Source organism: Mustela nivalis, assembly GCF_964662115.1.
Source record: "Mustela nivalis genome assembly, chromosome: 1".
Classification (NCBI taxonomy): Eukaryota; Metazoa; Chordata; class Mammalia; order Carnivora; family Mustelidae; genus Mustela; species Mustela nivalis.
This window is the reverse complement of record NC_139020.1, coordinates 212,804,734-213,081,344: the sequence shown is the minus strand read 5'-3', so window position 1 is coordinate 213,081,344 and position 276,611 is coordinate 212,804,734. Positions and strand designations below refer to the sequence as shown.

The following is a 276,611-nucleotide window of genomic DNA, read 5'->3' as shown; positions in this document are numbered from 1 at the left end:
ACGCTTCGTCTTTCCCATTATTCTCAATAATCTTGGGGCAGGCAGCAGCAAAGTGGAGGCGGACGAGTGTTGGGTGAAAGGTCTGCCTTGGGGGTGGGGTTCACAATTCCTGGATGTTGACCTGTGTGGGCTGTCACCCTGCTCCCCAGCCTCAGGAGGGCCCCACGCTGGGTCTGATGCTCTGTCGTCACCATTGGGAAATTCTTAACCAATTTGGGACAGTGGAAATTCTCAAAGCCCCCAACCCCAGAGGTTTTACTCACAGGGATATTGGAGAACTCCTAGGTCAGATGACCAAGGGCTTGGGCAATCTAGAGCAAGTTCAGATTTTGCATTTAGGGTGTCGAGGGTTGAAGGAAAGAAAATGAAACGTTCGATTAAATCCATGAGTGAGGGGCGCCTGGGTGGTTCAGTGGGTTAAGCTGCTGCCTTAGGCTCGGGTCATGATCTCAGGGTCCTGGGATCGAGTCCCGCATTGGGGTCTCTGCTCAGCGGGGAGCCTGCTTCCTCCCCTCTCTCTGCCTACTCGTGATCTCTCTCTGTCAAATAAATAAATAAAATCTTAATTAAAAAAATCCATGAGTGAGTAAATGTATGCGTGCATATGAATGACGGAGAAGTGAACGAGCGCGAGCGCGGGAGATAGACCGGTGGAGCCACCTGTGCACCCTGCACCCCCAAAGCCCCGGCGCCGCCGGCTTTCCCGCCTCTCGCGAGCGCCCCCTGCCGACCACAGGCTCGGCCACGCCAAACCCGGATCAGACCCGGCCTTTTGGCCGGCTTAGCCCTCCCTCTCGCTCCTGATTGGCTCCCAGTTGCTCGCGATGCGTTATGGGGAATGTAGTCTCTCCGCCCGCGTCTGCGCTTCCGGCGGCCCGGAGGCCTGAGGGAGTTACAGGAAGTACGTAGCCCAACTTGCCCGGGTTCCAGAAGGCATCGTAATGGCATTGCGCGACGGGAATTGTAGTCCACCCGTGGGCAGTCTCCGCCTCAGTCCTCCAGGTCGGAACGACAATTCCCACCATGCACCGTGGTCCCAGTTCGCCGGGGCAGGTGCGCGTCCTTCTAGGAGTGGTAGTCTTGGTCCTCTCCGTTCTCCCTCTGTTCTGCGTTGGAGGCCGGCCCCCAGGACTACATTTCCCTGCACACCCGCCCCCCCCCCCGCCGCGCCGGGCCGCGGCAGCCATTTTGTTCCGCCAGACAGGCCCCTAAGATGGCGGCGGGGGAGACGGTGAAGGTTGCCGCCTGCCCCTCCGGGCGCTAGCCCGCGCTCTCCGCGTCCCCCGGCGGCCGGCCCATGGCCTGGCGGAAGCCCGGACCATGGACCTGCGCACCGCCGTGTACAACGCCGCCCGCGACGGCAAGCTGCAGCTGCTCCAGAAGCTGCTCAGCGGCCGGAGCCGGGAGGAGCTGGACGAGCTGACGGGCGAGGTGGCCGGCGGGGGGACGCCGCTGCTCATCGCCGCCCGCTACGGCCACCTGGACGTGGTCGAGTACCTGGTGGACCGGTGCGGCGCGAGCGTGGAGGCGGGCGGCTCGGTGCACTTCGACGGCGAGACGATCGAGGGCGCGCCGCCGCTGTGGGCCGCCTCGGCCGCCGGCCACCTGGACGTGGTTCGCAGCCTGCTGCGCCGCGGGGCCTCGGTGAACCGCACCACGCGCACCAACTCGACGCCCCTGCGCGCCGCCTGCTTCGACGGGCACCTGGAGGTGGTGCGCTACCTGGTGGGCGAGCACCAGGCCGACCTGGAGGTGGCCAACCGGCACGGCCACACGTGCCTCATGATCTCCTGCTACAAGGGCCACCGCGAGATCGCCCGCTACCTGCTGGAGCAGGGCGCGCAGGTGAACCGGCGCAGCGCCAAGGGCAACACGGCCCTGCACGACTGCGCCGAGTCCGGCAGCCTGGAGATCCTGCAGCTGCTGCTGGGCTGCAACGCGCGCATGGAGCGCGACGGCTACGGCATGACCCCGCTGCTGGCGGCCAGCGTCACGGGCCACACCAACATCGTGGAGTACCTCATCCAGGAGCAGCCCGCCGGCGACGAGGGGCGGCCGGGGCTGTGCGCGGAGGCCTCGGCCGCCGCCGGCCCCGCGGGAAGCGCGCCGCCGCTGGGGGCCCGCTGCTGCCGCTCCGCCCCCGAGGAGCCGCTTAGCGATTCTTACGAGAGCTGCTGCCCCACCAGCCGCGAGGCTGCCGTGGAAGCCCTGGAGTTGCTGGGAGCCACGTACGTGGACAAGAAGCGGGACCTGCTCGGGGCCCTGAAGCACTGGAGACGGGCCATGGAGCTGCGGCACCAGGGCGGCGCGTACCTGCCCAAGCCCGAGCCCCCGCAGCTGGTGCTGGCCTACGACTGCTCCCGGGAGGTGACCACCGCCGAGGAGCTGGAGGCGCTGATCACGGACCCCGACGAGATGCGCATGCAGGCCCTGCTGATCCGCGAGCGCATCCTGGGCCCCTCTCACCCGGACACCTCCTACTACATCCGCTACCGGGGCGCGGTGTACGCGGACTCGGGCAATTTCGAGCGCTGCATCCGCCTGTGGAAGTACGCCCTGGACATGCAGCAGAGCAACCTGGAGCCCCTGAGCCCCATGACCGCCAGCAGCTTCCTGTCCTTCGCCGAGCTCTTCTCCTACGTGCTCCAGGACCGGGCGGCCAAGGGCAGCCTGGGCACCCAGATCGGCTTTGCAGACCTCATGGGGGTGCTGGTTAAGGGCGTGCGCGAGGTGGAGCGGGCGCTGCAGCTGCCCAAGGAGCCGGGGGACTCGGCGCAGTTCACCAAGGCCCTGGCCATCATCCTGCACCTGCTCTACCTGCTGGAGAAGGTGGAGTGCACGGCCGAGCAGGAGCGCCTCAAGCACCAGACGGTGTACCGGCTGCTCAAGTGCGCCCCCCGCGGCAAGAACGGCTTCACGCCCCTGCACATGGCCGTGGACAAGGACACCACCAACGTGGGCCGCTACCCCGTGGGCCGGTTCCCCTCCCTGCAGGTGGTCAAGGTGCTGCTCGACTGCGGGGCGGACCCGGACAGCCGGGACTTTGACAACAACACGCCGCTGCACATAGCGGCCCAGAACAACTGCCCCGGGGTCATGAACGCCCTCATCGAGGCCGGCGCCCACATGGATGCGGCCAATGCCTTCAAGAAGACCGCGTACGAGCTGCTGGACGAGAAGCTCCTGGCCAGGAGCGCCGTCCAGCCCTTCAACTACGTCTCCCTGCAGTGCCTTGCCGCCCGCGCGCTGGACAAGAACAAGATCCCCTACAAGGGCTTCATCCCCGAGGAGCTGGAGGCCTTCATCGAGCTGCACTGACGGCGCCCGGAGAGAGGAGCTTCCGGGACGGCCGGGGCCGCGCGCGCGCTCCCGTCTCTTCGTGGGCCCTTGGGTGGCGTGACACGGAAGGGCGGTCTGGCCTGCGCGCCCCGTCACCCCGCGGAGAGGGCAGAGGAACTAGCAGCTTGTTGGCGCTCACAGCCTTCAGGATCGCGCGCTCCAGGAGATGCGCGCTGTTGCCCGCGCCCCGTCTGCCGGGGTCCCGCAGGGTTTTGCCTCTTTGCCTGGAGGCAGAGGAATGGAAGCTTTTGCCTCTTTCCCTCCAGCAACTGGAAGAAGCTGCAGATCGGCTCTACGTCCCCGGAGAAGCCCGGCCCCTGAACGCCGCGTCGGGACTGGGGGCCTTTCAGGTCGGAAGCTGGAGATTGGAGAAGCGAGACGACTGTCCCTTCTTCCAGCAGCACCCCTGCCCCCCGCACCCCGCTCCCTGCCCCCGGGCGCGGCTTCCGACGCTTTGCTCTTCTGGTTCGCGAGTGAGCAAGTCGCACGTGGGGCACCGGAGACCCCGGGTTTCGCTGCCGTGGTTTTTTGTTTTTTTTTTTTTTTTTTTTTTCTTTTTTAAAGAATGTGTGGTCAGATTGAAGAAGTTCGTCCCACACGGGGATTTCCGTGGCGCCGGAGGTGGCGAGGCGGTCGGGAGTGAGCCTCGCCCTGCGCAGGGGTGAGGCAGGTGGACGTCCGCGGTGGCGGCCCCAGCGTGAGCAAGTCGGCGTCGTTGTTGAAGCTTCACTCGGTTGCCTTGTGCTTGGGCTTCCCGACGTGGCGTCCATAGCCAGAGAGGCGTTTCCGGCCGGCGTGTGTGCTCTGCTCGGGGAGAAGGAGCGGGGCGGGCTCGGTGCGGTTCCCCGGGTTCTGCGTCCAGACTCGGCGGCCACCGCAGCCCCGCACACCCCGACCGCGGCGGCTCTGGCCATTTTTTCTCTCTCTCTCTTTTTTCTTTTTCTTTTTCTTTTTCTAGCTGCTTGAAAGCCTGAGTCCAGGCATTCCCGAGCAGATTCCAAGGACGCTGTGGAGCCAGCAGACGGCGGACGGCCAGGAGCTGGGAGCTACAGAGTCTTGGTTTCCCATCACTCAGGGTCTCTCGCGCCCCGGCAGGCCGCTGCAGAGTAGGGGACAGTGGAAGGGGACAGAAGCAGCTGCCCCGGCCCCGGAGCAGGGTCACACCCGGGAGAGGGGAATCCTATCCGGCAGCCTGGGGGGGGGGGGGGGACAGCGACATGCCCCCCGCCCCGGTCACTGCAGGCTCCCTGGGGAGCCCGTCCCTCTGAGGACGCTCGGCCTCGTTTGGATTTGCAGTGTGAGTTAGGACGTTATTTATTTTCAGGGCCGGATCTGACCTGTCGAGGGGGGAGACGGTCACTGGCCCTTGAAAGCACGGAATAAAGCAGTGAGGCAGTTGACCTTGTGTCTGCGCCCGAGCTCCGGTCCTGCGCCCGGGGGAGGCCGCTGCGGAGTGCAGAGCCCCATGGGGGGGGGGGTTCGTGGAGACCCCAGACCCCCCAAACCACCGTCTCTCACCGGGGGCGTTTGGAGGGGTGTCCTGGGGCCGCCGGTCCGATTTCCCCAGGGAAGTGGCCTGTCCCACGCGTGGGAAAAGCAGGAGAGCCGCTGACATAACACCGAACCCCTACTTTGTGGCTGGGCAGGCGCAGAAGAGGTGGCGTGGCCCTCCCGAGACGGGACGGCTTGGGGAGTGGGGGTGCTCGGGGGTTTCCTGAAGCCGGTTCTGGCCTGGGGAGGGGAATCAGGGTCTGCACGTCAGCCCAGTGCAAGCCCTGCTGTGTGGCCGGGGACGGCAGGACCCCTGCATGCCTGGGGAAGGCCCGCCCTCCGCCTCCTGACCTCATGGGGGCCTCGCCCGCTCGGGACAGGGAGCACCTACGGCGCTGCGGCGTGAAGGCATCGTTGCCTTGAAGGAGCGGCCGTTGAATCAGCGGGTGCTCAAGTGGCCTCAGGAGACACTGCACCAGCCAGAGCATATACTGTGCCCTTGCTGGATGCCGGGCTCCATCCGTGAGCCACTCAGGGCAGCTCTGGGAAGTCAGTGTTCTTCTCCCTATTTTGCAAGCTGGGGACGCGGGCTATGGCGTGTTTCAAGACCTGCCACAGAGGAAACTGTCCCCTACCCCCGGCCACATGTTTTTTTTTTTTCCGGAGCCTAGACATGAGAACTGTGACTTCAGCCCCAGGCTCACACAGGCCACTCAAGAGTTCAGGGGGGTGTCACCAGGCAGCGACCCACAAGATGCAGGGCAGCTCTCTTGCTCCCCTCAGCCCCAACCAGTCACAGTGGGCCGGGAGCCGAGCGTGTGCACTGCTCCACCCCATGTCCCCAAACCTCTGCAGACTGAGTGAAGGCGGGGCTGCGTGAAATGCAGGGACAGAACGGCTGCCAGGCCACACGGGAGGCAGGGGGAGGGGTCGGAGGGGTCCCCTGCCCATGTAGCTGCTTCCGGCCCCACTCCCCGAGCTTGGGTTCTACCCACTCAGCCAGCTGCTCGGTGGGTCCCTGTCTCCGACTTCCGGAGCCCCTCGCCGTGTCGGTCACGGCTGGGTCCTGGGAGCCCACGTGCTGAGGGGGGAGGTGGGCGGGTGGATTCACAGGGGCACGTCCCCCCCCCCCCCCCGGGGAGTCCAGGGCCTCTAGCTTGGGCCCTGCATGCCCCGGGGTCACCATGCTCACCGGATTCCAGGACTGTCATCTGAGCCGTGTTTACAGGGAGGGGAGCAGAGCAGAGCGTCCCGGCCGCGGGTTAAAGATAGCCTGGCTCAGAGTCACGTCACAGGCTGGAAAGGGGAGGTGTCCAGTTCCTGGGAACACGGGCACTCGGGGCCGGCGCACGGCACAGCAGGGTGCTGACGCCGTTGTCCTGGAGCGAGTCCTGTCCTCGATTCCTGCGGGGCGCTCGGCAGGGACTGGACAAGGAGCCCGTTCCACCGACCGTTCCACCGACCGGTGAGCACGAGCATTCGGCAACACCCAGCCCGGATCCGGGCGCCGCCAGCAGCACTCCTGCAGAGGGAGGCGGTTTCCCTCCGGGACCCCCGCACCTGTGCTACCCGTAGGCTGCAGGAGAGACGTTGAACGTGCCTTGGGTGGGACATTTGAGACCCCCCCAGTGCAACCTCTCCCCCCTGCCTAAGGCCTTCGTGTCCTCCTACCAAAAGCTCATCGAGCTATAATTTTGATCTGATGTCCCCTCCTCCAAGAAGCCCTCCCGGTTCGTCGAAAGCGTCTCAACCATTCCCATCCCCCTTGGTTATTTCCTTCTCAGCCCCCACGTGTAACTCGAACCCGTCGAATGACCCTGATGGTTTTCTTCATTTGCTTCCTTCCTTGTTCCTGGTGTCCCCTTCCCTAGAACGCCACGTGCACCAGCTTGTTCCCTGTTGTGGCCCAGGGCCCAACACAGAGGCCACATGGAGTGAGGGCGGAACGCGCTGGGGGGCCTGGGGAGCAGGGGCGCGCGCTGCACAGCCTTGAGCGCTCTGCGCTCCACCCCCCGGGGCGCGGAGGTCACCAGCGGTGGCTGCAGGAACAGGACGGGACTGCGCAGGTCCCCCGGCTAGTGGTGGCCACACAGCCAGCCATCCGGCCTGCAAGGTCCTTCTCCAGAGGAGCGCGCCAGCCCCAGTCTAAAGTGTCCCCTCAGGAAGCTGGACATTCAAGAGCGAATTAAACCCGAGTGCGTGGAAGCCAGGACTTTTTTTAAAATTAAAAAAAAATGCACAAACAGTAGAGAAAAACCAATGAACCCAAAAGCTGGCTCTTTTAAAAGTTAAGTAAAATTGACAAAACGAGCCCTGAGTAAAGCCTAGAAATAAGTGTCCAAGTCGCCGGACCGTACACCGGGAATGAGTATCACTTATTAACGACACGGCAATTAAAAACATTAATAACAAGGTATTTTTTAATAATTTATGTATTTATTTTTTAAGATTTTACTTAATTTACTTGACAGAGATCACAAGTAGGCAGAGAGAGAGGGGGAAGCAGGCTCCCCGCAGAGCAGAGGACCCTGAGACCATGACCTGAGCAGAAGGCAGAGACTTAACCCACTGAGCCACCCACGCGCCCCAACAAAATACTTTATTAAGAACAAAAGTCATGTAAAATTAGGTGAAACACGCGTGCGGCGCGGCTTTGGCCCTGGGGCCACCAACCCGCCTTCAAAGCTCTGACAGGGTCCAGCTTCCTCACTAAGGGAAGGCGCATGCTCACTAGGCCACGCGGGCAGAGGTCAGGACAGTGGCCACGTGACCTTGGGAATGCCCCGCCCCTCCCTGTGCCTCAGTGTCTTCTAATTCCGGGGTGAACAGGACCAGCTGCCGGCTGCATGGGGCAGGAAGGACTGAGACGGTCGGTGAAAATGTCCTGGGGCACGGGAGCTGCACGGTGCTTGCTGTCTGCCCTCTCACTTCCACGTCCGCTACGGCTGGGCTCCGAGAGCCTCACGGTATTCATGTTTATTCGAATGTGTCTTAGGGAACCATGCTTAGCCAGCCTCCCCCCACCACTGAGTTTAGAAGTGTTAATACTGCAAATGGCCCACGGTCCAAAATAAAGACGAGTTCCAAGTTTCTACTGGGAGAAAATCCACCGTTCGGAAGTGTGCAGTTCCGTGGCTTTTACAGTCCCAAGGTTGTGTAGCCAACACCACAGTCCAATTCCAGGAGATCAAAGCCGGCGGGGCTGGGGCAGTCAGTGTTAAATAGAAAAGCAAAGAAGAGGGCAGGAGGCAGGTGAGCAAGGCTGGGGGGTGCCCGGGAGGGTGCCCGAGCTCGTGATGACCCCATGTGATGGCCCCGCGTCACGGCAGGGCTCCGGAGCCCCGCCTGCCCGCTGCCAGCACCCAGGTGCCCGCGGAGAAGGCGGACAGGGTTCACAGGATGGGGCGTGCACAGAGCCCACTAGGGGGTCTGAGGGACTCCAGGGGGCAGCAGGGAGGACAGAAGAGGAGGCCAGGCCCCTCTGAGAGGTCAGAAAACTCCTCTTCTTGGGAAGAGAACAAGTTTTTAAACTTCCCTTGGAAATCGGAAACCCTCGCACCTCCCAGGGCTATAAAAAGGCCATATCTCCTGGCCAGGCTAAAAATAAAAGATCCCCACCCAGAAGCACTGGGGATGAGAGGGGGCACGGTGTGGGCCTGGCTGGGATGGAACTTGCTGTGTGACTTAAAGCAGGTGTCTGCCCTCTGGGCTGTGATCCCCAACAGCATTAGACTGGACAATTTCCAAAGACCCAGTTAATGGGGATATGTATACAGCGGCTGTTGTTACGGAGGCTCTAAGCGGGAAAAGAGGGCTGCCAGCATGACCTGACCTGAAACGTGGCACTCTCAGGGAGTTTGCAGGGGGGGGGTGTCTCCAGCCCCGGGGGGGGGGGGGGGGGGGGGTGTACTGGAATCTCTATCCCATGGCAACCCCTGGTGGCGCAGAGTATGCACTGCAGCACCTTCTGGGTCTCTGCAAATAAACGCGGCATCCTGTTCTGGGGGGAAGGGGGGCCACATATGTGACACAGGTTCTCAGGTCGATGGGCTCCTCCCCATCCTTCAGGAGCGCTAAACTACCTCCCAGCACGGGGTCTTTGCATAGGCTATACCTTCAGTCTGCAGTAGCCTTACCTTCTTGGAATGCCTCCTCCAGGAAGTTTCCCACGACTGCCCCCAGCCCCAGGGCCCCCACAGTGGCATCTGCATCCCCCATCACACCCAGGACCACCCCGACTGCAACCACCTAGTGGTGTGTCTGTCTCCCTCACAGAGCTGTGAGTCCCGTGAGGGCAAAATCAGGGTCTGCTTTAGTCAACACTTTGTCCACCAAATCTGAAACCATCCCCGGCATACATTAGGTGCTCAATACATACTGTTCAATGAACGTATGATAAAGCAAATGAACAGTTCATTCACCAGCAGGGAGGAGGGAAACAGAACAAAGAGGTTATTTTAAAGATAAAAAAGATTTGCACATTGATTTAAGTTCATTTATTAAGCACCTGCTGTGTGCCAGGTACCGGGGTCCAGCAGTGAAATCAAAAGATAAAATTCCCATCTTCTTGGGAAGGCAGATGATAACTGCTCAGTGAATAAATGACTCACTGTTTTTTGCCTCAAAGTGAGACCAATAGAATGAGAGGGGCGGATGGGAGGATCTGGTAGACAAGGTTGTAAATGATTTTAACTGGGGCGCTCAGAGAAGCCTCCAGTAAGAGGATGACATCTGAGCCAAAATCTGGAGGAGGTGAGGAGGGGACTATGTAGGCTTCTGGAGGAAGGACATTCCAAGTAGAGGGAACCGCCCATGTAAAGGTCCTGGGGCAGGACCACATCTGGTGTGTTGAGGCCCATGTGGCTCGTACAGACTAGGTAAGTGAGGGTGGGGGTGCAGAGGGAGCGGTGGGGGGGGGGTAGGGAGCGGTGGGGAGTGCAGCTCGAGCCGGGCCTTGGAGGCGGCGAGGAGGACTCCTGCTTGTACCCCAGAGAGGTGGGAGCCCTGGAGGACTGTGGGCGGAGGAGGTGCTCACGGGCGCCCTCTGGTGGGCCATCCAGACCGCGCGGGAGATGCAAAAGACTTGCAAAATTCCAACTCAAAATCCCTCAAGTTCTGCCCGGGGCCGGTGGCAGCTACACACGCACCAGGTGACACTGGGCAATGCACTGCCGTCTCTGGGCCCAGAGAGCGGGAGGACAATTGTACAAGACCTAATCATCCCAGAAAGACATCATTCCAAGCAAGGACAAAGCTATGAACCTCCGAAAACAAATCATCTGTTACTGATTCGTGTTTCCCAGTTTCTGAAGAAGGGGAAATTTTCAAAAAATTCCCCCTCTGTATTTCGTTGAGGCTGTTTGTCTTAGCGGAGACAGGGTATTTCCCAGGAAACACTCCAGGCCTGGTGGCCACCAGGGGGCGCTAGGGCAACAGGACTCGAGGCTGAGCCTCCAGCTCCGGGCAACTCCACGGCAGGGCCTGGAGTTGTCCTAGGCGGCCTTCTGGCCTCTGGGCCTTTGCCCGTGCTGTGCACACCTCCAAGAACCCTCTTCCCAGCCCACCGCTCATTCCAACATATGACTCAGGGCTCCGCTTACTTCCTCCTTCCAGAAACTTCTCTTAATCCCCCCCAGGCTGGTCAGCGGTCACCTTTGGGCCTCCGTAGGCCCCTACACTTCTCCATCACAGGACTAATCCCCTGTCACTGTTTCTGTCTCTGGCAGCTGACCTGGAGTCCTGGGAGAATAGGACAGAGTTGTCTCGGGTCACCTTGGGGGGATGGTGACCACATGGTCACCACTGTGCCCACAGGGGCTGCACCAGTAGGAGCTCAATAAATGTGGTTTGGGGACAGAGAGGGAAGAGTCCACATCCTCTCCACCCAGTGCCCTGTGAACCCCAGTGTCCCGCATAGGCCTGCCCACCTCAGATGCTCCGAATACTGTTCCTTAAAAGGATTCACTTACAGAGCAACTACCGCATGCTGGGCACCGGGGACACTACCGTGACCCAGACAGATGCAGGAGTCAGGAGAGGGACACGACTATTTCACAGAATAAAAAGAAAACAATGGAGGTCATGAATGAGCCGTCTGCATAATCTCCATATGGGCTAGAAGCCGGTAGAGACACTGTCTCCTTCCTCTGCCCCCAGAGGCTACTTATGTGCTGTGTGACCTTGGATAAGTGACTTCCCCTCTCTGGGCCTTAGTTTCCTCATCTGTAAACTGGAGACAAGGTTAGTCTCCGGCTCCTGGGCTGTTGGGAGGATAAAATAAGCTCAGCCAGGATGTAAAAGCCTCAGCCCAGGGCTTTCAAAATTCCTGTCCTTTAAGTATGCTGCGGTGACACGGGGACAACCAAAGTACTGGAGTTCCAGACCTGAAGTCACTAGGTCGGTGTATGGATGGGAAAGAGGAGACCCAGGAAAGGGCTGTGACTTGTCCCAAGTCTCACCATGTCCCAGGGATGAAATAAAGACTCGGGCTCTGAATGTCTCCGTTTGTCCTTCCTCTGACTCCACCTAGGTCCAGCCCCCATCAAGGCTGGCCTGGACCTGCTCTGCTGCCACTGCTCTGGTCCCAGGCTCAGGACTGGGCCCAACTTCCGGCTCTGGCCTTCCCAGAGCAGTCACCAGAGGACGCTGATGAACACTTGAGTCAGCTCCTGCCGGCTTATGCCCACAGCCTTTCAGGGACACCAACTCCCTGAGGGAAAAGCCCAAGTCCTCCCAGAGGCCCGCAAGGCCCAGCAGGAACCTGCTACGGTCCCCTCCCTGCCCTGTCCTCCTCCCTCTCTCATTCTCCTCCATCCACACAGGCATCCTGGCCGTTCCTCTAACATGACCGGCAGGCCCCTGCCCCAGGACCTTTGCACAGCTGTTGCCTCTGCCCAGAAAATCACCCTGGTCCTCAAGCTGGTCTCATCATGGCCAGCTCCTCTTCCTATGGGTCTTGGCTCTAACACCATCTCCTCAGAGAGGCCCTCCCTGGCCACTCGGGCCAAAGTTTCCCCACCAAGGACACTCCTATCTCACCGTTCATTTCTTCTGATATGCCTTCACTTTCTGAAATTATCTCATTTCATGTGATGACTCATCCACTGTCCCCTCCCCTCCACCGCCAACTAAAAGAAGAGCAAGGGATAGATTGCCTCTGCCTTTGGCCCTACTGCACTCCAGTGCCTGGGTCAATCTGGGTACACAGAAGGTGCTCAATAAATGTTCACATGAACATCATCCAGTTACTTGCAGCTAGCTCTGGCCTCCACTATCAGACAACCATCTGTCCAAGAACCCAGCCCACCTCTGCCCACCCTGGAAGCCGGTCCCAGGCTCCTCCCTCGGTTTCACTTCAGTGCCACGGAGACTGCAGAAAGCTGACACCCAACAAAATCTGAGTCAGTGGCTAAAATAACCAGTGGTATCTGAGGGCGTGGGTGACTCAGCCAGGCCTGCCACGCCCGCCCTCTGGGGCCTCAGGAAACGAAGGAAAGCGCTTGCAAGTTAATGTTTGAGCACTGTGATTGCGCCTGTCGTGCGGGAGGGGCCGGCAGCTTTCCTGGCTCTGGCAGCCGGAGTTCACCCTTCCTGCACTCCTTCCCTTGGAAATTATAATTCCTCCACTTCTGATCTGTGTGGTCAGTGGGGACTCAAATTCACCCCTTTGAGCCCACTTGCCCTATCCCTAAAATGAGCCCAACAATATAAGCTTCTACCCTGGGAGAGGTCAATTTGGGGGATTAAAATAGGTTCAGAAGTGAGAGGCTGGCTCAGTGGGTGGAGCATGTGACTTTTGATCTCAGGGTCCTGAGTTGGAGCCCCTCTGGATGCAGAGATTCCTTTTAAAAATGAAAACAAAATAAAATACGTTTAGATCTTTAAAGCCTAACAAGTGTTAATTCTGTTCTTTCTCAAAGGTCTGTGACGCTGAGAAAAGATTAACCCCGTCCCCTCCAGGCCTGCTGTTAATGAGCACTTACACTTCCAGCTTCAACGTCTCGCGCAGGATCTGCTGACCTTGAAACACCACACCCACTTCTCAGATGAGAACTGGAGGCTCGGAGAGCCCAAGGCCTTTGCCCAAGATCACGTGGTCAGATCTGAGGGGGGGGGGCACGACATACCAAAGCAGGACCCCCGCGGCCAAAAGAAGCCCAAAAAGAGGAGCTACAGCAGTGGGTGCTAAATGCTGTGTCTCTTCTTCCCCTGTTCTCTTGTATTAGAACCAAAACTTGAAGCAAAGCACCTGGCCCAGCAGAAGACTACATTTCCCAAGGTTCCTTGCACCCGAGGTACCACGTGACTAAGCTCTGACCAATGATATGCGAGAAACCGCACTCTGTGACCGGTCCCTGCCTCACACGCGGAGAAGCCCGCTCCTCTCCTCGGGTACGCTTTTTGGGGAACAGAAGTCGTCTCCCAGAGGAGATCAGCACCGCAGAAACATTCAATAAATATTTATCACAGTTAAAGCCCGGTAGCCACATCCCCCGCCCGCTCTCCGCACCACCACCTGGGGCAGAATTCGAAAATGCCGCGTCCAGTTCTAGACACCGTGCGCGCCTGAAAGTCATCGGGGCCCCCTTTGCACGGTTTCCGCGGAGCGGCGGCCGACGTCACGCTCCTCTGCCCCCTCTGGAAACGGTGGGAGCGTCCCCAAGGTCCGGGTCCTCCTGCCTGCCACCTGGTCCCTCTGCCCCTTGCGTCTTGTCCTCGGGCGCCTGCGTCCCTCTCTGGTTCCACATGTGGTTGTGGAGGCCCAGCTGCACCATCTGCGCGTGATGGATGATCAGGGGCTGCAGCCCGGGGCTCTGGGGGGGCGCGGGGCCGGGAGGCGGGAAGCCGGGGGGCGGCGGGAAGGTCCACGCAGGCTCTGGGGGTGCCTGGTGGCCCGGCCAGGAGGGAAAGGGTGGGGGGGCGCCCAGAGGCCCCAGGCCTCCGGGGGGCATCTGTGTCCCAAATGGCATGTGGCTCCCGAAAGCCGCCCGCAGGGCCTCCATCTGCTCCTGCCAGCCCCAGCAGCTCTGGAAGTAGGCCGAGTAGGCGGCGCTCAGCTTGGCCACCTGCTGCCGCTCGCCCTCCAGGTGGCTGCGCTGCTCCTGCAGGGCCCGGACCTCCTGCTCCTTCTTCCACTCGGCCTTGCGGGCTCGTAGCCTCTGCGGCTTGAAGGTGTTGGCCACCTTCCTGGCGAAGATCTGGGAGTGCTCGTCCAGCCACACCAGGCCGGCGAGCAGGCTGGACGTGTGCGGGCTCAGCTGGGCCCGGGAGCTCTCCCGCGGCAGGAAGGGGATCACGCAGTCTTGCCACCCGCGCCGCGTGAAGCTGCTCATCAGCGATTGGCTGGCCTGGTGGCGGCCCAGGTGGCAGTCGAAGCTGGGGGTGAGCAGCAGGACGGTGAAGGCCGAGTGGTCGATGGCGTCTTGCAAGCAGTGCAGCTCGCCCCGCCCCGGCACCTGGAAATCTTCGCAGAAGGTGGCCCCGTCGGGAACCCCCAGGGCCTCCAGCCTCTCCCGGACCCGCAGGGCGATGTGTTCATCCGCGGCGACGTGCAGGACCACGAAGTTATAGAATCTCTGCTCTGACTCCAGCTCGGGAGAAGGGGGGCAGGGGCTGGACGCCAGGCCCGGGGAAGGAAGGGTGGACGGAGGAGGGCCCGGAGAGGACGTGGGCGGGGCTGGCGGCGCGGGTGGGCGTGGGCTGGCCACCTGGGAAGCCGTATCTTCCACAGGAAGTGGGAGTGGGGTCTGGTCCTTGTCAGGGCAAGGGTTTCTGGAGGCCAAGGAGAGAGATTTCGGGCCTCCCAACTCTTCGGTGCACTCCACGGGGTAGTGGGTGCTGATTTCCAGAGCTCTGGGGGGGTCTGGCTGGCCAGCATGGCTTGCATCTGGGACCAGTTCAGTAAGCCTAGGGACTGGGCTGCTTGGTAGCACCTGGGAGCTGTCACTCTCCCTGGATGGGGGGCGGTCAGTCTCCCCCAGTGGGGGGCTGGCACTCTCCCCAGATGAGGGGCTGACGGCCTCCCTCTGTGGGGGGCTGACCGTCTCTTCCAACGGTGGCCAGCTGACCTCCTCCGGCTCCTGGCAGCCCGTGGGGGCAGGCTCGGGCACCGGGCCGGCCCGGGGCTCATCACACAGCTTGCTGGGCCCACGGCAGCTGCGGGGATGGCTGAGAAAGAGTAGGGTGGGCGACTGGCTGATTTCCAGATTGCTGGCCAGGGAGGCGGGGCTGCCGGTGGATCTCAGGGAACGGCCTCTGCTCCAGCCCGAGAGGTGCTCTATGGGCTGTGGGAGGCTGCGGGTGCCCGAGGGGGACACTGAGGACGCTGGCAAGCAGCCCAGGTCAGAGTGAAGGGGTTGGAAGCTCCCGGGGTCCCCGATGATGCCCCACCCACACCGGTCCTGGGCCTCTCCCTGGAGCTCGGCGAGCCGGTGGTCGTCCCTGGAGCGGAAAGTGTGGAGGGCGGCCCGGTAGGCCGTGTCCCGCATAGTGGCCGGGCACAGCTTCTCCTCGGCGAGCAGGTGGTACACCCGGGCAACTGCCCAGGACAAGTCTGGGGGCTCCTCTGGGGCCTCGGTGCTGTCCATGCCGGCCCACTGGCGGGCCACCAGCCGCGCCACCGCGTCCGCCTTCAGCGCCTCCAGGGAGATCCTGGCCTCCGTCTCCTGGCCCAGCTTCAGGAGCACCATGGCGTGCAGGAGGTCCGCCCCCTGGCAGCCCAACCGCAGGGTCTTCAGCTTGTGCTTGAGATGCAGGAGCTTGCCTTGGCCTGCGGCACCTAGGATGTCAAAGGCGCTGGAGAGCGACAGGCCCGCGCAGGCCATGGGCATGGGTGGGTGCGGCCCTGGGAAGCAGAAGCACTGGGTGGCGGAGGCATGTTCCACACCACTGGCCTTCCCGCATGCTCGGAGTCCCCTACGGGCTCACCATACCGAGTCTCACGGGGGACACGGCCGTAGACCTGTGAAGCAAGAGCGACACGGTCACCTCCAGAAAGGGGGCAGCCCCAGGAGGTGGCCGAGACTCCGCCACCTGCCTGCCCTCCGGTGCCACCCCCACACATCAGGGTGACCTTGGGAAAGCTCGCTGCCACGCTCCCCACCCCCCGCCCCACCTCCATTTCCCTCCTGCAAGAGGACAGCGGTCGACACTTGCCTGGTGTCACCCAAGACGTAGACAGTATTATTTTCCCCATTTGCGTGTGAAAAAAAGCGTGCCAGAGAAGGGAGGTCACTTGCCCCACGTCACACAGCCAGTGGGGGACAGAGCTGGGATTTGAACCCACGAACTCTGGCTCCGGAGGCTGAGGGCCCAACCACAAGAGTATACTGTCTGTTAGGAATAATAATAAGCTTACTTGTGGGATAGGTTCAGGGAATTGTGCTGCCTTCACGTATGGAAAGTTCTGAGCCCGATGACCGGAAGGAAGTCAGCAGACACTTAGTACCTGTTCACTAGGGAGCTGATCGGGCTCCCAGGTGCACCCCGCCCCCCGCCCGGACTTCCATCCTGGTATTCAGGCCCAGGGCGGCCCTTCCAGCGGAGAGCCAGAGCCAACCTCGGTCACTGATGGACTCCGGCAGTCACTAGGGACATCAGGTTATAAGACACTGGCTTGGGGCGCCTGGGTGGCTCAGTGGGTTAAGCCTCTGCCTTCAGCTCAGGTCATGATCCCAGGGTCCTGGGATGGAGCCCCGCATCGGGCTCTCTGCTCGGCCGGGAACCTGCTTCCCCCTCTCTCTCTACCTGCCTCTCTGCCTACTTGTGATCCCTGTCTGTCAAATAAATAAATAAAATCTTAAAAAAAAAAAAAAAAAAGACACTGGCTTTCTTCTAGGTTCCCTCCGCTTGGAGGGCTCCTTCCCCAGATCTCTGCCCGAGGGACGGCTGTCTCATTACTCAGCTCTGAGGCACGTGCCGCCTGCCCTTCCCAGTCCGCCTCTCCCGCGTCACCTTGCTCCCCACCACAGCGTGTTACTGGGTGAACTTTTCTTGAATTAGAATCTTCCCGTTTGCCATCTGCCTCCTGACCAACGAGTGTCCGAGGACAGGGCCTCGCCTCGTCCACCACTGCTGGTTTGTTGAGCCACAGAACGGGCACCTAACCTCGTGAAATGAATGAATGAGGCCAGAACTGATATCCTGCCAATGTTATGGATGAAGAAACAGGCACAGGGGCGCCTGGGGGGCTCAGTCGTGAAGCGTCTGCCTTCGGCTCAGGTCGTGATCCCAGAGTCCTGGGATCGAGCCCCGCGTTGGGCTTCCTTCCCAGCAGAAAGCCTGCTTCTCCCTCTCCCACTCCCCCTGCTTGTGTATCCCTCTCTCGCTGTGTCTCTCTCTGTCCAATAAATAAATAAAACCTTAAAAAAAAAAAAAAAAAGAAAAGAAAAAAAGGCCTTTCTCAAGGGCAAGCAACAGGTTGCTGGGGAGAATATTCCAAATCCCGTAACTGAGGTCGGCAGGTGCTCAAAGCATATCGTAATCCGTCTTAGGAAAAAAAACACACACGTTCGGATCCATTCCAGGAGACTGAGAAGCCTTTACGTGCCCTTCAGCTGGGCTGGCACTTCTGTCTGGTCCACCCCAGTGCCCACAACGACACCCGCGAAGCCCAGAGCCGTGTTTCTCAACCAAGAACACCTCTGACTGCCAACCCACAACGCTTGGCCACATCTGGGGACATCAGTGGTTGTCACGACCACAGGGAAAGGGACGCCTGGCATCGCATAGATGAGGCCAGGGACCCTGCTTGCTCCCCCTCCCTCGAGCAGTGCCCAGGATGGCACCCCGAGAGAAAAGGACCCCGTCCCTGAAGACCTGGTCTAGAGCCAAAGCTGACTCATGGATCACAGACCATGAATCACAGACTCGGTGCAAAAATGATTCAGGGGTTTTTTGTTTTGTTTTTGATTCAGGGTTTTTTGTTTTGTTTGTTTGTTTGTTTTTTAATTCATTTTGAGTTGATGCAGCCCACTAGGGCCCCAGGGCCAAGGGCCAAGATTCCAGGAAGGTCAGATGCAGCCCAGGGAGAGCATGAGGAGAACCAGCACCGGGGATGGGGGCAGAAGCGCAAGGGGGACAGGACTGAGCTGCCCCTGAGCAGGGCAGAAGAGAAGTGGCCGAGAAGGGGCAGAGGGAGCGGTGCTGGGGGGAAGGATGTAGAGAGGCAAGTGGTTGTCTGGCTGTTTCAGAAATAGAAGTGGCCCAAGATGCTGACTCGCAGATGTATGGGCTGGGGGAGGGGCTGGGGAGAGAAACAGCACAGATCGCCCCAAATGCAGCTGACTTCCTCATGTGGAGGACAGACAACCAACAAATGAGTGACATTCACGGCACATCAGCTGGGAATAAACACCAAGGAGAAACATGACACAGGAAGGAGGGTCACAAACCCCGAGATTCAGGGATGGGGCCGTTCACAGTTTTAAATAACGTGGTTCAAGGAGGCCTCGATGACAAGAGAAACTTCAACAGAACATACGAATGGGACCCAGAGGGACACCTGATGGAAGAGCGTTCCAGGCAGAGGGGGAACAGCATGTGCAAAGGCCCTGGGGCGGGACCAGTCAGGATTGATGGAGGAGCAGCGAGGATGCCTGCTCGGCTGAGTGAGCAAGCGGGAGAGAGGGAGGAGGGGAGGGCAGGGAGAGGAACCGGCGGGTCCTGCAGGGCTGTGTGGGCCACGGGGGGAGGACTTAGGCTTTCACCCAGAGGGAGGGGGGACCTGAAATTTTAAACCACCTTAGACCTGTCTCAGTGTGGTGGCTGTGGCTTATGTGCGTTGCCACAAGGAAAAACAACTCCAAGGGACCACATCTGTGAATACTTCAAGAGAAGCCACACATGCAGAGTTTTAGGACACTGCTAAGTTTTGCCAAGTTGGCAATCCAAATTTTTTTTTTTTTTTAAGATTTATTGAGGGGCACCTGGGTGGCTCAGTCATTAAGCGTCTGCCTTCAGCTCAGGTCATGATCCCAGGGTCCTGGGATCAAGTCCCACACTGGGGTCCCTGCTCAGCGGGAAGCCTGCTTCTCCCTCTCCCACTCCTCCTGCTTGTGTTCCCTCTCTCGCTGTGTCTCTCTCTGTCTAAATAAAATCTTTAAAAAAAATTATTGATTTATTTGGGAGAAAGAGCACTTGAGCAGGGGGAGGGGCAGAGAGAAAGGAAGAGAGACTCTCAAGCAGACTCCATGCTGAGCAGAGAGTCCCCCATGGGGCTGGATCTCACTACCCTGAGATCACAACCTGAGCTGAAACCAAGAGCCAGATGCCCAATGGACTGCACCACCCCAGGTGCCCCTTAAATATTTTTTTTTAAGATTTTATTTATTGGGGCGCCTGGGTGGCTCAGTGGGTTAAGCCGCTGCCTTCGGCTCAGGTCATGATCTCAGGGTCCTGGGATCGAGTCCTGCATCGGGCTCTCTGCTCAGCGAGGAGCCTGCTTCCCTCTCTCTCTCCCTCTCTGCCTGCCTCTCCATCTACTTGTGATTTCTCTCTGTAAAATAAATAACAGAGATCACAAGTAGGCAGAGAGGCAGGCAGAGAGGGAGGAGGAAGCAGGCCCCCTGCTGAGCAGAGGGCCCGATGCGGGACTCGATCCCAGGACCCTGGGATCATGATCTGAGCCGAAGACAGAGGCTTTAACCCACTGAGCCACCCAGGCGCCCCTCAAATATTTTTAAGACACCTTGTGAGCTTAAAAAAAAAAAAAAAAGGTAGGCCAATATGCAAAGTAAAAACTCCAAACGTTATTTGTTGCATGATAAATGGCGAAGTGTGTAAGAAGCAAGGAAAACATTCATTCAATGAGGAATTTTCCAGCATCTGCCAAGTATCAGGCTCTGCTGAACCCACCAGGTCAGAGAGAAGAAAACAGAAACAGAGTCTTTCCTCTTGGAGATGACAGTCCAGTGGGCATGATATTTACACGATATGTATATGATATATACATAATAGGGTAATAAAGTGGGTATATGTATAGATAAAATATAAGCAATGAGTCGGCTTAACTGAGGACCTCTTCCAGGCCGCCGGTCGCCAGGCACGGTCCTGCCTCAGGACCTTTATACTGGCTATTCCCTCTGCATGCAAAGCTTTTGGAGGTACCCCCACCACTCATTCCCTGTCCTCCTCCAGATTTTTTTTTCCATTTTTTTTTCTTTGCAGATTTTTTAAAAAATCAAGATTAGCTTGACGATGGGGTGCCCGGCTGGCTCAGTAGGTAGAGCGTGTGACTCTTGATCTTAGGGTAGTGAGTTTAACCCTCCCTGTTGCGTGTAGAGATTAAACATACACACACACAACTGCACATAATGGCCTAGAACAGAGACCAATGACCTCAGGACACTGTGCATCGCTGCCTTGGACAGAGGTCACTGGCTGCTCTTGTGGTTTTTGACACACAACAGTGTGTGGCCACTGTCCACCTACTCAAGGGTCACAGCAGTGCCCGTGTGGCCTGCAGCGCCGAAAATACTCACTCTCTGGCCCTTTACGGGAAACAGATATATGATTTTTTTCTGCACTCCGAGGGGTGAGCTTGACTATGGTAGCACAGCTGAGATGGCGTGAAAGCCATTGGTGCACACACGTGTGTCTGTACCCATACCACCCAACTCTCTCTCCAGCCCATACAATTACTGCAAAGCACAACAGGCTGTTACCCCAAACGGTGTCGCTCTGAAGAATTCCCAGGTTGGAACCCTAACTCCCGGGAGCTCAGAATGGGACATGAGTCTCGGACTGGGGTCTTTACAGGGGTGCTGAAGTTAAAATGACATCATGAGTGTGGACACCGTGTGACTGGTCTCCTTGGAAGAAGAGGAGGGGAGGACACAGACGTGCACGGTGTCCAGACCGGTGAGGACGCAGCGTCTGCGCGCCCAGGAGAGACGCCCCGGAAGGAGCCAAACCTGCCACCAGCTTCCTCTCAAACTGCCAGCCACCTGAGCCCCGAGAAGATACATTTCTGGTGTGTAAGCCACCTCCTCCTCTGTATTTTAAGGCATGGCCCCTTGGCTACTGAGCATTAGAAATGTAGCCACTGCTGCAGAGGAGAAACCAAAATTTGCAACTGGATTCATTTTTAATTAATCCAAATGGAAAATGATAAGCCGACGAAGCCTCAAATATTCTGTCCCCGTTAAACGCAGTCTTGTTCTGGAAGGACCAGATTCCACTTGGAAACTGTTGGAAATACAGCACGGGAATCCAGGTCCGGTAAAAGACACACCAGATATTGAAGAATCAGCGTGTACACACAGACACACAGACACACACACACACACACACACGTAAGATGCCTCATTAGTAATGTTTTGTATTGGTTACAGGTAGGTTCTATTATGATACATAAAATGCAGGGAGAGAATGGATTTGACCTGTTTCACTTTTCCTTTTGTTAATATCGCTGTTGGGGAGTGGAAAATGGCATAGGCACCCCACGTTGTTTCTGCGGGACATTGAAGGTTTACACGTTGGCACCATGACCCAGTAAGGCTGGGATCATCGAGCTGTTGACACAGGAAATGCTGCTTTTGTGTGCTGCTTATGGGCAGCTACCTATCTACCTACCTACCTACCGGACACTGGGTAGAGGGTTACAGGTGCAAGGTGAGACGCAGAGACCTACAGCTCCTCCTAGCGGTGAAGGGAACTCCCCGCCAGCTGTGTCACAGGATAAAACGCTCAAGTTCTACTCCGGCGCCACCCACGGTCAAGTCTTTCTGAAATTAGCAAGATCGCTACTCGGAGTATGGTCTGATATCCTCCCTCAGCAGCAACAAGTCCCAGATCTACCATTCCTTCCACTTCCCCAGGACTCCTGGGAGCAGCTGTGTACACAGCTTAAAAGGAGAAAAGCCCAGGGGCACCTAGGTGGCTCAGTGGATTAAAGCCGCTGCCTTCATCTCAGGTCATGATCCCAGGGTGCTGGGATTGAGCCCCACATCGGGCTCTCTGCTCTGCAGGGAGCCTGCTTCCTCCTGCTCCTCTCTCTCTCTCTGCCTGCCTCTCTGCCTACTTGTGATCTCTGTCTGCCAAATAAATAAAATCTTAAAAAAAAAAAAAGGGAGAAAAGCCTAGATGTGTCAACATGTTGCCCTTCAATCTTTTTTTTCAAGATGTTCTTTATTTGTTTGAGAGAGAGAGCCCACACAAGAGCAGAAGCAGGGGAGCAGCAGAGGGAGAGGGAGAAGCAGGCTCCTCCCACGAAGCAGGGAGCCCGATATGGGGCTCCATCCCAGGACTCTGGGATCATGACCCCAGCCGAAGGCAGCAGCTCAACCAACTGAGCCACCCAGGCACCCCATGTGCCCTCCAATTTTTAAGAGACAAAAGTCACGGCAGATAATATGTGCAGAAGCAAAGCACCTGGGAGCGGGCACAGGGAGGACCGGGCTTGGATGTCACGCTCTATTTTGCACTGCGTTTGCTCTGAAAATTCATCAAGTTCTAGACTTCGGATTTGTGTCCTATTCTGAATTCAGGCTGTCCATAAATAAATTAAGAGAAAAAGTTCAGGGCGCCTGGGTGACTCAGTCGATTGGAAGCCCGCCTTCGGCCCAGGTCATGATCCCGGGGTCCTAGGACTGATCCCTGCTTTGGGGTCCCAGCTGAGCAGGAGTCTGCTTCTCCCTCTCCCTCTGGGCCCTCCAACCCCCCCCACCCCGGTTCATGTTCTCTTTCACTCTCTCCAATAAATAAATAAAGGCTTTTAAAACAATAAAAAAATTTCAAAAAGAGTTCTCCTACTCCGCTGCTGGCAACAAAGTAGTCAGGGAGAACAGGGCAGCGGCTGTCCTTGTCTGAGAACCCACGTCTGTCTCATCCATGTGACGCCCACCTGAAATGAGTCACCTCCAGGGCAAGGGAGAGCAGACGGCAGGCAAAAAAATGCCCTTGGGGTTCCAATCTCAGCTCCACCACTCCCAAGGTAGGCCCTTGGGCATGCCGAAGTGCACAAGGGTACCTCAGTGTTCTCATCTCTGAAATGGGAGCCTTGAGAACCCCTATCTTCTAGCACCATCATGCCTTACAGGCGCCTGGATCTGAGGAATGCTCAAGCCAGGCCAACGGAGAAGCTGCGGGATATCCACTCTCTGCTTGATCCTGCCTCAGGATCCTGCCTCAGGGCCTTTGCATCTGCTGTTCCCTCAGACTTGGACACCTTTCCCCAGACAGCCACATGGCTGGCTCCTTTGCCTCCTTTAGGTCTCAGCTCAGATGTCACTTCCTCAACAAGGTCAACCTCGGCCACCCTGCTTGAAACTGAAGCCCACTCCCTCACACTCCCTGCTTTCTTTTTCTCCTTCCAGCTCCTCCTTCCCCGATACTACAGATCTACCAACTTACTTCATTGAGAATGCGTCGCTTGCCACCGGAGTCAGACCACTAAAACAGGGGTGTTCGCTAGTCTCGTTCACAGCTGCATCTAACAACAGGCACACAGGAGGCATTTAATAAATGCTGACCGATGGGATCAATCAACAAGCAGACCGGAGAACCCCTGGCACACAGTGAGTGCTCCATAAATGTTTCCTGCTGAATCCTCCCCCCCAGCCAGACAAAAAGTCTAATCGGCTCCCACCACGACGGGCGCAGAGTGGAGGCACCATTCTCTGCTTTTGGCTTATTAAGAAATGTTACAACACGACATGGAAGGCAAAACATAGCCAGACTCTCCCTGAAAACTATGGAGACCGGAAGGGCATTTGTTCAGGACGTGTTTGCTGAGCACTTACTAGGCAGAGGGGACAGGAGGAAGTACGAGGGAACATTAGAAGATAGCGCTGTTTGGACTGCCCCTGTGCACTCCGGAAAGGTAGGCACAGACAGGTAGAGACACTTGCCCTGGGTCACACAGGTGGAAAGTCAGGAGGCAAAGACTGAAACCAGGCAGCCTCGCTCCAGGGAACCCGCCCTTACTCAGTGAGTACCGACTCCGCGGGGCCCCCTCCCCGGCCAGCGGAGAAGCAGCGGGACACCCACTCTCTGCTTCGGGCACACATCACCACGACCCATCACGGTTCTTGCTTATCGAGGGCACCACTCTGCCCCTGGTTCTTCAAAAACGTTTGCAGAAGGATAAGTACACAACCCTATCCAGAGGAGGGAACGGAGGCCCAGGCGGGAGCCCCCTGCACCCACCGACCCACCCCCGCAGGCTGGAACCCACACCCGGGACCTCCAGCTTGCCTGGGAGTCACAACCGCGCCCCCTCCCCGACCTCCCCTACCTCCTCCTCCTCCTTCAGCCACAGGGAAAGGGAAGAAACGGCGGGCGGGATGGGGGGGCCCCGTAAGGATCTCCTGGGGTCCCCCAACTCTGAGTGGTGACGGCAGCCAGCACTGGGCCCACCGGCAACGGCTCCTAGGCGGGGAGCAGCCGACCCCAAACCTCAGCGGAAGGCGGGGGGGAGGCGTGGGGCCTGGAGATTCTCGGATCTTCTCTGATGGGGACTGGAGCCGGGGAAAGCACGCTCCTGCCGCGGGAGGGGGTCCCGGGAGCCCCGCGAAAAGTGGCTTCGGGGCCCGGAAGGAGCTGGGGGGAGGGGCGGCGCAGGCGGGGCAGGAAGAAGGTGGGGCGCGAGGGCGAAGTCTCCGAGCTCGGGAGAAATTCCGGGAGAAGTTGGGAGCCAGCGCGAGCGCGCGCGCGCGTGTGCCATACGGAGGTGGGGGGAGGGGTACTGGGGAGGAATCCGGGGTGTTGGGGCGAAGCACCGGACGTTGGGGACAAATCCCGGCTGCCGGGGAGGGATCTGGGGAGCTGGAGCGACACCAGCGGCGTTTGGGAGGAACTGGGGTTTGGGGAGGGACCCCGGAGGGTGGGAAGGAATCCGACGGGGTTGGGCGGCCTTCGAGGCGTCGGAAAGGAATTCAGGGTGCTGGGGAGAGATCTGGGGTGCTGGGGAGCCATACGGCGAGGAGGAATCGGGGTCTGGGAGGAAGGACCAGGGCCGCCCGGGAGGGGAGCCGAGCGCTGAGGGGCGCCAGGGCTCCTGGAGCCGGGCAGGGCGTGCGGCTGGGCGAGAACCCCAGGCAGGAGCCGCAGCCTCCCCGGCCCCGCTCGGCCGCCGCTCCCCGCCTTGCCACCTACCCGGGGTCCCGCTCCATCGATCTTCCGCGCGGGGGCTGGCGGCCTGGCGACGGTGCCCGCGGGTGGCGGGGCCGCCCAAGACGCGAGGGCGGCTCCACCCCCGGCCTCCGCCGGCCCCTTCCGCGTCCGGCGCGGGGCGAGGCAGGAAGGTGAGATCACGCTTTCCCTGCCGGGCGGGGAAAGTCCCGGAGGCGCCCCGCTGCGACAGTCGCGGCGCCCCCGCGAGCTGCCATCTTCGGGGACTTTGGACCCCTCCCGCCCGGGCCCTGGGGACCACCAGAGGGGCAGAGCCCTGCTCTCCGCGCGCCCGCCGTCTAGGGAGAGAGTAAATACAGTTTAAAAAGCAGACTGTCTCGGGGTGCCTGGGTGGCTCAGTGGGTTAAGCCTCTGCTTTCTGCTCAGGTCATGATCCCAGAGTCTTTGGATGGAGCCCCACGTCGGGTTCTCTGCTCAGCAGGGAGCCTGCTTCCTCCTCTCTCTCTCTCTCTCTCTCTGCCTGCCTCTCTGCCTGCTTGTGATCTCTATCAAATAAATAAAATCTTTTAAAAAAAATCATAAGGGGTCCTAAAGTTTTGGGGTCCCAGATCCAGCCCCCACATGTCCATTGGGCATAGTTAAAATGTGGGACCATCCCACTTCTGGGACCCATGAAAACGTTTTCATTTCTTTTCAAATCAGAAAGAAAACAATGGATTATATCTGCCTTTATACCGGGATTATATCCCGGATTATATCTGCCTTTATACCAACATGGTTGTAAATATAATTTGTATTCGTTTATTTATTTTCACGGACAAGGACCTAGGAAAGTCATAATGCCTTTCACCAGGTTTCTTGGTCAGTTTGGAGAAGCTCAGAGTATGTTTCCAAGATACCATTTGTAGATGTGTAAAACGATATACAAGAAGTTTCGAGAAAGTCCATTATGTTGAAATACATCTATTAAGATATTTTTGGGGGGTGCCTGGGTGGCTCAATGGGTTGGGCCTCTGCCTTTGGCTCCGGTCGTGATCTCAGGGTCCTGGGATCGAGCCCTGCGTCGGGCTCTATGCTCTGCGGGGAGCCTGCTTCCCCCCCTCTCTCTGCCTGTCTCTCTGCCTACTTGTGATCTCTCTCTGTGTGTCATATAAATAGATAGAATCTTTAAAAAATAATAATAATAAATAAAGTATTTTTTTAAAAAACGACTTAGTGATCCATTATCACTAAAGGGATAAACACAGTGTGGTCCAGCCATACGTAGGAATATTTTTCAGCCTTCAAAAAGAAGGAACTCGGCCCTCTGCTACACAGTGCAAGGACCCTGAGAACACTTTACCCAGTGAAATCAGGCAGACCCAAAAGGACAAATCCTGTCTGATTCCACTCATAGGAAGTTCCTAAAAAGTCAAAAAAAAATTTTGTTTAAAGATTTTATTTATTTATTTGTCAGAGAGAGAGCGAGCGAGAGCGAGCACAGGCAGACAAAGTGGAAGGCAGAGTCAGACTCCCTGCGGAGCAAGGAGCCCGATGTGCGGCTCGATCCCAGGACGCTGGGATCATGACCTGAGCCGAAGGCAGCTGCTTAACCCACTGAGCCACCCAGGCGTCCCTAAAAAGTCAAATTTATAGAAACAGGAAGTAGATGGTGGGAGCCAGTGGCTGAGGGAGGGGGAGGGGAGTCCATGTTTCATGGGGACAGATGTTCAGTTTGGGAAGATGGAAAGTTCTGGAGACGGAGGGTGGGGTTACTTGCAGGACAGTGTGAGGGTGCTTGGTGCCGGGGAGCTGTGCGCTTAGAGATGATTAAAGTGGAAATTTTCATGTTAAGTATATTTACCACAATTTTAAAAATTGTGTTTAATACCTGTAAGATAATCACTTTAAAATCCTTTTCAGGGGCGTCTGGGTGGCTCAGTGGGTTAAGCCTTTGCCTTCAGCTCAGGTCATGATCTCAGGGTCCTGGGATCGAGCCCCACATCGGGCTCTCTGCTCAGCGGGGAACCTGCTTCCTCCTCTGTCTTTGCCTGCCTCTCTGCCTACTTGTGTTCTCTGTCTGTCAAATAAATAAATAAAATCTTAAAAAAAAAAAAAGAGAGAGAGAGAGAGATAAAATCCTTTTCAAATAGAGCTATGCTAAGACAAACAAGGCTTCGGCCTATGCCTTTATTTTTACCACCACATTAACTGACAAGATCTAATAACTACAGGTGTCTGCTGTACTTCGAGGGGTTTGCACCAAAGCAATCAAATATGAAAATATCTGTGCGTTTCTACTGGGGACAAAGTCACAAGTCCTGCCGGTGTCTTCATTCATAATTGAGGAAATGGCAAGTATCGGTCAGGGAAAACAAAGACGTGATTTTTTTTTCCCCCATTACTTCATGAATTCCATCATCAGGTTCCCACGAGGTCCGTGGGATGAGCACAGACTGAAGTTTCAGTCAACAGTCATGAGAGCGGGGCGCCTGGGTGGCTCAGTTTCGTTAAGCAACTGCCTTTAGCTCAGATCAGGATCCCGGAGTCCCAGGATGGAGTCCCGCATTGGGCTCCCAGCTCCATGGGGAATCTGCTTCTCCCCTCTCACTCTCAAAAAAATAAATAAAATCTTAAAAAAAAAAAAAAAAAAGAGCCATGAGAGCAGGAGCAAATGGAAGTTAAATGAGTTAAATGAGTGCTAATTCCTCCCCACCTAGTGTACTTACTTAGTGTGTGTCTCTGGCGGGAGAGAAATTTTATTGAGCACCTACTGTCAGCCAGGCATGTCTAGGCTCTGGGGATCCATTGGAGAGGAAGAAAGAAATGGTCCCGACCTTCGGGGCCCCTTAGCTAGGGAGGGAGAAGGCATTAAGCCCATCTTTTGCCTCTTGGGTCCCCTACCATTGTCCCACCATCTCCCGTTTTTGGAGTTTCATTACATACTGGCCCCCACACCAAATACATCTTGGGGATCATCAACCCGTGTTTTAAAATAGCCCTCCCAGGGGGATTGGAATGTGCCCATTTTATAGGTGAGAATACTGAGGCTCAGAGAAAGTAACATGGAGGGGGCATCCAGGCTTCCAGGGGAAACCCTGAGGTGCTGATGAGGAAATCGGAGCGCCTGTGGTGGTCTCACTAAGCATGGCCGTATCACACCTTACTGCGTCCCCAGTCACTGGACACACCACTTGCTTCCACCATTCCCCAGGACAGAGGAGTCACCACCTTCTAAGGTGGTGGTTGTGAACCAGGCAGGGCATGTCTGAGTGCTGGGTTCAAATCCTCACTCTGACACTTTATAGCTGTGAGGTGCGGCTGAGGGTGAGCCCTCTGAATTGTGCCTCAGTTTCCCTCCCCTGTAACCTGGAGATGTTAACAGCACCTGCCTGGTGGTGTGGATGAGAGGCTTGCGGGACTCAGGGGGCGGGGTTTCTCTAGGATGGCTGTGGAGAAGGGGAACTTCTCAAGACTTCTCCCCAGACTTGGAGAACATACATTCTCACTCTTACTAAATACTGCCCAACTCTTCTCCAAATTAGCACTCTCCACTTACACTCCCACAGGAAGTGAACACAAGGGCTCATTTCCGCCATCACCTCCTCATGTTGCTTTCTCCTTCAGAATTTGTATTGAAGGAGAAATTGTAGACCCTAAAGAGTGTAAATTTCGACCGGACGGCTCCGTGGACTTTCACATCCATATACACTCCCGGTGGCCAACATGCAGGTTGAGACACACGTGCGTCATTTCCAGACCCTGGAAATCTCCATGGGCAACGCTCGCCTGATTTCTTTCACCATAGCCGAGCTTGTGTTTTGGAACTTCGCTAACACGGAATCAGAGTCTGGGTTCTCGTGGGTCTGGTTTCTTTTGCTCAATATGGCTCCTGTAAGTTTCACCCATGATGTGGCTCTGGACCTTAAGAAATGAAACAGCCACTTATTTTACCCGCAAAACGAGCTTATTCAGGGATAGCAGAGGAATCGCAATTTCGGATGGCCAGACATAGCAAATCATAGCCAAGTCCAGAGAACAAAGGGGAGGAGGAAGCTGGGAGGGAATGCTTTGTGGCAAAGTCCATTGGAGGAGGAGAAGTCACCTGGAGAATGGCATCTCACGGAGTTGTGGTGGTCTCTCATTGGCTGAGTGGTGGTGGTTCCTCATTGGCTGGCTGGGCTGTTGCTGGGCAGAGAAAATCTTTCTCCTGTGGGAGTAGTAAAGTAGGCTTATTTCTGCCCAACCTTCCTATGTGAGTGCTCCCCCTTTCTGGGTTTTCTGACTCCATTCTACTTTTTTTTTTTTTAAAGACACATAGGTTTTTTTTAAAAGATTTTATTTATTTATTGGACAGAGAAAGAGATCACAAGTAAGCAGAGAGGCAGGCAGAAAGAGGAGGAAGCAGGCTCCCCGCTGAGCAGAGAGCCCAATGCTGGGCTCAATCCCAGGATCCTGGGAACATAACCTGAGCCGAAGGCAGAGGCTTTAATTCACTGAACCACCCAGGCGCCCCTCTGACTCCATTCTAGATGAGGTTTCTCTTAATTAACTTTTTAAGGTTTTTCTTTTTAAGCAAATATTTGATTTAAACAAAATATTTTATTTATTTAGACTCCACACCCAGTGTGGGGCTTGAGCTTATGACCCCAAGATCAAGAGATCCCAGCCCCACCAACTGAGCCAGTAGGCATGTCTTTATTTTCATATTTTCAAGATTGGTAATTTATCCATGTTCTTTGCTGCGTAATATTCCACGATACGAGTCTCTCCCCATTTATTTGTCTACTCTGTTTTGGATATAAAGTTGAGTTTGAGACTATTAAGAATAAAATGGCCATGAACATTTGAGGTCCTTTATGTGGACATCTGACCACACCGGGCTTGGGTATCAACTCAGAACAAGAGTGCTAGAATAAGGAAGGTGTCCCAGGTTGTTTTGTTTTTGTTTCTCCCAGGTTGTTTTTTAAGTAAAGTTTTGTAAACGTTTGTCCAAACCCAGAGCCCTGGGAGAAGGTGACAGCATCTGACTTTGCTGATGAGAAAGCATAGAGGGTCATTTTAGTTCTCTAGTGGGGCTGGGGAGACCCTCAATCCCCCTCCTCACGCCTGTGTCTTGGTCGGGGACAGACATTGTACCGGGCCATCCCACTGCACCAGCACCAAGCATTTTTTCCCGCCCCCCCCCAAACCGCCACTGTTACCCTTAGCCCTAGTAACATGAGCGTGAAACACACTGCAGCTTTTAAGTACTGGGAAAAATATTCTTGTCTAAGCAGTAAGACATGACAGGAAGGGGTCAAGCAGGGGCTGGCAAGCTTTCCCTATAAAGGGTCAGGTAGTATTTTAGGCATTGGGGGCAGTCTTTGTTGCATATTTTTGTTTGCTTTAACACCCTTTAAAAATGAAAACTTTTGGGGAAGCCTGGGTGGCTCAGTGGGTTAAGCCTCTGCATTCGGCTCAGGTCATGGTCTCAGGGTCCTGGGATCGAGGCCCACATGGGACAGGGAGCCTGCTTTCCCCCTTTCCCTGCCTGCCTCTCTGCCTACTTGTGATCTCTCAAATAAATAAATAAATAAAATCTTAAAAAAAAAAAAAAAGAAAACTTTTCTGGGGCACCTGGCAGGCTCAGTAGAGGACTCTTGATCTGGCGGTTACAAGTTCAAACCCCCTATTGGGGGTAGAACTTACTTAAATAAATAAAGGAAAAAGTAAACTTTTCTGAGCTCACGGGCCAGGCAAACACACAAGCGAACAAATAGCCCTTTGGCTTGTGAGAATTTGCGCTTTGGGTCTAAGTCATTTTGCACAGCAACTGCAGGTAGAAAGTATTCACACCAAGTTTGAGAGGCAGGTTTTCTGGTGTGTATCTAATTTTGAATTTGTGATTGCATCTGCTTATTCTCATATTGCCCCAAAATGTTGCACCTTTTTTTTTTTAAATTAAGATACTACTTGGAAGAAAGCACAGTAGTCCTTTTAGGTGGAGAACATGATGATTTGATAGGGGTCTATGTTGCACATAAGTCTAGTGGCCAGTAGTCTAGTACGTGTCTGTCCTGGCCAGTTGTTTCTCTTGTGATGGGAAGAGTTCAGGTCTACCCTCTTACCAACTTTGAAGTTTACGATACAGTGTTGTTACATTCCCGGGACTGATTTCTTTTCTATCTGGGATCTGTACCTTTCTTCTTTCTTTTTTTTTTTTTTAAGATTTATTCATGTATTTGACAGGCAGAGATCACAAGTAGGCAGAGAGAGAGGGGGAAGCAGGCTCCCTGCTGAATGGAGAGCCCGATGCGGGGCTCGATCCCAGGACCCTGGGATCATGACCTGAGTGGAAAGCAGAGGCTTTAACCCACTGAGCCACCCGGATCTGTACCTTTCAATCCCCCCTCACCAACTTCCACCCTCCACCCACAATATTTAATCTTCAGATCCAGGAAAAGCAGAAACACCAACTCTTTTGACCATCTACTTTACGTAGGTCCAAACACACATGAGGCATTAAGAACAGTGAGCATGGGGGGTCTCAGGTGACAAAGGGACTGTGCCAAGCCCCTTCAATCCACCAGGCAGAGGCTTTTTTTTTTTTAAGATTTTATTTATTTAAGAGTGAATGTGTGAGCAGGAGAGTGGGGTGAGGGGCAGAGGGAGAAGCGATCAGGCAGTGAGCCTGACGCCGCAGGACTCCATCCCGGGGACTCTGGGATCATGACCCGAGCAGAAGGCAGATGCTTAACCAACTGAGCCACCCAGGCACCGTGGAGGAGGCTTTTCATACCCACTCTACTGAGGCTCAGAGAGGTGACCAGGTCGAGTCCCATGGAAAGGGGCAGAGCTGAAATTTACAGAACCCACGTCATTATACGCTGCTCTCTAAGGTCTCCCCAAGCCAGGCTGGGATCTTCTCGTATGTTTCCTGGACGAGTTGCTGGAGTGAGCGAAGCAGGCGAGAGGAGCATTTAAGACCCCAGAGGGTCCAGCTCCTAACGGGGGAGACCAAGGAGAGTGCAAAGCTGCTCAGAGAATCCCCAACCTCCAGGAAAAAGGCAAGGTCAAGATCAAGTGTACAGGAGACCTGTCTTGCCTTCCCCCGTACCTCATCCCTCCCTCCGCCCTCCCCACTGGCAGCCTGGCCACCCGCGTCCCCCCACATTTGACACACCAAGAGCCCAGAGTTTGCAAAAGACAAGCCCCTCCCACCTCCTACTTCCCCCTTTATTTTACCCCAGGACTATCAACATTACTTTTTTTTTTTTTTTTTTTAACATAAAGAAAAGCCTTCAGTCTCTCATCCGTTGGAACGGGAACCGACATAACAGATGACACCCATGACAAGCAACGGTCCCGTAACGACATCACGATGACTTTGTGAGAGAATGGGAGAGAACGTTTTTAAAGCCACGAAGTTAGTGCTGACTTGTCACAAAGCAAGAGCTAACCAGTACACCCCATTTGCGGAGGGAGCCACGGAGGACTGGGTTGGGGGGCAGCCCATCTGCTGATATCCTCGCGCAAGTCGGGGACGCACACAGGAAGACAAGGGCTCAGACCCGCCTGCCAGACCCTTACTGACCGGGAGACTTCGAGGAAACGATTGGACTACTACCTGCCTCAGTTTCCCCATCCACAAAATGGGAAGCTCAGTGCTGGGACATCGGCCAGGGGCTGCACCTGGGGGCTCAGAGCAGTGCCCGGCTCCCAGCCACACCCAATGCTGGCTTGGCGCTGTTAGGTGCGGAAAGAGATTTGCTCCCTGACAGATTAGGGGGCCTGTATGGGGAATCTTGGGGACTCATTAAAGCAAAAAAGACAAAAAAAGAAAAAGTGTTGGCGAAGCCAGATGACTTGGTGGTTCTTCCCAGGCGTCCGCATCTGAGGACACCCGTGGTGGTCACCACTTGAGGGAGGGGCAGTGCCCTTGACATCAAGTGTGGGGCAAGGTGCCCAAGGTGGCCCCCAGAAAAGCAACTCAGCCCCAATGTCACCGGTGCTGTGGGGGAGACCCAAAGAAAACCTAAGTACCAGGTTATTCAAACACGCCGTCCTCCGCAATCTTTGCTCCAGGTCTGGGAGAAGCTGGCCTCGGGTGATCACCCTAAGGCTAGAGGGTCACTCGCAAGGGGAGCAGGGAGCGGGCTGGTACATCCATGCCCCATCCCAAGCTAGAGCACAGGATGCCCGTCCTCGGAAGCGTGCAAGGGACAGGAGCAGGACTCTGCCGTCAGGGTCACACTGAGAAAGGCAAGTCCCTACCCGGCAGTGTGCTCCCGGCCCTTTGTCTGTAAAGCTGCGACACCTAACCCGCAGAGCGGAGGTGATTAAGAGGGTTGGTGTGTGACACACGTGGAACAGCTGTGGGCCAGAGTGGGCACGACGGAAGGATTCGGTTGCAGCGTTTTCTAAGGAGATGTGAGCACGGCAGTGGGCACACAGCCAGGCACAGAAGGGGACGGAACTTCCGGAAATCTCCGAGCTGGGGTCTGTCCGGGGGCAACCAGGAGTTCCCTGGTCCGGGACGAGTCTCCAGGGGCGGCTCCAACAAGGCAGGCCGGCTCAGAGGCTGGGAACACCACACACCTGTCCCCGCCCAGTTCTGGAGGTCAGAAGTCTGAAATGAGCCTTACGGGGCTAAGACCAGGGTGTTGGCAGGACTGGATCCTTCTAGATGCTCAGGGTGGGGGGGATCCCGCTTCCCTGACTTCTCCCGCTTCTCCAGGCCCGAGATCCTTCCCCCATCTTCAGGGTGGAGAGAACACCCGCCCATCTCAAATCCTGACCTCTGCCTCTGTCCTCACCCTCTCCGACCCGCCCTCCCGCTCATAAGGAACCTCATGATGACGGGAAGGCCCCCACCCAATCATCAGGACCATCCTGCCCCCATCTCCACAGTCCCCACCGCCACCTGAGGGACCATAGTCAACAGATCCTGGGCATCGGGACGTGGCCATCTTTGGGGGGCCACTTGCCACACCCCCTCGCCCCCATCACCTAGGAAGGTCTAGGAAAAGCAGCCGGCCTTCTGCTTCTGCCAGATGCCCCAGGACATGGCACAGGGGGCAAAGCTCAGGGTGGGGGAGATGAACCCTGGAGCCCCGCCCCCGATCTGGCCCGGTCCAGTTCACATGCTTGTGAGCAGAGCAGGGGAGGGGCCAAGAAGGCCATACAGAGACCCCTGCACTGCCCAGCTCTTGGGGAACACGTGTGAGTCAGCACGCGCGCACACACACACACGTGCACACGGCCCACACTTAGCTGCAGGTAAAATTTATTAAGGCAATGCTGAAGCCTCCAGCTCCTACAGCCAGTCAGGCCCATCTCAGCCCCCATCTGCTCTAGGACGGGCCACAGCAGCTCTGCCTCCATCCCATGCCCCACTTCGGAGGCCAGAAGTCCCGAGCCTGTTAGTTAAAGGCTGCTATCCAGGGGTGTGATTTAGAAAAGGAGGCTGGGGTAGAAGAAATCTGTCCCCGGTTTTTTAAGAAAAAAGAAACCAGGGAGACGGAGGACCTCCTAAAAAGCATTTTTTTTTTTTTCTGGAAACTTCCCCGATGACCGAGGAGGTGAGGCTCAGGCCGTGCTGCCTCTGAGCGCAGGGAGGGGGAGGAAGGACGGGTCAGTTTCCCGCTTCCCAGGTGGCAGCTGAGATGGGCTGGGGGGGAGGGGGCGGGCGCGGGCGCAGGGCTCGGGCCGGCCCCTCCGAGGGAGACTAAGTCCCTCCGCCTCCTCCTGCCCGTCCTACTTCTTCTCTTCTGGGGGTTTCTCAACGATACCCGGGGCGAAGGGTCCCACCAGCCACGTGATGGGCGTGTTCTGGGCCACGTACTCAACCATGTGGTCAAGGGCTTCTCGGGCCTTGGCCACCTGCTCCCGGCTCTGCGTCAGGATCGCGCCGGAAAGGTCCTGGAAGGAATGGATGCCCGCGAAGGTGGCCTGGAGGTCCTCCACGTGGCGGCGGGCCTGCTGCACCTGGTCCTTCACGTGGCTGGGCAGCCCCTGGATGCTGGAGCCCAGCGAGGCGCAGGTGCTCTGCAGCTGCTGTGTGACGTCGCGGAACATGGTGAGCGTCCGGGTCTCCACCTGCTGAGAAGGGGCGGCCGATCAGGACCGAGCGCGCTGGGGGCAGCTGGAGCCCAAGCCGGCACCGGGAGAGGCTTCTCCCACCGACCTCCCAGGAGCCCTTCCCTGCGGTGGTCTGGGACACCAGCTCTTCTGAGTCTGGAACCACGCGACCGAGGTACCAAAGTGGGAAAGAGGCGGAGGCATCTTTCCACAGGCGGTCAGCAGCGGCCAACCAGCACAGGCAGGTTCAACTCTGCCAGCCGTCGGGGAAACGGGAGCAGGCCCGCCAGGAGGCGTCACCTCGAGCCCACGAGGACCAGCGGGATCTAGAAGTGATAGGTGTTGGCGAAGACGGGGAGGACCGGGGCCCCCGGACGTGGCTGGTGGTGCGGTCACTTTGGAAAACAGCCTGGTGGTCCTTGTAACTGTCCAACCTCCGAGTTGCCAATAGTCCAGCAACTCCCCTCCTAGGAATCCCCCCACCCAAGAAAATCAGAAACACACATCCGTACAAGACTGGTTCATAAGGCACTGTCCACAGGAGGCAAAGTGGAGACCACCTGTACGTCCATCATCTGGTAAAGGGGTAAAAACACTTGACCCACCCACGCACGGGTGTGTCCCACAGCTGCGGGCACAAGCGAGGCACCCACATATGCGGCCCTGGGGACGGACCCTGAGCCCACAACGCGCAGGGAGGGAACCAGACACAGACACAGGAGTGAGTCCACTGGTGTGATAAGCCCAGAGCAGGCTCTCCACGGACAGGAAGGGCGCTCATGGGGCCAGGGGCCGGGGAGGGGAAAGTGACTACTGATGGGGGCAAGATCTCCTTTCCGGTTGGCGGGAATGTTCCAAACGGGTCACAGGGACGGTCTCACAACCCTGCAAATACACTAAAAACCACTGAATTGTACAGATGGGGGGCTTTCGAGTCTGTGAATTGTATCTCTGTAAAACTTTTTTTCTTAAGTATAAGACACTGCACTTTTTAATCTCCACTTTTAAAGTTTTTCTGTTGTTTTTAAAAAAGAGGTCTGGGAGAACCTTCTAGGCAGAAGTCGTACGTGCTGCGAAGGACCGCAATGTCCATGTGCAAATTGGGACCTTAACCTCCCTCCCCCATTCAGGGAAGAGGGCAGGCTGGGCGGCAGGACTTTGCCCGCACCTGTGACAGAGTGCTCTGGACTTGAACGTGGCGGGGAGGTGCCGACCAGAGTCAACATCCACAGCTCCTGGGGCCGCCCACAGCAGTGGGGGAAAGGGAGACGGTTTTGGGTGGTTTGGGTCTGAAGGCTAACCGTGTGCACCGATATTGGTGCTACCTGTTGGAACATCGATGTGTAACGCTGTGTGTTCGTGACAAAGGAACTCAACTTTTTTACACGGGAGTGTTAACACAGATCAGAGAATTCGCCCTTTTAAGTGTGCAATTCCGTAATTTCTCATATATTCGCAAGGTTGTGCAAACCACCACCTCCACCTCCAGAACATTCCATCACTCCCCCCAAAGAAACCTCAACCCCACGGAGCAGGTGGCTCCTCCCCCCTCCCCCCACCCCACAAACCCGGAGACCGAGGGACGTTCACAATGGGGCACGAGAGTCACGTAAGGTGTTGACTCAAGGGAAGTGTCCACGAGCGACGGCAGAGGCGGTGAAGGGGCGCGGCAGGAGAGGCCAACACCTGGGACGGATGGGACGGACCACAGGACGTTAGTGAGGAGTCGTCACAAGGAGCCAGGCAGGGGAGTAGGGAGGGCTCAGTGACACCGGAATAAGGGAGAAGGTGAAAGAGATGTGGCTTAGAATTTTGGCAGGTTCAGAGACATCACTATCAAGTGTATCACAGTTCAAAAGCAACACTCACACCCAAGAGAGGAAATCTAGGTAGGCTTCCTGGAGGAGGTGCTGGTGTGTCCTGAAGGCAGTAAATGGGAGGAGAGGATACAGAAAGTATTCCACGCAGGTAAGTCCATCCAGCAGGGGCATGGAGAGGGAAGTCAGTGCCCTAAGCACCCCATGTGTCCCCCAGGCTGGTACCTCTAGTTTGGCCGGGTTCGCCTCCGTGCCCTGGAGCTCCTTCTGGTTCCAGCTGAGCCACATCTGGTGTAGTTTCTCCTGGCCCTCCACCAGCTTCTGATCGACTCCTTGCTTGAAGTTTTCCATCTGGGACAGGAGAACAAGGAGAGAGAGAGAGAGTGAGAGCCGGACACAGGAGAGTGACTGCCTCCAGCACCTGACCAGGGCCGGCAGAGCCCCGTGCACATCCCAGGAACAGCCACAGCGCCCTCCTCCTATCCAAAATGAGCTGATCTGCGAAGGCGAGGAAGGCGGGAGGGATAATGTTCTCACAGAGGCTTTGCACGGCTACGGTTTCATCACCATCGTGCGTGCAAGAAGTGGCCAAAATGCTCTGTAGCTCCTACCGGTCTGTCTGGCACAAGGGGAACCTGACGGAATTCTTACACCTGGGCCGGGGCCACAGGACTGACTCTGGCCAACAGAATGTCAGCGGGAAGAACACAGGCAGGACCTTAAAGTGCTCCAGTGCAATGTTCTTCAGCCCTAAAAAAGAAGGGACCCGGGGCGCCTGGGTGGCTCAGTGGGTTAAGCCGCTGCCTTCGGCTCAGGTCATGATCCCAGGGTCCTGGGATCGAGTCCCGCATCGGGCTCTCTGCTTAGCAGGGAGCCTGCTTCCCCCTCTCTCTCTGCCTGCTTGTGATCTCTCTCTGTCAAATAAATAAATAAAATCTTAAAAAAAAAAAAAAAAGAAGGGACCCTCACCCCTGCCACCACGATGTGGAGGGACCCGGAGGACATGGGGCTCAGTAAGAGCAGAAAGACGTAGAAGGACCCATCCTGCAGGACCCCACTCCCAGGAGGTCCCCAGAAGAATCCCCTCTGCACAGAGAGAAAAGGGTGGGAGCCGGGGCTGGGTCAAGGGGTGGGGGAGTCCGTGCTTCATGGGGACAGTCTCCGTGTGGGGAGATGGAATGTTCTGGAAACGGAGGGTGAGGATGATTGCATGAGTGTGAGTGTGCTTCATGCCCCACCGAGCTGTGCACTGGAAATGCTTAGGATGGCACCTTTAACGCTGTGTGTGGTTTACCCCAATCAGAAACTGACAGAGGGGTGAGCGCTGAGCGGAGGCGGCTAAGCGAAGAGGCAGGCGGCAGGAACTCAGCTCTTTCCAGAAGGGACAGAGCTCTGGGCGGGGGCAGGATGTGACAGCGGAGAGGACCTTCCCGGATGATGGCATCCATCCCACATCTGGACTGCGGTGCTGGTTACGTGTCTGTTTCTACTTGTAAAACTCCCCAAACCCTACGCTTAAAAACGGGCGATTTGGGGGCTTTAAACGGAACTGCCACCAAAACGCATCTCACGCTCAGGGGTTCATGCTCTTGCCGCCCGCTGGTCCCTCGGACCACAGCTGGGAGGGCCTCCGCCGGCCGGTCCCGCAGTCGTGGGCTGAACTGCATCCCCCCAATTCCTATGCTGGAGCCCTGACACACACCACCCCCCAGCCCCACCCCCAAGCTGGCAGACAGTCCCTATCGCCCCGCCCCCCTCCAACCGGTCCAGGTGTGCGGGAGATGCACAGGGGTGGGGGTGGGGGTGGGGGCTCACCAGGCTGAGCGCCTGCGCCAGCTGCACCAGGGCCTCCTGCGCGCGCTGGCGCGTGAGCTGCAGCTTGCCCAGCGAGTGCGCGTAGGCCCGCTGGCGCAGCCGCTCCGACAGGGAGCCCAGGCGCACGAAGTAGCTCTGCTCCTGCCGCTGCTGCTGCACCGACGCGATGTCGAAGCCCTCCAGGGACGTGGCGAGGCGGGCTGCGGGGAGGAAGCACGAGAGGCCGCGTCAAGGCCGGGAGGCGGTGGCGGCAGCCCACGCAGCTCTGGCTCGCGGTGGGGGCGCTGAGGCGGGGCGCACACATAGGTTCGTGGCCAGCGCAGGCTTGCCCACAAGCTAGCTGCTGAGGGTTCTCCGTCCAAGGGCTGCCGCGCAAGCTGGGAAGCCTTGCACCAGAGTCCCCGGCCTTAGCTTTCCCCATCTGCGAGATGGGTATGCTGGGAACCGATGTGGCCAGGATTAAGCGTGTGAGTCTGCAAACCAAGGCCCTCGGGCACATCCGCTCAGCCTCCGGTTTTGCACCACGCTGGAGCACAGCTCTGCAGATCAGTTATATACATCTACACCCGCTTTCAAACTACAGTGGTGGAGTTAGTGGCCTCTTGGCCTGTGGACACTGAAATATTCACAATCTGCTCCTTTGCAGAAAAAAGCTGGCCAGTCCTGTATTAGCACCCCGCACCTATTACATGGCCGACCTTTCACAAGGTTCTAGGTGCTTCCTCCACTCTTCTCTTTAAACAACAACTCCATAAGGGAGGCACCGTTACCCCGTTTTTACAGACGAGGAAACAGGGACTTGCAGGGGAAGTGACTTCCCGAGGTCCTGCAGCCAGGCAGTGGCAAGTCAGGATTTGAAGCCAGGCCTCCTGACACCAGGTTCTTAACCCCAATACTTGCCAGGGGCAGGTCTGAGCCACATGAGAACTGTCTTAACAGCAGGTAAAGGAAGGACTATCTAGTCCAGAGAGAGCCCGTGTCATTGCAACAGGGCAGGATGGAAACTGCGCATCCTGATTTTATCCTAGCGGGTCTTCTCCTTTCAAACTTTAACAGAGTAGGTACAAGCTTGACTTCTGTAAATAACCAGATAAGGATTTGACTCCAGACCTCCTGACTAATGCCCTAGAGCAAGGGGTCTGCAGACTGCGGCCCCCAGGCCGAATGTCACCTGTCTCTATAAACAAAGTTTTATTGGCACACAATCACACCCATTCATGTACCTCTCCTCTGTGCTTCTGTGTTTACAGCAGACTTAACTAGTTGCAGCAGACTAACTGTCCCCAAAAGCCAAAAATATTTACCATCTGGTTAAGAAAACATCTGCCACTCCCTGCTCTACACCAAAGTGATTTTGCCAATAAGCCTCAGTTCCCCCTTCCCTACGACCACCAGAGTCAGAGCTGTCTGAATTGTGACATCTGGACCTCATACTGAAAAAAAGAACCCAAATGAACATTAGGTGTTTGTGTGACCAATTTATAGCAGATGGTATGGGGTCCCGTTTTCCGTATGTGCTAAAGTTTCCTTTCTAAAAGAATCTGAAGGGCGCCTGGGTGGCTCAGTGGGTTAAGCCGCTGCCTTCAACTCAGGTCATGATCTCCCCGGTCCTGGGATTGAGTCCCGCATCGGGCTCTCTGCTCGGCAGGGAGCCTGCTTCCTCCTCTCTCTCTCTCTGCCTGCCTCTCTGCCTACTTGTGATCTCTCTCTGTCAAATAAATAAATAAAATCTTAAAAAAAAAAAAAAGAATCTGAAAATGCTGATTTTGAAAAGTGTATCAAATACATACTAAGGAACATGGGGCCAGGGCACCACAGATGTGCCCCCAGTCAGGCAGGAAGAGCCTGGCTCTCTGGGAAGTAAGCGTTCCACGTAGCCACCTAGTTCTAGCTCTGCATCTCTTTTGGCCAGCCACTGTTCCAGAAACAAAAGATGGGAAGAACAAAATCCCACAGGCAGTCATTGACCTGTTGCTCAATCAAGGTAAGCCTTCAATCCGGGGATTTCAGTTGTTTCTATGAACATTACAAATTCCAGAAGAACATACTTCCAGAACATAACCCAGGGATCACTGAACTTTTTCTGTATGCAGCCAGACAGTCTGTGTTTTGGTCTTTGCAGGCAGTTATACCACACCTCAATGCAAAAACACTCACAGACCACATGCATGTAAATGCGTGTGGCTGTGTGCCAATAAAACTTTATTTACAAATGCGAGTGGTAGGTCAGATGCAGCCTGGAGGTAGTCTGACCAGTCAGTCGGCTGGGGAAGAGGATGCCATGGAAGAATCATTTCACGATGACATTTAAAAAGAATGAAGCTCATACGTTCCCCCCAGACACCCGTCACCCCCCAAAACCACAAGCACCCCTACGTACAATGATTTCACCCTCACCCCACAGAAACAAGGAACCAACACAAAAGCAGGGCTGGTCAGAAGGATCTGTTCTCTGCAGTGGCCCCCCCAGCCTGGCACAGGATCGTCCTCCAAGCAGACCCTGCCTTCTCCCCCTGCCTTCAGGGGCAGAGACCCACAGCTGGTTCTGCCTGGCTTCAGCACCGACCACGGGCCAGCAGCGCCCTTCCTTTGAGAGGCTTGGGGTTGGGTTCTGGACCTTCAAAGGACAAGTGACATGCCATGCTCAAGCCACACGTCTCAGGGCTTTAAATCCCCAGCCCGCCTGAGACATCAAGTTTCTCCGGAGAGCAAAGGACCACCCCGTTCCCTGCAAGATTCCCAGGGAGAATCATGGACACTCCGAGCCAACTCGACGGGGGTCTCTGAGCAGCCAAAAGTAGTGGGACAAGAGAAAGGTCAATAAAGCGTGTGTGTAGGATTGGAATATGTCCTGTGAATCTTTGCACCCACACCCATAACCTGAACACGCACAACTGACAGTGGGCGAGGCTGGCAAACCAGCCCGTGATGCCAAAATAAATAGCCGGGGAGGGGCGCCTGGGGGCTCAGTCCTTACGTGCCTGCCTCTGGCTCCCTCCTCCCTCTCCCCCTGCTTGTGTTCCCTCTCTCGCTCTCTATCAAATAAATAAACAAAATCTTTAAATAAATAAATAACAAAATAAAGGGGGGAAGCCAGCCACCTGCCCTGCTTTTCCTCCACAACTTGCACCTGGGCTCATCCAAGCCGCCCCAGACAACTCCCTCCAAGACAATTTTCCAGCTACCGGAGACAGAAGGGGCACTCAGAGGAGCGACATCTTGTTATCCCAATCCCAGTCCAACGAGGAAGTCGAGACCGAGGCGGAGGTGCTCACCCACCACGGAACCACACGATTCCCTCTGCGCGAAGGTCCAGGGGAAGCAGGGCATTTCACCCGGGAGGGGCTGCAGGGCGGTGTCTGGGGACGCCTGTCCTGGTCGCCCTGGGGGTGCTCCGGGAATCGAGGAGGTGGGGCCAGGGACGCTGCTCCACCCCCGCCCAGCACCCAGGACACCCCGACGAAGAATGGCCCGGCTCCGAATGCCCACGGTGCTGCCGGCAGGAATCCCACAATCTGATCTGTCCTGCAGCTCCTTCCAATTGTTCCAAATGTCTGGCTCCTTATCCAAACCAACCCAGTCTGGCCAAAGTCGGATGGAGTGTGGCGTCTAGTTCACACGCAGCCCCGCGGGCCCTCACGGCTGTGGGCACCAGAGTCTGCACCGCGGCGTGGCCAAAGTCCAAGAGCCACGGGTACGAGAGCCAATGGTGGGCCACACAGGACACTGCTTTGTCTCAACAGTTTCATCCCCGGTTTGTCTATCTATTCCTGCCTCCACCTGGACCAGTCCCCACCACACCAGCAGGAGCCCAGCGCTGGTCCCCGTCCTGCCCTCAAACCCCAGGCTGCCCTCCTCACAGAGGCCACCAGAGGGCACCCATGGGCACACAAGTCAGGTCCTGGGGCCTCTGCCCACAGCCCTCCAGGACTCCCACCTCCCTGGGGTAAAACCAAGTCCTTCCCTGGATTCCCTAGGCCGTGCACGACCTGCCCTGTTCCCCTGCCCAACTCCCACTGCCCACTCTGCCTTGCTATTCCTCTAACCCACCAAGCAGGTCCTGCCCCAGGACCTTGGTATTGCTACTCCTCTCCAACCTGACATCCACGTAGCTACCTAGCTCATTCGCTTGCTGCATTTGTGGTCGTGTTACCTCCTCAGAAACATCTACCCATTCCTCTCCCCTCGAAATCTCTCCTTTAGCCTGCTTTCCTTGTATTTTATACTATGAGTTCCCGGAGGGCAGAATTCTGTCCACTGTGGTGTCCCCAGGACTTGGCCACACAGCTGATATTCAAGGAACATCCGAATGGACAAATGCATGCCTGGGGCAAGGGTGGGGGGGGGTGACAGAGAAGAGTCTGAATGCCTGCTGAGTGCCAGGCCCCATTCTAGACGTGGCACGCAGCAGCGACCAAGACAGTGCGCAGCTGCTTTGTGGGGCTGATGACGAGTGCTGGAGAGAAAAAACAGAGCCCAGCCAGGAGGGGACGGGGGCAGGCCTCAAGACACAGTCTGGACAAGGGAAGGGGCGATCTGAGCTTCACTGGGGAGGTGGCATCTGAGCAGAGCTGGAGGTGGAAGGGTGTCTAGGGGAAGAATGCTCCCAGTGGAGGGGAACAGCTGGTGCAAAGGCCCTGGGGTGGGAGCATGGTCAGGATCAGCAACGAGTCAGTATGGCTGGAGCAGAATGAAGAAGGGGAGGTAGATAAGTGCATAGGTGGGGTTCGTGGGGAGGACTTGGGTTTCTACCCAACAGGAGGTGGGAGACCCCAAGGGCTGTGGGCAGGAGGACAAAACCAGGCTCTGGTGCTCACAGGGGCCCTCTAGTGGTTGCTTCAAGGAGAACAGACATTGGGGGCCAGGGAGGAGGCCACTGCACTCACTGGTCCAGGGGGCACTGACAAGGGGCTACAGCAAATCTGAGGGAGAGGTGGCAGGGTTGAGATGGCACAGAGGGACAGACCCCAGCTGGGTGTGTGGTGGGGGGAGGTCTGGCAGGGGCGGAGGCGTCCGGGCACAAGGGCTGCACTCACCCAGCTCAGCATCCGTCATGGGCAGGTGGTTGTCCACCCACTCCTCCGACTTGCCCAGCGCCGTGTCCACCCCGCTCAGCACCATCTGGCCCACACGGGAGCCCATGACCGACTGGACGCCGCTGGTCACCACGGACTTGGTCGCATCCACACCAGTCTGCACAGCACCCCGGGTCACGTCAACCGCCCCCGTCACTCGCGTGGCCACGGTGTCCTTGGCGCTGGACACGGCTTCTCGGGCCCCCGACACCTTGGAGGAGACGAGCTCCTTGGTGTCGGCTAGAACCTACAACAGAGGCAGCGTCAGCATCTCTGTCCTCTCTGAGGACCCCCACCCCTGCACCCCAGCCTCCAAGGACCCCAAAAGGAGGAGTTCCAGTTTCTGGGTGACTCCCAAGGGTCAACATGCGACCCGGCAGTGAAGACATTGAGCGCTGGAGCCTGGGGTGAATCCTGGTTTGCTAGGTCCTGGCTGTGTGGCCTCAGGCAACTCAGTCTACCTCTCTGTGCTTCCATTTCTTTACCCACAGTGTTACAGGGGACTGTGCATTGGACCCTGATCCCCAGGACCACAGAATGTGATTATCTGAAGAGAAGGTCTTCAGAGAGAGACTAGGACACAGAGGGGAGGCCAGGCAAGGCCGGGAGTCTGGGAGTGAAGCAGGGGCCTCCAGAGGAAGCAGCTACCCTTCTGGAACTTCTGGCCTCTGGGATGGGGGAACAGGAAGTTCCTGGGTCAGCGGCTCAGGAGACGGGCACGATGGGTTAGATCAGTGCTTGGCTCAAGGGCTCCATCGTGGGGCAGAAGAGACTAAGACAGCCCCGGAGGTGACCGCCCCGTCCCGCGCGGAGAACCCTAATCCTGGTGGGAGGGACCATCTGGGGCCAACTCCCTTAGGACAGTGGCTCTCATCTAGGGTGATTCTGCCCCCAGGGGATGCTGGGCAGTGTCTGGGGACACATCTGGGGACACACATGGGGGCGAAGAGGTGGGCGGGGAGCCCCTGCCCCCCAGAGAACCCGGGCAGAGGCACCCCGAGCAAAAGCAAAGCGACACAGAGGATGCGAGCAGGTGTCTAAAATTTGGCTCCGTGAACTCCCAGCAGAACACAGGAACCACCTTCAACTCCGCACGGCAAATGGGGCTCTATGCCCCAAAAGGTCACCGCGCTTGTGGATTTATTCCTGCTTGCGTTAAAACGGTAAAAACCAACACTCCATAGGAGACGGGCGCTGCTCTGAGCCTTCAGAGGATGGACCCGCTTCTGCCCTATAAAGCCCTAAGAGGAAGGCACGTACCCATTCCTCGGACAAGAAACTGAGGCTGGGGGGGCTAAGCAGCTGTCTCGGCAAGGGGTGTCTGGGCCCAAAGGCAGAACCTGGATGTTAACCTGGTACTTTGACTCCACTGCCCCTGACCTGGGTTAGCAGCAGCGTAGTCACAGGGTTGGTAACCTTCTCCGGAGATGGGCCACGTAGGAAAGAGTTTAGCTGGGCAGGCTGGCCACCTCCGTGTCAACGACTTAACTCTGCCCCTTGTAGAGTAAAAGCCGCTCTGAACATCGAAATGCATGGGTGTGTCCACGTGTGATGAAAACTGTATTTAGCACAGCAGGTGCTGGGCCGGACCTGCCGCCCGAGAATGGCCCTGGGATCGCCGAAGAGGCTGCCGCACACAGTGGGTGTTCGCGGACCCGCACCTGAGGCTCCAGTCTTAAGCCTCTGAGCAGACCGCCAGGCGGACAGCTCTCCGCTAAGCCCAAAACCACACCACCACCCCCATTCCCACCCTTCTCGGGGGGCAGCTGGCACCCCTCGGAACACCTAGACCTCCCATGTCCACGGGAATTCGTTTCCTCGGGGTGGAAAAGGTGGCCACTGGGGCTGTCCCCCAGCTGACCACACCACGCATCTGGCAGAACCCGGGAGCACTGCCTCCTCCTGGGGTGACCCTGGGGCAGAGGTGACATCACAGGAGTCCAGAGAGCACAGCGCCTCTGAGCTGGGAGCAGCTCTGCCAGTCGACCTTGGAGAGCTTCACCCCAGCTCATCCCTTCTATAAACGGAAGGAATGCTGGCCTCGTGGGGTGGCAACAACAGGACATGAGAAATTCTCGCAAGCGCCCGGCTCCAAGGAGCTGGCTCTGCAGGGAAGCTTCTCCAGCCTTCTGTGAACTGGGCAGTTTCCACCTTCCAAGCCCACCGAGCCTCTCCATGGCCTTTGCTGGGGAGACCCCCGTCCCCCCTGCACCAAGTCCTGCATGAGCAGGTGGGGTCGGCCTCTGGGGGATGTGGTGTAGGGCAGTCTCCGGCCGACAGGAGGCGCCCACTATCCGGGGCTGGGGGGGGGGGCACTGGGGACAGAGCCCGGGAGAATCAGGGCAGCCGCACCACTGAATTCTGGTGGGAGACAGCCGGACACGAAGAGCGTTGGCCATGTGTCCCACGAGGCGAACGTGGAGATTAAGCATCTACTGTGCCCCACGCTAGATGGTGGGCCCCAGACAGCCACCAAGCAGCCTGGCCCTCCCCCACTCGGGAGGACAAACACGCAGTTAAAAAGCCCTGGGGTGGCAGGGAGCCCCACAGGCCCACACAACTGGGACGCCCCCGTTCAGCCCACCTCTCAGCGCGACTCCCAAGCCCCACAGGGTGGAAGCAATCCGCTGACAGGTGCGAGGGAAAAAACAAGGTCCATCCACACTCCGGAATATTGTTCAGCCTCAGAAAGGAAGGGACCCTGCCACCTGCCACCATGTGGAGGGGCCCTAAGGACACGGGGCTCAGCGAGCAGAGCCAGACCCAGAAGGACCCGTCCCGCAGGACCCCACTCCCAGGAGGGCCCCGGAGAAGTCCCGTCCACGCAGACAGTGAGAGGGTGGGAGCCGGGGCTGGGGCAGGGGGTGGGGAGTCCATGCTTCGTGGGGACAGAGTCTCCGTGTGGGGAGATGGAAAGTTCTGGAGACGGAGGTTGGGGGTGGTGCAGGACGGTGTGAGTGGGCTTCATGCCACAGAGCTGTGCAATTAGAGCTGTGCAAAAAGACAATTTTTCTGTTCTAAGAGGATTCATGTAACTGGTGCACAAACGTCCAGCGATATTCAAACAGCCCCGAAGTAGGGACAACCTAAACGCCCATCAGCAGATGAACAGATACACACAACGTGTCCCCCATGCACAGGACTGTCACTCGGCTGCGGACAGGCACTCCCCCTGGAGACGGACCCCGAGCCCACAATGCTCAGGGAGGGCTGTGAGTCCACGCATGTGACACGCCCAGAACAGGCCCCTCCATGGACGGGAAGGAGATGGTGGTTGCCAGGAGTATTTGGCAGGAAGAAGATTAACAGCTAAGGGATATGGGGTTTCTTTTGGGGTGACGAAATGTTCTAAAATGGGTGGTGATGGTTACACAACATGAATATACTAGAACCATTGAGTTGTAGACTTTCAATTAGCTCATTGTGTGGTATGTGACTCACGGCTCAGGGAAGCTGTCCATGGCATGCTAGAGAGATGCTGGCCACAGGCCACAGGCTGCTATTTAAAATTGCCAACTGAGTTCCTCAGTGACACCAGCCACACTCTGAGTGCTCCGTAGCCACATATACCTGGCGGTTTCCATACTGGATGGTGCAGAGAAAGAACATAGACATCGGAGACAGTTCTCAACAGAGCTGAGCTAGAAGGACCTTCTTTAAGAGGGAAGGGAAGCCCGCTGAAGAGGTAGGATTTGAACAGAGACCTGAAAGTCTGGTTCATGAAGGAGTTAGTGCACATGCAAAGGGCCTGGGGTAGGACTGGGGCAGAAGCATTTACTGTATTTGCTTCCCCAGGCCTCCCCTGAATCAAAGTTCCACAAGGCAGGCACTCTCTGGTGGGAGACAGCCGGAGTGTGTGTCCTGTCTACCTGGGTACGGATGTTCCTGAACAGAGTGCAGAGGCTGGTGGGGTTGGAAGCGGGACAGACACATGGGGGTTTGAAGAGATCTGGCTGGGGTTTCGATCACTCCTCCAGCGGCCCAGTGGGGAGTAGATTCGAGGTGGGGGTGGGGACAGACTGAAGAAGGGTCAGGGAGGAGCAGTCACATGTGTCTAATCTATGAGAGGAGCCCAGGAGGCCCCCCACCCCCGCGGAGCCTCCGTCCCCACCGGCTCCTGATGGCGGAGCTCAGTTACCTTCTCCGTGTGCTGCTGCAGGATGGGCAGGTTCTCCTCCAGCTTGTCCAGACCCCTGTGGGCGTATTCACTGGCCGATGCGACTACACGCGACAGGACAGGAATCGGCAGTCACTGCATGTGTGCACCCGTCGGGGCCCGGAAGGCCGGAGGGTGCTGCTTTGGGGGAACAGGGCCAGGGGTGGGGCAGACACCCCCCACCCCACTCCGAACAGCCAAGGAGGTGGGTCCCAGGCTCCCTGGGGCGTCACTCACTCTGTGGCTCCAGCCTGGAGAGGATGGGCTGGGCCCCGCTGACGGCCGCCGCAGTGAGGGTCTTCACGCCCCTCTCGGCCGCGTCACACACAGTCTTGACGTGGGGGTGGCTCTCCTTGGTGGAGGTGTAGGCGGCCGACACGATGTTGCAGGTGGAGCTGATGAGGGGCATGGTGGTCACGCGGTCCACCACGCTGGGCTGTGGGGACAAGCGGCTCAGCGGGCTGGGCCTGGGGCTCCGGGCGGGGTGGGGGTGGGGCGCCACTGTTGAGTTCACTCCCGGCCAGGCCACGCCTCAGCTCAGGCTTGCCCTGCATCCCCAGTGGTTGCACAAGCCACTGCTTCGAGGTTGCCCCATGGGCGCGTCCTCTACCCTAGCCTTGCCTCTCCTCTGTCTGAACGCGCACTTGACCCCCATCGCGTGCCGCGGGGAGCCAAGAGCCCGGCTCTCACGGGGCTCCGGGTCTACCCCCGGGTCGACAAGCTACAGCCCACCGGGCCCACACCTGATCTTCTTATCCTTGTCCGGTTTTTCCTAACAGCTGAATCGAGTTCACAGATCATTAATGCCACCATTTGATAACGCACGGTTCCAAGGTTTTTAGTATTTTCATTAGGTTATACAATGGCTGTGGCTAACTCTAGAACTTTGCCATCACTCCAAGAAAATGGTCTCTCCTCGTTCTCCCCGCCCCCAGCCCCCTTCCTGTCCGAGGAGGAGCCTGTTCTGGGCGTGTCACACACATGGACTCACACCCCGTGTGGCCTTCTGTGTCTGGTTCTCTCCCTGAACGTCGTGGGCTCGGGGTCCATGCCCGGGCCAGCGCCTATCAGTGTTTAAATTTTTTTTTTAACTGTGGTAAACTACATATAAAACTTACCGTCTTAACCATTTTCAGTGCAGAGCTCAGCAGCATGAAGCACACTCACGCTGTCCTAGAGCCACCCCCACTCTCTGTCTCCAGAACTTTCCATCTCCCCAAACTGAGACTCTGTCCCCATGAAGCACAGGCTCTCCAACCCCTGCACCAGCCTTGGCTCCCACTATCTCCTGTCTGTGTGGACAGGACTCCTCTGGGGACGACACGATGTTGCAGGTGGAGCTGATGAGGGGCATGGTGGTCACGCGGTCCACCATGCTGGGAGTGGGGTCCTGCGGGATGGGTCCTTCTGGGTCTGGCTGCTCTCCCTCCGCTCCGTGTCCCCGGGGGTCCCTCCACATCGTGGAAGAGGTCAGTGCTTTATTCCTTTATGGGGCTAATATTCCATTGCTGGCTGGTTCTACAAATAAAGCTTTAATACTACACGGCCACTCCTGTTCATTGATACTGTAAGAGCGGAACAGAGTCAAGACAGCCCTTCTGAGGCTCAGTTTCCCCACCCATCACATGGGGAATCATGCCTGTCCAGTAGGAATCGCAGAGATCACTCGTGGGAAGGTGCCGGCAGAAGCCTCAACTCACAGGGGATGTGTGGACAGCTTGTGTGTGACCTCACTCAATCGGCAGCCCTTGGAGATAGGGAGTGTTCACCCATTTTATGGAAGGGTTAACTGAGGCACGGAAAGAGTAAGTCACCTACAGTCACGAACTTGAGATGGACTCAGGCCAGCTGCCTGGCCTTTACCCCTGGCCCGAGGCCTCACAGGGGTTAGTCCGATGTCTCCCCTCCAATCCAGCAAGCCCACTTTCAGGCATCTAACCTGGGACAGGAAACGTGCACATGAATGTTCCCGCAGCCTCGTTCTGAGCGGCCAGAAGTGGAGACAGCCCAGATGCCCATCGCTGGGTGAGGGGATTAGAGAACAGGTGGTTCTAAGTTTGCTTTTAAAAATCCACAGCCTCGGGCACCTGGGTGGCTCAGTGGGTTAAGCCGCTGCCTTCGGCTTGGGTCATGATCTCAGGGTCCTGGGATCGAGCCCCTCATCGGGCTCTCTGCTCAGCAGGGAGCCTGCTTCCCCCTCTCTCTCTCTGCCTCCCTCTCTGCCTACTTGTGATCTGTCAAATAAGTAAATCTTCTAAAAAAAAATGTAAGTTTTTTTTTGGTTGTGTGTTATTTTACCACAATTTTAAGAAAGGAATGAAGCACTGACACCCGCTACAAGGCAGATAAACCCCCAAAACACGCTCATTGAGAGAAGCCAGGCACAAAGAGGTCTCAGCTGGCCGGATTCCATTTGAAACGTCCAGAACAGGCAACCCCATGGAGCCAGACAGCCGATGCGCCCTTGCTGGGGAGGAGGAGGACCGAGGAGGGAGTGCTGACGGGGCAGGGTCTCTTTGGAGGGAGGAATGTCCTAACAGTGTTTGGTGCTGATGGCTGTGGAACTTGGTAGTTGACGAAAAACCCCGAGGCAGGACCCTTCCCAAGGTCATGTCATTTATCATATGCAAATGACATGTTCGTCGTGTTATTTATGAATTATACATAGTTGTTCGGAAGCTGTGAAGGGGGCAGATAACGGGGGCTGATTTCCTAGGATGACGCTCTAAGCACCTGCGGACAGGACAGCAGTGGGGGCGGGAGGCCGGCGGCGGTTTCCGAGCGGACCCCAGATCTCCCCCAGAGCCTTCGGGATTCCCCGTTCTGTCCCTGCCCCCACCTGTCCGGGGTCTGTGTGATGGCTCGCCCTCAGCCGCCAAAAGAGATCTGTTGCCCACCCCCACCCACATGCTGCCAGCAGCTCCCCGCCACCCTGGTGTGGGGAGCCTCACCCCACGGGTCCCTGCCTTCCCTCACCTGCTGGACCGGTTCTTCTCCTGTCGCCTGGGTGGTGGCGGTGGCTTCTGTCCCGTTGGTAGACATGGTTCTGTGAAGCAGGCCCTGGGGTGCACAGATGGGCTGTGAGGGTACCATCCCTCCCTCCAGGAGAAAGTGCAAGTTCATGGCTGCCCTCTGACCCCTCCCCTATTTCACAGAGCCCGCCCCCCCAACATTCTTGATCACCTGTGAGCCCCCATGCGGGGCCAGGTGGGGCAGGGAGTCTGGGGCCCTAACCAGCACTCAGGCGCTGCTGATGAAGCGGATTTCGGAGCCACGCCTCCAGGGTCAACTCCAAGGGCTTCACACGGTCAGGTCAGTACTTCGGGGAGACACCTGTGGCCCAACACCTCCACGGACAACCATTTGCCAGTGGCTACCTGCTCTCAAGAGCCATCGTCCCTGTGACCTGGAAACCTTGAGGGGATGATCCCACACCTGTACGGTCATGTGGGCAGAGGCGTGGGCCCCTGTGTCGGCCACAACCAGAGCATGGAAACAACCTGGTTCCCCCGAAGGAGGGCCTAGAGAAAACAAGGATGCATCCCAGTGCAGTGGCCACGGCGTAGAGACCTACACGTCACTGGCTGGACCGGGATACTCTGAGACGAATACCGCACACAGGGCGAAAACCTGTGCTTTGTTTGCCCAGGATCTTTAGACATCGGAAACTGTTAACAGTGGCCACCTTTCAGGGCAGATCAGGTGGACAGGACAAAGCCTCTGACTTCTGAGCCAGGCAGATAGTATTACCGGTTCAAAAAAAAAAAAAAAGGTTAAGCATTAAAAACAAAACACCCCACAAACTGCTTAAGAAAATCCTATGACAGACCTATCAGGTGAGACTCAGGAGGGAAGGCAGGATAAGGGAGGCTCCCAGGAGAGGCTCATGCTCTCGTTTGCAAGGTACTAAAGGAAACACCGCAGGTGTGTCCCATTTTCCTGGACAGGTGGGAGGACACGGGTAAACCCTCATCAGACTACAGACCGCAGGAGTCCAAGCTCCGCCCATGGTGTACCCTGTTGAGCAAGGAACCTCCCCTTCCCTGGCCTCAGCCCTCTCACCTGCACAAAAGAGCTAAAGGTAGAACCTGCCTTCAGGGCTGGTTCCTCTGGTAATTCTGGGATGAGCCTGTTGTGAACCCCTGACCTTGAGTCTGAACATTTCCTTCTAGAGGAAGGGGGCCCATCCTCCTGGCTGCCATGTTGCCCTGTCTCCCAAAGCCAGCAAACTGAGGTTTTGAGAGCACCAGTGCTGGAGTCCAAACCGGTTCTAACCCCAGCTTTGCAACTCAGTACCCAGCGGGAGCTCGGGAAAGCAGCACCCACTCTCAGAGCCTTGCTTGCCCCATCTGTAAAAATGGGGATGTGTATTTCTAGCTCAGAGTCCCTACAGACTGGCAGAGCGACACGTTGTCCTTAGCTCAGTACCTAGCACATAGTAGGTGTTCAATAAACAGAACCATTTCACACATAGGTGAAGCGACCCAGGAATGAGCTTCTGCTTGGTACTGAGTTCCCCAAGCCAGGAAGCGGAGCAAGTCGGCACACTGGCCCCTGGTTATCTTCAGGAGTCCGGTTATTCCCCTCACCCCTCCCTGGGCATCTTGGAGGCCCATTCTCCCATCCCCTTGGCCCATCAATTCCTCCTAGAGCCGGTTTAGCCAAGGGCCGCCACTACAGATGTCAGCATCCCATTAAAGTCCTTGGGGTCTGCGAGCTGCCTGAACTTGGTTCCAGCGGCCACAGCGAGAGCTAGCCGGAGCCGGTTGCGGTCACGCAGGCGCCCAGCCGCAGCCGGGATCCAACTTCCAAAGTTCCCAGAGACCAAGGTCCCAGGCCCGGCAGTTCCAGCAATCCTGACCAAGGTCCCAAGGTCTCAGATAAGGGGCAGCAGGCCTTCCCAGCCACCCTGAGCAATCCTCTAGCCACACCCACCTAAAGGAAGAGGGCGGGGTCTGCCCGCGACCTCCCCAGAGTCAGCTGAGCCCACCAGAAACTCGGGCGGGGGGAGGAGCTAAGTCCAGCGGGCGGCAAACCCATTTGCCGAGGAGGGGTCCTTGCGAGGCAGAAAGCCCCCTGATTGGGGGGCAGGGGCGCCCGGAGGACCCAGGAGGGCCGATTTCCTCTGCAGGATAGGCTGCGGCTCGCCTCCAAACTGCGTTAGCAAAGCAAGCCGACTTTTCAGGGAGGCTGTGTTTTAGGAGGGGGGTTTACCCCCCTCTTCATACTGCCACTTTTGGGGGGCTCTTTCACGCGCCCCCGCCCCGCCTCCAACGAATGTCTCAGAAACTGAAAAGAGAAAGTTTGGAAGTTTGACTCTGCTCCAGAAATAGGTCTTTTTTCTTTTGTTTTGGTTTTGAGGGGGCGTTAGGGGAAGAGACGGGAAAGCTCAAACCAGGCTGGAGACCCCTCCCCAGACCGCAGAGCCCCAAGGAAGGGTCTCCCCTCCGTCTTCTTCCTCTGGGACGCCCCGGGGCCCGGCGGACCTCGCCCCCCACCGCAATCAGGCCCCCTCCTCTTACCGCGGTCAGCGGCACGAACACAGTTCGACGGGCAGCTCTGAAACCGTCTGGGGCAGGCCCCGGGGAGGCTTTTATACCCAGGGGGGCGGGCGCTCGGGAAGGACGGGCCGGAGGACCAATCGTATCGGGAGGCTGCCCGCCGCCGGGCCACGCCCCCGCTCCGTCTGGGACGTTGGGCCACAAGTGAAGTCCGGGAAGGGCCAGCCTTTTGCGGATGGCGTTTGCGGGCCGCGCGGTACCCCGCGCCGGGGGACCCCTATAAGACGCCTGATCCAGCCAAGGGCGCCCCCTCCCGACCTAGGGGTCCTATAAACTCGGCCCAGGGAGGTGCTATCCTAGTTCTAGGGTCCCCCAGTTCCCCTTTTCTCCAGAGGTGGTGAGAGATCGTTGCCCCGCTGCGCGTGAGGAGCCACGCCCCAACACTGGACGGGAAGGTGATGGAGCAGAGCTCGACCCAGCAGTATGAGCAGCCTTCGCCGCAGCAGTTAACAGATACGGAGTGCCTTCCACCCCCCTGACCTGCGTGGCACCGTTTAATCCAAAACTGTTCCTTTCTCATCCCCACTTTACAGATGGCGAAACTGAGGCCCAGAGCCGGTCAGCCTAGGGCAGTGCTGGGGTCAACTCCTGGATCTCTGACTCCTGGATCAACCCCTTCCTGAAGCAGCAACCGCTTGGATTCCACCCCTTCCGCCATCCTTTATCCTTTGAGTCTATAAAATGAAGTCTCAAACTCAGACGCCGGGGGGGGGGGGGGGGCAAAAGGAAGCAAATGCTTCCTCCAAAGTGTTGGCAGCATGGCAGAGTGTTGCCCTGTGGAAGACCCACCCAGAGAGATTGCCACATCCACTGGGATTCTAGACTAAAGAAAGTGCCCTGCTTTTTAGAAAACCACTGGACCAAATAAAACCCAACTGGGGCCATATTCAGCTCAGGAGCCACCAGTGTGCCACTTCTGCTAAATTAGGTGGGGCGGGGTGGGACAGGGTCTCTGAAACTTCCAGAAAGAACATGGAAGAAAAGCTGGTGTCTGTCTGTGACTGAGCGCATTTTTTGGACAGTGGTTACAGTCGCCCCATACAGTCGAGCTTTCTGCCATGATGGGGAGGCTCCAGAACCCCAGCACCGCTCAGTATGGTGCCCACGGACCCCACATAGCTTTTGCTCATCAAGAAACTGAATATTCACATCCTGAATATTCATATCCAAGCAGCCACACGAAGCCACTCAGATTCTCAGGTGAGTCTTGAGGCGCCAAAAGGATTAAAGCAATCAGCTACAACAGTTCAAAATTTCCTATTCGCTGCTGGCCTTTTTTCCTACTCATGCATTCATTTTCCTCCTCATTCATTCAGCAATTTTTATTGCTGTGCTAGGTGCTGGGAACACAGCAGTGGGTCAAAGAGATCCCAGCCTTGTGGCGCTCACTGCCGTTGGCAGAGTCAGACCGTAATGAAGAGAAATGAATGAAACGCATCATGGGTCAGCTCACTGAGAAAAGTAAAACACTGGCATGGAGAATGTGGGGTGTGATTTTGGGGGGGGTGTAACTTTTAATGGGGCGGTCAAGGGAGGCTTCCCAGACTGGCATCTGAATGCAAAATAGGGAGGAGAGGAGGGAGTCACTTAGAGATCTGGGGAAACAGCACGTTCAAAGGCCCAGAGGCAGGCTATATTTGGGAAGTTGGAGAGAGATGCAGCGGGGAAGTTGATGTGGCTGGAGTGGAGTGAGTTCTTGGATGTATAGAGCTCAGAGAGGTAAAGTGAGTTGTCCAAAGTCACACAGCTCCAAAGTCATTGGGAGAAATGTCTGGTAGTCTTGAGCTTCTGAATGGCCTTCAGTGCTGCAACGTGGCAGAAATATTCCTGGTTAAGGAGATGTAACGCAATTCCGATCAGTAAAATAAAGTCCTGGTGATTTTGCCCAACATCTTTTCAACAAAAGGAGAACAGCCATGCTCACCATCTTTCCTAATGTGGCACTCAACCCCCACCTCCAGTTCCCTGTAAGTGCAATCAAGGACATTTGCCACTGCGCATGTGCATGTGGTGGGGGAAGGGAAGGAACGGGACCTTAGCACTTCCTTTTCCGCAGCACTGCCACCTCCTCCTGGAAATCTTCCAACTTACCTCCTCAGTCTCCCCCAAGGCTTACTCTTCCAGACTAAACAGAGGTTCCCATTTGAATTTGAATTTCGGGTCAATAAGGAATACATTTGGTGGGTATAAGTATATCCCATTAGATATCTGGGATATACTTACGTTCAAAAATTATTCCTTGTTGACCTGAAATGCAAATTGAGCTGGGGATCCTTTTTATTTTTGTTTTTGCTAACTGTGACAACTCTACCTTCAAACTCCAGTCCCTTTTTCTGCCTTTGCTGTGTCCCCTGAAAAACTGTCCCCTCCCAGCCTTGTTGGGCTCCTTGAGGCCAACACCTGTCCACGATTCCTAGCGTGGGAGGTAAGAAACATATCGTTTTCTGATTTATTTCATTACATTATTCAGAGACCTCATGTTTATTTTCCCCATTTTTTGGATGAGGAAGCTGAGGTTGACCGATGTGATTCACTTTCCCCAGGTAACACAGCCGGAAAGGGACCGCCTGAGTTTGTTGGAGATCTCAGTGTACCCTCCCACTCCTCACCCTGCCTCTCCTCCCTCTCCCCTCCTTCCCCTCCATCCCTCTTGCTCCCCACCTCCCCTTTCTCTTCCTCCTCCTCCATTCCACACTTTCCAGTGGAAGGGCTCTGAAAACTCTCCCACTGAGCCTAAGGGAAGGAGAGACAGACCAGCATTATGCCACAAGGTGGCGCTGCTGGTCCCAGATTGGTCTCCTGACCCAGGTGTCCACCCTCCCACCCCCAATCTACCCTCAGACCCTGCCCTCCTTGCAAACCATCCATCCATTTATCCAGTATCTCCTAATATTGTGAGCCAGGCCAGGCCTGGCTGTGAGGACCCGACTGGATATGCAGTCATTCGACCAACAATTATTAAGTGCCTGCTGTCTACCAGGTCCATGCTGGGCAGCCCTAAGGATTCAACCCCCACTTCCACCTTCAAGGCACTCATAATCCAATGGGGAGACATGTATGGACCCAGCAGGACTGTGTTAAAACTTCTATAGCCCTGGGGTGCCTGGGTGGCTCAGTCAGTTAAGCTGTTGCCTTCAGCTTGGGTCATGAACCTGGAGTCCTGGGCTCGAGCCTCACTTGGGGCTCCCTGCTCAGTGGGGAGTCTTCTTCTCTCTTTTCCTCCGCCATCCCCCTCCCCTGACTTGCATACTCTCACTCGCCTGCTCTTTCTAAAATAAATCAGTAAAATCTTAAAAAAAAAAAATTCACAGCCCTAAGGCCCTTTTGCCATTGTGGGTCCTTCCCCCCATGAAAAAATTCTGCAAATGATCTTTTATGACTGCAGTGGTCTTCTAGTCCTTATTTTCTTCTGATTTTAAGCTAAATTAAAAGCAAACCCCTTCCATGGGCCCTTAAAAGTGCAATGGGCCCCGGGTCTCCTGTGTCTGATGAATGAGTTGGCTCTGGAGGTCAAGTGCATGAAACAGAGGGGATCAGGACTGTGATCGGGGCTGCAGGTGCACAGGGGGTCCAGAGGAGAAGTGGGCCCGGGTTGTGGGTGGTGTTGGGAAGCTTCTAGGAGGAAGTAATGTCTGTGCTGAGCGTCAGGCCGGTGAAGGTACTGGGGTGGTCTTCTGGGGCAGGGGGAATACAGAGTGCACGTGCACAGCGAGGCTGGGGAGTAGAATGTGGCAAGAGCGGGATGTCAGGGGAGAGACAAGATCGGACAGTTTGGCAAGGGTCAGGCTGACAAGAGCCCTGAAGACATTTAGGAAGCCACAGGAGGTTCTGAAGCAGGGTTAGCAAGGGCAGGTTGGAGCACTGGAAAGATGTTTTGGTCAGCCCTATGGATAAAGAAATCAGGAAGAAGAAAATGAGCCCACCTGCCTCAGGTAAGTCTTAAAGAAAAGGTGGAAGTCATAGAAAGATGGAAGAAGGCGGGGAATGGGGGAACATTCCAGGCACTGTGATGAATCGTTCATTCAAGAAGTGTTTATTAAATACCTTGGTGTGGTCCACTGAATACAGCAGTGAAACAGAGAAAAAGGCTCTCTGGAGGAGATGTGCTCCAAGCAACAGGATAGCCTGTGCAAAGGCCCCGGGGCAGCACTGTGACTGATGTCTTGGAAGAACAGCGAAGGCCCTAGTGGCCAGAGCAGAGTAATCCAAGCAGAGACAGGGAGGGGACAAGGCAGGTGGACTAGGGGAGGACTTGGGCTTGTACCCCAAGGGAGGTGGCTGGCCCAAGAGCTGTGGAGGGGGGCACCTGACTCAGGTAGGGGCAACGGTCTGTACCAAGGGTCCTGAAAGATTAGGAAGCTTTTGGGGAGCCATGGCTCCTTCTGGGAGAGGGGGCTGGGAACCGGGAGTAGGGGGTTGCTGGGAGCCCCGCTGGGGAAGGGGCTTCGAATGTCAGGCAGAGGCTTTGGACCTTTATTGTGGGAGCAGCGGGGAGCAAGTGTTGGATTCCGAGCAGGGAGGCCCTGTTTAGGTCCCTGGGGAAGGAGGGTGGAAAGGCAAGGGTGAGGGCAGGGCAGGCAGGAGCTGAAGGCCCATGAGCAGGCCTGCAGGAGTGTGTGTGTGTCGGGGGGGTGGGAGAGACCACAGCAGGGAGTGGACAGGCCACTCGTCAGAAGGTGAAACTGACTTGGGCCTCTGGTGAGGGACCCAGGAAGGGGGAGGACACCTGGGCCATCCCTCCGGCTAGGACCAGTAGAGGACACAAGTGTAGGAGGACGTCCGTGGGCTTAATTTTTCCTCTCTGAGAGCCCACGGCCTGGGGTTGCAAATTTACCAAATAAAAATACAGGCTATCCAGTTCAGTGTGAATTCCGGATACATAATGAATAGTTTTTAGCGTAAGTATCTCCCTTACAATAGTTGGGACATACTTATGCTAAGAAATATTTATTTACTTGTCTGTTTACCTGAGGCAGTTCCAGCCAGTGGCTGGACAATCTGACCAACGGTGGTCGGTGGTCGGATGGCCAAAAGGCAAGGTTTTGTCTCCTTGGGCCAGCTCACGCGGCGGGAAACCGGGGTTCTTTTAACATGCAGGCCCTGGCCTGTCCCCGCCCTCCCTCCCCGCCCTCGTGGCGCCAGCTGCCCGCTGTCCCCTGCACGGGAGGTATGGGCTTGGGGGAGGGGAGCTGCTCGGAGACCCACTGTCGGTCCCTGGGCCAGCCCCTCCCAGGCCAGGCAGGTCCCCCCGGGCACCCCTCGCCCCAGAACGCCCGGCAGCCGGGAGGGCTCCGCGTGCCCTCGGTCGCCCCCATCCCCCCCCAGCTCTGGTGGCCCGTCCATTTCCGAGCCAGACATCTGAGGCCCTTTCTGTGAAGTCGTGCGGGCAGAGCAGGCTGACTTCCTCGTTAGAATGTACCGGAAGGACAGAGGCCTGGGGGTGGTTGACCGGGAACTAGATCCCTCAGCGCGACAGCCGCTCCCTGACCGCTCCCACACTGAGTGGCCTTGTCCGGGGCGGCCGGGCCCAGCAGCTTGGGGAATGGCCCTCCAAGCGCCAGCTGCCAGGGTGTGCCAGTCACGTTGGCGGGGAAAGAACACGCTGTTCTTGGCTCTCCTGGCTGCCCCTTTGTTCCCAGGCAGAGGTGGGGGGCTGTTGCCCTGGCAACCAGCCCCTTCCCCCTCAAACAATCCCTTGAGGTGAGGATTGAAGGCACCTTGGGACGGGGGTCTGGCCCTGGAGGGTGTCCCCTGTCCCCCAGGGGGGCAAAGGAGCGCCCTCCCCCCAGCCGGCCCTGGCTGCTCAGAGCTCAAGTGTCCTGGCCCCTGGGTGGGGGCAGCTCACCCCCTCGGGATTGGAATGCCGGAGGTGGCAACAGCAGGGGGGAGGACATTCCCAGCGGGGGCGGGTGCCCTGGTGGCAGATGCTGGGCCCCGCCTGTCCTATGTCTATGTCCCCTGAGCTGGAGGCTGCAGCTGGTGCGGTGGCTTTGATTCCTGGCCGGGAGGTGTTATTTTGGGGGGTGGGAGGACGCAGGAACGTGAGCAGCGCCCCGCCCCCCAGGGCAGGAAGTGGGGTGGTCCCAGCTGTGTTCTCCCGTTGGCCCACCTGTCCCAGTGGGCACCACAGGCCACCGCACAGGAAGTGTTCCCAACGCCCGTCCTGTGTGGCCTCCTGAATCTGGGGCCCAGAGGGGAGGCACCCCACCCGGCTAGTGGGGAGGGTGCAGGGGCCCGCTATGGTGAGACAGAATCTTCCAGAAGCCCTCAACTGTAGCAACAGCAGTGCCGTGGAGTAAAGCGCTTACTTTGGGTGATACATGTGTAGACATAGGCTGTGTAATCCAGCATCTTGGGGGAAGGAGGGACTAATGAAGAATTTGAGTTTTATGGGTGGGGATACTAAGGCTCAGAGACACAAGTCACTTGCCCAAGGTCACACAGCATAGAAATAACAGAGCTGGGAATCTCATTAGCAGTTACCGTCGGCTACCCGAACTCAACATAGACCTCAGCCCTCTCGTGTGGAGAGGGGCTGGCACGAAGCGGGCTGGACCAGGGATGCTGCCCAGCCCCCGACGCCCACAGTGCCCCGGACACCCCCACAGAGAGTGACCCCAGCCGTGTGTGTAGAATTGTGCCAAGGTGAATAATAGTAATTAACATTTCATGACAATACCAGCTATTATCATTAATCACATTATTTTAGGTAGAATAATTATTCAGCGATTTTACAGATGAGAAAACTGAGGTCCACAGGGCCTATATTTCAGACCCCCGGCCCTTCTCGGGTACCTGAATCTTGGCTGATTCCATAACACTCTGCAAGCTTTGCAGGAAGGGGACCCGGAGCAGAGAGGGGACAAACCCACAAACCCAAGGACAGGCTCAGGCCACTCTGGGTCCCCATCTCAGCTTGGTCACATGCTGGGGGCCCAGGCCGGCCATTCACCTGCTCCCTCCACCCTTAACTGAAGCAGTAAAAATAATTCTCTGGGGTCCTCAGAGAGACACTACTAAAGGTGGTTAGGGGATCCTGTCCTGGCGCTGCCAGCCTGGGCACCCCCTGTGCTTCTGTGTGACATCTAGTGGGTAAAAGCAGGAGATGCTGTTCAACGTCCTCCCTCGTGCAGGATTGTCCCCCATAAACGGAATTATGTGACCCCAAATGTCAAGCCTCTGTTGCCTCATCCGTGAAACGGGGCATTCACGCCCTGGCTCATGGATGATGGAGAGGATGAAATGAAGCAGCCCACAGCTTAGCTCAGCGCCTGGGGCCCAGAGAGCACTGTATAAGGCTTGGGCATTGCTATAATTAAAATGTTTTCATGGTGGTAAAATACACATACATAAGCTTACCTTAATTTGTCTTAGCCGTTTTTAAGTGCACAGATCAGTGACATTAAGTGCATTCACAAGCTTGTGCAACTATGCCCATCAACCGATTCTAGAACATTCTCCTCTTGCAAAACTGAGACTTTATCCCCACGAAACACTGACTCCTCACCCCTGTCCCCATCCCTGGCGCCCACCATCTACTCTCTGTTTCTGTGGCCTCTAGGGACCTCCTAGAAGTAGATGAGAATTGTCCTTTGGAGACGGGCCCCCTTCACTAGCTTAACATCCTGGAGGTTCATTTGTGTTGTAGTGCGTATCAGGATTTCCTTCCTTTCGAAGGCTGAGTAATATTCCGTCACGTGGATGGACTCATTTGTTTGTTAGCCCGTCCGTGCGTGGGCACTGGAGCTGCGGGACCAGCGTGTGATGGCGGAAAGCGTCTAGAAGGGTATTAAAGGTGAATCCAATGGGATTTGTCAAGGAATCGGTCAGGGAGTGTGGCTTTACAAGATACACCCGTGGAGGGAAGCTTGGGGAACTCAGTCGGTCAAGTGTGTACCCTTGGCTCAGGTCGTGATCCCAGGGTCCTGGGATTGAGTCCCTAATCGGGCTCCTAGCTCAGTAGGGAGCCTGCTTTTTCCCCTGCCTGCGACTCCCTCTGCTTGTTCTCTCTCTCTCTCAAATAAGTAAATAAAATCTTCAAAAAAATACACCCACAAGGGGCACCTGTCTGGCTTGGGTCCATAGAGCATATGACTCTTGATCTCCAGGTTGTGAGTTTGGGCCCCATGTTGGGCGTGGAGCTTACTTAAAATAAAGAATGAAACAAGACTGGCACCTGGGTGGCTCAGTGGGTTAAGGCTTCTGCCTTCTGCTCGGGTCTTGATCTCAGGGTCCTGGGATTGAGCCCCGCATCAGACTCTCTGCTCGGAGAATGAAACAAGACAAAAAACCCAAAAAGCAGAAAACAAAAACAATCCACAAATGTTTTGACACTCCTTTAAGAAGGCGGAGTGTAGGTGGCACCGAGTGACTTGTTTCTTACCAAATACAGCAGAAGTGATGATGTCCAACACCTCTGAGACTGGGTCATAAAAGTCATGGTGCCCTCCCTGCTCGATCGTTGATCACCTGCTGCCCGAGGAAGCCAGCGGGCATGTTGCAAGGACACCCAGGCAGCTCCGGTAGCACCAGTGTGGGTGGGGCTTCTTGGGAGGGGCTTCTGCAGCCCCAGTCAAGCCTGTAATCGCTCGTGCTCTCTGTCTCTCTCTCCCTCTCGGGCTGCTGGAGTAAGGGTGCAGGGGTGAGAGAACACAGTGCCTGGGAGGGGGCTACAGCCATCATCCAGGTAAGCATTGATGGTGGCCTGGGTTCAGGTGGTGGCAGGGGAGATGGAGAGAAGTGGACAAGTTGAGCAGGTATTTAGGAAGTCAAACAAACAGGACTTGGGAGAATAAAAGGCGGAGGTTGGGTCTTGAGATGAAGACGGAGCAGGTGGGGCAGGGGTGGGGAGAAGACTGGAGATGACAGGTTCCGCTGTGGCTGCACTGAGTCCCCGTCCCTGAAATGGCCAAAGACCTCCGCACATGTAGCCACTGGTATGATAAGAGTAGACTAGAGGCTCTCGGCTGAGGGTGATTCTGCCCACCCAAGGGATTCTTGGTGACATCTGGAGACATCTCTGTTGTCACAGCTTGGGGGATGCTCCCGGCATCTAGTGGGCAAAAGCAGGAGATGCTGTTCAACGTACTCCCTCGTGCAGGATTGTCCCCCGTAAACGGAATTATGTGACCCCAAATGTCAATGTGCAGAACTGGAGAAATCCTAGGGTAGACCAAGAGTTGGAAGAAGAAATTGTCAATTTCAGCCGCTGTTGCTTATTCAATAAAGTTTTATTGCTCATCTTTGCAACACTCAAGCGCAGATCAAGCTTCCTGGGCAGTTCCCCTTCAAACGCTCCTCTCCAAGCAGCTGGCAAAAAGGGAAAGAGAGAACGAGATTCCTGTGACGCGTTTTTAATGGATCTGGCCTGAAGTGACTCATGTCACTTGGCCAGATCAGTCACATGGCCGTGGGCCGTGATCGTCTTCTGCTGCCATTGGTCAGCTCAATCACATGGCCACACCTAACTGCAAGGGATGCTGGGAAATGTAGTCCAGCCATGGGCCCAGGAGGAAGAAGGAAAATGGGGCGTGAATGGAGCCCGTCCTTGCCGTGGTGTTACTGTCCTCGTTGTTTCGGGTATTATTTAGATCTATCATCTGCAGAGATGACCCTTGAAGGTCATCCACGTTTCAGGACCTGTTAGAGGTGGTGAGAGTTGCTTACCGGGTATGGCGGCAGGAAGGCTTCCTGAATGAGGCGGCATGGATGATAGGACTTTGAAGAAAGCAGACACCAAAAATCTGAGAAATGGGAGAAGAACAGGAATGGGTGGCATCAGGGACGCATTCCTTCATTCCTGACCAGGGGGAGCCTCGTAGGCCGGGGTGAGTGTCATGGGAACCTGATGGACTCAGGTGGCCTGATGTGTGCTGAGCGCCTTCCGGTTGCTTAAGGAATCGGATTGCCAGGCAAAATACAGGACACCCGGTGAAATTAGAGTACCAGATAAACAGCGAGTGATTTTTTTTAAGCTTCAGTGTATCCCAGATTAGGCATGGGACATACTTATGCTAAATAGGCATTGTTCTTCTGAAATGCAAATGTCACAAGGCATCCTGGATTTTTTTTTTTAAGACTTTATTTATTTATTTGACAGAGAGAGATCACAAGTAGGCAGAGAGGCAGGCACAGAGAGAGAGAGAGAGAGAGGGAAGTAGGCTCCCTGCTGAGCAGAGAGCCCGATGCGGGACTCGATCCCAGGACCCTGAGATCATGACCCCAGCCAAAGGCAATGGCCCAACCCACTGAGCTACCCAGGCGCCCGGCATCCTGGATTTTTATTTGCCGGGAGGGCAGACTGTAGGGGACCAGGTCAGGTGCAGGTGACTGATGGTCAGGGCTGATACATGGGCAGATGTGTAAGCCCTGTGTTGGGTGAACTCTGGCTTCTACCCTGAGGGAGGTGGGGTAGAGCTACGAGGCTGTGAGTGTAAGAGGCCGCCGCCCTGACTTGAGTAAGAGGCCCCCACACCCAACCCTGGTACTTGGCAACACCTGCCCAGTGTCTTATCCCTTCCACAGTGCCGACATTTGGGGCCAGATCATTCTATTTTTTAAAGTTTTTATTTAAATTTCACTTTGTTAACATACAGTATAATATTAGTTTCAGATGTGCAATACAGCGATTCAGCATTTCCATACCGACTCACCCAGTGCTCATCACAGCAAGTGGGTGACTTAATCCCCATCACCCATTTAACCCATCCCCCCCACCTCCTTTCTGGGGACCATCATTGTGTTCTCTTTGTTAAGAGTCCGTGGGGGCCAGATTAATTCTTTTTGTTTTTTAAGATTTTATTTGAGAAAAAGAGAGTGAGTTAGAAAGCAGGAGCAGGGGGAGGGGCAGAGGGAGAGGGAGAAGCAGGCTCCCCCACTGAACAAGGAGCCTCACTCAGGGCTCGATCCCAGGACCCTGGGATCATGACCTGAGCCAAAGGCAGATGCTCAACCGACTGAGCTATCCAGGCGTCCCAAGGGGACAGATCATTCTTAATTGTGGGGGGACTGTCCTGTCCACTCTGGAATGTTGAGCAGCATTCCTGACCCCATTCACTCTGGCAGGAGCACTCACGGTTTGATGACCGCAGATGTCCCCAGGTGTTGCCTAGTGTCCCCTGAGGGGCAGGAGATCCCTCTGGGTGAGACTCACTAGGTTAGGGGATTCCCAGGACGTCCAGGGGACTCTGCATTCCCTGAGCATCTGGCCAGCTGAGGATATCCTGGGATCCTGCACACATTTAAACACACACATGAGGGGCTCCTGGGTGGCTCAGTGGGTTAAGCCTTTGCCTTTGGCTCAGGGCATGATCTCAGGGTCCTGGGATCGAGTCCCGCATCGGGCTCTCCGCTCAGTGGGGAGCCTGCTTCCTCTTCTCTCTCTACCCGCCTCTCTGCCTACTTGTGATCTCTGTCAAATAAATTCTTTTAAAAAATTAAAAATAAAAATAAATACACACACGAAGTGGGGAGGAGCGAGGAGGGAACTCACAAATGCCAGGGGGTTACCCTGGTTTCTGCCGCCTGATCCACTGGGGATTTATTCCGGTGTCTAGTGTGAGCTAGGGATCGAACCCAACTTTCACCCCAGATAATGAATGCACGTTTGGTCCCCCTTGGCGCTACGGACCTTTGGGGTTGGATCATGCTGTGGGGTGAGGCCAGCCTGGCCAATGCGGGCCAGTGAGCGGCATCTCTGACCCCCATTCACCCACTACCCGGAGCAGCCTCTGTGCCCCCTCCCTGGTGAGAACCAGGACCACCAGCCTTTGCTAGTGCAGCTGGAAGGCAGAACTGCCCCAGTTGGGGACCCCAAGTTCTAGGCACTGTACGACCTGGCAAGGAAGTGGGTCTGGAGCACTAACGGAGGTGGGGGCTACTGGAAGACCTTGTCAGTTTCCTCCTTCTCCCGGCATTCAGTGAACTGTCTGGGCCAGGAGACACTGATGCCTAAGTGACCACAGGGTAGGGAGGCTCAGGCACGTGCTGACCACAACCTGACCCATCCAAAGACCGTCTGTGCCAGACAAAGAAAGGGCTGCCCTGTAGAGTCCAATAAAGCTTTTAATATTTAGAAGTTTGGGCACTTAATTCTGGCACTCCTGGCTCTCAGGTGACAGCCGCCCCTCCAGCGGCAGGCAGCTGTCTGGGTCCACAGGGGCACTGGTGATGATGATGGGAACCTTGGCCTTCACACTGGTCAGGGACCAGGGCAGGTGGACCGTGCTGACCAGCTCGTAGTGGGTACTCATGATCTCGCCGTCCTGCAGGCTGCTGCTCACGGACAGCACCTGCGGGAGGTTGAAGGTGCTGACGATCTTGGTGGTGTCGAAAGGTGTGATCTGCGTGTTGGCCTCCTGCCGGAGCAGCTCACTGCTTTCCACCCGCAACCGCCGCTCCGCGTTGGGGGTGAAGCCCTCGTATTGCACATGGGCGTAGAGGGCGAAGATGACCGTCTTGATGCACTTGCCGGTCTGGTTGTTGATCTCCGTGGTGAAGATGACCCTCTGCCCTGGGACGAAGGTGTTCTTTTCCATCTGGATTTGTAGGCAGATAGTGCCCTGGCTGCAGCAGTTGTAGGAGATCTTCTTTTCAGCCTCTACCAGCAGAGGGTTCTACAAGGGGCAGGGGGGAATAGACAACCGTGAGGGATCGCAGCCCTCCGCTCCCTGCCTGACACTCCTCCATCAGAGCTCCCGCCAACCTTGCGCTTTGGGGACTCTCCTAAGTAACAGGCAGTAAGACAGGATCTGGAGCCCTGGGGAGTTGGCAGGCAAGACCCTGCCATGATCACCCAGAGTGCCTTATTCCATATCCTCTGCCTTTCTGATGCGCAACTTCCTCATCTGTAGACTAAGCCTAAGAAATCCACCAGACCCTGGCTTTACCCCCACCTCCCCTGCTCACTTGCTGTGTGACCTCGTGTAAGCAGCTTGACTTCTCTGGGTCTTGGTTTTCTAGAAGACAGGAAATGTCTCACTGTCTAAGCCCAAGCCTTGGGGCTTACCCAGGCAGTTCAGACTTTAGGAGACAATATCGCGGGCTCTGAATCTCGAAAGGAAAACCATAGAGTTGAAAGTACGTCGTGTGTTCCCATAAACACCTCAAAATGCCGCCGTCCTGTCAGCTCGTCAGCTGCTGGCTTGCAAGTAAAGGTACGTGTGCGTCATATTTAATGGGTGCCTTCGGTGACCTTTTATTTTTGATTTGTGGATGATATTTTATTTATTTTTTTTAAAGATTTTTTTAAATTTATTTATTTGACAGAGAGAGATCACAAGTAGGCAGAGAGGCAGGCAGAGAGAGAGGAAGGGAAGCAGGCCCCCTGCTGAACAGAGAGCCCGATGTGGGACTCGATCCCAGGACCCTGAGATCATGACCTGAGCCGAAGGCAGCGGCTTAACCCACTGAGCCACCCAGGCGCCCTGTGGATGATATTTTAAAGGATTTGATGTGATGTGGTGGGGGACTGGAGGACTGGGACTTAGAATGATCACTTTCCACTTTTGTTGGCTTCCGGTGTCTTCTTGCAGAGGAAATCGACACTTTTTACAAGTGTGTGTGTGTGTGTGTGTGTGTGCGTGCGCGCGCGTGTGTGTTCCCTTTCAGCATACCAAAAGAGAGAGAGAGAAAACAGTGTGAAAAATACTTCCCAAACTTCCCTCCCACTTCCCATTAGAGACCTCGAGTTGGTCGCTTGAAACTGGCCCTAATGGGAGAACTTTCACCAGAGAAACTGGGAAACAGTACATCATAGCTGCCCCACACCACAGCGGGTCGTTAACCATTTCCTAGCCCAGAGCTGCCCTGTTCCTATGACCCGCTTCATCGGCATTTACACATTCTCCTGATTTGTTTCAGATCTCTGCTCGTTTAAGAAATAAAATATCAGGGGCGCCTGGGTGGCTCAGTGGGATAAGCCTCTGCCTTCAGCTTGGGTCATGATCTCAGGGTCTTGGGATCGAGCGCCTCATCGGGCTCTCTGCTTGGCGGGGAGCCTGCTTCCCCCCATCTCTCTGCCTGCCTCTCTGCCTACTTGTGATCTCTGTCAAATAAATAAATAAAATCTTAAAAAAAAAAGAAATAAAATATCAGAGTTGTACAACCATGTGAATATACTCAACCCTCATGGTGAGGACGGTTTTATGTTATGCGTATTTTGCCACAATTTAAAATAAAAACACGAGAGATCTGGTTGAAAGCCCCATAGTCCTCTCCCTCATGCTGTCCCCCATTCTTCCAATTTAAAATAAAAACACGAGAGATCTGGTTGAAAGCCCCATAGTCCTCTCCCTCATGCTGTCCCCCATTCTTCCTGGCTCTCTGTCCTGAACTGGGGGTTTATCATATCTGGATTTTTTTTTTTGAGACTTTATTTATTTGACAGAGATCACAAGTAGGCAGAGAGGCTGGCAGAGAGAGAGGAGGAAGCAGGCTCCCTGCTGAGCAGAGAGCCCGATGTGGGGCTCGATCCCAGGATCCTGGAATCATGACCCGAGCCGAAAGCGAGGCTTTAACCCACTGAGCCACCCAGGCGCCCCTGGATTTTTTTTTTTTAAGATTTATGTATTCATTTGAGAGAGAGGGAGAGCACAAGTGGGAAGGTCAGAGGGAGAGAGAGAGAGACTCTCAAGCAGACCATGCCGAGCGCAGAACCCCATGTGGGGCTCGATCTCACGACCCTGAGATCACGACTTGAGCCAAAACCGAGAGTCAGATGCTCAGCCAACCACACCACCCAGGCGCCCCACATCTGTGGGTATTTAAGAACACTCCTAAGCATTATTAAGAAACCTAACTGGGACAACTCCACGAAACAAATCCCTAACTGTTATTACAAAGTCAACTCTTGTAACTTCCATCCAAGAAGCAGGGATTTGCTAGTTTTCCTCCCAAAGTCCCTCACCTGTGCCCCACCTCCACCCCTGCCTGCAAACGGCAACAGCCTGAATTCTACAGCAATCGCTTTGTTGTGTCGACATAGTTGTGCTCTTACTACCTACACGGAAGGACCTATTGCAAGATGTATTGTTTAAGAAGAAAGTGAGAAGAGAACAATATTAACAAGCTCAAATGTATCTTCTAGGAAGAAAGGAAACACTATGGATTCCACTGAAATCCATGGGGTTCTGGGTCTTCTGCCCCTTGCCTCCTTCCTCCCCTTCTTTTTTTTTTTTTTAAGATTTTATTTATTTATTTGACAGACAGAGATCACAAATAGGCAGAGAGGCAGGCAGAGAGGGGAGGAAGCAAGCTCCCGGCTAAGCAGAGAGCCCGATGCAGGGCTCGATCCCAGGACCCTGGGACCATGACCCACTGAGCCACCCAGGCGCCCCCTCCCTCCCCTTCTTTGCCAGACCCGATTTTGTCATTCTCATGTGAACTTTTATATTATTTAGGAATGCATGAGCTTGTGGTAGAAGTAAACCGTACTGTTTTACATATATTTTTTTAATTTTTTAAATATTTTATTTATTTGACAGAGAGAAACAGCAAGAGTGGGAGCACAAGCAGGGGGAGTGGGAGAGGGAGAAGCAGGCTTCCTGCTGAGCAGGGAGCCCGATGCGGGGCTTGATCCCAGGACCCTGAGATCATGACCTGCACGGAAGGTAGACGCTTAACAACTGAGTCACCAAGGTGCCCCTATTTTTTTTATAATTAAAAAAAAATTTTTAAGTATGCTCCATGCCCAGCGTGGGGCTCGAATTCACGACCCTGAGATCAAGAGTCCCATGCTCTGCTGAGGGAGCCAGCCAGGCGCCCCTGTTTTACATATATTAATACTTAAAATATATCAAGCTGTCCATGTTTTCTAGCAGTTCCCTTTTCTAGCTCAGCATTTTGTCATTGAAATGCATTCACACTAGCGCCTAACATTCTGGTTCTTTGGTTTTCCCACGGCCACGGAGTGTGTTGCAAAATAACCGATCCACTCATCTGCACCCCTCCCCCCCCCACAAGAGGGACACTTACCTGCTTTGTGCTACATGTATGTTTCTATGTGCTTGATATCATAAAGTGCTAGAAGGAGCATCCTGAAGGCATTTTTTCCTGCTCTTACACACGAGAGTTGCTCTTAGCCATGAGCTGGTGAACTTTTTCTCTAAAGGATGACTGATGACAAGTATTTTAGGCTTTGCAAGCCACATATAGTATGGGTCAGATACTCTCTATCAAATAAGTAAATAAAATCTTAGAAAAAACAGGGGCACCTAGATGGCTCAGTGGGTTAAGCCTCTGCCTTCAGCTCAGGTCATGACCTCAGAGTCCTGGGATCGAGCCCCGCATCATCATCGGGCTCTCTGCTCAGCAGGGAGCCTGCTTCTCCCTCTCACTCTGCCTTCCTCTCTGCCTACTTGTGATCTCTATCAAATAAATAAATCTTATCTTTAAAAAAAAAAATTCATTGCAACCCTCTGGATTCGTGTTCCTGTTATTTTTAGCCTACTTTCTTTATTCTATTGTTTTGTTTTATACAAAACCAACATTTTACGAACATTAGCTGGCTGTAACCCACCAAATTAATCTTGTTCTGATAAATTCTCTATTCTGCTTTTTCACAACTGTTATATGCTGTCCAACACACTGATGTTATAGAAACAAAGCTGTTGCAACCCACCACATTTATATTTTGTTCTATTTTTTCGTTTTTAAGAAGTTGATTGTAAGCTGCCAAGCAGATTTTCTTCGCTTCCTGTTCTATGTATTTTATTCTGTTCTGTTTTCTTCTTCTATTAAACACACACACACACACACACACACAATGTTTGCAACCCACAAGAGTGACTTTGTTTCTAATATTTTCTAGGTTGGTCTTGCGAATTCTTTCATTTTATGCAAATATATTTGCACCCTGCTAAATTGGTTTTGCAACCCATGAATGGGTCGTGACCTGAGGTTTGGAAAAACACTGCTCCAGATCAAATGCCCTTCCTCTTGGGAGACCTGGGCCTGACCCCTGACCCCAGGTGACCTCACCTCTCCCCTTGCCTCTGGCCCCCTTGCCTCCTCCGTCTCCCCCCCCCCTCCTCCAGGAGGCTAACTGCAGGCAGTTTTATTTTAAATCCCTCCAGTCTTATTCGAAAATTCCTTGCATGCGTTAGGACCCTGGGGGCATGGAGGAACTTGCTGCCCTAACTCAAGGCCAAGCCTGTAGTTCTGCCTGTACTTGTGGGGCCCAGCCATTCCCACAGTGGCACAGTGGGGACTCCCATGCTAGGTCAGGCAGGGTAGCCAAAGCGCCCCGATTCCCAATTATGTTGTGGGGGTTAACACACCCAACACTGGAGTTCCTGGATCTGGGGAGTGTTTGGGAGCCCCGAATTCCTCTGGCACATGTGAAACTTTGTGGGGGGGACTCATCCAAACAGTACTTATTGGCATCAACTTGGTGCCAAGTTCAAAGAAAACCCATAGCAGTTAAGACCAGCCCCGTCCCTGCTCCTGGCAGGAGGGACAGGGGAGGGAGAGGGACAATCAGCTCCTGAAAATGAACCAGGTCATTTCTGATAAGGGACAGTGATGAAGCTGTGGCCAGAGGCAAACCGAGGGTATGAACTAAGGAGAGGTGCCGTGGGGGCTCGCTTGGAGCCAATGGTTAGGAAATGTCTCTGGGACAAGCTCCTTTCCCAAACTGTGCTGACTTTGGGAAGAGGCAACACAGTCTTGTCCTTCAAGATTCTAAAGGTACAGAGAGTGGAGAGGAGGTAGGGAAATGAGGTGCCCCGTGCAGGGCTGGAGGGAACGCAAAAGCAGTCCAGGCACAGTGGAAAACAGGCTGGGGGGCGTGCCTCAAATGCTCAAGGGAGTGGCCATCTGGCCCAGCAATTCCTCTCCAGGTATCCAGCCAAGAGAAACAAGAAGATACATCCACAAAACTAGCCAGGAAGTGCAAGCAATCCAAGTACCCATCAGGCACAAATGTGCATGCAAAATGTGGTCCACCTGCAAGACAGAATGTTACTGGGCGGTTAAAAGGGATGAGACACGGACAATACGCTCGTGAGTGGAATCAGCCGGACGCAGAAAGCCTCCCTAGGATACGATTCCATTTCCCTGAAATGGCGGGAACAGACAAATCCGGGGAGGGAGGAAGGGCATTAGCAGTGGCCAGGGCTGGGGGAGGGGTGTGAGGAGTTTGCAGGGGTGACAGCCCAGGGACGCAAGCTTCCCTCTGGGGTGACGGCCATGTTCTCAAATAGAGTTGTGATGGCCGCACAACTCTGTGAACACGCGAGAAGTCATTCGATTGTGCACTTTCAGTGAGGAGATTATAAGATATGTGAATTCTAGGGGCACCGGGGTGGCTCAGTGGGTTAAAGCCTCTGCCTTCGGCTCGGGTCATGATCCTATCTGGCTCCCTGCTCAGTGGGAAGTCTGCTTCTCCCGCTCCCACTTCCCCCTGCTTGTGCTCCCTCTCTTGCTGTGTCTCTGTCGAATAAATATATAAAATCTTTCAAAAAAATATGTGAATTATAGCTCAATAAAGCTTTTAAAAGCAAGTGGAAGGGGGAAATGTTTGCTTCTCCTGGCTCCGGGCTCCCCTCCCAAGGGGGGCAAGTGTCTGTTGCTAGTTTCTCTGATCTCTTTCCGGAGACGTTTGTTACACCTGCAAGGAAGTACATTTCTCACTTGCAGACTAGACACCGTGTTCTGAGCTTTGCTGTGCTCACTCAAGCCCGCGACTTAGAGGCCCTGATGCCAAGAGCTGCCTTGTTCTGTTTCTGTCTGTTTCTCTCTCTCTCTAACTTAGCAATAGAATATTCCTTTGCTACTTTCACTCCCTTGGCAGTGAGCATTTAGGCTGATTCCAGTTTCTTGGCACGAAAACATTGCCGTGAGAGGTCATGTCACAAGTGAAAGAATACCAGTAGGAGAAATTTCTAGAAGGAAAATGGCTGGGGCAAAGTGCACGTTCATTTTAATTGGAATAGATACAGCTAAATTGCCCTCTGTTGGGGTTGTGAGAGTTGACTCAGCCAGGTGAGTGTCTACATGGCTTCTGAACAAAGATCTGAAAGTTGAGGGGGAAGGATGGGAAGGTCATGTTATAGTGTTCTGGGTGGCAGGCACAGCCTGTGCAAAGGCCCTGGGGCAGGGCCAGGCCAACATATTGGAAGGACAGCAAGGAGGCCTGTTTGGCGGGAGCCAAGAAAGCAAAGGGGAGGGGGCAGGTCAGGCAGGGTCTGTGGGCAGGCAGGGGGGATTTTGGTCTTTACGCTGAATGAAATGGGAGACCGGGAGGGCTGTGGGTGAAAAGGAAGGTCATCACCTGACTGCCTCTGGCTGCTCCGAGGACAGACAGTTGGGGGTCAAGGCTCTGCCTCTACGCAGGGGTACCTGGGTGGCTCGGCCCATTAAGCATCCAACTCTTGGTTTCAGTTCAGGTCACAATCAGGCATTTGTGGAATTGAGCCCCACACTGGGCTCTGGTCTCAGCGCGGAGTCTGCTTCAGACTCCCTCTCCCTCTCTGCTCTTCCCTGGGCTTGCACGCACGCACTCTCTCTCTCAAATAATTTTTTAAAACCTTAAAAAAAGAAAAAACGGCCGCCTCTACCAGGTTGAGCTCCATGATGGCTCACTGCACCGGAGTGGTAATCCCTGCCCTGGGCCCCGCTCCTGCCTTCCCCCTGCCCCCCGTTGTTTATCGTCCCCAAAGCAGCCAGAGGGAATCCAGTGATGACCCCCTTGTCCACCAGTTCTCTCACCTGCATCAGGATGAAAGTCTAAGCCTTCCCGAGGCCTCTTGTTCCCTCCCTGCTCTTACCTTCTTCCCTCTCACCCCCTTCACTCTGTTCCAGCTATGTGGCCCCCACAATGGTCCTCCAACAGGCCAGGCACAGTCCTGCCACTGGGCCTTTGCATGGGCTGTTTGCTCTGTGTTTGCTCTGCCTGGAACCCTCCACCCCAGATATCCCCATGGTTTCCCCCTTCTCCTCTTTCAGTTCTCTGCTAAAATGTCACCTCCTCCAGTCGGTTAAAGACAGTACGGAGTAGTTGAAAAACGCTATTTTCATATCCTCAAAACTTATCTGTGACAACTCCCTTTGCTGCCCTGATCTTGATTTTAGATCTTCCCGTTTACAGGGCATCTCCTGGGGGTGCAGACACCATGCTGAGCACTCTGCAGTCAAGGGAAGAATTCTTCCCCCCATTGTACAGATCCGGACAGTCAAGGCTCTGGGAGGTGTTATGAATTCCCCAAGGCCCTCTAGCTAATGAAGTATCTGTTGGCCAGATCTCAGGCTGAGTCTCACCCAACCCCAACATTTCACCCCAGCTTCTGCCTTGTGCCCCACCCCCCTGCCCTGTAGATTAGCTCTGAAGGGAAGGCCAGAGAAGGGCCATCGTCTGCTCAGGGTAACACAGAGAGCAGGGGGTCAAGGGGGCCTTGAGCTCAGGTCTGGTCCTCCCGAGGCTGTTAAACCCCTCCAAGCGTCTACCCTTTCTGGGACCCTCCAGGACCATCTCAGGTTGTCCGCTGGGCTAGAGATGATCCCCGTGACCTATGTAATACTGGTGTTGGAGGCTTGACAAGGTTCTTGGGGCCCATCCCTCAACCTGTGCCAGGCACTGTGGGACGTTCTGCAAGCCAGGCACTGTCTCTGCCCATTTTACAGATGTGGAGATGGAGGCACAGAGAGGCTACGTCATTTGCAGAGGGGTCTGGTCATTCCCTGTGGGGTATCGAGCAGCACCTGAGCCCCTACCCCCTCGATGGCCAGTAGCCCCCTTCCCCAGACCTGTCAACTGTAGATGTCCCCAGACCCATACCATCCTGTCCTCCCAGGGGAGGCAAGATTATCCTGGGTGACAGCCACCCGCACCACCCACCCCTGCCGCCCGCTGCCTTAGTTCCTACCCTGGTTTCCGATTCACCTTTTGTGAACTCACTGGGCCCCACAGAAAGCCATCAGCAACTTTCCTTCTTCCCGATAGGGGCCATCTCTGTTCCCTGCCTTCCCACCTGCCTTGGGGGAGCTTGGAGGACGAGCCGCACCGCCGCCCCTCCCCCATCGCTACCTGCAATGGGTTTTCCTTATGGAAGTCCGAAGTCCCTTGAACCAACAAGTACATCCTCTTCTTCGCCAGAATGTGCTCCCGGCCCACGCAGGAGGCTTGCATGAAGTAGAAGACATGGCCGATTTTGCTGGTGAAGGTAGAAGGAAGCCTGGGAGGTAAGCTGAAATGGAATTCAAAGGTGTGGCTGCCTGCACTTAACCAATTATCTGAAAGCAAAACACACCGACGCCATCAGAAGGTTCTAGAATCTTTTTCCTTCCCCCCGCTACCCCCCACCCCGCCGCCCCTTCTTTATTTGTTGTTTTGGCAGGGGGTTTGTTCCGGGTCTGGCCTACCTGTCCCCGAGCTAGGCTGAGTTCTGTGCTTTTAGGGATCTGCACGGTCCACGAATATTAGGTCTAGGCCTCAGCTAGGCTGGAGGTGGGGGGACACCTGGGTGGGTGAGGTGGCTGGGGTGGTCCCCCCAAATTATGCAAGCTACCATAGGGATGTGCTCACCCTTACTCTGGGTCTGAGAAACTGGAGGTCCAGTCCTTAGTCTCGCATTGGTTTAGCAAACCCACCTTAGGCCCCTACTGTAGGTTTTACGCTTTATTTACCAGAGTGGGCGGGGCCAGTTCAGCTCCCTGCCTTCCCTGAGCTTGGCCCTCAGTGCCCTGCATACAGTGGGCACTTAACATTGGTTAAGAGGCAACAGAGGACCAGGGAGAAACTCACCCGGCCCCCATTTCTGCAGCCTCGCCTATTTTATTTACTGTGTCTTTCATTCGTCCCAAAGCCTCTCATTCTTGTGTCTTGGCCACTGGGTGGCAATCCCAATGACTCCGGGGACCCGGTTTGTTCCGTCCATGTACACACTCAGGGATGGACGTGTGGCTCCCGGGCAGCTCAGCCTCCCTGAGGTCTGTCCAGACTGTGGACCTGAACCCGCTGGAGTTGGGAACTGGTTCTTCTCTCCCTAGAATGTCTTCCCTGCCTCCTCACTCGTTCCCTGGGACCATAGGACTGATAATTTTGTCTCCTTGCATATTTCACTGTCAGAGGGAGATTTGTCAAATAACAAGACAGATTCGTGTTTTTGTTTTTGGCCTCTCCAAGTGGTCATTGGGCTAAGGCTAACATTTTGTCCCTGCAGGGAAATGACTTTGTGAGTTCAGTTTGAATATCTGGGTTCTGATCAGCTCCTCCTGTCTTGTTATTTTCGTGTTAATGTGTATCTGATGGTCATTGTTATACACAGCATCCCTCCTTGGGAGGGACCCAGCCTCTGCCCATTTCTGGTATCCCTGGGGCTTTGCTGATCCCCTAGCAGACATGGTTACCTTCCAGACCCAGGTTCCTATTATGGCTAGAGGTGGCTGCTGGCTTCATCCTTACCCTCTACTGGGAATGTCTTCATCTTGTGCACATAGTCGGCCTTGTTGTTGCAAATAACATCTCTGCTATAATCACGTGACGCCCCGATTTCTTCATTCCACTCCACATAGCCCCTTCCCACGAGCTCGACCTTCACAATAGGGTCCACCAGGGTGCTGTTCAGAATTAGAACCACCTGCCCTTTGATGCTGGAGCCGGCCAAGTAGATGGCATCCTTGGGCAACACTAATTCGATCGACTTCACCACAGACATGGGGGGTTGGGGTGGTGGGGACACATCCTCCCTCCTCCCCCATGCCACTGAGATTCCCGGTTCCTTTGCCGCAGTGAGGTCACCTGTCTGTGACATCATCCAGCCAGGGTTCTGGGAAGGGGCTCCATAGGGGCTGGGAGGGGAGACGAGGCTGTTGTGCAGGGGTGGGACAGCTTGGGAATTCCAAAGTCCTCACTGGTGTATGAGATGACAACCTGACCCCTTTTTCCTAAGAAATAACAGATACATAAGCCAAACCAACCGCAAGACCCTAGCATTTCTGCCCCATAGGGAGCACCTGTCATCATGCTCGGAGGTTAGAGGCCTGGGTGGGGGTGGGGAGGATGCTCCTTAGGAGCTCTGCTTAGAGATGGGCCCCAAGTCTTCTCTGCTCTGCAGATGGCCCCTGAATGTGGTATGTGCACTTCTCAGGGTTCATAGACTGGTTAAACTCATACACAATCACTGTCATTTTAATAGGTCATTCTCTATACCAAACAGTTCCTGTTAGGAAAAAAAAATTTATAGATATGGCCAGGTGTGTCCTGGCTGAATGCTTAGTTCCATCTAAACATGAACACCATCTCCTTACACATTTGACATTTCTCTTTACAACTGGTCTCCCCCATCGAATGGGAAGACGCTGCAGGGTGGGACTTAGTCTCTGTAGGCTTTGTGCCCACCAATGTCTGCTTGATTCCAGGCTTGTCCTCAATGAGAAAGATCTCATCTGCCTCACAGACTCAGGGAGGCCTGCTTGACACCTGCCCGTCCCTGAGATGTGTTCTATATGCGGCTGATGACTGTGGGTCCAGAAAGACCCTCAGTAGCATACAGACGGAGTTCTGAAGTTGGAGGAAGTTAACAAATTCTGGACTTTGTATTTTGGACTCTATTTGTTCCCTAGGACATCTAAAACAAATCTCCACAATTTTAGTGACTTAAAAACCACAAATTCATTCTCCTACGGTTCTGGAGGTCACAAGTCCTAAATGGGTCTTAAGAGGCTAAAATTAAGGTGTCCTAGGGCTTTAGGAGAGAATCTGTCGCTCCCCTTTTTGGCCTCTATAGGTTTCCCACGTTCCTTGTCTGTTGGTCTCATCATTCCAACCTCTACTTCCCTTGTCACTTCTTTGACGTGGTCCTTCTGCCTCTCTCGCTTCACTTGTTAGGACCCTTGTGATGATTTTGGACCACGCTGCCTCATCGAGGAGGATCTCCTCCACTGGAAGATGTTGAATCCGATCTCATTGGCAAAGTCCCTTTTGCCGTGGACGCTACCATATTCACAGGCTCAGGGATTAGGATATGGCTAGCTCTGGCTGGGGGCGGGGGGGGGGAGGACATTGTTCCATCTACCCTTTGGGTAAAGAAGGAGCAGTGCCTACAAAGGACTCTGCTTGGGTCCGAAAAAACCTGTACATGCAGAAGGTGGAGGTCACTACTTTTTGGCTCACAGCCTTCCCCGTGCTGCTCACTGCTCTCAACAGATAAAGACCAGAGACCCCCTGAGGCCTTAGATGACACCTCTGTGGGCTTGTCCCCTCTCTGCCCAGCTACCCCGGCCTCCTGGCTGCTCCCCCTACATTTCTAAGTCTTTTCAGGCCTCTGAGCTTGCCTGTCCCTCCTCGACCCATCTGTCCTTGTTTTCTATCTCAGCTCAAATGTCATTCGTTCAGAGGCCCACCTCTCTACCTCCGCCAGAATGTCCTCTCTGCCCACCCCCACATGCCTCTCCAGCTACTGTCCTGTCTTCATTCCACCTACCAGTATCTGAAACGATTTGCCTTACTTACTCATTTTTTTGCCTTTCTTTCCAGACAAGAATTTACCCCTCTAGAAACCACCAACAGGGTTGGCCTCACCCATTGTTGGGCCTCGCCCCTACATCCAAACACTGTGTCCGGGCGCTTTGTAGGTGCCCAGCATGGGTCACTTTGTGCCCGCGAAGACTGGCCAGAGCAGAGCAGGCAGGGCGGAGGGGGCAGGGCAGTCCTGCCCGCCTGGACAGCCAGAGAAGGCGGGAAAACGAGGCGGGAAAACCCAGCAAACAAGCCCTGCGGGGTGGGTAGGGTGGGGAGCTCTAGCAGGCCCTGATGCCGGGAAATGGGAGCTTGGGGCCATCAGGCTGGCCATCGGGGTACAGGCAGTCTTGAGAGGAGCCCCCACATTCTACTAAAGCGTTTAAACACTGATTCCGGCCTTCCTTGCCCTACTGGTCAGTGCGTGCCCGTGCCCCGGGAGAGGGGCTGTGGGAAAGGGACTTAAAAGGTCAGGGGATCCCCTACCCGGGGTCTTTGCCCCGGGGTTCCCTAGGGCTCCTGAGGGACACGCAGAGTGGGGGGCGCCCAGCTCCCGCCACTGGGCCGGGTTGCACACTGGGCGCGCCCAGCAGAGCGCGCAGGGCTGGGCGGGGCCGTGGCCCGCTGGGCGGAGTGGGGGTAGACGGAGGAGGGGGCGCCCCCCACCCCCTTTCTCGCTTCCCGCCACTGCGGCGGCCAATCACCAAGCAGGAGCCCGCCCCTGGCGCGGCCTCCCGCGGCCCCGCAACTCCCAAACGCCGAGTTTTCGCGGGAAAAAAAATCAGAGCAGCTGGCAGCGCGGCGGGCAGTGGTGGCCGTCCAGGCGCTCCGGGTCGCACGCAGGTCCGCGCGGGGTCCGGGGCCACGCACGCGTTTCTATCGCCATCCCCAGCCGGGCCAGGCGCGCAGGCAGGAGAGTGGATCGGGGCGGCCGAGAGGTGAGCCTCCGGACTGATCGGGCTGCCATTGCAGGCCGGGGGAAGGGCCCGGCGCACCGGGAGCAGAGACTTTGCAAAACTTTCGGGAGTGGCCCGGGGACGCGCGGCCAGTACCGGCGCACGCGTGCCCCGCAGCGTGGCTGCTCTCCACGCCGTCTCGGGCTCTGCCCCCGCCCTGCCGGCCCTCGGGAGTCGTCCCCCGCCGCCCGGGCGCCGGCAGGAGCGAGGGGAACATACCCAGAGCCCCGCGGGGGTCGCGCCGGCCGGGTGGGGGGAGGGCCTGGCGAGCCGCAGGGGAGGATGTCAGGCTCCGCGCCTGCGCGCGGGGTGCCCCGCGATTCAATTGTCGCGCCCGAGCCCGATTTCGCGCGCCCTTAGTTCCCCGGGCGCGCCTGGGCCAATGGGGAGCGGGCTGGGCGGGGCAGCCGGGCGCGGCGGAGCCAATGAGCGGGTCGGCTCAAGTGAAGGGGGGCGGGACTTGGAGCGCGGGGCCCCTCGGCCGGTCCCGGCGGTGGGGGTGGGCGTGGGCTAGTTGGCGTGGCCGAGCGGGCGGGCGGGAGAATAAGAGGGGCTCTGGGCCCGTGGGTCGGGGTCCGGGAAACGCGAGCCGGCGCGCGGGGCCGCCGCCGGGCCGAGGTGAGTAGCGCGGCGCGCGCGGGGGCGGACGGGACGGGGCGGCCGGTTGCCATGACCACCGCGGGGCCGGCCGTGTCGCGCGCACGCGCGCGGGGGGGCGGCGGGGGCCGCGGGCGCCCGGGGCTGGGGGCTCCCGGGTCCCGGGGGGCGGTGGTCCTTCCCTTTCGGTCCCTCTTAGTTGAGTTACTGGGACTTCCGAAGTTCCAACCCGCGCCGGACTTTTGGGTTTTCCTCTTGCGTCAGTATTAACCCAGGGAATGAATGAATGAACGAGCGAGCGAGCGAGCGAGCCTGGTCCCTCGCCATTTGGCTGTGCGCTCCTTCCTCTGGACGTTGTGTGGGTCGCTCCCTGCTCCCCCGCGTCCCGTCCCCTCCGCCTCCCCTCCATGAAAGACGGAGCGGGTTGGACTGCGTGGTCCGAGATGCCCTTCGCTGTCCCCGCATTTTCCCTCCCGCCTCGCTCCTCCGGCGTCACGGTCATTAACGCGTTAATTCCTTCATTTCCTCCGCGGGGCCCTGGTCAGCTGTGGCTGGCTAGTCCGCGGACCCGCGCGCCGGGAGGGTGTCCTGGGAGTTTCCTAGCGTCCGCAGACTGGACAAAAGCCAAGGTGACCCGAGCATGGCTCGCTGTGTAGATGGCAGCAGCCCCACTGACCCGGGGGTCCCGCTCTCTCGCCCGCAGCACCAGCAGGCGCCATGTGGATCCAGGTTCGCACCATGGACGGGAAGGTGACGCACACTGTGGACTCGCTGTCCAGGCTGACCAAGGTGGAGGAGCTGAGGCGGAAGATCCAGGAGGTCTTCCACGTGGAGCCCGGCCTCCAGAGGCTTTTCTACAGGGGCAAGCAGGTAAACCCGCCCAGCCGGCTGCCGCCCGCCCTGCACCTTTGTTCTTGCCTGGTCCAGGCACCGTCCATATACTCTCCCCGCCCCTCGTCCGGTCCCGCTTCACGTCTCCACAGAAACCTCAAATGCCTGAGCCAGGAACAAAGGCTCCGCTTGCAGATCGACATACCGGGCAGGAAGCTGGCACTCCAGTCCGTAGCCGTTGGGCTTTTAAGTCCGCCTCCCCTGTTTTTTTTGACGCTGCCCTCAATGTAATTTCTAGAAAAGGAAGTTGGAGGTGGTCGATGGAGGACCGATGAATTTCGAGGAAGAGCCTAGAATGCTTCCTCAGACAGTAGGACAGGAGGGATCGGGTTTTCCTTTGAAACACACACCGATGGCCCACAGCCTGCGCCCAGTTAGAGTTTGACCCCCACAGGGTCTGTTTTTGAGAAATTCGGATCCGCTTGTTCGGAGGCCGGAGATGGCCTTGCTGGTCAGGAATTTCCGCCGCTCTGGCCTGCTCTGCGGAGCGAGCGGAGCTCGGTGCTTTCCTCGGGGTCTGCGGGCCCCGCTTTTCTGTGTCCTTTCTTCTCGCCCTCTCCCCGGCCTCTGGAAGCGTTTAAAATGGCCACCCTGGCTTTCTCAGCTGCCCACGTTTGGGACTCTTTCTCCAGGGGGAGTGAGGGGTTTCTGTTTTTGTCGGAGTCTTTGGGGGCACGGCCCATGCTGCTGTGAGTGGGATTGCCCACAGGGAAGCTAAGGTGGTAAGGCACAAAGTGTCGGTCCCGTCTGCAGGGGCCGTCGTGGAGCGGGGTGCACGGTAGGGACAGCGGGGGCGCAGGGACCGTGTCCTGGATTGAAAGTCTTGCAGTTGGGCTGCGCGTGCCTGACTTTGTTGTTGTCGCATTTTGAACTGGGTACTGCCGCCATCTGCTGTCTCTGTTGAGGAATAAACACTCTGTGACCAGCCGGATTTTTGGGGGCGGGGAGTCTCCAGGGTGCTTAACTCGAAATGAGACCTGATGATTAATTTCTTGGGTTCCTGGTGCCCTTGGAGACCTTTCCCCTCCTTCCTGGGAGAGATGCGATGACTTGGATGTTTCTAGAAGCTGCTTTAACCCGTCTGCCCGGGGAGGGGACGCGGGTCCCGCCGATGGCCTATGCAGTCAGCAAAGGCAGGGCCCCGAGTGAGCTCTTCCAAGGGGGCTGTCTCTCTCTCTCCCGCCTCCTCCCACGGCTCATTTTTTGTGGCATCCAGACCGACTTCGATTAGCCCACTCGATCTCTTTGTTCAGCAGAGGGTTCTTTCAGAGTTTCTGAGCGCCTTCTGCGTGTGCCTGCTCCGCTGTCACGGTGTGATTCAGACGTGATCGGATGGAGTCCTCCCCAGTGGGAGGATCTGTGAGCTGTTACAAATCTGTTACATTTCCACCTGGCCGAAAAGTTGGAGCCACCATGAACCCCCAAGCACCTACCCCTAGAGCTTGCCCTGGCATCTAGCCACATTCCGGTCAGCCCCGCTCTCTCCGTCTTCCTGTCTGTCTACCAGTCCGTGGTGGTGTTGGGAGTGCGTTTCAACGTAAGCTGCACGAGCACTTTACGCCTGCCGTTAACTAGAGTCCGGGACGGGTTTGCGGGTCTTGCTTTTTTGTTCAGGCAACACTGGCATATAGTGGGATACGCACGCATCAGGCAGACCATTTGGCGTCTGGATAGATGTCTACACCCATGTACCCAAACCCCCATCTCCCTTCATTCCTAACTTGAGATCTGACCCATACGAAAGCCCTTAGGACCCCTGTGAAAGTTATAAGGCCTGATGAGCACAGGAACACCTGTGTGTGGGAGCCCGGAGGCGGGTACCTGCAACTGGCCGGCCGTCAGCGCTGGAGACGGAGCTCTTGACGCCGCCTGCTCACAGCCCGCTTTCACACTTGGCACAGGCTTCCTGCTTCCCCCATGACCTCCGTGAAGGCCGCCCGTTCCCCTGCCTGGCGCTCCTCTTCCCCACTCGGCAGCTTTGGGAGGGAACGTGCAGCCGCCTCTGTCTTCCGGCCGAGGAAGCCAGGCCTAGAGTGTGATGCAACTTCCCTGGGGACGCCAGCGGGGCCCCGGCCTGGCTGTCGGGTGGGGGTGGGGGGCTGGGACGAGGACAGACAGGACATAGGGCAGCACCTCCCAGTGAGTCGGGTCCGCAAACAGACCAGACCAGGCTCACTGCGATAGAAAGCAGCGGAGCTTCCAGTGGGGGGGGAGGGGGGGGCGGAGAGCTGCTTTTACAGAACGTTCTAGAGAGGCTTCGCAGTCCTTCGCACTCCCCCCACCCCACTCTTTTTTTCCGCCTTTTAAAGAAACATGTTGTAGCAGTCCACGGTCTGCCGTGAGGTTGACTGAGCCGATAAAGCAGAACATAGTTGAGCCTTTCTTCAGGATATGGGAGGGTTTCGTGGCCGGCTTGTTTGGGCTGAATAGGTTGGCGGTTATGTCGCTTGATTGGCGGAAATACAAGAAGCCGAATGGGGGCAGGGACCCGGGCGGCAGGCCCAGCCTGGGCAAGGGCGAGAGGCATCTGGCGCCTTTTTCTTGGCTGCCCAGAAAAATAACAATAGCTCTCATTTGTGGGGACTCCGGCTCGCTCAGGTGTAGGGCTCTGGCTGTTACAGAATCGTCCCTGTGTCCCCAGCCCAGGTGGCTGCCATCCAAGCTCCTCGCGGCTCTCCCAGTGTGGCCAGTGTGGGACTGGGCCCGGCCAGCTCGAGGTAAAGGCACGGGAAATCAGCGCCCACTGGGTTTCTTCCCTTCGGCCCTACTGACATGGGAGGCGGGCTCATTGTCTGGAATTGCCCCCAGTTGAGAAGTACTAATTTAGGTAATTGACGCGAGGGAAACAGTGAAATCGGCCACACTGGCCTCAAAGGCCGTGTTAAGGTCCCTCGGAAAGATCAGTCTGAACTGGTGCCCTGGAAATGGCCTCGACTGGGTGCCCCGCGTCCTAGCACCTGAATTCAGAATGGCTTTTCCCGAGTGCTGGCCCGGAATTCCCCAAGGGCCGAGTGGGGCAGCAGAGCCCTGTCCTTCAGGCGGTGCGAGGGAGGGTCCTCTTCCCCAGGGAGAGCTCCCCGCCGGGCATGCCCTCCAAGCAAGCCTCCAAGCCAGGCAGCAGCAAACCCTTTACATAAATATTTGTCTCCAGGAGAGCTGCTCGCCCTGTAGCAGGGAAGCAGCCACAGACAGGATGCGAATGAAGGGGCGTGTCCCAGTCCAATAAAACTTTATTTACAAAAACAAGTGTGGACTAGACTGTCCGGCTGCCCTATTGTGCTTCCATCCAGGGTCCTTACTTGAAGATCCAGGTTTTGCTGTTAGGAACAGCACTGCTGTGGAATGTACTAAACCTGTTCTAGTCCATTCTAGAACAGGTCCCCTAGGGCACTGTGTTGCAGAGTTCTTCAGGGCAGGGTGTGCAAAGGCTCTGGTCTCAGCACTTCCCCCGTCCACCCTGAGACCAGCTGAAGACCCTGAAGAGCCTTTGTTGATGTGGACGAGTCACGTGTGGCTTTGAGGTGCCCTTCTCTCTGCTTGCTGCCCCCAAGCTGGGAAATCGTGTCCCCTCTGCCTCATCCGGGCTCTTGCTGCATGGAATTGTCTTCCCCCCGTTCCTGTCGGTCTGTCTTGTGTGCACACTGGGTTGCAGGCTGAGCAGGACTGGTGAGCGGCCAGGGCTGTACCCCCCAGGAAGAGGGGCAGAGCAATTTCCTGCTTCCTCCCTCTCAGACTCCCAGGTCGGCCTGGCGGGTTCTCATCAGAGCTCCCTTTCCTCCGCCAGCTGTAGGTCCTTCTTGGTATGAGGCTCACTGCCCTCCCCACCTCTCGCTGAAACAGCTGGTTAGAGGCAACCCAAGAACTACCACTTGCCAAGCCCAGGGACATGAGTCCCTGCCCTCTTGGGCCTCTGGGCAGCACCCAGCACCCTGAAAAGCATCCCTTAAAAGTGTTACGAGGGGGCGCCTGGGTGGCTCAGTGGGTTAAGCCGCTGCCTTCGGCTCAGGTCATGATCTCAGGGTCCTGGGATTGAGCCCCGCATCGGGCTCTGCTCAGCAGGGAGCCTGCTTCCTCCTCTCTCTCTCTCTCTCTCTCTCTCTGCCTGCCTCTCTGCCTACTTGTGATCTCTCTCTGTTAAATAAATAAAATCTTTAAAAAAAAGTGTTATGAGGGGACAGAGACTGGGGACAGAAACGGTAGGCATGGGAAGCTCTAATCCCGGTTTCCAACAGGAACCAATGTGCTTAGCTGTCAAATCACTTACGTGTTTAGTTTGCTCTTATGCTGTCCGTGTGGTTGAAAATTCCAGATGTCCTGAAATGTCCAGAAGGCATACTTGGATTAAGATAGAGAGGAAGACATGGGCACCTGGGTGGCTCAGTGGGTTGGGCCTCTGCCTTCGGCTTGGGTCATGATCCCAGGGTCCTGGGATCGAGCCCCGCATCGGGCTTTCTGCTCAGCAGGGAGCCTGCTTCCTCCTCTCTCTCTCTGCCTGTCTCTACGCCTACTTGTGATCTCTGTCAAATAAATAAAATCTTAAAAAAAAAAAAAAGAGAGGAAGACATAAACACTGTGGGCAGTTTTGTCTTTAGACCTGAATCTGCTGTACAGGGTTACGTGCCCCAAACCACTGCACGTGTCCTGTCATAGGAGGTTTGAGGGATTTTCGGTGCGAAGTGTGCCTCTACGGGTTGTTAAACTTCAGGTTTAATCTTAAGGTCAGGACCTCGAGAGTGAGGAGTAGATCATCTGTTGGGGAGTTTTTGTAGCTTTTATGAATATCGTTAGCCTCGGTGGAAATTTTTGGACTTTTTTTTTTTAAGACTTTATTTTTAAGTAATCTCTACACCCAGCATGGGGCTCAAACCCGACAACCCCGAGATCAAGAGTCGTGTGCTCCTCCATCTGAGCTGGCCAGGCGCTCGAGAACTTTAGAATCTTGATGATGAATGTAAGTGTAATACACGTTGGCGTGAGGCAGGCCTGGGCCTAGCCTGTCTCCCGTGGTTCCCAAATGATCGTGTACAGCTTTGGGCAGGCAGGGTCGGGGGAGAGGGACACATAGCACATACCCTCTCCTATAGCAAACAGTTGTGCAGCCTTCCTGCTGACCTCAGGGACCCTTCTGGAAAGTTCTAGAAATGGCTTCAGGAAGCAGCCAGAGGTGGCTTGTGACCAGGAGGCAGAGTCCTGTGCCCGCCTCCCCCAGCCTGAATGCCCCCTTCCGTGCCCTGTTTGTGCCTCTGTCCGCATTCTTGCGTCGCTAGGCCCATTGGCCTCCTCCACAGGGCCTGTGCCTGAGCAAATCCAGGAGCTGACAAGAGCCTGGCTTCCTGACCCGCCATGGGCGGGAGGGGCCCGGTCTGGAACTGGCTTGGTTCCAGCCCTCCCGCCACCTCTCAGCTGTCCAGGTGCCTTGATTTATGCTTCATTTCCCGTCCCATGAGTTGTCCTTGTTTCTCGTGACATGTATGGGACTCTCATCTGCTTTGCTGCTTTCCCTGTCACAAGGCAGTTATGTGGACTCCTTCGTGTGACAAGGCCATGGTTTTGCCCGCACATAAGGCTGTGGACGCGCTGTGAGGTCGCTGTACGTGTCTCGGGGACACATGGAAAGGTCTGTCTAGCTTAGGGGTTCTCCCTGGGGGTGATGGTGCTCCCCTGGGGACGCTGGGAGGTGTCTGGGGACATCTGTAGCTGTCACCATGGGGTGCTTCTGGCATTGTGTGGGCAGGGCTCAGGGCTGCTGCTCAGCCCCCAGCAGTGCCAGGACGGCCCCCTGCAGAGCGATTCCGCCCGATGTCAGCAGCGGCGAGGGGTGTCTGCCTCTTGAGCTGCTGGGCCCCAGGGTGCATGAGTCTTGTTCTAAGGCCATTTGGCCCGCCTTCTGCTGGTTTCCTTCTCCTAGTTCCACTGGGGACACTTGTGTTTCTTCGTCTGTTTAAATTAGCGTGTTTATTGTGGATTTGTATGTTTATAAGCTTATTTGTATTTACGTATGTATTTGTGCGTCTCAGGTCCTCAGTAACATCGAGAGGAAGGCTCGGTGATTGCTCCCATATCCCGCCTCCCACACCGCCATTCTCCCCCGCTCCCAGTGTCCGCACCAAGTGCCGTGCGTGTTACAGGCGATGAACCCACGTTGACCCATAGAGGACATTAGGGTTCGTTTCTCGTCCCGTCGGCTCGGATCTCTGTGTGACATGGGCCCGCTGCTGTGGCTGGGGCGGGCCTCCCGGCCCTGGAAGTCCTCGGCGCCCCACCTTGTCCGTCACGCCTCCTCTCCCAGCCCCTGGTCCCCACTGATCCTTCTGCTGTCTTCACGGTTTTGCCTTTTCCAGAATGTCACCGAGCTGGCGTCACCCACTATGCATCTTTCTGGGACTCCCTTTTCTCCTTTAAAAAAAAAAGCCAGCCCGACGCGTTGTTGAGACGTAATTCACATGTCGTATGATTCACCCGCTCAAGGGTGCGATCCAGTGGTTTTCCGTGTCTTCACAGAGCCGTGCAGCCATCACCGCGGCATTGCTAGGACATTCTCTTCACCTACATACTTTTTAGTGTCCCTTCTCAGCCCCTGACAACCAGTCACCAGCTTTGTCTGTGGAGGAGTCTGGTCTGGGTGTGGACTCACACCGCTTGGGGCCTTCTGTGTCTGGTTCCCTCCCTGAGCATCAGGGGCTCGGGGTCTGTCCCTGGTGCCATGTGTGTGGGCGCCTCACTACTGTCCACGGCCGAGGGACCTAACTGTGTGTTGGGGGCATGTTGTGTGTATGCGTGTTGTTCCCCGCCCCCGCGTTGGTGGACGCGGGTGGTTCCCCCCTTAGGCTGCTATGAGTCCTGCTGCCGTGAACACGTGTGTGCACGTTGACTTGTCTCTTCCCAGCTGTGTCCCCACTACCCATCACAGCTGTCCTGCATTGGTCCTGTGGTGGTGGGGGGCTGGCATTGAGGCTTCCCCCCTCACGCTGCGTGAAGCCATGGGGTGTGCCCAGGAGCTCCGTGGCTATAGGCAAGTGTCCATGTGTCCAGAGGCCTTCTCCCGGGGAGGGGGCGACCATTCACCAGATGTTTGGTTTGCGCTGAATGACACAGCAGCCGCTGCAGTGAGGGGCTTTGGGCCCTGGAGCTCGCCTTCCCTGTGACCCAGGGGCCGCTTGCCTGTTGACAGCCACCAGGCCTTCCGACAGCCACCCAGGCATCCCCCCTTTCTCTTTTTCTTTAGGACACTGCTTCTGAATGGGGTAGTGCAGCCCTCAGGGGACACTGGGCCATGTCTGGGGACATCTCTGGTCCTCACGACCGGGAGTGCTCCTGGCATCTAGTGTGTGGGGTCAGGGGATGCTGTCTCCCCAACCAGTGCCCAGGATGGCCCCCCGGGGAGCAGCCTGACCCCATATATGCCTAGGGCGCTGTGGGCAGAGACCTGCCTTAGGGATGTTGGGAGAGAACAGGATGCACTGGAGGGGCCTTGCTAGGTGTTGGTGGGGTGCCGCGGTGCCCGGGGGACAGCTTCAAATAAAAGAGAACTCCTCGGGCCTCATGTGCCACTGGGATGTGGCTCAGATGACAAAACTTTGCACACTGTCACCGGGCGGTCCTGAGGATGGCCGGCCTCAGTGGTGTCAGCACAGTCCCACCAGGGACTCCTGTGGGTGCGATTGGGGGAGAGAAGCTCGTGGAGAGGGGCGGGGCCAGCAGGGAAGCTGGCGGATGTTGGGTCTGCGTCTCCTTCCGGTAGGATGGGGGCGTCTCTCCCCGTCCCTCCCCCTCGGCACCACCCGAAGGCCGAGGGTAAGCTAGATTGGCTAGTTGGGTCCCCGTAGGCGTGGTCCCGGCACCGTGCGAGGCGGGGCAGCTTCCCATAACCCAGATGACCCCAGGTGTTGGCAGGCCCCTGGCAGGGAGGCAGAATCACCCTGGGCCAGGAACCCCTGAGTGGGGGGATTCCACAGACACCCCCCCCCCAGGAGTCTGCGTTCAGTAACTGCATGACCCGTTGAGGTCCTGGGGTGCTGCACACATTGAAATACACATACTGTGTGGGGGGAGGGGGTGGCTTGCCCATATTGGGGGGTCACTCTGGTTTACACTGCCTGACCTCTTGGGGTTGGATTCTGGTGTCTGGGGTGAGCAGGGACCTGGCTTAATTTTCTCCCCTGAGTGATTATCGAGGAGTCTCTGTGCTTGCTGCTGCGGCGTTTTGAGCCAGGTGACGCGGCGCTCCCTGGCGGGCAGGCTTCCCCTCCGTTTGGCTCCAGTGCCAAAGGCCGTTTATTGTTACTGGACCCAGTATTAAGAAACACCCCCGGCATGTGATGGGTGCACCCAGCACGGCTGGTTATGCTGGGTGCTCCCAGAACGTTCTCTGTGTGCCGCGGCGAATCCTCGTTGGAGAGGCTCTGAGGGTCCTGATGGAAAGGGGTGACTGTGTTACCCGCCCCCGCCCCGGCAGTGTTGTTCTGTGGTAGATCTGGATCCCACCCTCCACGAGGGCAGATCTGGTACCTTGCTTGTGGTGTATCTGCTGCCGGGCACCCAGAGGGGGAGCACTCAGTGGCCGGCAGGCCAGTGACCCTTGTCTTGGGATCTGTGCAGATGGAGGACGGCCACACACTCTTTGACTACGACGTTCGCCTGAATGACACCATCCAGCTCCTGGTCCGCCAGAGCCTTGTGCTTCCGGCCAGCAGCGCCAAGGAGCGGGACTCGGAACTGTCGGACACAGACTCGGGCTGCTGCCTGGGCCAGAGCGAGTCCGACAAGTCCTCGAACAGCGGCGAGGCGGCCTCGGAGGCAGATGGGAAGGCGGGCCTGGCGGATGAAGACACGTGGGACGAGACGGAGCTGGGCCTGTACAAGGTGAGTCTCTCAGCAGGCTTGGGGTTGAGTGTGCGCCCCACAAGGCTGCTCTCTCCACCCCCAGGGCCCCGGGTACCATGCCCCATGCCCCTCCATCACACTGGCTTTCTGGTAGCCCGACTGCAGGGTCAGGCCAGCTGTCGTCCTTCCCTTGGCCGGGCACCCCCGTCCTGCTGTGAAAGTCGCCGGCGGGAGTGCTCCCGAGGCTTCCCCGTGGAAACGCAGAGTGATCCAGCGTCCCTTACTGATCCTTGACGGCATGCCTCGTGTCTGGGTTTTGTGGGGCTCTCTCTGCCCGTCCCAATGGAAGGAGAACCAGAGAATCCTCAGGGCCATGGCTGAGAAATCCTATTATAGTCATTTGGGTTTGAGTCCCAATCCTGAAGCATCCGGCCCCCCGGGAAATCAAGCAGCCTCTTGTCCGCGTTGTGGGTCCGACATGTTGGGTATCTCTGGCTGGATGAGTGTTTTCTGGTTCCCGGCAGGCCAATGAGTATGTTGACGCTCGGGACACGAACATGGGGGCGTGGTTTGAGGCCCAGGTGGTCAGGGTGACGAGGAAGGCCCCGTCTTCGGACGAGCCCTGCAGCTCCAGCTCGACGCCGGAAGACGATGTCATTTATCACGTGAAATATGACGAGTGAGTGTTGCTGCACTTGGACAGGCCGCGGTGTTGGCTGTGTCCATGGGCCCTGGAGCTCGGCACCGGCTAGGGCATGACAGGATATAACGACCCAGGAGGCCACCCCTAGAGGGCTGACCTCACGGGGACCCCCTCCTCGGGGACAGCTAGTTGCAGATGCGCTCCCCCCACCCCGTTTCCTGACTTCTTCTGTCCCTACCATGCGTCATTGCCGCGCGAGGCCTCTCTAGATCCGGTTGGTCGTCTGTCCCTTTCTGGCACGTGCAAGTACTTAGCACTTAGCGTGTGCCGGGCACAGGGGTCCGTGTCTCTGCACGTGGAAGAGGTCTGGGACGGGCTCGGGTGACCACCACAGGTGACTCCAGGCTGGGCGGCTACATCTCCTGGCTCTGGAGGCTGGGACTCCACTTCACTGTGCTGGCGGGTTGCTTCCTGGTGAGGCCCGTCTTCCCAGCTTGCAGACCGGCCGCCTTCTCGCTGTCCTCACACGGGCTTTCCCTTGTGGGGCCGCGAGAGCCTGCCCCGGTGTCTCCTCCTCGTCTTGTAAGGACCCCCGGCAGGTCTTTTTTCCAGGGACACCGTTCAAGCCACAACACCTGTAATTCGAACGTGTCTTCTAGGCCTGGGTGTTTTCCTTACTGGGAGCTGAGCTCATCGGGGTGGGGACTTGATGGGCCACTGTGACCAAAGTAACCTGCACTCGTGTGGGCACCTCTGCCGTCAAGGGAATGAAGTCGGGTGTGCCGCGGGGTCTCATGACCGTGCGGGTTTCCTCCCAGCTACCCGGAGAACGGAGTGGTCCAGATGAGTTCCCGGGACGTCCGGGCCCGCGCCCGGCACATTTTCAAGTGGCAGGAGCTCGAGGTGGGCCAGGAGGTCATGCTCAACTATAACCCGGACAACCCCAAGGAGCGTGGCTTCTGGTATGATGCAGAGATCGTGCGGAAGCGCGAGACCCGGACGGCGCGGGAGCTGTACGCCAACGTCCGGCTCGGGTGAGTGGCGCGGCTCCGGCGCTGTCCAGCCGGGGCCCCGGCGGGGAGGCCCTCCGTCCCTCATGTCCCTCCGCCTGGGCGACGGTCTCTGAACCCCAGGCCCCGACGGTGGAGGTTTTTGTTGTGTTGTTCTGAATTTGGTGAATAGGTAATAATCCCAGAGTGTCAAAATCCAGGCAGTACTGAAGGAACGTTCTCCCTTCTTCGTTCTCGTTTGGTCACCCACTTCTCCTTTCCGGAGACCTCTCTCTTCTTGTCACCTGTGCGTAAGCTAGCATAAACAGGCACAGAAGCAAAGCGCACGTAGGATACAGTCTGCATCCGGGATCAGCAAAGTGCAGTCTGCAGCCGGATCCAGCCCTCTGCCCGTTTTGGCAAATAAAGTTTTATTGGCACACAGCTATGCCCATCTCTTCACTGAATACCCGTGGCTGCCTTGGTGTTAAAAGGGCAGAGTCCAGTAGCTGAAGAGAGGCTGTGTGGCCCACCAATTCAAAAATACTGTCTGGCCCCTTTTAGGTATTTGCCAAGCTCTGTTCTACATGTGCGTGTGCCTGTGTAGATATACATGACAGAAAACTCACCACCTTAACCACTTCTAAGTGTGCAACTCAGTGGCATGAAGCACACTCAAGCCATTGTGCAGTAATCCCCACTCTCCGTCCCTAGAACTTTCTATCTCCCCACATGGAGACTCTGTCCCCATGAAGCACAGACTCCCGACCCCTTCCCCAGCCCTGGCTCCCACCATCTGTCTCTATGTGCATGGGACTCCTGGGGACCTCCTGGGAGCAGAGTCTTGCAGGCTTTGCCATCCTGTGTCTGGCTTCTCTTCCTGAGCCCGGTGTCCTCAGAGTCCATCCACCACAAGGTGTCAGGATGTCCTTTTTTGTGGTCAAGTAACATTCCATCATGTGTGTAATGCATATATACACACAGATATTTGGGTAACAGCATCTTGAGCAAAGCACAGCAAGTGCAAAGGTCCTGGGGCAGGCCATGCCTGGTGCATTTCTAGCAAGGAAGCCAGTGGGGTGGAGTGGAGGGGGAGAAGAATCAAGACTGTGGGAGCTTCCAAGCAGCATGGTCCAGAGAGGTTTGGCACTGGCATTCTTTCTCTTTTGCTGGTAGCCATTGGAGCATTGGACCATTGAGCATTGGTAGCATTGGAGCAAAGCCACAGGCTTTGACCTACAATTAAGAATTCCAGCTCTGGCAGCCTAGAGAGGAATGCACTGCAGGGGGCAGTGTAGGAGCAGGGACACCAGGGTGGAGACCTACGCGGGTGTTGGGGCAAGGTTCTGGGGCTCAGGCCAGGCTACGGCCACGTTATGGTTAATGAAGAACGAGTGTGTTCTTTCATTCTTTTCTCTTTTTTCCTTGTTTTCCTCTGCTCTCATCTTCTAAATGTTCTCCCTTCTTTCTATTGGTTGATTTTGTTCTTTCTCTAGTTTCTTTTTTTTTTTTTCCTTTAAATTTATTTTTATGTTTTTTTTTTTTTTAAGATTTTATTTATTTATTTGACCGAGAGAGACCAGCAAGAGAGGGAACACAAGCAGGGGGCATGGGAGAGGGAGAAGCAGGCTTCCTGCCAAGCAGGGAGCCTGATGTGTGGCTCGATCCCAGGGCTCTGGGATCATGACCTGAGCCAAAGGCAGATGCTCAACGACTGAGCCACCTGCGCATCCCCTTTTTCTAGTTTCTTGAGGTAATAAGAAACTTAGGCTGTTGATCTGCGGCATCTCCCCTCCCTAACGCCTGCCCTTAGCGCTATACATTGAGTTCTCAGCACTGTCTTCACGGCTCTCCATGTAAAAGTTTGCTATGTTGTATTTTTCTTTTTCTTCACCATTCTTTTTTTTTTTTTTTTTTTTTTCCTTCCAGACTTCCTCTCTGGCTCCTGGCTTCTTTAGAAGTATTGTGTTTATTCCTAAGTGTTTAGAGACTTCTGCATTGTCTTTCTGTTACTCATTCCTAATTTCTTTTTTTTTTTTTTTAAGGTTTTTTATTTATTTGACACAGAGAGAGCACAAGCAGGGGGAGCAGCAGGCAGGCAGAGGGAGAGGGAGAAGCAGGCTCCCCGCTTAGCAGGGACCCTTCCTCCCGTGATGCGGGGCTCAATTCCAGGACTCTGGGATCATGACCTGAGCCAAAGGCAGTTGCTCAACCCATTGAGCCACCCTGACACCCCCTGATTTCTAATTTGACTTTATTATTATTATGGTTTTTTCTGTGGCCCCTGGTAGGGTCAAAGTTGCTGAATATTCTGCAGTTGCTTGAGGAAAAACCAGGATATTCTGCTGTTGGGCAGAGTGTCCTACTTCCGTCTGTTAGAGCCTGTTGGTGCTCCCTTCTGATTCTTGCTGATTGTCTGTCTGGTTCCCCGTCAGGTGCTGAGGGGTGCCAGCGTGCCCACCCTCACTGTGGGGGTGTCTGCCTCCGCTAGGCCTCAATCAGTGTCTGGGGCACACACGTTCAGGGCAGCTCTGTCTTCCCGGCTGAGGGACCTCTCCGTCATGTTGTGATTTCCCTCTTGTCTAGTGGTGTCCTGGCTCCCAGGTGCTTGTGTGTCTGTCCACACCTGCTTTGCTTTTTCAAGTTAATGTTTGCAGGCTGTATTTTCTTTCCTTTTACTTTCAACCCGTGTAGTTGGATTTGGCACATAACCGGCGTGTTTTTTAATCCATCCTGGCATCTTGCCTCTTGATCGGCACATTCACACCATTCCCGCGAGGTGAACATTGGTGTGTTACGACTTAACGTCTGCCAGTTTGTCCTTTGTTTTCTGTTTGTTTCCTCCGTTTCTCTTTTTCCATCGTTCCCATGGGTTACCTAAACACATTTTAGGATTCTGTCCAGATTTGCGTACTGTCTTTTGAGTATCGCTGTGGATAGGTTTTTTAGCGGTTCCTCTGGATTTTACCATAAGCATGCGACCCACTGGTTGTCCCTTTTGCCAGAAACCCATCCTTACTTATGTCCGTTTGTACTCACTGAGTAGCAGACGGAGTTCAGATCTTTATCTCAGTCCTCCCCTGTGTCTTGCAGAACTCCTAAAGAGGATAATCTGTCCGATGTGCCCACTTTTCTGCTTTTTCTGTTTCTCTTCTGTTGCTCCTAAGAATTCCTTCCTGTATCATTTCCTACCTGAGGAGCTCCCTCCCTCATCCTGTAAGGGCGTGTCTGCCAGCAGTGGATTCTGTGGATTTTCCTTCACAGGAGGGTGCTACCAGCCTTGTCATACTGAGGTGACTCTCAAGCATTGATTCATTCTATCCATACATGCTTTACAATTCATTTCTTCTTTATTTCTGTCAAGTTTTTATTTATTTGAGAGAGCATGTGCAAGCATCAGGGGAGGGAGAAACAGGCTCCCCACTGAGCAGGGAGCATGATGCGGGACTGGATCCCAGGACCCTGAGATCATGACCTGAGCTGAAGGCAGAGGCTTAACCAGCTGAGCCACCCAGGTGCTCTACGAGTCATTTCTTTAAAGTGACTCTACCTAGACAGTTATGACGATGTTGTCACAATGTAAAGATGTCATAATTTCTTTTTTTTTTTCTTTTTTAATTTATGTGTTCATTTTAAGTCTTTTTTTAAAAAAGATTTTATTTGTTTATTTGACAGAGATCACAAGTAGGCAGAGAGAGAGAAACAGAAGCAGGCTCCCTGCTGATCAGAGAGCCCGATGTGGGGACTTGGTCCCAGGACCCTGGGATCATGACCCGAGCCCAAGGCAGAGGCTTTAACCCACTGAGCCACCCAGGAGCCCTCATTTTAAGTCTTTATGCCTTTTTTTTTTTTTTTAAGATTTTATTTATTTATTTGACATAGAGCACAAGTAGGCAGAGAGGCAGGCAGAGAGAGGGGGGGAAGCAGACTCCCTGCTGAGCAGAGCCCGATGCGGGGCTCAATCCCAGGACCCTGAGATCATGACCTGAGCCGAAGGCAGAGGCTTCAACCCACTGAGCCACCCAGGAGCTCCTAAGTCTTTATGCCTTAATCATAATTTTTTTTTTTAAGATTTATTTATTTATTTGACACAGACAGAGATCACAAGTAGGAAGAGAGGCAGGCAGAGAGAGAAGGAGGGAAGCAGGTTCCTTGCTGAGCAGAGAGTCCAAAGCAGGGCTCCATCCTAGGACCCTGAGATCACAACCTGAGCTAAAGGCAAGAGACTTAACCCACTGAGCCACCCAGGTGCCCCCGGTCATAATTTCTTAATGACTTATTCAGTCACTGATTTGTTTTCCAATTTTCTCACTTGTTTTTGTAACCTTTTGTTTAGTTGGGTGTACAGAGCCTGCGCAGACTTCAGTTAGCTCAATCTGTATCACTTAAGCCACTTGCATCTTCAGGTCTCCCGTCCTTTTCTCTTTCCCCCTTTCCTCACCAGGTTATTTATTGAGGAAGCCAGGTTGTGTGTCCCACAGACTCTCCACGGCCTGGGTTTTGCCTTCCACGCCCTGTGGCGCCATGTCCTCTGTGCCTCTGTCCCCAGGGTTTCCCGTGAGCCGGCAGGATCATCTGTGCCTGTGCAGCCCGGGTCCGTGGCCTCGGCCACTCATGATGTCAATCACTCAAAATATGGCGAGCTCGGGCCAAGCTGACCCGGAAGTGTAACGCACACTGAAGGTCAGGGACTTGGTGCTGGGCAGGAATACGAAATAGCTCATTCCTAGTTCTGTCCTAGTCATCACCCGTGGAAATAGTACCTTAGGACCCGTGGAAATAGTATCAGATTACGTAAAGCCCAGCATGGATTCTGCCTGATTTTACTCGTTCAGCATGGTGGTTGGAAAACACAGAATGACACAGGTGGCACGTGTCTGGGACTCCACTGGCTTGCCATTGGACACTGTTGGAGATGTGGGGTTGGCCCCTGGCCGTCACTTGAACTTGGAGGAGTTTTGCATTTTGATACAAGGAGACTGAGCAGACCTCACCTTTCAGTTTTGTGTATGGGGCCTTGTTTAGTCATGGCTGCCTGTTGAAAGGTTAGAAATTCTTGTCTCAAGGGCATGTGATGAAACTGGGGTTTATGCGTTGTCTTGGTCTTGTCTCTGATTTAGTAGGACTTGAACCAGCAAGGGGAGAAGCTCAATGAATGTGAGAGGCCTTGATAAAACTAGATAGAACCAGAGGCGTTTCTCTGCTCTGAGCAGCGTGGGAGGTGGCAGAGTCCTCCCTGCTGAGGCACCTTGGCTTGGCCAGCTGGAGTGTTCTAATGGCTTCTACCTCACAGGGGTGGTTCGCTCAATGACTGTCGGATCATCTTCGTGGACGAGGTGTTCAAGATCGAGCTTCCGGGCGAGGGGAGCCCCGTTGTCGAAAACCCAATGAGAAGTGAGTTCCGATCCTGTCTTTCCGTGACTCCCCCGTCGGGTGTGGGGTGGGGGCGCCCCGTCCCGGCGCCGCCGGAGCTGAGCCCCGCCTCCCTCGTCCAGGGAAGAGCGGGCCCTCGTGCAAGCATTGCAAGGACGACGAGAACAAGACCTGCCGGGTGTGCGCCTGTCACCTGTGCGGGGGCAAGCAGGACCCCGACAAGCAGCTCATGTGCGACGAGTGTGACATGGCTTTCCACATTTACTGCCTGTGCCCGCCCCTCAGCAGCATCCCCAAGGAGGACGAGTGGTGAGCGGACGGGCTCCTCGCTGCGCGTCGAGTTTTCCTGGGGGTGTCCGGTATCCCCAGATGAGCTTTACCTTCATTGCTGGGCAGCGCTGTGAGACGCCTGGGGGAGAGGGACGAGCGTCTGGGCGTCCAGCAGAATGTTCTAGCTCTGTGCCACCTGTCAGGGCACACGTGGCTACTGAGCACGTCCGATTGGGGATCGGGGGCGGCTGGGTTCCTGCTTAATATTCCTGAATTTAGACTGAAATGCTCTCCCTTCCCCAGACCGCGCAGGAGGGCTGGGCGCGGGGGGTGGGAGGCAGGCAGGGACAGGAGGTGACGTCCCTGCTGTCACAGGTACTGCCCCGAGTGTCGGAATGACGCCAGTGAGGTGGTGCTGGCGGGTGAGAAGCTGAAAGAGAGCAAGAAGAAGGCGAAGATGGCGTCAGCCACGTCCTCCTCGCAGCGGGACTGGGGCAAGGTGAGGCCGCCCCGCGCCCCTCGCCCCCACCACCCTCCCTGCCCCACATGCGCTCACTCTGCTCTTCCTTTGGTCCCGGACGGACAGGGCATGGCGTGCGTGGGGCGTACCAAGGAGTGCACCATCGTCCCGTCCAACCACTACGGACCCATCCCGGGGATCCCTGTGGGCACCATGTGGAGGTTCAGAGTCCAGGTACCCCCCGACTTCCTGGGCTCTGGGGCCGGGCCCACGGGTACTGGCCTCCCAGAAGCCCCTGCGCCTGGGCAAGGACCACCCTGGGGGCAGGTGACAGGGTTGGACTTCAGGCCAGCTCCTTCCACGGTGGGGCTCAGACTTGGGGCTTCTGGGGGAGGGGCTCTCGGAACAGGTGTGATTGGCTTCGGCAGAAAAGTCAGGCCGCTGGCTTTGGAAGTGGGAGCCAGAGGGTTGGGTTGAGCTGCTCTGTGCAGCCAGTCCCAAAGGTGCCATTTATCACCTGGTGGTTTGCGCAGGTCAGCGAGTCGGGGGTCCATCGACCTCACGTGGCGGGCATCCACGGCCGGAGCAACGATGGGGCTTATTCCTTGGTCCTGGCTGGGGGATATGAGGATGACGTGGTGAGTGTGGGGGGAGCGGTTCCAGATTTTTAAAAAATTATGTATAAAATAAAAATTCTATACACATAAAATTTATTCTTTCAAGTATTTCTGAATGCACAGCTCAGCGGCATGAAGCACACTCCCACTGTCGTACAGCCACCCCTACCCTCCGTCTCTAGAACTTTCCATCTCCCCACACAGAGACTCCGTCCCCACGAGGCACGGACTCCCCACCCTCTGCCCCAGCCCTGGCTCCCACCGTCTCCGCTCTGCCTCTGGGGACGGGACTCCTCTGGGAGTGGGGTCCTGCAGGATGTGTCCTGGGTCTGGCTCCTCTCACTGAGCCCAGTGTCCTCAGGGTCCCTCCCCATCGTGGCAGGTGTCAGGATCCTTTCTCTTCTAAGGCTGGATCGTGTTCCGTCGTGTAGATGGACTGTACCATGTGTATCCTTCATCTCCCAATGGACAGGGGGGTTATTTCCACACTTAGCTTTTGTGAATAATGTGACTGTGGACATGGGTATGCAAGCATCTCTTCAGGGCCCGGTTTTCACTTCTTTTGGGTATAGACCCAGAAGTGGGACTGCTGGATCGGACGGTAACTTGTTTTTAATGTACTGAGGAGCCTCGGTACCGTGGTCCATCACGGCTGCGCTAGCTTGGTCTCCTCCTGCTAGCACACGGACGCCCGGGTTCTCCTCATTCTGTGTCTTTGAGGGGTGTCCTCTCGATAGGTGTGTGCGGGGTAGTTGTTGGCCGAGTCTCTCCTCTCCTGGGTCTGGAGGGCTCAGCCTGGCCTCCTTGTCTGTTTCAGGACCACGGGAACTCTTTCACGTACACAGGCAGCGGTGGTCGAGATCTTTCTGGCAACAAGCGGACTGCAGAACAGTCTTGTGACCAAAAGCTCACCAACACCAACAGGTTTGCAGAAACAGGTTTCCTTTCTTTGCTAGCAGGCTTCTGCCCTATCCTCCAGCAGCTACACGGGGAGAGGGTTGGGTCTATTTTAGGGTGTATGGTCAGGAAGTTCAGATTCCTGTTACAAGTGTGATGGAATGTAGAGATGAGGAGATCCATTTCTTTCCTTCTGTTTGCTAAAGGCTTGTGAGTCCGTCAGATGTGTTAAAGAAAACTTTTTCCCTTAGGCCTCTGTTGTAACCACTCAACTCTGCTATCACAACACAAAAGCAGCCTCAAAGCCCACATAAATGAACGTGCATGGCTGTGTTCCAATAAAACTTTATTTGCAAAACGAAGCAGCAGATTGCTGACCCCAGACCACAGGATGGGGAAGGACTTTGTAAGCACAAAAAGCCTTCTGACGCCAAAAGAAAAGCTGGAGATTTGATAACTTAAATATTATAAATTACATCAGTAGAACCCATATGTAAAATGAAGAGGCAGACTATTTGTGGGGTGGGTGTGCTGCAAACATGACCTATGATGGTTAGGCTTTCCTATATAAAGAGCTTTGCAAATCAATAACAAAAAAACGAAGAAAAGCAAAGGACATACAGGTCATTCACAAGAAGAGTGCAGAGCACCAATGACCATGAAAAGTTAAGTTCAACTCAGGTTATCAAAGATACAAATTGAAGCAGTGGCGAGGCTCCGGAGTGGTCCCGAAGGAGGTGCTGAGCCTGAGCCCTGGTCTGCCGGTCCCGGGGCCCACGTGGCCCTTGGTGCGAAGGCCCTGCCTGTGTTCGCACACCTCCATCTGTGGAACTTACTCTTGCATAGTTCTGGAGCCCAAACTCTGAATTTGAGGGATGGGCTGGGCTGTGCTCCCTCTGACACCTCTGGAGGGGGATCCTCCCTGCTGCTTCCAGCTTCTGGTAGCCGTCGGTGGTCTCCGGTGTCCCTCCAGCCTTTGCTTCCTTCATGTGGCCTTCTCCCCCGTTCCTATACCTCCACTAACCCTTCCTTAGCAGGACACCAGTTGTTGCTTTTAGGGCCACACTAGTGCCCCCTGATCTCCTCTGAGCTTGAACGCATCTGCGGTCACCCACTTTTCAAGGAAGGTCGTAGTCACAGGTTCTAGGGGTGAGAATGAGAGGCTCTCCTCTGGGTGGTTGGAGATGGGATCCAACCCACAGTGATTCTTCCCCCAGGGCGCTGGCTCTGAACTGCAGTGCCCCCATCAACGACCGCAAGGGGGCCGAGGCCAAGGACTGGCGGTCCGGGAAACCGGTGCGGGTGGTGCGCAACGTGAAAGGTCGCAAGCACAGCAAGTACGCCCCCGCCGAGGGCAACCGGTACGACGGCATCTACAAGGTGAATGGCCGCCCTCCTGCCGGCCCCGCCCTCCTGCCGGCCCCGCCCTCCTGCCGGCCCCGCCCTCCTGCCGGCCCCGCCCTCCTGCCGGCCCCGCCCTACCCCTGTCGACCCCGTCCCCGCTGACCTCCCCTGGGCTTCCCCACAGGTGGTGCGGTACTGGCCAGAGAAGGGCAAGTCCGGCTTCCTGGTGTGGCGCTATCTCCTGCGGAGGGATGACACTGAACCTGGCCCCTGGACGAAGGAAGGGAAGGACCGGATCAAGAAGCTGGGGCTGACCATGCAGGTGCGCCCAGGCCCAGCCCATCCAGAACCTCCTGCCGCACAGCCCAGGCCCCACGCTGTCCTGCTCACAGCCCGGTTTTCCTGGGCAGTCACTGGGGACCGTGGGAGCCTGCCTTCTTGACCCGAAACTCGTGGGTTTCCTGTGATCTTAAATGAATTCCCAGGCACCGAGCTGGTCCCCCACCTTGCGCCCACCCAGTAGACCTAGGTGGTGGGCAGCTGGTGGTGGTGTCTTCACATTCATAATTTGAGGGTAGAGAGCCAGGCCTCCTTGTTAGAGCTGTGTTCTGGGAGGAGTTTGTGCGACATCCACGTGGCCTCTGGGTTCTTCCTTTTTGCTAGGCTTCATGCCGCCTCCAGGTGCGCAGGGGCAAACCCAAAAAACCGGCGGGATGTGGGGAGGAACCCTCCCCCGGAGCCCTGGCTCCCCTCCGTGCAGCAGCTAGAGCTCCCAGGGTTCAGCCCGTGTGCGGCGCGCCCTTTCTGCCCCATAATTATGGTGTTTCTGTTCATTATGGCGAGTCTCTTCACAGCTGGTAACTCAGTGTGGGACTATTTAAGGAATCTTAATTGCTACTGAGAATCAGATAGCGCCTCCCCCCGGGGTCACGAAGTTGTCTCTTGCACTTGATGTTTGCACCATGGAGAATTTCAGAAGCTAAGGAACAGGGGAGAAAAATAGCCGCGGGACGGGAGCTGCCAGCCTCTGGTGGGGGTGTCAGTGACGTCACACTTGTGTTGCCGGAGACACTGGACAGTTTCTAGATGACATGCTGGAGAAATCTCCCGTGATCGGAGGTGTCTCATCAGAGTTGGGGTTTTCCTCAAGTAATGCCTGTTAGACCCTGGGGGGACCCCAGACTCCTCAAAATTGGGTTGGGAAGTCAAGGCCTTGGGGCCATGTCTTTGTAAATCCGTTCGCTGGAGGCCCAGCCACACCGGTCCATTCCCTTCTGAGCCCTGCCAGCTTCTGGGCTACCTCGGAGCTCTGAGGCTGGGAGGGCTGACGCCTGGCCCCTCGTGGGAGAGCTTGCCTACCTCTAAACGAATCAGTGAGGATAGCGATTAGACGCTCTTAGTCGCCAGATCTGATGGCGAGCATGTTCTGTTCCTGCCCTGTTCACCGCTCCGCCTCTGCCCCATTAGGTGCACGGGGCGCCCTTAGCCCTTTTCTCCTTGGTACGTTGGGTGATTGGAGGCTCACTTCCCAGAGCTCCCTAGAGGCTGAGTCAGGAGGAGGAGTCCAAGTCTCGGAGGCGCCAGTGTGGGCTGGGCAGGGGGGGGAACTGTCCACGAGGGAGGGGGCAGGAAGGGGGAACGCCCCCCGCCCCCCGCCCAGTGGTCCTCACGGCCAACTCCCTCCTCTTGTAGTACCCGGAAGGCTACCTGGAGGCCCGGGCCAGGAAGGAGAAGGAGAAAGAGAACAGCAAGAGAGAGGCCCAGGAGGACGAGGAGGAGATGGAGGAGGAGGGGACCTTCACGTCCCCCAGGAAGGGCAAGCGCAAGACCAAGTCCGGAGGTGGGTGTCTCTGCGGGCTGCCTCCCTGCGTGCGGGCCCGGCTGCCCACCTGCCCGCTCTCACCCTCTCTGTTCTGTCCCTGCAGGTGGCAGGGCTGGCGCTGGATCCCCAGGAGGGACCCCTAAGAAGAGTAAGGTAGAGCCCTACAGCCTCACGGCCCAGCAGAGCAGCCTCATCAAGGAGGACCAGAGCAACACTAAGCTGTGGAGTGAGATCCTGAAGTCGCTCAAAGACGGGACGGTGAGTGCCTGCCACCCCCACCCCTACCTGGCCTGGATGTCCTCTCCCCTGGTCATTGTTTACGGGTGAAATAGAAAGCATTCCCCATTGCCACGTGTCTAAGCGCACAGCTCAGCGGCGGGAAGCACACTCACCCTGTCCTGTGACCACCCCATACCCTCCGTCTCCAGAACTTTCCATCTCCCCACACAGAGACTCTGTGCTCGTGAAGCACGGACTCTCCACTCCCTGTGCCACCCCTGGCTCTCACCCTCTCCTCTCCGTCTGTGTGGACGGGACTCCTCGGGGCCCTCCTGGGAGTGAGGTCCTGCAGGACGGGTCCTTCTGGGTCTGGCCACTCTCCCTGAGCTCATTGTCCTCGGGGCCCGCTCCCCTCGTGCAGGGGTCAGGGTCCCTGCCTTCTTAAGGCCGAGTAACCTTCTGGCATGGGGGCGGACCATGTTGGGTGTGTGCATTCACCTGTGGGTGGGCACTGGTGGCCACAGGCTGGCATGCACCCCTGCTGGGACCGCGGTGCTGAGCCACAGTGGGGGGCGGTGAACATCGCAGCTTCCCCGCCTCAAGCACAGTCCCCTGCATGGACCGCTGGGTCAGGAGGTCTGTCTGTGTTCAGCATTCTGAGCTGCTGAACCAGGCCTGTCTCTTCTGGATCCTCCTCTGCCTTGAGCAGGATGCGTGACCTGGATGGGTGGCTGCCAGCTTGGTGTGCTCCGGCCACAGCCCATACCTGGGGGGAATGAGCTCTCTGTGCCTCCCTCCGGACAGACCCTTCCCACCTTGGAGTTGGCCGGTTACCTCTGGCGTCCTCTCCGGGCTCTCGGTCCTGGTCACCTTGTCTCGGGGCCTTGGCCTTCGCTCCTCTGGGCTGGGTTTCTTGTCCTCACATGGGCAAGAGCTGCTTCTGGCCCCTGGAGGGTTGAGGGGCACCAGGTCCGACACTGTCACAGGGGGGTCCAGTCCGCTCTCACACGCTCTCCTCCAGTTCCAGAAGTTCCTGAGTAAAGTGGAGGAGGCGTTCCAGTGCATCTGCTGCCAGGAGCTCGTGTTCCGGCCCATCACGACCGTGTGTCAGCACAACGTGTGCAAGGTGCGGGGGCGGCCGTGGGCTGGAGCGGGGGGTGGTGTTCAGACAACACTGTCCTCATCCTGTCCACCTCCCTGGGACCTTAAGCCATGTTGGTCCTCTGCCTGTCCCTCCAGCAGGTCATAGACTACCTGCCTTAGGAGTGTTCTCTGGTTCTCCTGTCTCCAGAACGTTCTCCCCCGGCCTCCTAGATGGCTGGGGGTCCAGGACGGGAGAGGGTGGGTGGCAGTCCTAGCTTGAGGTCTGGGTGTGGCAAACATTGACTGAGCATGCCGTGGCCTGGGCTGGAGAGGTCTGAGATGTTTGGCTCTTAGAGGAGTGGGAGGGAGGGCTTCCCAGAGGAGGTGGAATCTCAAGGTGGGGGACAGAATGGCAAGCACAGAAGCCTGGACAGGCATGCAGATTGGAGCAGTGGCGGCCTGTAGGGGACGAGGGCTGGGAAGTAGGGCCTGGAGGGTTGTCAGTCAAGAGGGCTGGACTGGAAGAGAGAAGGGGGTGGGGGGGTGGGGGGTCGAGGTCTCCTCTGCAGCCGTGCTGATGCTGGGGTGGGTTGCGCTCTGTGGGGGTGTCCTGAGGAGCAGTGGTTCGACCCTGCCCCCTGCATCACCGGGAGGCAGAGTTGCACAGCTGGGTGTGCTGGTGAGTGGGGAAAATGGCTTTTTGGTAGTGTTTTCTAGTCCGACTCGGTCTGGAGGAACTTGTGGGCAGTGCAGGCAGATCGTTGGGGCGTAATGGACTGTCCTTGCCTCGCTGAGCTGCCAGCCCCCTTTCTCGCCTTGGGGTTATCCTGGTCCAGGCTCCTGTGTCCGCTGCCTCACCAGGGCCAGGGCTCTGTGACCATACCCCAGTGCGGCAGGTCAGGCCCTTCCCTTCTCTGTCCTCGGGCCCTGCGGTCCCGCTGCGCGGCCCAGGACAGAAGCTCCGCGTGCCCTGAGCAGGGGTTTTGTGGCCTTGGAAAGCCACCCAGGAGCCCCCGTGCCTCGTGAAGAGAAATGAGGCAACCCCTTCCCGGCCAGCCTCCGTGCCACAGTAGTCTGGGCTGGGTGCAAACAGACGGCACCCACGGCAGAGCTGGTGGGTCAGGCCACAGAAACTGCGTGGGGTGTGGGGAGTCTGGTACTGAGCGTCTCAGCAGAGCCCGCACGGGTGCCATGGAAGAAGGGGCTGCTGGCCTTTGTGTCTGTCCCTGGTCACTGCAAGAAACTCAGCTCCTGAGTGGTCACAGGAAGATGGCTTTGGCCTACGTGTCCTAGCACTTGATTTTGTTTCTACTCTACTAAAAAATTACTTGATTGTAGTAAAATACCCACAAAGTAAAAATTACTATCTTAAGCGTCTCTGAGTGTACAGCTCAGCGGTGTGAAGCACACGGACTCTGTCCAATGACCACCCGTTTCTAGAACTTTCTATCTCCCCAAACAGAAAATCTGTCCCCACAAAGCACGGACTCCCCACCCCCTGCCCCAGCTCCCACCATCTCCTCTCTGTGGATGGGCCTCATCTGGGGACCTCCTGGGAGTGGTGTCCTGCGGGGTGAGTCCTGGGTCTGGCTCCTGTTGCTGAGCCCAGTGTCCATGTCGTTGTGCAGCTGTCAGGATCCATTCCCCCACCTTTTTCTTTTCTTTTAAAGATTTTATAGATTTCTTTGACAGAAGGAGATCACAAGTAGGCAGAGAGGCAGGCAGAGAGAGGAGGAAGCAGGCTCCCTGCTGAGCAGAGAGCCCGATGCGGGGCTTGATCCCAGGACCTTGGGATCATGACCTGAGCCAAAGGCAGAGGCTTTAACTGGCTGAGCCACCCAGGCGCCCCCCTTTTTCTTTTTTTAAAGTAGGCTCCATGCCCAGCATGGGGCTTGAACTCACAAACCTGAGATCAAGACCTGAGCTGGGACCCGAGTCGAGACATTCAACTGACTGAACCCCCCCACAGGCGCCCCTTCCCTTTCTTTTTAAGGGCGAATAACATTGAGGTGTGGAGATGGACACTTGGGGTGTCAGCAGTTCAGAGCCCGATTTGTGACCGTGGCCCTGAGCTTTAGTTGTGTTGAGTGGAAAGAATGGTCTTCAGTCTCTGGGATCAAGGTTGTGGACTGTTGGGAAAGGAATTGAGTTCTACAGATGGGAGCAGGAGCCACAGCCGTGCACGTGGTTGGGTGTGCTGTGGCTTCGGCAGGCTTTTGGCACGGTTGACCTTCACCCTGTTTCCCGATGCTGCCCTCGAGATGTGGGCACCTACCTGCCTAGTGTTTGCCAAGTGGTGGTGCCTTCCCTGTTTTCGCGAGCAGGAAGCTGGCTGTCCAGGGCTTGCCTGCCCATTAGCTCTCTAGTCCCACCTGGCTGGCTTCTCCAGCTGTGCCACGGTTGAGAATGGCGTGTGAACCCAGAGGTCTGGCTCAGGGCCAGAGATCCTGCCGGCCTTTCATCCTGTCCTGTCACTGGCACAGGTTTATTGAGCACGTAGTATGTGACAGGGTCGGCAAGCCCGCTGCAAGTGGTGGGGGTGTCTGGCCTGTTTCACATAAGGACATTGTTAGGGGGGCACCTGGGTGGCTTATTGGGTTAAAGCCTCTGCCTTCGGCTCAGGTCATGGTCTCAGGGTCCTGGGATGGAGCCCCACATGGGCTCTCTGCTCAGCAGGGAGCCTGCCTCCTCCTCTCTCTCTGCCTACTTGTGATCTCTGTCTGTCAAATAAATAAAATCTTCAAAAGAAAAAGAAAAAAAAGGACGTTGTTAGGACGAGGTGATTCCAGAAGGTGGAAGGTGCCATTTCGAGACAAGTAGGGCGAAGGCTGCTTCTGACACTCCAGGGTCACCCGGGAAGGGCCCTCCGAGGAGGTGACTTGAGCCAAGGCATGAGTGATAGGAGAGCCAGAGGACAAACTGTTAGGTGGCACGAGCTACGCGTGCCAAGGACTGGAGGTCGGGATGCGCTTGGGGCCTGCGAGGAGCCGCAGGGAGGCCAGCCTGGAAGTAGAAAGTGAGACCCAGGGTCGGGGGAGAGGGGCCTCTGGACTCCGCGATGGTGGCTGTTGTTCGCCCCGTACCTGGGGGACGTGGGGTCAGTGGTCGCCACTTGCCCAGTGCCCTGGGGGACGTGGGATTGGGGGTTGTCGCTTGGGGGACAGTGGGACAGGGACTGTGTTCTCACCCCGCACTCTCCTGCAGGACTGCCTGGACAGATCCTTCCGGGCCCAGGTGTTCAGCTGCCCGGCATGCCGCTACGACCTTGGCCGGAGCTACGCCATGCAGGTGAACCAGCCGCTGCAGGCCGCCCTCAACCAGCTCTTCCCCGGCTATGGCAATGGCCGGTGATCCGAGCACTTCTCGCCGGCAGTTTTTAAAAAAACGTGTCACAGGGGTCTCCGCCCCCTATTTTGTTCTTAGTGGGCTTAACTTAAACAGGTAGATTCTTCTCCACTCCCTTAAAAAGCCTTGTCTTCCTGGTTGTCTCGTTTTGTTTTTTCTTTTTGAACCTATAAATTTTCAGGAGTTTGTATTGCGGCTCAGAGAAAGCAAGTTGGACTTCTCAGTGTTTTATTTGGGTTTAAAAAAAAAAAAACAAAAACAAAAACCAAGCCTGCAGTTCATCAGCAAAATAAAAAAATGGAATTTTTTTCTGAAGATGGAATTAGAAAACCGCCTTCGCGCGATGGCTGCTTCTGTCCCCAGCACCAAGCTCCCAGAAGTGCCCGCCGCCGCCGAGCAAGAAGGCTCCCGGCCGCCTGGAACAATCTTTCCAAGGTGTGTGGCTCTGGCCCCTGCAGCTGAAAAGGAGCACATCTCCCTGACCGCGTTTTGCCGCCCAAAATCCAGCAACGGCGGTGCCCAGTAGTGGCCCTGCTGTCCCCCGCCGGGAAGAGGAGAGGTCCCCGGCCGACGGGTGTGAACGCCTGTCCCGAAGCCATGCCTCCCAGTCTGCTTCTGTGTTGTGGCCCTGCACGCAGAGCCCTCTGCCCGGGTGTGCGGGGGGCTGGGGGGCCGGGGCTGTTGATGCCGGGGCTGGGCGCGTGGCCAAGGGCCAGCCTGCCTACGGCACCACAGAAGCACACGTTCGAAGCCATGTTCAAGTGCCTTGGGGTCTTTCTTTTGTTGTAAACGTGGGGCTCTCTTTTAGCACTGAATTGTTGAAAATGCCAGCCAGATTCTGCAAACTGGGGTTAGCCAGTACTTCCTGATTCTGGGTGAGTGAGTGGGGGGTGATTTCATTTCTATGGATCCTTTCAACTGACTGGTCAGCTCACCAACCGAGAATTTTAAGAGGGGGATTTTTTAAAGTACTTTTTTGAATGAAATTTTTTTGTAGTTATTGTATATGTACCAAGAAAGCTATAACTTAGGGTTTGGTTGTGTTTTTTGCTTTTGGTTCTTTTTTTTTTTTTTTTTTCCTTTTTTGGTTTTGTACTTTTTGGGGAATGATTTGTTGAGTTTTATTTTTTCCTAACTTTACCAAAGTTTGCAGCTTTTACCTCAATAGAACAGGAATATTTTAAATCCCATAACTGCAGACAGACCGGAGTGATACCGTTTTAAAAGTTTTTCTTTCCTCCTTGTTATTAGGTTTGTTAATGTGTTAGGAAGAAATGACAAAATCCCGTGTAGGCTTTTTCTAAAAAGTTCAATGTTCTTTGTCCAGATTTTAGATTCTCAGAATAAATGCCTTTTACAGATGTACCGGGTTGTGTCTTCTGTTTGCAAGTCGTTCTGGGACCCACCAGGCAGGTGCGGCTCTGTCCCCTGCCCGCGGGCAGCATCAGGCCCACTCAGGACAGGACAGATTGAAGACGTGATGTCATGCCGCAGCCCTAAGTGTCACTCAGGAGGCGTCCAGCATTGACCTTTACCGGCCAAGGGCCAAACCCAGCCTTCCAGCTTGGAGCCAGGGGTCCCTTAATGCTCGCCAAGGGAGTGGCACTGTCCCCACTTTTAACATTTGAGGAAACAGCCCCCAATCTCCATTGCGAGATCGGCTTGAATCAGCAACCGGGGGATGTGTGGGCACCAAGGGTGTTGGCGGGGTGAGTCCCGACAATGTGAAATGCTGGTTTGGGCAGAGTTCGGAGGCCAAGAGGGAGGCCAGTTTAACGGTGGGCTCCAGGGAAGGGAGCGGCTGCATTCACGGACATGATTTTTCACATCAACCTGTTGCCCACACCTTTTACTGCCGGTGAAGTAACGATACGGGCAGGACTGAGTTCACAGCAAGGAGAAAGTTCTGCCTCTCTGGGTCCTTTAACATGTGTCAAGTGTGCCCGTGAAAGCCTCCTGGGGGCGAGTGGGGCTGCTTCGTGGGGTGGATGAGAATGTGCTAGGTTTGCTGATGGCTGCGTGCATCTGGGGATGTACCAGAGTCCTTTGAGTTGTGCCCTTCTTGAATGAGCCAGTTGTACCGTAGACGATTCCGTCTCAAGGAAACGTCAAGTGCGAACGGGAAATAAAAACGGGAAGGGTGCCCAGCTATGACAAGCGGAGGAAATGCCACCAATGTCCCCAGGCAGGCCCTCACCTGGGGACAGAACACACGGAGGTGGGTTGCTTGTTGAGACTGGGCTTTTTGGATGTTTCATTTGGAGAGTTAAGAACAATGTGACTTAAAATGAGCAAAACCCAGAAGGGCATTCTTGCCATTGCTATGCAGAAAAACATCTCAACATTAGGGCATGTTTCTTTTTATAATAGGGTTTGGTTTTTTTTTTTTTTTTTTTTTTTTATTGTCATGTAACAGCTTTATTGAAAGATACTTCACCGGGTCCTAAAATTCACCCATTTAAAGTGTTCAGTTAACCGGTTTTTAGTATATTCAGAGTTGTGCAACCATCACCTCTAGTTCTAGAACATTCTCATCACCCTAAAAAGAAACCCCATCCCCATCAGCCCCCTCTCCCAGCCACTCCCCCAGACCCAGCTTCTTCAAGCCCTACCTCTGCGTGGATGAACCTGTTCTGGACATTTCATGCTGAAATCACACGCTGTGTGGCCTGTGTCTCGTTTCCTCCCTGTGTCCATGTTTTACTCCTTTTAAAGGCTGAATAATATACCATCAGATGGATTAACCACCTTTTCATTTGTTTATTTTTTAAGATTTTATTTATTTGAGAGGGAGAGCAGGAGCAGAAGGAGAGGGAGAATCAGACTCTGTTACTGAGCAGGGAGCCTGGTGCGGGGCTCGATCCCAGGACTCCGAGATCAAGACCGGAGCGAAGGCAGCCCTTTAACCGACAGAGCCCCCCAGGTGCCCCTGGATTAACTGCCTTTTTAAACCCACCCAGCTGGGGAGCCTAGGTTGCTCAGTGGGTTAAAAACTCTGCCTTCGGCTCTGGTATGATCTCAGGGTCTTGGGGTTGAGCCCCACATCGGGCTCTCTGTTCAGCGGGGAGCCTGCTTCCCCCTCTCTGCCTGCCTCTCTGCCTACCTGTGATTTCTGTCCAATAGATAAATAAAATCTTAAAAAATAACTAACTAAATAAATCCACCCAGCTGATTTTTTTTTAAAGATTTTTTTTATGTATTTATTTGACAGAGATCACAAGTAGGCAGAGAGGCAGTCAGTCAGAGAGAGAGAGGGAAGCAGGCTCCCTGCTGAGCAGAGAGCCCGATGTGGGGCTCGATCGCAGGACCCTGAGATCATGACCTGAGCCAAAGGCAGTGGCTTAACCCATTGAGCCACCCAGGCGCCCCGCAGCTGATTTTTTGATGTACAGCATGCTCCATCTTTTCCTCCACTCCACGTTCTTTTTTTCCCCCAAGATATTATTTCTTTATTTGACAGATAACGAGACGGACTACAAACAGGGAGTGGGAGAGGAAGAAACAGGCTTCCCACAGAGCAGGGAGCATGATGTGGGGCTCGATCCTAGGACCCTGGGATTGTGACCTGAGCCGAAGGCAGATGCTTAAGGACTGAGATACCCAGGTGCCCCCACTCCAGGTTATAAAATTGGTTCACCTGGTCAGGCTTTCTTTACACCTGTTGCGCACCTGTATGCCCGGCACCACGGTGCTCAGTCTCAACGGAGCCCTCTAACACAGTTTTGACTCCTAGCCATTACGCAGTTGAGACCCAGGGAGGGGAACTGGCTCACTTAGGTCTGTGGCACAGCCACGGCACTTACACAGGTGTATACAAATTTAGACACAAGGTGAGGACAGTGCTGTTATACATACTGCCCTGGGCTGGTTTTCTATTAATTCCAGTTCATTTTGTAAGTGACCACCTCATCTAACGCTTTAGGAAACAAACATGAGGTGTGGGCTGGTGTGCGTATGTTTGTGTGTGTGCGCTCAAAAACGGGAAACCGGGGGCACCAGGGTGGCTCAGTGGGTTGAGCCTCTGCCTTCGGCTCAGGTCATGATCCCAGGGTCCTGGGATCGAGCCCCACATCGGGCTCTCTGCTCCACGGGGAGCCTGCTTCCCCCCCAAACCCCTGCCTGCCTCTCTGCCTACATGTGATCTTTGTCAAATAAATAAAATCTTTGGGAAAAAAAAGATCAAAATAGAAATAGGAAACCTACTACATGTATGGCTAGTGATATGTACTTGGAGTGAAATGGACGGTCAGGATTCCTCTTCCACGGGCGCCTGTGGGGCTCAGTCGGTTGAGCGTCTGACCCTTGATCTGAGTTCCGGTCTTGATCTCAGGGTCATGGGCTCAAGCCCAGAGTCGGGCTTTATACCCAGGGAGGAATCTACTTAAAAGTAACTAAATAAAAGAATTCCTCCTTCATGTATACTTCTAAAAATGCATTTTTATTTTTTATTTATTTATTTATTTATTAAGATTTTATTTATTTATTCGACAGACAGAGATCACAAGCAGGCAGAGAGGCAGGCAGAGAGAGAGGAAGGGAAGCAGGCTCCAGAGAGCCTGATTCAGGGCTCGATCCCAGGACCCCGGGATCATGACCTGAGCCGAAGGCAGAGGCTTTAACCCATTAAGCACCCAGGTGCCCCTAAAAATGCATTTTTAAAGCACATAGGAGTTTACCTTTCCAAGCATCTCTATGCATTGGACTGGCCTGTCTGGGAGAGGAGGCTCAATTCAGCACCTTGCCCATATGGGGAAGGTGGTGACCAGTTAGAAATGAGCTGGCCCTGGGCGACCTGGGGGCTTGGTGAGTTGAACAAGACTCTTGGTTTCAGCTCTCAGGGTGGTGAGAGTGAGCCCCAGGTCCGGCTTCGTGTGGAGTCTGCTTGACAAATACTCTCTCCTCCCTCTGCCCCTTCCCCTGGCTCATTCTCTCCCTTTCTCTGCCCCCTCCTTAAAATAAATAAAATCTTCAAAAACAAAGTGAGCTGGCCCTGGACTGCTCGAGGCTTGTTCAGGGAGGGGTACTAGCCCTCCCAGTCCCAGCCTTTCATGAGATTTGTACCAGTCTGCAAAGACCTGGAGAAAACCCAATTGATTTATCCTCCAGAGAGTTTGCCCATTTGAAAATCCTGTGTCCTTTCTACTTTGCATAGGACCTTTTTTAACTAAATGGCAATGCTTGTACTTTTTCCCTAACATTCTTTTTAAAATTTTTATTTATTTTTATTTTTAAAAAAGATTTTATTTTTTTATTTGACAGAGATCACAAGTAGGCAGAGAGGCAAGCAGAGAGAGAGGGAGAAGCAGGCTCCCCGCTGAGCAGAGAACCCGATGAGGGGCTCGATCCTAGGACCCCGGGATCATGACTGGAGTCAAAAACAGAGGCTTCAACCTACTGAGCCACCCAGGTGCCCCTTCCCTAACGTTCTATCATGCAAACTTTCAAACAGAAAAGTTGAATTGAAATAAACAGCCACTCTCTGGATTCTACAATTGGTGTTTTATTTTATTTTTTATTTTTTTAAAGATTTTATTTATTTTTTTTGACAGACAGAGATCACAGGTAGGCAGAAAGGCAGGCAGGGAGAGAGAGAGGGAAGCAGGCTCCCTGCTGAGCAGAGAGCCCGATGCAGGGCTCCATCCCAGGACACCGAGATCATGACCTGAGCTGAGGGCAGAGGCTTAACCCACTGAGCCACCCAGGCACCTCTGGATTCTACAATTGTTAATGTTCAATTTTTACACAAGAGATGGCATTTAAAAAAAAAAAAAAGAAGTCTCCCCAGAGAAAATAAGAAAGTGGATACCTATTTAGGTGCTCCAATTAAAAAAAAAAAAATTTTTTTTTTTTTTTTTTTTTTTGAGTCTCTGTTCTCCAAATACCTGGAACAGACCGTCTTACAGGAGAGCAAAAGGCCTGTGTGGTTTTTTTTTTTGGGGGGGGCCTCCATTGTTGTACCTCAGATACTGTGTTACCGTGATCAAAGGACATTTGTCTTTCCCACTGGTTAGGGAGTTCCTTGGGGGCAGATGCTCTTTCCCATTTTTAAAGTTAAATTTTAACTATAGGAGGAGTCTATGAATAGGGTCCCACGAGAAAGGACAATCTCCCTGAGCAGATTCAAGTCCCCACCGACTACGTTTTCTCCTGGTGTGGCTCTCTCCTCTCTCCAAAGATTTCCTTTTCCCTCTGCCCGGGTGACCTTTCTCTGTGCATTGTCCCAGATGCGAACTCTTGGAGACCATATGACCCGGGACCCCGTGTGTCTTCTCCCTAAGGTAGGTTAGTGGACACCGAATTCTGAACCATGTTGCAGCTTGCTCACGAAAGTGTGTAGGGGATCATTCCAGGGCACTGCGTGGAGACCGCCCTCTTGTTAAACTGCTCCACAGTTGGAAGTGCTGCGGAGTGTCCCGTGTCCCAAATTACGGGGCTGGTACCCTGTAGATGCGTGTGGACAGCGACACCTTGGGCGCTGAAGACGTGACCTCCGCGGGGGTTGTTCAGGGTGCCTGACCTCCTGGGGGCGGTTTACAGTGTGGGTGCATAGATGTCACTGGGAAACGCCCGGCTGCCAGTTCACACGACTGCCCGCGAGCTACCCGCGATGCACCCCACTGTTGCCTACTGCACAAGCAGTGATGATGAAGCCACCTGCTCGAGCCCTGTGTGTGCGGCGTCCCGCTCATTCTCGCAACGTCTCTTGGGGAGGGGCCGGCGGGGTCGGCTGAGCGTGTGCCCGTGTGTCACCATCTCACCCACTTCATGGGGGAAACTGAGGCCCAGCCAGGTTCCAGTGAGGTGTGGGGCCCAGGTGAGCTCGGAACCTTGGTGTTAGGGAACTCGGGAGAGCGCACCGAACTACCCGGTGGGCCTTGAGGCTTTGCAAAGGTTGGTTGATCGCGATGGAAATAAATTTGGCTTTTTGGGGGGCAGACGAGGGACGCTTGCCGCGTGACTTTTTATTTCTCCAGCTCTTCGTTCTCCTGTTTTGCAGAACCGGTTGCACGGGAGGTGCTTCCCACGTCAGGACTTAAGGAACTGGGGCTCTCTGCGTCCGAGTTCCCGCCACGGGTCTCGAACCCCTTCCCCGTCCCTCTCGGGCCGGGTGCTGATGTTGTGCTGGGTCTCACGTACTCAGTTGCAGCCTGATAAGCGGGGCGGGGCCCGGGCCCGATTGGCATTCGCCTCAGCCAGTCCGCGCCTCGGGCTCACCCCGTAAGCCAATGCTCACTTGTCCCCGTGCGGTCGTTGGGCGGTCCCCGAGGCGCCCTTGTCAATCCGAGGCCCAGCCGCCGTCGGGTTGGTAGCGGCTGTCTTGGCTGGCGTGCGCCGCTTCCAATGAAAACGGAGCCGGTCACCGGGCACGTGGGTGGGCGCCGGCGTGTCCCGGCCGCTCAGCCAATGGGGACTTGAGGCCAGCGCCGGCGCCCGCCCAATCGAGGCGCGCGGGGGGCGGGCCGTGCGATGTTGATGGGCCCGGCGGAGGGGAGGGGCGGAGCTGTCAGCGGTAGCCAATGGGCGTGCGGGCGTGGGCTCGGGGCCCAATGGGAGCCAGGGCGGAGCTGGCGCGCGGCCTCATAAGCCCCGCCCGGGGCGCTCGCGGAGGGCTCGGCCGCCAGCGACCGAGCGGGGCCCGGCCCGAGCGGGGCCTGGGGGTGCGACGCCGAGGGCGGGGGAGCGCGCGCCGCTGCTCCGGACCGGGCCGCGCGCGCCGCCTCAGGTGAGCCCGCGGGGAGGCGGCCGCCGCGTCCGAGCTCGGGCCCTGCCGCCGCCGCCGCCGCCGCCACCGCCGCCGCCGCCGCCGCCGCCGCCCCCGCGCCGCGCCCCGGGCTGCGGGCGGGCGCCCGGGACGCGAGGCCCAGGCCTCGGGCGCGGCCTGCTCGGGCCGCGGCCGCCGCGCTTTGTCCCGGCCCGCGAGGCGGTTGGGGGCGTTAACCGCCCGGCCCGGGGGCGCCCGCCGGGCCTCGGGCGGGGGCGGCGCGGCCGGACAATGGCGGGGCCGGGGGCGGGAGGCGGGGGCGTCCGGCCCGGGGCCGGGGGCGCGCGCGGGGGCTGGGCCGGGGCGTCCCCGCCGGCTCTGCACAAAAGATGACAGCGTGGGTGGCCCGGCCCGGCCGGCCCTGCCCGGCTGGGCCCTTCTCTTTTATTATTCACAACAATCCTGATAATTAAAAAAAAATGAAGAACGAGGCAGAGACCGAGAGCTCGCGAGCGCGGGGGAGCGGGCGATCCCAGGCCCCGGCTGGCCCCTGCCTGCGTTTCCGCCCCTTGGGCTCCCGGCGGGGTCACCGGGGCGCTGCCCGGCCCGGCCGCGGCCCCCGACACGGCCGTCGCTGCACCCCACCCCCCGCCCCGAGACAGCCCCCCGCGCCGTCGCGGCTTCCCAACTCGCTTCCTATCTCCCCGCCCCCTCCAATAAGCGTGCAGTCTGGATTTTTAAAATGATTATTAAAATACGTGTCCACTTGGTAGGCACCTCGCAGCTTCCCGACGCGTCCCCCTCGGAGCCCCATCGCCATCCCAGAGACCCCCTTCTCTGGAGCAGTCGGTTGTGGAGTCGCTCCCGCCGCGACCCCGGTGGGAGCTGGGGGACGGATTCATTCTGCAAGGGACCTGCCTCCTCAGCGTGCGGGGGCCCGAGTCCGCCACGGTGACACCAGGTGGAATGGGGTGCGTGTCCACCTGAGCGCCGTGGATGGTTTTGCGGGCGATTGTCCTCCCCCTGGGGTCGGGGGAGGCGTGGACTGCGCTTCCGTGTGTCCCATCTGTTTTGGGCCGGGGGTGTGGGGGGGTGCTTTTGTGTTAATAATTCAGGTGCATCTGGGGAACTGTTTCCCGAGTTATGAAACTAGTGAGAAGGTGGTTCTGTTCGGTGGAATCCGGTGATCCTGCCGTGTGCAGAGTGTGTTCTGGTCGGTGTGTCTCTGTCAGCTGCTTTTATTCAGCAAGTTCCCTCGGGCCCCACGGGGTGCTGGCTCGGTCTTGGGGTCGGAGGATAGTGGGATGCAGTCAAGGCTTGGGGGCCCTGCCCCACCCCTCTGCCTCAACAGCCATTTAGGTGCTTGTCCCCAGGCTGGAGAAAGCCCCTAAAACGGGTTCATTAGATGACTCGACGGGCTTCTATCGCTGCCATCCAGAGAGCTAATGACTCCCCTAATTCTCAAATAATAGCTTCCTTATGAGGCTCCGGGAGGGTTTGTCAACTCGCTGGTCAGCCTTTTCTCGCCGCCTCTGCAAGAGCTGCGGTCGGCCTCTCCCATCTTTGCAGCCTGGTGTGTGGAACCCTGAAGGACAGAGTGTGAAAGTCGAGGAGTCAACTTGTGATTCTGGGAGTCGAGGGTTTCTGAAACTCGCTGGCCCTCTTTCCGGGTTTCTGATTGGATGCTGGGTGAATCTCGGTGTTCCTCCGTTTGTGCTGAGGACGCCGCGCCGGTCAGGCTGCCCTGCCCTGGGGGACGTCACTGCTGGGGAGCACAGGGGGTGGTCCCACGGAGGGGGGGTGGCCCAGGGGCGCCCAGGTGTGGCCGTGCTTGCATGCACGTCCGGTGTCAGTCGCCGCCCGTGCGTCTGTGTGCACACTGATGGGAGTGTGTAGCTTTTGAGACTCGAAATACCTACAGGTCGTGTAACAATTGATTTTCTCCCATTTTCGGATCCTTTCCTTGTTGGGGGTGGCCTGCTAAGGAGATTGTGGCCTGCTGGTGCCGAAAGGTAGTGCTGATTGGTCATTTAGGACCCCGCCCGGCCTTTGTTGTACTTTTCCTCAGTCCCTGTGCCATCCTGCAGGAGCCCTCTGGGGTGGTCAGCCCCCTCCCCTTCCCTCGCCCCACCCCTGCCGCTCTGTCTGTGCTTGATCCCTGTGCTGCTGCCTCTGCCCTCCCGTGCCCCACCCCCTTCCCCTGGAGGGGCTCAGCCATCTGTTCTGGCTTCTGTGTGACACCTGTGAGAAGGCGGGGGTGGTGGGAGCGGTGGAGCGCTGGGACAGGTTATAGAGAATTGCTGACTTGAGGGGCCTCGGTTCTCATGGGGGGCAAGGGAGAGGTGAGGGTCCTAGGGTGTGAATCCCACCATCCGTGGGGGTCTGGTTCAGGGGATGGGTGGTTGGTGCCGGACTGAGACCCTGGCAGATGAGCCTTTTGAGTGGCCTCCTTCCTGGGCTGTGGAAGCGTGGTGTGGGGTTCAGAGCTCTGTGACCTTGGGCCAGTCACTTGCTCAGGAACAAAGTTAGGGGGTTCATGAAGCCTTCCTAAGTTGGGGGGCGGGGTGAAAAGCGAATGACCTGCTTGCAAAGGGCATGACTGTGGAGGGCCGCACAGACCTGGGTTACCCCTGTGCCTTCACCCACAGCCTCGAAGGCCAGGGCTCCCGGCTCTGCTCCAGAGATTGGCTCTGGGGGCTGCCCCCAGGGGCCTCTGTGCCCCAGCTCTTTCCTGCCCCGCCCTGGTGAGGATGCTGGGCAGCAGACGCCAGGGCTGAACCTGGACTCCGTTCTGACCTGCTGTTCTTGGCCGTGTCCCTGGATTCCTGTCCCCCGCTCCGTTCCCCATACAGGCTTCCAAGTGTGAGGGAAGCCTGGGATTCGGGCCTCGGATTCCTCACCTGTAAAATGGGTGCAGTGAGAACGTATGCTGGGTTGTTGTGGGGGATCAGAGGGGATGAGAAGCACTGAATGCTTTGTGTGGCCCCGGAAGCTGGGAGCCGGACACGGTTGATTACTGGTGTGCGGCGTCAGCTCCTGTCAGCGGCTCCCTCTGCCTGTCCACATTCAGTCGGCTTGTCCTCCCTGGGACTGCCCTGGGCACTGTAGGATACTGAGCGGCATCCCTGGCCACGCCCACTTGATCCCAGGAGCATGCCCACACCCCCAGTGTGACAACCACAAATGTCCTCAGACATTGCCCAGCGTGCTGGGGCGGGTGGGGGGGGGCACAGTTACCCCCGAAGGAGATCCTGTCACTTAACCTTTAATCCTGCAGCAGCCTGCTATTTGGCTGTGACCCTGCTCTCCCTCAAGTTCTGGTGTCCCTTGTCCCCTTCCTCCCCTCTATCCTTGAATAGGCAGGGGCTTGTGTTTGCAAACAGTGTCTGGCCAAACTCAGCCTGGCCGTCCCAGTCCTTAGTCCTTCCCGGCTGGGCTGTCCCTCTGCCTCTCTGGGGCCCTTCCCAGCCTGCAGCTTCCCCTTCAGGAGAGGAGGGCACCCATGGACTTGCCCGTGTCGCCTGGTGGGCGTGGCCTCACCCCAAGCCTGCCTGAGTGCCCTGCCGAGGCTGGCTTCCACCTGTCACCATAGCCCCCCCCAGCCCCCACCATACCCCTTCCTGTCACTTTGCTTAACAGTTCTCTTTACATTGACTCGGAGGTGACTCACTTCTTTAATCTTGCCTTCTCCCAAGCAGTAATGTCCATGAAGTCGTGGCTCCGTTCATACGCTGGTTGCAGACCCTTTGATCCAGTGAAATGGATTTAACTCTGATATTTAAAAAAAATAGGTTTGTGTCACCGCAGTAGGAAGGCCCAAGTGGGTTGATGAATTGATTTTGTTGTTGGATGAGTTGGTTTTTGAGTTTCCTCCTCCACTTTGACTTGGCCTGTTCTGGGAGCAGCTTGCTGGTTAGATAAGGTGTTGCCACGGGTGTGTCACTTTCCACTCCTGCTTCCTCAAGGAGCTTTTAGAAGCTCTAAAAGTGGTCAGCCTCGGGGCGCCTGGGTGGCTCGGTGGGTTAAAGCCTCTGCCTTCGGCTCAGGTCATGGTCTCAGGGTCCCGGGATCGAGCCCCACATCAGGCTCTCTGCTCGGCGGGGAGCCTGCTTCCTCCTCTCTCTCTGCCTGCCTCTGCCTACTTGTGATCTCTGTCTGTCAAATAAATAAATAAAATCTTTAAAAAAAATAAATAAATAAAAGTGGTCAGCCTCTACTCAGAATGCTCCAGTAGCTTCCTCATGTTCCTGGAAAAAATCGGGAGACCCCTTCCCATGGGCTCTGTGCTCTGTTGCCTGTCCTTTCTCCTTGCCCTACTGTTCCCCCATCCTGCACCTCGGACATAACCAGTTGCCCTGCCTGCTCTTCCCTGCCCTGCCTCAGGGCCCTTGCACTGGCTTTCCCCTCACTCTTCTTGTCAGCTGACTCCTTGTCTCTTCCCATCTTCGCTCAGAGGCCATCCCTGGCCGCGCTGCCTAAACTCCCCCTTCCAGCCTCTGTCTCTCCCCATCCTGCCTTTTCTTCTTCGTGTTCAGCACTGCTGTAAACACATAAGTTAATCTGTTTATATATTTATTGTCTGTCTCATCCAGGAGAACAGAAGTTCTTTTTTTTTTTTTTTTTAAAGATTTATTTATTTATTTGACAGAGAGAGATCACAAGTAGGCAGAGAGGCAGGAAGAGAGGCAGGCAGAGAGAGAGGAGGAAGCAGGCTCCCTGCCGAGCAGAGAGCCCGATGTGGGACTTGATCCCAGGACCCTGAGATCATGACCTGAGCTGAAGGCAGCGGCTTAACCCACTGAGCCAGCCAGGCACCCAGAACAGAAGTTCTTTCTGTAAAGGGTCAGAGAGTCCGTAGTTTTGGCTTTGCAGGCCAGTCGGTCCCAACTACACTGCTCTGCCGCTGTGGCCCAGAACTATGGGAATGAATGAATATGCCTGTTTGCCAATAAAGCTTTATTCGTGGTCACAGAATTGGCAATTTCACCCGTGATGAACTGTTTCTCTTCCTTTGATTTTTTTTTTCCCTCACCCAAACATTAAAAAAAAGGTCAAAACCATTCTTAGCTCTGAGGCTGTAGAGAAGCAGGAGGTGGGCTGCGTTCTAGCTGTGGGCTGTAGTCTGGGAACCCCTGCCGCTGGGCTGTGAGGTGCTTGCTAGAGGAATGACTTGTCTACTGGCTGCTGCGTGTCTCCCCAGCACCTCGGGCGGCGGTTCCTGGCCTGCAGTGCGAGTTCAGTCAACCCTCCTTTGCTGGATGAATGAATTGTCATCTTCCTTTCGTCAAAACAGAGTCCTATTCTATATTAGAAAAAGAATGGGTTCCGGGTTATTTCAGGGGAAATATAAGAAAATGTTATGGCCCAGTCCACCCAAACAACCCCAAAATGAAGGAGGAAAAAAGTCTGTGAACAGGAGGAAATATATTGCTATGTGCGGTACCCGAGACCGCCCCCCCCTTGCATGCCACCCCCCAGAAGATTAGGAAGAAATGTTCGCAAAAGATGGGGAAGGAGGCTTCTTGGCGTAAGGAGTTTAGTTTTGGCCTGGCAGAGGGTGAGGGCTTAAGAGGAAGACGAGTTTCCCAACCATTTTATTTTGTAAGCATCTGACCCATCCTCTTGACCAATACCTGTGCCCTCGTCAGAGGGGGTGGTGGAGACCTGTGGGGTGATTTTCTTTTCTTTTTATTTTTTTAAAGACTTTATTTATTTGATAGAGATCATAAGTAGGCAGAGAGGCAGGCCTAGAGAGAGGAGGAAGCAGGCTCCCTGCTGAGCAGAGAGCCCAATGCGGGGCTCGATCCCAGGACCCTGAGACCATGACCTGAGCCAAGGGCAGAGGCTTTAACCCACTGAGCCACCCAGACGCCCCGTGTGGGGTGGTTTTCATAGTCACCAGCTGCTCCAGGTCACTGGGGACAGTTGGAAGAGGTGGCTTCGTGGACGTGAACATTGAGCCGTGTGGGGTGGGTGGGCCACAAGGTGACTGTCGGATGACTGTGGTGCGCCCAGGAGTGCACCCGGCGGCCGCGCTGCCTCCCTCTTGCTCCTCCAGCACGACCGCGGCGGGAGGACAGCGGCTGGCTGGGTTTCCGAGCCAAGGACATCTTCAGCGACTTGGATTTGGTACCGTCCCAGGAACGTTCTGACTCGTCAGAGAAGCATGATTTGCGCTCACGCCTTCTTTAGTTGATGGAAAGAAACAGTCTGGAGAGGGTTCCAAGGGTGCCCGTCCTTTTTGGCCTCTCTCTGTCTTTCTGCGCCTCTCCATCTCTCTCTCCCTCCTTTCTTGCCTTCCCCTTGCTTCTCGCCACCCCCTCCACCCCCAGTCCTAGCGAGTGCATGTAGGCAGGCATGGGTGGGCGCAGGCGGCATCGTCGGATCGCGTGTGTGGAGCTGGCTTCCCCCGACCGGCGGCTGTGCTTTTGGCAGCCGTCAAGCGCAGAACTGTCCCGTCGCTGTGGGTCGGAGCTGGAGGCCTCGAGTGGGTCTGTGCAGTGGGCAGAGAGTGAGGAGGACAGAGAGTGAGCAGGCGGCCAGGGCCACCGTGCCCTCCGCGTGGTCTGCAGGTACGGATCAGGGCGGTTAACTGCGTCGGATTTGGTGCTGTTTGGTGACCCGTGATCAGTTACATTTCTCAGGTGAGCCTGGACAGTGAGCCGCAAAGGGGTGATCTCTAGCTGGGGCGCTCCAGATTTGCCCCCAGATGATGGCACGTTTGGGACAGCTCCGGGCAGAGGTGGGCCCGGCTGCCTGGTTTCACGGCTGCTCGCTCCGGGCTCCTGGGAGGGAACATGGGAGAGATGGTTTGGGTACGGCGGCTGGCGGTACATCTGGAGTTGTGCTTCATGCGGAAGAAGCCGGGGCGTGGGTCCCCGAGGCCTCTCTGACCAAGGGCCAGCCCGAAGCCAGCAGCAGGCTCGGGGGTGGCCTGATGATGGGGGTGTGCAGGGATCCCCGGACCTCGCGTGGGGTGGGAGTGGGCCGCACGCCCTGGCATTTCTGGGCAGTCCGGACAGCGGCCTGGGAGCTGGCTGGGGCGGTTTCCTTTCAGTCACCCCAAGTGAGTGAGGGGGACCCTGGCTGGCTGGGTATCTGGACTGGGAGAGTCTGTCATCTTGCTGTTGGCCCCTTCCAATGCCCACGGTTCCCCTGGTGTCTCCTTTAAAACCCCGTCTAGCAGGAAGAGCCGGCCCCTGGTGCGGCGGGCCTCCGGCTCAGGTCGGCGGCCGCATGGATCTGATTATCCCGGTCACGAGGCGAGCGGCCTGCCCGCGTCTAGCTCGCGTGAGTAAAGCCCCTGGAATTTAAACTCTTGATTCACTGTGTTATTCCAGCTCCGTGTCCCTGAGGAAGAGTAGGGAGTCGGGAGAGAAAGCTCGGTCAGTGACACCCCCGTTTTGGAGAGAAGGTGTGTCGCCCTCTCTTCCTGGTTGCAGCGCGTGGAAGCCACAGCCTGGTCTGGGCCGTGCCTGCGTCCTCGTGTCCTGCCGGCACCAGAGGCGGGGCAGAGCCTCGGCTCCCGGGCAGCGTCGCTGGGCGAGGGCCCGGCTGCTCTGTGCGTGGAGCGCCTCTCGCTGGGCCCCACGGAAGGAAGGCGGGTGGTCGGACAGATGGCGGCGGAGGGCTCGCCGGCCGCTAAGCCCTGTGGCCGGGGGGCGCGGCCGGTGCCAGCGGACCCTCACGTGGAGCAGGGGCGCAGCGGCCTCTGCAGACACCCCAGCTGCGTGGCCCGCCAGCCTCGAGGCAAAGTGCAAAATCAGGAATCCCAGAAGGCTCCTCACATGTGGCCCTGGGCCTGCTGGCCTGTGACTCCTCTCCGTGACCCAGGCTGGGCCGTGGCTTCCTAGCAGACGCGCGGCCGTGGGAGCCCTGGCGCCATCTGAGGGCACCTGCCAGTATGTGGAGCGTGACAGTTGTCAGCCCTGCCTGTGTCTGGCCAGGTGCTGGTGGCGGCCGGACGAGCAGTGTCTCCGGCCCACAGGGGTCATGGCCCGTGGCGGAAGGCAGAGCAGCTGCGGGGCCCAGAGGGGACCAGGGGAGCAGAGCTCACAAGATGCATAGAAACCAAGCCGGTGGAAGCACGGGGCAAGGGTGGCATCTGCTGGCTTGGGTGGTGGCCAGGAAGATGACGGAAGAGTCACCACTTGAGCCGAATCTTGTCATTGTGGGCGCTGATGGGCTGGCAGGCAGTGGAAGCGGGGGGACCGTGGAGGGGGTGTTTGGGGCTGTGGCCTCGGGGACTTGTGTGAAGACCACGGGGGGAGGCAGGGAAGCCCGCCTGTCTCTTGGGTGTCTTTCCTTCCCCAGCTCCTCACACCAGGCTCCAAGGGGTTCAGGGGAGAGCGGGCCTTCGAAGATCCCAGAGTCTAAGACCAGAGCTGTTCAGGCCGCCGGGGAGAGCCATAGGATAGCTGCCCGTCGATTGGCTCTGGGAGGCTGACTGGACCCTGAATCTTCTAGAGCTGTCCCTCGTAAAGTCCTCCTGCCCGGTCCTCATTTTGTGTATGTATTTTCAAAGTAAATCCTGTGCCCAGCATGGGGCTCAGACTCATGACCCCAAGACCAAGAATTGCATATTCTACAGATTGAGCCAGCCAGGTGCCCCTTAAGAAAATCTGATATATATAAGGTATTGTTTATTTGACAGAGATCACGAGAGAGAGTGCACAAGCAGGGGGAAGGGCAGAGGGAGAGGAGAATCTGGCTCCCCGCTGAGCAGGGAACCCCATGTGGGGCTCGATCCCAGGACCCTGGGGTCATGACCTGAGCCAAAGGCAGACATTTAACTGGCTGAGCCACCCAGGCGCCCCTCATATTTTTATTGAGATGTTCACATATCAGAACACTCACCCTTTTCAGCGGAAAATTTTTTTTTTTTTTTTTTAAGATTTTATTTATTTATTTGACAGAGAGAAATCACAAGTAGATGGAGAGGCAGGCAGAGAGAGAGGGAAGCAGGCTCTCTGCTCAGCAGGGAGCCGGATGCAGGACTCGATCCCAGGACCCTGAGACCATGACCCGAGCTGAAGGCAGCGGCTTAACCCACTGAGCCACCCAGGTGCCCCCAAATTTGTTGTTTTTTAGAGCATTTATAGAGCTGTGCAGCCATCACAACTATCAAATTCCAGAACATTCCAGAACCTCAGAAGGAAACACCATACCTGTTAGTCACTCTCCCCTGCCCCCCAACCCCCAGCACCCACAAACTACCCTCCCATCTCTGTATGAGCCTATTCTAGACATTCTACAGAAATGGACTCACACCCTGTGTGGCCTTCTGTGTCTCATTCTCTCCCTGAGCATCTGTGCGGGGAGGGGATGCTGGGCCTCAGGGTGCGGAATGGGTTCTGAAGATGAGGGTCAGGCACGATGACCCAGCTCACTGTGGGGGTGCTCGGGCAGCCCTTTGCATGCCCAGTTCTGGACTCCTGTGTTCAGTGCTGGGTCCTCACCTGCCTGCCTTCCCCTTGCTCCAGCCCGGGCTGGCCCAGTGGCTCCCCTGTGGGACCTCTGCGCAGAGCAGGGCCTCTGAGTGTCTGCCGCATGGAGCAGCGCGGTCCTGCGCGTGTGGCTCTGGTTTATCCATTTCCTGGGGCCTGTAGGTTCACCTCCTGGTTGGTAGGCCTAGGGCCTCCCTGCCCGGCGTCTGCCAGGGCTTGGCCCAGAAAGGGGTGTCCTGGTTCCTGCTGGCCTGGTTGGTCGTTCATCGTCCAAGCCTGAGTGGGCCTCCCTGAGAGCTTTATGTGGCTCGGGAGAAGCCCCACTCATGCCCTCCTTTCTGAGATGCCCCCCACCCCTGCAGTCTCGCCAGCAGCTTTTAAAGTGAGCTGCCTCCTTTGGGCCCCTTTCCTCTCTTGGTCCGGCTGGCCCCAGCCTTCCCAGAGGTGTGAATTATCTCTTCGAAGGCAGCGACTGGGTAGCTAAGTGTCCCCTTAGTCCTTGCAGGACCCCATGAAGCCCACTAGCCGAGAGTGTGCTTCCTGCCCAGGTGTTCCCCCATCCCTCTGAGTTAAAGCGGTCAGTGGGTGCCCCCTTGCCCTCCAGGGGGAGTGGCCTCACCACTCTGGGAGATCCCGAAATGCAGCTGGGCTCACCGGGGAAGGGTGAGGGCCTCGAGGGGTGTGGATTTGCAGCAGCACACAGCCGGACGGCTGCGCCCCCTCCCACGTGCCTGGCCGGTGCCTTCCCTGTGGGGGCAGTGCCGCCCACCTGTGTGTGTGTGCCCTTCTGTCCCCCCCGTCCCCCCCCAGCAGAGGACACCTGTGAGCCCCGAGGGTCCCAGGCCCATGTGAACACTCCCTGAATGTCAGGTGACAAAGTTGGTCCCGCATCTCACACCATATACAAGAACTCCAGAAGGCTCAGCGACCTGAATGTGAGACGTGAAAAGACATGTTTTCCCAAGGCAGCGTCCAGTAAAGAGGCAAAGCAAGACCCTTGTGTAAGTGCAATTTTTACAGTACTTACATCGGAAGGTAAAAGGAAACAGACGAAGTTAATTTGATTAATGTATTTTTATTGAACCCTGTGTACCTAAAATGTTCGCGTTTTTAACGTGTGATTACTGTGAAAATAGTCATGGGGTGGTTTTATGCTCCTCTGTGTTGTGTTGGTACTGAGTCTTCAGCGACGGCTGTCTTTCTCGCTCAGTGCTGGCCGCCCCCGGGCCAGTTCTTTGGGGGGCCCCCTGAGCACCGGGATGGGGTCGGGGACGCTGGCCGTGGGGGTTCCTGGCGCTTAGTGGAGACTGGGCTCTTCCACCTGCCTGCTGTTTCTGCCTGCCTTCCCGGTGGGTCAGAGTTTCAGAGCTCTGGGCCTCTAGCTGGAGAGACAAGACCGAGCCAGCAGAAACCGGCTGTGGCCGCTGAGGTGTGTAGGGGCAGGGCGGTGACCACTGCAGGGGGGTGCGGCCAAGGGAAAGCCCTTTGTGGGGGCCCGTGGGAGGCTCTGAGCCTTTCATGGAGGAGGTAGAAATCAAGCCAGCATTTGGAGGAGGACGCGGCTGTGGGCCCGGCCCAGAGGTCAGGACGGCCTGCCTCGGGGAGGGCAGGGGCTGAGCCCTGGAGGGCCCCGTTTTGGGGTGCTGTAGTAGGGAAGTGGAAACAGCCAGAGTCCGGGCTCTTTGAGGGCCGTGGCTGAGCCAGCCCGCAGTGCCGCCTCTCCCTCTGGGCTGTCGGGCCCCACGGTCATGGTTCCAACCCTTCCTGTGCAGCCCTGCAAGGCCGCCTCTCACGTTTTACAGGAACAGAGAACCTCGTCCCTGCTGTGAAGGCCGATGAGTCCCCGTGGCTGAGCCCAGGGTCGGGCCTGTGTGGCCGGGATGTGGGCTGTGCTGGGGAACTGGGTGCTTAGCGCTCGAGCTGCTCCTGGTAGGGCCTCGCAGGAGCCTGGAATGCCGCGTTGGCCGTGGGTTCTCCCAGGAGAGAGACTCGTGGCGAAGCGGCGATGGGAAATTGCACCTCCCAGCTGCCGCCGGTCTTAAATGGCCTGAGGTCTCAAGGCAGGATGGCCAAAGGGGTGAGCAGCCAGAACGTGTACCCACGTGGCCACTGCTCCTGCCCCCCCCACCCCGCTACCCCGGGTCTGTGTCCTTATCTCCAAGACGGGGCCCACCGCGAAGGTCTCCGCTGAGTTGAGTCGGCACCTGCAGATCCTTTCATGGAATCATTCCTACCCCAGGGCTGTGCTCCCAGGGGATGCTGGGTAGCGCCTGTGACATCTGTGGTCGACAGGAGTTGGGGGTTGCCGCTCAAGCCCCCACGGTGGGTGCCCAGGACGGCCCCACAGAGAGCGAAGGCCCGGCCCCGTGAGCCTTCAGGCGATCACGGTAACAGCTTCCCCTGCGCGCCTCTCCTCACCCGCGAATCGAGGTATCGCCACCAGAATTTCTAAAACCACTTCCCATTCCAGAGTCGCCCGTGGTTTTCACCCCGCTCTTCCGTAGTTTTGGGAAGGGAGCTCAGGAACAGTCAAGGTTATTAGAAGGCGCCTTGAAAATAAGTTTGTTTTTTCTTCCTCTGGAGCTTCTTTCTTTTAGTGGGGCAGGTGGGAGGGTTTGACCGAGGATTCATGGACCAGGAAGCAGGGGCCTGTTCCCTGGGGACGCGGGACTGGAGGCAGCCAGGCCAGAACTCGGAGTCCTGTGGCCTGTTCCACATGCCTCATTGGATTTTCCCCTCCAGTGAGCTTGGGGCTGCCGTAAAAATGAGCCTGGAGCCGCCAGCCTGGAAAACCGGCGTCCTGGGCTGAATGGTGCTGCCTGGGCTGGCTGAGGGCTCAGGGCAAGCACGTGGATTTCGCAGAGCAGCTCTGGGGGTTGGCATCTTGGTGAGGCTTTGTGTCCCTCGGCTGCCACATGTCCTTGGCGCGGCCCCCACGACATGGGGCACTGGGAGCTGCCGCCTCGGGGTCCCAGCACCTGCTCCTTGAAGCCCCAGGTCTCCCTATATTAATTAACTTGGCCTTTAACCAAAAGAAGGCCTGGGAATGTTGGGGTCAGCCGGGTCCCATGGCTGTGTTCCTAACAAGCCTGCCGGAGGGGTCTTCTGTTACAAACGTAACTCATCTCCACGGTAGAAAGCTCAGCAGTGCTGTTGAGACAAAACCCAAAGAGACGAGGTGTTCTCTAGTCCCTGGGAGCATCCGACGTGTGCGCCTGTCCCGGTGGACTTCGGGAGAACCCTCTGTGCTCCTGGGGGCCAGTGGTCGGTTCGGGGCTGATGGGATGTCCTGCTTGCCCTGAGGCCTGAGGCGGTAGCTGGGGAGGCTGGCGTCCTCCCAGTAGTGGGTAGGGGTGCCTGGTGCCTGAGATACCACTAGTGCTCGGGTGAACCGGGCTGGCGAGAGCATCCGGTCCCCAGGCCAGAGCTGTCCCTGGGGACTCGGACTGGGCCCATGGAGGAGGGGCCTGGTGGGGCTTCTCCAGCGACTGCCAGAACTCTCCACCCTTGGCCTCCGTATGTCTGCGCTCGGGATTTCCCCCCTGGGTGTGGAACAGCCCCATGGCATAAGACAGGGCCTCTCCAGCTCTTATCAGTCCCCCGAATACCGGCCTTGCATGCTGAGGCGCACGGCCCCCCTTGCTGGCTCCTGTGTGAGACTGACCCGGAGCTCTGGTGGCCGTGGGACCTGGAGAGGGGACTAGCTGGGGGTCCCATAGCCGCCCCCACTGTGTCCAGGAATCCCTCATAGTCCAGGTGCTTGGAAGGACTTGGTTGGGGTCTCGAGTCAGTGCTGAGAATGGGACCCCAGCTCCCAGACTGCTCTGCCCCTGACCTGGGGCGAACGGTGGTGCCTCTCTGGGCCTTGGCACCCGCACGTCCTATCCTCATTAGAGGTAAATGGGGTGAGGCACGGTGAGGAGCATTCAGCGGGGGGGGGGGGGCTCTCTTTCCTGGCCAGCCGGTGGGAGCTTCAGTGCTTAGAATGAGCTGACTCCTCCAACCCCAACCTTGTAGCCTTGTAGGAGATAACAGAGGCACACTGCAGCCTGGCAGCCTGCCAGACGTCTCCATGCTTTTCTGCTCAGGCTGGGTGCTAAGTAGCCAGCAAGGAAGAGATGGCCCCTGGGTGCTGAAGCAAAGGAGTGATTTGACTGGGAGAGACAAGGGGTGATGGTGCTTTAACTGGGTGGACAGGAATCTGCTCCCAGGAGGGGACATTTGGGCAGAGAGCTGAATGAGTAGGAGGTGCCAACCTTGAGATCTGGAACAGGAGGTTCCATGTGGAAGAACAAATAGTACATGCAAAGGTCCTGAGGCAGAAATGAGCTTGGCATGTTTGAGGATTGGAAGGAGTCCCATGTAGCTGGAACATGATGAGCTGGCAGGAGAGCAGTAGGCCCTGAGGTTCAGAGAGGCCAGGCCAAGTGGCTCTGCCCCTCAGGCTGCAGGGAGCCAGACCCCATTAAAGGCAGGGAGAAGCCTGGGGAGGGGATGATGAAGGCAGAGATTTATGTGTTTTCAGACACCCCTCTGGTGGCTGTTGGGAGTAAAAGGCAGGGAACTCCAGCAGTCATCCAGGGTCCTGACCCCAGGAGCCGTGACAGTGGCTCTGAAGAAGGTGGTCTGGTCTGAGGGGAAGGAGGACTGGATTGGGGGGGGAGGGGGGCCGGATATGAAGACAGCAGACCAGTGAGGCGTCAGGAGAGGATTGGATGTGTGGGGGAAAAGGGATCAGTGCTGACTCCCAGGTTGGAACAGCTGATTTCAACCCTGGCTCCATCCTTTCTTCTAGCTGTGTGACCTTGGGCAAGTCACTTAACCTCTCTGGGCCTCATCTTCCTTATTGGTGATCTATAACATAAAGGTGCCTACCTGAGTTGTGATTGGAGGAGTTTGTAGATGGGGACCAATTGGCACAGTGCTCCAGGTATGGGCCTGTCTCTGTGTGGATGCTGGGCCCAGAATGGAAGGCCCTGGGGGGCACTGGTTCTTCGTTCTTCCAGGATAACCGGGCAAGGTTAGGCCATATGAGCTCCTCCCATTGGTTGTGTCAACCAGTCTTCCCTAGCTTTATTGTTATCCCTTTTAAACGTTTTTAAGATTTTATTTATTTATTTGCGAGAGTGAGTGAGTGAGAGAGCACAGACCACGGGCTGGGGGAGAGGGAAAGGCAGGCTCCCTGTTGAGCAGGGAGCCTGATGCGGGGCTCCATGCGGGCGCTGGGATCACAACCTGAGCTGAAGGCAGACGCTCAACTGACTGGGCCCCACAGGCGCCCTACATTTTCTTGTTGAGAAAGAGTTGAGACCTTGGTGTGAGAGCAGATCATTTTTCACCTGGAAATGGGGGCTCTGTAAAGGAGAAACCTCCCACAGAAGGCAGGACTCCAGAAGCTTTGCAGAAATTCCCTGCCCGTGAGCAGTTCAGGGTTCTGGTCTGGAATGCGGGCTTGGGGGTGGGTGGGTCCTGGCAGGATTGGTTGCTTTGGCTGAAGGAGAGATGCGGTGTGGGACGTGAGAGCCTGGTGGGGCAGAGCTCATTTTAGAGATCAGGCGTATGAGGCAGATCTCACACGCTGCTGGGAATACATTATTCAAGGCGGCATTCAGACCGCCCTGTGTCTCTTCGGGGTCTGTGTTGTGAAAACACTCGGGCAGCTCTGGTGGCCTCTCTGGCTGCTGCTTGGGGAGCTTATCAGGCCAAATGGGGGCAGTCTTGATGACAGTGCGGTTGAAGGGTGTTTGTAAGTCTGGATGGAGAAGGCCCTTGTTGGTGGCTGTCACTGTGTTGGTTCCAGGTATTTTATGTTTTAAGCTTTTTATTCTGGAGGCTTGGAGCACATACAGGTGTAGACAGAATAGGGCGACGAACGCGCTTGTCCCTGTCACCCAGCCCCAGTCCAGCCACCCACATGACAGGCTGCCCTTCCGTCACGCCGTGCATATGAAATATCTTAAGTGGTTTTTTTGAACTTCATATTTTTCAAGAGTTAGACTCCCAAGAAGTTGCAAAAATGGTCCAAAGAGGGGCTCCTGGGTGGCTTAGTTAAGCATCTGAGTTTGGCTCAGGTCATGATCCCTGGGGTCCTGGGATCGAGCCCTGCATCGGGCTCCCTGTTTGGCAGGAAGCCTGCTTCTCCTTCTCCCACTCCCCTTGCTTATGTTCCCTCTCTCGTGTCTCTCTCTCTGTCAAATTAAAAAAAAAAAAAAATCTTAAAAAAAAAATGGTACGGGGCGCCTGGGTGGCTCAGTGGGTTAAATCTTCTGCCTTCGGCTCAGGTCATGCTCTCAGGGTCCTGGGATCGAGCCTTGCCTTGGGCTCTCTGCTCAGCAGGGAGCCTTCTTCCCCGCGCCCCCACCGCCCTGCGTCTCTGCCTACTTGTGATCTCTCTCTCTGTCAAATAAATAAATGAAAATCTTTAAAAAAGAATGGTATAAAGAGATCCCATATACTTTTCACCCATCTTCCCTCAGTGGTGACAATTTATTATAGCTACAGTCTATTGTCAAGACTAGGAAATTGACATCAGCATAACATATCCCGGGCCTGACTGGGATTCTACCAGTTTTTATCGTGCACTCACTTTTTTGTACGTCTGAGTGACATCAGCTGCAGGATTTGTGTAACCCTCGTCACACTCGAGATACAGAGCTGTCCCGTCCACACGAACGAGCTTGCTTGTGCTTCCCCCCTCGGAGTTACTCCCCACTCCGGCGTTCACCCCCTCCCCCCGGGTCCCTGCTGTCATTGATCTGTTCTCTATAATCTAGTCATTTCGAGAACGTTACGGGATCATACATCATGTGTCGCCTTTGGGGATCCAAATTGTTGCCTGCATCAGTAGTCCATTGCTTTTTATCGCTCGGCTTTCCATGCTGATTTTATTTTACAATCCTCGATTTCTGTGAGGTGAGCAGTGTTGACAGTGTCTCATCTCTCATTCCCGATTTGAGCCACTGGAATCTTTTCTTCTTGCTCAATCTGCCTAAAGGTTCATTAATTTTGTTGATCTTTTCATGGAACTAGCTCTTGCATTAGTTGGTTTTCTCTTATACTGTTCGTTTCTGCTCTGGTCTTTATTATGTCCTTCTTACTGATTGCTTTGGGTTTGGTTTGCTTTTCTTCTGGTGTAAGGTACAAGTTTGGGTTGTTGATTTGCGAGGTTTCTTCTGTTCCTACCGGCAGCTGTGACTTTCCCCCGAAGCACTGCTTCGCTGTGTCCTGGTAAGTTTTGGTTTAGTTTGTCTTCATATTCATTTACCTCGAAGTGTTCTCGAATTTCTCTTGTGATTTCTTCTTTTACCCATCGGTTATTTAAGAGTATTTTTTGGCGGGGGGTGGGGAGCGTCTGGGTGACGCAGTCACTTAAGCCTCTGACTCTTGGTTTCAGCTCAGGTCGTGATCTCAGGGTTGTGGGATGAAACCCCCGTGTCAGGCTCTGAGGTCAGCAGGGAGTCGGCCTGGCTCTCTCTCCCTCTCTCTTTGTGGCACACATGTGTGCTTTCTCTCTCAAATAAATAAATCTTAAGAAAAAGAGTGTGTTTTTAAAATTTCCACACATTTGTAAATCCGCAAATTTCTTTTTGTTACTGATTTATAATTTTTGGTGTGGTCAAAGAAGCTGCTTTCTATGGTTTGAATTCTTGTTAATTTAAATGAGGCTTGTTTTATCGTCTAACATATGGTCTGTCTTGGAGAACGTTTCGTCTGTACTGAGAAGAAAGTATATTTTGCAGCTCTTAGTGGGGTTCTCAGCACATGGCTGTTGGTGTAGTGCTGCTCAGGATGTCTCTTTGTTGTTCCTGCCTGGCTGTTTGACCCATTGTCGAAAGTGGGGTATTGTGGTCTCCAACCATTTTTCTTGAGTTGTCTGTTTCTCCCTTCATTTCTTTCTTTCTTTCCTTTTTTTTTTTTTTAAGATTATTTATTTATTTATTCGACAGAGAGATCACAAGTAGGCAGAGAGGCAGGCAGAGAGAGAGGGGGAAGCAGGCTCCCTGCTAAGCAGAGAGCCCGATGTGGGGCTCGATCCCAGGATTCTGAGATCATGACCTGAGCCGAAGGCAGAGGCTTAACCCGCTGAGCCACCCAGGTGCCCCTTTCCCTCCATTTCTGTCAGTTTTTGCTTCATGTATTTTGGGATGTGTTATTAGGTGCGCACAAGTTTATAATTGTTACATCTTCCTGAGGGATTGGCTTTTGTAGCATTATAAAATGTCCATCTTTTACGAACATTTTTGTTTTATAATGGGCTTGTGTGGTATTGGTGAAGCATTCTTACAGTCGCTGTCTGTGCACCGTACTTTCCCCCATCCTTTTATTTGCAAGCTACTTATATCTTTGAGTCTAAAGAGTGTTTCCTGTAGACAGTGTAGAGTTGGGTCACATTTTGTTTTTGGTTTTTCCACTTTGACAGCCTCCTTTTGTAAAGTTTTTATTTAAATTCCAGTTCGGGGCGCCTGGGTGGCTCAGTGGGTTAAGTGTCTGCCTTTGGCTCAGGTCTTGATGCCGGAGTCCCGGGATGGAGCCCCGCATCGGGCTCCCATTTCCACAGGGAGTCTGCTTCTCCCTCTGACCTTCTCCCCCTGTCATGCGCGCGCTCTCTCTCTGTCTGTCTCTGTCTCTCTTTCTCTCAAATAAATAAAAAAATCTTTAAAGAATCATAATAAAAAAATAAAAAATAAATTCCAGTTAGTTAACATGCAGTGTAATGTTAGTTTCGGGTTAGAATTTCATGATTCGACACTTGCATATGTTCCCAGTTTGATCACAAGTACATTTTTTAACCCCCATCCCCTATTTCAGCCAAGCCCCTGCCCACATCCCCACTGGTAACCCGTTAGCGTGTTCTCTGTAGTGAAGAGTCCGTTTCTTGGGAGCACCTGGGTGGCTCAGTCAGTTAAGCATGTGCCTTCAGCTTGGGTCATGATGCCGGAGTCCTGGGATCGAGCCCCACATCGGGCTCCCTGCTCAGTGGGGAGTCTGCTTCCCCCTCTGCCCCTCCCCCGCTTGTGCTCTTTCAAGGAAATAAATAAAATCTTAAAAAGTTTGTTTCTTGGTTTGCCTTTCTCCCTTTTCCTTTTGCTCACTCCTTTTGTTTCTTAAATCGCACATATGGGTGAAAACGTGTGGTATTTGTCCTTCTCTGACTTACTTCACTTGGCAGAATACATTCTGACTGTGTCCATGTTGTTGCGAACGGCAGCATTTCATTCTTTTTCGTAGCTGAATAATACTCCATTGTTGTGATAGACCACCTCTTTATCTGTTCATCAGTGGATGGACGCATGGGCTGTTCCCATAGTTTTGCTATATTTTTTTTTAAAGATTTTTTATTTATTTATTTGACAGACAGAGATCACAAGTAGGCAGAGAGGCAGGCAAGAGAGAGGAAGGGAAGTAGGTTCCCTGCTGAGCAGAGAGCCCGACGTGGGGCTCGATCCCAGGACCCTGAGATCATGACCCGAGTTGAAGGCAGCGGCTTAACCCACTGAGCCACCCAGGCACCCCAGTTTTGCTATTGTTGATCATGCTGCTGTTAACATCGGGGTTCACATATCCCTGCATATCAGTACTTTTGTATTCATCGGGTAAATACCTCGTTCTGTTTTCAACTTCCGGAGGCACCTCCATACTGTTTCCCAGAGCGGCTACGGCCGTCTGCGTTCCCGGCTGCAGTACGCGAGGCTCCCCTCTCTCCACTCCTCGCCAAGACTGTTGTTTTCTGCGGTGCTGGTTTGAGCTCTCCTGACAGGTGTGAGGTGGTAGCTCATCGTAGTTTTAATTTGCATCTCCCTGATGGTAAGTGGCGATAAGCATCTTTTCGTGTGTCTCTTGGCCATCTGGATGTTGTCTTTGGAAAAACGTCTGTGGTTGGCTTCTGCCAAGTTTGAAATTCGATTATTCATTTTTTTGGGTGTTGAGTTTAATATGTTCTTCATATATTTTGGATACTAACCGTGTGTTGGATCTATTATTTGTGAATATCTTCTCCCATTCCCTAGGTTGCCTTTTGGTTTCCTTGGTCGTTTCCTTTGCTGCAAGGAAACTTTTAAATTTTATTTATTTTTATTATTTATTTTTTAAAAGATTTTCTATCTTTATTTTCATAGGGAGTGAGAGAGTGCACATATGCGTGCGTACATGTGTGGAGGGGGAGGGGCAGAGGGAGAGAGGCAGACTCCCTGCTGAGTGGGGACCTGACATGGGACTTGATCTCACGACCCTGAGATCATGACCTGAGCTGAAATCAAAGAGTCAGATGCTCAACCCACTGAGCCACCCAGTTGCCCTGAAGCTTATAATTTTGATGAAATCCCAATAGTTTTATTTTTGCTTTTGCTTCCCTTACCTTTGGAGATGTGTCTAGTACGAAGTTGCTTTGGCTGATGTCAGAGAGGTTATTACCTGTGTTCTCCTCTAGGATTTTTATGGTTTCATGTATCACATTGGGGTTTTTCATCCATTTTGAGTATTTGTGTGTGTGTGTGTGGTTTAAGAAACGGGTCCAGTTTTACTCTTCTGCATGTGGCCGTCTGGTTTTCAGCACCATTTGTGGTAGAGATTGCCTTTCCTGCTTCGTTGAAGATTAGTCGACCATATAATTCTGGGTTAATTTCTGGGTTTCCTCTTCTGTTCTGTTGATCTGTGTGTTTGTTTTTGCACCGGTACCATACTGTTTTGATCACTACAGCTTTGTAATATAACTTGAAGTCTGTAATTGTGATGCCACCAGCTTTGGTTTTCTTTTTCAACATTCCGTTGGCTAAATATGGGGTCTTTTGTGGTTGCATACAAATTGTAGGATTGTTTGTTCTAGCTCTATGTAAAACGTATTGGTATTTTGGTGGGGATGGCATTAAATGTGTCGATTGCTTTGGGTACTATAAACATTTTAACAGTGTGTGTTCTCCAGTCCAGGAGCATGCAATGTCTTTCTTTTTGTGTGATCTTCAATTTCTTTCACAAGTGTTCTGCAGTTTTCAGAGTACAAGTATTTTACCTCTTTGGTTAGGTTTATTCTTAGGTATCTTATTATTTTGCATGCAGTTGTAAATGGATTGATTCCCTAATTTCTCTTTCTGCTGCTTCATTGTTGGCGGATAGAAATGCAACAGATTTCTGTACCTTGAATTTTGTATCTTGCAGCTGTACTGAATTCATGTATCAGTTCTGTCAACTTTTTGGTGAAGTCTTTTGAGTTTCCTTTTTAAAAAGTTTTTTTAAAAAGAGTTCATTAAGGGGCGCCTGGGTGGCTCAGTGGGTTAAGCCGCTGCCTTCGGCTTAGGTCATGATCTCAGGGTCCTGGATCAAGCCCCGCATCAGGCTCTCTGCTCGGCAGGGGGCCTGCTTCCTCCTCTCTCTCTGCTGCCTCTCTGCCTACTTGTGATCTCTCTCTGTCAAATAAATAAATAAAATATTAAAAAAAAAAAAGAGTTCATTCATTTGAGAGAAAGAGAGAATGAGTGGTGGGGAGGGGCTGAAGGAGAGGGAGAGAGAGAAGCAGAGTCCCTACTGAGCAGAGAGCCCCATGCAAGGCTTGATCCCAGGACCCCAGGATCATGACCTGAGCCCAAGGCAGATGCCTAATGACTGAGCCCCCCAGGGGCTCCTCCGTCCACATGGAATGTCATTATTGATATAGTTGGATTTACAGCTATGATTTTCCTTTTGTTTTTTTTTGCTCTTGCCTTTGGTTCCTTTCCTTTGCCTTTTGCATTAAGTGCGTATTTTCTAGTGTAACGCTTTAATGCCTTTAATGTTTTTTCCACTGCATTTTTTCAAGTATCTTCCAGTGTCTGCTCTAGGTCTTACATGCTTCTTAACTTATCAGAATTTCCAGTATTTTTGGAAGCAAATCTGTGCTGATTGCTGTTGAACTGAGGTTGTTGGGGATTAAGGTCACGCAATCAGTGACAGAGCTTGGGTTTTTCAAGGCAGCTCACGCGTCGCGCTGTGTGCGTGTGCCTGACTCTTGCCCAGACTCCCTGCTCGGTGAGTTGAGCGTGGCCCAGGCTTAGGGTTGCTGTGCCTGAAGGTGTTTGTCTCAGGCTCGGGCTTAGAAGGGCCGTGACTCTCTTGTCATCACCCCGCATGTTTTGGCCCCTTCTTCCTTGTCCCATCTCAGCTGACTGGTCTGTGGCTCTGATCCTGTCCCCAGATTCCGGATCTGGGTCAGCAGGTCACGCCCACTCGCAGGCGGGCAGGTCCTCGGTCTTTGAGGCTGCCTGGTACTCAGCGCAGGGACCGATCTGGGAAGGCCGGCAAGGGGGTGGGGGACTTGTGACCTGCTCCTTAACCGACCCCTTTTGTGGGAGCCTAGGGGGGCAGCCTGCACGGCTGTGTCAGGATAGCACCGGGCAGGGGACCAGGGGCGGCCGACGCAGGGGGGCCTCGGCGCTCTGGATGGATTCCGTGGAAGCTTCAGAACAGCATCAAAGCCGCGATCAGTCTTCCAGGAGCTCTGATGCGTTCATTTTCTGGCTTGGTACCTTTTTTTTTTTTTCCTTTTTAGTAGCGGCTTTATGAAGTAGAATTCCCATGCCATACATTTCCCCCTTTTAGAGTGTACTGTTCTGTGGTCGTTAGTACATCTCCAGGGGGTGTACCGATCACCACCGGGCGGTTCCAGAACTTCTCTGCCACCCGACAAGGATGGTGTGCACCCCGTACCTTTCAAATAGTCCTGTCCTGTTTCCCTGTCACACGCGTGGACTCCCACCCTGCGTGGCCATCTGTGTCTGGTTCCCTCCCTGAGCGTCGTGGGCTCGGGGTCTGGCCCCGGGGCAGCGCGTGGGGGCCTCGCTGCTGCTGGCGGCCGGGGATGCGCGCGTGGGAGCGTGGTCCACGTTCCGTGTGTCCGCTCACCCACCGATGCGCACTTGGATGGTTTCCACTGTTTGGCCGCTGTGACTAACGCCTGTAATGCAGAATCCAGACGCTTGCGTGGCGGGTTTCGCGTGCCTGCTTGTCTTCGTCTCTCTTCGGTGGATGCCTTGGAGTGGAATTGCTGCTCATAGGGCGACCCCGTGTTTAACACTCGAAGAAACTGCCAGATTGTTTCCCCACGTGCCTCTTTCCTCTGAGACTGGGTCCTTTCTACACGGAGGGACCAGCCGGTTTGGCTGCCGGGGACAGGACCTCCAGGTGTCAGGCCCCACTCTCGAGGTGGGCTCTAGTTTATTGTTATGACATCAGAATGAGTCTTACCACCAAAGAGAAGTCTGTGTGAATGACCAGTGTCCCCAGTCCCCAGAGATAACCATCCCTGGTGTCTTGGCCAAGGCTCTCCTGGTCATGGGCTGTGTACGCCTCCATTTTTGTAGGGATGTGGGTGCTTTTCTCTTTGGGAAATGTGTATTTTTTTCTCTTTAAAACCATGCTGCGGTGAACATCCTCACTGCCGGTCCATTGAGGGGAGATTGTGTGAGTGCAGACGCTTGGCGCACAGACGGCTTTTCTGTCTTGAGTCATGTCACTTGGTTGTGTCCAGGGCAGGTGGTTGGGGTGGAGGCTCTCACGGTGGCTGGTGGCTCCCGTCATATGGGACACAGCCGCAGCTTCTGTCTGGCCTTTAACTGTCACCTCCTCATTGTCTTTTTTTTTTTTTTTTTTGAATTGCCAGTTCATAGCCTTGGCCCATCCATGAAACTGGGGGTTTATATTTTCTCTTGACTTACAGTGGGATTTCTCAAATTTGCTGTCTTTGAACTAGGCCATTCTCTGGGGTGGGGGGAGGGGGTCCAAGGCACCGTGGGGGCTGAGTGGCATCCTTGGTGCCCACCCACGATGTCAGGAGCCTGCCATCCCCTGTATGACAGCCACAGACGTCCCAGATGTTGTCCCTTGTGCCTTGGGGGCCGGAAGCAGTGTTTTGGAACGTCCTTTCCTGCATTAGGGCTGTTAGCACCCTTTGTGTCACATTTTTTTTTTTTTTCTCAGTTTCTCATTTATCTTTCAGCTTTATTTTTGATGTGTCGGTACATAGAATGTTTTTAAGTTTATTGCCAAATTTGTCTTTAAAGCTCCTGGTCTTGTGACCTCCTTGGAGAGCTGTCCTCCACCTCCCCCCGCCCCCCCAAGATTATAAAAACGTTGGCCTGTATTTTCCTGCTTGCACTCTGAGGGAGTTCATAAAGACTGCCCTCTAGAAGCTGCGGGCCGGGGGAGTGCTGTGTGTTTTCCACGCGTCTCCCCGCCAGTCTGCGTGGGCTGGTGATCCGCATAGAGTGCGGCTGCCCCGTGGTCTCAGACAAGTCACCCTACTCCCCGTGCCTCAGTTTCCTCATCTGTGAAATGGACTCTGACGACAGTGCTTGCTTCCTGGGACTGATCGGACATGCCAGGCGTTTAGAGCTGAGCCCGCATGTGGGTTTACCCGCCCGGGCACAAGCTCTGCGGGAGGGCCCAGAGCGAACTCTAGAGGGAGGGCGGCATTCAGGGAGGCCAGTAAACCTGCACAGACTCACCTGGAGACTCACCGGGAGACTCACCGGGGCCCTGAGGGAGGAGCGGTTCATCTCTGAGCGTGTAACCTGTATTCCTCTTTGCTGCCCAGTCCTGGCCCCTCCTAGAGCCTGCGCGATCATGGTTCTGAATGCCGAATTACGGCACATCTAAGACCTATACATCTGGATAAAGAATGGATGTGTGTTTTGAGATCTGCCAGGCCCCTGGCTTTTTGCAGGGAGCTTGGTTGGGGACTCCAAGGATGCTGGCATCCGCCCCCGTCTCGGTGTGGCTTCAGCCCCTTGCCCGTGGCTGTGGGCCAGGGGGACAGGTGGCCTTTGCCCATGCTGCTTCCCTGACCCTGTGGAGCCAAGTGAAGATGGAGGTGGACTGGCTTGTCCCTGACACTCCAGAGCAGGCGCTGGCAGCTGTGCCCGCGGCCCTCCTGGCTCCCTGGCCTTCCGTCCTCACAGTCCGTCCTATTTTCACTTCCCCAGTCCAAGCGCTTCCTTCTCATCGTTGTAGTTTAGGTGTTTGGAGACCAAACTTCAGAACTATGGAGAGGTTGTGAGACCAGACCCAGGGTGCGCTTCTCCTGCTTGCTGGGCCGCTGACGGTTTGCTCGTCTGCTCCCCTCCTTTGCCCGCTCTCGCATTTTTCCTGAACTGTTGGAGAGATCTGCCCCTTCCCCTCCAAATACTTCAGGGTTTGGTTCTTCCCGACAAGGGATGCTCTTAGCAAATGAGTCAAATCAGGAAATTAATTCTCAGAATTCTCAAGAGAGAGTCCGGGATCGCACCACGTATTCGGTTGTCTGGCTGCTTTCATTTCTTTCAATCTGGACCAGTTCCCGAGGCTGTGTTCGGAGTTCATGACTTTGACATTTGGGAGAGGACAGGCTGGTGATTCTGCAGGGCGTCCCTCAGTGTGGGCTTGTCTGATGGTTTCACGCCGTTACACACTTTTGGCAGAACATCCTGGAAGGGACCTTGCATCCTTCTTAGCATATAGTATCCGGAGGCTCCCGCTGTCAGTTTGTTCCATTTATGGTGACATTAACCTCCATCACTTGGTTAAGGAGGTTTCTCTGCCCTACAGGGGTAGGGACTATTGTCTGGTTTGTATTTAGTGAGTAGATTCTGACGGGGAAGTAGCCTGAGACCAGTGGGTGGGACTCCTTGTTTGTTCCTCCAGCGCCCGGTGTTTTGTTTTGTTTTTTTTCTTAAGATTTTATTTATTTATTTGAGAGAGAGGGAGTGAGGGAGGGAGAGAGTACAGGAGGGGAGAAGGTCAGCACGAGAAGCAGATGCCCCATGGAGCTGGGAGCCCGATGTGGGACTCGATCCTGGGACTCCGGCATCAGGACCTGAGCTGAAGGCAGATGCCTAATGGACTGAGCCACTCAGGCACCCGCTTTTTGCATTTGTTAATTGGCGTTCTGCTCTAAGGACCAGCTGGCTGTCCCTTCTTCCCTATTTATTTTTTTTTAAGATTTTATTTATTTATTTGACAGACAGAGATCACAAGTAGGCAGAGAGGCAGGCAGAGAGAGAGGGGGAAGCAGGCTCCCTCCTAAGCAGACAGCCTGATGCGGGGCTCGATCCCAGGACCCTGAGACCATGACCTGACCAGTAGGCAGAGGCTTTAACCCACTGAGCCACCCAGGTGCCCCGACAATGGCATTTAGAAACCAAGATCTCGGTGTTCACTGTGCTCATTGCCACTGGGCGTCTTTGCTTCTGGGTCCTCTTGTTGGCTACAGCTGGGAGTAAACCCACATGTGCATATATTTAGCATTCCTGTGTGCATGTGTGTATATCTCTCTTTCTCACACACACACACATACAGACACACACACACACGCTCAGACGTTTCTGCTTCCGGTCATCCGCGTATATGCACTGCGACCCATGAGTCACACTGCTACTTCCCAGTCCCAGTCTCCCACACGGGCTTCGCGCCGTCTTCCCCTTTCCTTGTTGATAACTCCCTCTCTGTCAGCAGAACGCACCTCATCACCAAGAGCAGAAGAAGCCTGCGGAGGAGAAGTTAATTTTTTTTTTTTAAAGATTTTATTTATTTATTTGACAGAGAGAAATCACAAGTAGACGGAGAGGCAGGCAGAGAGAGAGGGAAGCAGGCTCCCTGCTGAGCAGAGAGCCCGATGCGGGACTGGATCCCAGGACCCTGAGATCATTACCTGAGCCGAAGGCAGCGGCCCAACCCACTGAGCCACCCAGGCGCCCCCGAGAAGTTAATATTTTGTTGTATCTTTATTTCCAGGGCAGTTGGTTCCAAAATTGTGTTTCAAAGTGGGCTGGGTTAGTTCTTCCTTTTCTTCTTTACTGTGGTTCTATTATTACCTGGAATATGGTCTGTTTTAATTATCTCTGTCTTGTATTTGTTGTTGAATTCCCCTCCCCCCATCAGCTCTCACTGATTTCGTTCATTCATTCAGTTAGGTGGGGTGTTAGCATGGTTCCAAGTCCAAGTGCACCGAGGCATCTGGAGAAAAGTGTCCTCGCTCCTCCCTGCAGGGAACGATTTCGTGAGTCCTGGGCTTCTTTTCTTATGGCTCCACTTTTTTCACGCGAACCGTGGCATCGTGGGGATTGCTCTGGAAATTTACTCTTTTCCCTGAAGGACGCATCCTGGAAGCCACCTCACCTGACCATGGCCAGGTCCTCTTCTGCACGGTGTCTGCAGTGGGACTCAGCAGTCAACCCGGCCTCTGGTGTGCAGGGGCACTGAGATTGTTTCCAGGGTCTCGCAGGTGTAAATGGTGCTGCAGCGAATGCCTTTGTGTATTAGGTGTTTTCATATTCTTGGAAGAATGTCTTCAGGGTGGATTTCTAGCAGTGAGATTGCTGGGTCAAAAGTTAAGTGTCGGTGTGTTTTGTCAGTTTCTGCCCAGGGTGGTGTGGGTTTACTCCTGTCGGCTCTGTGGGATGACAGGTCTGATCCCCACAGCCTCAACCAGCAGGCTGTACTGTTCTATTTAAAACTATCTGCCAATCTGAAAGATGTGAGAAGTGGGGTCTCAATGTTTTTTTTTTTTTTTTTAAAGATTTTATTTATTTGCTAGAGAGAGAGAGTAAGCGAGTATACACAAGTAGGCAGAGAGGCAGGCAGAGGCAGTGAGAGAAGCAGGTTCCCTGCTGAGCAAGGAGCCCGATGCGGGACTCGATCCTATGACCCCGGGAACATGACCTGAGCGGAAGGCAGCGGCTTAACCCATTGAGCCACCCAGGCGTCCCTCAGTGTGGTTTTTAATTAGCATTTCTGGAATGAGGAGTGAGGCTGAGCCATGTTTAACATGTCTGGGGCCATTTTTATATCTTTTCTGTGAACTGCCTGTTCATACTTTTCACCCTTTTTTCAACTGGATTTACTCACACCCCCCCCCCCAGCTTTTATTTATTTATTTTATTTGAAAGACTTTATTTATTTGACAGAGACAGAGTGAGAGCACAAGCAGAGGGAGCAGCAGAGGGAGAGAGAGAAGCAGGGTCTCTGATGAGCAGGGAGCCCAATGGCGGGCTCAGTCCCAGGACCCTGGGTTCATGACCTGAGCTGAAGGCAGATGCTTGACTGACTGAGCCACACAGGCACCCCCCCCCAACATTTATTTTATTTATTTATTTTTTAAAGATTTTAGTTATTTATCTGACAGAGATTACAAGTAGACAGAGAAGCAGGCAGAGAGAGAGGAAGGGAAGCAGGCTCCCTGCTGAGCAGAGAGCCCGATGCGGGGCTCAATCCAAACACCCTGGGATCATAACCTGAGCCAAAGGCAGAGGCTTAACCCACTGAGCCACACAGTCACCCCCACCACCAACCTTTAAAACTTTAATGTACATTAGGGAGATGAGCCCTTGGTGGTCTGTAAATATTTGCTCGGAGTTTCCCAGTTGCATTTTGACTCTTTTTAAAAAAGATTTATTGATGTATTTTAGAGAGAGGGATTGAGAGAGCACATGAGCACAGGGAGAGCCAGAGGGAGAGAGAATCTCAAGCAGACTCCGCACTGAGTGCCGAGCCCGCGGCCAGGCCAAAGATCACAGCCTAGAGATCATGACCTGACCTGAAATCAGGAGTCAGCGGCTTAACTGACTGAGGCACCCAGGTGACCCTGCAATGAGATATTTTAATGTTTTTTTTTCCCCTGGGGGGGTGGGTTTGTTTTTGGTTTTGTTTTTTTGCCCAAAGAAGTGTGTGTGTTTTAAAATAATTTTTGATATAGTCAAGTTTACGGATCTTTCTTTTTTTATTGCCTCTGGATTTGGAGTGCTAATTGGGAAAACTTTTCATATGCTGAATTGGAGGGGAATTCACCATGTTTTTTTCCAGTACTCCTATGGTCACATGCTTTCCAAGCAGATCCATCCTCCATTTGGAGCTCATTCTTGCTGGTGGTGTGAGGTAGGGGTCCGACTGTCTTTTCCCAGATTGTTGCCCGCTTGTCCCGGCGCCCTGGGTTGAAAGCCCATCCTTGTTCAGTGCTGTGAGGCACCACTCTTGTCTCCCTCTGTCCCTGATCTGTGGCCCCCAGCCACTTGGAGGAGGTCACCATTGAGAAAGACTTGTCTATTTCTTCCTCTCCAACATGCGAAGTGTGGGCTGTGTGGCCCGCAGACCCGGGCACACATGCCTCGAGGCATCTCATGGTTCACAGCACCTAGGTGGGACCGTCACCAGGCCTGGGCCCCTCCCAAGTCTTTATTTACCCTGCACCCTCCTCCTCCTCTGATAGGAGCCAAGTTGTTGGCGGCCCTTGGGGCTCCAGCTCCTGCAAAGGAAGGTCCTACAGAGGAGTCTGGGTGGATGGGTGGGTTGTGTGCCCCAGACGTAAGGCTGAAGGGCTGCTGGCTGGAAGGAGGTTTTCTGTAAAAGAGGGGTTGCCAGATTGCCCTTCTGGGCCATCCTGCATGGCTCCTGGGCGCATGGTGAGGGCACTTCACCGCCCCCTGTGTCTTCAGATTGGCCTCCTTTGCCTGCATGAACCTCTTTGATGACCAGGCCCCGAACACCTGCCATTGGGCTTATGGTGTGCCAGGGAGTCCTTTAAGCCCTTCTGTCACTTGCCTCATTTAGCCCCCCACGATCGCATGAGTAGAACACTAACATGGTGACCCCACTTTACAGATGAGGAAACCGAGGCCCAGAAAGTAGGAACTTAGCCCAGGTTGCAAGGCTGGAGCTGGGCCCAAGTCTCTGGAGCCCAGGCTTGTCACCCTGACCCTTCCGTGCTCTCCAGGGAGAAAGCCTGAGAGAACATAGAGGGACATGACATTGCTGTGACAAGTGTAATTCTCACAATGATACGGCTCTGTCGCCTCAGTGACAGGCCCTGACTGCCCTGTCATCACTTTCCCTGGAGTTTTGGGTTCTTTTTTTCCTCCCTTACTCTGTGGCTGTGGTGTCGAGCATCTTGTCATGTGCCGGTCAGCTGTTGATCTTCTTTGGAGAAACATCCCTTCAGATCTCTCATCTGTTTGCAGATCTGGTTATCTTTCATCGTTGATCCTTAAGAGTTCTTTATATGTTCTGGATACAAGTCCCTGAGGCGATAGAAGATCCACAGATACCGTCACCCATTCCCTGGGTGGTCTTCCCTTTCTTGACCGCTTCCTTCGAAGGACACAGTCTAATTTCTCTGTTCTTTCTCTTTCGCTTGTGCTATTAGTGTGGCATTGAGAAACCATTGCCTGACCCACGGTCAGCAGGCTGCATTCGTGTGTTATCTCCTCTGTGAGTTTTACAGTTATAGCTCCCGAGTTTAGGTGTGTGATCCTTTTGAGCTGAGTTGCATGTGGTGTGAGGTAGGGGTCCAGCTTCATTTCTTTTTCCCGTGGGTATCCCGTTGTTGAAAAGACTGTTCTTTCCCTGTGGAATGATTTGGGCAGCCTCCTTGAAAATCACTTGGCTTTGCAGGATGGGTTTATTTCTGGGCTGATGTCAACTCTCTTGCACTAATTTCCGTGACCATCTTTATGCTGGTTCCACACTATCTTGCTTACTGTGGTTCTGTCACCCGAGGTGGATCTGGTCTCGGGGGTGGGCGTTGAGGAATATGATGTGGTTCTTACCATGCAATGAGACCAGACCCTTATAGTTGGGATCCAGACAGCCTGGGGTGCCCGCCACTTCCCTAGTGGAGCCCTCGCGACTTTTGCAGTGGGATTGCGGCGTCCATGAGGATATGGGGATTTGGTGAGCTATTTGTAAATAAGAGGCTTTTTTGCCAGTATGCAGAGATTGAGGAAATATGTCGCTTTTTCTTCGCTTTCAAACAGGAAGGATCTGAAACTTGCATTCGGCAGGTTGGTCTTTATCGGGTCCTGAAACTCGATGGTAGTGTGGTGTCAGCTTGCTTTTTCTTTTCTTATCAGTTTGGATCTTTTTACAGCCTCTCTCCTCTTTCAGCTAAACCCTGCTGTGCAGTGAGCTTCACAGGACAGAGGTAAAGGTTGGCTTTTCTTCTTCTTTTTCTTCTTTTGCTGCTGCTGCTGCTTTTTTTTTTTTTTTTAGTTTTTATTTTGAAATAATTTTAGATTTATTGAAACGTTACAAAGGCAGTACAGAGAGTTCTCGGGTCCTTTTCAGCTACCTCCCTGTGTTAGCATCTAGCGTAACTGGAGAAGAATGACCCAAAGTAAACAAGAGCGTGGAGGAATAGTATTTAGCATTTCTTCGGATTCCCCTACTGGTCACACGCATGGCCCTTTTCTTCCCCAGAGCCCCATCCGGGACCCTGTCATGCATTTAGTTTCAAGTCTCCCCTGGCTCCTCTGGACTGGGACTGTTTCTCGGTTTTTCCTGATTGTTTGTGACCTCGACGCTTTTGGAGAGCAGAGGTCAGGGATTTTGCGGAATGTCCCTCCACTTGGCTCTGTCCGGTGTTTTCTTGGGATCAGAGGAAGGTGACGCAGTTTGGGGCCAGCTGCCTGCTCCGTGCAGGATGTTGGTGTGTCTCTGTGCTGGTGATGTCAGGCTCGATCCCATGGTAATGGAGGAGCCGGCCAGGAGCCTCCACTGGAAAGTTATGAATTTTCCCTTTGGGGACTGTGCAAATACCTTGTTTCCTCTCAAACTGTTGCCTGTCCCTTGCAGTGCCCCTCTGTGGGTCTTCCCTGCCGTAGTTGTTACTCTGATGCTCACACCGCAGCTCTCCGGCAGCCTCGCTGCTTCTCCGTATTCTGATTAGAATTCTTTGTGGAAGAGCGCAGTTCCTTCTCCCTTGTTTATGGTGTGTTTTTCATTTTGCGTCGGTGAAGACTTACACGTATTTGTTATATCCTGGGGCTTATGGTCTAGTACAATCACGATTTATTCTGTTTCCTGAACTGTCCTTGCTTTGGTCATCGGGATGCCTTCTTGGGGGTCCTGTGTCCTTCCTTCATGATTGCATCCCCTGAGAAGGGTTGCCCCTTGGGGCTCGTGGCTGTAGAAGAGCAGGCAGACAGTAAGCCCTTCTGGGTCAGGTCGCTGTGTGAGTAGGGTAAGGGCTCCTTTCCCGTCTGACCCAGAGGCTGCCCGCTCAGCTCTCTGCCTCTCAGAACCCCACGAGCAGCTCCAGGGCAAGAGTGGGCAGTGTGGTCTAGTGGGGGCCAGCCCTCCGAACCCACCCGAGGGTCAGCCCCGGGGAGCTGAGAGCTGATAGGGCCAGGGGACTGGACTACCTCACCCAGGGTGGGAAGGCCAAGCCTGCGGGGTCCCTGGAGATGCCACCAGCTTGTGGCAGTTCCTAATGCCGCGACCTTTAGGTACAGCTGGCTCGTCCCCTGTTTCCTGCTGCTGCTGCTTCCTGGCCCCACCTGCCTGCCCTTTGCAGAGGCTGCTTTGCACACCGCTTCAGCGCCTGCCTGCTCGCAGTGGGCACGTTGGAACAGCTACATCTTCTAACGGCCAGATTGAACCTCTTCAAGAGAGAAAATGGTCAGACTGTGTCTTTTAGGGGCCTCGATGTCTGATGTCTCAGGCCGTCGCTGGAGGCTCTCACCTTGCTGCAACTGGACTCCCCTCCCGGGTTCTATTCTTAGCGCCCCAGATTTCCCAGGACCCACAGTGAGGTCAGCGGCTGGGCCGGGCCAGCCTGGGCAATGGGAGGCATCAAACCCAGCCTGCCTGGGCCTTTCTCTTTTGTTTTCTTTTAAAAAATTACTGAGACTTTATTAAAAAAAAAAAAAAAGGAAAAGAAAAACCATTTTGAATTTGCAAAGAAATTGAGAGTGTTACGCCCCACCCCCGTCCCCTGATGAATCTCTGCTGGGCTCTTCCATCGGACGGGGACCCTGTTGCAGTTAGTGGATGTGTCGATACACTCTTAGTAAGCAGACTCCACAATTTATTCAGATTTTCTCAGTTTCCCCCAGTGTCCCTTTTCCGTCTCAGGTCCCTGTCCCAGGCTCCCACGTGACAGAGTCATCACGTCTCCTTGGGCTCCTCTGGGCTGGGACTTTCTCAGACTTCCTTGGTTTTTGGTGCCCCTTGATGGTGGTGCAGAGGACAGGGCAGGGTTTGGTAGGAAGCCCCTTCCCTGGATTTGTCTGGGGCTTTTCTCATGGTGAGACGTGGGGGGGGGGGATGGGTTTGGGGAGGAGGACCCCTGAGTCAAGTGTCCTTCTCCTGATGCCATCTCAGGGGATGGCTTGTCACTGCAGACGTTGGCCTTGGTCCCCTGGCTGAGGTGGGCAGTCAGGTGTCACTCCTGCGAAGTCATTCTTCCCAGTTTCCATGGTGTTCTATTTGGGGGGAAGTCACTGTGCTTGGCTCACACTCCGGGGCCCTTTGATGCCTTAGCGCCAGACTGCTTTGTGCCCAGTGGGCCTGTGGCCGTGTCTGAGGCCAGGCCCTGGCATCCCAGAGCCTCCTGGGTGGGTGGCAGCCAGCCGTGGAGGCGGGTGAACCTCGCCTCTTGTCCACTGTGGACATGGGTCAGAGTGGATGGAAGCCTTATTTCCGGGTCTGACCCAGGAATTGGGGTCAGTGCTCTTGGCCCCCAGAGCATGAGGGCCAAAGGACCCATGGCAGTGGTGGCCTGGCAGTCCTGGGGAGCAGCAGACTGAGGTCTGTCCAGCTGAGAAGCCCAGGCCCTGGGGGTCTCTCTGTCTTTCCGGCCATGCACTGGTAGGGGCGGCCCATGCCCGGCGTAGAAACATCCCCCACAGGGACAGTTCCGAATGATGAGGGAGACCCGGGGTCCCATCAACACAGGAGCGAAAGGTGGAGGCCTGCAGTTCGCTGGAGCCTGTGCCGTCCGTGGACATGGAAGGACCCCTCAGCCCCCCTGAAATCCAGGAAACGCACCTCGAAGCTGCCGCATTAGTCTCCCTGCGCTGTTGGAGCCATAGACTTAGTGACTTAAAACAGCGCCCAGTGATGATCTCAGATCTGGAGGCCAGAAGCTGGACCTGGGTCTCCCTGGCTGCTACCGTCAGGGGGTGGGCAGGGCGGGCTCCCCCTGGAGGCTCCGGGCCGTGTCCCATTCCCTGCCTGATGGCCCCTTCCTCCCTCTGCGCGGTGTGTCTCTGTGACCTCTGCTGGTGTTGTTGTTGTGTCTCTTTCTCTGACTCTGAGCCTCCTGCTCCACTCTTGTGGGGACTTGGGGCCGCCCAGATAATCGGGGATCCTCTTCCCCTCTCTGGGTCCTTCACTTAACACCCCCTGCAGAGTCCCTTTTGTTGTGGAAAGGGGGCGTGGCCACAGATGGGTTTAGGACCTGGACATCTTGGGGGCTGTGACTGCCAGCCATAGCTCCTGGAAGCTTCCCCAGTCCTCACATCCTAAGACTTCAGCCTTGCCAATGGCAGGTGCCCACCGGCTGTGGAGCGGGGAAGGCTCAGCCGCACAGGTGGGAGATCTCGGCCCAGGAGCCATCGGGAGAGCCCCCAGCGGTTCACCCCGTCCAGAAGGTGTGTGCAGTCCGAGGTCCAGCAATGCCACAGCTTGCTGTTGTCGTTCAAACCAGGGCCTGACCTTTTAAATGCCAGTGAGATCTGTTTAATGGGGTCATGCCCAGGAATTTTAAAAACTAGAGAAAAATAAGAGAAAATTCCAGCCTACATATATCGCACGCCGTGAGGGGTGTGGGTGAAGCTTGTGTTATGTGGCGAAAGTGTGTGAAACTGCATTTAATGAAGCAACAGCCCGTGGGGGGAGCTGCCTTGCCCAGGGAGACCGGCCGTGGGGGACACTGGTGTCCTGGATGGCAGGCTCGTGAAGGCACAGAGTGGGGGTGGGGCTGCGGAGAGGTGGTGGCAGGGAGGGTGGGAGAGTCAAGGTAGTGGCCACGGCCTGGACTGTCAAGGGTCTTGGGGTTACACCCAAAGTCGGGAGTCTTGTCCTGCAACCGTTCAATCAGTGTTGGGGGTCCCTCTGCCCAGCTACGAAGTCGGTGGTTGGGATCCTGCCCCCTGTGGGATCTTGGCTCTGTGCTGCCCCTGCTCTGCTCTCTCCGTATGCTCTCTGTCTGCTGGGGGCGCGGGTGGTGGCCGCTGGGCATTGGTGTTGTCCCTGTGACTCTCCTCCTTGGAGGGTTGCCTTCCTGGCTGTGGCGCTTTGGAGGAGGCAGAACTTCTCATAAACCTCTCAGAGGCTGCCCGTACTTTAAGGTTTTCAGAAGCTTCTTTGGTTTAATTTGATTGTTTCGAGGTGCCTCTCACTTCCTCTGCTACTGATTTTTAGGGGCTGAGCTTAAAATGGGCAATCACGGGAGGACTTTAATGGGGAAAGCGCTTATAGCTATGGATTTTAGTGTTCTTGCAAATCGGCAAGGAATTGGAAACGTCTAAGTGAAGGCGACTTCCTTGGGCTATGGGCAGCTGTTCGGAGTGGAATCTGGACTTAAGGTTAAACGTGCGTTTAGTTAATCGCGCTTTTATTTTGCATTTTAGGAACCGTCACCATTGCTGGGACCTGATAAGGAACCTGTGCCAGTTCCCGGGGCACCTCTCTTCACGGCCTTGGCTACAACCGGTCTCCGAAGTAAGTTCTCGGGCCCCTGGGCCCAGGTGGCCGCAGGAGAGCAGGGCGCTGCCGGCCACAGCCCCTCCCAAGCCTGCCCACGCCCTGCTGGGCGATGGCGGCTCCTGCTCGGTCCCGAGTTTACGGGTGTCCAAGGTCCAGGCCGAGGAGCCTAGAGGCCGGTCCGGGGTTTGTTCTGCGGCTGCTTCTTCTCCAGTCCACATGTTCACGTTTGTGCTCTGGTCCTTCAGCGTCTGATGCCTGGGCCACACTTGATGTTGTGCATTTTGGGGGATGCTGGGATCACCCGGCTTAGCGGCCTCATCTGTGTCACACAGAACAGGTGGGACGGTGCTTCTGGCTCATCGAAGGACATACTCACCCCATCCCCATGCCCTACAGGAAATGGTGACCCGCCACAGTGGAGTGGTGACTGGGAGCTTTAGGAATGGAGAATTATGGGGCGCCTGGGTGGCTCAGATGGCTAAGCCTCTGCCTTCGGCTCAGGTCATGATCTCAGGGTCCTGGGATCGAGCCCCCATCAGGTTCCTTGCTCTCTAGGGAGCTTGATTCTCCTTCTCCTGCTGCCTGCTGTTCCCCCTGCTTTGTGTCTGTTTGCTTGCTCCCTCTCTGATACATAAAAAATCTTTAAAAAAAAATGCAGAATTGTTTTTGAAAGAATCCTGTTGCCCAGGGGCTCTGGGCTTTAAAGCTTTCTACTTCCTCCAGTACTTTTCTTTTTTTGGTTTTTAAAAGATTTTATTTAGGGGCGCCTGGGTGGCTCAGTGGGTTAAAGCCTCTGCCTTCTGTTCAGGTCATGATCTCAGGGTTCTGGGATCGAGCCCTGCATCGGACTCTCTGCTCAGCAGGGAGCCTGCTTCCTCTATTCTCTCTGCTTGCTTCTCTGCCTACTTGTGATCTCTGTCAAATAAATAAATAAATAAAATCTTAGGAAAAAAAAAGATTTTATTTATTTGTCAGAGAGAGAGTGCGCGCATACACACAAGCAGGGGGAGCGGCAGGCAGAGGGGAAGCAGGCTCCCCACTGAGCAGCGACCGTGATGTGGGACTTGATCCCAGGACCCTGGGATCATGACCTGAGCTGAAGGCAGACACTTAGCCGACTGAGCCCCCCAGGCGCCCCCGCTCCCCGTACTTTCCTAATAAATAAGGGGACAGAGGGTTTTAAGGAGGTGCCTCTGATGGTGGTTCAGGGCTGTTGCTCATAAGAAGACAGGGCATGGCCTAATCACCTCCCAGCTCACATCCAGGGAGCAGGGTTGAGGGTGTGGCAGTGACCTTCATGGAGGATTGGTCAGTGTGGGATGAACGGTCCTGTGTGCTCCCCGGCCATTTCACGTTGGCTGTTCCGGTGGTCTGAGAATCGTGTTCAGGGTTGATCTCCAAGGCCACAAGGCCGATAGGACTAAGCATGGGCTGGATCGTGGCTTTTTCTGTTTCGCTATGATTTCGGAATGCGGGGAAATGGGCAGTGGGACTCAGGTGCACTTTTAGAAGGGGTGAAGTAGAGGTTTTGTTTCTTAAAGGGTAAACTTTGGGCGTCTGGTTCTGGGGTCAGCAAACTGGTCTACAGACCAATCTGGCCCACTGCTTGGATTTGTAAATAAAGTTTTATCAGCATACAGCGTTCATTGACATGTCGTCTCTGTCAGCTTCCTCCTCACGATGGTAGAACGGAATGAGCAGTTGTGACAGAGACAGTGTGACCTGCCGAGGCAAGAGTGTTTACCGTGCAGTCCTGTCGAGAAAAGGTGCACCGTCCTTAACCTGGGCTTGCTTGTTGCTCGCCGGGGCTGGGGGATTTGGAAAGGGTTTCTTCTGTGTCTCCTAAGATATCGATTGCTTTTACCCTTCAAAGTTGTGCTTCGTTGTGGGGCGCCTGGGTGGCTCAGTGGGTTAAAGCCTCTGTCTTCAGCTCAGGTCATGATCCCTGGGTGCTGGGATCGAGCCCCACATCAGGCTCTCTCCTCAGCGGGGAGCCTGCTTCCCCCTCTTTCTCTGCCTGCCTCTCTGCCTACTTGTGATCTCTGCCTGTTGAATAAATAAAAAATCTTAAAAAAAAAAAAAGAAGTTGTGCTTTGTTGTAAGGCAACCAGTTCTCTAGAACTTGTCCACCCTCTCCTCTTTGCACCCAGATCCGTGGGACACGTTCTGTGAGCATAGCTTCCCCACGTGGCTAGATTAACCCTTAGTGGTCCCTCGCTGCATTCGTCCTGACCTGTCTTCGCCCACAGTCGGTCCTTTCTACAGCTGAAGAAACTGGGCGCCACGACTGGAAGGTGTGAGAAGGTTCTCTGGCAGAGCGGGGGAGACGTGAATGAAGCTACTGACTCCTTCTCCAAAAGGCCTGGGGCCTTCGAGGAGATCGGAGTCCTTGAGACAAACCGGACTGGTCTACTGCGGCCTGGCAGGTCCCCAGTAGGCTGCTGTGGACTCTGTAAAAAAAATTCATTCTTACGCAGATGTAATTTGCGTACCATAATGGTCACCCTTTATGGGGGCGCCTGGGTGGCTCAGTGGGTTAAGCCTCTGCCTTCGGCTCAGGTCATGATCTCGGTCCTGGGATCGAGCCCCGCATCGGGCTCTCTGCTCAGCAGGGAGCCTGCTTTCTCCTCTCTCTCTCTGCCTGCCTCTCTGCATAATTATGATCTTTGTCTGTCAAATAAATAAATAAAATCTTTAAAAAAAGTCACCCTTTAAAGTATATAGTTCACTGATTTTTAGTATGTTTGCACAGATCTGCAACCGTCATCACCACCACCTAATTCCAGAATATTTTATCACCCCAAGAAACTTTGCATCTTGTAATGTGTGAGGTACAGGAAGCAGTCCCCCCTTCCCCATCCCCAGCCCCCGGGGAGCCCCCTCCTGTCCGTGGAGGAGCCTGTTGAGGGTGTGTCACACATGTGGACATGTGTACACCCCCTGTGGCCTTCTGTGTCTGTGTCTGAGTTGTGGACTTGGGGTCTGTCCCCAGGGCTACGCATGCGAGCGCCTCTCTTCTGTTCACGGCCGCGGGATCTGTGCGTGTGGTGGGGACACGCTCTGTGTAGCTGTTCATCCATCAGTGGACTCTGAGGTTGCGGTGGACATTCACGTACAAGTTTCTGTGCGGACGTATGGTTTGGTTTTCTTGGGGGGACGCCTCGCATGGAGCTGCTGGGTCATGGGGTCCCTCTCTGCGTCACCTTCTGAGTTACTGGTGTCCTGCTTCTGCAGCGGCTCTCCCGGGTCCCGTTCCCCCCAGTGCCCACGTGGAGTTGCAGGGCGAGCTTGTCTGCGTGGGTCGCATGTGCTGGCACAGCTCCTGTTGACCCCGTCCCTGCCTCTGGCTCCCCACCCCCACAGCGGATCTAACACTGCGGCCTGAGGAGGGCGCTCTATCCTCTCGGTGGCAGGGCACTGTCCACGCCTGTATAGACTGCAGGGACACCAGGGGTTGTGGACCCGTTTATGCTCCGTCCCGTTTCCGATTTTCTAGAAAGTGCTTCCGTCTGAGCAAGCATGGGCAGCTGGGCTCATCTCCCCGAGATGGACCCCGCGGCAGCAGTCTCCGGGTTGGGGCTATGTGGTGACCGTTCCTTCTTTCTCTGTGTGATGGGTTTTTCCCACAGCACCTGCAGCAGACTGAACCGTGTCCCCGGAGGGGCCCACAGTCCACTCCCGGGGACCTGGGACTGCATTCCCTCGCATGGTAGAAAGGTCTTGGCATCTGGGATTACGTGACGGCCCCCAAGATGGGAGATGTTCCTGGATCACCTGGGGCCCAGATGTCGACACAAGGGTCTGTGCGACAGGGTGGCGGAGGGTGGGAGTCCGAGAGATGGGCGGTGCGGGCCAGGGAGGCGGGGCCTCTGGCAGCGGGAAAAGGCAGGGAAGCTCAGAAAGAACGCAGCCCACATGCCATCCGGGACAGACTTCTGGCGTCCAGAGGACAAGTTACTAACGTTCGGAGGTTTGAAGCCATTAGTCTGTCATGGTTTGTCATTGCCGACCACAGCACTGAGCGCACGGGGTGATGCTTCGTTTGGGCTTTTTGGACTTTGTGTAACTCTCACACCAGCATGAGGCTGGTCCTCGGCCTGTTGCCCGGGGCTCCCCGCCTGTTCGGTGCCACAGGAACCTGGTCCAGCCATGTTGCCTTCCTCGCGGCTCTAGACCTTGCCTTTCTTACTTGGCCCTGGCTGCCTCTGTTCCTGCCTCTGGAGACGCCCTGCCTGCTCTGTCCCCTTCTGTCTCTGTGACCATCTCCGGTTGGCCAAGTCAGTGGGAGCATGCTGGAGCAAGTCTGGCATCCTCCCCGGGCTGCGCCCAGTCCTTCCGCCCATGGCCTGCCCTCGTGGGCTGTCCTCCTGGGCCCCCTGCTCCCACCGGCTCATTTCTCCGCTGCTTGGAGGGTAAGCACCAAAGTTCCCCCAGCTGGGGCTCCTCGGGCCAGAGAGCGGAAGCAGAGGCTCCACGAAGAGGCTTCCACGAAGCGGAGGCTTCGTGACACTGGGGTCAGCAGGTGGTGTCTCCCCCAACCCCCCGCCGTGCGTTCTCCGTGAGTCAGGGATTGTGCCCGTGCCTTGTGGAGAACCTGGGGTGTACCAGGTGCTCCTGGTGGAGGAGGAGGACACAGAGGGCGTCGTACTCGGTCTCCTGCTGCGCCCCGACCCCACGCAGAGCTGCTCGTGGGTCACGGCCCGCGCAGCTGGCGGGGCGATGGGGGCTGGGGGGGCCTTGTGTCACCTCCGCAGTAGGTTCCAGGTTGATCCCTGGTGAAGGAGTGGAAGCCCCTCCTGGGACCCCTCTCGGGCCCCTCTGCTGTCGCCCCCTGTCGGGAGCCGTGCTTTGCTGGCACAGAAGCCATGTGGAGGTGGGCCAGGGAGCCCGTGGCTGGGCTGGGAGCTTTGAGCTTCAAGCTTCATCTGATGGCCAGACCACCTGGCTCGGAGACTGGCGGGCAGGGGGAGGCGAGGGCCCGGGGTAGAGAGCTGGGGGGAGAGGCCCCCTCGGGGCAGGGGATGGGCCTCGCCGGGAAGGACTGGGGTCCCCAGGGAAGGTTCACCCCTCATGTTGTGGGGCCCCTAATACTTTTCAAGATAAGTGGATTTAAATATCTCTCAAGGTTATCCTTCCCTCATGGTTAACCTTCCTCGTAAGCTTACATTTGCTCCGAGGACGTGCTTTCCAGCACGCTGAATGTCAAAACCTCAAAGCTGCGGGTTCCACCCATTCAGTTTCTGGAAAATGTCTGCTGTTGGGCCCCATCATCCCTTGGGGTCAGTCTCCGAGCCCATCTGACTCCGGGCCAGGGCCGCCCTCTTATCCCCGACTCTGGTTCCCATAGGGACGGACAGAGCATGTGCTGGCCGAGGGGCTGTCCCCTAGCAGGGGAGGGCTCATGCCTCAGGCATTTCTCACTCAGCCCTGGGGGCGGCTCTTGCGGCGTGGTGCGCCCCCACTGTCAGTATCTGCGGGGCTTCTGCCCCATGGTTGAAGTCCAGATACAGCGAGAGCCTTCTGCTCCCGAGGGGGTGGCAGCCGTGGGGTTGGGGGTGGGAAGCACGGCCACCCAGCCAGGCAGTGCGGTGCCCATGGTGGCGGAGGACTCCTCAAGGTGGCCAGGGTGGCCAGGGTGGCCCGTCCCCAGCTCGTGAGTCCCTGCGTTTGAAGACGATCCTGGGTCAGCTGCCAGCGTGTGTGGTTTGGTAACCCAGGACGGCTTTCCCAGGCCTAGGTGACCATGACCCAGAGAATGACCCAGACGGCAGCAGGTAGCCCCGGTCAGTCCAGTCCAGAGTCTCTGCTCTTGGGACACATCCCTGGGCTGATGATGCTTGTTCCTCTTCCGGGGTGGGGAGGCGTGACCCAAGACTGCCTAGGACAGCTGGGATGCTGCCCCCACGCTCTGCAGTCCAATTGCTTCCAGGTGAGGCTGCAGGTGGCCAGGAGGGCATCAGGTCAAGGAACAAACGACCTTAAAAAAAATGAAGAGCTTTATTGAGATGTAGTCACTTGCTTGCAATTCACCCATTTGGAGGGTGTCGGTCGGTGGTTGCTTGTGCGTTTGGATCCCCGCTTTTAGCCTCAGAATGAGGAGCAGAGAGGGGGGAGGCTTTCTAATCCTGCCCAAGGTTTTGGGGCCTGGCTCAGGCAAGTCATTGCCAGGGAACCCACCGAGAGGCCGCCCTTCCTGTTAAATGGTATGCCCGGTGGACACCCCGGCTGCCTCTGGCTTCAGGATGCTGCCCTGTTTCTGCCTGGCTTGGTGTGGGCAAGCAGCGAGGGTGGAGGTGGGAGCCCCCAGCCGGGCCCAGGCCTGTGGCTCCTGCCTGCCGAGCATGTGGCTGGAAGCCGAGTGACACTCGGATCGAGTGAGCCGGGGAGATGGGGGCTCCAGGGTTCCTGTTGCGTGAGGGGGCCTGGGCTGGCCTGCGGTTGGGGAGGTCACATGCATGGAAATCGCGAAGAGCTTTCCAGAAGCACGCTCACCTGCTGGCTCGTGAGCTTCCTTGGCTGCTGTAACCAGTGGCCGTGAACCTGGTGACTTTATCCACTTCTGGGAGGCGGTGAGTGTGAGTGACCCTAGAGGCTAAAGGCAAGGCATGGGCGGGGCTACTTCTTCCGGAGATGTTTGGGCAGAACTGATTTTCGTGATTCTTTTCAGCTTCAGAGGCCCGCCTGCTCTCTCGGGCCTGGGGCCCCGTCCTCGGCTCCATCCAGCCTCTGCTCCCCCATCACGTCTCTCCTCTCTCCCTCTTTTGATGGTCCAGGCTCATCCGCCCCTCAGGGTCCTTAAGTCACCTCATCTGCAAAGTCCGACCACAGTCTTATCCAAACAGCCTCCCTCACCCACCGCGCCCTCCGTCTCCCCTTCCCTGTACTTGGCTCCTCCGTCCTCGTCCTTGGCGAGTTTTGTTGCTTCTGTCATCGAAACGCATCCAGTCCCCTCCTCACCACCGTTGTCCCTAGCTCTGCCCCTGTCTGCCATCTTCCGTGCTGGTCCTGAGCAGCCAGGCCGGACGGCAGGGCCTGCGGGGCCCCGGGCAAGGGGCAGCCCCAGTGCTCCTCATTCTAAGTCGGGAGAAATTCTGGAGGGCGACAGCCAAGCGTCGAACTCAGGCTGGGACCGGCCACTGAGGTCTTGCGCCCGCAGGGCCGGCCCTGCCTGTAGTCTCTTGCCCACAGCCACAGGGGGTTTTCTGAGGATGTAAATGGGACCTGTGTCCTTGCTCTGGACCACCGGTAGCTTCCCAGTCAGGCCGCTGCAGCACGCGCTCCCCCACGCGGCCTGCTTGGCCGGCCGGCCCCCGCTGCGCCCCGCGGTCTCTCCTCCCTCCAGGCCGCCTCTCCAGGCCACCCTCTGCCTGGAATTTTATCTCGCCCCAGACCTCTGTGTGACCCGTGCCCCCTTCGCTTTTGATGTTAAATTTGGGCCAAGCACACCCTTGCTGCCCAGCGTGCTGGGGTCTGGGGGGAGCAGCCAGGATTGAGGTGTCAAGTGACTTCACGCTGCCTTATCTGTCTTTGACGTTCTCATTGGCCGTTCTGGGACGTTGTAGTCCCCGGCTTGGCAGCTTCTGGCCCCAGTGCTTAAGACCTCTTGTTCCCTGCTCGGTCCTGGTGTGGGCTCAGCCCAGGAGGATCCCCAGCTCCTCAGGCGCCCTGTGCCGGGTGTGCGAGGGCCAGTGCAGAGAGGGGAGACACGCTGGCTTCGCGCCTTCCGGGCCGCTGAGCGTGGAGGAGTTTCCTGTGACTGTGTCAGCGCGGGGTGGAAGCGGATCCAGAGATGTTTGGAAGTAGAATCCCTCCTTGCTCCCCTCTGAGCTGTGCATCCTTTCTCCCCAGTTCGAGATAAAATTCCAGGTCTTTCTCTTCCCAGCATGGGAGACTGAGAGAAAGGGGTCCCCGGTGGAGGGTGCGCCTGGCTGCAGCCCAGGGGCCAGCGGGGCGGGGGTGCAAGGCCCGGCGGGCAGCTGCCAGGGAGGGCCTGGCTGGCTGCAGCGTTCGCGTCTGCCGTGCTCACCTTAGTTGTACATACACACGTGCGGATGTTTTATTTTATTTTATTTTTAAAAAAAGATTTTATTTATTTGAAAGCGACAGCATGAGTGGGGAGGAGAGGGAGAAGCAGGCTTCCCACTGAGCAGGGAGCCCAATGCGGGCCTGGATCCCAGGACCCTGGGATCACGACCTGCGCCGAAGGCAGACGCTTCACGGACTGAGCCCCGCAGGCGCCCTCACATGCGTGTATTTTAAACAAGCATCTCCAAGGGCGTTACGGGCGTCACAGCCGCACCTCGCAGTAACACAGCGACGTCCTAAACACGAACCACCGCCTCCTACTGTCCCCCGGCGGCCCGTCCTCGTCCAGACACCACCCCCATCCCTGCATGTGTCCGTGGGGCGTGCTGCTTCCACACACGGGGCACTCACATCTCTAGGGGAGGGTAGTGGAGGGGAACCCGCTCTTGTTTCTCCAAGGGCAGAACGTTCCTCCTCTTTCTTTCCTGCCGCCCTCCACCCACCTCCCCCTCTTTCTGCAGCAGGCTTACAGAGCTCTAATTCACAGATAGAGTTCGCCCACTTAACGTGTAAATTCCGTGGTCTCTAGTGTGTTCCCAGCGTCGCGTGACCATCCGCATGGTCAGTTTCAGAACCTTTCCATCACCCCATAAAGGAACTCCAGACCTCAGCCTTCTGTGTCTGCTTCCCTCCCTGAGCGCACGGGGCAGCATGTCAGCACCTCACTCCTCTTCGTGGCCGGGTGGCTTCTCTGTGGTGGGGACACGCTGTGGGCATCCATTCATCCATCAGTGGATGGACACTGGGTTGTTCTGCCTTTTGGCCACCGGAGCCAGTGCTGCTGGGAACATGGCTGTACATGTTTTTATGTGGATGCACATTTTTATTTCTCTTGGGCCCTTTTCAATGCATAGGATTGCTGGGTCACCTGGTAATTCTTGGTGTGACTTTCTGGGGACCATCAGGCTGTTTTCCTTGGTGGCCACCCCATCTCTCCTGCTGCCCCTAAGCTGTGTGTCAGGGTTCTGATTTCTCCACATCCTCCCAAGCACTAGTTGTTGTATGTTTTTTTTTTTTGTTTTTTTGTATTTTTTTTTTGTTGTTGTTGTTTTGATTACGGCCATCCCGGTGGGGGCGAAGCATCTGCCATCGCGGTTTGGGTTTGCGTGGCCTTGAAGGCTAATCGTGCGGATGGCCTTTCCGCGTGCTGGTTGGCCGCGTGTGTATTTCCATCAGAGACATTGACTGGGCTGTTCGTCTTTTTCTCATCCCGTTGGGAATGCGCCTGCGCTCCAGTGTGTCACCGACCTGTGGAGAGCTCAGTGGTCTTTCCGGAGTGGCCTGCATGGTCTGTCAGGGAGCCGCTCACTCGGTCCTCTGGCCCCGCTGTGTTTCCAGTGCACCGGGAGGTTGGCCCGGGGCTGCTGTTTGCCGAGATTCCTTTTTCATTTCTTAAGTACGTACACGTATGATTTTTATTTGCCTGCCTTCAAAAAACGTGTCGAGGGTATGGAGTGTGAGGATTATAAAACCATTTTAATTTTCTTCTTTATATTTACCTACTCAAAACCTTCATTTCCAAAGGCACAAATAAGGCAGAGGAAAAAATCACACATAATCCGCCACTGAGCTGCGCCTGGGCGATGCCGGCGGTCGGAGTGAAGCGTGTCTCGCCACGGCGCATGTGCAGAAGCCCCACCTGCTGTCTTCTCATCTGCTCTCTCCACCTCCGAGCCGGGAAACTCATCTCTGCGTCGTGACTCGCGATGCGCGAGGGAGCTCGTGTGGGCAGGACCCCCGGCTGCCCGGGTGCCGCCCGGGAGGAGCTGGTCCTGGGGACGTGGTGGGTGTACCGCACAGCGCCCTCTGCCCCCCACGCCACCCCACTGTGCCAGGTGGCCGAAGGGCCCGGGGCAGCCCCCACTGGAGGTGACATGCTTGTCCCCAGGTGCTCAGAGGAGGCTATGTGCCCTCCCCTGTAGGCCACGCGTGAGCTAGCCTGGGAGAAGCAGCCAGCTGGCCAGGACCGGCCGAACCAGATCTGGAAGCTGTTGGGCTGGGGACTCGGGTTGTGCCACCTGCCTGTGTGTGGCCTGGACACGTGATTTCCCCGGTGGCCTCTGTGAGCTGTGTGAAATGAGCTGCTTGTGTGGAGGGGATGAGTCGCCCATATCAGTCATGTACAACAGGCCTAGGAATTGTTTCGTGCTCATATGCCCGCTGCCAGCCAGCCTGGGCACCGTCTGCGGCAGGCTGAGGGCTCAGGACCAGGGGCCGCAACCAGGACGACTATAACCAGCCAGAGGCGGGTTGCTCACCTGCACAGGTTGGGTGTTTGGTGGGGTCCCCGGGGGCTCGCTGCACTGTGTGGTGGTGGAGTGTGGGGTTGGCAGGCGTGGGTGGCCCGTGGGCTGCGGGCCGAGGAAGGCGGATGAGCATTAGCTGCGGTTTGGCCTCGAGTTTGAGCTGGTGTCCCGTGTGTCACCTGCGGTCCCTGCCTGGGGAGGTCTTGCCACCACCCCGCCCTTCTGTGGCTCCCTGCACAGCTGACAGCCCAGCTCAGGCCGTGCTGATGCCCCCAAGAGTGTCAGAGTCAAGGGCATCCCCAAGGCCATGAACTCCCCTGGGACAGACACGCTGTGTGCTGCTGCCCGCTGCGGAGGCCGTAGGAGAGCCCCACAGGATGGCATGTGGGCCAGAGGGGAGAGGTCGGGTGATTTGGGGGCTTGGGCGGGGATGCAGGTGCTGGGCCCCGGCTGCAGGCGAAGGGGGCTGGGTTGGCATGGTGTGGTGGCCAGTCCCGGCGGCCGTCAGGGTTCCCGTGGGGCAGCCTCCTTGCTTGGCAGCCTGGCTGTGGCCCAGGTCCTGCGACGCCCGCTGCTCTGGAGGGACGCCGGGGACGACCCCTTCCCCTTTACAAAGCTGTTTTCATGGGGGTTTCCTGTGATTCCACCCAGAACTGTTGTCACACAGTGCCACGCACACTCCTGCTTGGTGGCTGCCCCTCAGGGAGAAGCCTGGGGATTTGCTGTGTACATGAGGCAGAGGCCCGTGGTGGGGTCCCAGCCAAGGACAGCGCTGGCCCCCTGCGTCAGGCAGGACCCTCAGGAACCCTTAGTGGCAGGTGCTCTGTCATTGGAGCAGGGCCTTAGTGCTGTCCTCCTGGTTCCAGCGCTGTCCCTGCAGGTGGGGGATGGGATGTTGAGGGCAGTGCCTCTAAGGGGTGCCTGGGGCCCCCAGAAGCTACCCAGCAGATGCCACCGGTCTTAGCTGCGCTTTCTGGTCTTATGCTGCCCTCTAGTGCCTGCAAGGGGGACTGCCTCAGGGAGGCTGCGGCCGCATCTTGGCGACCCTGGAGCCCCCTTCCAGGGCCAGTGGACTGCCCTTTGCCCCGCTTACTGGGGTGGGGTGGGGGAGTGTCACAGGAAATTGGGTTTGGCTAATTGTCTTCCGGGCTCTTGGGTCTGTATGCCCTTGGGTTCTGACCTTTTCCAGGGGACCCTTCCCCAGAGTCAGTCCCTAAGCTCTCCCTGCTTGGGATGGGTCCCCGACTGCCTCGCTGGGTCCCCTTAACTCCTGGAACAGGAGGGGGCCGCCATAGCATGTGTGCCCTCCTTCCCAAGAGGAGCCTGTCCCCAGCCTCTCCGCGGGCTCCTGTAGTGAATCTTGGGCCCGACATCTCAGCTCCTACGCAGAAACTTCCGGGCGCGGTTGCAGCTGAGGGTGACCGTGCGGAGCCCAGCCTCACTCCCCTCCGAGAGCCCCCACACGGGCTGCTGTCGGCGCGGGCACCCGGCTCCCTAGTGTATGCGCTGATTTGAAGCTGCCGCCGGCACACCTGCCGCCAGCACACCGGGTTGGGACGAAAAGGCCCTGACCAGGAAAGCTTGTCTTTCTCGGGGCCCCGGCTTGAAATCAGCACTCCTGCTGCCAGGGTTGCCTTGGCTTGGAGAACTAGGGCGCCTCTGTTTTTAATTAGCTGCAGCCCTCTCGGTTTTCTGTGCCAGCGCGGAGAGATGGAGTCGGCTCCCAAGCTCCTCGCTGGCCCCAGCCTCGCGGCGCGGCCCCTGCCTTTGTCTTCCCGAGGCCGGCACTGGTGCGCTCACACTCTCTTGTCCTCTCCTCGCAGGTGTGACAGCTTCTCCGCGGCAGCCATGGGGTCTGAGGATCATGGGGCCCAGAACCCGAGCTGTAAAATCATGACGTTTCGCCCAACCATGGAGGAATTTAAGGACTTCAACAAATACGTGGCCTACATCGAGTCCCAGGGAGCCCACCGGGCGGGCCTGGCCAAGGTGGGTGACGCCCCAGGCCCAGCGCCGCCTTCCACCGGCTCGGCTCTGTGTGGAACCCTGCGTCCCCAGGCCTGTCATGGCCGTGCCAGTGGTCACCGAGCCTCTCTCATCTCGTTGTCAACGGACGTTACGGAGTTCCTCCCATGCGCCAGGCTCTCTCGTAGGCCTGGCACGCAGACATGAGTCCCGCAGCCCCTGTCCCCATGGGGGGCCGATGGCCGGGGCCAGCCCTTGGGAGTAATGGACCCCTAGGGCCTCGTGGCGGTGCCACACAGCGCGGCTCACCCCATGGCGTGTGGCGACAGGAGGGTGTCAGGAGTCGGGGAAGGCTTCCAGGGAGACTGGTCCCCGTGAACCATGTCTCTTCCCACGGCATGTCTCTTGTGCGCCTGTCCGTGCCTGTGCATGGTGTGCGAGCACACAGACAAGCGTAGCCCATGTTGCTTTTTATCGTGAATGCTTCACGGGAAGCTGTGAGTGTGATACTGCTCGCCCGATCGTTTGGAGGGTTTGTAACCTGCTTGTCGTGTGGTCTGGTGGCTGCCTGTGTGCCTAGCTCTTCCTCCGAGGTGCCTTGTTCTCTGTTCTTAAGAGTGCGGGGTCAAGGAATTTTTCCCACAAAGAGCCTCGTGGGCGGGGCCGTCTCTGTGCCCCACTCAGCTCGGCCACTGAGGAGACCTGCGAGCCGGTAGGCTGGACTGTGTGCCACTCAGTCTGCACTTACACGGTGCACCGGAGTGTGAATTTCACGGGACTTTCACTGGTCCCCAAACATTCTTGTTTTGTTGTTTTTTTTCTCTATTTGAAATGGAAAAAAACAACACGCCACATTCTTGGCTCAAGGAGCCATACAAAAGCAGCCCGGCTGGGGATAGTGAGGAGTGTGTCCCCTGCTTCCTGCCCCCACCTGGTTTGGGTGGTTTTTTAATGGGTATCAAGCCCCCGTTGTTATGGTTATGTTTCTAATCTCAGCCCAGGGAGACAGGGCAGGCTTCCTACCCTGCACACCAGCATGGAGACGGCTTTCTGTGGGCCAGACAGTTGGGGACCAGAACCTCTACTGTTGAGTTAGTTTTGCTCCTCCCTTTAGACTCCGTCATCTGGAAACCCTGGGTCCTGGGTTCTGGCGGGTTTGGGGGTTTTCTGCCCGGCTGGCCAACGGGCCATTGTCAGGGGACAGTTTCCCACCTGCTCTCCCCTGTCGAGGGCCCCTGGTGTGGGGCGTATGTTTGTGGAGAGGGCCTCCTGTGCCTTGCCTCCTGTTGTTGGCCTGCTTCTAATTTTCCCAGGTTGCAGGAGCCCTTGTGTTTCTGGTTCGAGTCCCTCGTGGGAAGTGTCACGAGTCGCGGTCCCACATGGCTCTGTCCAGGGCCCTGTGACCCCGCAGCTCTCATCCCAGCTGTCTCTTCTGTCTCACTGTCTGGGGCTCCTCTCTCCTGGCTGGCCCACTGGCTCTGGCTGTTTCTCGAGTTTTCCATTCACGGTGCTGTGGTGGCTGCGGGCTCCGTGTCCCCTGTGACCCAGTCTCCCAGAACTATCCAGAATGCGCCTCTGCCTGCCTTTGCCCCTTCCCGCTTCATCTGTGCTGCTCCTTTGAGCCCCAGGGTTTCTGCTTTAAGTTCTAATCCCAGTGGAGTAATTTTGGACTAATTTATTTGGATCGAAGGAAAGTGGACTGGATATCTCCTGAGGCAGGAGTTTCCTGGCTCTGTTTTCCTTCTGCCTTTTGTTTTGTGTGCTCCTTTTTAGCTTATTCCGTGGGATTTTGTCTGTGGCTTTCTCTGGTAGTCGCCCAAGTGTGCGGGGAGGGAACGGGCGGTGTGGGGTGGGCACGGGGTTCTGTCGCACCTAGCCACAGGCTGAAGGACATTGGTGATCGCAGAGCCATGCGGACCACACACACACACACACACACACACACACATACACACTTGTCCCTTCTCTCACACGGCCAGGACTGTGTGTCTGCACCCTCGAGTCGCCCAGCAGCCTCCCTGCCACTCCGGGGAGACGGGGTGGGGGGGGCTTGGCAGGCACGTGCCCAGGGCCTTGGGTAACCCCCGTCCTTTTGGTGGGGGCCCTGGGCTTTCAGGGGTGCTGGCCTCTTTGGAGAAGGGATGTGGTGTCCTGCTGGCCGGGAGGCAGCTCTGCAGGTGCTGACATCCCCTCGCCCTGCTCTCCGTGGTCTTGACCGCCTTTCTTTGTGTGTTCATCTGAGTAGCGCCAGGGGTTTTCAGTTCCATCACAGCTGTGTTCCCCAGCCCCCGGCAAAAGCTGTGGAATTGGGCTTGGGGACTGTTTAGCCAGTATAGGTAGAGCCAGGGTCTGGAGTCAGAAGAGGCTCTGAGGGTATGGGGAGCCCCACTCTGGGGCTCTTGGGGTGCCCCTGTCTTGTTCCTTGGCTGCTCTGTGCACGTCCCTGCCCCCTAGGCCGGCAGCTTGGGAAGCCCTGGGGTTGGGGGAGTGAGGGAGGGGCGTGGTGCTGGGGTTTGTGGGGGGGGCCAAGTGCTTGGGCACAGTCTTAACGACTGTCCCCTCAGGCAGGCGGTGCCCCGGTGCCTTCTCCAGCAACCAGTCCTACCACCTGCAAAATGGCTTTGGGAGCAGGAGCTGTGGGGGCAGGGCCAGCCCCTCACTTCATTCCCTCTTATAGGGTCCCCCACACCTTCTAACCCTGCTGCTCAGATGCCCTGAGCCACCGGCCTGGTGTCCCCTCCTTCACCTGGGGAGCGTGGCCCATGTGACCCTCTCAGCCTTGGCTGAGGCATGCCCTCCAGGAGCTGGCCCAGCGCACCCCGAGGGGAGGCAGGGTGCCTCCTGTGTCTGCCGGCGACAGCCATCAGAGGTGGTTCGCCGGAGAGCCTCCCTGCGGACCTGGCTCTTGTGGAGATCCCAGGGCGTCAGGCGACAGCACGGTGCTTTCCCCAAGGGCTTGGGGTCCTAGACCCGCTGGACGTGGCTGTCTGTCATGGGCCTTTTCTAGAACCTTCCTGGGGGTGTCCACGCGAGTACAGTTTGTGCGTCCGAAGCACCCTTCTTGGGTTCTCAGCTGTCTACACAGCAGTGCCCGTGAGCAACAGGGGAGACGGGCTGGGGAGCCCAAGGCTCCCAGGAGGGGCCGACAGTTTGGGGATGACATGTTTGCTTCATTTTGCAACCTTGGTTTCTGGCCAGCTCTCGTCTAATGGAACTGGGGGGGGCGAACACACGTGGCAGGGGAGCTGGAGGAAACACCACGGGCTTCTCTGTGACAAGGGGGCGCCACCCATGTGTCTCAGGAGCCACCCAGGCTCCCAGCCCTTCGGCCCAGAACCCGTTCCTCTGGGAGAGGGTCTCCCACGCCGGAGCCACCGGCCCTCTGTTCCTGTTTGCTGCATTTCCAGTCTCGGGTGTGTGAGCTGGCCACCTGACTCTTGAGAGTTCTCCCTCAAAATCTGAGAAAATTGTTGGGGCGCCTGGGTGGCTCAGTGGGTTGAAGCCTCTGCCTTCGGCTCAGGTCATGATCCCAGGGTCCTGGGGTTGAGCCCCACATCGGGCTCTCTGCTCAGCAGGGAGCCTGCTTCCCCCTCTCTCTCTGTCTGCCTCTCTGCCTACTTGTGTTCTTTGTCAAATAAATAAATAAAATCTTTAGAAAGAAAATCTAAGAAAATCGTCACTTGGCAGGCTGACCCCAGCACCCCGTTGTTACGAGGCCTCCTGCCGCACGGGGACACCCCATGTGGCTTATTGCCGCGGGGCCTCGGAGCAGGGAGGGGCGCGTCCCCCGAAAGCTGGGACGGACCAGCCGCGTTCCCATTTACCTTGAGTCGGGGTTCCCAGCCTGCGCGCTGCTGACACTGAGGCGGGTCATTCCTTTGGGGGCATCCTGGGTGCCAGGGGGAGCAGCCCCTGTCGTGGCAGTCACAGATGTCCCCAGATGTGGCCCAGTGTCCGCTGGTGGCAGGGTCATCCCGGGTGGGAGCCTCTGACTTCCGCTTCCTGCTGTTACTTACTCCTGCCCCTGGAGTAAATCCCCGAGTGCTGACGGTGGAGGCGGCACCTTCCCGTTGTTAGTTGGCAACTGGAGAATGCGTGTTTTCATGGCCAAGCAAAGCCTTTTCTCGCACTGATGTCTATCGGGGACTCCTTGGGGACGGCAAACGAATTTCAGCCGTTCTGAAAGCTGCTGGCCACCTTGGGCATTGACATGGTGTTCTTGCCTTGCTGGCCCTGAGCTGCCAGAGGCCTCGGCCTCCTGAGTTCTTGGCTGCCGCACAGAAAACAGGTCAGTCTAGTTCCTTTTCCCAAAGCTGCTGGGTGACCCACTGGACATCTTGGAAGGAGAGTTGTTTGCAGATGCCTTCCCGGGGCTGAGGGAGACCAGACCTTGGCCCCAGGGGCCTTCGCAGAAGCCAGCTGGGTACCCAGGAGGCCCCCACCCGGCCCCGAGGCCTCGCCCAGAAGAGAAGGGGAAGCAGGAGGGCAAAGAGGCGAGTTGGGCGAGCTCCGTGCATAACCCGTGACCCCACTCTGGGCAGCCCTTCCCGGGAGCCCTTCCTGCAGGCCTTTGGGGGCTCTCCTGGGGTGAGGAGTGGTCGCCTGCGGGCCCTGCCGCCGCCGTGAAATAGCCGCCCTGTTCCTTGCAGTGACCTTCTTGGGTCTTGTCTCCTAGGGTTTGTGGCGTTATCACTCTCCGCCTCTGGTGTCTCACCGGCTCTTCTCTGTCCTTTGCACGTAGCACTTGTCCCCTCTCTGCAGTTTCTTTGTCCTTTATGGGGTCTCTTCATCTGCTCCGTCCCATGATGGAAGGCCCTCACCGGTCTTTGTTGTCCAATGTCCCTCTGGCAGCCAGAGCTGTGTTTGCCCCTTGGAGGTGTCCCAGGTGGGGGGCGCCTCTGAGCCCGGCTTGCGGTGCTGACTTCCACACAGCCGGCGGTGTGGCCGCGGAGCGCCCGACTGGGTGACAGCGTGGGAGCCCTGGACCCCCACCTGCTTGCTCGCTTTGTGATGGCACAACTGTGCGTGGGGGCCTGACCCTGCGTGTGCGGGGTCCGCTCCCAGCTCCTGGAGCCCAGGCTGAGCTGTAGAGGGCCCAGTGGGCAGTGTCGGGAGGCCAGCACAGCTACGCTCCGGCAGGCAGTGCCCGTGGCCCCACACGGGTCACCTGGGAGTCCGAGGAAGAGAGGAAGGGTGGAGATGGTCCTGGTGCCGCCGCAGTGTGGGGCCCGGATGCGGGCCCGGGGAGCCACCGTCGGTCTCCTGGGGGAGGCAGTGTGGCCTTCCGTCTGCAGACGCCGCTGACTCCCCTCTCGCCGCACAGATCATCCCCCCAAAGGAGTGGAAGCCCCGGCAGACCTACGATGACATCGATGATGTGGTCATCCCGGCGCCCATCCAGCAGGTGGTCACGGGCCAGTCAGGCCTCTTCACACAGTACAACATCCAGAAAAAGGCCATGACTGTCGGGGAGTACCGCCGCCTGGCCAACAGCGAGAAGTATGTGGCTGGGCTGGGGGGCAGGGAGGGGCGGGTGTCCCGGGGGGGCCCCGAGGACCCGGTCTCTGAGGTAGAATCACACCTTGAGGGCCTCTAGGTACCCTGAAGTGGGGCCCTTGGCGGATCCTGACTCTGGGGGTGTAGAGAGAGTGGGACGCAGTGGGGACTGCCGTCCTGGCCCCCGAGACAGGCCTGGCTTCTGGTCTGGTATTTGCAGAGCAGAGGGCGGAGGGCAACCCTCAGAGCCCGCATCCCTCATCTGCTGCAGTGGTCCCCGGTGTGTGTTCCCACTCGGGTGCCCCGGGCCCTGGTGGCTGAAGAGATGTGACGAGTGGGTATTGCTCCAGGGCAGGAGGGTGCCTGCCACCCATCCGTACCCTCTCAGACCCAAATAAATGCTCTCCCAGGGCCACATCCACGTTCTCCTGGCTGGGCTCCAAGGTGGGGGCGGAAAGCCTGTCTCCAGCCGGGCCCCAGAGGGTGGGCCCCACGGCCATGGTCGCTGTGTTGTTCATCCTCCAGGTACTGTACCCCGCGGCACCAGGACTTCGATGACCTGGAGCGCAAGTACTGGAAGAACCTGACCTTCGTGTCCCCCATCTACGGGGCAGACATCAGCGGCTCTCTGTACGACGACGTGAGTGCCCAGGGCCCCGCCATGCGCTGGGGGACCGAGGGACGCCATTCCCTGGGAGGCAGTGGAGGGAGAGGCGTGGGAATAGGACTTAATCTTGCAACCCAGTACAAGATGCTGCGGCCCAGTGCCGGCCCAGTGCCGGCCCAGTGCTGTGGCCGGCTTCATTGGATGTTCTGTCTGGGCCCTGGTGACAACCACGTGCTCAGTCTCAAGGTGAAGAAAGAAAGAATCCGGGTGTGTTCCTGATTTGCAGAATCTGTCCTGTGGGACTGTCGCCCCCCCCCACCCTGATCTGAGCTCAGGAAGCCTGTAGCTGACCTCCCAGGGCCATTCTAATGCTCAGTTAGTCTGGTACTTTCCTCTCCAGGTGCTATCACTTTGTCTCCGGGGAACTCCGGGGCCCTGAGTTCTAGCCCCTGGGCTGGGCTGTGAGCGCCCTGGGGATACCTGGGGCAACAGAGGGGCCTCATGCTGGCCTGGGCCTGTCCAGGGGCACAGACCAGACCCTGGTGGGGACGCGATGCGGAGGCCTTGCAGAGGTGCCGCTGTTTGGCAGGACGGGGGTTTGAGTGGGACCCCCACTTTTTTAGGGGACCGTTTATTAATCCTTATGGTGCATCTGATATTCCTGGGATGGCTCTACCAAGACCCATTGATTTCTAAGCTCTTAAGCCTGCCTCTCTCTTGCGTGTGTTCTGCCCTGGGGCTCTCCCTGGGGGGGTCCCAGCTGCCCTCCCTGCCGCCCCGAGCCCTGACTCTGAAGGATCTGTTGCTGGATCGCTCTGTCCTTCATCCATGCTCCTCGTGAGAGTAGCTGGGGGCGCCTCCTGCGTCCTGGGCTTGGGGGGTGCTGGTGTGGGTGGGAACGAGGCCCCTCAGAAGGATCAGGACCCTCCTGAACGCATCAGGACAAGCGGTGAAACGTGTTTCCCGAAAGGTGTTGGAAGGACGTGACTACCGCGTCGGTCCCAGCGGTTCGCCCGACTTGGGGAGCCTGTCTGACCTGGGGCCCACTGGCCTTCCAACTAGGGGGTCCCGGTTCGTGGTGGGGGCAGGTTCATTCCTCTGAGCCGGGCACCAAGGGCCGGCATGTCAGACTCAGGGAGCTCACCCTTAAGAACCCGAGGGAGACGCCCTCGCCCTGGGAGGTCAGGGACTAAGCTGACTCGTGGCCGTGGTTTCCCCTTCCTTGGACCTTGGTTTCCCCATCCATAAGAAGGGATACAGATGGTATGTGGCTGTCCCCCAGCAAGGGTGTCCTGGACCAGGAGGTTTGGTTTCTCCCTGGGACCCTGAGCTCAACCACTTGGTCTTGAGCCCACAGCAGTGACAAGCTCGTGAGGTCACTTGGCATCCTGCCACGTGTGCGCCTTGGGTGTGGCAAGGACAGCAGGACGGGGGCCCAGAGGCCCTGTCAGCACAGACAACCTAACGCGAGGGGGCATAGCCCGGTCTCTCACGCTGCCCCTGCATACCTCAGCTGGCGTGCAGCTCACCCCAGGGCTTTGAACTTTCCAGTACTGTGAGCAGTTGCCCTGTGTGTGGATGCAGATGCGTTCGGAACCATGAGCCAGCTTTCCCTTGGGCAGGAATTCCTGTGGCAGGCTGACTGGGGCCCGTCTGGTCCATCCACCCGGGCTGTGGCTGCTGGTCCTGCCTGCCACCTCCAGATGTCGGCGCTGCCACTGCTCCCTATTCCTCTGCTGGCCTCGAGGGCTGCCCGACCCCACAAGAGGGGCCCAGCCGCCCAAGCCCTTTTTCCCATGTCAGGCCGCCAAGGACCGGAGGGACCCGTCGCGGCAGCCCTAGATCAGGCCTCACCTCCCGCCCCATTGAGCCAGGCTCAGGGCAACTCCCTGAAGGGCTCTGGCAGGAGGCCAGCAGTGGGGGGGGTCCCTGGGTGCTGTGCCCCCTGCTCTGTGAGAGCATGAGGAAAACGATTTTCCTGGGGGTTCTGTGGAAGCCCCATGCTTGATGTTTGTGACCTTCCGGCCTCCTCCTTGCCCCGGGGAGACCTCAGGGCTCAGTGGCCGGGAGCCTTGTCCCCGTCCCCGTCCCGCTGTTCGTGTAAGTCCCGGTCGTTGGCGCTCCCCATGCGGCCACAGCTGGGATGAAGCTCTGGTGCTCGCGGGCTGGCACTGGGCAGCCCCGTGAGGGCCTGCGGTTCGACTTCCCGGACTCGGAATCATGATTTCCAGGAAGGGATTCTGATCCCAGCAGCTGCCGGGTTAGAAGAGCTGAAGTTTCTGTGTTGCCTTAGGACGAGCGGGGAAGTCACATGCCTGTTTGTCCGAAGGGCCGTTCTTGTCCACGGAGTTCAACTAAGTTAGTGCTCGTGGGGATCGGTTGCTCCTCTGTCCGTTGTCTGACCTACTTTGTCTTTTTCAAAGGAAGCATAATTGAGATGTAGTTTACACACCACCCAGTTCCCCCACGTAGAGCTTATAGTTCAGTACTTTCTACTGTATTTCACTGAGTTGTACGGCCATCACCACAATCAATTCCAGAACATTCTGTGAGCTCCCAAAGAAACCCTTTCTCATCAGCAGTCACTCCCTGTTCCCCCGTCCCAGCACCCATGAGCCTCTTTCCCGTCTGTGGATGAGCCTGGTCTGGGCATGTCACACGTGGACTCACACCCTGTGTGGCCTTCTGTGTCTGGGTCCCTCCCTGAGTGCCGTGGGCTCAGGGTCTGTCCCCAGGGCAGCACACAGGGGCGCCTCACTCCTGTCTGCGGCCCAGTGACCTGCCCATGCATGCTGGACACGTGTGTTGTCCATTCGCTTGGGTCGTTTCCACTCTCTGGCCGTGGCGAGTCGCATGGCTGTGAATGTGCGGACGCAAGTCTCCGTGCGGACGGATGTTGTCATTGCTCTCGGGCACGTCCCTAGGCCATCAACTGGGTCCTCCTGTGCTAAGTCCACATTTACCTTCCAAGGAACAGCCTGCGTCCTCCCCCGGAGCGCGCCCTGTTTCCTGTCCCCAGCAGCAGGGCGCCTCCGAGGGCTCAGTTTCTTCCGTGTCTGCCCCGACGCTTGTCACCGTCTTTCTCTTCGCCCCTGCTTGTCCCCGCAGGGGACGTGTGATGTCGTGTCCGCCCTGCAGTTTTGACCTGAGCCTGCCTGAGTTAACGACGTCGAGCCTCTTTGCACCTGCTGGTAAACCGGCTGCGCTTGCTTTGCGGAGAAACGTCCGCGTGGTTCTTTGCCTTCTTTTTAATCAGGTTAATTGTTCCTACTGTAGTTATGAGACCTTTGGAGAGGACACGAGTCTCTGACCTGATGGGTGACTCACGCATATTTTCTCCTCTTCTGTGGGTTTTTTTTTTCCACCCTTTTTTTTTTTTTTTTAAATTTTACTTATTTGACAGAGACAGAGATCACAGGCAGGCAGAGAGGCAGGCAGAGAGAGAGGAGGAGGCAGGTTCCCCCCTAAGCAGAGAGCCTGACGCGGGGCTCGATCCCAGGACCCTGGGATCATGACCTGAGCCGAAGTCAGAGGCTTTAACCCACTGAGCCACCCAGGCGCCCCTCTTTTTCACGTTATTGATGGTGGGTTTTGTTTTTTTTTAAAGCATAGAGATTTTTAATTGGGTGAAACCTGATTTCTCTTTTTGTTTTCCTCGAGTGCTTCTGAGTCTGTGTTGGGGTTCCTGGCTTCTGCCTGGGGCTCACCTTGCCAGGACCAGCCGCTTGTTCCAGAACCTGTAACGGGAAGGGCCCGAGCTGGGTGTGGCGCAGGGTGGGCTTGGGGTGGAGAGAAGGCGGACGCTCGCTCAGTGTCTCCTCAGGCTTGGGGGGCTCTCCAGGGACTGGAAACAGATCGATGTGGATCTTATGAGCTCTCATGGCAAGATGGGACCTGTCTGGGCATGAGGAATAGATGAGTCGGGTGGGCAGGGGTTCTGGCCTGGTTTGCCTGGTTCTGAAAGCCATGCCTGTCTCCTCTGGCAGAAAGTGCCCGAGGGCCGGTCTGGCCCCTTTGCTGAGCTCGCCCCACTCCACGGTCCTCTTTCTCCTTCCATGTCATTGGCTCTGAGGCGCGTTAATTACTCACAACCAAACCTCAGCCTTCCCAGCATGGCCTTCACTGCCTGTGACGAAGGCCTAGCTCGGCGTGGCATCCGGAGGGAGCCCTACGTGGCCCAGGCCGAGGGGCTGGTGTCTCAGGTGGGAGGAGCCCCCAGTGGGGTTTAGACCCCGCGGCAGGTGGGGCTGCGACGTGGGCCAGGTTGGGGCTGGCCGCGACCTCTCGGGCCCTCCGCGCAGGCTGCCTTGTAGGCTTCCTGTGCTCCTGCCGGGCCCCGGGGATGGGCCGCCACCAACCGTGTGCTCACTGCCCTGCAGGACGTGGCCCAGTGGAACATCGGCAGCCTGCGGACCATCCTGGACATGGTGGAGCGTGAGTGTGGCACCATCATCGAGGGCGTCAACACCCCCTACCTGTACTTCGGCATGTGGAAGACCACCTTTGCCTGGCACACGGAGGACATGGACCTGTACAGCATCAACTACCTGCACTTCGGGGAGCCCAAGTCCTGGTGAGTGGCCGGCCGGCAGCCAGGCCGCGGCGGGGGCGCTGCCCATGCGCTCCGGGGGGCTACACGGGTGAGGGGGCGCCTTCTGGGGGCTCCTGGGGACAGGCTCAGGCCTGTGGCCGGGCAGGCCCAAGTCGAGGGGCTCCAGCAGCTTGTGACCCGTTGGTCCAGCCCCGTTGGCTTCAGGGGCAGCCTCGGTGGGGGATCAGGGGGCACACGTCCCCAGAAGTGAGCTTCCTGCTCCCTGGAGCTCACAGTTCGCCTCTGTGGGGGCGGTGTCTGCGGCATGTCTATGGTGCTGGGGGGGCTCCCTGGGGCTGTGGGCCCCGGGGAGTGGTTGGCTGTGAGCCCTGAGCCTCCCCGCATCACCTCCCCCTCCCTGCCCCTCTGGCCTCTAGCTTGGGGGGGGCGGGGGGCATTAGTAGCCCCCTGCTGGCAGGGTGGCCTGAAGGAAGGCTGTCCTGTGAGCGACGGGCCCTGCAGGCCAGGTGGGACATCCGGCTCAGAAGCCAGCAGGAGGCCCAGGCCAGGGGGGAGGACATGCCTCCCTGTCCTGGCGTTTGCTATAGGACCACCCTTGGCTCCCCTCTGAGGTGGCCGCAGTGGGATCCTGGCCCTGCTCTCCTGCAGGGGGCTCCTGGTCTGACAGGGAGGGCTGCGGAAGCATTGGGGATGAACGTGGCAGAGGCTGCCTAATGAGTGACCACACACCTGGAGGCTTACCACAACACACATGGTCCCTGACGTTGCTGGAGGTCAGGAGTCTGACTCAGGTTGCATTGGGCTAAACGCAAGCCTGAGCCGGGCCAGTTCCTTCCAGAGGCTTCAGGGGAGACCTGGCTCCTGCGTCTTGCTGGCCTGGGTCTCCCCCCTCCCACCCCCCCACCCCTGCCCATCCTCACCTCCAGCAGCGCAGGGTCTGCCCATCTCCGGGACGCCCACCCTCTGCCTCCCACTCATGAGGGCCTCTTGAGGACGCTGGGCCCACCAGGACCCCAGGGTCACTCCCACTTGGGGGCCTTGACTTCATCCCGCCCACAGAGTCCCTTTACTGCGTGAGATGACATTGTTAACAAATTCTGGTGGTGAAGCCGAAGGCATCTTTGGGGCCGCCGTCCTGCAGGCCAGGGGCCCTCTGACCTTGGCGTTGCACTGTATCGTTAACCTTGTGCGTGTGCTGGGATCCTGGTAGGATTCCGAGCGCTTCTTGCTGGCAGTTCACTTGTCTCTGTGGCTTTGCTGCAGCTCTGGCTCATCGTGGCCTCTGGCTGGGGGGTCCTTACCTTGTAGGAGGCATCTGGAGAGAGATTGATGGGGTTGGTGATGCCCATTGCAGGAAGGCCCAAGTCTCACACCCCGTGTGGTCCTGAGCCCGTGGCTGGAGGTGCGTTCTGGTAGGCAGTGTCACCCCAGGGCTGCCCAGGAGGGCCCAACAGCAGCTCGGTTACCCCGTCCCCTCCCCTCGTCTTGATGGCAGGGTCAGGCTGCAAGACCGTGAGGCGCTAGTCCAGGCCCGTGGGGAAGGGCTGTGCTCCGGCCCAACCCTGCAGCGGTGAGCAGGGCCTGGTGGTGCAGCTGGCGGGGTGAGATGCTTGTGCCCCTTCCCTGGGGGCTCTGCTTGCCGGCTCCCAGCGCTTTGTTTCCTCCCTGTGGGCCGGGGCAGGCTGAGCACCGCCAGAGAGCCTTCTGGTCCACAGGCTGGGGTGTGTGCAGTGTGTGTGTTTGCATGTGATTGTGAGAGTATGTGTGAATGTGTGAGCGTGCGTATGTGTGCACGTGCATACGTGCATACGTGCTTGTGTGTGAAGGTGTGAGTTCACGTGTGTATGTCTGAGCATGTGTGGGCGTGTATATGTGTAAGTGTGCGGTCATCTGTGATGTCTGAGTGGTGTGCGCTGCGGTCCCCGCTCACTGGTCTGGGTGGTTCCTAGTGCTGCCCCCCCCACCCCGGGGCGGGGCTGGAGGGCAGGGGCTGTCTCTCTGCTCTGGCACCAGTTTCCGATCCCAGCCCCACGCGGCTTCCCCGAGCACCACTAGATGGCGCCCCCACCCTTCAGCACTGGCTGTGCCGCCTGCGCCCGTGGAAATTTCCCAGGTTCTTCCATCCTTTCTGTGGACTCCTGGATCCCAGCAGTGATGGCCCCAGAGGCTCCCTGGGAGAGGCAGCAGGAGGAGAGTGAAGACTGCCCCGGTGGGGCTCCCCCACTGCGGACGCCCGCGTTTTGGCTTGGGTCTGCTGGCCAGAGGGATCGGAAAGGGAGAAAACCCACCTTTTCCTTAGAACACACGAAAGGAGCCCCAGCTGAATGCTGGCTCGTGTCAGCCAATGGCAGGTTCAGCTTTAGCTGGTGGTCCTGCCTGAGGATGCGGTGGCCTCGGGCGGCTTGGGGCGAAGTGTGAGCTTGTGATGGGCAGCGACGGTCACAGAGAGGGTCACTTGGGAAGTGGCCTGGAGAGTCCAGAGAGGTGAGGGAGAGGGCACTAGGAACATGAAGGGTAGCAGCCCCCGGCTGGTGGGGCGGCTAACGGGCAGGACTGACTGCTCTGCACTCGCCTCCGACCTCTGGCGGCTTGGGGTTGAGGCTGCAGCCGCAGCACCCCGTCCCCTCCTGTCTACCCACCCCTGCTTCCGCCCCTTCACTCCCACTCACTCCTGAGAGCCCTGGGGCAGCAGTCAGCAAGGCTGGCATCGGGCACAGCAGCGGTTCATCTGAGGGAAAGAATCTTCTGGAAGGCAGCTTGACCTTGGTCTTGGTTTCTGGTCTTGAAGGGGGAGGGCATCACACACACGGGGTGCCTCGTGCTTACAGAGTGTGGCCAGTGGGAAGAGGCTCCTCTATGTAGGCTTCTTGCCCCCCCACCCCAGCGGCTTAGCTCAGGCACCCTCTCCCCAGGACCCAGGTGGGGGCCCCAGATGTTGGCAGGGCACCCCACGCTTGTACTGGCTACGTGTGACCTTGGCGCATCTCCTTGTCTGATAGTGGACCCTGGGAGGGCAGGGCCCTCGGTCTCCCCCGCCCACCCCCGGGTCCCTAGCCCCCAACAGGGACCTGGCCTGGCGCAGAGAGGGGGCTCCGTGCCTATCTGGGTCCTAGAGGGCCAGTGCCATGTCGTGGGAACTGGTCCTTGGGGCTGAGACCCCTCTGGGTGCCCCCGCCACCAGAGCCTGGGGGTGGGTGTGGCCCCTCTGGTCCCTGGGCTGGTGGTTCAGGGGGCCGCTGGGTGGCGCCCCTGCTCCTGGCCCTTGTCTGGGGCCCTGGGGCCTGCGCAACCGCCCCCCCCCCCATCATACTCAAGCCCGTCTCCCTGATTGCTCGTTCCTCCGGCGTCTGCAGCAGTTTAATTGCAACCATTTCCGAGTATTTCGGTAGCGTTGTTTTTTTTTTAAGTGTCGACGTCCTCAGGTTTACAGCGTTTTATGGGGCCTTCCTGGGTCTGTTGCTACTTTGGGAGCGTGATTTGTGTGTCACAGTGGCGTGAACAGCCGGGCGTCGATGAGAGCGTGGAATTGCTTCAGAAGGCCGGCACTGGGCGGTGCTCTCAGGCAGCAAAGGCTAAGAATATCTGAAGCATTTGAGTGCTTCAAAATCCCTTTTGAGATGGGGGTTTAAAATAGACCTGCTGCTTGCAACTCAGCCACTCCCTGGCCTTCCTGGGGCCAGTGAGGCCGGAGGCCGGGAGGGCAGCCCGCTAGGCCGGTGGGGAGGGCTGTGGGATTCCACCCCGGTTCAAACAGCTGGGCCTTCTGGGAAGTGCTTGGGGGCGGTGGACCACCCGCCCTCCCAGGCCCTCCCAGAGCCCCTGGTGCTCACTGAGCTGGAGGCGATGTCCCACAGCCGCCCCAGGACGGCCGCCAGCCGCAGTCCTTCCCCGCACGCTGTAGCCACGGTGGGCCCCAGGCCTCGTGAGCGTGCCGTGGGGGGCTGTAGGCTGATGGGAACGGCACCCCCACCTGGCATGGCGTCTTGCTCAGATCCAGACCGAACACGGTGTTCCCGACAGCGTCCCCTCTCGTTCTCTCTGTGGCTTCCTTGTGCCCAGCGGGGGGTGGGGCAGGGGATGGGGTGGGAGAGGGAGAGTGGGGGGAGGACAGGCCTCCCAGGGGTCTCCTGAGGGCCCCTGGGGTGGGGGGGGCAGCCAGTGTTCCCTGCAGGGTGTTCGTCTGGGCCCTGACCCTGGCCGTCAGGCCCGTGACTCAGCAGCATCCCCTGGTCCCGGAGCTGTGAGTTGTCTCTGGCTGTGTTCTCAAGGCTTCCCCAGCCTTCCCTGCCCGCCTGCTTCTGTTGGCCTGGGATGCATCTCTCAGGTCCTCCCGGCAGGGAGCACGTCCTCAGACCCGCACGTGTGCCGCACGCACGCCTGCCCCACGTGTGCAGGGCACGTGCTTCACTCGCGCAGGCGTCCCGCGTGGGGGCTGGGGGAGCCTCCGGGAGGAAGCCTGTTCCTACGGAGGGCATGGAGCCTCCCTGCCCCTGGGCTCGTGCGGTGTCCTGGGCACCCGGAAAGGAGCCTTGCAAGCAGAGTCCGGGGACAGGGTGGCGGTGAGGGCGATGGTGCCGGAGCTTCGCTTCTCTGCCCTTTAAGAAGCCCGAGTGAGCCTGGGCACCGGGGCGCACTGAGAATTTTTCCTTTTGATGTGGCTGCACCTAGAGTTTTCTCACTGGATTTTTCCCTCAGGGGAGTTTCACGGGAGAGGGACGGGGCAGCCTTTCTTCTGTTGCCGGGAAGCTTGACTCCCAGCGGGCACAGCCGTCTCTGCACGTGCTGCTCTGGGGGCCTGTGTGTGCGCGTGTGAGTGTGCACGTGTGTGGTTTGAGGACGCGGACTCCCTGCTGTGGGGCACGAGGAGGAAGGGTGCCGCAGGTACAGACGCTGGTCGGCTCCCTGTTCCCTGCTCTTGATGCAGCGTGGGAGAGAGGCTGCACACGCTGGGCCCAGGATTGCGGGTCTGTTGCCAGGGGGGTGGGGGGGCGCAGAGCAGGGCTCCTCTGGGGAGGGGGGCTGCTGGGCGTCTCCCTTGCCCCTTGGCTGTGTGTCTGCCTCGCTGCAGGCCCAACCCTTCCCAGCTTGGCTTCTTCCCAGGGATAGGCACCTGCTGCTCTCCCTCCCTGCCTCCCCCCTGCCTCCCTCTCTCCCTCCCTGCCTGCCTTCCGCCTTGCTTCCCTGCCTCTGGGCCTGCCTCCCTGCCTTCTCCTTGGTGTCCAAAGCAGGCTCCCCAGGCCTGACTGCAGGGGGCGCTGCTGGACCACCTTGAGGGCCTCTGCTTAGTGCCCAGGGAGCTTGGGACTGAGAAGTCCCGGGGTGGACGGAACCTGGAGAAGGCTTGGGGACTTCACGGCTTCTGAGCCTGGCACAGTGGGGACCAGGGGTCCCCATTCTTTGACTCAGGCAGAGCCCATCATCTGGCAACCAGAGTAACTCCTCCCAGCGACTGGAGAGGCCCTGTGGTGTCAGGGAGGGCTCGGCTAGCGGCGGATATGGATGGAGACAGCTTCACAGATTGGTTTTAATAACTCAGCTTTCCTGCACCGTGTCTTGTCACCCGCGTAAGATGCAGGAGGGAAATCGAAACTCTCCCTCCTCCCCCCTTCTCCAGGCCAAAGCCCCATTTGGGCATCTGGGGACAGAGCCCTATGATGGCTCAGTGTGACCGCCGCGCCTGGGGAGGCTGGGTGCGAAAGACCCACCAGGCTGCCGGAAGGGAAGCTGTCTGTCTGGGCCTTGTTAGCAAAGCTGGGGAACCCGGCCGGGCCATGCTAGCCTCAACCCCGGGTCCTGCGCGGAGGCGGCGGAAACAGCAACAGAAGGAGTGTTGCCGAGCAGGAAGCTCTCCGAGAGCAGACTCTCACTGAGGCAGGAGGTGTCAGAACCCCATGATTAAAAAGGGACAGAGAAGGTGGCGAGATGGATCACTCGGTGTGTGAGTCAGTGCGCCGGGCCATGGAGTCCTGCTCTCCGGGCCCCGTGACCACTCTGAAGCATGCGACATCGGTCTGCAGAGTGGCCCAGCCCTACAGTCCCAGCCAGAGTCCAGTCTTGCCCCAAACATGCCACGGGTAGAGTTTCCTGGTGGGGCCCAGCCCCCTTCTGCAGGAAGATGGCCACTGTCCCAAATGGCCAGGCAAGGCCCCCAGAGTGCTGAGCTAGACCCACTGAGGCCCAGTTGCCCAGCCTGCTGGTTCTGGCTGGGTACCTCAGCTGCCTGCGGAGGGACCCGCTGTGGCACTCGGCTTCCCTTGCTGGGTGCGCAGGGCCGTGGGTGGGCAGGGAGTGTCTTCTCTGTTCCCCTTGCAGAGTCTCCTCTTGGGACAGGGACTGCGGCTGCAGAGCTGAATGTCCTTTGTTCCAGTGTGCCTGACCTGTGTGCCCAGTGTCCCCTTCCAGGGGACAGGAGTAAGTGTCGGGGGCCGCGCAGGGAATGATAGCCGGGTCGGCCCCCCAGGTCCCCTCCTGGCTTTCCCAGAGCCCTCGGCCCAGCGTCTGGGTCAGAACCACAGACCTCCTGCTTGTCGGGAGCGTGTAGAGCAAAATCTGAAAGCTGATTTCAGCCCTGGAGAATGAACTCCTGATGCCGGCAACACCTTCGCGTCGCAAGCCGGGCATCAGGTGTCACTGGACTGAGAGAGTGGGACGGTGTCGTTAGTCACCACAGTGAGTATGACAGGCCATTCCGGAGAAGTCTGCACGGCGTGGCGCCTTGCACTGCGCGTTTCAGACCACCCCGTGTGTCTGCTTCCTTTCTTCCGGTGTCACACGCCCAAAGTCTGATCGCCTGGCACTGTTCTGGCAACACCGCGTGCCACGTGAGAGCATGGGCTGGGTGCCACTTGGCGGGGATCAGAGGACCCCGGAAACCTGGCGTGTTTTGGGGTGCTGCCCCCCCCCCCCGGGGCTCCACACGGCGGGTGGTGGATCCGTGCCTGTGGGCTGGCTCCTCGCCTCCCGCGGCCTGCTGGCGGTCGGTGTTTGTTCAGGGAATGCAAAGTGATTTTAACATCATGCTAAGCAGAGGAAGGTCAGCCTTCTGCTAAGGAAAAATCTCGCCATATGCTTTTCTCAAGAAGCCAGGGAGAGGGAGTGGGGCTTCTTCTGGCATCGCGGGTGGCCTGACGCCTCGCCAGGAGCCCGTACGGTGGGCAGCCGCACGGCGGGGGGGTTGGGGAGGCGCTGGGGGAGGGCGGTGGGTCTAGGAATCGGGGTCTGGGTGTCGCAACGCACCCCAGGCAAACACTGGGCTGTGGGGCGCTCTCCTCGTGCCTCCCGTGGTTTCCCGGGTCCCTCTACCCCCCGTTTTGGCCGCATGCTCTTTTCATGAAAAGAGGCTTTGGTGTTTAGAACTGTTTTAGTTTTATGGCACTGCGGAGGAGCTGGTCAAGGCGACCCCATCACCCCCATCGAGTCCCTGCTGGGCTCCCCCATCGGGCTGGGACCCTGTCGCAGTTAACAGACCCGTGTTGCTACACTCTCCATAAGCAAAGTCCTCTATTTATTCCGATTTCCTCATTTTCCCCCAGTGTCCCTTTTCCGTCCCAGGACCCTGTCCCAGGCTCCCACGTGACAACAGAGTCGTCACGTCTCCTTGGGCTCCTCCAGGCTGGGACGGGTTCTCAGACTTCCCTGGTTTTGGGCGCGCCTTGATGGTTGGCGCGGGGGACAGGGCAGGGGTTTGGTAGGAATGGATGGGCTGGGGGGGATGGGCTTGGGGAGGAACACCTCCCAGGCAGGTGTTCTTCTCCTGACGCCATCTTGGGGGACAGCTTGTCGCTGCAGACTTTGCCTCGGTCCCCTGGCTGAGGTGGGCCATCAGGTGTCACCCGTGCTTAGTCACTCTTCCCAGTTTCCGTGTTATTCTGTTTGAAGTGTATGCTGAAAAAAAAAAAACAAAGAACAAATAAAAAAAAGCAAAAAACAAATCGGGAAGGGGAAGAGAGCTGCGAATAGCGCGGCCTGCGCCCAGTGCCCGTGGTGGCAGACGTGAGCATCCGGGCGCCCCTCCGGGTGGGGATTTTTGATGTGTTTCTTTTCCCCTGACCTCGCGTGCAGGCGGCTGGTGTTTGCTTGCTGCGTGACCAGCCAGCGGGCGTGTGGCCTGTCTTTCTTTGCTTCAGGTTCTGTAGCTCAGAACTGAGGCATGGACCCGCTAGCACCTCAGTTGAAGCTCCCAAAGGCTGGCATGGAGGTGCCGCTGGGCCCTGGGGAAGGTGCACCCTGGGATCGTCTAGGTTGTTGGCGGAGTTCTGTTCCTTTCAGTGGTAGGAACAAGGCCCCGCATCCTTGCTGGTTGCCAGCCCTGGGCTCCTGTCGGCATCTGGAGGTCACTCAGGGCTTGCCGTGTGTCTCCCTCCAATCTTAGGCCGGCCCGGGATCCCCTCCCACTGGTACCTTGGACATGAAGAAGGGCCCCTTACCTGCTTAGGTCAGGCCCACCCAGGGTAGTTTCCCTGTATCAGGGTCTCCTGAGGTGGGAACTTAGTTATAACAGCAAAAACCCCTCACAGCAGTACCACGGGAACACTAGAGTCCCTGTGAGCAGGGGCTAGGCGTGGGCGTCTCGGGCATCTGAGAACCATGTCTGTCATATCGCCTACGTGGCGAACTATAGTGTGGTGCAAAGAACGCACAAAACACGTCCAGCCTGCAAAGATAGATCTCTATGTACCATTTATCGGATGACCACGGTCACCCCCGCGTAACCCCGACAGTGCTGGGAAACGAACCCCCTCCCCCTACTGCCCACCGAGGGCTCCTCCCCGCCCAGAGCTAACAGCCGTCCTTCTGCCTCTCCTCCTCCTGGCTTGATGGGGCTTGCATCGCTGCTTCTCTGGATCCTTCTCCTGCGTGTGTCTGTGGACCCAGGCCGCGTGGCTGGATGGTGTGTGGGTCTGAGCGCCGTACAGATAGACACATCCTTACTCTGCGTTTCTGCCAGGAGCCGGGGAGGAAGGGCCACCCTGTTTGGTGTGGCTGGAGTTCATTGGTTTCCGTGGCTGGAGGGCCTTCTGCGGTACGACTCTGCTTCCATCTGTTCCTCCGTGCCCGGGTGATGGGCGTTCAGGCTTTTTCTGCATTGGGCCAGCTGCGCACGCCGCTTTAGAGTTCCTGCCTGATGCTCGTGTATGCGGTCCATTACTGCACGCGGGGGCGCAATGAGGAGTCCTGACAGTGGGGACCATGGGGGTGCTTGGTGCAGCTCCACGCCTCCCCCCTGCTCAGGGGAGGCACAGGCTGGCCGGACACCTGTTCAGGAACACGGAGCTTGGGGGTGGCGGGTCTGGGGTCTGGCCCATCTTCCCTGCCACTGCTCCATGCTGCCCCTCGAATTGGGAGAGGGTGGCCTGTCAGCCTTGGCAGCAGGGTTGTCCCAGGTGGCACAGGTAGGTGGCTTGGACTTGAAGGTGTGGGAGGGCCAGGATGCTTTTCTTACGGGGTCCCTAGAATAGTCCCTGAATCAAGCCCCGCCAAACTGAACGCTGAGTTTGGTGGGTTCCTGCATGAGACAGAGATGGGAACTCAGGCTGGCAGAGGCTCTGCTGTCTGAAGCATGTGGCTTCGGCGGAGGTCACCCTGGGTGTCCAGGTCGGGCAAGATGGGCGAACGTGTTCCAGAAATTTTGATGGGCAGGCATAGGAGGCACGACCCAGGCTTCTCTTGCCCGCTTGGTGGCAAGTGCCTGGTCACATGACCACACTTACAGCCCGGGAGCCTGGCATACACTGTCCAACCACAGGTGGGGGGTGGGGAAGGGGCAGGTGCCGAGCAAAGTGGGTTTCTTGCCTCAGCTCACGTCCCGATGGAGTGTGCACTCTGGGTCCAGCATGAACCATGCCGGTGTGGACACCCCCTGTCAGGACGGGAGGTGACGGTGTGGGTCTGCACCCCAGAGCAGGCCCGGGCTGGGCAGTGGCTGGCACGCCCCAGCCAAGGTCAGGGAAGCCCATGGGACTGAGGCCTGTGGGAGGAGACGGAGCTGGGCAGTCCGTGGAGAGGGGCCCGGGGGGAGGGTGGCCAGGCCGGGGGGTGGGACTGTGGGACTAGAAGGTTGGTGGTGGGTGGTTTCTTCCCCCAGACACATTCCAGCAAGAGGGGAGGGTGGGTGCGGGCGGCGATTTAGGGGCCTGGGGCCGGCAGGTCAGGCTGGTGCCCTTCTCCCCGGGACGCCCTCCTCTTCGCTCTTCCTGCTGCTCGCAGACATAGCCCCCCCGGCTTGGTCTGGCAGGAGCCCACGGCCCCAGACTTTGGAGTCCTCTGTTCCAAGCGTGGTGATGCGCACACAGAGTAAATTGAGAGATGCAGGGTTTTGGCTGTGGGGCCGCCCGAGCTCCTGCTCCCGGCTGTCTAAGAGGCTGTCGGTTCCTCTGTGGGAAAGGTCACCACTGGGCACGAGTTCCCGTCCTGGGGTCCTCCAACCCGGCAGCGGTGTTTGGATCAGGAGCTGCTGAGTCTGTGGCTGGCGGTGGGGACCCCTCCTCCCCGTGCCGAGACGAGGCCAGCCTGGCCAGGAGATGCTCCCCCCGCCCCCCACCTGGTACCGCAGACGAGCCATCAGCGATTCGGGGTCTGCGTACAGGGTCTGGTTTCCATGGCAAATTTCTCTCCTGCTAGTGAGGTTGCTATCGGCTGAAGGGAGAGGCCTGCAAAGCTGGGAGGGGAGAGAGCACAAGGCTTTGTCAACTTGGCTTAAAAACCTGGCTGGGAATGCGCTTCCCCTTCACGCTGGCCCAGCAGCAGGAGGCCGGGAGGCCTCATGGCCTTAGACGGAGCGGAGGGCCACCGCCCAGCTGCTCACCAGGACGGGACCTGTCGGCGCCCTCCCTCGGGCCCCTCGGAGGGCCGGTCTGTCCGCTCCCGCCGGCCTGATGCTGAGTGTGGCCAACTTAGCCCAGGCATGAGCTTAACTCCCCCCCGAAGCGCCAGGGCCTGGCCTGACCCCAGGAGTGACCCCGAGTGGCCCATGGCCTTGGCCTCCTGGACAGCATGCTGAGATTCAGCCTAGTGTGAAGCTGGAGTCCCCGGGGTGCCTGTTTGTAAGGCTGGTGTGAGCTGTGTGCTCCCCGGAGCCAGCCCTATCGGTGAGAGGGTACATCAGAGACACACGGGGCCTCCCTGTCAGCGTGTGCCCACATGAGGGTCCGTAGGCCTTGGCATCCGTGGCTGTGTGTGACAACGAACGCCAACGTGTCCAGGACGTGGGAAATCACTTAGCAGACCCGAGCCTCCCCCCACGTTGAAGATGTCCTCCTGGCTGGGCTCTCACCCCCCTCCCCGGCCCCGCCTGGCTCGTAGCTGTGACCCTGGCTCGTGCCGCTGCGACGTGGGGTGGCTGACACTGGCCTCTCCGATGCCTCGGCCACAGACCACAGCGAACTGCCATCTTCAGCCGCGTCCCTTCCGAGTTCCCATGCTCTTCAGACCTGTCCCTGTTCCTGCCTGTGCACACGGCACCCAGGTTTCAACGCAGTGCATGGGGGGGCGTCCCCGCTCTAGCACATGCCGCCCCGAGCAGCTCGGGGGCCAGGGCAGCTGGCCTGTGGCCCTGCGGTGTGCGCGCCACGGGAGGCCACCTCCGGCCCGCATTATGAGTGGGAATTCAGGTCAGTTCTTCGAGGGGGAGACTGGGGGTTCCGGGTCCCCCTTTGCCGGTGGGCCTGGGTGCCCCATCTTCAGTGCCTGCCTTTGGAAGCCTCAAAGGCACCCCCTCCCGCCGCTTTAAAAACATCAAAAACAAGCACGCATGTGACTTGGTGTTTTCAGTCCCGTCCTGTAACAGAAATAATTCCCAGGTCTAAAATAACCTGGGGCTTGGGATCAGATGCCTCCAAGTCGGTAACATTTAATGGCAGGCTCGGCACCGCTCACCTTGTGAAGTGTCTCTCTTCGTTAACATGGGCTGGCCACGTGTGAGCCGGGCCCGGAGCCCCCGCGTCCCCCATTCCCGTGGGCTGGTGCCGGGGCAGGTGGGACCCAGGGCCCTGCGAGAGGCCTCGGCCGCCCCCCGTGCCCACGCCCTCCCCTTGTCTCCGCACAGGAGCCCGATCGTCCGGCATCCTCGGCGCGGGCCTCCCGTCGGAGACTCCTGGTTTCTGCTGTTTATTTCCTGCGTGCGCTTCAATAGAAATGTCATTATTTGAAATCCTTGACACTGCTTGTGCCAGATACCGAATTCCATCGCCTATTGTCCCGTAAAACGATCCATTAAAGATAAAACCGCCACGGCTCAATGAGGCTCTTTCCTGGGAACCAGCCGCCCTGGTCCTCGGCCGATCCTATCTCCACAGCAAGGTTTGTGTTCAGCGCATAAAGGGGCCCCAGCACCGGGACAAATGAGGGGGGCTGACTCTGTGGAACGAGGTTCCTTGGAAGTTAAGATGGGATTTCTCTGGGCGCCTGGGAGGCTCAGTCATTAAGCCTCTGCCTTTGGCTCTGGTCATGATCCCCGGGTCCTGGGATCGAGCCCCGCATCGGGCTCCCTGCTTGGTAGGAAGCCTGCTTTCCCTCTCCCACTCCCCCTGCTTGTGTTTATACTCTCGCTGCCTCTCTTTCTGTCAAATAAGTACATAAAATCTAAAAAAAAAAAAAAAAAAAAAGGTGGGATTTCTCAATAGAAATTGGGCAGGCGTCCATTTGCCGTCAGACCGTTCTAGCCGCCCACTCCGGGAGGGGGCTGTGCAGTCCGGGCGGAGCTCCCCGCTGCAGCGGTGACCAAGAGCCATGTGGGGCTATCCCTGGGCCCGAGAGACTTGGAAATGCACTCTGGGTTCTGTCTGGAGTAGCTGGGACAGGGTCCCAGAGTCCCCTCCGTCCCCAGGCCAGGTCCTCTCTCCCCTCCCGGGTGGACTGGGCTGGTAATGGCTCCTCCTCCTCCCATCCCCGTGGGCACGGGGCCCCCAGGCTGTCCATCTCTGCAGGTCTGTGCACCTCTTTCCTCGGGGTTTAAAGGCAAGTCAGTCAGTCGGCTGGTTTTTCTAACATCTTTTATTTCTCCCGACCAGTGTGTGGGGTGACATCGGCCCCGGATGACCCGGGCCACCCTGCGTGACTATTACTAGTTGCCTTTCACACGCCACCCATCACGATAAAGCCCCCCGGCTCACACCCAGCTTAGAGCCCCCACCACCCTGTGTCTTGAAGTTAGTCGGTCCTCAGGTCAGGTCACGAGCTGGTCCCCTTACCTTATTTCCTAAGGGACCGGCTCACAGGTGAGGGGGCATTCCGAAACGTGTTTGTGGGTCTCGGGCTCTGTTCAGAGGTGACGAATGGTGGCGTGACTGGGCCGCGCCCGCTTTGCAGAGATGTGTGTCGGCTCTCCTGGGTCAGATTGCGATTCTGTCATTAGTGGGCCCATGCCCAGGCTTGTGTTTGACCTCCTTGGTGGGGAGCAGCTCCTGCTTCCGGGCCACAGACAAGGGTGGAGTCTGCCCTAGGGGGCTTCGTGGCCTGCTGAGAACGTCTTTCTGGCGCAAGGGACGTCAGGCTGTCCTGGCGCCGGTGGTTTGTCCTGCTCCCTTACTGGGATGCTTCGTTCTTTCATTTACCAGCTTGTTCTTCACTTTCCCAAGTCGAACATTGTGTTGTTCATGAAAGAGTTTGTCTCTTCCCTTCTAGTCGTTACTGTCCTCTTATCTTTTTTCCTTGGCCTGTGACAGCGGCTAGCGTCTTCAGTATGGTGCTGAGGAGTGCTGTGATAGTGGGCAGCTTGCCTTGCTCCCAACTTTCCAGAATGCCTCTCCTTTCTCATCATGGGAGGTCCCTCCCAGTCCTAGTTGGCTAAGAGCTTTCATACTGAATGGCTTGGAATCTTACACAGAGTTTTGTTTGTTGGGCTGTCTTTGCAACCCTGAGGGTTACAAGTCCTTCTTGGTCTTGTAATACACTTCACTGTCTGATTTTTCCAAGGTTTAATTTAGGACTTGGCAGCTGTGAGAGACTGCCCTAGCATTTTCTTGTGTGTCTTTGTCCGGTGTTGGTGACAGGGTTTCCTGTTCATTCATTCATTCATTCAAAAATATGCCAGATTTGTAGAAGGAGTTCAGTAGCATTTGATTTTCCTGTTAGTAATGTGCATAAGCGGGTGCAGCCCTTTAGTGTGAAGGTTTTGTGGGGCTCTTAGTAAAACCACCGGGGCCTGGTGCCTTTTCCAGAGGGGTTATCTGCAGGTTTCTAGTTCCTCTGACAGAGCTCATGTTAACCAATGGATGCCTTGGTTCAAGGCCCAGAAGACACTGAAGAGCCAAGTGCATCTGTGGCCCTGAGCCTAGAAACTTGGGCAGGGATGAACTCATCACTCCCATGTTCATGGGGCTGGGGTGTTGCTAATAGATTTACTGAGGCTTAACTTACCTGCCATTCGTGAAATGCTGGACACAGAAGTCACCTGATGTGTTGCTGTGGCTCAGATGAGGGGTGCCCACTTGTGACTGTGTTTCTATGGGCCCTCGTGCTCCACTAACTGGCTCAGAGATGGTGGAGGCTTGTGGGGTGGCCCATTCCGTGACTGGGTCATTCTGCTCGGCCCGCCCAGACCACGGCTCTGTGTGCTGGAACTGTCCGGCCGCTGTGTGGTGAGAGCAGGTGCGGGCTGTGGGCTGAGGTGGGGCTTTATATTTGGGGATCGCAGCAGTAATGGCTTTTCCGCATGCTCGGCACATGGGGGCCCTGGCGGGGCTGCTGGCATTTGGAGCTGCCGTGGCCTCCTGGGCTTGGCGTGGGTGGCCGGCTCGTGCCAGGTGGCCTCCTACTCGACACATGGTCTCAGCACTTCCAGTAGCCTCTGCCTTCTTGTTTCTGTTTCCGTAATTACAGCGTGTTAAACGGCCAGGGGCCTGTCTGCCCAGGCCTTGTGCACACACTGTGAAATTAACTTCCTCACCCTCCAACACGCATCAGGCTGAGCTGACATTTCCAAAGGGCTCCTGGCTGGACCCCCGCTCTTGGCACACGTTCCTCAACGGAGAGGAAGGCCGGGGAGATGAGGCTGTTCATCACGGCACCTGGTCGCCGGGAGCCTCATACAGCAGAAGCTGTCAGGTTGGGCGACTGTCATCGGCAGAGAGTGCATGAGTCTTGGGGAGAAAAAAAGACAGTGTTGCACGTCCTGACTCCCAGCAAGATGGTTCCACGTGGGGGCCCCAGCGGGGGCTGCAGGACCTCATGAGAAGGGCAGTTGGGGGTTGAGAGCCTTGGCCCCCAGCAAGACTTATTACTGTGGCAGTAACTGCAAGGGACCTGGAGTCCACCTGGAACGGGCCCCTGCAGCCTGCGGCAGCCAGCGTGTTCGAGGAGATGAGGGGTGGCCGGCTGGAGCAGCCCCTGGGCTCTGTGCGGTGGGTGGGGTTCCTTCTGGCGGAGTCTCACGTTGTTCGTCCTTTGTCCCATGAGTGTGGGTTTCCTTGCTGCTCTGAAAGTCAGCAGTCCCTCTGGTGTCTCCCGTCCGTGGCCCGGGAGAGGTGAGGCAGAGGCCGGCCCCCCAGCAGCCTTTCTGCTGTTCCGTGTGGCTGTCTCCGTGGGGGTTGTGTGGGACAACAACATGCAGGATCCTGGGTGGCTTCCAGGGGTCAGCTGGGCTCACAGGGTTCCCCAGTGCCCTCATCCAAGACATCCTGTTCCCCCCAACACCGGCCAGGCAGCCAAGGGCACTCATGCCTCTGGCTGGAGGGGGCCTGCACGGCCCGGAGCCCTGCTGCTCATCGTCTTCATAACTAATGGCTCCGGAGCAGTCCCTGCTCTCCAAGATGGTCTGTGTTCCTCTTCGTGACACACTCATTTAATTTTTAACTCAGAAGGCATTTGCTTATTTATTTTCATTGTTCTTGATAATAATTCTAAGCCATTAGAGGGGAAAATTATATTCAAAAATGCTGTTTCACACTTTATTTGTTTGATGATTTAGAGCGATAGAAAATAGCACATTTGCTGGCTTTTATAGTCTGATAATTATTCACATCCATCAAGCCATTCCAGGGGAATAAACAAAACACCAAGAAAATGACACTATTAATAGCATCCTCCGCGGCGGACAGGAAGACTTTCCCGGGCCGGTGGGTCAGTAAAATGGAAGCAGCCTGTCCCTTGGCCGCAGAGGACGCCTCTCCTTTTAATTACCCAGCCCTGTCCGGCCCCGCAAGCTGCCTGGTCGCCAGGTTGGACACCCACCACCTGCCCAGCGCCACCAGCCCTGGAGTGTCTTTATCAGGCCCACCGAGTCTGTTGGGACGCGTGCAGGCAGAGACCTCCTTTCTTCTGGGGCCACGCGGTGTCCCCAAGGTGGGACTGCCACCAGCTTAGACTCAGGCCTGGCCTCCGCAGGGCCGGCAAGACCTCGTGCCCTCTGGCATCAGTGTTAAGACGTGTAGGTCAGGGCCGGCCGGATGGCACAGCTCCCCGGCCTCCAGGCTGCCCTCATAGATGGGTCGGCCCCTGCCGTGTGTCGGGCCGCGGGGCCCGGATGTCATCGCGCTCTGCTCTGCACCCAGGCCTTGCAGCACGTCTGAGGGTTTCAGCTTTGCCTTCTTGGGGTGGCCGTGATTGGAGGGGATGCATGCCCTGCGAGTGCCTCGAGGTGTGAAGGAGGGAGCGGGGAAGGCTGGGGGGTGCCCGCCGTCCGGGAGCAGTGCTTCTGGTCCCTCCCAGACCTGGGTGTCGCTTCGTTCAGGAGCTCGGGGCCTGAGTGCGGGTCTGTCCGCTCGCGTGCTCCTGCTGGTTGGCGGGTCGTTTGAACTGGGAAATGGCTGGACAGTGGTGGTCTTTGAACCACGGCGCACCACACATCCTCACCTGAGGGGCCTGGTGCCTGGGGCTCTGGTCTCTCCCATTGCCTCCGTGTAGTTAACTCCTAATCTAAAACTGTTTTTATTTTCTCCCTGAAACCCCCGACGCTTGCAGACAACTGCCTTTCCGAGAAGGGCTTCTGGCAAATGACGCCTGAATCTGGCTCTCCCGGCCTTCTGGGCAATTCCACGGCATTAAACCCGGGGTTATGGAGCCTGTCGGGTCCAGCTGCAGCCCTGCAGGGTCACCTGGAGGTGGCCAGGGCAACCGTTCCGACAGTGGCAACTTTGCCAGAACTTTCCGGTTTACTGATGCCCGGATATACTTGGTGTGGAGCGTTCGGAAGCAGAGAGAATGTGCCGAAGGGCAGGGCTGGTGAAATACAGAGATAAAGACCCCAACGGGACACCGTGGAGAACGTTCCAGACTCCTGCCCGGCCGACCTCAGGACCAGGACACACCGTATGTCCGATCGTAGCCCATGCTTCCCTCAGGCGGCCACAAGCAAGGGGTCTGAGCGGCCCTCACGGGTGCCCGTTCCTCTTGCAGCCTTCCGCGCCCCTCCCCACCCGCCCCTGCACTCCCCATTTCTGGTTCTGCTCTCGGAAGCCTCCGGTTTGCTCGCCCTCTCACGCTCACCGCATTCTGGAGATCGCTCTGCCCACGTCCTTATCCGGCTTCTCCAGACCGTTCCACCGTGACGTGGGTGCTGGGCTGCAGACCCTTTGGGCCCCTCGGGCTGTCCTGAAGTGAGGGCCAGCCAGGGGCAGCCCGGGCCTGGGGGAGGAGCTGTCTGGTGCCAACTGGGGCTGGGACTTGGCTGGCCCTGGGGGAAGCCTTGGGCTGTTGGACCAAGAGGACGGCCTCAGGGCTGAAGGCTAACCTTGGCAGAGGGGTTTCCTGACACTGGCTGAGAGGGATGGGGAGAACCAGAGGAGGGAGGTTCTGAGAGGGCTCTGGGGCTGAGTGGGAGGGGAGAGAGGCCGGGGCAGCTGCCTGCTGGCCACCAGAATGGACTGGACCAGAGCAGCCGGGGAGGCTGGCCGGCCGAGGACGCCGTGCAGCAGCGCTTTGCTGCCGGCAGCTGCAGCTGCGTGTCCAGAGGGGCGCGCTGGCCGGCCGAATGGAGTGAGTTTGGCCATGATATTTGACCTTGTGATGGGGGCGGAGTTCCTGGGGAGCGAGATAAATTGCCCCCATGTTGGTGACCAATAAAACCGACTCTGTTTTATGTTCCCAAGAACTCGCTTGCTAATGGCCAGACAGATGCTCCCGCCTCGGGGACTGGCAAGCAGACGGCTCCACCCACACGGCCCTTCTTTCCCCCGGAGGGGGGCCGAGAGTCAGGGACGTCTCTGCCCGTGGCGGGACGCAAGATGGGGCTGGGACCAGGCAGCTGTAGGGGCCCCATGGGGCCGGGGGGACTTTTCTCCAGGGGGGAATGTCCAGCCCTGTTGGGAGGCTCACCTGGGCCCCCACTGTGCGGGGCCTCCCAGGGCGCCCCGAGGGCCATGGCGTGGAGAGAGGGCTCCGTGGGCTGGAGTTTCTCGAAGCCTTTGGAAGGAGTGGTAGAGGGAGCCTTCACTGATCCCCCTCCAGGCAGGCGGCCTGGGCTCGCTCAGAGTTGTGTGTTGAGAGATCCCGTGCCCTGGTTCCGCTCGCCTTCCCCTGAGATCTGAGACTTGCATCTTGTCGAGGCCCCGGGGGGTGGGCTGGGGGGCATGTCGCCGGTGCCAGGGCTTCTCGGCACCCTGAGGCTGTCTCTGGGTTGTTCGACGTGGCGGGAGGGCAGCTTTTCCTTGGCCGTTGGAGCCCAGAAGTCCCTGTGGCTGTTGGCTTTGTGTCCAGCCATCCTTTGTAACCCTCCAGGGGCCGCTCTTCTGAGCGCCCGGCCTGGCGTCCAGCGGCCTGCGCTTTCTGATAACAGAGGAGCCACGCTCCAACGTATTAAACTTTTAACATCCACCAGATTCAATTAATCTTATCTTTACAACTCCCAATTACAGGCGGTAATTAAGTGAAAGCAGCATTGTAGACCGGGGATATTGCATTAATCATCACAGCCTGGGAGCCGTAAATTAGTTCCTCCCGTCCTCCGCATCTTCCCACAAGGACCGGAATGTTTCATTTCCTTGTTTGGGGGGACGTTAATCCCACAAAGGTGCTTGGGATTGGGATTAACTTTTATCATCCTTACGTCAGTGATAAAAAGCTGTTTAAAGAAGAGTCACCTCGTCTTTGTTCAGACGGTGGAAAATTCTCCGGTGAGCACAGAATCGAAGGTGTTGGGCCGTCTCCTCCAGGGCCCTGCGGTGTGCCCAGAAATTAATTATTTTTATCCTGGTAGATTAGAGACTGCCTTATCTCCTGCCCCTGCCCCCTTTTATTTTATTAAAAAGCACTAATCACCCTCTTGATTGGAATGGACTGAGCCAGCTGCAGAGTCTGGGCCGGCTTCCCGGTCCCCGGCTCTTCCATCCTGCCTCCTGCACGGAGAGGGAGGATGGAGGGTGTGCTGTGCCACACGCCCCCCCATCGGACTCGTTCTAGAACGTGGGGTGTGCTGACGCAGGGGCTCTCCCCTCAGCACCGTCGACGTGGGGTGGGTCGTCTGCGGGCTGTCCCCGGGCGCTGTGGGGGCTGAGCAGCACCCTGACCCACCCCCTCTGCACTGGAAGCACCTTGTCCTGTGGTTATAACAATCACAGATGTCCTCAGACACGGCCCTGAGACCCGTGGGGGCAGGATCCCCCCTGGGCGAGAAGCGTGGCCCTGGAGTTTCTCCCCGATGGGGCTTGGGGTGCCGCAGTAGCTGTGGGGATGGAGTCTTCACTGTGTTCCTTCCTCCTTGGGACAGAGAGACGCCTGCGCTCAGCGTTAAGGACCCACACCCCAGTTCTGCCCGCCGGTGCTTGAACACGGACGTCTTCCTCCGAGTCCGGGGTGGCGCATCAGCTGGGGGTGGCCGCTCGGCACCGCCTGCCCAGGCTGTCCCGCCCGGGAGAGAGGCCCTGCCACCCCGGCACGCCAGCTTCCGCACACAGCCGTCAGCGGGGGGTCCCTCTGGCTTCATCTGTTTGCAAACGTCCACCTTCCATCTTTCTTATTTCTGACAGGGCCTCAGGAATCTTTCAGACGTAAAATGTGTACAAATAAACCGTGGGGAATGGCGACAAATGAAGTGTGTCTCGCTCCTGAGCATCTTCCCGGGAGGCTCCTGGGGCTGGGGGCGTGGGAGGCAAGGAGACTGCCGAGGGGTGCAGGGGGGTGGGGGGGTGGGGGGCCCTCCAGCCCCTCCCCTGCAGCTCCGATCCTGGGCTCACTTTTTTAGGTTTGCCTTTTTAAGCCTCATAGAGGTTTAGCGCTGCTGAACGGGGAGCGCGTCCAGCCTGGTGTCCAGGGAGGCCATCAGGGAGGCCGCGGACTGTGGCTGGCTCTGGGTTCCTGTCCTGCCACCTTCCCGCCGCCCTTCACCCCTTCTCACAGCACCCATGGCGGCTGCAGTTCAGTTCTGATCTGAGGCTGTGGCCGCCGCCCCCGGGCCCCTCGGATGCACGGCGGCCACATGTGCCGTCCCGTCTGACGGGCCTCCCTTCTCTCGCAGGTACGCCATCCCGCCGGAGCACGGCAAGCGCCTGGAGCGGCTGGCCATCGGTACGTGTGTGCGCCCCCGGGCGGGAGGGAGCTGGGCCCCGGGCGGGCAGGGGTGGGGGCCGGGGGGTGGCAGCCCCGTGCTCCCGGGTCGCCCTCTCTATGCGAGTTTCCATCTCTGGGTGTGGTGGGTGCTGGAAGCCGTCACTGTCTGATATCCATTTCCTTTCGCACTCATACTCAGATCTACCCCCCACTCCGCCCCCGCTATGGGGCTGGTCACCTCGTGAATGACGCACAGGAGGCCATTGCTTTAAACTCTCTTTTTTCCGGGTTGTGAGCACGGAGCTGCCAGGTGTGACTGCGGACTCCAGCAGGCCGGGGAGGGTGGCCGCGTTCTTCCGTCTCGCTCCCGGCTCCTGGCACTGTGTCACAGCCTCCTCTAGGCCTTATAGTCTGTGTTTGGTCTGGAAAAGCAGCGGTCTGGTGCGGGGCCCCCTCGCTCATGCCACGCAGCTGCGTGGTGGCCGGCGGGCTGCTTGTGCGCGTGTGCCTGCGTGGTGGCCGGCGGGCTGCTTGTGCGCGTGTGCCTGCGTGGTGGCCGGCGGGCTGCTTGTGCGCGTGTGCCTGCGTGGTGGCCGGCGGGCTGCTTGTGCGCGTGTGCCTGCGTGGTGGCCGGCGGGCTGCTTGTGCGCGTGTGCCTGCGTGGTGGCCGGCGGGCTGCTTGTGCGCGTGTGCCTGCGTGGTGGCCGGCGGGCTGCTTGTGCGCGTGTGCCTGCGTGGTGGCCGGCGGGCTGCTTGTGCGCGTGTGCCTGCGTGGTGGCCGGCGGGCTGCTTGTGCGCGTGTGCCTGCGTGGTGGCCGGCGGGCTGCTTGTGCGCGTGTGCCTGCGTGGTGGCCGGCGGGCTGCTTGTGCGCGTGTGCCTGCGTGGTGGCCGGCGGGCTGCTTGTGCGCGTGTGCCTGCGTGGTGGCCGGCGGGCTGCTTGTGCGCGTGTGCCTGCGTGGTGGCCGGCGGGCTGCTTGTGTGCGTGTGCCTGCGTGGTGGCCGGCGGGCTGCTTGTGCGCGTGTGCCTGCTCCCGGGCTCCTCCAGCAGCCCCTCCTTGGGGGATTCTTGGGCTGCCTGAATTTGTCAGAGAGGGTCCCGGGCAGTGTCTGCAGAGGGGGCACTGACCACTTGGGGTAAAGGCAGGCCCTCAGGTCATGGCATCCTTGGAGACGAGCCAGGAGGGGCTGGTGGGGTTCCTGACAGAGGGGCTGGTGGGGTTCCTGCATTGCTCCCCGTCGTGGCACCCTGCTCCGTTCTGACAGCAGGTGGCTGTGAGTGCCTGGGACTGTGTTGAGAAACCCCGCTGGCACCAAGAGTTTGGCCCTCGTTGGCCAGAAGCCCCTGGGCAGGCGGGGCAGTTGGGGATCTGGCCCTGCTCTCTGGGAGCTGCTGGGACAGCACAGGGGCCATCCGATCCCTCTGACCCTCTGGGCAGCCTGAGTCCTCCCTGCTGGCAGCCACGAAACCTGGAAGCCATCACTCAGCCTCGGCGCAGTCTCCCTAACGACCTGCCGCCGTCCTTTGTCCCTTCCTCATGCCTCCCCCAAGGAACGCCCACTGTGCTCTTCCCCTGCCCGTGTTGACTTTGGAGATAGAAATGGTGGAGCTTTCTGGGAAATGGGGCTTCTATGCTAGTTGCCCATCTGTTCACCAGACGCCTGCTACACACTGATTCTCCGAGGACGAGGACAGAGGGAGGCTTGTCAGAGTGGGGCCAGAGCCCCAGGCCCGGCTCGCCCAGCCTCGAGGCCGGTGGTGTTGTCCTGTGGGAACGTGGGCTGTGTCTTCACAGCAGGGCTGAGCCCCCATAGCAGGACCGCGCTTCTCACTGTAGAAATGCCACTTACAGTCCTAGCCGAGAGCAATTTCTCTTATTAAGATCTAAAATAAAAACCAAATTAAAATGTTTTCCCGACGTATTTTTTAAAATACAAATTTAGAATACAAATATTAATTAATACAGGCTTCTTGACCAGTTCCCTCCAGAGGCGCCGGCTCTAGCCTGTGGCCCAGTCCTGTGGTCACAGGGCCTCCCCTGCCTCACTTCCGTGGAGACCCTGTGGTGACGCCGGGGCCCCCATCTCAGGGTCCTGCACTTAATCCCATCTGCGGAGGGCCTGCCGCATGGAAGGGAACATAGTCCCAGGTTCTGGGGAGCAGGACGTGGCCATCTTTGGGGGGGCCACTGTGGAGCTTCCCACCCCACCGCAGCCACGGAAGAAAGTGCCACAGAGTGGTCTCCATGGGTGCCCTCTGGTGGCCACAGGGCTGGCGTTCACCCCCCTTTGCCTGCTTCTCTGCTTTTAGTGTCCGCTGGATTTTGCAGCTAGCCGCACCTAGCGTGTTCTTCCTCTCCGTGCCTTTTCTAGCGGAAAAGAAAAGTGTTGCCTTTGGACGACCGAGTGTCGCCTAGAAAAGCTAGAACGGAGGTCCTTCGGGGCCATGGCAGCTCTCACTGGAGCTTGGCCTGCTCTCCACATCCTTCCTGCAGCCGAGGCCCTGCTGCCCCCGGATCTGGCCTGGTTTGCTTTCTGGGCACGAGCAGGACACTCAGTGCCGGGGTTGGGAGAGGAGGCCTGCGGGGGCCACGCCATCGCTGTTTGTGACCAGCGTGGACTCTTAAAGTCAGTCCTCGGCAGGGGGACCGGGGCCGTCTGCCCTGGGGGAGGGTGGGGAGCTGTGGCGCTGGCGGGAGGGCTGGCCCCCTGCTTCCCCTGCGCCCCTCCTCGGAGGATGGGAGAGGTTCTAGGGCGAGTGAGTCACTGCCCTCTTCCTGTCCCTTCCAAACTTTTTGGGGGGCGTGCGTCACAGACTCCATTATTGAGATGGATGGAATGAGATTGCAATGAATATGGAAAATGAATAGCCGAGCTCCAAATGGGCTCGTGGGGAGAGGCGCGGAGCCCACGGAGAGAGCGTTAATGTGTCGGCGCGCGATTGGTGCTAATCACTTAAAATGTGCGCCTTTATTAGAGCTTTAATGAGAGCCACTTAAACTGTGCATTAAAAAGAGGGACTGCAGAGAGGCCGCGGGCCGGGCGGCAGGGGCCATAACTCTAATTGAAACGCTTTTAGCACCAAGGAAAGTTGCTGGATTCAGTAATCCCTCGCACTTTATAGAACCTCGCAGTCACAGTCGTGTCCTTGCCGGCGGGCCTCCCAACCCCCACCCCCTCCCCCAGCAGGCGTGTGGGCAGGGCCCTGTGCTTGCACACAGCACACGCACACGTGCAAGGGTGCCCTCTCTAGCTGGCCAGCCCTCGGGGTGTGTGCTCTGGCCCGGAGGCTGGGGGCCCGCAGTCTGGCTCGGCTCCCGGGAGGGTCCCCGGGCGGGCTGTGTCCAGGGCCCGGTCCTGAAGGGAGCCCTTCCTGGCTGCCTCTCACTGATGATTCGGGTGAGGAGACCAGCACCTCTGCACGGAATCGCGGGGCTTTTCTTTAACCTTGAGACCCACACATCGTTGATGGGAGCTTCAGCCAACAAGCGACTGGAAGGGTCCCTGAACTACGTTAGCCAGAGTTTCTGAGCAGATAGAGCTGATGGTCTGACTTCTGTCCGTTCACAAACCTTGATTTAAACGAGCTGTGTGGCCTGCACTGTGAGACAGAAAGACCGGATGTGAACTCGCATCTCGTGGGTCGCAGACGGTCGGCCGGGGTCAGGCTGCTCTGCTCCTTTCCCGCCGCGCCGCAGGCCTCGGAGGGTCAGCCGAAAGCTGGAGTCTCCCTCTCCGGGGCCCACACAGGGGGCCTCTCCTCCTCTTGGTTGCAGCCATGGCTGTGTGGGGAGCACTGCCCACGGCTTCCCGGGCTGAGAGCGTCCGTCTCCGTGTCCTGTCTCCCCCCTGCTGCACCATTATGTTGGCTGAGCCACGGGGCACGTGCAGTGCGGCGGGTGCTGTGTGTGGGGTGCTCAGAGGGGGCGGCCTGTGCAGCTGTGCCTGGCCCACACCCCATCTGTGACTTGGGGGCATACTCGGTTGCACAGATGGCCACGGCCCCTCCTGGCTCTGGGCTCACTCACCGGAGGCCTGAGGGCTGCCGTCGCTGCCGCTAGCCGAGCGCACAGCTTTGGGCAGGCTCCTGTGCGCTTTGTTCCCTGGGGGCCACACAGCTCCATGCTCCGCGCCTGATGGGGGGCGAACGCTGCCACAGTAGGCCTGCTCAGCTGCCGCCCGCCCGACTGATGCCCGTCTTTTCTGCTCCAGGGTTCTTCCCCGGGAGCTCCCAGGGCTGTGATGCCTTCCTGCGGCACAAGATGACCCTCATCTCGCCCATCATCCTCAAGAAGTACGGCATCCCGTTCAGCCGGGTACGTAGGGGCGACCAGGGCCCCGGCTGAGGGGACCACCCATGTCCCCGGAGACTGGCTTCTTAAGCCCGCAGAAGGTTCTAGAACACTAGCAAGCCAGGGAAGGGCACGTTGGTTGGGCAGTCAGCCTCCAGCTCTGCTGTGGTGGGGGGTGAGGATGGAAGAGGGCAGAGATGGGTGGGGTCTTGCCTTATGTAACTCCCTCCCAGTCCCCTGCCCACTGCGGCTGCTGGCCGCCCGCCCTGCAGGGTCCTACGGGGCTGGGATTGCGGTGGAGGGACAGCTCCCACAGACTTCCTGGGAAGCCACAGGACAACTGGGCAGTGCCCCTGACCCCCACTCTTAGGCCTGCTCTCTGGCCGCACCCCATGACCCATGCAGAGGTCCTTTGCGAGAGTAAATACCTGTTTGGAAAAGAAATCTGTGGTGCTCCTGCAGGGTGAAGACTGCTAACTCATTCAGTTTACTGCCCTGGGCGGGGGGGGGGGGGGGGCGGTGCTCCGCTTGTCCCCAACAAAGGCAGTGATGAATGAGGCCTGAAGCTGGGGAGTTGGGGTGGGGAGGTGGGCGGCCGTGGAAGGCCAGCTCCCAGACCTGGGCTTTCGTCAGGGGCTCCGCTCCGGAGTGGGGCTCAGCTGCTCTCCGCTGCAGGCAGTCCCTTCCCTACAGATAAGCCTCCTGGATGGGAAGGTCTAGGCCTGCATCCCCAGGTTGGTCTGGACCAGAGGGATTTGCTGGGAACCTTCCGGAGAGGCCAGAGCAGACTCCGGTCTGGGTAGCGGAGGCAGGCCCGGAGAGGAGGCCCTTCCTGGGACTCTGGTTCCCACAGATCTCCCTACAGAAGCATTTGTCGGGCATGGGAGCAAGTTCTGCGACCAGACCCTCACGCCCACCCTTGCTGGGAGTGTCAGTGGGTTGTAAATTGCTTCTGACATTTCAGTCACATTGCCCATAGCATCAGCGTGCAGATTGGGGGTTCGCTGTAGCCGTCGGGGTCATCTGTCAGGGAGCGGCACGTGGTCTGAGAAACGCAGGTTTCTCTGCCTCCCTCTCCTCCCCTCGGCCCCTGATTTGAACACCACCAGTTACCAGGAACCTCGCAGACAGACCCGGCATTGCTCCCAGAAGTGACAAGTACTTGCTTTCCTGTGGGTTGTGGAGAACATTCTCCGGGCACTGCTTCCCAGGAGAGAGAGGCCCGTCCGAGGAGCCGGCAGGCTGGCACCCTCCCCTCCACTGTGTCACCATCTGCCTGGCACTGCACTTGGTGCATCAGATGCCTGAAAGTCCCCTGAAGGTGGCGGCCTCCTGGCCTGGGGCAGCTGGCTCTCAGAGGCTGGGCTCCCCCCACCAGCCCGGCCCCCAATGGTCCACAGGCCTGCAGGGCAGAGGCGGAGGCCAGCCCAGCAGGGACCAGTGTCAGGCTCCAGATGAATGTCCCGACCAGGTCCGCAGGGGTCCCCTTATCGGAATTCCTGGCAGCCCGGGGCGGGGAGTGACTCCCGCGCTCCCCTTATAAATCTTTGTAATGGTATTTACTTCTAGAAGAAAAAGCAGATCAATAGCAGAGCTTTTTAATAATTAAAAGTGTGTATTTCCGTAATCTGCTACGGACTTCCTCATTTATCCTGCTGGAGCTCAGGGAAGCAGCCGCGCGCAGGCTTTTCCTCCATGACTGGTGTGTCCTGCTGTCCGTCCCTGCACTGCTTCTGACTTGGCTGCATGGCCGAGCCGTCGTCCCAAGTGCCTTCTGATTGCTAGTGGGGTTCGTGTTGGTGGCGGTGACACAGAGGACAAGACACCGGGGCTTGAGATGAAGCCACCATGGTGTCGGTTTTGTGACCGAATCTTGCCGGCCTTCCTGAGCACTTTGCTTCTAGGCCTTGGTTTAGGGAGCGACCGGCCAGGAGAAGGAGGGCCCCGCGGGGACCCCCGCAGCGCTCTCCTGCCCACAGGGCTCCCTGCTCATGCCTGTGCCCTGCGTGGGGAGGGGAGCAGGCAAGCCGGCTTGGCGGGAGTGCGAGATGATGCTCTCCAAGGTCAGCTCAGAAAGGATAAGAAAATCCGTAATTATGTTTTCAAAGAAAAAAATAAATCCCTACATTTTAATTGTATTAGCCACTCATTTCACACAACCCTGCGGCGGGAGCCGGCCCAGAGAATCCTTGCTGGGCCCAGGGCGGCATTGGGGGGGGGGGGCGTTGCTGGGGCCTCGGGGACACTGAGTGTTCTCTCCCCTCCCCCCACTCACCATCTCCTGCCATGCGTGGGCTTCTCCCCCCGCCACGCCTGTCACTTGGACAGGAATTTAAAAATATAACTTAATGCACACTGACTTCCTTTGATTGGTGCAATTCATTACTTGAAAAGAAAAATATCTTCGTGTTCTTAAGGACTGGCTTTCCTCCAGGCTGTGTCAGTTTTGATTGATTTTTGACTCCGTGGTTGGCTTTGGGACGTCTCCCACCCCCCACCCCCGCAGGGTCTGACTTCTTGTTGGTTACGTCAGTGCATCCAGCCGCTTCTGCTCATCTCTCTGGAGAAATAAATACAGATTAGCGAGCCTGAGAAGTCGTACGAAGCTACGCCAGAAAGACGAGCAACTTGATTAAGTGGGGCGAGAGGAGACACTTGGCCAGAGGACGTTTTAGGCACCTGTAGGCTCAGAGAAGGGCGGTTGAGACCACGAGGAGATACCAGAGCCCACCCAGAGGGACCCCACCCGCCCCCTGAACACTGGCCAGGAGGAAAGTTGATGGGGACTCCCCACCGCGACCGGGGTGGAGGCTGCATGGGGAGCCTCCACGGAAAACTACCGGGCAGGTTCTCGGAAACCCAGACGTGCCACCGCCAGGAGGCCCCGCACGAGTGCAGGCATGCGTGTCTGCGGGGAGACTGGCCCCACCGCGTTCTCCAACACTCACCACAGCCCCACTCCGGAAACAGCGGCGGTCTGTCGGCAGGAGGATGGGGAAGTACTCAGCAGCACACCCGCACGATGGGGTTCCCTTTAGGAACCAGAAGGGACAGAGGACCTGGAAGTCGCACCAAGGGACAGAGGCAGACACAAGACCACAGTTTGTACGAAGCCGTTCGATGAAACCCAAGAAACAGACTCCTCAGGGACAGAGGCCCGTCTCACGGCGGGGGGATTGCTGGGTGGGGGGCTGCCCGCGGTGGTCTGTTCCTCTGCGGGGCACTGGTTACTCCCAGCCCCAGAAAACAAGGACTTCGTGTCACTCCCATGCCAGCAGCCGCGGTTTCCGCGTCTGTGGATCGGACCTCCGGCCTCACCTCTTGTGTTCTGGGACAGGGACCACCATTAATTGTCATCCCTTTTTTGGATCCAGTGTCTTCTGGAGTGATGGGCACAGTGCCACCCGGGGGGGGGGGAAGGGGGAGGAGGGACCCAGGGGGGTCGCCACCTTTTCCTCCAGGCCTTGGGGCGAAGGTTATAGACACTTCCCTCTGGGGTCCTTGTGGGCCTTCTCCCCCGTCACTCACGCCGAGCTCCTTGGTTTGGGGTCTTGTTTCAGAGACTGGATCGGGACAGCTCTGAAACCATCTTGAACAGCTCTGGAACCATCAGCTCACGTAGCAGAGCTCCCCACCTTGACATTGTGTCCTGCTGACACACTGTTTCTCCGGCCTCTGTGACCTCAGTGGGGGAGCCACACGGTAGCCTCCGCTCCTAACTCTGGGCCTCGCCCCTTGCCTACTGGCCCTGCTCACCTGTTGGCCTTTTCCTCCCCAGATCACACAGGAGGCCGGGGAGTTCATGATCACGTTTCCCTACGGCTACCACGCCGGATTCAATCACGGCTTCAACTGTGCAGAATCTACCAATTTCGCCACTCTGCGGTGGATCGATTATGGCAAGGTGGCCACTCAGGTGAGCTCCGGCAGAACCGCGGGAAGGGTCCCGATGGGGGTCGGCCACTGCCAGCCCGCCCCTGGGTCCCGGGCCTGCGTGGCCTCTGCTTAGACTTGGCGGGGGGCCTGGTCTCTCCACCAGCATCTGATTCTGGGATCCTCAGTGAACTCATCCCCAGGATGTTCCTCAGCCAGAACGAGCCGGGAGGAGGCATAGAGCCTGCGACCTGCAGCCAGGGACCAACCTTCCCCACCAGACCCTGCTCTCTGGGCCCGAGGGCTTCCTGGTGTCTGGTTTGTTTATGGCGATCACTGGCGGACAAGAGGACTCCTCTGGTTCTTTTCCTGGGAAAAGGAGGGCCTCGCTTTGAGGCAGCAAGAAGGGGCTGTCGGTGGGAACAGGCTTGCACCAAGGGCCTTCCTCCCAGGACTGCCACTGTGGCCCTGGGCCCCTGTCACAGCCTTCCCAGAAGGTGATGCGCTCCTCCTGTCAGACTGGCTCAGGCTTTGGCCCAGGGTTTCGGCCCATGGGCCTCTCTCTACTGCAGATAGGTCCAGTTACGGGTATCTCTCTGGTGCTGGGGCACGTGGAACAGGAGTTCTCCCTCCAGCTGGGCCAGCGTGATGTGAAAGCGGGGTGCTTCCTGCCAGCCTCCCAAGTTGGAGCCTGGGGTTCCTCCGAGGAATCGCTTGGCCAGTTCCAAGTCAGTGCACTGGACCAGGGCAGTCGGAGGATTTCTTGCAAGACCCAGCAGTGGTGACCCCCATAGGGATCATCATGGAGGCCGCTGGCCACGTGTGGGGTCGTGGCCTTGAGCTGTGGGTGTAACACATGCCACGTCTAAGGCTCGGTGCGTCACCAAGGACGTGAAATATCGCCACAGATAAGTGGTTCGTGCGGGTTATGTAGCCAATGTGTTTGCATAGTTCGGGTTAAACCAAATACGTCATTAAAGTGAGCGTCTCTTGTTTGTTTTCACATTTCGAGCGTGGAGACGGGACTGAAGCTCGCGCAGTTGGCTTGTGTCCTGCTGCTGGTGGGCAGCGCAGGTCTGGACGGAGGGGCTCACCTTTTATGTTTCTAACTACCCAGTTCTCCAGCTACGCTGTGTCAGCACAGTTCAGAACAGGAACCGGGCTTTGCAGGACAGACTGGAGGGGCACTCAGGGGTGGGAGTGCTGGGGTGGTTCTCCCGGGGGGGCCGTCTTTGGCAGAGACGCCAGGCTTCGCTGAAAGAGAAGGGGCAGGAATACCAGAACTTTTTCTTTGGACCTGAAGGAACGATGGGCTGTCCCAGAGTGTGTGGTTTTGTTCACGTGACCGTGGGGGCACTGGGGACGGTGAGACAGCGCGCAGAGAATTCCACGGGGCCCGTGTGCGTGCCGAGGGTGGGAGCTGCGATTGAGTTGTAAGCTCTGGACAGGATCGCAGACCTGTCCTGGAGGTGCCGTCGGCGCCGGAACTGCACTGGGGCCGGCAGGGACTGCCCAGATAGTAAAAGCAATTTGGGGTTCAGCCATGTGTTCACAAACAAGTGACATTTGGGAAGTGCTGCCTTAGATTGGGCCTCCGCGCTTACATCGCCGGGCGGCGTAGCGTGAAATTACTGCGCGAGTGGCATGCAGTGCTCCGCGCCAGCCGGGTCTGGGCCGGTGGCCAGGCCCCGTGCCGGGCTACCTCGCAGAGCCACCCCAGCCGCCCCGACCCCCGGGGCAGGAAGGCACGGGATTCAGCGGGAGTGACCGTTGGCCATGGGGCGTCCATCCGTGTAGTCCTGGAGGGCGGCCCGCAGGCTTTTCGGTGGTGGGACCAGGGCGACGATTTCTGCCTCTCGCTAGCAGTGCTGCCTCATAAGCCGTCCAGGCCGGACACGCAGTGAAGGGGCCTGGCCTCGCGGATGACAGCTGAGGCGTGTCCGAGGCAGGCCTGGGAGGGGTGGGGAGATGGTTCGGGTTAGGGAATTCTCAGGGACCTGCTGGGTCCTTGGCCGTGTGTTAGGGAATGGCCACTGGGGTCGGAGAGGATCCCAGGATGCTTCACCTGAGCAAGGGCTTCTCTCTGCCGGCCCCCGCTGCCCACCCCCTTCTGTGCCGGGGCCGGTTCCTCCGCGCACCTTCCTCAGGACCCAGGGAGAGTGTTTCTGCTTTCCAGGTTTTTAAATTTATTTTTTACATTTGTTTATTTGAGAGAGTACCAGCATGGGGGAGGGTCAGGGGATGAAGCAGGCGCCTGACATGGGACTCGATCCCAGGACCCCAGGATCATGACCTGAGCCGAAGGCACATGCGTAACCGACTGAGCCACCCAGGCGCCCCAACCACTTTGCAGATCTTAGAGACTTTCAGCTTGGCTCTTCACCGTCTTCAGGCTCTTCAGGCTCCGCTGTGCCCCTTGCCCCTTTTTCAGTCACACTCCCTCTGGGCTGGCCCATTTGCCAAATTCTTGCACTTGGCCAGCCTCCAAGTTTCAGGTGTTCGTGTTCTTTGTCCTTCTAGAGCAGGGTCAGCAGATGGGGGCCCACCGGCCACGTTCGGCAGGCTGTCTTCGTGTGGTCCACAACCTGAGAATGATTTTTTTTTTTTTTAAAGATTTTATTTATTTATCAGAGAGAGAGGGAGAAAGCGAGCACAGGCAGACAGAGAGGCAGGCAGAGGCAGAGGGAGAAGCAGGCTCCCTGCTGAGCAAGGAGCCCGATGTGGGACTCGATCCCAGGACGCTGGGATCATGACCTGAGCCGAAGGCAGCTGCTTAACCAACTGAGCCACCCAGGCGTCCCGAGAATGATTTTTTTTTATAAAAATTTTATTTATTTATTTGACAGACAGAGATCACAAGCAGGCAGAGAGGCAGGCAGAGAGAGAGAGGAGGAAGCAGGCTCCCCGCCGAGCAGAGAGCCCGATGCGGGACTCGATCCCAGGACCCTGAGATCATGACCCGAGCCGAAGGCAGCGGCTTAACCACTGAGCCACCCAGGCGCCCCTTATTTTTATATTTTTAAAGAGCTGTGCAAAAAAAAATCCCAAGAAGAACATGCAACATGTCACTTAAAATGAAACTCGGGGTTCTTGTTCATAAATAAAGTTTTATTGGCACACGGCCATACCTGTTCATTGACAAAGTGTCTTTGTCTGCATTTTCCTGCAGCAGCGGCCTTGGGTACCTGTTCCAGAGACCGCCTGGCCTGCAGAGCTGAACACACTTGTGTTTTTGTCGTGGCAGGGCAAGTGGGCTGCCGCTGACCTGGGGCACCGATGGCACGGGCAGGCTCGGGCGCTAGCCCTGGCTTAGCACCCAGGGTCTGCTCTCTGGCCTGGGCTTCCCTAGCACCCCCTGCCCCCTGCCGCCAGCGCAGGGCTGAGCCGCCCTGGTTTCACGGCCGAGCTGAGCTGACGTGTATTCTGGTGGTTGCTCTTTTCCGTGGTTCTCCTTTCCGAGCCGCTTCGCTGGCATTAACCTTAGTGAGCCGTCAGTGTGCAAGAGAAGCACGCCGCTGCCCGGGCCCTCCCAGGCCTGCACTGAGGTGGGACGAGCAGGAAGACGCTGCCTCTTTCTTTGTCCCTGACTCCTGCCACAGTTTCTGGATCCCACAGCCCCGTCACCGGGGCACAGCAGCAGATGAAAACCCTTGCTTCCCGATGTCGGTCTCCTGGGCCAGCCCTGGGCCTCCATCTGGAGCAGGGATGGATGGCGGGAGATCGCCCCCAGGGTTTTACATAATTAGGGAGAAGCCAGCTGGGGGATGGGGGGAGCGGAGACGCAAGTGCCCAAGGGTCAAGGCTGGGACTCCTGGGAGGGGCAGTGATTACAGGGACATGGTGGGGGGGACTTCCTGCCGGCTCCACCCCACAGCAGGGGAGGGGAGCCCCGCAGTTTGAGTGACATACATGTAACCCCACTCCACACGTGTGCAGGGTCGGGGGGTGCCCAGACGGTGGATGTTAGCTCTGTGGGGTGCAGTTGGGTTCCTTACAAACTTATGGTCTCAATACGTTTCTGTCTTCTTTATGCAACTTTTTTTTTCTTACGAGCAAGTGTAGCTTTTCAGGGGAGGGAGAAGTGATCATCCTTGCCCTTCCTGCTGGGGGCTTCCTCCGTGAATGCCCTGCAGCCCCTTCGAGGTAGAAGGTTCTGGTTGCTGTTGCCCATGGTAGGGTGGTTTTTTTGGTTTGTTTTAGAAACAGGAATGAAAAACCAAATGAGCCAGCAGGCCCAAACCGGGTCTCTCCAGCCCGGCTTTGGTTCTCCCCCGCCACGTGGGGAGCAAGGGTTGCTCCAGGTCACATGCAGACTCAGTCACCCAAGTGCTGCGGAGCACCTGCTGTGTGCCTCGGAAGCACCAGGAGTGAGCTGGGCCCACAGGGAGAGGGTGAGGGGTGGGGTGGGGTGCGGGGGCCCAGGGACCCTAGGAAGCTACAGGGCATGGTGCAGAGCAGGTGTGGGGCCAGCCCAGCCCCAGGTCACTTGCTGCTGCTGCTTCGTTTTAAGCACCGGCTTTTCTCCGCTCCACCCCTCTCCTTTCCTGTGTCTCTCCCTCCCTCCCTCTCCCTGCTGCCAGGTGACCCTGAACTTTGTGACCTCGGGAGGGCAGGAGAGGTCAAGTAACTGCCAAGGTCATGGTGGCAGGGGCCCAGAACGTTCACACCCTACTTGTTTCCCTCATCCCGCTGGGAGGCAGGAGCCCATCGACGGTTCTGGAGCATACCCGCCCCAGTCCCACCCGGGGCTGTCTGTCCAGGCTGGCGGCCGCCTCCTGGTGGGGGGTCCAGGGCTAGACTGGGGTGGTGGGAGTTGCTTCCTGAGGCCTATGCTCCATTTCCGAGAACAGAAGTTCCTGTGCTCACACAGGTGGTCTTTGTGGTGGGATTACAGTCAGGGAGATCAGAGGGATGCGCCAGAGAAAGGAAACGTGCGCGCACCACCCTTTCTTGGTGTGAACTTGAAGTTGCCCTACAAGGCTGCACGCTGCGTTGGATTAGCTCTGCACAATCCCGGCTGCTTCCGTGGTGGGTGGCGCTGGGCAAAGCCAGACCAGGGGCTCTTTTCCTCATCTAGTGGTGCCGACATCTCAGGCTCCTCCACAAGGCAGGTGCAGAAGTTGACTGCGGATTAAACAGAGCGAAAGAGAATTAAAGCCCCATTTGCTGGGCCAGGAGCCCGGGTGCACTTAACTGATTTTCTGCCGGCTGTCTGGGCCGCCGCCTGCCGAGATCTTTGCTTTCCTGGGAACTTACCACCACCACCCCCCGACCCCAGAGGCATCTGGCAGGGAGGGGCCTTCTGCCAAGTGTGGAAGAGGGGAGAGGGCTCTTGGCCCCCCAGATGCCCAGCATACCGGGTGAGGCCTTTGTTCCTGTAAAATGGGAACCGAAGTGTTCAGATCGTGTGCCTTCTGTTTTGGGAAGCAATGACCCAGGAGCCCAGGTGGAGGTGGCAGCAGGCAGGGAGCCGCAGCCCAGCCAGGCTGGAGGTCCGGCCGTGCACCTGCCCCCGCCTCGCCGGGCTTGGGATTTACGCGCTCAGCAGCCAGGTGCTTGGGGCTCGCGGCAGATTGCTGTGTGAAGTGTGTTTGCCCCTCACTCCTTCCTGTGGCTCTGTCCTTAGCCTTGCCTGCGGGCCATCACAGCCACACAGTAGCTCCCGAGGGCCCCCAGGCTGTCGGCCTTCCCGTGGATTCCACTGCATGTGGTGTCCTCCTCTCTGGCCTTTGTGAGAGTCGTGGGAGTGCTCGTGTAGGCGCCTGGCACCGAGCACCTAGAGCCTGCTTCATATTATCGCGCTCGCCATTGCCGTCTGTGCGGAACGGGAGGTGGGAGGGCCCGGGCTGCAGACGGGCAGGACCATCCGGGCCGTCCTGGTGGGCCCCAGAGAGGACAGCGACACATGGAGGAGGCTTCCTTCATGGAGAAAGGGGAGGAGGGTGATGCTGGAGCCCGGGCCTCCTGGGGGCTGCATCGGGCTGGGTCCCAGGCCAGGGACCTTGGCCGCCTGGCTGGCTGTGGGATCTGCAGGGGGGAGGTGGTGGGGGCAGCCCGCAGTCAAGGGCTGAGGGGAGCCCTGGGAGCCGTGCGCCTAATCGTTTTGTTTATGAAGCGCTTCTGAGAGCTTCCAGTGGATTTCCTAATGAACTGGTTTGTTCTGTCTCTCGCTGCAGCGCTGGTAATTACCGCAGAAATGGGGGGCCGTGGTGTCTGTGAGCCATCACGAGTGCATGTGGGCTCCTCGGCTGGGTTTCTGCCCCCGTCGGGGGTGTTTAACGCTTTGTGGGCCCAAGTGCCTGCTGGTCTGATTGTTCTGGGAAGAGGCCCGTTGGTCGCTGGCCATGCCGGACGTCTGCTCTGGTGCTGCCAGGCGGAGGGTGGCATGCGGCTTTGGACCTGTCGCTCTGCAGTGGCTGCTCCACTGTTGGAGCTCCCTGCAGGGGCTGTCTGGGGTTCAGATGGCTGTGGGTCCTGCCGTGACGTGTCCACCTTCCCTGTGACCGGTATTGGCCTTCAGGGTGTCCATGCCCTCTGTGTCCCAGCACAGATCAGAGCACAAGCGGCCGGTTGGGAATGCTCGTTGGGAGTGGGACCCAGAGCAGGGTATCTTGGCCTGGGGCCCCTCAGAGGTCTGAGTGCGTGCCCGATAGATGCGGGTGGAGTGTGTGCAGCACCATGAACCTTCACTCCATGCCCCTGCCAGGGCCGTCCCTGCCCGATTTCCAGCAGAATGGAGTTGTCTTGTCCTCAGCAGGGTGCTTGGGGGACTGGGGCGTCTGCTGGCTTTGTGCTCTCCCCAGGGTAGCCTGACTCTAGTTATTGCCTCTGCCAAACGGCCGTGCTGTGCTAGGGTGGTCGGTGACCGACACTGGGCATCGTCTGTGGTGTCCGTTCCTGCAGGTGAGCCCTGACAGTTCTCGTGGCTGGGAAGACACAGGGGGGAAGGCTGAGTGGTTTTGTGAAAAATCACAATCCACATTTTAAAGAGCGTGGCCTGGCACCCATGGCAGGGGGTAAAGAGAGCTGAACAAAAAGAACAGGAGCCTCTTGTTCTCCAGAAACATGGGGGTTGTGGCTGTTAGCAGAGTCAGCTGAGGGAGGCGAAGTTAGGGGTTCGCTCAAGCCATAATGGTATTAATTTTAGGGTATAGAGGATCCTTGGGCATGTAGAAGATTGAAAACAATCTGAGCCTACACATGCGATGAACCAGCTGGATGTTGGAATACTATTCAGCCACGAAAAAGGGTGAATGGCTCCTTGAGTTCTCAGGTGGGGCATTCCCCAAAAAGGTGTCCTGGAGAAAAGGCAGGGTGTAAACAGTGGTTGTGGGCCATCATCTGTCTGACAGGAAAAGGCCATCTGTGTTTGTTGGTTTGTGGAGAACATTCTAGAAGGAGATACAGGCAGGGGGAGCAGCAGGTCCTCTGGAGGGGCCCCTGCACTCCCTCTGGTCCTCCCAGGGTTGTACTCCATGAAGTGCTGGTAGACCCTGGAAGTCTCTTCTGAGCTCCGTCTGTGTGTGCCTTGGGGTCTCCCTGCATCTGGGGAGCAGCTGCTAGCAAGACGGGAGCTCTCATACTCCAGCGGGGTCCACCAGGTTCTGGAAATTGGAGGCATTTGGGTCCCACGTGTCAGCTGGGGGAGGTCAAGCTCTGTGGAAGATGTGTGTTTGCTGCCCGTGGACCCCCCCCACCCCGAGCCTGATGGTGCATAGCCCCCGGAAGCAGCCTTGAGAGGTCTTGTTTGAAGTCCAGCCCACAGAGCGCCGTCCAGGCTTGGAGGCAGAGGGGGGTGCTGCCCCCAGCTGGGCCAGGGCTCCCGAAGCCGAGGAGCCACGGTGGCCTCAAGGTCCGGTAGGCCAGGTTGCGGAGGTGTGAGTGGCGGGCTTAGCTGGGGAGCTCAGTGCCTGGGAGGGCTCTCTTTTTGCTGCATGGTGTTCAAGGAAGGTCTGGCTTTCAGTGTTTTTTATCTTGCTTTACAAGAGTGCCCTGTTTTATATGTTTTTGGTCATTTTGTGGGGGCTTGTGATGGCTGGGAAAGGGTAATTCTTCAGAAGTTGAGAACAAAGCGCCAGACCTTCCAATCAGACGCAGAGAAACCCTTCTGTTGCCTTCCTGTCTCCTGCTGGACGAGCCGGGCGGGGAGGGGCTGGAGAATTAGGAGGCAGCGGTCTTGTTGTATGATCGGAAATGCGCCGACGCTGACTGGTCTGCCAGCCGCTGGCTGGGAGCTTTGCCTGCGTGATCTCATTTAAAATCCTCGACAGCATGAGGCTGCTCCCCTTCCCCTAGAAAGGTTTATCGTAGTGACTTCCCACATCCCCTCCCGTCCCTGTCCCCGTAGGCAAGGCTTGGCGCCAGCCTCCCGAGAAAAATGCGGGGGGCGCGTTTCTGAGCCTGTGCGTTGAAGCTTTCTTTGCATTTAGCAAAAATGCTTGCGGAGGAGACCCCAGATCCGCGGGACAGACGCCAGTGTGCTCGGTGGCTGAATGAGTCCTGGGCGGTAATGGGGAGCAGGGGGGCTCATGGGGCGCCCAATCTCAGAGGATCCATGGATCTGTTGCCGCCTGCCCCCTGCTGACTCGGACCCGAGTCGGCCCTCCCGTGTGGTTGGAACATCCCGTGAGCAGTGCTTTGCACAGTGAGGGCCATGGGATGCTAGTAAAGGAGATCCTCCAAGATGTATTGGGCGTTAATACTGATTGCTATGAAAAGGTTGAGTTTTTTTGTTTGGTTTGGGTTTTTTTGCTTTTTTTTTTTTTTAAGATTTTATTTATTTTTTTGATAGAGATCACAAGTAGGCAGAGAGGCAGGCAGAGAGAGCAGGGGAAGCAGGCTCCCTCCCTGCTGAGCAGAGAGCCCGATGCTCGATCCCAGGACCCTGAGATCATGACCTGAGCTGAAGGCAGAGGCTTAACCCTCTGAGTCACCCAGGCGCCCCTGGTTTTTTTTTTTGCTTTAAAGCCTAGGGAGGGAGAGGTGGAGTCAAGCGGCAGCCTTCGGTCTTCGTCTTGCGGGGGGGCCCTTGTGGAAGTCAGGTCTCGTGTTGGTGGTCTGGGAGTCCCCGCTGCCAGGTATCCTGAGTGCTGGGAGCCCACGTGCTGGTCCGGCTCCGTGCGCCCTCTGAGCCTGCCCTCTGCCCCGGGGGGCCCTGAGCCAGCCGCTTCGAGCCTGACGACATCCCAGTTTCTACTTTTTCATGCTTGGGAAAGAAGGAACCTATTTGTCTCTGCTTGGGGCCCCTGTGCTTGATAACCAGAGGCAAACCTCTGCGCTATCCTGTTTTCTCATTCTCCTCGGTCTGAGCGGCAGGTCCTGGGAGACACATGCACGCATGTCGGGCTGTTTGATACGTCAGTCTTCCGATCTGCGGTGACAGGCTCTCTGCTCCCAGGTCGGCACTCAGATTAGGCCCAGCGCCCCTCAACTCCACGGTCGTAGCTCTTGTCATTTGTCATCTGGAAGTGACATGAGTGCTTCTCGTTGAGCCTCTGGCTGGCGCTCTCAAGATCCCCGGCCTCTGGTGCAGTTCTGTGACAGGAGTGAGCCACCGGGGGCCACAGAGGCCTGGGCAGGTGTGACAGGAGGCTCGGTGTTGGGGGGGCCCGGCTGGGCTCCTGCCCCCGCTCTCTCTCCTCTCCCCGCCCTCCCCTTCCCTCTCCTCTTGGCCTGTTGCCATCGGAGTCCTCAGGGCCCCTGGTGAGCGAGTTCCTGGGTGGGCGAGGAGGCGTCCTGCTGCCGGCCCTCCCCCAGCTGCCTGTCCGGTCAAAGGCAGCAGGACATGAGCGGCAGGACGAGGAGAGCGTGCCGGAGGGGGCAGGGGAGGGCTGCGTGGGTCTCTTGTCCCCTGATGCCACCAAGGGGAGGGCCGCTGCAGGGCAGGACCAGCGTGAACGACGCCGCCTCCATTCAGCCCCGCCAGCCGAGAGCACAGGAAAATAGTAGACACGTGGGAGAGGGGACCCTCTTGGAGCTCCAAGCCTGAGACCCTTTTGCTCTGGTTTTGTGTGGCTTTATAGGGGCCCAGTCTGATCTCAGTCCCTTTCTTTTTACTCACCCGCACGCTTAGGAAGTCACGGGCCCTTTCCGCCTGCACACCCTCCAGGCCAGAGAGCGTGGGGATCCGCTGTGCGGGCCATCGGTCAGGGAAGCCGCGCCTGGGACCCCCCGGGACGTATTCCTCGGCTGTGGACAGAGTGTAACCCCTTGCGGGTGTAGCATCCTGAGACTGACAGAAGAGGCCGCCGCCCGCACACCCACCCCGCGGTGGAGGGCACACCCCGCACCACGCAGGGCTGTGTTCCTTTCCTCTTCTGCTGGAGGCGCAGGTGCAGGGCTTCCGAGTAAACCGGCTGCCCCGGGGCCTGACCCCGTCACTCCATAGGTGTCATTTCAGAGACCTCTGCTTGCGCTCCTCCGTGTGTGACTACCTGATTTCGTAAAACCAGAAACACCAGGCGGTTCCGAGCAAGGAGAGGACGATCAGTGGCTGAGGGCTAGGAGCCGGCGTCTCCGCTAGGAGGGGACCCGAAGCCCCCTGAGAGCATGGGGTTGGTCCTGTCCAGCCCTGGGTACTCTTTGAGGCTGGGCGTCGGTCCCAGCCTGGTAAAGGGCAGGTGGCCCAGGCCTTCTGAGGTCCTTTTGGGCTCCAGGAAGCACCTTTCCGTGGAGAATGGCCAGCTCGGGCTGCAGGTATGGGGGAGAGCTGGCCTCGGGTCCGGCCTCTGTGCTTCCTGGCCCTTGGTGAGAGCTGGATTCTGGAAGTGGCTGGAGGTGGGGTGTGCAGCCTGCCGTGCTCAATCAAGAAGAGGACAGTGCGGGGTATGCACAAGGGTACCTGTCCCCGGCAGCTCAGGCTGCTGCAGCAAAGGAACTGGGTGGCTTGTAAACAGGAGGGCATAGCCCTCCACGGTTCCAGGGCTGGACATCTGAGACGTGGGTGCCAGGGGGACTGGGCTCTGGTGAGAGCCCCCTGGCGGGTTGCGGACGGCTGCCGGCCCGCCATGTCCTTGCAGGAGCGGGGAGAGGACTTGGTTTAAGTGTCTCTACCTCCCGACAGTCCCATCTTCAAGTGTAGGCACATCAGGGGTTAGGGCTTGACCTGGGGACGTGGGGGGCCACAGCCCAATCCCCAGCACATTTGCAGGGGCTCATACCGTTCAGCGGGGTCGGCCTGTGGCACGCACCCCGCCGAGGTCCTTAGGCCTCAGGCCACCCTGTGGAAATCATTCTGCTCCTCTGACCAAGGCTCACCAAACTTTCTGTGAACGTTCGTGAGTGTGCAGGCCACGCGCGGTCTGTGGAACCGCTCTGGCAGCTGTGGCAGCACCGGCACTGCAGTGGCTGTGGCCACGTGCCAATAAAACCTTATTTACAGAGGGGCGGCGGGCTGCGTTTGGCCCGCTTTCTGTCACGTGGCCATCTTTCACTTAAAGGGACGCACCTGCCCAATAAAGAGATTTAGGAAAGTAAGTGGCACAAAAATGGTTTGGCCCCACAGTTGGTGTCTGATGAAGGGGCTTGGCCTTTTCCTAAAGATTCTTGTTCACGACGGGGCCTGACTGTACTTGTGAGCGTGCGTGTTCTATTTCCTGAGGTCGCAGGTCTGTCCTTGTGAGCGTGCGTGTTCTATTTCCTGAGGTCGCAGGTCTGTCCCCAGGACATTTCTGTCATTTCCCCAGTGTCCAGGACCGAGGGTTAGCAGCAGCGCTCGGCGCCGTGGTGCGGATCTGCCCATGGCCGTCAAACAGCCTGCTTATGGTTCCTCCTGGGCGTGTGTGGTCTCGTTGGTACCGAAGGGGAGGCCGGCTCTGTCCGGGCTTACCCCTTCCTCGGGTGAGGTCACTGGGAGGAGACGCTTGCCTCAGTGACAGGAAGGCCAGCGGCCGCGCCTCCCACTCCAACCGGGCTGGCAGCTGGGGGCCTCGCCGGGCTGGTGGGCAGCTGTGGGGGGGCGTTGCTTCCCTCTCTGCTGTCCCTCCGACAGCACAGGTTTTGCCTGAATTGAGGGGTGCACCCCTGAACGCAATGTGCCAACTAAGGAAATTGGCGTGGACAGCTCCTGGGGCCACCTGTCAAGGGATCTTTGAGGTGTACTTTGCAGGGCCATCGGCCCCACTGGACAGAAGCATTGTCCAGGAAGCAGTTTCTGCTCACAAGAGGGGAGGGCGGTAGCCTCCTATACCCGGCCCCAACTATGCTGCTTCGCTGCTGGCGGCCGATGGTACCGGGGAACTGGCGAGGGGCCGCAGGGGCTGGGCCATGTCCACAGACGGGTGAGTCCGGAACCAGCGGTGAGGGCCGAGAGCTGTGGGGAAGGGGCCCGTGCTGAGGGTGGGAGGCAGGCTGGGGGGAGGGGTGTCCCCTCCTGACAGTGCAGCCCTCCCCGCCTCCCCTCCCCGCAACCCGCTCCCTGCCTCTCGCCTTTACTTCCTCCTCTGTTCCCACACGGCCCTGCCCGGCACTAGTGGGACCACCAGCCGCCCCGCCTTGGCTGATGGGGGCAGGACAGGTGCCACTTGGCGCCGTCGTGACTGAGCCTCGCTCAGAGCGGAACCCCGCACGCGGTTCTGGCAGCTGGGGTCTGTGTGCCCTGGGGGCGGCTCGGGGGCCCCCTGACCTCCTCCCCCACGTTTGTGCCCATTTCTCATCAGAAACTAAGGACACAGCCAGCCCCCTTTGAGAGTACTCCGTGAGTGCGGCGGGCGCTGACGGGGGTGGGGGATGGCTGTGAACTTGGGGAGCTGGTGCGAGAGCGGCAGAAACTGTCAGCTCGAGTGACTCCAGCAGAGCCTTGAAAACGCCTGTCTCCGCAGGCTTGGTGTGACAGGGGAATGAAAACAAATAGTGCGACCTGCTGACCTGCTGGCCATCCTGAGGAGCCTGCTGTGAGCCCCTCCCGCCGCCTGCTCTGAGCCCCCTTCCGCGCCAGCCCCCCGCAGCTTGGAGCCTCCTCACGCTGGCCCAGCCAGCCGCCAAGAGACAGCAGCCTGTGATGTCCCCGGTCACAGGGGAGCTGGTGCTGAGGGCTGGGCTATTGGGGGGTCTGCTTGGGCCCGGGAGGAGAGGCTCCGTCTTTCTGTCGGCCTCAGCACCCTAACCCCACCAGCTGGCAGTAGACAGAGCCAATAGGTCCATGGCACCTGCCGTCCCCTCACCCCAGCTCAGCTGCTCCGCCGTGTCCCGAACTCCAGCAGCTGTCGCTCCCGTCCCCCGGACCCACTGCTTGCTCCCTGGGTGCCGGGGCTGCTCCAGAATCCTCCCCCCGGACCGCAGCCCCACCACAGCCAGAGCCTGTGGACCGGGAGTGTGGCTCCGCCCGGCGGCTCTGTCCCCGCCGGCCAGCAGGGCTCGGGCCAGGTTCCAGGCCTCCCTACAGTGCTCCGATGAGCACATCCACGCGCCCCCCGCATCAGAGTGCACACAGGTGCTTTTTTTAATTACTCAAGGAAAAGCAATTGCACAGCCACTTCATACAAATCCCTTAAGCCGCTGTCAATGGGGACTCTGGGGAGGCCACGGCCGGGCCAGGAAGCTGAAACCCGGGCACCATCTGTGCTCCCGCCACTCCGAAGCCAAATTACCCCGCCAGCCTTTCTCTCCTGCGCAAGTTTTCATTAAATGAATTGCGTTTGCTGGGAATCACTTGTCCATAAATATTCCCTCCTGCTCGGTGGCGTGGTCAGGTTATCGTGGTCTCCAAGCCCGAGCTCCCTCTCCAGCTCCCGCGGGGTGGGTAGCCCGGGAGTGGGGGTGGGAGCTGCGGCTGCGGGACATTACTCAGGACACTTCTCAGAGCCCCTCCCACAGCCCTGCCGTGCCCACCTCACACGGGGGTCCTCCATGGTCCCCCTTTCCGGGGCAGATGGGGCAGACGTGGAAAGGCCTGTCAGGGCAGGGAGCACAGTTGCTGGCGTGGTTACATCTTTTCCTTCTTGCTGTTTCCATTAAGAAAGTGACAGTGACAGCGACACAGTTGTAAAGGAGAGTGAGACGCGTGCTTAAAATGGAAACATGTTTTAAGCTATGGTTTTGGAAATGGGCTTCTTCTAAGTCTGTTTATTTGACAGGGAGGCAGAAAGAGGGCCTGAGAATGTTCTGAACAGGCCAGCGTTCAAGGTTGGAGCTGCGGGGACCTCAGCTCAGGTGTCCCCAGGCCTGTCCCTGAAGGGTCACTGCTGGGAGGCCTCTGGGCAGCACTCACAGGACAGCATGTCCTGGGGATACGTGTCCCCATAAGGAGGCAAGGACTTTGTGCATTTTAGGCAAAGGTAGGAGGGCACCCCGGGGCCAAGACAACCTCCTGGGGTCCCTGAGGCCACCTGCTTCCAAGTGCTTTAATCCTCCAGAGTCTAGACCAGTCTGCAAACAGGCCCTGGGCAGAATCGGACCCTTCATCTGTTTTTGTGCATTAGTTTTACTGGTACACTATTTGCTCCCGTATTGTCTGTGGGGATTCTGAGCCCCAGCCGCGGAGCTGGGAGGTTGTGCTGAGACCGGGCCGCTCACAAAGCTAAAAGTACTCACTGCCGGGCCCTTTATGCCCGTTCCGCGCCAGACGAGCTTCCCCGCAGTTTCTCTCCCTTTCTGCAGCGGGATGATTTTCCAGGCCCCGGTGTCGTCCGCGGGTAGGTCAGGGGACCAGGGCTGCCTGAGTTCTTCCTGCTGATGGAGCGCTGGCTTCCCGACTGGAGCCCAGCTTCTGGAATCTTTAGCTGGCTTTTCTGACCCACGACTTCCAGAGGTGCCTCCAGGGTCCCTGGGACACCTGTGTGCCTCCTGCAAGGTGCCCGGCGTTGGGGGCCGCCGAGGTGCAATGGCCTGGAGGAGGGGCTCCAGGACGTGTGGGCCTGCGGGAGCTGTTCAGGGCACAAGAGGGACGGGCCTAGACAGCAGAGTGGGGACAAGAGGGGCCCCATTTCGGTCTGTTCTCGCCGTGCTCGTTTGCCCCGTGCTCAAAGCGCCCAGACGCAGAGGACCCTGCGGTCCGAGACAGCCTCGCTCCAGGTCCCCTCGGTGCACTGTGGGTCCGGGCTTCCTCTCCCCGAACCTGTGAGGCAGCATCCGCGAGCAGGCGGGTGTGCGCCCTTGGGTGCCCCGCACCTTCTCGAAATCACTCGTTTCCTTTTTTGCTCTCAGCCTTTGGGGACTGGCTGCTCCCCCCTTCCTGACCCTTGAAATGACTGCGGTTAAGAAGCGGTCTGCGCGCATTTTGACCTCCTCAGGGGTACGTGTGTCGGGCAGATGGCAGATTTCGGTTAGAGCCGACACAGGCCGCTGGAGGTCAGACCCCTCCTGGCCTTGGGCTCCCGAGCTGCGTCCCTCTGCCTGACGACCCCCGAGTCCCCCGCAAAGGGTCTGCCATCATTTCCCCAGGCTGTATGCCGGGCCGGAGCTGTGACCCCACGGGGGTGGCCCGGAGGCTCCCACCAGAGGGCACGGCTTCGACTTGGGTCTCCACGGTCTGGAGGTAGAAGTTCTAGTAAGGGAAGAGGCCAGGGTGGGACTCAACCGGCCTCTGTCGGGCTCACTGGTCATGGGCTTAGCAGATGTTCCCTGCACCCCCGCCCCCCCTGCAGTGCACGTGCCGGAAGGACATGGTCAAGATCTCCATGGACGTGTTCGTGCGCATCCTGCAGCCGGAGCGCTACGAGCTGTGGAAGCAAGGCAAGGACCTGACCGTGCTCGACCACACCCGGCCCACGGCCCTGAGCAGCCCAGAGCTGAGCACCTGGAGCGCCTCCCGGGCCTCGCTCAAGGCCAAGCTCCTGCGCAGGTGAGTTAGCCAGGAGACTGGGCCGCTGCTTCCATGCCCCTGGCTCTGGTGGTGACCGTAAGTGACCGCTGCCCCAGCCACTCCCACGCTCCCCCTGGCTGGTGGCTGCGGGCTGTGCCCCACCTCCCTCTTCCTCCCTGCCCTCCCCACTCCTTCCCGTCCTCCCCTCCTCTTCCCTTCCTCCCCCCGCCCCTTCTTCCTCCTTTCTCTCCCCTTCCTCTCTCTCTTCCTCTTCTGTCTCTCTTACAAATGTGTTTCTCGGATCCCGACTTCCTGGAACATGGTCTGTGGGCCTGGGAGCAGGTGGTGTCTGTGTTGTCAGGGACTCGGGTCCCTTCCCATTCTGACATCACCGACTCCTGGGTGGCCAGCCCTTTGGCCCTTGGGCCACACGGTTTCCTCTCTGGGAGGATGCAGGTGGTCCCCGTCATCTTGTGACAGTCCCGGGCACAGGAGCCCTGTTTCAGCGTGGTGGGACGCTCAGGTCCTTCCTTTCTTGGCTCCGAGCGATGGCAGGTCTCATGCTGGAGCCCATGTGGTGGCCGCACCCCTGTCCTTTTGCGCTGGGGATGCTCATTTGGCGCTTCCAATATCCGGCTCTTCGGTTTGCGATTATGGCAGTGAGTGCAGAGTCTTGTCCCCCAGGGACGTCCTTGACACCGCCGTCGTGGCTCGGAGGGCCCCTCTCTGCAGCGTGGACCCCTCCTGGCTCCCGCCCTCATTGCCGGTGTGGTGGGTTGCAGGTTGCTGGGCCGCGTGCCTGGCATTGGGTCGGGGAGGAGAGGGCAAAGCGACAGCACCCTCTTGGCATGTCACCAAGGCTGTGGGGGACAGTTCTGGGCTGAGGAGGAAATCAGCTTTGTGCCAGGAAGGAGAAACAGCCGGCAGCAGTGCCCAGTGGTGCCCTGGGACCCAGAACATCAGTCCACTGGCTTTTTGCGGGAACGCCCGGGCTCTCCGGGTCTGAGGCTCACAACACCGTTCTGCTGGATTCCCTCCTGGTGCCCAAAGAACATTCTGCACATCCTCCTGAGGCCCCCGGCCGTGAGCTGGAACCTTGTGGTGTGGGTCCTGATGGCTCACAGCTGCTCGACAGCGTGAAAGCTGCTGTGGACATAAACCAGTGCGCGTGGCTGTCCCTGTAAAACTTCATTCACAGACGCTGAAAGTGCAGTTTCATATCCTCTTCCCCTGCCACCGAGTATGCTCGTTCTTGTCACTTTGTGAACCTTTCAAAAGCAACGTCGCTGTCCTTAGCCTGCGGGCGCCGTGGGATCAGGCAGCAGGTGGGTGTGAGCCTGGGGAGAGCTTTCCCTCCTGCAGCCACGCCCTCACTTGCGGCCTCGTCTTGTCCCCGCTGGCTGTGGACGGTGTCTCAGGAGGCTGGGACAGAGCCCTCCTTCGGGGAGCCCAGTTGCTGGCACTCCCACACCCTACAGGGACAAATGTCCTCGGACCCATTTCTGGAAAATACCGTCCTGCCTGGGGGGCCGTGACGGCCCAGAGCCTGCCCCCGACGGAGCTGTTCTTGCTACCCTGTGTCTGCGAATCTGCGAATCTTGGCCAGTCTCAGCCTCCCCACACGATTTCCCCACCCCCGGGGCCCCTGTCTCCGAGAATGTTCCTGAATGCTTTCCAGCCGCTCCTGACAGCTCTTGTGGAGGTGAGTCTCTTCTCTCCTGCTTTCTGTGGTTATCCGTCCTTTTGATTTTTTGATTTTCTGCTCCCCGTGCTCCTTGCGGAGAGCAGCTGCTGGGCGAGACCAGCCTTCAGCAGGGCGAGAGAGCCAGCTAGTGCAAGGCTCACTCCCAGGCCAGATGCACATTTGCATGACGGCAAGTTGATTGTGGCTCACGCCGAGTCGGTCCGTGGAGCAGGTGACCAGTAAACAGGCATCATACACCAGAAACGGACGGCATTGGAGGTGGTCTGAAGAGCCTGCCCAGAGGACAAGGGGACCCCAGCCGGCCGGCCCAGGACCTTCTCTGCCAGAGGAAGCGCCTTCTACCCTCTCCGCTTCGGCCGTCCCCTCGCTGCCGCAGCCCCCTTGTCAGACACTCTTGCTTTCTGGAGTGTTCCATCTTCATCTCTCTGACAGGAGGAGCTGTAGTAGCCAGCCAGGGGGACCGGACTACAAATCAGCCTTCTTCCCAGGGATAGCATGGAAAGTCTTTAGTATGTAAAATATGGCTATTTGCCTTCTTTTTCTTTAAAGTTAGGGGTGGGGGGTCTTTCTCAGAAAAATCCAAGCTGGACACCTGCCCTTGCCCCTCAGCCTGCGCTCGGTGACTCTTCCAAATCCCATGTGATTCTCCGGGCCAAATGGCCCCCCGCCCTGACCAGCTGTGCCAGCTCCCCGGAGCCTCTGAAGGCTCGTTTTCAGGGAGGGGCGGCTCCCCGTGAGCGTCCTTGGCTCGGGCCGGGGGTGAGTGATGATGCTGGGTCTGTCCCCAGACCAGGTCTTTCCCCTTAGCCCTGGGGACTCCAGGGCCAGGTCATCTCTGGGAGGCCACACTCGGGGCTCTGCGGGAGGTGAAGGAGCACCCCTGACCCCCACCCGTTCAGTGCCAGGAGCACCCCTAGTTGTGACACCCGCAGCTGTCCCCAGACACCGTGTGACCTCCCTGCCCAAGGCCATGGCGTTGGGGTGGCCTTCTCACCTGCCTGCTGCTCTCCTCCAAACCTCCAGTCCCCCTGCGGCCCCTTCTCCTTCTCTGGGACCTGCAGCTTCTCCTTGGTCCTTGCTCAGACCGGCTCAGCCAGGTCCCCGCCCCGCAAAAGGTTCAGTCTTCCGACAGTGCTCCCCCCGCAACGTAGCCTCAGGCAGAAGTCAGGAGTTGGCCTCTCCAGGAGGCGTGATCTGTACCCTTGTTGCCCACCTGCGGATGAATCTTCCGCACCAAAATCTGGTCGCGTGAACTGAGCCCGCCCCATGACAAAGGCCACAAAGCTGTGAACTTCCCGCTTCTTGGTGTGCGGCTTCTTGGGTCCCGAGTACCTGGCAGACCGTGCCTGGGCAGCTCAGGCCTCTGTGGGGTCTGGTGCACATCTCCGTGCTCTTCTCCCCCTGTTCGGAACAAGCAGCCCTTTTCCAGATGCACACGGGCTTTTCTTCCCAGCTCCTGTCCCTTCGCACGAGGGCTTTGAGAAACACCCCGCCTCGACCGCCCGTTCCAGCCGGTATGCGACCTGCCAGCCGCACACCAGCCCCACAGTACGCCCGAGCTGCCCCGTGCTGGCCGGGCCCAGCCGTCTGCAGACCGCAAGGTGGCGGGGGAGGGGTGCGCTCCCTCGCAGGGACCCTCCGGTCTGCGTCCCTCTGCGGCCTCTCCCAGCTCCTGCTGACCTTGACCCCCACCTGCCCCCCCGGCCGCTCTCCACACCGCCCTCTTGTCGCAGTGGAAACAGGGAGCCCGGGTCCTGCCTCCTACCCCTCCGGTGCCTGCTGACCCACAGGCGTCCTGTCTCCCCTCTCCTCGCTGTGCCTGACACCCTGAGCTAGGCTAGAGGTCATCACGTGTCTGGGCCTGCTCCTGCCAGGGGCCCCCCGGCCCTGCTCCCGAGCCCTTCCCCACAGACGTACCTCCTGGTCTCTGAGGAGTAAGCCCTGTGTCGCCGGGGCCTGCCCACCCATGGTGGCCCGCCGAATGTGTCCATTGTTCCGCCGAGAGCACGCATGACCATGAAATTTTTTTTCCGAAGGTGAAACCTTTGCCTCACCGCTCAGCTGCTTGTCTCTGCGGGGAAAGGGCAGTGCGTCCCGTGGAGCCGGCAGGGCTGGGTGGGGAGAAGGGCCTTGGGTACTGGTTCATTGGATGCAGCGGCTGGGCTGGCCCCGGGGCCTTGGCAGCCCCAGCAGCTCCCTGCGGACGCTCCCTGGGCAGCGGCCGGTCCTGTGAGCGCTGCCACCTTGGGTGCTCTGGGCCCCGGTGGTGACCAGGCTAGGGGCCCACCCGGAGCCTGCGGCCTGGGCAGGGGTCCAAGAGGAGCCCCCCATGCTGCCTCTCCTGCCGCCCGAGGTCCAAGGACACCTGCTTCCACACTGAAAACGAGCGTGGCTGTTTGGACTCAGTCCCAGCCTTTGGTTCACAGGAACTTATGGCCGTGGCCGCAGTCAAGCCTGGAGGGTCAAGTGTGTGGTTTTCTCCAGCTGCTCCTGAAACCCCACCATGACGACCACGCAGGAGTGACCCAGAACAGCAGAGGGACGGCGACGGCTGAGCCGTGTCTGCAGACTTGGACAGGAGGTGGGGGTCAAGTGGAGCCCCACCTTTGCAGCACAGAGCGGAAGCTCGGATCCGAGGGTGCGCAGATGAGGGAGCAGGCTGGCTCGGGCCGGGGACTCTGGAAAGGCCTGGGCGCCTCCAGGGCGGCGGACCAGAGGGGACTGGAGGCCAACTGTGAGGCCCAGCAGGGCTCAGCGTTCCCGCCGCCCCATCTCCAGCAGAAGATGGGGTGTGAGGCAGCATCTCCAACCAGAGAGAAGAACGCGGCCCACGAAGGAGCCTTGTGTGCTGAGCCTCCGGACACCTGGCCACCGCGGGGGTCTCTGGGGTGGGGTGCGCCTGCCGGTGAGAAGCCTGTGCTTGGGGAGAGCCGGTTCCAAATGGATGGACAGGTGGGCTGGGGTCGGCTCGAGGAGTCTCCCAGGGCCGAGAGGTCGGGTGGAGGACAGGGAGATCACGCCATAGAGGCTCCCCGGGCAACTGCGGCCTCTGCAGGGCGTTTTGGGAAGAGAAAAAAGAACATTGGCTGGGACCCAAATGCTGCATTTCCGGGTTAAAAAGTCTGGCGCCAAGGGTGAAAATGAGCCAATGCACGTGTCACTATGTGGTTTCACAACTCAGGTTAAACGGAAGGTCCCAGAAATTTCTGGAAGGAACAGCTGTGTCACATAAAGAACAAGAGACCCTAAAGGCATCAGACTTAGGCTACAAGCTAAAACAGAAAGGAAAAGGCGCTCAGAAGTCAGAGGAGAGATAATTTATAACCCAAAAGGAATTACCTAATCAAATTCCAACCTAAACGTGCAAAAGGATGAAGATCGTTCTAGACACGTAAAGCCTCCGATTTCCTGTTCTTTGTGAGGAAGCTACTGGAGAATGTGCTCCAGCCAATCAAGGGTGTCAAGTGAGAAAGACATCCTGTCGAGGGACCGGATCCTGCACAGGAGCGTCCAAGGCAGTCTCAAGGGGGCAGGCCCCTGTGTCCCCGAGGACTGCGGGACACCCTGTGTCAGAGGCTGTGAGCTTGGACATGACTGGGAAGGCCAAGTGTCTAAGACGAACCAGTTTCAACTCCAGGAGGAGCGAATGAGCAGCTCTGTCACTCACAGGTGAATGACACCTGTGGAGTCTGAAAAAGACAAGTCTGAGTGTCACCGCACTGACCGTGGTGACAGTTGCGGGGGAGAAGTGGGGAGCCTGGAGGTGGCAGGAGGGGTCACAGCCTTCCTATCTGTGCTGCTGGCGGGGCAGGGATGCCTAGAAACAAATATGAGTGGGGGAGGTGGCCCATCCGGTGCGCTGGCTGGCAGCGGGGTGCAGGGGCGCTACAGGGGGCTGCTCTGGCCGGATGTGGGACCCGGAAGTGCATGGTGGACACGTCTTCCCGCCACCCCGACAAACCGGCCGTGTTCTCCCGGCGCGTGTGCTCCCAAGACGGGTGTTTTCTTTGCGTGCTGACATTCGTCTTGCTCTCCCCGCTCTGCAGCAGGGGTGGCCTTCCACCTTGTCTGTCCGCCTGACTCCGCCCCATTCGGGGGGTCTCCACAGTAGCAGGACTGGCGGGGCTTGGGGTCTGGCCCTGCGGCTGGAGCTGCCCAGAGCTCTGAGCCCCATGGTGCTTCGGGGCCGAGGCAGGTCTGAGTTCTCTGGGACAGACAGGACTGCCCCCGGTCAGCCCCGCGCGCGGCGGGCAGCATCCGATGTGGCCTCCCGTTCCCGGGTCGGGGGCGGGGAGGAGAGAAGGGGGACTGCGGGAAACCGCGGCCAGGTGAGTAGGCGGCAGGAGGACTCCTTTCTGTTGGGTGCTGCCTGGGGCCGGTGGGGGGGGTGGTTCACTCGTGGGTACCCTGCCCCGCAGCATTCCCGGACCTGGAGAGATGCTCCTCCCCAGGCCAGGAGACAGCTGGTGACACAAGCCAGCTGCGCTCTGCTGCTGTCCCGGGGCTTGCTACCACGTGGGGCCCGCGTTCCCCAAAGTCGCTCCACGTGGAGCCCCCCGTGGCTCTGTGGTGCTGGAGAGCGTTCCCCACCTCCTGGTTCCCATGCCCCCTCCTGCCTGGCTCCTTGCCCGCGCGTTCTCCTGCCCCGCACCCCGCGCACCCCCCTGCAGTGACCTGTGCACGCCATGATGTGTGTGACGCCATGCTTCTGCCCGTGACACTCCCTGCTCCCTGCTTCCCGCCTTTCGTCATTGGAGTGGTTTGTGTGCCAACATCACCCGGGGCTTGTCAGCCTGGCCTCGCCTGGGCTCAGGGGAGATGAGCAGCGGCAGGCCAGGGGGCCCTCAAGCGAGGCAGCTGAGCAGCGAGAAGGACCAGCAGCAGTTACCGTTAGGGGACAGTTAGGGGATGCCCCCCCCCAGGAGCCGGCAGGGGCTGACATGGGAGGTGATGAGGCAACTGTCAGGCCCCCGTGTCCTGGGACAGCAGGGCTGTCGTGGGCACCCCCTGGGTGGGAGATGGCGGTCCTGGCGTTGGGAGCCATCGAGGCCTCCCCAGGCCCCCACCCGACCCCAGTCACAAGGCCCTGCTTTGCTTGGTGACCTCTTGGTCCTTGGAGGTGCGGCTGCCATAGGAACCCCCATAGGGTCTCCATGTCCAGACTGACCTCAGTGGGGCCACACGGAGAGCCCCCAGGGGGAGGGAAGCTGCAGCCAGCGCCTCTTGGCTTTGCTGACCCTCAGGGAGAAGAAAGGCTGTGGGTCGAGACGTGAGCCTGGGGTTTCACAGGGCTGTTGCCCCAACCCCTGGAGGGTGTGGGTGACGTGTCTGAGGCAGGCTTCTCCACACCCCAGCCTCCGTCCCCTCCTTGGGCAGTTCCTGAGGCTGGGCAGGGAGGCCCGGGCCGCGGCTCTGCAGGGCCATCCGGCCTGGCCGCGTTCCTTCCTTCCTCTTACCGATTCCCTGTTTGCGCTGAGAAGCCGTCGCCGAGCCTCAGGTGACTTCCCACTTGGGGCTGAAGGCCGAGGGCCACCCCCACACGCTCGCACCCCTGAGCGAGACCAGGCCCTGCTCCGGTGGCCGGCGAGTGAGGGACACGGAGCCACGGGTCCGGGCAGGTGCCCCAGGCCAGGCCCTTAGACGAGGCACCCGGGGAGTCCGCAGAAGCGCTAGAGAAAAACTCCCTGACGTTTACATTCTAGACAAATTAGTCTGAAAGAAAACAGACACTGGAGAAAGACTGAGGAGGACAGAAAGGCCAGTCTAGAAAGGAAGAAAGAGCAGCCCAGGAGGCCGGGGCCGCCGTAAGTCCACCTCGCCCCTCTGCGCAGGCCTCTCCGGCTGCCCCCTGCCTCCGCCCCCCACAGCGGCTCCGAGCCGGCGTCCCCCGTCATCCCACCTCCCAGCCATCGGCGTCTGCTCAGCCCCATGTGGCCCCTGGGCCTGTCCCCCCTCGACCTCCCCTACCCCGAGGCAGCGCCCCCCACCATCCCACCTCCCGGTCATCAGCACCCACTCAGCCCTACGTGTCCCCTCGGCCTGTCCCCCCCTCCAGCTCTCCTACCCCCAAGCCAGCACCCCCATCATCCCACGTCCTAGTCATTGGTACCCGCTCTGCCCCACACGGCCCCGAGCCTGTCCCCTCTCCAGCTCCCCTGCCCCTGAGTCAGCACCCCCCACCATCCCCCCTTCCAGCACCCGTTCAGCCCCACATGGCCCCCGTGCCTGTCCCCCTTCCACCCCCCCACCCCTGAGCCAGCCCTGCTGGCCCCGGCCCTGTGACTTTGGGGTCCCCTCTGGGGCTCTGTTCTGCCAGCTGGGTGGAGGGGCACACAGATGGGACTTCTCCCAGTCATTTGACCTCCTGTCTGATGACCGTCCCTCTCCAGGTCCCACCGGAAAAGGAGCCAGCCCAAGAAGCCCAAGCCGGAAGACCCCAAGTCGCCAGGGGAAGGGGCCACAGGGGCCACCCTCCTGGAGGAGCCCGGCAGCCTGAAGGAGGAGGCCTCGCAGGAGGCGGACCCCGAGGAGGAGGAGGAGGAGCCCCAGCCGACGCCACCGCAGGGTCGGGAGGCTGAGGCCACGGAAGGTCGGTGCTGGCTGGGGCTCCCGCATCTCTGTGGCCACAGGGTCCCTGCTTTTAAGGGTCTGATGCAGTTGCTTCCTCGGCAGGGCAGGGTGTCTCCTAAAAACGTACACTTGAGGAGGTGTTGTGAGAAGACCCTCCTTCCCCAGACACTGAAGGTGGCCTCTCCCTGCCACAGCTGCTGTGAGTGGGAGCCAGACGGGGACACTGAGAGCGGCATGCACCCCGGAGTCTGGGAGCCCCAGACCGAGCTGGCGAGGCGGGCTCCGGTGCCAGCTGTCGTCTGTGTCCCTGTGGGGAGGAGCGAGCCGGGCTGCCCCGCCATCCCACTCCCGGGGGCGCCACCCGCATCCCCCCCATCACCTCACAGCGTCTGTATCTGGGGGGACACCAGCCCTCAGCCCATGACAGGAGACGCCCGCCCCGTGGGAGGGCACCCTGCTGTTTGCGGCCGCATCAGCGGGCTGGCATTCTGGGGAGCAGGGGGACAGGGTCTCAGAAATGCCGACAGTCTGTGGCACCGCTGCTCTCGTGTTCCCCGCTGACAGCTTCGGCTGCTCTCCTGCATGCACACGGCGGGGGGCTCCCCGGGGAGAAGGGGGGCAGGCTGGATGGCAGATGACCCTGGCAGCCGCAGCTCAGGCAGAAGTCACCAGCAGGTTCTGCCCCGGTCCTCAGTCTCCCTCCTGGTGGCTGGCTGTTGGGACACGTGAGCCTGGCACGGCTCTGCCAGTCTTGCGCTGGAATCCCGCCGGGTGCATACGCTTGCCCCGTGGCTGCTGTCGGAGAGGACGTGACATCAGGGGGATCCTCCGTCCCGGGTACAGTCTGGGGCTCAGAGGAGGTGCTGCTCGGCAGATAGGAGACACGGCTTCCTCCCAGGGCTGCGACGGTTCCCGTCAGGTGTCAGCGTACAGACCTCAGTACAGATGAGGGAGCGAGGGGTCCGAAGCGGGGCGGTCAGGGGAGGCCAGGCTGCCCGACCGGAGATCGGACTGGCCGTTGGGGCACAGGAAGGATGGGGGCAGGCAGGTAGCAGAGATGGAGGCCACCGTTCTTTCCCAGCGCGGGGCGGGGCAGGGCGGGGCGGGCATCGCGACGTTCAGAGGGGGCCCTGAATGTCCCAACGCGTACGCCCAGCCAGATGGTGCACTGTTCAAGGGCACTCGAGTCTGCGGAGGCATCCGTCCCCAAGGCCTCCCAGACTGCGGGCCTCCACAACAGGACTTCGTGGCTTCCCCACTCTGGAGGCCAGAAGCCCGAGTTCTGGGGTTAGGACTTCACAATGGGAATTTGGGGTACACAGGGAGAAAGGGCTGAAGTCGGTGGAGGAAACCCCGCAGTGCCCTCCTCCGCCCCTGCTGCCCCAGGTGGGGGTGGGGTCAGCTGGGAGGCACGTGTCCAGGGGGGCACATGGTGTTCCCGAGCAATGGGCCTCTAGGCCCTGCACTCCTGTCCTGTGTGCCCTGGGACCTAAGGAATGCCCGTGATCAGACACCTGTCCCGACAGATTCAGCCAGAGCCTGGGCCATGTTGGGCAAATCGTGATTTCTCTGAGCTGGGCTCGGGGCCCAGAGTCTGGTGTCTCATCAGGTGTTTGCATTTGACCCTGGAGTCCATGGAGCCACAGGGAGAGGGAGAGGGGAACATGTGATGTGGCCTGTGGGGGGCTCTGGCCCGAGGAGTTGGGGGACTCGGCAGAGCTGGCGAGGGCCAAAGCGGTGAGTGACCTGCCCTGGCCTGGGCGGGCACCGTGGGCTGGGTTGGATGAGAGACCTCCTCCCTGATGCCAGGGCATGCGGTCAGGCTGGCGGAGGGACAGGCTGCCTGGGGGGGTAGGAAACTGGGTTTTTGCTGGACGTGGCTTTTTGCCCGAGTAGGAACAGCTCAGTGGGGCCCAGCTGGGAGCCCCAGGGGACTCCTCAGCTGAGTGGTTCAGGTGTTCACGAGCGACGAAGGTGTCCGTGGGGCTCTTCTGGGGAGCGTGGAAAGGCAACTTCCCGGCCAGTGCCGTCTCTGCTCCCCCCGAGCGGACTGGCCTGAGGCTGGCTGGGCACAGCCAGGAGAGCAGACACACTCGGGCGCGCCTGCCCGTGCTCCCTGCGCCCACCCAGCTGCTCAGCCACGGAGTCGTGCCTGCTTTTGCTCACTTAATCTTTTTTTTTTAAAGATATTTTTTATTTATTTATTTGACAGAGAGAGAGAGAGAGAGAGAGAGAGAGGTTACAAGTAGGCAGAGAGGCAGGCAGAGAGAGAGGGAGAAGCAGCCTCCCTGCCAAGCAGAGAGCCCGACGTGGGGCTCAATCCCAGGACCCTGGGATCATGACCTGAGCTGAAGGCAGAGGCTTTAACCCACTGAGCCACCCAGGTGCCCCTGCTCACTTAATCTTAATGAGTCTTTACCCAAACCTGCGGACTCTTCAGTAAAGACAACTGCCTCTCACCCACAGCCCCCACCCCCCCGCCTGGGGCTTCCCCGGCTCCTGGCTGCCTGTGCCCAGTCCCATCCTGGGGACGCCAGGGGCCTGGTCTCCCCGAGTCTCGGGATTCCTAGGGAGAGCTGCCCTGTCGAGGTCCCTTTCCCAGGGACCCGCCTTCCCCGTCTGCAGCCCCTCCCTGTCCTCCCCCCATCAGTCCCACCCTGGGGCCCTGTCAGCGCCTCGGGGCACATGGACCCCAGGGAGGGCGGGGTGCTGTCCGCTCGGGGCTGGCACACTCCCCCGTTCCAGACACGCCACCCCTGCCCCACACCAGGGCCTGGAGGAAGGAGGATTGGGGGTATGTGGCCCCTTTAGAGCAGAAGTGGTCCCTCTGGGCTGTCGGATGTGGCAGCCTCAGCCCGTGCCAAGGGCAGAAGTGTCCTCTGAGCCATCCTCCAGCCACTGGAGGGGAGGTCCCTGAATTCACTGAATAAACAAGTGCTCACAGTCAGGGGTGACGGCAGATACACGTCCGGGGCGAGTGGAAAATTTTAAAGTGCTTTTTTGGCTTCCTTTAATACCTGCTTGATGTCCCTGAACGCTCCAAGCGCTGAGGGTCACGTTGTGCGAGCAGTGGGACCTTTTGTTTGGAGTTTGCTCAGTGACAGCAGTGAATGCTGTCGCTTCCGTGCCTCGTGCAGGTGCCTGGTACTCTGTACCGGACGGCGCCGGGACTGACTGTCCCCAGGAGGAAGCCTCCTCAGGGCTGCCTGGGGCTGGGGTCGCTGCTGGGGTCCCCACCCTGCTCCCGCTGTTGGGCCGTCTGGGAGGAGCCCTGTGGCTCCCGGACCAGCAAACTCTGCCGACGTCCACTGCGGACCTCGGGGGTCCCGAGCCCAAGAGTAGAAAGGCAGCCTGTGGCCGTCCTGGTTTGCTGGGCCATCTGGGGTTCCCTCCTCCTGGAGGGTCATGGCCATCTCCGGGGAACTCAGCCACCTGCTGTGGCTCGGTATGGCCATGGTCCCTTCTCGGAACGGGAACAGCACTGGGTCCTGGGACTGCTGGTCCACACTGCGCTGTTGTCCCTCCGGGGTTGGGCACACGTGCAACGAGGGACTTCACCCCGTGGGCCAGACCAGCTCTAGACCCTGGGCCGTGTCCTCTCAGGGCCTCAAGGTTGGCCCAGCTCCCAGGGCTCAAGGAGGGAGTGCCAAGGGCTCCCCACAGTGAGGGAGCCGCAGGGGTCAGGACTGGCCTGACGCCGTGATGTGTGTTCGGGTGCCCCAGCCGGCAGGGGGTGGAGGCTGGGCTTGAGTGTGTGAGGGGCTCTGCATTACGCTTGCAGACTTGTCCGGTCACACGGGACACACGTCCCTAGCATAGTTCGGCCAGGCCTCAGGCCTCAGTTGACCATGGGCATGCCTGCCTCAGGCTTTGTGCAGGATGAGGGTGGCGTCCGTGGGAGTGGCTGGGACTTTGGGAATCAGGACTGGCTCTCCCTCCTGGGGGAGGTCTCTGAAGTGGGCAGCAACTTGGGGTGGCTCCCCAGTCTTCCTTCCACGGCAGCAGCCCCGCGGACATTGAGCTCAGGGGTGTGGACCTTCCAGGTGCTCTTGTGCACTCCCGTTGGTGAAATTGGGGGCCGTACAGGTGTGCTCCCCAGCTGAGCAGGCCTTTCAGAGCTAGAGCTGGGCAGATGGGTGCTTGGCTCTGGCTTAGCCCACTCTTCCAAAACCTGCGGGAAGAGCCTCCGCTTGGAGGGGCCGTCCCTTCCATTCTTGGGGGAGGGGAGAGGTTCATGCACCAGGGAGACCTCTGGCTGGGACCTCAGCCCCGTCTGTGGGACCGTCACCTGCTGCGTTCCAAGGTTCCCTGAGGCCCAGGCATATGAGGGGCTCGAGAGAGTCCCCTGGGTGAGGCCCCTGCCCTGGGCCTGTGGCGGTCCCTGTGTCAAGGACAGAGTGCCGAGCACCCAGATGTCATTTCTGGTCTCCGGCTTGTCCCCTAAAACGGGGCTCTGGGTGTGCATCCCCATGGTCTGCCGGAGTCCAGGGGCCTGGCATGTTCCCTTTTGCCAGCAGAGCCTCTTGCTGGGGAGCAAACCCACAGTAAGTAGGTCCCACTGTCCTCAGGCAGGGGCAGAGCTCAGCTTGATTTCCATTCGAGAGGTTGGCAGATCAGGGCGGAGGGAGTGTTGAGTCTCCTTCGAGAACAAAGCTGTTGATCAGAAAGTACCATTTACACAAATAGGGCAGGCCCGGTGCCCTTTCCGTAAATTAGTAGAACAACCGACTTGACATGCCTCGCCACTGCCACCGGCCTGTGAGGCTGATGTCCTGGGCCCCCCGCCACCCCTCCCCATCTCTCCCCTCCATGTCCCCCCTCTGACATCATGTCTCTCCCCCCACCTTGTGCAACAGCACCCCAGCATCTCCCTGCTCTGTCTCTCCCCGCCCCATCTGTTGCCCCCGGTGCCTCCCTCCGACGTCTCCTCCCCACCTCCGCATCCCCCCACCAGCACGCCCCCCCCCCCCACACATCCACAGGCTGCCTTTCGCTGCAGGAGCCTGCCGAGCCCAGCCTCTGGAGGGCAGAAATGGTTTTGTCTGTGGAGCAGAGCGTCTGTTAGGGGCTTGCCTCAGCCAGATTACTGTTCGGGGTGCAGGCGGCAGCGGCCGGGGCTAGGGAGCAGTCAGGCCTCCTCCAGGCGGAGCAGGGTGATGGCTGGGACAAGGAGTGCCGCGGGCCCCTGCGATGCGCAGGACCTGGGGCACGAGCCAGGCCAGGGCGGGCACCCCTCGTACTAGGGACCAGCGGAGCCTCTTGAGAAACGCCGATGTGTGCTGGCCGAAGACAGGAGGAAGATGGGGGGGCAGTGGGGAGAGGTGGGAAGGGCCGGGGGCCTGGCCCAGAGCCTCGGCAGGCTGACCAACTGATCCCGGGTTCTCAGGAAGCCCTTGGCCCCGGGCAGACCAGATGGCCTCTGCTTCCATGACGTCTCGCCCCCGAGAAGCCGGGACACACGAGGGCCTGAGCCAGCGTGCCCATTCTCCAGTGCGGCAGGCCAGGCCCGAGGCTCCAGGGGAGACTGTGTTCCCGCCTTCTCCAGTTTACGGGGGCGGCGCATCCTCCACTCACGGCCCTTCTCCATCATCAGAGCCCGCAGTGCCACAGTGACCCTCCCCCGACCGCAGCCGGGAAGGAGCCTGGGCTTCTATGGATCCGAATCCCCGTTAATGCACTGGGCGCATTGGGGTCCCCCCTTGGGCCAAGATCCTCGGCCACGTCTGCAGAGTCTCTGCTGCTTTTCGCAGTCGGGAGCTGGGACCGGGGCCTATCTGGGTCCTGAAATTCGGCCTGACATACCGTAGCGCATTCACTTTGCCGGATGTCCCGTCCCCGAGTTAGGAGGCCGCTGTGGCCACGCCTCCCTCCCTGACCTGCCCCATCGTGCACCCCATAGCGGCGGCCCTCCGCAGCGGCCTCCAGGCCCGTCTGGCTCCTGCGCTCTGCTCAGGTTTGACCCTCTTCTCCACGTTTGCTGGTCAAGGTGGCACTTTCTAGAAATGGTGCGGGCTGCCCGCAGGAACCCTGGAAACATACAGAGCCCGGATCCCAACCTCCATCTGCCACACTCCCCAGCAAGGACGCTGGGGGCCGGCCCCTGCCCCCCCCACCCCGGTCAGGAGCCCAGAAGCACAGAGCCGCTCTTCCCCGCTGCCTGCTCACTCCTTGTTCCAGAAGGCCCTTGGAGCAGCTGCCGAAGCAGGATGGGGGCCAGGGGCTGCCCTGAGGCTTGGGTGTGGCTGGTCTCCCGCTGCTGGGGGGACGCAGGCGGACGGACGTGGTAGCCGTTTGAACTTGCTGGAAGTGTGTGTTTTGGCGGGGGTGGGGGCACTTCTTGCCTCGGCCGGTGGGGAGGAGGGGCTCTCAGGAGAGTGCGTGTGCGGCTGAGCCGCAGCTCCAACCTGTCTTTCCTCTCTCCCCACAGAAGACGGGAGGGGCAAGCTGCGGCCGGCCAAGGCCAGGAGCGACAGGAAGAAGAAGAGCTATGGTCCTCCGCACCCCCACCACCCCCTCTTGCCCCAGCTGCCGCCGCCCCCACCCACCCAGTTCCCCGCCGAGGAGGCGCCCCGGCCGCTGCCCCCGTTGGAGCCCCCGGTACTGGCCCCGGGCCCCGTGCCCGCTGAGGAGAACCCCCTGCCGCCACCTCTCAACGTCGTGCCCCCCGAGGCACCTGGCGAGGAGCCAGAGGTGAAGCCGCGCCCCATCATCCCCATGCTGTATGTGGTGCCGCGGCCCGGCACGGCGTGTGACAAGGGCCGCGTGTCCTGCCAGCAGGCCTTTGAGCACTTTGCCCAGAGGGGCCCCACCTGGAAGGAACAGGCGGCCCCCATGGAGCTGACGGGTCCCGAGGAGGAGAGCGGAGCCGGCGAGGTACAGGTAGGGGGGCTGCCGGCAGGGGGCCCTGAGGCTCGGGGGTCCTCTCTGCCCCGTGCTCCCACCCTGGCCCTGTTCATCGGAAATGGCCCCCGCGGCTCCCGGCCATCCCCTTTCCAGGGGCCTCGCCCCTGCGGGCAGGGACACAGGTCTCTCGCTTTGTCCTGATGGGCCGGGCTCCGCAGTGCCTCGCAGCCGGGCCCTCTGCACACGCTGCCGCCTCTGCTTCCAGGCCCCGGCCACGTTTTCCAAACTGAAGATGGAGATCAAGAAGAGCCGGCGCCACCCCCTGGGCAAGCCGCCCACCCGCTCCCCGCTGACCGTGGTCAAGCAAGAGGCCTCGAGTGATGAGGGTGAGGCCCCCGGACCCCCGCCCCCTGCAGGACACCTGACCCAGTGGCCCCTGCTCGGCCTGCAGTGCTCCCTGCAGCCACGCCCAGGCCGCCCTGCAGAGACACCCAGGGCATGACCCCCTTCTTGGGGGCTGCGCTTCCCACCTTGGGGTGCTTGCTTTGCTTTGGTCCCTGGGCCTGAAATGGACACCATGACCTGTGGGGGGCTCAAACCACAGCCTGCTGCCCGGAGCCCGAGACCGCAGGTGCTGTTTACCTTCGTGTGCCTTGGTCTCCCTGTCCGGAAGATGGGGCTGCTGGCGCTGCGAGGCGTCCTGCCGGGAAGGCGCGCCGCATGGTGGTGAGCCCGCGGCGGGTGCCGGGAGTGCCAGGTTGGGTGGTTGTGCATAGCTGTTTGTGCCTGTGCTCCGGCCACGCCCCGGCTCTCGCGTTCTGTGAGAACCTCTCCTGTCCCCGCTGGAAGCCCCCTGCTCCAGGCCTGGGCTGGCCGCCCCCCACTCCCGTGGGCCCTGTGCGTCTGTGTCCCTAGCTGGCCCCCGGGCGGGCAAGGATCGTGCCGTCTCTCACGGGCTCGGAATCTGCTGGGGTGCTGGGTGCAGCGGAGGCCCCGGGACGCTACAGAGCGGTCCAGCAAGCGAGGGAGCTGAAGGGCGTGCCTGTGCCCTGCGTGCCGGTTGCACCCCTGCCTCGGGCTTTGAGAAGTGACCTGGGGTTTGAGAATCGCGGGGCTGGGTGCACGTGAGGACTGCCCCACGGACGTGTCCTGGCTCTGCGACCCAGGCCCATGTGTGGGAGCAGCAAGGCGGCTGCTCCCTGAGACACGTGTGACCTGACCTGGGGCCCGGCCGCCTGCTCGCCTGGGCTCTTCCCGGTGGCCCTAGCTGCCCATGGGGAGGTTGGAACAAAGGCGATGTGGAGCTGGGGCCGGGATGCTGCGGGGAGCTAAGCCATGGCCTCTTGCAGAAAGCCTGCTAAGCCAGCTTGCTTTCCATGTACGCTGCCCGTGGAATTGGCATGTCATCTGGACAGCTCCTTTCATTCTGAATCGGCTTTGAGGGCTAGGGTGAAGAGGGGTTCGGGAGGCGCCTGAGATCTGCAGGACCAGAGCCCCAAGAGGAGGGGGAGTTTGCGGGAAGGCCAGACGCACCGGAGCCCTGCAGGCAGCTAAAGGCTGTTGGTATTGTTTCCAGAAGGTGCCAGAAGGTGCCTCTGAGGCCTCCCACACGCCCACTTCGTGGGCTCCTTAGATGAAGCTGTGGCTCTTCTCTGTGAGACCCCCGGGAGCCCCAGAGCCCAGCGTGTGTCATGTGATCTTTGGTGCCAGAAGGCAGGCCAGCAGCTCTTGTCACCTGCAGGGGCCCTAGGCCTGTGTGGGGCCTCCTCCGGCTGAGCAGTCTTGGTCCTTGAGTCTGGCCCAGCCCCTCGGGGCCTAGAAGATCCGCATGTCCGTCCCCAGGGGTCTGCGGTGACTGCGTCGCCGTCGCCCTCTCGGGCCTCCCGAGTCCCAGGGCTTTCTCTCGCCACTGTGCCTTGCTGGCCCGGCGGCTGTGAAGGTTGGGGCCTCGGGAGGGAGCACCCCGCTTCTCAGGGTGGCTCAGCCTCATGTCCTCAGGAAACACAGCAACGGGACTTGGGGACATTGGGGCATGGCTGGCTGGGACAGGAGACCAGACGCGGTGGCAGGTAGCAGGCAGGGTGGGGGGTCGCCTCATGTGTGGCAGTCCCCAGCGTGTGCCGGAGTGACATCCCCCCCTCCCCCGGCCGTGCTCCTCTTGGCTCTATTGAGGTCAGGGACCTGTCACTAACGATGCTCACAGCAGTACCGGGCCGCAGGGCAGGGAAGGAAGGTTCCCCTGGGCGTCCAGCCATGCCGAGGTTTCTCTCCGCCCTCTCCCGCCCTCCTGTTTCCCTCTAGAAGCCTTCCCTTTCTCCGGGGAGGAGGACATGAGTGACCCCGAGGCCTTGAGGCCTTTGCTCTCCCTGCAGTGGAAGAACAAGGCTGCCAGTTTCCAGGCCGAGAGGAAGTTCAATGCCGCGGCCGCGCTGACTGAGCCCTTCTGCGCCATCTGCACCCTCTTCTACCCCTACAGCCAGGTGGGTGCTGGGCGGCTGCGGGGCGGGCGGTGGAGACCGAGAACACAGGTGGCCAGGGTGTGGGGGGCAATGGGCGGGAGCCCTGGGCATTCGGGGGCACATGAAGCTGAAGGCAGGTAGGGAGAGCCCGGTATCTTGCGTTTTAGCAGGAAGGGACTTCTCCGTGGGCCTGGAAGTGGGGCCGCCGGGGGTGGGGCGGGGCCATGGGTGGCCAGGAGCAGCATGGGGCTGGCCACGGTGGGCGCAGCCGCGAGGCAGAACGGGGGTAGGGTGGGGGGCAGGGCAAGCACCCTAACACCACCCAGGAGCCCCAGGGCACCTCTGGCGAGCCAGGCACTAGTTCTCAGCGTGGCCCCACTCTGTCCCATTTCCCAAGTCAGGGACCTGGGCTCTCCCCGCCCTCTGTCATCCGCCAGATCCTGCCCCCTTAACCTCTGGTTCCTCCCTGCACGCCCTTCCCCCGCCCCCGTGACCTGCCTTCTAGCTCTTTTCTCCCTCCCCTGCCCTGGCAGGAGCCCTTCCTGTTGGTGCCCCACTGAGCCCTGGGCACATGTTCGGGAGGCCACACCGGCCATGTGGTCCTGGCTGGAGACCCCCAGGCTCACCACCGGCCTCAGAATCAGTATGTCCCCACGGCTTTCCTCTGTCCTGGGATTAGCCCTGCAGCCCCACCCGTCACACACACAGGGACAGTGTGCTCCCTCCGGACCCCCAGGGTCCCCACCACCCACCCACTCAGCCCCTTACCTTGCCAGACAGATTTCTGTTCATTCTTTGAGTCTGCTCAGCTGTCGCCTCTTCCATGAAGCCTTCCTCCGCCTGCTGTCCCCGGGCACCGCCCTCTCCAGGCTCTCCTGCCCACTTCTGCTCTTGCTCCCATTCTCTCTGTTTATAAGCCCCTCGACTGTGAGTCCCCGGAGGACAGGACTCAGTCTCCAGGCTCCTAGCCCAGTGCCCACTTAGCTGAGTCGCCCCGAGGTCTGTGCCCTGAGCCGGGGGAAGCGTGCTTGTCCTAAGGACGCTGCTGCTTCACGCTGCGTGGGGTACCGTCTCCAGGCAGACAGGACAGAACAGTTGCCTTCTCTAGGTGTGACCCTCTTTAGTGCTGCGGCAGTCAGGGTCTGGGACTCCGGCCCGAGATGCGAATCTCCTTGAGTCCAGTGGCTCAGTTTCATGTGCCCACAGTCCAGTGTGGGCTTCTGCTGTCACAGCTCTCAGAGTCAGGGACCAGGCCTCACTTGCCCCATGAAGGGGACAAACGTGCCTGGACATTCTTCCTGACGGGAACCAGCCGTACCCTTAACCCCAGATGCCAGGCGGGGCGCCTCCAGCAGGGCTCTCCCCTCCCGGCTCAGGAGCAGTGCAGCTGTTCCTCTGGGGGTGTCCTGAGACGGGCCTGGAGGGTGCGGGACCTGGGTGCCATGGGCAGGACCTTTTCATCATCTCTTCGTGAGATGGCATCTGGGGGCTTAGTGAGGCCTTAACGGGACATACGTCAGAGGTGGAGAGAACTCGCCATATAGATTCACAGGTGAAACAGTGTCAGTTATGGTCAGGATCACACGAACACACGGAGCAGGGGTGAGGGGTGGGCTGGGGGCCACTGCTCTTGTGGGCCGGCTGGGCTGTAGAACACACAGGAGCAGACCTCTGAATGTTCTGGCAGTGGGAACGGCACATGCAAAGGCCCTGGGGTGGGATGGTGCCTGGCTCCTGGGGTGTTAGAGGTCGAGCGAGGAGGCTGGTGTGGTTGGAGCAGCTTGATCGAGGGCCATGTGCCGGAGTGTGACCCTAAGTGGGAGAGTTTTCAGTGGGGGAGGGGGAACAGGGTCTGACTGTTCGAAGACGATCTCTTGAGGGATGTTGGGTCGGGGTGGAGGGCTGGGAGGGTGGGATGAGGCAACTGCAGGGCAGAGTGAGAAGCAGGCCAGGGCTGCTTGGGCTGAGTAGAGGGCAGAGTCAAGGATGGCCACCGTGCCCAGCCTGCTTTGCCCGTGTCAGCTGTCCTGCCCCCCCCGACGGGCTCCTCTCTGAAGGCATCTCCCTCCTTTTCCTCCTCCAGTCCCTACAGACCGAGAAGGAGGCTCCCCAGGCCTCCCTCGGGGAGGGTCCCTCGGCTGCTCCGCCTTCCAAAAGTGGCCAGAAGACTCGGCCGCTGGTCCCCGAGATGTGCTTTACCGCCAGCGGCGAGAACACGGAGCCCCTCCCCGCCAACTCCTACATCGGAGACGACGGGACCAGCCTGCTGATAGCCTGCGCCAAGTGCTGCCTGCAGGTCCACGCCAGTGAGTGCTGGGGCTGGGCCGGCGGCCGGGGAGCGGACAGCTGTGGGCTCTGCGGCCCCTCCCCGAGGGGCTCCCCTGCTTCACCCTTCACAGGCGGTGGGGGTGGTGCTTGGGTCTACAGAGCCAGCAAGCCCCTTCCCTGGGTTGCCGTCTGGGCGCTGTCACAGGACCTCGTGTCATGGAGCGGCCTTCCCCCCGGGCCGAGTCTGATGGTTCCACGGAGGCCTGTCCTGCCCTTGGGCTCTGGCCAGCAGCAGGAAGGAGTGCGGTGTCCGTTCCCTCGTTTCAGAGTGCCGCGACACTGTCGAACTGTGCACTTTGGGGCAGGAGTCAGATGGTAAAGGTGAAATTCTGGAGCAGTCCAGGGCTCCAGCCTCCCTCTGCTGTGGGCGACCACCCTCTCCCAGAGCCTGAGGGCTGCGTTTGGCCCAAGACGAGGAAGTGGGCATCCACCCCTTCTCAGGCCTGAGGCGTAGCAGCTGCGAGCTCGAGCTCCTGGGGCCGGAAAGAAGCTTCTGGAGCGGTCCGGCTCCATGGGCCGCCCCGTGGGGGAAGGCAGCCACAGATCTCCACCAGCCCCTGCAGAGGCCTGCCCAGAGCTCATATTGTCCCCGGGCCAGGGGCCTGTTTGCTCTGCCTTGCTGGGTGGGGGCGTGAGATGTGCTCCTGGGCCTGTGGGCCCAGGCCTAGCCCACCCTCAGAAGGGGCCTGAGTAGGGCTGCGTGGGTGCGCTGGGCCAGAAGGCAGAGGTCTCGACCGGGCCCTGCGGGGAGGTGGAGCCCCTCTTCCTCCAGGAGTCTGGCCCCCACTAGGCCTAGAGCTTGGCTTAGTGTCCCCAGGGCTTGGAACGGGGCCGGGTTCCAGCTCTCGCACACTTTGCTGTCCCTCGGGGCCTCTGGGGCACACAGCAGAAGGCTACTTCTCTGCCGCCCTGCCATCTCCCTGTGTTCCCCCTGGGGCCCTCTGTCTCTGGCTGTGGCCTACTGCAGCCGGCAGAGCCCCTGTTTGCCAGGTGATGGGACCCCAGGTGGCCGAGGGTACTGTCGGATGGTGACCTAGGGCATGGCCTCTTGACCCTCTGCCCCCCACCTCCCTGCCCCTCTGCCCATTTCTAAACCAGGACCAAGGTCCTAAGCAAACCCACATCACCCAGGGCCTCCAGTTTCTGGCTTCCTGAGCAGTGACTCTGCCTGAACACAGGGCCCGGCTGGCTCAGCTCAGCCGTCTGAACCGCAGGACCGTGAGGCGCACCTTGCACCGTGCACGCCTGCGTGGCCGCTTCCCCGGCTTGCCGGCCTCCCCTGGCCTGCAGAGCCTGGGCCTCCTCTGTTGGACTGGAGCCAGCAAGGGCTGCTCAGCAGGGGGCCTGCTCACCCTTGCCCTACTTGAGTTCCAAAGGAGCGGTTTCCGGACCGTTCCCGCTGTGCGCAGTGGCCTGGATTCAGGGAGAGAGCGCTGCTGCCGAGTGGCAGAAGGGCCCTGTGGGCTCCGTGTGCGCCCGCCTCAGTGGCCCCCTCCCCTGTCCTGCAGGCTGCTACGGCATCCGCCCCGAGCTGGTGAACGAAGGCTGGACGTGTTCCCGGTGCGCGGCCCACGCCTGGACTGCGGTACCGCCCCCCGGCAGCTGGTGGTGCTCTGGGAGCCCTTGAGGCCTGGGGATGGGGGGAGCTGGGCCCGGGACCCCGGGGACCTCAGGCTGGCCGCCTCACCTCTCCTGGTCTCCGTTACCTTCACCTGGACAGTGCGGGGGTGGAGTCCCCCGCCCCGTCCCGTCCGCCGCCGCTAGGTGGAGCTGGAAGGACTGTGGGCCCCAGGGCAGAGAGGCGGCACCCTGCGCCCCTCACCGTGGGGTCGTCTGGTTCCCACAGGAGTGCTGTCTCTGCAACCTCCGGGGAGGAGCCCTGCAGATGACGACCGACCGGAGGTGGGTGTGTGGCCTCGGGCCCTGAGGGAATGCAGGGGGGACCAGGAGGAACCGCTTGCCCAGAATGCCCCTTAAGGTCCTGTAAGCCCCGCAGGGGCTGTGAGGTGATCCCAGGGCCCAGGGGCGGGGTTCCTCCCGAGTCCTGACCTCAGCCTCCCGCCGCAGGTGGATCCACGTGATCTGCGCCATCGCCGTCCCCGAAGCGCGCTTCCTGAACGTGATGGAGCGCCACCCCGTGGACATCAGCGCCATCCCTGAGCAGCGGTGGAAGCTGGTAGGTGCCCCGTGTCTCGCCCCAGGAGTGCAGGGCAGCCGCCCGGGAGCCGGATGCCATCGAGTCTGGTTTGAAGGTGCCCCAGGTCCCTGGCTTCCGGGGTCTCTGTGCAGACGTCCGTGGCCCAGCCAAGCAGCGTGCGCAGCTCGGGCCTTCTGGCGCCCCAGGCTGGTCTGGTTACCAGAAGCTCCACGCTCCGCCTCCCGGCGCCCCAGGCTGTGGTCCTGCAGCCGGCGGAGCATGGCTTGCTCACCAGGCCCACCGGCCTTGATGCCTACAGAACCGCCACCGCCCGGCCCCTGCGGCCACCTTCTGCTCTGTGCATCCAGGAGTTTGTGAGTGGGGTCACACAGGATGTGTCCTTTGGGGCCCGTCCCCGTGGCTGTGTGTGACGTCCTTGAGGTGTGTCTGTGCGGCTGCTGATGGCAGCATTGGCCTCCTGTGGCCAAGTGAGACGCTCCGTGTGGCCACGCCGCATCCCGATTCCTTCCTCCGCGGGTGGGCCTGTGGCCCTTTCTGTGTCCCGGCCACTGCAGATGAGGCTGCCGGGGGCACCGGGAGGCAGATGCCTCCCGGAGATGCTGTTTTCGTTTCCTTTGGGTCAGTCCCTTATTGTGGAATTACTGGATTGTGTGCTGGTTCTATTTTTTTAACTTTTTTTTTTTAAGTCCTCTCTGCAACCCATGCGGGGCTCGAACCCACAACCCCGAGACGGAGAGGTGCATGTCCTACCAATGGAGCCAGCCAGGCGCTCCTGCTGGTTGTACGTGACTTCCTGAGGACTCTCCACGCTGTTTTCCGGCACGGCCGCGCCCGTTTGCGCTCCCACCCGCAGCAGGGGTGCGGATGATTTGAGCCGTCCTGGTCCGGCCAGGGGTGAGGCTGCATCTCAGTGCGGCTCGGGTTGCTCTCCCCTGCGGTGAGGGACGGTGAGCGTCTTTCCATGTGCCCGTTGGCCACCTGTCTGCGCCGTCTGTGGAAAAATTCCTGTGTACGTCCTTTACTAATTTTTAACTCGGGGGTTGCTTTTCTTCGCCGTGGAGTTGTAGGAATTCCGTAGCTGGCCCCGCCGAAGCACATGGTCCTGCCCTCCACAGGGAGGACGCAGTTAGCCTCGGGCGGAGTATGGCCTCAAGGGGCTCGCGCCACCTCCTAGCCAGCGGTGGTCACCCTGGGGCAGCAGCCAGAATGGGCAGAGCGTGACTGGGAGCAGGCCAGTGGCCTGCCGCGTGACATCGGATGGATCCCTTGGCCCCTGTGGACCTTGGCCTTCCCATCTGTACACTGGGCCGCTCGTGGCCACCTGCGAGGCTTCCTCGTGGCCAGCATGAACGGGGCCCGACCATCTAGCGCGGGGTCAAGCCATCTGCGGCCCAGCTCCTGCTCTCAGGTCTGTCCCTGTCCTGCCTGGTGAGCTCTGCTGTGATAATGCGTGTGGGGGGGCCTGACACCCAGGGGCGTGTCTCGTGGCCTCTGACAGCATCCGGCGGCTTTCCCCCCTGGTTTTCCCCAAGCCTGGGGCACCCCAGCTGTTCCAGGCACTTGCTAGAGCGGGCTTCAACCAAGGGAGTCCCTTGGGGGTGTGGTGCTCAGAGCCCACGGGCGTGGGGCCCTCTGGCAGGGTCGAGTGGGCAGCTGGAGGGAGCCCGTGTGGGAGGGGCGGGGGGCCTTGGCCGTGGAGCAGGGGGTGGGCGGCGCTGGTCCCGCCAGGTGCGGATGGGCGGTGAGGAAGAGGCCGGCAGCCGGCGGGGGCTCCTGCGGGAGCACGGGCGTGAAGGCTCCATTATTCAGGTGGGGTGACGGTGCGGCGCGTGGTGTCCGTGATAGACCGTCCCTCCCAGACGCTTTATGGATCATCTGACATTTCCAGCTTGCAGCCTCTTCATTACCAGCACTTGTAACGATGAATTAAAAATCCTTCTACACGAGGCTCACTTGTACTGCCTAATGGAGCCTCGCAAGGAAGCCGGCAGTTAACTCCTGCTTGCCCAGCTGCCCTGGCCGCCGGCTCAGGGATGGCCACTCCTGGTCCCCATCTGTCTGTCCCCAGGACTGCCAGGCCTCCGGCCCTGGGCACTGCGGGGTTCTGGCTAGCAGGGTGGCCTAAACGCAGATTACCTGTTGGGTTCGCCAGATCGTCCCCTGCACTCGCCCTCATCACCAGGCTGGGCTGGGCCCCAGAGGAACGTTGGAGTCTGGTGAGGACTCCCGAGGGGGAAGGATCAGCTTGTGAGAGTGGGAGAGGCAAGGCTGCTGGGGGCCAGACACTTTGAATCCATTCTGCTCTCTTGCCGGCCCGGCTTCGAGGTGGAGGCCTCACGTCAGTCCACACAAGGACTCTGGGCAGGCGCAGGGGAGTGGGTGTGAGGGGTGGGCTGAGGACGTGGGACCTGGTGTGTGTGTTTTCGGGGGGTCTTCAGGTGGAGCACCCTCCCTGGCCAGCGTCACCCCACACAGTGGCCCCCAGCTCCCCCAGACCGCTGCTCTCCACTGATATCTGCCGCCCCCCTGCACCCCTTGCCCCCCAGCACCGGGGGTCCTGCCAGGTGGCGGGGCGGGAGGGCCTGGCCCTTGTTCTAACGAATGCAGAAACTCAGCGAGGAGTTGCCACCCATGGGCTGAAATGCCTGGTGCTGTCAGGCATGGCCGCGGGTTCCCCTGGCTTTCCTCGGTGGGGTCCAGCCTGGCGGCGGCGGGCACAGCAAGGCTGCTCGGTGGCCCCACTGGCTTGGTGGCGGGACCCCCGCTCCCTGCCCTGGGGCTGCTGCATGTCTTCTCGCCTTCCCACCTGTGCGAGGAAGCCCAGTCCTGGAGGGTTAACGCCGCTCCCGCCTGCGGTGCCCGTGCCTGTCCCCGCAGGCTGGCGGGGATTAGGTATCGACAGTTTAATAACGAGATCTCATTGCCATCGATCCGTGCGGGGCGCGCTCCTGCGGCGCCCTGTGCTGAGCTGCTTATCTGGCTTTTGAACATGGTTTACAGAGCGATAAAGGCCCGCTGAGTAAATGCTCAGAGTGACGGCGTGGGGATTGTCGCGGGGGGGCTGTCCCACAGTGTGTGCCCGGTGGGGGGTGAGGCCACTCCACGGTGCCCTGTATTAAAAATTGAGGTAGAATTTCTTATTATCAAGTACACAGTTTAGTAGCTTTTTAAATACATTCCCAGAGTTGGGCAACTGTGGCCAATATTTAGTTCCAGAACATTCCATCTACCCAAAAAGAAATTCTGTCCCCATCAGCTGTCACCTCCCCTCCCCCAGCCCCCACCCACACGAGCCCCCTTCCAGTCCGTGGAGGAGCCTGGTCTGGGCGTGTCACACGCGTGGACTCACACCCCCTATGGCCTCCTACGTCTGGTTCTCTTCCTGAGCGTCATGGGCTCGGGGTCCGTCCCCGGGGCGGCGCGTGGGGGCCTCGCTCGGGCGGCTCAGGGACGTGCATGCGGCCGGCTCCTCAGCGCCTGTCCGAGGCAGCCCTGCAGAGAGGGCGTGTGGAAAAGAGTCCACAAGTGTTTCCGGGGGAGGCCCCTGGCTCGGTTCGGGGGACTCTCCACCAAGGGCGAGACCCCGGCCACCACACGGTGCTCTGCGGGCTTTGCCCCCACCCCGTGCCTGTGCCTCGCCTAACACGGGGGCCGCTGCCTTGCCGCCCTGGATGCCGAGGGCCTTTCCGGGGAGACCCCCAGCCCCGTTTCCTCTGCTGCTGTGCCCCCAGAAGTGCGTGTACTGCCGGAAGCGCATGAAGAAGGTGTCGGGCGCCTGCATCCAGTGCTCGTGCGAGCACTGCTCCACGTCCTTCCACGTGACCTGCGCCCACGCCGCCGGGGTCCTCATGGAGCCGGACGACTGGCCCTACGTCGTCTCCATCACCTGCTTCAAGCACAAGTCAGGGGGCCACCCCGTGAGTGCCCCGCCCGCCCCCGCCCTCCGCCCCCAGCCTCCGCCCGCGCTGACGCAGCCTGTCCCCGCCCGTCCCCAGGCCCAGTTCCTGAGGGCCGTGTCCTTGGGCCAGACGGTCATCACCAAGAACCGCAACGGGCTCTACTACCGCTGCCGGGTCATCGGCGCCAGCGCGCAGACCTTCTACGAGGTGAACTTCGACGACGGGTCCTACAGCGACAACCTGTACCCGGAGAGCATTACTGTGAGCGGCGCGGGGAAGGGGGGGCACGGGCGAGGGGAGGGGGGCCCCCCACTCTGCAGGGTGGGTTCTGCACACACACAGTGGAGGGAGGTCAGGTCCAGACAAGCCCGCAGCCTGGCGGTCCCTGTGCCCACAGGGCGACCGTGAGAGTTGGGGCCCGGCCCGCCACCGCACCCTCGCTGCCAGCACCGGCCCTTAGACGGATGAGCGTGCCCAGTGCTGTCGGAGCCGCCGGCCGCCCCCCCAGCAGGCCAGGGCGCCCGGGGCCTCACCTCCCACCGCCTTCTTCCCTTGCAGAGCAGGGACTGCGTCCGGCTGGGACCCCCGCCCGAGGGGGAGTTGGTGGAGCTGCGGTGGGCCGACGGCAACATGTACAAGGCCAGGTTCATTTCCTCCGTGACGAGCCACGTCTACCAGGTGAGCAGGCCCTGCTCTGCGGGAGGTGCTGGGGGCGGGGGGCCCTGGCCAGCTCCTGCCTGGCCGGTGCACGCGGTCAGGCCTCGTTACATCTCGGAGCCGGGGGTCTCGTTGGCCGCCGTTTTCCCCAGAGAGGTCTTCCGCTTGTGCGTGTGGGAGATGACACACGGAACGTGAATTTACCAGGTTAAGCATTTTTAAGCATAAGGTTCAGTGCCCCTGATTTTTTTTTATTTTAACCCGGATGGTTGCGAGTTTCTTCTCATGATGGTGGGAGAGAAATGACCTAGTAGCCGGTGGTCTTGGAGGAGGGGCACCTGCATTCCAGCCGCCCAAGTCGACGGCCGCTCGTCCTCAGCCGATCCGCGTTCTCTGTGTGTGCAGCCCCCAAAGCTCTTCATACCGCACCCCTACACCCCTGTGCCTCTTGCCCTTCCTCGATGAGTTGGGGTGCTTCTCGGGAGGCAGCAGAGGCCATGCCTGACACCTGCTGCCCTTTGCAGGTGGAGTTCGAGGACGGGTCCCAGCTGACGGTGAAGCGTGGGGACATCTTCACCCTGGACGAGGAACTCCCCAAGAGGGTCCGGTCGCGGCTGGTAAGTGGCCCCCGAAGCCCTCGGTGGTCCTCAGGGAAGCAGCCCTTCTGAAAGGCCTTGACCTCCCCTTTGTCCTGCTCCCCGGAAGGGCACCTGGTCAGTGGCGGGAAGGATAGGTTCCAGGGCCAGTGACAGCCGCACCAGCAGGAGGCAGAACCGCAGGAGCCCGGCCCCGGCCATTGTGCTCGCGGCGGCTGCTTGAGTACAGATCCGGGCCCAGCACGGGCGCCGCGGGCACACGCTCCGGCAGAGCTCATCCCTTTTCAAAGGGAACAGCGAGTCCCAGGGTTGAGAGAGTCACTGGCCATTTCTCCCAGGCCTCTGCGCTTGTTTTTCTGAGGTGTTTACTCCGAAGGCAAGGTTCTGGGGCGCGGGCAGCTGTGGCTGTCAGTGAATGAGCTCCAAGTCCGAGCAGGGGTGGGTGCGGGTCGGACCGCTGACCTCCGACTGGAGGTTCCCGCGGGGAAGGATGGGGCTTGCCAGACACAGCGAGGCTGGGCTGCTCCTCGCGGCCGTCATCTGGCGGGACAGACCGGGCGCTGGCCGCCCGCTCTCCCTGGGGCTGGTGGCTGGAGGGCGGGGGGCCCCCTGTCTTTGGGCCCCGCCTGCCGGGAGGCGCACAGGCAGGACTGGGGGTTCACACAGAGGCAGAAGCGCCGAGCAGCCACCCCGGTCACCACCCGGTATCACTCTCAGAAGGTCCCCGGGAGAGGGAGCCCCCGGGTCAGTCTCTCGGGGCTGCTGTAATGAAGCCCCACTTCTGGGGGCTTACGGTACAGGCGGCATTTCTCTCAGTTCTGAAGGCCACGTGTCTGAGGTCAAGGCGTGGGCAGAGTCTGTGACAGGGGACCGCGACTTCTGATTCAGGCGCCTCCTCCTGGTGTCCTCTCGTGGCCAGAGGGAGAGGGAGAGCTCTAGGGGGTCCTTCTGATTTAAGGTCACTGACCCCATTGCCAAAGACCCCCCACTTCTGCTGCCAGTACCTCGGGGGCCAGGCTCAGACAGATAAATTGGGGGGACACAGACGTCGGGTCTGCGATGTGCCACCCACTGACCGCTGTGCTGTCTGCTGTCCTGCAGTCGCTCAGCACGGGGGCGCCGCAGGAGACCGCCTTCTCGGGGGAGGACGTGAAGGCCGCCAAGCGCCCGCGGGTGGGTACCGCGCGGGCCCCCGAGGACTCAGGGCGGAACCCGGACTACCTGGCGTTCATGGAGAGCCTCCTGCAGGCGCAGTGCCGGCCTGGGGCCCCGTTCTAGGACAGCCAGCCGCCCGGCGACCCCTCGGCCCAGCAAGGCAGGCGGCGGCGGGCCCTGGCGTTTGCTTGCTGTGAAGTCCTTCCTCGCCTCCCCCGGCCCTGAGAGGCTACCTCCGCGCGCGGCCGCCCCGCTCCGTGGCGACAGGAGCGAGCAGACGCCGGCGCGCGGCCCGGACTCAGGGAGCAGGGCCACGCGGGCTCTGGGGGGTCCGGCCGGGGACTCGCCACCCTCCCCCCACGACTCAGATCCGTAAACCATGTAAGCTCTTCTTCTCGAAAAGGTGCTACTGCATTGCCTGCCTCCTGAGCAGCCTTTGAGATTGTGACTTCTGTACAGACATCACCTTTGTGAGGCTCTTTCTAGAAATACCTATTGTTTAAAAAAAAAAACCCGAGAAAAAAAGGAAAACGAAGAAAAGGAAAAAAATCCCCAACGTTGTTTTCTAGATTTGTGGCTTTAACAATGAAGCAAAACGAAACAAAAATGTTCTTTTTCTCAGAACCAAGATACACCGAGGGAGATAAAAGCATCTCGTTTTTTTTTTTGTTTGTTTGTCGTTGTTTTAAAACCTCGCTTGTCTCCGTGAGCAGCAGGGAGGCCCGGGCTGGGCGACGGGGCCAGGCACGGTCATGGGCCTGGCCCTTGTCTCCCCACGACTTGGCGAAGGTCCGGGCGGCTGGTCCCGCCTCCTCGGCCCATGCCACAGCTCTGTGCCGACAGGAGGAGGCTGGTCCCGCGCTTTGGAGGCGACCGTGGTCGCGGGGGTCCAGGAGTCCCTCTCTGGTCCGCACACGCTGTCACAGTATAAACACTCTCTCCTCTGGTTTGCTTCTTCCCCTGGTGAAAACCCACCACACCGCTGAGGCCTCCAGTGTTTGCAGAAGGGCTCCGTGCCCCCAGAGTGTCCCCAGCACTGCCCAGGGGCCCTCCTGTCGCCCTCCTCATGCTGGGTGGGAGGCTGGCTGCCTGTAGCCTGCTGGGGAGGGACGATGCGGGGCCACGCAGGCCTCTGGGTGGCCTGAGTCTGGCTGTTTCCCTGTGCGGGTGAGGCCTGTGTCCCTGGGCTCTGGCCACCCAGGCGCCCCCCCCCCCCGGGCCCCCGGATTGGCTGCTGTCTGCGTGCAGAGGGACGCACACCTTGGACCCCGAGAGGCCAGTGGCACCCTGTGTCCCATTGGGATGTGGATTTGTGCGTCTTGGGGGGCAGCTGGAGAGAACCAGACCCACCTCCGGAGAGCTGGGGGTTGGATTTATGAGCGCGTGCCTGCGAGGGGCTTGGGAACCCCCTGTCCCCTGCCCCGGGGAGCTTTCCCCTCGCGGGAGGGCCCCTGCTGTCCTGCCCAAGGACCGACAGCATAATTTTGCTTGTGTAAAAAAAAAAAAAAAAAAAAAAATTAAAAATTAAAAAAAAAGAGTGTTCTGATGGTTACCAGGCCAGAAAGAACTATTATAAGGAGACCGGAAGGAATGTAAATGAGCCGGGAACCTTTCATTTGCTTGGTGGGGGGGCGGGGGGCAGGTGCCCTGGAGCGGGGCGGGGCGGGAGGCCCGGAGGGGAGTCAGCGGGGATATGGGGGCTTCCCCCGCCAGACGCGGCACTGTGTTCATATGTAGTTTGAAAATGCTATTTATATTGTAAAGAGAACAAAAAGCGGGCTGGCCCTCTGGGTCGGGGTTCGGGGGGGCCAGACCCAGGGGGTCTTTCTGGGTCTAGGGTGACGTGCAGACAGGCCGTGGCTCAACAGGGGAGACACACGTTTCCCCGCAAAGGTATATCCGTGTCTATGTACAAAAACGAAAAACAAAAAAAAACCACCCACTCTGATTTTTCTCCCACCCGAGATTAAGGATGCGCTGTATTTTTGCCTAATTTCCCCTGCCTCTAGGTTCATAATGAATTAAAGGCTCGTGAGCACTGCGAATTACAGCTCACTGTCGTGGCGGTGTCTTCATTTCTGGGTGGGGGTCGGGAGGCGGGGTGGGGGCGGGGGTGGTCCTGGGCCACCTGCTCCCAGGGGGTCGCAGGCTGGGAATGCGGCCTCTCCGCTCCTGCTCGCGGCCTCCTGACCGGGGCCGTTCCTTCCCCAGCCCATGTCTGTCTGTCCGCCCGCCGCTCGTGTTCCCACCGACCCCTCGCCGGAGGCTGTCGGGCTCCACTCACAGGCAGGCTGGGGGCAGCGGTGGCTGGCGCAGAGGGTCCCCTTTGAAAGACAGTCAGCCCTTGCTTGTCTGGGGCCAGTGGCCACCCTCCCACTGCCCTCCTGACCGCCGGCTTCCTGTAGCGTCTGAGCCAAGAGCCCGCCCAGACCGTGGGGTCTCCCAGGCTTGGGATGCGACGGGGCCCCTTCTCTTCACGAGTGACAAGTCCTGGGCCTGTGGCACAGGTGGGGTGGGTCTGATCCCTGTCTTCTTGGAGCCCACAGGACTGGGAGAGGCAGCCAGTAAGTATGGCTCTTCTGGTGACGCAGGAAGAGCAGAACAGGAGAAAGGGGCTGTGTTTGCTCGGGTTGTCCTGAGGAGACGGGGGAGTGTGGCAGGCGGCGGCTGTGAACGCCCCGCGGCAGCACCGGGCCTGGCCTGCTGGAGGCCCACGTGGCTGGAGCAGAGCCGGTGAGGGCGAGACTGCGGAGGGGGACAGAGAGGAGACGGGACGGGTAGTGCAGCGCCTTAGGGACCCCATGGAGAACCTGGGCTTTGACCTTGAGGGAGGAGGGAGCCCTGAAGGGCGGAGGGCAGGGAAGGGCAGATCTGACGGGCCGCTCACGGGCGCCCTCTCGCGGCTGCTGTGGGGAGGCGGGCGGCGGTTGTGAAGGCCGGACTGCGCCGGCTGCTGACCCAGGTGGCCTGGTCTGGCCACAGAGGGCCCACGGCCTCTCGCCCTCAGTCGCGCGACCGTGCAGAGCCCATGGGGGTTGTGCGGGGCCTGTGCTGGGCCCTGGAGAGAGGCCCGAGGACAAGGGAAACACAGCTGCTGCTTCTCTGGAATTTGGGGTTCAGGAAAGCACAGGTCAAGCATGGCTGTGACACATGTCCCCACGGACCGGAACAGGCAGAGATGCAGTGCAGCCTGGCGGTCACCATGGCTGTCAGAGAATGGCCGGAAGACTCTTCCGGGAGGTGATGTTTAAAGGACCTGGCCTTTGAGGGACGGCCCGTTAGAAGGACCCCGGACGGGTGCCCTGCGTGGTGAGTACACCGCTCGAGGGCCGGGCTCGGCGACCTGTAGCCTGTGCGCCGAGTCTGGCCTTCCATCTGCTTTCTGTAAGTAAAGTTTTATTGGCACACGGCCATTCATTTCGTTGTCATCCTGGGGGGCTCCGGCCCTGCAGTGGCAGAGACCACCCTGCCTGCAAGGACAGATACTGGCAGCTTCTGGCTCCTCCCGGGATACATGTGCTCACCCCAGACCTAGAGCAAGTGGGAGACTGTGGGTGCACGTCCCCTCCATGGCCACCGTGAAAGCGCTCCCCCGTGGGGGTGGCTGCCTGCCCAGCCTAGACCCGCCCCGTCTCTCGAAGGCCCCCAGTGAGGCCACCTGCACTGCCCAAGCCCCCGCCCCCTCCAGGAGCCAGGGACAGTGAGATGCCCGGTATCCCCGCCCCGCCCTGCTCCCGCCGTGCAGCTTCCATCCTAGCCACTCAGCAAGCAACCCCTGCACAGGGGAGAGGCAGGGAGGGTCTCTCCTGCTCACAGCCCCAGCCCCAGCGCCCGTTTCCTGTAGAAACACAAAACCGAAGGTGTGTGTGGGAAATGGGGTGTCTGGAGTTGTTCCTGTGGCACCGGCCCTTCCGAGTAGCCCCTGCTGGGCCTGGACCCCCACAGCTCTGTTGTGGGCCGTGGTCACCAAGGACCGTGAACTGAGTGGCTTGGAACAGCAGACACATATTCTCTCAAAGTCCTGGAGGCCAGTTGTCTGAAATCCTGGTGTCACGGGGCCCTCACCTGTCCCTCTCTGTCCCTCGAGGCTCCCAGGGAGGACCTTGCCTGCCTCTCCCCACTTCGGGGTCCCAGCATCCCTTGGCTTGTGGCTGCATCGGCACGTGACCGTCTCCCTGTGTATCTGTGTCTTCCCTGCTCTCTGTCTCCTGCGTCCGTCAGCCTTTCTCTTGGAAGGGCACCGGGCGTGGGATTTAGGGCCCCCTGGATAACCAGGATGCTCCCCTCATCTCAAGCCCTTAACTCCATCTGCAAAGATACTTTTTCTGAGTAAGTTCAGAGGCCCTGGGAAGTAGGCTATGCCTGTCTTTTGGGGCCGCCCCAGTCAAGCCACTCCAGCATCCTTTCCCTGCTATGAACCCGATGGGCCCTGCTGTAACCGTCTCCCGACTTGAGCGTGAGCCCCCGGTGTGTAAGGACCCGCCGTGCTGGACCCAGGGCCTGGGACAGGTGATCTTTGAGTCCCGGTGTCGGTGGGTGAGCTTTGGAGAGCCTTGGGGGGCTGGGCAGCTATGGGGCAGGTGGGAAAGGGTCCAGAGATGGGGCACGGGAGGGAGTAGCAGGGCGAGTGGGCGGCTTCTGGGCACGCCTCTCGGAACAGCCCAGATGGCAGCATAGCCTGTGTCGCGCCCCACACCACACAACAGTGGCTGATTGAAATCCGGCAGGATGCAGTGGGGATCCCGAGACAGAAGCCACATGAACCCAGCCGTGCCACAAAGAGTGTTTTGAAACTAGTGTTCCGACTGGATACTGTTGGGCTAAAAACAAAGATACCAGGCACCCGGGTGGCTGGGTCATGGAGCATCTGCCTTTGGCTCAGGTCATGACCCTGGGGTCCTGGGATCGAGCCCCGTATCTGCTTTTCCCTCTCCCTGCTGCCTGTGCTCACTCTCGGGCTCTCTGTCTCTCTCTCTCAAAAAAAAAAAAAAAAAAATCTTTAAAAGTTAAAAAAAAAACACGAAGATACCTACACACGGACTCTGTGCTCTAGTTAGAAAACCGTGTCCCCACAGCTTAGCCATTCTGGAGGCGCTTTATGTAAATACAGGGGCTGGACAAGTGGGCACATTGACGGTTCATGTTGAGGGCCAGGTCTCCCTCTGTCAGAGAAAGAAATGACGAATCAGGGGGCGCCTGGGGGGCTCAGTGGGTTAAGCCTCTGCCTTCGGCTCAGGTCATGGTCTCAGGGTCCTGGGATCGAGCCCCGCATCGGGCTTTCTGCTCAGCAGGGAGCCTGCTTCCTCCTCTCTCTCTGCCTGCCTCTCTGCCTACTTGTCATCTCTCTCTGTCAAGTAAATAAATAAAATCTTTAAAAAAAAAAAAAAAGCCAAAAGAATAGATTTTTAAAGAAATGATGAATCAGCCAAGACCTTGTCCTGGGTTGGCATCCGGCATGTTGGGATGAACTCATGGTTTTGTACACAGAGAGACGGCAGGTGTGGACAGACGTCCAGGTATCACGGACGGGCGTGGAAGTGAGCGCCGGTGTGCGTACGTGTGGCCGCGTGGTGCCCGCCACAGTGAGCACCCTTGGCACCTGGACTCTGGCTTCTAAGTACCATCGCACCGTGTGAGGAACCAGAGCTCCTCGGAGAGATCATCCCCTGTGTGTCGGGGGCAGGGAACACACAGGATAAACTGGGACTCACTGGTGTTGGCAGAGAACAGGGAAATGACCGGAAAAGGACAGGGACGCCTGGAAAGGCCACGCGCAGGGGTTGAGGCCAGAATTATTGTAACAACGAACTCAGGGATGATATTGGATTATAACCTACAGAATAAAATAAATAGCCAAACTCCTCGAGATGAGTGGATGGATGGATGGGTAGGGGGAGGAGAAGGTACAGCTCTTCCTTGCAGATCCCGATTACTGAGCGGAGGAGGGAAGAGAGGAAGGGTGTTTCTGTCCAGGTGGCTGGTGGACAGTCACTCTGCAAACGCTGATGGAGCACCTTTCTCGTCCTGGCTCTGTTCCAGGGCCTTGGGCTGCCCTGCAGAAGAAGACAGGAAAGAAAGAAAACCTCCCTGCCCACAGGAGCTCATAGCCTCTCGGGGGAGGCACATGGGGGCTGGGGCGGGGCAGTGAATGTATCTAGGGCATTCAGGGTCTTGCTGAGAATTTGAGCAAAGACCTGAAGGAAGTGAAAGAATGATCGAGTGTACATCTGGGGGATGAGAGCTCCACGGGGAGGGCATAGCCGGTGCAAAGGCCCCGGGGCAGCATGGGCCCGGCGTGTTGGAGGGACATCGAGGAGGCCAAGCAGCTGGTACAGAGCGAACAAGAAGGACAATAAACACCTGGATTTAATATCTATTTAGGGCCTACTGGATACCATGGCTTTAAGAAAAATGACGCCAGGAAAAGGGATAAGTGATAAGGAGGGGCTATTTTGGCCACAGAGGCAAGGTAGGCCTCACTGAGCAGGTGACATTTCAGTAAACACCAGAAGGAGGTGAGGGAGTGAAGTAGGTGGAGATCTGGAGGAAAGGTGTTCCTGGCAAAGTGCATGGCACGTGCCAAGGTCCTGGGGCAGCACTGGGTCTGGAGCGTTGGAGGAGCAGCAAGGGACCCCTGTGGCTGGAGCAGAGTGGGTGAGGGGAGAAAAGGAGGCAGGGGAGCTGGGAGGGGGGATTGAGACAGGTCCTACAAGGCCTTGGGCTTCCCACCTCCAACCCAGGGAGGTGGGAGTCCTAGAGGGCTGTGGGCACAGGAGGGCAGGACCCTACTCAGTGAGCGTAGTAACCTCTGTGGGAGGGTTGCATTGTGGGGGTTGAGGGTAGGAGCCTGGGGTCTGGGATAGAGGAGACTGCGCTGGTCCGGCAGGAGGGATGTTGGGGCAGAACAGGTGGAAGCTAGGAAGGGACCATTCTTTCGTGTTAGCGGCGCAGAGGCCTGTGCTGACGCTGGAAAGGGGCATCGGGGTGGAGCAGGAGAGCGAATGTGCGGCTGGAGGGGGTCCGCACTTTCAAACACAGGATTCTCTGTTCTTTGGTGAAAAGTAACACTCCGTTCTAAGGACGGACTGTGATTGTAATAAGTCAGTCCTCTGTTAGTGGGGACTAAGGGTGTTTCTGGCTTTTCCCAACCGGGACCCATGCTGCAGGGAAGCAGCGTTTCTGTTTTGGTTTGGGTTTTTTCCAAGATTGTATTTATGTATTTGAGAGAGAAAGGGCATGGGAGGGAGGGGCAGAAGGAGAAGGAAAAGATGCGGGGCTCCATCCCGGGACCCCGAGATCACGACCTGAGCCGAAGGCAGAGGCTTAACCCACTGAGCCCCCCAGGCGCTCCCCGAAGCAGATTTGGTGCTCACGTGTATGTGTCTCTCTAGAACACGTTCCCTCCGACAGTGTAGGGTAGGGATTGCTGGGTGGAGGCATCTGGAATTTTACTTGGAATTCCTTCAGCCAGGTGACCCCCTCATGCCCTGCGAGGGCCCCGCTGCGCAGCGGGTTAATGCCACTTCCCCGACCTCCCGGACGGAAGCAGGGACCAAGCCGGGGACCTCGGTCTATGGGATAGGTGAAAAGTGACATCTGACCACAGCTGCAACATCCCCTCCCCTTCTAATGAGTCGGGTTGAGCATCCTTTCACATGATTAAAAGCTTTTTGTCAGGACTGTCTTGAAACATATTATTTAAAAAACTCCCCAATGACCGTTCCCGTCGGAGAGAGGGTTGATTTGCTGTTCAGTCTCTCGCCATGCTATATCCGTCCCATTCGGCATCCCTCGCTGAGCCCTGGGTCAGGGGCCACACCCAGGGTGACTCTTCTCTTATTTGGTTCAGTGAAATGAGAAAAACCTGGCCCGTAATTAGTGTGCAGTGAGAGTAGCGGCGACCAGCCGGTGTCAGCTCAGACTGGGACCCAGAAAACACAGCGACGTCTTGCCAAAGAGTTCTTGCTTGCTGTCCCCCACAGCTCGAACGGGGGACCTTCCCATCAGTGGGGGCAGCCACACTGCACCCCGACTTTGGGCCCATTGACTTGCAAAGAATCCCACATTTGGGAATTTGGGTCAGCTGAACATTGCGATGCTTTTTATTTCTTTATTTTTAAGATTTTATTTATTTACTTGACAGACAGAGCTCACAAGCAGGCAGAGAGGCAGGCAGAGAGAGAGGAGGAAGCAGGCTCCCCGCTGAGCAGAGAGCCCGATGCGGGGCTCGACCCCAGGACCCTGAGATCATGACCTGAGCCGAAGGCAGAGGCTTTACCTTTACCTGGCTTTACCCAGGCGCCCCTTGGGATGCTTTTTAAAAAAATACACTCTGGGGCTCCTGGGTGGCTCAGTCGGTGGAGCATCGGCTCTGGTCGTGACCTCAGGGTCATGGGGTCGAGCCCCGCGTTTGGGCTCTCTGATCCACGTGGAGTCTGCTTGTCCCTCTCCCTCTGCTGCTCCCCCTACTTGTGTGTGCACTCTCTCTCAAATCAATAAAATCTTAAAACACACACACATACACACACACGCACACAATTATCTCTCTCTCTCTCCCTCTGCCTCTCCCCCACCGCCGATGTGCAGATCGATAGATGAGTATAATGCGAATCATCCTTCTCGTGCCCCAACCAGACAAGAAAACCATCCTGTGTCACTGCAGGCTCAGACATCTGGAGACAGAGCCGTTTGTGCAAAGGCTCAATCTCCGAAAGAAACAGACAACTGGGGTTGTCAGGCCCCATGGGGTGGCCCCAGGCTCCCCCGAGTGGCGGCACACGCCCCCGCGAGCCCTGTCTCAGATAGTGGCCGTGAACATGGCTGGAGCGGCCGGGGCCCAAAGAAATGTCCTCTCCAAGTTCATGTATCAAATTCTCAGGCGAGCACCCCTCCCCCGGGACGCCTGAGCCCTCCAGTGGGCAAAGCGTGACGTCTTGTCACCACCGCCCCATTCATCCCTCGGCACAAGAGTGCCACGGGGCCACGGTCATCCACTTTCTTCGTGACTTTGCTGCTAGGGGGTGGCTCCTCCCGGCCCGACCTGTCCTCCCTGAGCTGCCCTGTGGCTCACGAAACTGCTGAACTAGGGAGACCCTCTTCCTCATAGAAACATTTCTCGGTGATGGAACAGGGCAGATGCTATGGCAGGAAAACCCAACAGACATCCCCATCTGCTTTTCCCTTGTCCCCGGCCTCCACCGAAAAGCCTGGGAAATCAAGAAACCTTGCCTTCCCAAACTGTCTTACATACTCGGGGTCCAATGACGTGGTTCTGGGGAATTGGAGGGAAGTTTTTAAATTTCCTGCTGAAAGGGACAGTCAGGGCTGGCTGGTGCTGCCCTTTTGCATTCTTCTCTCCTCCTCCCAAACCAAATGTGGGTGTGATGGCTGGAGCCACAGCAGCTCTTTTGCAATCACCAGAGAGAGGCTGAGAGATGTCCCCAACATCATTCACTCATTCGTTGGATTAGTGTTTGCCTAATTCTGTGGTGTGAAAATCCCCCTGTGGCCCATTTCAAGCTACCAACCGGATGTCACTGAATGCAGAGTTGGAAAGAGACGCAGAGTAGCACCCCATTATATAAGGTTTTCATCAAACAGATATAATTATAAAAAAAAACCAACAACCTCCAGAGCATAGATGGTAGCAAAATGCAGTCAAATAATAAGTCTATCGCTTTAGTTTTAATATAACGTATGTCATTGTAAGTTTGTATAATTTTATTTTTCATGGTGGCTGTTCCTGGCCACCCGTTCACGGAATTCCTGAAAATTCACGGATTGACTCTTGCAGGCGGGATGAGCTAGTTCCCCAAAGCACAGGTGACCCCCCGCCAGCTTCTGTGTGGGCCCCACGATGCAGAAAGATGCTTCCCCCGTCCTGTCTCTGGCAACCAAATCTACCAGCTTGATACCAGAACTGCATTATTTTGCCCAAGTTCAAGAGGGGGATAAACACCTCTGGTTAAGCACAGAGTGCCTTAGGACCGCTATGATAGGACACACACCAGGGGGCTTATAAGCAGCACATTTATTTCTCTTGGTTCTGGAGGCCGGAGGGTCCAAGATCAAGGGGCCAAAGAGTCTGGGGCTGGTGAGGGCTGCTTCCTGGTTCATAGCCCAGTGTCTCTTGCTGTGTCCTCTCCTAGCAAAAGGGGTGCAGGATCTTCTTGGGGTCTCTTTTAGAAAAGCACCAGGCCCATTCAGGGGAGCGGCACCCTCAGGACCTGGTCACCCCCCAAGGCCCCGCCTCCTCACGCCACCGCCTTGGGGGTAGGACTGAAACATACACATTTTGGGAGGACACACACGTTCAGTCCATGGCAAAGCTCCGTAGTCTGTGCGATTGGGACGTCATCTGCTTGTCGCTGTTGACCCGACGCTGGACATTTATCATATCATTAAATATTCATAGCCCACATTTTAATATCTATCAAGTATTGTAATTTTTTATTTGGTCATAGTTGACCTTTCCTAGACACTCATGAGGTCGCACAGCTCCATAAGTCCGGCAAATACATACCCTTGAGTAACCACCACCCAGCACTGAACCTTCCAGAATATTCCCTCTCTAACCCTCCATGCTCAGAGGTAACCACTGATCTATTTTCTGTCCCTATAGATTAAGGTTGCCTCTTCTAGAAGCTTCTGAACATGGAATCGTGGAGAACACAAGCTTCTCCCCGCCGCACAAAGCATCCAGGTTACCCACATTGTCGCATATTCCCGTGGCGCGGTCCTTTTGCACGGCCGTGTCGCACTCCACGGCGTGGCTGGACCACCGTCCGCTTGCAACCCTGGTGGGCGCTTGGCGATGGCCAACGAAGCCATGAAGGCTTTGTGAACTCATTCACACCTGTGGCTATTTGTAGATACTTTGTGAGAATGTATCCTTGGGTTTCGCTCCCTCTCGCTGGAACTTCTCCCGCGGGGGGACACTCAAGGCGGTTCCCAGCATGGGACGCTCCGAAAGAATGTTGCAGAGATGGTCCTTGTGCGTGATCGTAGAGCGGAGAGGGGACAGTGCCGGGGGTGTGCGGTGAGGGGCGCTAATGGCCACCAGGGTCGGGGAGCAGAGGGGGCGACGGGAGCCCACGGCCCAGGGAGAGGGTGGCGTTCGGTGGCCGAGCAGTGGCGCCACTGGGAGGATTCAGAACAAGGAAACGGCAGGACTGGCCCAGGGTCTGTTGCAGGGGACGGGAGTGGAGGTCAGGTGACCCTCGAGCAGCTCCTGAAGGGTCCCCTTTAGGACGGGCTGAAGAACGAATGGGGGCGCGGGCAGCCCTCGAACCCGCGCCTCCGCTGGGAGAAGCGCCGTGGACACCAGGGCCATGACCATCTGATAACAGGATCTGTTCGGAACAGCTGCCTGGTGACAAGTATAATAAAGCGTATTAATGAGGCCATTATTACTCCCTAATTAAAAGCTAATAACTAAGAGTTAATTGCCTTTAAAAGATGAAGCAAGGATGCGCTGGGATTTATCTCTGTTTGCCTTCGCTTGCCTGGATGGGCTGATATTTGGGAACTAATTAATTGAATCAAATCTTAAGAAAACTAATAATCTCCTCGTGCCGTGGGGGCTGTGAATTGAAAGGTGTTTGTGGTGTGGCGGAGCGTCGGCCTCTCCAGGAGTCCCCCACCCTCCGTCCCCACAGCGGGGAGCCCAGGGGCTCCGGGGGCCGCTGGTCCTCGCGGTGCGTCTGCGCCCTCAGCCGGTTGGGGCCCCGCGTCCCCGCCGCGGGGAGACCAGGCGGCCCGGCCCAGCCCGCCACCCGCCTCCGGAGCCCGGAGCCCTGACCTTCCCTGTGGAACCAGCTTCCGGCTTCCCAGGAAGGGGCCAAGAGTACTGCACGGACGGTCGTACTGTGCCCGCTTCCCCCGGCCGCCACCCCACCCCGAAAATGTCATTTACCCCAACCTCCTGCCTTGTCAGAATCAGGAAGGAAATGAGGAGATTAAGATCAACGTGGACCAACCAGCCTTCTGCAGACCTCGCCAGGCTTCGCTTGTTATTTTGTGTTTTTAGAGATGTGTTTATTTGAGGAAGATGGAGAGGGCCGGCGGGGGTGGGGGCGGACGGAGAGGGAGAGGGAGACTCTCCAGGCAGACCCCTCGCGGGGCGCGGGCCCCGACGTGGGGCTCCATCCCAGGACCCTGAGGTCACGACCTGAGCCGAAACCATGAGTCAGAGGCTTAAACGGCTCAGGCACTCCAGGCATTCTCTAAACACATTTTAAGGGGCGTCTGGGTGGCTCAGTGGGTTAGGCCTCTGCCTTCGACTCAGGTCATGATCTCAGAGTCCTGGGATCGAGCCCCGCATCGGGCTCTCAGCTCAACAGGGAGCCTGCTTCCTCCTCTCTCTCTGTCTGCCTCTCTGCCTGCTTGTGATCTCTGTCTGTCAAATAAATAAATAAAATAGTAAAAAAAAAAAAAGATCTTATTTATTTGTGCGTCATGGGCTCGGGGTCTGTCCCCGGGGCAGCGCGTGGGGGTCCCTCGCTCCTGTTCGTGTACGAGTTTCTATGTGAACGTGTTTTCAGTGCTCTCGGGATCTGCATTCAGTTTTAACTGTGGCGTTCTGAATTTCACGCATAACATGCAAATACAGCACTGGTCACTGAGAGCAAAGCTTGTCCCCCCCCCCCCCGCACCCCTGCTCTCAGGGGGAGACCCAGCTCCTACAGTGCCGCAGTCCTTGTGTCTGGGGAAGTCGACGCGCCCCCATAGACATGCACGCGCCGAGATGAAATCCCCTTTCCGGTGAAATTTGGCTGTTCCCCTTGTTTTTCTAGAAAATCCCCACAGAGTTACCTCCTCCTTTTTATTTTTCCTTTGCTCTTTGAACTGAGTTACAACTTAAATACAAAACGGCGTCTCCCTCTGTATCATGTACACGCCCCTGGGACTCACCGCGCTCTGGCCCAGCCAAATGTGGTCCCCGGTCTGGTTAGTGTGGCCCAAAGATGAAGAATGCTTTCACATTTTTTTTAAAATTTTATTTATTTATTTGACAGAGAGAGAGACAGTGAGAGAGGGAACACAAGCAGGGGGAGTGGGAGAGGGAGAAGCAGGCTCCCCGCGGAGCAGAGAGCCCGATGTGGGGCTCGATCCCAGGACCCTGAGATCATGACCTGCGCCGAAGGCAGAGGCTTTAACCCACTGAGCCACTCAGGCGCTCCATGCTTTTAAACTTTTAAGTAGGTTTTTTTGTTTTTTTTTTTTTAAGCTGAAAGAAGATGAGTATCTCACCACACACAATTGCACGAAATTCCAATTTCCGTGCCGCCAGCAGACGTTTTGGGGGACCAGCCGCGCCCGCTCACCTCCACACGGTCCGGTGTGGGATTCTCGGCGGACGTGGTCTTTTCCTTCCAGGACGCCGCCCGGATCGCTGCCGGCCGGAGGGGGGTCCTTCGTCATCTCGGGGGTCCCCTGCACGTGGCTTGTGTCTTGGGCAGTCAGGGTCCCCCCTAGGGGCGTGGCCTCGGCTGGAGCCCTGGGGTGGGGGAGGGGGCGCTCGCTCCGAGGCAGGTGTGACTGAAGGGCGGGGCCTGCCCGTGGCCGCCCAGGTGAGCCCGCTCGGGCCTGCGGGGCAGGTGGGGCCGGCGCCTCCCTCCGGCCGCCCTCGGGCTGGCGGATCCGCTGCGGCCTCTGGGCTGGGGCACAAGCCGGGCTCCAGGGCCCAGGTCGGGCGGCTCCCTGGCGGGACGGGGCCGGCGCGTCTCCCCTCTCCGTGGGAGCCAGCTGCTGAGCGCGACTCCTGCTCCGGGCCAGGTGGGAACACCGGGCGCTCTCCCTCCTGGGCCACAGTCCTGTTGCCCTGGGTCAAGCCCCAGAGGCCCCCCCGCACACCCCAAGGGGCGAGACCAGAGCGGGGGCTTCTTAAGAGGCGACGAGGGGAGCTGGGTGCGCACCCCACCTCCCCCCCAGGCCGCTGTGGGGCAGGACAGGCCCTGCGGCTGGCCTCTGCCAGCCTGGGGAGGGGCAGCGGGGGTCCGTGTGGTGTAGGGGTGCTGCGGCCTCATCCCTGCGTTCTAGGATTTTCTCTGGTGCTGTCTTGTCCGTGAGTCATTGGTCCTTGTTCTTGTGGGGGAGCCAAGTCAGCAATGACCTATGTCCCCCCTTTTCATGTTTAGTGTTTTTTGTTTTTTTAAATTTTCTTTATTTGAGAGGGAGAGTGAGCAGAGCAGGGGAGCAGCTGAGGGAGAGGGAGAAGCAGACTTCCTGCTGGGCGGGAGCCTGACCCGGGGTTCGGGACTCGATCCCAGGACCCAGGGATCAGGACCTGAGCAGAAAGCAGACGCTTCAGCGACTGAGGCCCCCAGCGCCCCGACCCCTGTCCCATCTTGGTGGCCTCCCCGGTTGGATTCTCACAGCTTCCCTCACTCCCCTCCCCCAGGGCTGTTTGCCTGCAACACCTGCCCCTTCGCCTCTCCCCCTTCTCTTTACCCGTGGGCTCTCCGTGTGGATGTCCCCTCCTCCAGGAAGACTTCCGGCTACCTGAGGACAGCGGAGCTCCAGGCCCGGCCCTCGGGCTGTGGGCGTGATTTCGAGGGTGCCCGAGTAGCGTGAACTCACTAGCGTTTCCACGAAGAGAGGGAGGTGTGTTCGCAGACTGGGGTGAAATCCCGAAAGGGCGTGGCAGAGTGTGTGTGTTGGGGGGAGGGGCACGGGCCTAAGCAACGCCCGGAAGCAGGACTTTGCCAGCATCGGCCTCCCGGGGAGGAGTGGGTCCGGCGCCCGTGGACTCATCAGGACGCTTGGGCACCAGTGGGCACCACCTGCCAGGTCCCCCAGCGCAGCAAGGACAGTTAGCGAGTGACGGACCGCGCTTCTGTGGGTCTCGCTGTTGTCCAGGCTAATTGTTGAAAGGAAGCTTCTCCCCTGTCACGGGCAGCGAAGGGCGCGGTGTTTCCCGACTCCCGGCCCCACGGAGCTCACGGCGGGCCCGTCCCCGCGGGTGCAGCGGGAGCCCTGCCGAGGTCCCCCCCCTCCCCCGAGCAGGCTCCGTCCTCCCCGGAAATCACGCGATCGGATCTGCGCGTGCGTCTTTGATGCTGGGCGCTTTGTCCTGTCCGAGACCACAGACTTCGGTCTTTTTTTTTTTCTAACTTTTTATTTTGAAACGATTCTGGAGCGATCGGAAGTGGCAAAGTCAGTACAGAGAGCAGCTCGAGGCGTCCCTCCTCCAGGGACTTACTCTTACCTAACGAGCTGCAGCCACCAGGAAGCTGGCCTGGGTATGGCGGGTCTCATTCTGGGCCCTGCGAGCCCCTCCCCATGCAGGTCGCGGATATGTCCCGTCCCCTCTGCAGCCAGTCCCCGTGCTCCTGACCCCTGCGACCGCTGCCGCCTTCTCCACCTCCACGATCTGGGTTCTTTCAAGACTGTTCCATAAAGAGATCGGCACAAGCACGTTGCCCTCTGAGATCGGCTTTTTTCACGCCAAGGGATGCCGTTGAACTTCCCCGGAGTGTCCTGGGAGTGAGTGGCTTGTCTCTTTTCATTACTGAGTACTATTCCGCGGCACCGAGGGCCCGGGGGCCCAGCGGGTCTATTTAGCTCCTTCCCCCCGTGGCTTCCGCCTGCCGGGACGTAAGCTGCATCAAGCAATCGTGTCCAGGCTTTTTTGCACGGACACACGTCCCCATTTCTCTGGGAGCGATGCCCAGGAGCCCAATTGCTGGACGGTATGGGAAGCGTTGCGTGTTCTAAGAAACTGCCGCGCTGTTTCCCAGAGGGGCTGCACCATTTTACATTCCCACCAGCAAAGCAGGCCAGCACGCTTACCCCCCTCAGGCTTGTCCCCGAAGCCCCATGCCCCTGACTCTTGGAAGGGGGGACGTTCCCGGGCCCCTGGGGGAGGCCTTGGAAGAGGAGAAAACGGGGACTGGTGATTCTGCTGTAAGAGGTTGTCTTAGCCTTCGCTCTGTGGGCATCACCCTCCGGGCCCCGCTCGGGAGGGGTATTAGGAGGTGAGGCCTTTGAGAGGTAGCTGGGTTTGGAGGGGGTGGGGAGGGTGGACCCCCCAGGAGGGCATTAGTGCCCTTGGAAGGAGATGAGGGGACCAGAGCACACTCTTTCTGGGCCACGCGGTCATGCAGCAAGAAGGGGCACCTGAAGACCAGGGGGTAGGCAGAGCCCGACCTCGCCGGCACCCCGACCCGGAACGGCTAGGCTCCCTCCAGAACTGGGGGAAAGAACAGCCTGTTGTTAAGCTGCCCAGTCAAGGCGTGTGGCTGTGGGGTCCGAGCCAGTGACGACAGCTGGGAAGCTCCCGGCCCCGCGGTGCCAGGCATCCCAGATGCTCCCCGACCACCAGACGGGAAACCCACCCAAGTCAGGCGCCGGAATCCCGAGCGAGAGTTGGAGGGTTCGGTGGGATTTCTCCTGAGAGATAAACTCTGAGATTGGCTTTATTTGATTCTGTGAGCCCAACGGTTTTTACAATCGCGACTGTGTGTGAATCCTTGAAATAAACAAACACACGGTCACGTGTTTGCCGCAATCTGGGCGTCTTTTACGCCTCCCCAGATCACACCCGACGATGACACATCTCTCTCCCTCTCCCTCTGCCCCTTGGAGTCTGCAGCACAGTCACGGGGCCATTTCTGGGGAAGGAAAAAAAATCCGTTCGTTTCTCCAGGAGTCTCTTAATCCTGTGCTAATCGGATGTTTCTCTTTTGGCTCTTTAACCTTTTCTTCGGAAGTAACGGCAGACTTCCAGAAAGTGGCAAAAACAGGACAAGGAGTCCTGTGCCGCCTCCTGCAGCGGTGACCTCTTCGGTGGCCTGGCCGGCGGAGGGTGGGGGGGACGCCGTCAAAACCAGGGCGGTGGCACGGGGTCAGTGCTGTTAACTGGGCAACGGACGCCTGTCATTTTTCAACATGCATGCGTGTGTGTGCACGTGTGTGTGTGTGTGTGGTTCCGTGCGGTTCATTCCACGTGTAGATTTGTGGCCCGTCCCCACCAAGACGGAACCGCTGGGCCTCCTGGAGTGACTCCATGGGGCCATCCCTCTGTGGGAGCCCCACCTCCCTCCCCTGCCCTCAGGAAACCGCAGATCTGCTCTCTGCCTCTCTGGCTTTGCCGTGCTTCGAGCGCCGCACATGGGAGGTCAGGCCTGTGTCACCCGAGAGCCGTGGTTCCGCCCCGCCTGCTGCCCTTGCGTCTGTCTGTCCCGGGTGCTTTCCTCCTTCTTGTGGTCTCGTAATATCCCAAATACGGCTTTGCCAGTTTGCTCAACCATTCAATCGTCAAAGGACGTTTGGCTCCCAGTATCTTGCTGCTGCGCGCGGAGCCGCCGTGAATATCGGTGTACGCTTTTTTGCATGAACATATGCTTCCCTTTCTCTGGGATGAGCGCCCAGAGACGTATCTGTTGGGTGATGTGGCAGCTACGCGTCTCGTCTTGAAAGAAACTGCTGATCTGCCTTCCAGAGTGGCTCTACCCTTCTGTATTCCTGCCAGCGACGTGGGAGACCTCCAGTTTCTCCACATCTGCTCCAGCATTTGGTGTTGTGACGACTTTGCTGTTTTTGCTCTTCTGCTAGGTGCAGAGAGGTAGGTGCATGGCCGTGGGCCTATGTAGCTCGCATCTCCCCGGAGTCTGATGATGCCAGACGTCTCTTTGGTGGTCATTGGGTGTATGATCATTCTCCTTTTAAAAGAATCGAGGCTTGGGGTGCCCAGTGGATTCGGTGGGTGCAATGTGTGAACCTTGGTCTTATGGTCATGAGTTTGGGCTCCGTGTGGTATAGAACTAAAATGAACAAGTAAGTAAATTGAGGCTTCCCGCGCAGTAGCAAGTGTAAATCTTCAGCGCAGAGCTCAGTCGGTGTTTCCGAGTGCATGGAGCCTTGTGACGGCCCCTCAGACCAAGACACAGACATGGCCGGAGGGCCAGCGCCTAGAGGCTTCCCTCCCTTCCCCCTCCTGGCAGATCCAGTGAGCTGATGTGGCTGGCAATGCTCCCCCACTCCACCCACCCCGGAGATGTCTGTGTCTAAGCCCTGGGACCTGGGAATGGGCTAAGTGGCAGAGCAAAGTGAAATTAATTTAAGGTCAAATTAATTAAGGTCAGTCGCCCTTAGAATGCAGGGAATATCGTGGATTTATATAGATAGACACCAGTAACCTCAGAGATTCTTAAAAGCAGAAAAAGGAGAGGGAGAGAGAACTGTGATTTCTCTCTCTGCCTCCAGATCCGGGAGAAGGTGATTGCGGATTCTGCCCTAGAGCCTCGCGGAGGTTCCACGGTTTTCACTTGTGAGAGCCGTGGGGGGGACCGCTGGCCTCCAGGACGGTGGGGAGGCGGGGCAGAGAGTAAATCCACGCTCGTCGAAGCCGCTCCGTTTGGGGGAGCAGTAACACCCGAGCGCGTCGCAATACATGAGCCCAATCTCGGCTCACGATTTACATCAACGCAACCACGGAGAGTGTGTCGTTCGCATCCAGGCATCGCTACATGGCAACGCCGTTCAAAGTCATCCCTGCCGTGTGGGTAATTCATTCGTTTTCACTGAAAAGTGATACCCGCTTTTTGGGCGGGCCGGCTGGCTCCTGGACGGACCGAAGAGCTGTTTCCCGTTTGGGGCTGTTAGAAAAAAGGCCGCCGTAAATACTGGCGCGTGGGTCCCTGTGTGATCTGACGTTTCCGTGTCTCTCGGGGGCGTACCCGGGAGCAGGAGGCACGTGTCCTGAATCCTTAGCTTCCTAAGCCTCGTCTTCCAGGATGGTTTGACCACATTCCGCACCCCCGCCCGCCCGAGCTGCCTGTCTCTGATTCTCCGCACCCTCCCGAACTCCCCACGTCAGCCTTTTTCAAGTCTTGCTGTTCCAAAGCCAGACCGTCCCGCACGGCAGCTGCTGGCCTTGTGCGGCGATTTCAGCTCAAATTAATTCAGATGCAATAAAGTGCAGAATCCTGGTCCCGTGCCCGTGACATTCTGCGTGTTCCTCAGCGGCACCGGCAGAGAGCGGCTCCATCCATCGTCCCGGGAAGTTCGACCCAGCGGCGCCGCGCGCGTGGATACGAGGAGGCATCTCTTTATGGCTTTGATTTTTCATTTCTCGGGATCATCTCATAAGTCTCCTTGTTTCCCCTTAAAAGCCTCCAGTGTGGGATTCTGTCTCTGTCAGTCATTCAGAAGCTCTAGCTCTCTCGGGCACGGTCCTATTTCCCTGTCTCCCCTCACTTTGGGCCACAGCCAGGATCTCGGTCTCTCTCGCCGCCCCCATAAGTTGTCCCTTACCGCATCCCACAGCCCATGACTCTCCGTCCCCACGGCCCGCCGGCGCCCGGCCCCCACCTCCTCCAATACTTCCTCTGTGCAAAAGCCAGATGGAGCTTTTAAAACCTAAATCTGATCGAGTTTCTCAGTTGCTACTCTGTCAGCTTCAGGACGGTAAGGATCTTGCTCTGCTTTGATCGCTGTTGAAGGTCAGGGGCCTGGTATGCAGTAGGTCTTCAATAGATGCTCGCCAAATGAATGAATGAACAAAAAGGGCTCACAGTGGTTACCGCAGAGATCACGGCTGGCTCACCCAAAATCCGTTCCCCCTCTCTTGTCTCGTCGCGGAATCCTGTTTTTTTCTGGGGAACCCATGCCTCCTGAACTACATGTAGTCAAAAGGCTACATTTCCCAGCCTCCTTTGCAACTAGATGCAATCTTATGAGTACTTTCTGGCTGCTGAGATCCTAGCGGAGGTTTCACGAGGGATTTCTAGGGGGGGGGCTTTTTTTTTCTTTTTTAAAGATTTTATTTATTTATTTGACAGATCACAAGTAGGCAGAGAGGCAGGCAGTGAGAGAGGAGGAAGCAGGCTCCCCGCCGAGCAGAGAGCCCTATGCGGGGCTCGATCCCAGGACACTAGGATCATGACCTGAGCTGAAGGCAGAGGCTTTAACCCACTGAGCCACCCAGGCGCCCCTCTAGGGAGGCTTTTTTATTTTTTATTATTTTTTTTTTAAGATTTTATTTATTTATTTATTTGACAGAGAGAAATTACAAGTAGATGGAGAGGCAGGCAGAGAAAGACAGAGGGAAGCAGGCTCCCCGCTGAGCAGAGAGCCCGATGCGGGACTCGATCCCAGGACCCTGGGATCATGACCTAAGCCGAAGGCAGCGGCTTAACCCACTGAGCCACTCAGGTGCCTAGGGAGGCTTTTTAAAAAGAAGCTGGTTCAGGTGGAAACTGCTTCATTGTGTCCCTTCTCCCCCCCCTCCCTCCTTTCTCCCGCCGGGTGCCTGGAATGAAGGCATGATGGCTGGGGCTCTGGCAGCCACTTTGGGTTCTGCAGTGACTCTGAGAAGGGTAGAGAGAGAAGAAAGAAGCTTGGGACCATGATGGCCACAGATATGCTAACCAGCCCAGAGTTGCTCCCCTTCAGATACCCCATTTATCTTGTTTGAGCTGCTAGCACTTCTGCAGTTGTGATCTACCCTGGACTGAACTCACCAGAAGGAGACGCAGAATTTGTGGATAAGTAGTTATCATGGGGGGAGATCCCACGAAGCCCTGGGAACGGGTGGAGAATTGAGATGGGAAAGGAAGAGAGTCAATACACAGTGTGTTTGTGGGTGGGTGACATGTGTGAGTAAACCGGGCTCCGTCCCACCAGAGCCCCTGGAGACCATATAGCGTACAACCTGAGTCGTCCACCAGAAGAGTGTCTTTGCGAGCGAGGGGTGAGTGAGGGCTGAGTGAGAGGTGAGCTTTGGGTGGGACCAGCCTATCCCCAGCGGCCCCTGCTCACCCTGCGCAGGGCTGAGTTTGCTCCCGCAGCTGGTGTAAATCCCAGGAGCAGAGTCGGAGATTTCCGGTTGGCAGCCTTTGATGTGCTAAGAGGAGAGTGAATGTGAGGCTGGGCTGTGACTCATATCCACGGACCTCACAGTCCCTGAAGCACCTGTGTGGGCTCCCCATTGCTCTTAGGACAGACTCCTGAGCATGGGTCTCTAAGCCCCACACCCCAGGCTGCCATCTCTTGAACCTTGTTCCACGTGATGCTCCCCAATCCCTGAATATCTGAAATGGGGCCCTTCCACCTTGCAGGCCTTTCCCCAAGCTGCTTCCTGGAGCACTTGTCACCCTTTGGGTCTTCCCTTATGGGACACCTCCTCCAGGGAGGCCACCATCTAGCTTGAGCTCCCTGCTGCAGGCTTCCATACTTCTTGGGCTTGCCTTTGGAGAAATTCTCAGTCATATTATAGGATGACTCGTAGACGATTTAGGGGTTTGTCTCCTCTGCCCACTCCCCCAAAAGGTACCCAGTCTAGGACACGGTATACAGTAGGTGCTCAATATCTACCGGGAAACTCAGGTCTGCCGAGGGAGGGAGGTGTGGCTCGGATCGCACATCTGAGCCTCCTGGCATCCTTTCCTGCTGCCTCCCTGCCCCCCTGGGGGCCCCTTGGCCCTTCACTCCAGAACTCTCGTAATTGAAAGCAAATGTTCCCTCCAGAAGTTTACCGTATCTGTGTTCATCTTCTGTGTGGGCTAATTTTATTAAAGTTCCCCAAAGAGAGAATTGTAAATTCATTAGCGTGCATCTTGGACCAGACCCTCCTGTACGCCGGGTAAAAAAAGATTAGAAGTCAGCTGGGCCCAGTGATAATGAAACAGAAGATGCTCAAACATAATTCTTAATTAAACTGTAATGAGATAAGAAGTTGTCGCCGGCTTGTGGGCCTGGGCTGAGTCGTCCTCATTCTCAGCCTAACGCTGTGATTTATGATTCTCTTCCCTCATTGATGTAATTAGTTTTTCTCCCCTCTTAAAAAAAAAAAAATCCTAAACATTGAGATCATATATATTTATATAATAAAAACAAACCCTGGGCCAGGGCTGGGGGTTACTTTTACCCTATCGGAATATTTACTTCCACTGAGCAAAAATGAACACGGGGGGGGGCTCCAGATGTGAAAACGGGGTACAGTAGTGCACCCAGTCAGTAGTCCCAACCAGGGGAGCCCTCACATCTCCAAATCAGGGTCACCGTGGGCCGCGTCCGTCCACCGGGGCTCAGAGCTGCCCTCTGTGAGGCGAGGGTCGCCTTGTAGCAGGTCCTAGAGCCGCAGGCAGAGCTGTCTGGTCAGGGGTCTGTCTCCCAGTCACTGAGCTCTGGGATTGGGGGTGGGGCGCTCGGAAATGCCAGGAGAATTTGGGAGCCCAGTGACAGAACCCCTTGCAGCCGTCTTGGAGGGGTTGGACTTCTGTGGCAGGATATGGACATGGGGGGTGTTTACAGAATAGAAATGACGGGACAGTTAGCGCTGTCTCCCTCCCCTCGTGTTCTTGGTTCCAAAGTGCTGGGAGAAGGTGACCCAGCCTAAACCCGTGACCACACCTTGGCATGGTGTAGTGAGACGGCATCGTGACACCCTCTACCCCCGCCGCCGAAACCACAAGCAACGAGGACCTCTGTGACCCAGAACCAGGTCTGATTAAGCATGGGAGGCATGAGGCCACGGCCGAGGGCTGTCTGCTGCAGGATCTATGGCCGGCCGTTTGAAGAGGACGGCGTGTGGGGTGTCTGTGTCCCCAGCCAGGACATCTCATCGGCCCGGAGCCCAGGGTCTCGCATCCAGTTCTGCCCCCGGCTATGGTGACGGGCGTCATCAAACCCACGAGCATTTGCCGAGCCCTTTTTATGCACCTGACGCCGGGGTCAACAAGTGTATCAGTCAGTTATTGCCGCATAACAAATAGTACCCAAACTTCACAGCTCAAGGATAGAGCACTTATGGCAGGGGGTCTGCGGGCCAGGGCTGCTTGGGGCAGGGGGGCGGGTCCCCCTGGAGGGTCTCACAGGCTGTAATGAGGTGTGGGTCTGGGGCCGAGGAAAAGAACCTACTTCCACCCTCACAACCACGGCTGTGGGACGGAGGGCGTTAGCGCCTTGCTGGCGGGTGGCTGGGGCCACGCTCTGTTCCTTGCCCTGTGACAATGCCATGCGGCGGTTTGCTTCATCAGAGAGGGTGAGCAGAAGACCAGAGGTCAGGAGCTCACGACCTTACCCCAGCGGTGACATCTCATCACTTTGGCCTTATTCTGTTCGTGCAAAGTGAGTCGGGGGTCCTGCCCCCCGCATAGAGGGCCAGGCGGCGGAGGTCCTCGGCGGCCGTGTCAGAGGCCACCTAGCTGTGCTGTGTGTGTCTTCTGTGCCCGTATCATGCACCGCGGCACCGGTCCGCCTGACACAGTGCCCGGCACGCACTAGGCGCTCCGTTAACAAGCGTTTGTCGACTCGGTGGCATTCGTGAGGCTTCTGGATTCCTTCCTTCCTTCTTCTGCCTGTCCAACGAGTATGGACCCAGCGACTCCTGGATGCCAGGTCTGGGGGCTGACGCCTGGCGGTTCTCACCAGACCCTGCCCTGGGGGACCTCACAGTCTGGTGGGGGGAAAGTGATGTTCGACGAAGACCCGCACGTGGAAGTCTCGCTGGGGGGGGGGTCAATGCTGAGATGTCTGGGCTCGGGGAGGATGTCTGGGCGGTGGACCTGGTCTGCAGGGCCCGTGACGGCTTCTGGAGGAAGCTTGAGCTGGGGTCTGAACGGCGAGGGGGAGACACAGGAGTGGCCTGGGGCGGGGGGAAGGCTCCAGGCAGAGGGAACGGCCTGGGCAGCGCTGTGAGGTAGGGCGGCTGCAGTGGGTGGCGGCGGCTGGAGTGCAGAGTCGGCCTTGGGAGGCCCTGAAGGTTTAAAGAGAAGTTTTCACTGAGGGAAGTTACATCGCGTAAACCCAACACATGAAAGTTTCTAACTCAGTGGTTTTCAGGAGATCCGGAGCTGTGCAAGCGTCACCACCCTCTCGTTCCAGAACATTCCATCACCCCAAGAGAAAGCCTGGCCCCATCAGCCATCACCCCGGCCCTCACGAGCCCCCTTCCTGTCCGTGGAGGGGCCTGTTCTGGGCGTGTCACACGCACAGACTCACACCCCGTGTGGCCTCCTGTGTCCGGTTCCCTCCCGGGGCGTCGTGGGCTCGGGGTCCGTCCCCGGGGCCCTGCACCAGGCACCTCGCTGTTCTTGTGGCCGCGTCCTGGTCCAGCGTGTGGACGGGCCGCCTTATGTTATCCATCAGGCCTTCATGGGCATTTGGGTTTTCCGCGTTTCGGCTCTCAGAATCACGCTGTCGTGAACATTGGTGGATGAGAGAATGCAAACGTGTTTGATGGTCCAGTGATTGTGCCAACACGGGTGCCTTCTCTCGGGTGGACCCCGGGGCGCCGAGTCACTGGGTCACGCGCTGGTCCTGACGTCTGGGGACATCCCACGCGCCTCCCTCCCCGGCCGTGGGCGCGTCTAGCCAGCCTGCTCTAGGAGGCGTGGGGTCGCTGCCGGGGCTCTGGGGTAAGAGCCCTGCAGAGACCCTGCCGGACCCTTGTGGGAAGTCACCGGGGCCGGAGCTCCCGGCAGCCTGGTAAAGCCGGGGGCTCTGGGCTCAGCCGCTGTCCCGTGCCACGTCCCCCTCTCCCCCGCGTGAGGGCACCTGGGGGGCGCAAGGGAGGGGGTTAAGCCCATCCAGTCATCCCAGAACCGGGCACCATCCTCACAGGGCCCCAAGACTGGAGGAAGGTCGGCTATTCAAGACGCCCACTCAGCCGAGCCCCTTTCCGAAAGGGCCAGAGCCAGAAAAGGCGGGAAACAAAGCCTCCTGCCTTCCTTTGTAGGGTCCGGCCCGCTCTCCGCTCTCGCTCTCCGGTCTGGGGGGCTGCGGGGGGCGCGGGCAGCCTCCCCTGAAGGCGTCTGGCCGCAGCCGCCCATTGTTTGCCCTCATTGAAATGCAAAGAGAAAATTAGAATTCGCCTGCTTCCTTTCCCCTTTCTTCTGGATTTTAATGAATTCAGCAGTTACAGGCTGAGCTGGAGAGGGTCTCTCTCTCTCTCTCTCTCTCTCTCTCTTTTTTGGTTAAAAGAACAATTTTCATGTCGAGCCTGGTCCTCACCGTTCATTCATCGGCATTCAGCAGGTCGTCCTCGGGGGCGTTCTGCGGGCTGGGCACCCCGTAGCTGGTTCCCGGCCGGCCGGCCTCGGCTCGCCTCATTTTGATTCACAATCAGACTCTATAGAGTCACAACTGGTGTCGCCTGTGTCCGTGACAGACCATCATGAGAGTAAATACGTAGGAGAATATATTTGCAAAAGACACTTTTGATACAGGATGGCTACCCTCCCACAAGCACAAATAACTCTTTAAACTTAGCCATAAGCTCCCACCAGACTCAAAACTGTGAAGGTAGGAGATCTTCCTCTAAGCTGGGGACAAAGACAATGATGCCCACTCTTCGATTTGACGTCATCCTGGAAGCCCGCGCCAGAGCCGTCAGGCCGGAAAAGGAGAGGAAACGCATCTGATTGGGACAAGAAGCCAAACTGTCTGTTTGTAGACGGCAGGATCATGCCTACAGGACCCCCACAAGCCCACCAGGAACTTGCTAGAACACAGATGGGATTCAGTAAAGTTGCAGCACCCGAAGTCCGTATACGCAGCCCGGGTGCATTTCTGTGCACCAACAATGAACTGCTCCCAGAAAGGGGTTACACAGACATCCCATGACGATAGCATCAGAAAGAATAAAATACTTGGGAATCCGTGTTACCGAGGGGGTGAAAACTGTGTGCCCTGAAAATTATATAAGGCACAGATCAAAGACACAAACAAATGGAAAGATATTCCGTATCCCCGTGGATTGCAAGAACTAACATTGTTTCAATGTCCATAGTCCCCAGAGTCATATGTAGATTCAGTGTAATTGTCACCCAAATTCCAGTGGTGTGTTTTTGGTAGAGATAGAACAATTCGAAAATCCATATGGAGCCACTCAAGTCCCTGAGTAACAACAAAAAAGTCTTGAGGGAGAAGAACAAAGCTGGAGGCATCACCTGTCCCCGATCTCAGACGGTTCTGCAGGGCTGTAGTCCTCAAAACAGTATGGTACCGGCGGAAACACAGGCACACAGTTTGGCAGAACAGAAGAGAGAGCCCAGAAGCGGACCCACGCCTCTGCGATCGACTGGTCTTCGACAAGATGCCGAGAACACACAGCGGGAAGGGAAGTCTCTTCAGTAACCGGTCTTGGGGGAACGGAACAGCCACGTGCAGGACAGGGAAATCAGACCCTTATCTCACCCCATATGCCAAAATCAACTCAAAATTCATTCAAGGTGTAAATGTGAGAACCGAAATTGTAAGATGCTAGAAGAAAACAGGCGAAAACCTTCATGACATTGATCCGGGTGATGGTTTTTTCAACACGACGCCGAAAGGAAAAATGGGCAAGTGAGATTTCACCAAACCTTTAAAAAGCTTCCATAAGTGGCCGGTTAGCTCAGTTGGTTAGAGCGTGGTGCTAATAAAAAGCTTCCGCACAGGAAAGGGAGCCATCCACAGAGTGGGGTGACCGCCTAGCGGAGGGGAGAAAATGTTTGCGACCACGACCTCTGATAAGGGGTTCCTCTCCGAAATGTAGAAGGGACGCAAACAACGCAGTAACAAAAAACCCAAGTAACCCCATTTTAAAATGAGTAAAGGATCCGAATAAACATTTCTCGGAAGAAGATACACAGGTGACCAAGAGACACCTGGAAAGATGTCCAGGGGCAGCCGGGGGCTCAGTCAGCTGAGCGTCTGCCTTCGGCTTGGGTCACGATCTCAGGGTCCTGGGATCGAGCCCCGTGTGGGGCTCCCTGCTCGGCGGGAAGCCTGCTGCTCCCTCTGCTTGTGCTCACTCATTCTCTCGGACAAATAAGTAAAATCTTTACAAAAGAAATAAATAAAACGAGAAGACGACGAAGACCCAGCAGTTCCGCTCCTGGTGTTGGCCCCAAGCCTGGCTCCGCATCACGGCGCCATGATACCATCTTGCGGAACGTAGTTTTCTGAGCCGTTGTGTAAGAATGTCCGCAGCAGCTTGGATCCCAAACTAGAAGCAAACCCACATGCTCGTCGACAGCAGGAGAAATGTCCCTGCCACAAATACGGTGGAGCAGCGGGAAAATGGGCATCACAGAAAGGGAGTAGTGGCGTGCAGTGCCACACGGCGATGTCCTCGTCCTATCATGGAGTGAATGAGGCCAGACCCTGAAGAGAACAGAGCATGTGATTTTTTTTTTTAAAGATTTTATTCATTTATTTGACACAGAGAGAGAGAGATCACAAGTAGGCAGAGAGGCAGGCAGAGAGGAGGAAGCAGGCTCCCTGCAGAGCAGAGAGCCCGATGCGGGGCTCGATCCCAGGACCCTGAGATCATGCCTTGAGCCGAAGGCAGAGGCTTTAACCCACTGAGCCACCCAGGTGCCCCAACGTGATTTCTTTCTAGAAAGCTTGAGAATGGGCAGGACTGATTGACGGTGACAGACATCAGAACAGCGGTTGTCCCTGAGGAGGAGACCCCCCTGGGTTCTCTCTCTCTCACTGTGGCGGGTGCGCGGGTCTGCTGCCCTGGAACCCAGGGATTGCGCAGCTTATAAATAACAGGAATATATTTCCCACAGTCCTGGAGGCTGGAAGCCCCAAATCCGGACGCTGGCAGGTTCGTGGCTGGTGGGAACCCACCACCTGGTTCATCGCCAGGTCCTTGCCGTGTTCTCGTGTGTCATCGGAAGGACACAAGACTTTATTTTAAGACGTTATTTGTCAGAACACAAGCAGGGGGAGGGCAGGGGGAGGGCAGGGGGAGAGGGGGAAGCAGGCTCCCCGCTGCGCAGAGAGCCCGATGCGGGGCTCGATCCCAGGACCCTGAGATCATGACCTGAGCTGAAGACAGAGGCTTAACCCACTGAGCTGCCTGTGTGTCCCCCCCTGGGGTACCGGATACGGGCACGAATTTCGTTTGCGTGGGCTCCACCTCACGCCTCGGCACCTCCCCCAAAGGCCTCCTATACCACCTCTCTGCGGGGCAGGATCTCCACACAGAGTTGGCCGGGTGAGGCGGGACACCGTTCAGCCCATCCCACCCAGCTTAACCCCATAGAGAGGCAGAAGGCAGATCAGGCAGGCTGGACAGCCAGGGGGAGGCGTTCCCGGGGCGCGTGGGGCGCACCCAGCCTGCCGCGGTCCCTGCCTGCGGCGGGCGCGGACTCTGGCCGGAGGGAGGGGCGCGGGAGGGCCGGCAGCCCGTGGGGCTGTGCAGCAGGTGGCTGGGACCGCAGGGGTCCCCCGGGCACAGCCGGCAGCCCCCCTGCTCCTCCAGTATCGGCATCCAGCTTCCCCCCCTCGGCCCCGTCTGAGCTTGTGGACACAAACGCTGACCTTCAGAGGGGAACGGCCCCCCCCAGTAAACGTGAATGGGCCGGGGGGGGGGGGCGGTGACTTTATGTCTGTCCGCACGGTCCCCAGCGGCTGTGGTCCCTTGCTCACCTCTGCACGGCTGAGCCTTCCGCCCTCCACCTCCACGAGGGCATTAAAATCTGCTCCCCGCATCCCTGGGGAGCCTTTCCCACCCCCTCCTGCCTACTTCCCAGCTTGCGTTCTCCGTGGCAAAATGGCACAGAGGCAGGGGCGCGGTGGTGGTCCTGCGTCTTGTGCACTCTTGAATATATCCAGGGCCCGACGCGAGGTTTATTTGATACCATGAACACTCTCGTGCCAGAATGTCCAGGTTCAAATCCTGCCTCTTCTATTGCCTGGCTGTGTGTTCTTGGGCAAGCTACTTAACCTCTCTGTGCCTCTGTTTTCTCATCTGCACAATGGGGATGATGACGGTACCTGATCGCAGCAGTCTGAAATACTACAATTATCACTCAAGTGGTCGTCGTTTTTTTTGTGATAGTGATGGGGCCCCAAGAGGAGACAACATCGTTAGCAAAGTTTTGCGGTGTCTTCGGTCTCCTGGGCTGCTGTGACGTCTTTAATAGGTGATAATGGTTAGAAGGGCTTTTCTTCACTTTTTGAATTCATTTTTAGTCACATCATCACCATTTTTAGTCACATTTCACCAATCAGAAATCTTGGAGCCCCTGGGTGGCTCAGTCAATGAAGACTCTGACTCGAGTTCTGCTCAGGTCATGAGATCGAGCCCCACATTGGTCTCCACGCTGGGCATGGAGCCTGCTTGAGATTCTCTCTCTCTCTCTCCCGCTCCCCCTCCCTATCAATAACTAACTAACTAACTAAGCAGAAGTCTTATGCAAAAAGCAAAGGAGCGGTCTCCCCACCTTTCATCCTGGCTGCATCCTTGCCCTCTGCTCTGGTCTGTGTTGCAAACTTCCCACGGGAAGCCCCAAGGACTCCAGAATGTTGCGGGTCGGTCGTCTGGACCACACAGGAGTGGGGGGTGGCTCGTTTCCATGGCCTGATGTTTGGTCCGCATCTAACAGGTCAGGGTTGCAGACCAGGGTGCTCACATGGGGCCTCTCCATGTGGGTGGGACTTCATAACCACATGGCGGGAGCCCAGGGGACCGTGTCCTGAGAAGGAGCTTCCAAATGAACGTCTCCGAGAACCAGGCGGAACCTCATGGTGTTTTAGGATCCCACCCTGGGGACCCCTCAGCACCACTTCCCCTGAATCCCACAAGTCCAGCTGCCGTGAGCCCACCCAGCGGCATCAAGTGTGGTCACTTTATTGTGTGACACCCCACCCCTGTCGCCCACGCCCAGAACCCTGTTCTTCTCACAGATCTGAACCCCTGTGCCTCGTCAACACTGAGGCCCCACGCCCGCCTCCACCCAGGCCCCAGCGCCCATCCCTACCACCCCCGGCTCTTTGGTATTTATAACATCTCATTGGCTATTGCTGTTTCACAAATAGCTGACTCTAAAAAATGATCCTGACTTTTATTTATTTATTTATTTTTAAACTTTACAAAAAGATTTATTCATCGGGGAGGGAGTGAGGTAGGGAAGGGGAAGGGGCAGCTGGGGAGAGAGAATCCCAGCAGACTCTCCACTGAGCACGGAGCCCAACACAGGGCTCAACCCCACAAGCCTGAGATCACAACTCGAGCTGAAACCAAGAGTGGGACCCACAAACGGCTATGCCAACCAGGTGCCCCGATCCTAACTTTTTTTTTTTTTTTAAAGATTTTCTTTATTTATTTGTCAGAGAGAGAGAGAGAAAGCACAAGCAGGCAGAGTAGGAGGCAGGCTCCCTGCTGAGCAAGGAGCCCAATCTGGGACTCGATCCCAGGACTCTGGAATCATGACCTGAACGGAAGGCAGAGGATTCACCGACTGAGCCACCCAGGCGTCCCTGATCCTAACTTTTTTTTTTTTAATTTTTTTTTTTTAATTTTTAAAATTTTTTATAAACATATATTTTTATCCCCAGGGGTACAGGTCTGTGAATCGCCAGGTTTACACACTTCACAGCACTCACCAAAGCACATACCCTCCCCAATGTCCATAACCCCACCCCCCTTCTCCCAGCCCCCCTCCCCCCAGCAACCCTCAGTTTGTTTTGTGAAATTAAGAGTCACTTATGGTTTGTCTCCCTCCCAATCCCATCTTGTTTCATTGATTCTTCTCCTACCCACTTAAGCCCCCATGTTGCATCACCACTTCCTCATATCAGGGAGATCATATGATAGTTGTCTTTCTCTGCTTGACTTATTTCACTAAGCATGATACGCTCTAGTTCCATCCATGTTGTCGCAAATGGCAAGATTTCATTTCTTTTGATGGCTGCATAGTATTCCATTGTGTATATATACCACATCTTCTTGATCCATTCATCTGTTGATGGACATCTAGGTTCTTTCCATAGTTTGGCTATTGTGGACATTGCTGTTATAAACATTCGGGTGCATGTGCCCCTTTGGCCGATCCTAACTTTTTTTTTTTTTTTTTAAGATTTTATTTATTTATTTGACAGAGAGAGATCACAAGTAGGCAGAGAGGCAGGCAGAGAGAGAGAGGAGGAAGCAGGCTCCCTGCTGAGCAGAGAGCCCGATGCGGGACTCGATCCCAGGACCCTGAGATCATGACCTGAGCCGAAGGCAGCGGCTTAACCCACTGAGCCACCCAGGCGCCCCGGCTGATCCTAACTTTTAAACCCACACTGATACGGTCGGTTCATCTACAACAAAGGGGACAAAACCTATAGTGGGGAAAGACTCCCTCTTTAACTAATGGGGTTGGGGAGACTGGACCACTTTCCTACACCATACACGAAAATGAACTCAAAGTGGGCTAAAGGCTTGAAAGTAAGACAAGAAACCATCAAAGTCCTCAAAGAAAAGGTAGGCATTGAGCTCTCTGACATCAGCTTAGCCGGCAAGGGCCACAACGGCAAAAACAAATGGACTCCATTACACTAAAAGGCTTCTGCACAGCAAAGGAAAGCACAACGAAATGAAAAGGCAGCCTAGCGCATGGGAGAAGACACTTGTAAGTAGTATATCCAATGCGGGGTTGATACCCAAGCTATATAAAGAACTCCTACAACTTAACACAACAACAACAAAGAAACGACCGGATTAGAAACTGGGCAGAAGATCTGAACAGATGTTTTTCCAAAGAAGACATCCAGATGGCCAGCAGACACATGAAAAGATGCTCGGCGTCCCTCGTCATCAGGGACAGGCAAACCCAAACCACAGGGAGATACCACCTCACACCTGTCAGAACAGCTAGAACCCAAATCGCAAGAAACAGCAAGTGTTGGTGAGCGTGTGGGGAAAGGGGAGCATCATGCATGTTGGTGAGGAGGTAAATTGGTGTAGCTTCCGTAGAAAATAGTATGGGGGTTCCTAAAAAATTAAAAATGGAACCACCATGTGACCCAGCAATCCCAATTCTCTGTGTTTGAGAAACACAAACTCTTAAGCTGACAAGAGACACGCGCCCCTGCGTTCACGGCAGTGTTATTGACAAGAGCCAAGGTCCGGGAGCGACCGAAATGGTCCAGCGATGAGGAATGGCTATTACTCGGCCCTAAAAGCGAATGAAGTCTTGCCATTTGTGTCAACGTGGATGGACCCGAGGGTATTATGCAAAGTGAAATAAGTCAGAGAAAGACAAATGCTATGTGATGTTGCTTATATGGGGGCTCTAAAAAAACAAAAGAGAAATAGACTCATGGAGAAAAAACTGTTGATTGCCAGAGGGGAGAGGGGTTGGGGGGGCGTGATGGGTAAAATAGGTGAAGGAGATTAAGAGGTCCAGAGTTCCAGTTATACAATAATACTGTAATAACTTTATATGGTGGGGGCACCCGGGTGGTTTAGTTGATTGAACATCCGACACTTGACTTGGGCTGAGATCATGATCTCAGGGTCCTGGGATCGAGCCCCGCATCAG

General features: G+C 57.9%; 6 protein-coding genes and 1 long non-coding RNA gene across 35 annotated transcripts; 3 read left to right on the top strand and 4 right to left on the bottom strand.

Annotated features, from left to right (window-relative positions):
* The first annotated feature begins 970 nt into the window (after positions 1–970).
* FEM1A (fem-1 homolog A) lies at positions 971–4,739 on the top strand. The gene has a single exon (XM_082744085.1). It carries the CDS (start codon positions 1,321–1,323, stop codon positions 3,316–3,318), a length of 1,998 nt encoding a protein of 665 aa, XP_082600211.1. The 5' UTR covers positions 971–1,320; the 3' UTR covers positions 3,319–4,739.
* An 8,535-nt stretch (positions 4,740–13,274) lies between these two features.
* On the bottom strand, positions 13,275–25,391 carry TICAM1 (TIR domain containing adaptor molecule 1). 3 transcript variants are annotated; one of them, XM_082744060.1, is made up of 3 exons: positions 24,065–25,391; positions 23,182–23,260; positions 13,275–15,790 (listed from the first exon to the last, which is right to left on the bottom strand). In XM_082744060.1, exon 3 carries the CDS (start codon positions 15,657–15,659, stop codon positions 13,449–13,451), a length of 2,211 nt encoding a protein of 736 aa, XP_082600186.1. In that variant the 5' UTR covers positions 15,660–15,790; positions 23,182–23,260; positions 24,065–25,391; the 3' UTR covers positions 13,275–13,448. The 3 variants fall into 3 exon arrangements, with proteins under 3 accessions (XP_082600186.1, XP_082600184.1, XP_082600185.1); XM_082744058.1 differs by having other exon boundaries at positions 24,925–25,391; XM_082744059.1 differs by lacking the exon at positions 23,182–23,260 and having other exon boundaries at positions 24,925–25,391.
* Positions 25,392–34,386: 8,995 nt separating this feature from the next.
* On the bottom strand, positions 34,387–54,082 carry PLIN3 (perilipin 3). Of its 2 annotated transcripts, none has more exons than XM_082744098.1 (8): positions 53,327–54,082; positions 50,781–50,864; positions 48,042–48,240; positions 47,787–47,869; positions 43,610–43,895; positions 38,574–38,773; positions 36,984–37,109; positions 34,387–34,962 (listed from the first exon to the last, which is right to left on the bottom strand). In XM_082744098.1, exons 2-8 carry the CDS (start codon positions 50,844–50,846, stop codon positions 34,618–34,620), a joined length of 1,305 nt encoding a protein of 434 aa, XP_082600224.1. In that variant the 5' UTR covers positions 50,847–50,864; positions 53,327–54,082; the 3' UTR covers positions 34,387–34,617. The 2 variants fall into 2 exon arrangements, with proteins under 2 accessions (XP_082600224.1, XP_082600225.1); XM_082744099.1 differs by having other exon boundaries at positions 34,387–34,959; positions 53,327–53,433.
* A 2,904-nt stretch (positions 54,083–56,986) lies between these two features.
* UHRF1 (ubiquitin like with PHD and ring finger domains 1) lies at positions 56,987–107,513 on the top strand. Of its 8 annotated transcripts, none has more exons than XM_082735161.1 (18): positions 56,987–57,297; positions 74,457–74,542; positions 80,076–80,242; positions 88,862–89,125; positions 89,611–89,765; positions 90,548–90,763; positions 96,012–96,112; positions 96,214–96,400; positions 96,737–96,860; positions 96,948–97,055; positions 97,355–97,459; positions 98,256–98,362; positions 99,553–99,715; positions 99,864–100,001; positions 101,372–101,519; positions 101,605–101,759; positions 102,742–102,846; positions 106,008–107,513. In XM_082735161.1, exons 3-18 carry the CDS (start codon positions 80,090–80,092, stop codon positions 106,152–106,154), a joined length of 2,376 nt encoding a protein of 791 aa, XP_082591287.1. In that variant the 5' UTR covers positions 56,987–57,297; positions 74,457–74,542; positions 80,076–80,089; the 3' UTR covers positions 106,155–107,513. The 8 variants fall into 8 exon arrangements, with proteins under 8 accessions (XP_082591287.1, XP_082591288.1, XP_082591290.1 ...); XM_082735162.1 differs by having other exon boundaries at positions 56,993–57,297; positions 74,304–74,542; XM_082735164.1 differs by lacking the exon at positions 56,987–57,297 and adding an exon at positions 61,937–62,051.
* On the bottom strand, positions 62,577–63,109 carry LOC309867011. The gene is made up of 2 exons (XR_014312922.1): positions 63,032–63,109; positions 62,577–62,674 (listed from the first exon to the last, which is right to left on the bottom strand). It is a non-coding gene; the product is annotated as an uncharacterized lncRNA (long non-coding RNA).
* On the bottom strand, positions 65,411–76,197 carry ARRDC5 (arrestin domain containing 5). Its single transcript, XM_082735210.1, has 3 exons — positions 75,765–76,197; positions 74,388–74,593; positions 65,411–65,979 (listed from the first exon to the last, which is right to left on the bottom strand). The coding sequence occupies exons 1-3, from the start codon at positions 76,114–76,116 to the stop codon at positions 65,452–65,454; spliced, it is 1,086 nt and encodes a 361-aa protein (XP_082591336.1). The 5' UTR covers positions 76,117–76,197; the 3' UTR covers positions 65,411–65,451.
* A 6,233-nt stretch (positions 107,514–113,746) lies between the features above and the next one.
* KDM4B (lysine demethylase 4B) lies at positions 113,747–246,409 on the top strand (the record flags this gene model as incomplete). Of its 19 annotated transcripts, none has more annotated exons than XM_082734987.1 (25): positions 113,748–113,871; positions 148,643–148,733; positions 160,873–161,038; positions 166,338–166,513; positions 167,036–167,150; positions 171,497–171,690; positions 192,056–192,105; positions 196,298–196,401; positions 200,156–200,293; positions 215,832–216,028; positions 223,397–223,498; positions 224,084–224,283; positions 230,692–230,954; positions 231,042–231,143; positions 231,373–231,493; positions 233,409–233,587; positions 235,650–235,872; positions 237,403–237,479; positions 237,741–237,796; positions 237,962–238,070; positions 241,784–241,969; positions 242,048–242,212; positions 242,510–242,629; positions 243,133–243,225; positions 244,306–246,409. In XM_082734987.1, the coding sequence occupies exons 3-25, from the start codon at positions 160,898–160,900 to the stop codon at positions 244,480–244,482; spliced, it is 3,288 nt and encodes a 1,095-aa protein (XP_082591113.1). In that variant the 5' UTR covers positions 113,748–113,871; positions 148,643–148,733; positions 160,873–160,897. The 19 variants fall into 19 exon arrangements, with proteins under 19 accessions (XP_082591116.1, XP_082591113.1, XP_082591112.1 ...); XM_082734986.1 differs by having other exon boundaries at positions 231,039–231,143; XM_082734993.1 differs by lacking the exon at positions 223,397–223,498.
* Positions 246,410–276,611: the final 30,202 nt, after the last annotated feature.

What these genes read in the sequence shown, in the direction of transcription:
- FEM1A (XM_082744085.1), top strand. Translation starts at nt 1,321, where the DNA reads ATGGACCTGCGCACCGCCGTGTACAACGCCGCCCGCGACGGCAAGCTG.
- ARRDC5 (XM_082735210.1), bottom strand. Translation starts at nt 76,116, where the DNA reads ATGATGTCACAGACAGGTGACCTCACTGCGGCAAAGGAACCGGGAATC. An exon ending in GAAGACATTCCCAGTAGAGG is followed by an intron (nt 74,594 to 75,764) that starts GTAAGGATGAAG and finishes TTTTGCTTTCAG; the next exon opens with ATAATTGGTTAAGTGCAGGC. An exon ending in ATAAGGAAAACCCATTGCAG is followed by an intron (nt 65,980 to 74,387) that starts GTAGCGATGGGG and finishes TGCCCCTTGTAG; the next exon opens with AACCCTCTGCTGGTAGAGGC.
- UHRF1 (XM_082735158.1), top strand. Translation starts at nt 79,201, where the DNA reads ATGAGCGGGTCGGCTCAAGTGAAGGGGGGCGGGACTTGGAGCGCGGGG. An exon ending in GGTACGACGGCATCTACAAG is followed by an intron (nt 99,716 to 99,863) that starts GTGAATGGCCGC and finishes GCTTCCCCACAG; the next exon opens with GTGGTGCGGTACTGGCCAGA. An exon ending in AGCTGGGGCTGACCATGCAG is followed by an intron (nt 100,002 to 101,371) that starts GTGCGCCCAGGC and finishes CTCCTCTTGTAG; the next exon opens with TACCCGGAAGGCTACCTGGA.
- TICAM1 (XM_082744060.1), bottom strand. Translation starts at nt 15,659, where the DNA reads ATGCCCATGGCCTGCGCGGGCCTGTCGCTCTCCAGCGCCTTTGACATC.
- PLIN3 (XM_082744098.1), bottom strand. Translation starts at nt 50,846, where the DNA reads ATGTCTACCAACGGGACAGAAGCCACCGCCACCACCCAGGCGACAGGA. An exon ending in TGCAGCAGCACACGGAGAAG is followed by an intron (nt 43,896 to 47,786) that starts GTAACTGAGCTC and finishes CCTCTGTTGTAG; the next exon opens with GTTCTAGCCGACACCAAGGA. An exon ending in CATGACGGATGCTGAGCTGG is followed by an intron (nt 38,774 to 43,609) that starts GTGAGTGCAGCC and finishes TCCTCCCCGCAG; the next exon opens with CCCGCCTCGCCACGTCCCTG.